Source organism: Phoenix dactylifera, chromosome 8 (assembly GCF_009389715.1).
Source record: "Phoenix dactylifera cultivar Barhee BC4 chromosome 8, palm_55x_up_171113_PBpolish2nd_filt_p, whole genome shotgun sequence".
In the NCBI taxonomy this organism is placed as follows: domain Eukaryota; kingdom Viridiplantae; phylum Streptophyta; class Magnoliopsida; order Arecales; family Arecaceae; genus Phoenix; species Phoenix dactylifera.
This window is the reverse complement of record NC_052399.1, coordinates 29,556,172-29,832,016: the sequence shown is the minus strand read 5'-3', so window position 1 is coordinate 29,832,016 and position 275,845 is coordinate 29,556,172. Positions and strand designations below refer to the sequence as shown.

At 38.1% G+C, this 275,845-nt stretch overlaps 16 protein-coding genes, 1 non-coding gene and 1 pseudogene across 30 annotated transcripts; 5 read left to right on the top strand and 13 right to left on the bottom strand.

Moving 5' to 3' along the window:
- Positions 1–2,851: 2,851 nt before the first annotated feature.
- On the bottom strand, positions 2,852–22,755 carry LOC103704915. Its single transcript, XM_008788424.3, has 19 exons — positions 22,294–22,755; positions 16,982–17,041; positions 16,861–16,879; positions 16,668–16,741; positions 16,557–16,572; positions 16,412–16,473; positions 12,878–12,974; positions 7,495–7,542; positions 7,306–7,382; positions 7,082–7,202; positions 6,891–6,967; positions 6,672–6,795; positions 5,326–5,373; positions 5,139–5,212; positions 4,909–5,038; positions 4,720–4,796; positions 4,504–4,627; positions 3,489–3,553; positions 2,852–3,402 (listed from the first exon to the last, which is right to left on the bottom strand). The coding sequence occupies exons 1-19, from the start codon at positions 22,476–22,478 to the stop codon at positions 3,273–3,275; spliced, it is 1,608 nt and encodes a 535-aa protein (XP_008786646.2). The 5' UTR covers positions 22,479–22,755; the 3' UTR covers positions 2,852–3,272.
- Positions 22,756–36,290: 13,535 nt separating this feature from the next.
- Positions 36,291–88,808, top strand: LOC103704916 (protein OPAQUE1). Of its 4 annotated transcripts, XM_008788425.4 has the most exons (39): positions 36,291–36,392; positions 36,514–36,642; positions 36,805–36,948; positions 40,411–40,556; positions 40,660–40,816; positions 40,971–41,029; positions 41,549–41,705; positions 43,153–43,302; positions 43,420–43,556; positions 45,032–45,178; positions 45,264–45,365; positions 47,396–47,453; positions 47,533–47,634; positions 48,755–48,792; positions 48,879–49,005; positions 49,093–49,263; positions 52,427–52,558; positions 54,656–54,765; positions 58,848–58,908; positions 62,560–62,737; positions 63,489–63,694; positions 66,295–66,414; positions 69,752–69,850; positions 76,026–76,247; positions 79,485–79,624; positions 79,913–80,024; positions 80,175–80,225; positions 80,310–80,399; positions 80,755–80,925; positions 81,015–81,167; positions 81,937–82,113; positions 82,298–82,435; positions 85,649–85,719; positions 85,812–85,911; positions 85,978–86,034; positions 86,114–86,170; positions 86,303–86,383; positions 86,465–86,547; positions 88,252–88,808. In XM_008788425.4, the coding sequence occupies exons 2-39, from the start codon at positions 36,523–36,525 to the stop codon at positions 88,382–88,384; spliced, it is 4,557 nt and encodes a 1,518-aa protein (XP_008786647.2). In that variant the 5' UTR covers positions 36,291–36,392; positions 36,514–36,522; the 3' UTR covers positions 88,385–88,808. The 4 variants fall into 4 exon arrangements, 3 of the variants coding, with proteins under 3 accessions (XP_008786647.2, XP_026659585.2, XP_038985415.1); XR_603694.4 differs by having other exon boundaries at positions 36,315–36,642; positions 85,985–86,034; XM_026803784.2 differs by having other exon boundaries at positions 36,319–36,642.
- A 4,434-nt stretch (positions 88,809–93,242) lies between these two features.
- Positions 93,243–98,756, bottom strand: LOC103704917. 2 transcript variants are annotated; one of them, XR_003385241.2, is made up of 3 exons: positions 98,283–98,756; positions 93,792–94,814; positions 93,243–93,714 (listed from the first exon to the last, which is right to left on the bottom strand). XR_003385241.2 is itself a non-coding variant. In XM_008788428.4 (2 exons), exons 1-2 carry the CDS (start codon positions 98,612–98,614, stop codon positions 94,331–94,333), a joined length of 816 nt encoding a protein of 271 aa, XP_008786650.2. In that variant the 5' UTR covers positions 98,615–98,756; the 3' UTR covers positions 93,243–94,330. The 2 variants fall into 2 exon arrangements, 1 of the variants encoding a protein (XP_008786650.2); XM_008788428.4 differs by having other exon boundaries at positions 93,243–94,814.
- An 11,613-nt stretch (positions 98,757–110,369) lies between these two features.
- Positions 110,370–116,064, bottom strand: LOC103704971 (endoglucanase 8-like). Its single transcript, XM_008788514.4, has 8 exons — positions 115,770–116,064; positions 114,616–114,828; positions 113,649–113,849; positions 113,164–113,241; positions 112,880–113,029; positions 112,567–112,675; positions 112,100–112,263; positions 110,370–111,019 (listed from the first exon to the last, which is right to left on the bottom strand). The coding sequence occupies exons 1-8, from the start codon at positions 115,983–115,985 to the stop codon at positions 110,693–110,695; spliced, it is 1,458 nt and encodes a 485-aa protein (XP_008786736.4). The 5' UTR covers positions 115,986–116,064; the 3' UTR covers positions 110,370–110,692.
- A 4,281-nt stretch (positions 116,065–120,345) lies between these two features.
- On the bottom strand, positions 120,346–132,619 carry LOC103704918 (fatty-acid-binding protein 2). 2 transcript variants are annotated; one of them, XM_008788429.4, is made up of 11 exons: positions 132,297–132,619; positions 129,931–130,515; positions 129,605–129,818; positions 126,359–126,434; positions 126,083–126,185; positions 122,956–123,024; positions 121,566–121,602; positions 121,407–121,481; positions 121,281–121,332; positions 121,157–121,201; positions 120,346–120,883 (listed from the first exon to the last, which is right to left on the bottom strand). In XM_008788429.4, the coding sequence occupies exons 2-11, from the start codon at positions 130,446–130,448 to the stop codon at positions 120,786–120,788; spliced, it is 1,287 nt and encodes a 428-aa protein (XP_008786651.2). In that variant the 5' UTR covers positions 130,449–130,515; positions 132,297–132,619; the 3' UTR covers positions 120,346–120,785. The 2 variants fall into 2 exon arrangements, with proteins under 2 accessions (XP_008786651.2, XP_008786652.2); XM_008788430.4 differs by having other exon boundaries at positions 129,605–129,815; positions 132,297–132,618.
- A 1,827-nt stretch (positions 132,620–134,446) lies between these two features.
- LOC103697480 (pre-rRNA-processing protein esf1) lies at positions 134,447–143,273 on the bottom strand. Its single transcript, XM_008779346.4, has 7 exons — positions 142,479–143,273; positions 141,763–141,879; positions 140,652–140,866; positions 139,294–139,456; positions 137,806–137,934; positions 135,073–135,833; positions 134,447–134,949 (listed from the first exon to the last, which is right to left on the bottom strand). Exons 1-7 carry the CDS (start codon positions 143,211–143,213, stop codon positions 134,706–134,708), a joined length of 2,364 nt encoding a protein of 787 aa, XP_008777568.2. The 5' UTR covers positions 143,214–143,273; the 3' UTR covers positions 134,447–134,705.
- Positions 143,274–144,700: 1,427 nt separating this feature from the next.
- LOC103704920 (UMP-CMP kinase 4-like) lies at positions 144,701–152,568 on the bottom strand. 2 transcript variants are annotated; one of them, XR_603695.4, is made up of 10 exons: positions 152,411–152,568; positions 150,247–150,318; positions 149,570–149,624; positions 147,612–147,729; positions 147,198–147,354; positions 146,969–147,049; positions 146,746–146,853; positions 146,078–146,150; positions 145,695–145,743; positions 144,703–144,952 (listed from the first exon to the last, which is right to left on the bottom strand). XR_603695.4 is itself a non-coding variant. In XM_008788432.3 (9 exons), the coding sequence occupies exons 2-8, from the start codon at positions 150,289–150,291 to the stop codon at positions 146,082–146,084; spliced, it is 633 nt and encodes a 210-aa protein (XP_008786654.2). In that variant the 5' UTR covers positions 150,292–150,318; positions 152,411–152,568; the 3' UTR covers positions 144,701–144,952; positions 146,078–146,081. The 2 variants fall into 2 exon arrangements, 1 of the variants encoding a protein (XP_008786654.2); XM_008788432.3 differs by lacking the exon at positions 145,695–145,743 and having other exon boundaries at positions 144,701–144,952.
- Positions 152,569–156,437: 3,869 nt separating this feature from the next.
- On the top strand, positions 156,438–176,098 carry LOC103697478 (protein FIP1). Of its 2 annotated transcripts, none has more exons than XM_039129485.1 (14): positions 156,438–156,720; positions 158,055–158,142; positions 158,321–158,429; positions 161,168–161,217; positions 162,690–162,756; positions 163,770–163,842; positions 165,979–166,034; positions 169,155–169,251; positions 171,207–171,294; positions 172,522–172,584; positions 174,783–174,842; positions 175,270–175,362; positions 175,495–175,557; positions 175,641–176,098. In XM_039129485.1, the coding sequence occupies exons 1-14, from the start codon at positions 156,662–156,664 to the stop codon at positions 175,749–175,751; spliced, it is 1,077 nt and encodes a 358-aa protein (XP_038985413.1). In that variant the 5' UTR covers positions 156,438–156,661; the 3' UTR covers positions 175,752–176,098. The 2 variants fall into 2 exon arrangements, with proteins under 2 accessions (XP_038985413.1, XP_008777565.1); XM_008779343.4 differs by having other exon boundaries at positions 156,444–156,720; positions 171,210–171,294.
- A 1,296-nt stretch (positions 176,099–177,394) lies between these two features.
- Positions 177,395–179,783, top strand: LOC103697477 (pentatricopeptide repeat-containing protein At2g06000-like). Of its 2 annotated transcripts, none has more exons than XR_005513146.1 (2): positions 177,395–179,347; positions 179,426–179,783. XR_005513146.1 is itself a non-coding variant. In XM_017840684.3 (2 exons), the coding sequence occupies exon 1, from the start codon at positions 177,636–177,638 to the stop codon at positions 179,274–179,276; it is 1,641 nt and encodes a 546-aa protein (XP_017696173.2). In that variant the 5' UTR covers positions 177,395–177,635; the 3' UTR covers positions 179,277–179,292; positions 179,371–179,783. The 2 variants fall into 2 exon arrangements, 1 of the variants encoding a protein (XP_017696173.2); XM_017840684.3 differs by having other exon boundaries at positions 177,395–179,292; positions 179,371–179,783.
- Positions 179,784–183,048: 3,265 nt separating this feature from the next.
- TRNAS-GCU lies at positions 183,049–183,130 on the bottom strand. Its single transcript has one exon. It is a non-coding gene; the product is annotated as a tRNA-Ser (tRNA).
- Positions 183,131–186,207: 3,077 nt separating this feature from the next.
- LOC103704923 (probable GTP diphosphokinase RSH2, chloroplastic) lies at positions 186,208–190,654 on the bottom strand. Its single transcript, XM_008788438.4, has 6 exons — positions 189,683–190,654; positions 189,299–189,484; positions 187,466–187,926; positions 187,170–187,328; positions 186,745–187,099; positions 186,208–186,658 (listed from the first exon to the last, which is right to left on the bottom strand). Exons 1-6 carry the CDS (start codon positions 190,406–190,408, stop codon positions 186,383–186,385), a joined length of 2,163 nt encoding a protein of 720 aa, XP_008786660.2. The 5' UTR covers positions 190,409–190,654; the 3' UTR covers positions 186,208–186,382.
- A 3,035-nt stretch (positions 190,655–193,689) lies between these two features.
- On the top strand, positions 193,690–194,589 carry LOC120111756. The gene has a single exon (XM_039129646.1). The coding sequence runs from the start codon at positions 193,690–193,692 to the stop codon at positions 194,587–194,589; it is 900 nt and encodes a 299-aa protein (XP_038985574.1).
- A 1,239-nt stretch (positions 194,590–195,828) lies between these two features.
- LOC120111755 lies at positions 195,829–196,419 on the top strand. Its single transcript, XM_039129645.1, has one exon. It carries the CDS (start codon positions 195,829–195,831, stop codon positions 196,417–196,419), a length of 591 nt encoding a protein of 196 aa, XP_038985573.1.
- Positions 196,420–202,546: 6,127 nt separating this feature from the next.
- Positions 202,547–204,925, bottom strand: LOC103704972 (pentatricopeptide repeat-containing protein At1g08070, chloroplastic-like). The gene is made up of 2 exons (XM_008788515.3): positions 202,971–204,925; positions 202,547–202,860 (listed from the first exon to the last, which is right to left on the bottom strand). The coding sequence occupies exon 1, from the start codon at positions 204,895–204,897 to the stop codon at positions 203,059–203,061; it is 1,839 nt and encodes a 612-aa protein (XP_008786737.2). The 5' UTR covers positions 204,898–204,925; the 3' UTR covers positions 202,547–202,860; positions 202,971–203,058.
- A 1,072-nt stretch (positions 204,926–205,997) lies between these two features.
- On the bottom strand, positions 205,998–209,827 carry LOC103704974 (protein GAMETE EXPRESSED 1). Its single transcript, XM_039129484.1, has 8 exons — positions 209,482–209,827; positions 207,999–208,524; positions 207,319–207,906; positions 207,108–207,234; positions 206,853–207,039; positions 206,610–206,766; positions 206,436–206,509; positions 205,998–206,356 (listed from the first exon to the last, which is right to left on the bottom strand). The coding sequence occupies exons 2-8, from the start codon at positions 208,469–208,471 to the stop codon at positions 206,160–206,162; spliced, it is 1,803 nt and encodes a 600-aa protein (XP_038985412.1). The 5' UTR covers positions 208,472–208,524; positions 209,482–209,827; the 3' UTR covers positions 205,998–206,159.
- Positions 209,828–211,605: 1,778 nt separating this feature from the next.
- Positions 211,606–242,485, bottom strand: LOC103704979 (isoleucine--tRNA ligase, chloroplastic/mitochondrial). Of its 6 annotated transcripts, none has more exons than XM_017842230.3 (22): positions 242,267–242,468; positions 242,027–242,154; positions 241,303–241,457; positions 241,096–241,197; positions 239,683–239,752; positions 238,371–238,483; positions 237,998–238,066; positions 237,529–237,636; positions 232,924–233,074; positions 230,056–230,287; positions 229,520–229,806; positions 229,264–229,400; positions 228,250–228,397; positions 223,506–223,637; positions 221,462–221,590; positions 220,020–220,147; positions 219,770–219,934; positions 219,467–219,592; positions 217,751–217,824; positions 213,630–213,879; positions 212,258–212,437; positions 211,606–212,170 (listed from the first exon to the last, which is right to left on the bottom strand). In XM_017842230.3, exons 2-22 carry the CDS (start codon positions 242,049–242,051, stop codon positions 211,928–211,930), a joined length of 3,024 nt encoding a protein of 1,007 aa, XP_017697719.2. In that variant the 5' UTR covers positions 242,052–242,154; positions 242,267–242,468; the 3' UTR covers positions 211,606–211,927. The 6 variants fall into 6 exon arrangements, with proteins under 6 accessions (XP_017697719.2, XP_017697717.2, XP_038985410.1 ...); XM_017842228.3 differs by having other exon boundaries at positions 242,027–242,189; positions 242,267–242,467; XM_039129482.1 differs by having other exon boundaries at positions 241,281–241,457; positions 242,027–242,189; positions 242,267–242,463.
- Positions 242,486–243,191: 706 nt separating this feature from the next.
- Positions 243,192–263,623, bottom strand: LOC103704942 (annotated as a pseudogene).
- A 1,679-nt stretch (positions 263,624–265,302) lies between these two features.
- On the bottom strand, positions 265,303–269,499 carry LOC103704943 (oryzain gamma chain-like). Its single transcript, XM_008788476.4, has 8 exons — positions 269,248–269,499; positions 269,038–269,159; positions 268,849–268,964; positions 268,573–268,646; positions 266,590–266,854; positions 266,317–266,448; positions 265,911–266,046; positions 265,303–265,689 (listed from the first exon to the last, which is right to left on the bottom strand). The coding sequence occupies exons 1-8, from the start codon at positions 269,439–269,441 to the stop codon at positions 265,649–265,651; spliced, it is 1,080 nt and encodes a 359-aa protein (XP_008786698.2). The 5' UTR covers positions 269,442–269,499; the 3' UTR covers positions 265,303–265,648.
- Between the last annotated feature and the right edge of the window lie 6,346 nt (positions 269,500–275,845).

Genomic DNA, 275,845 nt, shown 5'->3' with positions numbered 1-275,845 from the left:
GGCTTACATGAGAGCTTAATTGCAATGGCATGAATAGTAACATGCACAATATAATATTTTGTCCCTGGAAAGACTTGGATTATGTGAACTTTTCCAACATTTACTAATCTATAAGTTTAAATAACTGTTGAATATCTAATTATCAATGTGCATGATTCACTTGAATTTTATAAGAGAAATTATTATTTCATTTTTTTTCCTCATAAGCATGGACTGATGATTGTATTATGCAGTAGAGAATGTGATGGATATGAAAGCTTCAATGTCACTGTTCAACTTCACACGACATTTATAAATGTCATAGACATTTCTAAAGAAATGTTGGTGTAGTTCAAAACTGTTCCTACATTTGTCATAAATGTCGATATTCAGCTTCATGTGATATTTATAAACGTCGCTAAAAGAGAGATAACTTTTTAATTTTTCAGTTTTGATGACAATTATTAATGACATTTCAGTATTCTATTGCGACATTTGCTAATGTTATTTAAATATATTATCTATCCAGCTATCACAATATTTGTAAGCATATCTCTATTATTTCATTAATGCAGCTATAGCCAAAGCAACAGAAAGTATTATGATGCTTATAAATATCATATTGTCTTCTTCAGCAACATTTATATTTGCCATTTAAAATTGTTCTATATTTAGTTTTTTACATTTATAAGCATATTTATAGATGTTTTAAAATGTTGCCGGAAACCAAGCCATTTAGTGGTTCTATGACATTTTTTTATTACCACTTTAGCTGCTTTTTTTCCTCTGTTTGCCATTATTAATAGTGGGCTTAACCCTATTTACATTTATATTAGAATTTCAATATATGAAATTCATGCAGGTATTCTAACACCATTTCTATTCAATACATCAAATCCACATCAAATACGCATTTTCAATTTACCCACCATTTATATTACCAAAATTGAAGCTAAAAAATACCCAATGTGTTCACTTGAGTAAAAGTCATAAATAAATTAAAAATATCTATTCAACTAAAGTTGAAAATTATAAAATGTCTTGGATCATACATGTCCAAGTTGCAAAATTAGCCCAGAAGAAAATCAATCTAGAAATTTGAGAGAGAAACCAACTTTCATTACTGGTTCTCTCTCTCTCTGTCAGAAAATATTCAAACATAAAACTTCCCTATGAGAAAGATGTTTGCATGATGAACTACAACTTTTAGGTTACCTCCACAAAGAGAGATGTTTTCATGACTCTTAAATAATGTCTCTTCAGAATTGGCTTCCCACAAAACAATGTACAAAAAAGGGTTCAAAGCCAAAAATCTCCAATAACTGTTAACGAATCAACTGAATTAATAAAAATAAAATAAATCATAAATAAGATAATAGAAAAAGTATAATATAAATGGATAGATAAACTATCTAACAAGATATAGGGATCCTGTCATTGTTACATGGTTTCACTATGAATATGCAAACATGAATATAGCTAAACAATTATGCGCTAAAATTAGTAGCAACATTCACATAAAATAAAATAATTAATATAAAATATATCGAAATAAGAAGGCATGAGTAAACATGAGTTAGAAAATATAATGTAATTTCAGGTACTTCATAGACAACACTCCTTTTAGAGTAAAACTCAACCTACCATGATATAAACAATTAATAATGGTTTACTCCTAAGATACAACAAACTGCTTCCCGATTGTCTTAACTCGCCTATAAGATGATTGAAAGGCAAAACTGATCTAGTCTAAGCCCAAAATAACAGACAAAAGACTATTCATTAACACTGAAAATGAGGGATGAAGATAGAAGGGATTTTTACAATCTTCTCATTTTTTTAGTTAGTTGCTTGGAGTAAACAAAGCCACACTACAATTCCTTATCTAAGAAGTCCGATACCTAAGAAGCATCCCTCCATGGAACACCTTGAAAGGATGTACCCTTGCATAATGAGTTGCCACAACAAAGAAAAGACACATCTCTTGGAGAATGACTATCATTTTTCAAGAATGCATCTTAGAGACATCCCTATAGAAAATAACATAAAGTAAAATATTAAAAAAGAAGGAAAAATTTTGAATTACAACAAAATTAAAAATCAAAATTTAATTATGAATATCCAGCAAGCACATGAAAGTTTACTTTCTTGGGGCATGAAAGCATGAATCTTTCCACAAACACTGGATGTATAAGGGCGGACAAATCCTCCATAGTTTGTAAATCTGTCGAGAGATTTCACGAACAAGAACTTGTCTGAGTCCGAATTCCAATAAGTCACTACCATAGCATCTATGTCTGAAGAGTTGTAATGAAGGTGCAGGAAGAGAGAGTCCATAAGGAATGTTCCTTCAAGCTCATCGAGCATAGAGTCCTGGCTTCCCAGCTAAATTAGCAAATTTAGGCATTGAATATGATCATCAAACGATGTTTATTGTAATGGTGGAAGTCCAAATTCCAAGAAGGATCACCCAAATTTTTATTAGAAGAAAGAAGAAAGTACAAATCTCTCCAACTCAAAGAGTAGAACTAGGAGAGACAACCAGGGAATCTGGCCACTCCCAGAATTGAAGGCATAGTTTAGACTTAGCTTGATAAGTATCAAAAGAATGAAGAGGCAATTCCCATAAGAGAATAAAATACCTTTACATGTATTATGCAAGGCTGAGGTATGACATATGATCAGGAAACAAAAAGATCACAGAACATGTTTCAGAGTCTCGTCACTGATTTTGCTTTCTGTTGCATAGTTTTTCCAACTGATTCTTGGACCATGCATGCTGCAATTCACTTGGAGAATTAAGTTTACTTGAGATTCAATTACTCGAGTTTGCCTAGATTTTAAACAATACTTCCAAGGCTTCCTCCCAACATGTTAGAATTTACTGTCTATAAAAAATGGAAATGTAGAAATTATTCATGACACTGATATCAAATGACAGCCAAACAAAAAAATCAAATTCACATACTGGCAGATTCTCCACCGAACAGTGCAAATCATTATTTGATGATGCGCGCGCACACGACCGTAATTGATTCATGATAACAATAAGTCGGAAAGAGTGGCCTATCGACCACGCTCCTTGGGCAAGTAAATCCAATGAAACAGGGGGTGCTCCAAAATCCTATGGTTCCCATGCAAAGAGAGTCGATAAGCTGGCTATAGACTTACTGAGTCATTCAAAAATATAACAAATCATTCCGGTGGAACAAAAAGTTTCCACACTCAAAGTAACTACTATTGTTGCTTTTGATATGGGGATCATCAGCAAAGACCCAGCTCTGCTCAGGTTTTCAGGGCCAAGGGAGCCAAGAGTAGCCTGGAGAGGAGCCAAAATTGAAGTCCCTGTTGCATGATTTTATGCGTCCCAGTCCTTGCATGTTTGTATTTTCCCACTGAGAAGGGCCAGGAAGATTGGGCTCCCTAAAATAAAATCATATCGAGAAATTAATCATCGATAAAAATCTAATAGATAATCAAACGTTTATATCAGAGTAACAAGAACATACTGCTGGAATGGCACGTAGTTCAAAACACCTTCCCATGGTCTATCCATATTGATAAGTCCCCAGGTCTGTAGGATTTGCATCATTATCAACAATATATAAACAAAGAAATCAAACTCCTGGTCCAACATCTAGAAAATATCTAAGGCACTGCTGCAGACTATATGATCAAGTCAGATGCCAAGAGGAGAATCCATGTTGGTTCCAAGAAAAGAAAAACAAGTAGCCTTCACAATCTAACGTATTTGAATCTAACATGACCAAAGTGGCTGCACAATGTCTCCTTTGGGTTGATTCTAGGCATTATTGCTCGCCTCCAACTAATTCAAAAGAACAGGAAGATAAAATCATAGCAACCTCAGAACAAGTTCATTACTGACAAAAACTATGTCGCTTAGACCACCATAATGCGCATCACAATCCTAGTTATCTTATATAAAATCGATTCCCATTAAGTAAACAAAAATGTAAATCCTTTTAAGTCTTTTAGTACAGTTGGTTATCTAATGCCTTTTCTCTTATCGCTGTGACAGAGGAATCTATACAAGCATCCTTCACATAAAGTCATGTTCATAGGGTGTAAGGTCATTGCAGCTACAGATTTTCGGTTTGCTTTTCAGAAAACATACTTTGGGCACCTCCATGACTTGCTTATTGAATTTTCATCCAATAAAAACATTGGATCATTGTCTGTTGCTCTTTCTGAAAGCTTCCTACTCAAAATAATATCCCATCATCCATTAGAAATTTCCATTATTGTACTGAGCTGCCATGACATATTTCCCATCATATTCATATAAACCAGTATCATTGAACTATTGCTCAGAACTGGTGCCCTAATCACGCTAGATAATCCAAATAGTCAGCAGTACTAGTTTGATTTGAACTTCGGTTGTGGGTTTTTAATCTTAAATATGTACTGCTTGTTTTCTGGAGGAGTGTGTATCCACAAAGGATTGACTGGCTTCATGGTATACCACATGGAACCTGGAATTTAGGAAAAAATTTAAAAGCATACCTCAGATGTAGCAGGAAATTCATGACTTGTAGTACTGTCAGCCATCAGTCTTTGAGAATAAAAGTTTGATCCTGTTAGTCTGTCCGTATGAAGTTCATTTGATATGCTAGGAAAATTGGAAACACTACATAAAAAATCATTGACAGAGTTGATCTTCAGTAGTCTTACAGAACGTATCAGACACAATAACGATTTATATAAAAAATGCAAGCATACCGCTGAAAAAGTAGATTGTCAGAAACATCAGTAGATAGTTGATGACTAGGGTCCGCAAGGTTAGCAGAAAGACTAGCCTGTATAAATTAACAGTTAATTTTAACCAATGCAGCCTTCCCATTCCTATTTAAACTAACAAGTTTGTGCATTTCATTTTAGAAATTCTAGTTAGTATTTTGGAGAACTGACTTCCAAATTGGTTGGATATACATGGCAAAGCAAACTTTGGGCAGTTTGGTCGTGCTGGTGTAAGTTAAATCCAGCTCCATTATCCGCTGCTTCTACGAATACTTCAGGAAGGGGAGGAAGGGCAACATCTCTGCATGAAGATCCAAATTAGACTCAAGGAGTTAAGGTCCCTAAATATAAAAATATTTATAGGAATAGTATCATTTGATGTCAGACAAATCAAAATTCACCGGTCAGGTGGCACTTGGTTCAAAATTCCTTCCAGAGGTTGACTGGAAATGGGTGCAAAATCAAAACATGGCACCTGTAAAATTTTATTTTGATCTCAACATTATGTAATCTTATATATTCATCGTTTTAATATATGCTACCTCTTTTTATTTCTCATTTGTAGCTTAGGCTATACATGAAACCTACCTCACAAGCGTTGGAATTTGAAACACCAAATCTTTCTTCCCGGCGTGCCTATCAAGATGATACAAATGATGATTAGTTTCCACAGCTAATTTTTTAAGGTTTCTTGCTGATCATAAAACTTGGTATAATCTCCATTTGAGAACATAAACAGAATACAGAAATGTTTTTACATTAGCAACATAGCCAAAACGGGTAGAAGACAGATGACAAAAGGAAAGGATAACAATAAGTTTATCTGCTTGGTTCATGATGCAACATGCTTCTGTAACTTGATACCAAATGGCTCTTTACATACTTACGCAAAGAGATGCACGATGCAAGGAAAAAGAGCAAATGCACTAAGGGCACTCCTAAATAAAGTGATGAAGGATTTATTCATAAAAATTGCATAATCACTTTTTACCATCTTTATCCTTTCTGTTTTAGATACAAAGAAAATGAACACGTCCAATATCTCAAATATCTATAAGGCACCTTCCCACTTTATAAAGTATAATCAAGTCATACACCAATAGGAGAATCTCTGTCATCTTGAGGGCAAGACAAGAAAATATATAACCATCACTTAGGACAGGAAATCTAGTGGCACCCTGCAATTAAAATGACTTCATAGGGTCTCCTTTAGGTTGATTCTAGGCACTCTAGCTTGCCTCCTGCTAAATTATCCTAAAGGAAAGGAAGCCAACTTACAACAATCTCTAGATAGACTCTTAAAATAGAAAAACTATTACGGTCAGACTGCAATAGGACCTTGATCACATTTATCTTATAAAGAATTTATTCCAGAAAAAGGAAAAAACGATTTGGTATAGGCGTATAGCTTCTTACCTAATATTTTCCCTCTCTCATTGTGAATATTTTTAATGCTCATATAGCACCTTAGATGCATTCTATGTTATTGAATTCCAAAAATGAATCTCTACAAGCAGCCTTCATGGCAAGTATCATACGTAGAGCTTGATGCCATTACAACTAAGGATTATTGGTTTTGTTTCCTGAAAACATGAATAGCATAACTCCATTGCTGCTTCTTAAAGTTCTCATCACAATTAAGAAAGCCTCAGATTATTGTCCCTGCCTCTTTGTGAAATCCCTATAGCCACATTATATCCATTATCCACTAGATATCTCCATTGTTGGATTAGTTTCCATCACATTATTTGCCATTGTATTTGTATGAAGACGTCTCATCTAACCATTGCAGCATTGCTGGAACATGGTGCCCAATCAGTGTTATCCAAAAGGTTTTTGATAGTTTGAAATTTAATTATCCTAATCATTTGGAGGACATATTATTTGGTTTCTACATTTGAAATGTGCATTCTACAAATAGATTAAAAGCTTACCTCAGTAGAAGCAGGAAATTCATGATTTGTAGTACTTTGAGTGATCTGCCTTTGAGGATGAAAGCTTGAATCTGTAATGCTGTCCACAATAAGCACATTTGACATTCCAGGAAAACTGGACACCCTACAAAAAAGAAATCATTTGTGGAGTTCATGTTTAGAAGTCTTACAAATGGAATCAAAATCTTACCAATTTTTATCAAAATAATGGAGCCATACCGCTGAGGCAGTAGATTGTTAGAAACTTCATTGGAGAGTGGATGGTTGGGGTTCACTAGATATTCAGAGAGAAGGGCCTGTATAATTGAAGTCAATTTCTACTAGTTCAAGCCTTTCATTTCCAATTCTATTTTAACAAGCTTGTGTATTCCCTATTTGAAGCTCAAGTTATTTTTTTTTTGACAACTTACTTCCAAATTGGTTGGGTTTTCATGGCCAAGTGAATTTTGGATAATTTGTCTATATGGAGGAAGATTAAATCCAGCTCCAATGCCCACTGGTCCTCCAGATGCGTTTTGATGGGCAGGATCTCTACTCGAACATGAAAGACAAAGTTGACGTATTAAAGATTTAGAAGTCTAAAAATATTTATTTAAATTTGTATCATCTCACATCAGACTAATCAAACATATACCGCTGAGGTAACTCTTGGCACAAAGCTCCTCGCACAGGTTGAGGATTGGTATGTTGTGTGAAGGCAAAACTTGGTACCTGTAAAACCTTCTTTTGATGTCAATATTCTGTAATCCTTTATAACATGCTTTGATTTATAAAACCTCTTTGTGTTTTCTCATTTGGAACCTAGCCTATATGTAAAACCGACCTCCAAGGCAGTGGAATCTGGAGCTCCATTTCTTTGCTCCAAGCGCGCCTATTAAGATAATTCAAAGGTTAATTAGCCATGAAAGCAAATTTTTAAATGCATCCCCCATATTTTGCAATACATCAATGATCACATAAAGTACATTATCATTTCCAATTGATGATCAGAGTCTAAGACATTCCCTTTCATATCAGCACTAAAGCCAAAGCAGATATATGTCAAGTAAGAAGAACAACAAAGTACAAAATCAGTTGATTTTCGTAGCTCTTAATACAACATGCTTTCATAAAATAATAAGAAAGGGATACTACATATTTAGACAAGGAAAAGCACCACCCAAAGGAAAAAATGACAGAAAAACAAAAAACAACAAGTTGATTTGCATATTTCATAATTCAACATGCTTTACAAAATGATATTAAATGGTTTTTTACAGATTTATAGTAGGAATTGCACAATGCAAAAGAAAAATAACAAATGCACAGGTGAGACTCCTGAATAAACTGATAAATAAATTTAACAAATAATCGAGTCATAAGTTGATAGAAGTGTATCTATTTTTTTAAATGGTGTAGTAGAGCTGCCACCTCAAAGTTTCTTAGGTATCTTCATATGCATATGTTGATCTTTATATGAAACAGTTGATGATTGCATGTTGTCAAATTAAAAGAATAAATCTACAGCCAGGGTCGGCCCGAGCCCTAGGCAACTGAGGCGGTCGCCTAAGGCCCCGGGCCAATGGAAGGCCCCCGAGAGACTGACCAAAAGGAAGCAAAGGCCCCGATCTGGAGCTGGCTACGAGTCTTCCCCCTTGATGGAAGGGAGGTGGAGAGTTTCCTGGCCTGCAGAGGGGCAATTTGGGATGTTGGGGACAGTAGTTTTGTTTTGGGTGGGGAGAGCGAGAGAGAGAGGAGGGATTTGGTTGGCTTGATAGATGCCTGAAGCCACTCTTATCTTTCATCCCTTCTCTTTTTTGGTTTTGGTCTTGGTTTTCTTTCCCTCGCATTACTCCTGATCCAGCTGGGCCATCCGGAAGAAAGATAGGGGGATTGGAGATGGACTTCTTCGAGGGTGGAGATTCTTTTAGTTTTCTCCTCTCGGTTTCTTCTCCCCTCTTGGGTGGTAGAGAGAGAAAAGGAGGGAGGGGGTTGAATGGCTGCTGTGCTGTGATGTTGCAGTTGCCGCTTGGGTACTTACTTGAAGGGGAGATGGTGGGATGGGGTGAATTTCCCATAATGACCCTACTTTCTCTTATAGAGAGGTTCCTTTATGGACAAATTCTTTTCTTTACCTTGACTATGAAGTGCCATGGGATGACCTTTTCCTATTTGGCTCTTGCTTGACATGGTAAACAGTATTGCCAAGCATTATCTCAGTTATTTAATCAGTTTCATGGCCCTTCATTTAGTATAATTACTTTTATGTGCTTCCATTCAAGAATTATATTAAATTAAAAAGGCTTCTTGTCTATCTTTGTTAGATTCATGTATCTTTGTTAAAATAGTGTACTTCATAGCTATCTATTTTTATAATTTTTTTTAAGTATTTTATATTTATTAAAAAAATTATTAAAAAAAGGCCTCGTTCATTGGATTCGCCTTAGGCCCCAGAATGTATTGAGCCGCCCCTGTCTACAGCTTAAGGTGTAGTGTAGTGTCTTGTTCGCAGGGTGTCAAGTCTATTATGGCTGCAGGCGATCAGCTCCGTTTCCACAAATAATACTAAATACAGCATACCTCCAAGATTATAGAATATCATGAGTTAAGAGTGTGAAGTGCAAAAATTTTGCATTGACTGAGGTCCTTGCACAGTGGGCTAATTTGCCAGCCAAAGATGCAGCATGAAAGTCTTACTATTCCATGGAGAAATTTTAAGAGTTCATTGCAAAACCAATCTTGACTTCAGGATCGACAGGAACAACAGGGAATGATGGCTTTTCTAATTTAATTATCCTATCTTTTGAAGGTTTCTTTGCTTGGTTTTTGAAATAATCAAGGATTAGCTGCCCCAGATTTCTCTTTCTTTTCTGTTCTTTCTTGTCGAGTAAGTTCAGCAAGAGATGAGACATGTTACTTATTTCACTTCAATGCATCCTAGGTAATAAATCAAGCAATTGTCAAGAATTAGCCTAAAGGCTTCGGTGGTTCTTAGTGATCTCTCTTCATTTCTTGTTCTTTTTCTCGTTAGTTTTCATTGTTTTATCTCTAGCTGTTGTTGATAGTGACCTAGAGTATTATCATGTGGGAGTATGGTATGTTATATGGAGCTGGTCTCTTAACAAGGTTGAGTTATTAAACTGAACCAAGTATTATCCCCATCTGAGTCTTCCTCTATTACTGAATGACACTCTACAAAACCTTGATAGTGCTTACTCCCAAAAACCATCTTAAGATAGTTGAGTAAGCAAGGTTTTTCTGGAAGAATCCAAGCCCCACCCCCACCCACACATGCATAAAGAAAAAGAGAGATCTCTGAGCAAGCCTGAGATCTCTATTATTTATTTGCTAAGGAATTTTCGCTCCCCCACCCCAACCCTGCTTTTTCCATTTTTAAGCGAAATTCAAGAATAAAATCTGAGTAACTAAGATGTCTATCATTTATGTGCTAAGAAATTTTCTCCTATGCCCCTATCCCCACCCTGTTTTTTCGATTTTTAAGAAAATTTTATGAAAAGAATCTGAACAAATCTGAGATATATATCATTTATTTGCCAAAAAATTTTCACCCACCACCCTGCTTTTTCCATGTTTAAGTGAATTTAATGAAGAGAATCTGAACCAGCCTGTGATCTCTACCATTTTTTTTTTAAGAAATTTTCTCCCGGGGTCCACCCCACCCCACCCATCCGCCACAAAAAAAGAAAAAGAAAGATGTTCTGCATCTTCTCCCATCATTATTGAGCCCCACATTTTGGCTTTAGTGTACTGGATATCTGTTGCACAATTGTGCCTTCCATTTGCTTTCAAGTTCTTCAGCATGTATTTAGGTTTCTACCACCATCTGGACTCCTTTCGAATTCTTTCATCTTGTATTGGGTTATTGAATGTTTTCACATACCCATTTCCCGTTTCTTTCAATCCTTTTTGCAATGCAAAAACTTTTAAGGCTAGTCCAACCCCACAGAGATCTTTTCTCTGCTCTTTATCATGCTAAACTAAAGAGTTACAACCAAGGTCCGCCGTACCGGTACCGGTCGGCGTACCGGTGGCGGTACGGTACCGGTACCGGTCGGCGTACCGGTGGCGGTACGGTACCGGTACCGGTCGGCGTACCGGTGGCGGTACGGTACCGGTCCGGTCCGTACGTACCGGCCGGTACCGCGAGCCAAAAACCACAGCGCCTCGCGCTGTGGTTCATTAAAAAAAAAAAAAAAATTCGTACCGGTTTTCTTGTGGTTCCGGTACCGGTCTAGGACCGGACCGGTACGGCATTCCATGGACTTACAACGGTCTTTCTATATTTAGCCTATCAGAATGTTGATGCGTGGGCTGTTTGGGGTTCTTGATCTTTTTAGATTTGAACAGCCATTGTTAGGTTTCTACTACTTAGCTAAGTCAACGGAACACTTAAGGATCTTCAGCTTCAATATTCAGTAAGATCTCTTGACCAAAACAGCCCAATAAGTTATTAAGTTTCCATTTCTTATGGTGTTACAGCTGTCTTATTTAATTGCTGGAAAAGAACTTTTCCTATTGCATGATGTAGGCAATCAGCAGCACCCACACATCTTTAATCCTAATACCATAATAACATCATCTTAGACTGAGAATAATTATATGAACTGAAGCACAACAGAAAACATAGAAACTTTCTCGACCTTTTAGAAAAAGCCGGAACAGAATTCTGAAACGTTCAAAACAGCTGTGTTTCCTCAGCTTCAAGCAAGAATAACACTCAAAAAGGTTTTAGGAGAAAGTGATGGACATTCAAGGATCATGCAGATCAAAACAATTGCCTCTAAAATTATAATGCCATAGGCAAAAGAAATAAAGGACAACAAATTTGCATGTCTAAGCATAATCTTATTTTTACATGAAGAGAAGTAGTATGATGCATGTCTAGGGATATCAGTGGGGAAAGAGCTCCGAATATTTTACCCATCTCCGAACTGAATAGAGCGGTTTTAACCGAAATTAAATGAGGATGGTTTCGATGATGGTTTTAAAAATCAAAAACCATTCGGTTTTAGTTTTGGTTTCGGTTTTAGTGTATTCCCCGACCCAAACCTAAAACCAAAAACCGAACATACCCGATATTTCTTAGTACCCTTTATATTTAGTATAAATCCTAACCCTCTATCCCATTCAATCTAGATCGTCCATAGACCATAGATGGGTAAATAACTATATGGACAAACCCTAGAGGCTAGAGACAGCCTTTTTCCTCCCTTCGGTTCTTCGCGATTATTGTATTTGTTGGATTTATTTTCTTTGATGTAGTTGGACTTATTTTTAACTTGGATTATTGTGTTTGTTAAATGGTTATATTATTATTTTAGAATTATTGAGATTGTTAGATGTTTGTGTTATTATTTAGAATTATTGAGTGTGTTGGATGGTTGTGTTATTATTTTTGGATCTATTTATTAGTTGAGTTGGTATGAATTATATGAAAATTATAGATAATATCTTTAATTTGGATATTTATATATGGAAATTTTGAAATGAATAAAAAAAGTTAAAATGGTTTTTGGTTTTTCAATTTCAATTTCGGTTTTGCGGTTTTTTCTTCGGTGTTGGTTATAGTTTTTTATTTCAAAAATCATTCAATTTCGGTTTCCAATTTGGGGAGCGGCGGTGGATTTCGGGTTTGGTCTCGGTTTTTTCACTAACCGCATTGAATCTGCTCTGTTGACATCCCTATGCATATCACATGTCGGTATATATGGAATTCCAAATCCAGCAACTTGTTCTTCAATGTTAGAAAGATACAGATAGGAGGTAACTATATGGAACCCTGTACCGAACCGGCACGGTTCGGCACTGTTTTTTGAAAAATGGCGTGAACAGCTCCGATCCGGGTGGTTCAAAGTGGAACCTGTGTGTACCGCTTGGCACAGATTTGAACCAGTTCGAACCGGTCCCCCTTTCAATATCTTAAAAGGCTTGAATCTTAGTCTATTGAACCCGAATGAACTGTCCGGTTCCTCCCATACCGAACCGGTAGCCAATCGGCATGGGTCCTAGTACCGGTTTGGCTAACCTTGCTACCTAGTACCTAGTATATGAAAATTTTTCATTAGCTCTGCAAATAAAAGAACTAATACTAGAACAGATGTCTATCTATCAAATATTCTAGAATCCCAAAAAGGTAAAAAGAAAAATCACTCATAATTGATTCAAAAGAAAATAAGCAGGCTTGAAGAATGAAAGAGTAGAATCACCTTCTGTTCGCGTACAAGTTGCAGAGAATTGTGCAATATTTCCTCCTTCACAATAATCTCAAATATGTCATCTATGGCACCTGGGTTTCTCCAATGGCTAGGCAGTCACACAGAAAATTTAAAACATCAACACTTACATCTCATCATTTAATGCTAAGATACAATATCTAACCAACTGTAGTAGTAGCACTAATGAAACAGAATGTGCCCTTATATACTATTTATTATGTAGTTGACAGAAAAACCAACTGATATTTCAATGACTCCCATCCAAATTACCTATATATTCATTGCTGACTTCTTTAACTCTCAACATTGATCAGAGCCATTACTAGAGCCCTTAATTTTTGTTGCACCAAGTTAAGACTAACTGAGGATACTTTAATCCGGTGGACATGCCCTATGACCTAGTCCATGGCTGGTTGATACCAGCCCTACCAGTTGACATGGTTTTCCAATTGTAACAGAACAGTACAACCTGCTACAGGCCAACACATACTTGAAACCATGAGCCACTTAAGTTTTCTAATCATTTGAGTATCCTACCCGAATTTCAAATTTTTTTATATCTACAGAAAACACATATTCATAGCCATAATAATTATGAAGCCGGAGAAATTACATAACAAATTATGGTAGACTTGATAGCTACAGCAAAATTAATACCTAAAATATCTAGCACTTTCTTTTAGACTGTGTTAACTTTTTTTATGGGGTATTCAAAAAGTGATCCATGGAATACCAATCAGTATACTGGCACACAGGTAGACTACCATGTGCTGGCCAGATCGATTCGATAGCTACTAATTTTTAAATTGTTTTCTCTTCACTAGTAAGAACCTAAAGCTCAAGCTGGTGACACCTTCAGTTTATTTTATGTAATAACTCTTTGAGTTTCATAGTGATCAAGAGCAAATGCCCATAAATATGCTTATTTTCATTTTTTTAATTCCAAATAATCTAAGTTCTTTTCAAATACCATAATCTAAACTCTATATGCTTAGTTCAGGTTTTTTACATGTCAATTAATTTAAGCTTTGCTTGTTTCCAATTTTTCTTCATATTTGGTACAGATACCTTGTCTGTGAATGCACTTTATTAGCATTTATGGGTTTACAAAAACATCCAAAGAATTTCTTGCAAAATAGAGTACTGATCAAGAGATGAAGCATATAATAAAGCAGAGCATGACATTTGACATGTCTTATATGCATTAGTCATGCATTGAAAATTCTAAATACAAATACATAAGAACCTAATTGAAAAAGATCTATCTCACATAACGATGTCTCTACAAGTCCTTAGAGGGAAAAACCACATTAGATTCCTACATATTTGGTTTCGTAGGTTCATACATATGAAACTAAAAATTTTCACAAGAAGATTCTAACACTCTAATGGGTATTGATATGAGCTGGTTATCAATGCATGTGCAGCAACATCTCAACTAAAAATTCTAAATTAAGGATTTGTTCAAATGCAGTTTGAGGGTTTTTTTTTTTTTTTTTTTGGGGGGGGTGGGGGGGGGGGGGGGGATGTTGGTTTGTATATTAATTCAGTTAGAAATACAGAGGCCAATGCAAAGCACATGATGAAATTATAAAAAAGTGAACAAGTAAATGTGTAATGTTCTAGTAACTTTTAATTTTGTTGAACCACCCTAGGGAGTAATGACGGTTGGCTACTAGGGGTAAAGATTTGCACCCAAAAAAGGAGTTAAATATCATGTACTGATGGTGCAAACTTGGTACCTTGCGATGTTAAGCTGTGAAGATGCTTGGTATATAAAGATTCGTCGTACCGGTACCGGACCCCGTACCGGTGCTACACTAGCATAAGTGTACCGAGTGTCGGTACGGTACGGTACGCAGTACGCCAGACGTACCGAGTATCGGTATGCCAAGCGTACCGGTACGTACCGAACCGGTATGGTACGGTACAGCATACTACATACTAGCAAATAGTTGGTAGTGTGCCCAAGTCTTGTGTTGCTAAGGCATTTGCCTAATACAACTGGTCCTGAGAAAATGTGATCCACACGAGAAGAAGCAGGAGAGATGGTTATGATCTTAATTAGATTGAAAATCTTTCGCAATCAATGTTGGGTTGACAAATATACTCCAGCTTTTCGCTACCTACCTTTCTTGCTCCTCGCTTCGAGAGAGTTGCATCAAGACGGGCGCATTCAGTAAAAAAAGTGAGTATCTGTTAAAACAACCTTGAGGTTATGGCAATAGTCAATGGGCCAAGTCTCCTGAGGAGTCTATATCTGACTCATAAGAGACCATACAAGCGATGGACAGAAGCAAGGTGAAATTGGTCGCATTATGAAAGTGGATCTATGCCACCACATAGGGAGATGAAAACAGAGTTAGACATGAAGTATTGAAGACTACCATCTTATATTCAAAATTAATAATAGTAGTATTGTGCGCACTGTTAAAATTTGATGATCAAGATAAATAAAGGATTAGTAAATGAGCACCTTGTCATTCGACTTATTTGTTAGTTTAGATCGTTAAAACATTTCAAATTGTTTTAAACTCAATCATAAGTAGTGTATTCTATATCGAAAAATATTTTTTTGATCATAGCTTTTGCTATGACATGAATAGGTTCACTCACCTCTTCGCATAAGATGGAACCTACTATGTTGCGATGAGCACAAAATGCACTAACGCAAATTTACTTCCAATCATAAACTTCAAAGGTTAAATTGTGCATTAAGCTTCTTCCGTTGAAGTTCTCGAAAATCTAAAACCTACAGTAGATTGTACAGTGGTATATACCTTCCATTGTGTTCTAATTCTTAAGATTGTAGTTTTACTTCAATCAAGAGGAAAATATAAGAAGTAATTAGCTAATAGACCAAGACAATAACAAATGTCAATCAAACAAGAACATCCGTCCATCAATGGAAAATCAAGACCTTCTGTAATGCCTTGTTTCCTTATTTGATAAACCATTATGCATTGCTTATGCTCCCTTTCAGTGCCTATCTTTGGTGTAAGATATACTAAAAAGAGCAGCCTTCAACCTCATACTGGAATCAATCCTTTTGTAGATAATCGTATTACATCATAACGCCAACTTTTTCCGATAAATCCACCAATCTACCCATGATGTTGCTCCCCTATTTTGCCTACTAAAATTGATGGATCCAGATATTTAAAACTGAGGACCTTGATGTTATAAACAATGAAAAGCTAATAATAAATTCTAGGTAGATCCAACCAGCACCCGACCAGAAAAACGACCTGACATGGCCCAAAACCCCCAAAGTGGTGGGTTGAACATGGGCAATCTTAGACCCAAAGCAAACCTGGGTGGAATTGCAGTTAAGCTGAGCCTACTTGACCACTTGCAGCCTAGTCCACAAAGTCACTTGCATGTCTAAATTTGCAAGAGCTTTCCACTCAACAGTCCTTTATAAATAATATTAAGTTGAAATCTAGGCATTTATATGCAAAAGCATGTAGTGAAGCAAAAGAAATTTTAGATGGACAAAAGGTTGATAAAAGGTTATGGTAACACCTCAAGTTCCTGTTTACTGCATCAATTTTCTCTTGCAATTCTCTTATCCGATTGCAACACTCCTGCATAAGAATTTGGAAGTGTCAATTGAAGTACTGAAAGACTGCATTGCTGATTTGGATTAATGTCTGCAAAAGAAGCTTACTTCAACCTCCTCAGATCTGCGGGGACCATAAACAAAGCAAATTAGGGAAATAAAAAATTTGAGTAATGGAGCTCTTATGTAGTAAGCAATGATATAAAGAAGAATTCATACCCGGACATATTATACTGAAGCAGACTGTCAGTACTGATTTCATGACCTTTCTTTTTATAGGAATTTTTCAGACACTGCCACCAATAAAAGGAAGGGTGTAAAAGTACTACTAGATACAAGATCTGAGTTTAGAAATTATATATCAGAATATTAAATGCATTTATCTGTCAAACAGAATAAGTTCAGATCTTACATCAATAACCTGACGCCTCCTGTAGCAATCACGGGAAAAAGATCTAACATTAGAATGTCATCTATTTCATCAGATAAGAAGGTAGCTACGTGCTCATCAAGGGAAGTTAAATGCAACATACCTCCTTTCTCGTATAAGAGGATCAATATTTGCAAATCTATCCAGAATTGCTAGCAGGTTACTGCAAAACAATAACCATCAATTATAAGTTTATAACACAGTCAGCTAATTTGGATGAGTTGACAATGTTGTAAGGAAATAGAATCATACATTATATGTCAAGCATATAAAAACGACAAATTTATGCATGTACAAATTGTATAGACAGGTGCAGACAGACAGACAAGTGTGCACATACATGGTCATAAATATGGCCATGAGTAAAAAACCAGGTTTTAATAGTAGAACATGAGCTAAGTAATACTGTCCTACAAGAGGGGCAATGGTTCAGGTTAGTTGTGTCAGGCTGAAGTAGGTTTGGGTCAAAAAACTCCCAACCCATATCCACCCATTTATAAACAGGCCGATTTCAGGTTGACCCATTTCTGGCTCCAATTTGAAAATGGCCAATCAAAAATTATTTCTTTTGGATGATTCGTGCGGTCAAGGTCAGGATCTGCTACGCCTAAGAAGAAATGAAGGATAAATATAAAAATGATAGCTTTGATTTTGGGGGATTTGTGACTGAGTGTTAGGCTACTCTAGCTTTCATCGACATCCATGATCCAACAAATGTTTGCTTTCTCGCTGCTAGTAGGGAAGAAGGGTAAACTTCAAGATTTGAGGATGACAATATTCGATGCTAGCCTAAACTTCATCAATGTCCAAAACTCACTAAATCATTGAAAGAGTTGCTTCTTGACTCCCTGGAAATCATCAATTTGCCATAAGCACCGTCCAAATCTAGCAAGCCTGTAAGAATCTATTTGCACCCAAAATTTAACCTAGATGGATTATGATGCATCGACCAAGATTTTTTTGGAAATAAGTTATGCATGACAGTGTGAAAGAATCTCAACTGTCCACTTGTCAATCATACAAGAGGCCATGTGTAGATAGTTTAGCGCTGGAATTAACTTCCCAAAGGAAGTTATCAAGGCACACGAGACTTGTTTGCATGAGTATCACCCAAAAAAGAAGTTATTCAGGTAAAGGAACCACAGGTAACCACCACCTTAAGGAAGTTATTACTTTGAATTTGCAAGGTAAAAGGAGGAAGAAAGATTCGCTTGCACTCTTCCTCAACATATTTGAACTACATTACCTCCACTAGGCATCCATCACCTTCTACCTTAAACTTTAATCCTATGAAGCACTTGGTCTAACAATCCCCTCCTAGAATTCAAGGATCCAAAGCATTTCTTGAAGCTGGAATATTTTCTAATCATAAACTGATAAACAGATGCAGATCCAATTCTGCCTGAAGAGTGAAGATCTAATTTACTCTGACACGAATGTCGACTAGTCCATAAAGCAAAGGTTCAATCCATCTCTGCATGGATGTTGAGGAACCCATAAATTCTCCATTTACCCACAGAGTGTAGGGTCAGCATGCCTGACCATGGAGTTCAAGTTATTTGTAAATTTGGTTGTGGACATCTTTCTAGAATCAAGGAAGAGGCACAAGTCTCACCTGCAAGCAAAAGAGTCGACTTACTCCTCTTACATGGGGATCGAGTAATAGTTGGTCTTGATTGGAGCAGTAAAGTCGAGTTATTCCTCCCCCTCTTGTCATGATTAACTCTTTATATATATGTTGTATCACAATTATTATTATTTAAATCCATTTATTTTTTCTTCTATCCTCTCTTGTTTTATTTTCTGTAGACCGACCACTCAGCAAATATTAAGTCTTCTTACTTGAGAGTTGAGACATGAAAAAGGAACTAAATATCTCAAATCAATTTAAGCCATCATCGATCATGAAGGGTGATTTTTAAAATATGCCAATAAAGTCGCACAAAATGGGCATGCAATAACATAAATTTAAGGGCCAACATGCATATGAAACATATTTTGCCAATGAAGTATTGGGATGCAAAATTGGCATGAATTGATTGCATTCCAATTTTTGACATGTTTTGTATCAGTGCATGCCATATATGCCCAAATATTGGCATGAAATAACACGATACATGCTATGTCAATTCCAAGCTAGTGTTTCACCAATCCATGCTCAATAATTAGCGGTGCTATCAGGTCAAGTTGGATCTACTTTTCACTACTCTCGGAGCGGTAGCCCGATTGTGGGTCTAAATTTTTTCCAAAACCTATCCATTGAGGGATCAAGTTGCGTCCAAGTTTGGGTAATAAAAACGTGCAGGTCCGAGTCAAATAGAGGGTTCAGTTCAGGTACCCATCAAGTATCAAACATTATTCATTGAAGAGTTAATCAAGTTAAACAATCTATGCTTTGAAAAATTTATCAAAGAAACAAGCAATGACAAGTACTTGATGATTAACCATATAACAGTTGTTGACAAAAAGTTGAGAAGATGACTAGCCTAAGCATGCGACCTGGGCGCATAGGACTCTGGTCGCAGGTGGCCTAGAGGGGTGCACCACATGCAAGGGTCTAGCTCACAAACCGGGCAAAAAGGATGCACATCCCATGTAGATGGGCCATGGCTTACACCGTGCATGATCACCACAAGGGGGCCACTGATACATGATTGAGCTAGCAGTGAGGCTACGACGGGATGAATCGGCCCAACGAGCGTTGCAAGGTCTCCACGTGACCTACAAGCAAAGGAGTTGATTTACTCCTCCTTCTACATGGGGATCGAGTACAATTAGTCTTGATTGGAGCAGTAAAATCAAGTTATTCCTCCCCCTCTTGTCACAATTAATCCTTTTTATATATGTTGTATCACAATTATTATTATTTTTAAATCCATTTATTCTCTCTCCTCTCCTCTCTTTTTTAATTTTTTATACCAATTGCATGACAAACATTAAGTCTTCTTACTTGAGACATGAAAAAGGACCTAAATACCTCCAATCAATTTAACCCATAGTCAATCATGAAGTGTGATTTCTAAAAATATGCAAATAGGGTCGCACAAAATGGGTAGTCAATAACATAAATTTAAAGGTCGACCTGCACGGCATGGCACATCATGATTCAAGACATATTTTGCCAATGAATTATTGGTGTATGCAAAATTGGTATGAATCAACTGCATTCCAATTTCTGACATGTTTTTGTACCAGTGCATGCCATATATGCCCACATATGGCATGAAACAGCAAAACACTTGCTAAGCCAAATGCCAAGGTAGTATGCCATGCTCCAATCCATGCTCAATAATTAGGGTGCTACCAGGTCAGGTTGGGTCTGCGTTTCACTATTCTCTGACCAGTACCCCAGTTGTATGTCTAAATTTTTTCCAAAACCTATCCATTAAGGGAGCGGTTTGGGTCCAGGTTTGGGTAAGAAAAATATGCAGGTCTGAGTTGAATGGAGGTTCAGTCCTGGTACCCATCAGCTATCAAACATTATTCCTTGAAGAGTTAGTCAAGTTAAACAATCCATGCTTTGAAAATTTTATAAATGAAACATGCAATAACAAGTACTTGATGATTAACTATATAACAATCATTGACTAAAAGTTGAGAAGATACACTTAAGACAATTATAAATACCAAAACATGTTCTAACGTGTCAAGCAATACTTTTACTTTTTTATCCATCTAAATTGTAGAAGAAAACTTAATATTCCAAGAGCTTAGAAATTGAAGGATATAAAAATTAAACTAGCATTATATATGTATATACTGGGTTCGCAGCTTTGAGTGACAGCCCTGCCAATAATTGTTATGTTATTACCTAATATTTTAAGTGCAATGGGAATACCTATTTCTATAGGGCCAGCCAGTAATTAAGGACCCTTGGAGACCTTAAAACTAGAGCTGCAAACAAATTATGATCCTGGCCCGACTTAGTTTCATGCTTGGTTCTTGATTTTGCATCCAAAACCAACATGTTACCTATTCAAGCTATATTGGATCAGATACATGGAAAGGATTTTAGACCCAACAAGTTATTTGGGTCGAATCAAGATCAAGTATAATCTGGATGCAACCAAAGTATTCAAGTCTGTTCAAGTCAAGTATGCAGTTGAGCTCAAGTATTTAATTATTCTTTTATAAATTAAATTATAAATAAAACTAAAACCTAACTTTAACATGAATTTTTATTCAAAAAGTATTTTAATTTGATCCAAGAAAAAAGATGATTTTTAAGATATGAGTTTGCAAACTACAATTTTTAAAATATATATTGATTTACTTGAATATATTGTAAATAAAGAATCCACTAAACAAACAATCAACATCTAAATAGAATTACATAAAAGTACAAGGAGATGGGGTTGTCGAGATGAACATATAGCGATTAGTTTAAATAAAGGTTCATTCGATGAATCGGGAAAGACATTTAGTTGCAGGTCAACAGTCAGCCTATCTTTGATCCTACAAGGATTCCTTGATTGTACCCAACAAGCATCCAAAAGGATAGAGCAATGGAAATGAATGAATTAGAAGTTCAATATAACTCCGTCCAAGGTACTTAAATCTCAATATATCAGCAGTTGAAACTAAGATGAACCAAGATCTAACCGATTGGTAAAGGGAACTAAGTTTTTTCGAGACATTTGGTAAATCCAATATACCAATCAATATCACTCGATACCAATTTATATCGGCCGATATAACATGGCCAAGATTTTGTATATATCATATAATGGGAATACCTAACAAGTGAAATGACAATAACAAGCCTTCACCTAGTGTGCACTTCTCCTAGAATTAGTATCTCTGCAATCTTGTCTCTCTTATCTTCCTTCTCCATATTTCTATTTTCTTTTTTCCCCATGCTGCACATGGGATAGCGAGTCGTACGAGCCCATCTAATCACGGCCTGTCATGCCAATCATGGACAGCCATGGTTGGAGAGCCGGCCCCCTCCAGTTCACTCACGAATTGGAGAGGCTTCAAACATGTTCACACCATGAGGCATGGCACAGGTGACCAATTGGATTGGTGATGACCAATTGGATTGGTGAAAAAGAATCATATCCACGCCATAACTGACCTAAGCAGATCATTATATAAATCATAGAAGAAATCATCACATATCAAAAGATAAATATTTGATCTCCCAACTCGTTTATAAGACCAAAAAAAAAAAAAAACATTTTTTCACAAACGTAGACACAGATATATGAAGCATTCAGTTTATTTGCTGATGTGCATTGGTGAAAATTTTAACAAACTTCGCATTTTCTTCCAGCGGATCCAGTTCAAGAAAAGCAACATCTAATCCATCAGAAAATCAAGGAAAACTAAAAGTTAACCAATTCAGGTATGCATCCATCATCGTTATATGTAAATTGAAATAGAGAGATTAAAAAAAAGGCACAAGATCCTCACGTGTGTTCGCCGAGGACCAGCGAAGGCTCTCCTGTTGGAGGGATAGCGATGTGGACAATCTCGGCATCGCAGAGGATTGAGAGCTCCCTCACCTTCTTCTTGATACCATTCCTTCGAGTCAGGTAGCACTGCATCCGAGCTTGCTCGGTGGGGTGGGGCTGCAGCACGACCTTCTTCCGCGGCATCTCTCTCCTCTCTTCTGCTACCTTTTCGCCATGATTCTTCTGGTTCTGGGGAGGCCGAGGCTAGCCATCTCATCTCCCATTTATCGATGGAGGCGGCCTCGAGGGCATTAAATCTACTCATCCGAGGGCAGAGGACAAGTGATGGTTCCGATGAGGGGATGGAATGGCAGCAGGAGTCGGGCATGAATGCAGTGGACTCGAAGCGGAAAGGTAGAGAGCGTGAGTTACAGAAGCCGGCATTTTCGCAGTTGTCAAACGCCGCGAGGGTGGATCACTTCGTAAAAACTGTGGGTTGGTGGCGTGCCATTGGTGGAAGGTAATAATATCCATAACCACAACAATTACTCCCTTCAATCATCATCATCTGGTATTTAATCCCAGTTAAGAATTCCCATCCCATAGTTTTCAGGTTATTTAATTTGTGTCCCTAGCCCTGCACACATTTACACCCGATGGAGACAATATAATTTTGTACAGGCACTAGTCCATGTGTGCAGTATAACTGGGATGCCAAACCTATATCTGTATGTGCAAGGGTTAAAATTAAATATAATTTTGTACATGCACTAGTACATGCGTACAATATAACTGGATGCCAAATCTATATAAGTATGTGCAAGGGTTAAAATTAAATACTAATGGTCAAAGAATATGGTGTAAAATGATGATAAAAAAAGGACCGGATATTAAACTCTTCCGATGAAAATTTCTCTCGGACCTTAGTTTTATCTAAAAAGACGGCAATTCGATCAGGTATCCCAGATAATGTTATATTTATCTTTTAGTCCCTTACTCCTTGATGTTTAACTATATGCTCCTCTACTTTGGTTAACCTATTTCATACGAAGTTCTATATGTTCAATGGATAACCATGCTTCCTTTTGGGAAAAAGAATCATGATTCACAGAAAAAAGGAAAGAAGAAAAGGAATTAGGAAGTAAATTTTTGGTTGGTGGGCCATAATCATTATATGGCAATAATGATTGAGAGTGATTTTTGATAGTTCTTAGACGATTTTTTTAGTTAATCATTTATTGATTGGAGTATGGTTTCTATCAATTTATTTCAATATCCCAACTAGAGTAGGAGTGGCTTATAAGTCTAAAAAGGAACGAGAGTTCCTACTATGGCTATAAGTTGTGTTTGAGTAAAAATTCTTCAAGCAAAAGCTCTATTATTTATAATAATACCAAATTGAGTCTTAATAAGCTTAGAGAAGAACCTATTCAAGAAAGACAATGGTGAGGAAGATGACCTCTATCATCAAGCTTTATGTTATATTGTGGCGGCTAACCTTCATTCAACCATGGCAAAAATAAGACTCCTTCAAAAAATTTCTAACAAATAATTTTATGCTATGTCTGAGTACAAATAAAAAATATTTGTGTCGATATCACCACTAGTACAACCTCACCATATTGGTGCCTTTTAAGTAGAAAAAAATAGAAAAATAATTATAATTTTTTCCCCTCTCACTTCGGACCCCATCTATTACCACCCCCTTGATCCTCCACTCTAACATCTCATAATTGCCTCCCACCTTGCCATCATATTCACCTCCTCATTTCATGTGCATCTCTAGCTTCACTCCACTTTCGTTCACGGGCAAGAGAGGATGATCCAATTGAGGAGAAGAAAGACCTTCCTCAACTGACGCAACTCAAATGTCTTAAAATAGAGTAATAGAAAATAAGGCATGTTATAAAAGTAGGGTTCTAAGTCATCTTTTTTTAATTAATTTTCATAATAAAATTGGTTGTTGCAGATCCTAAACATCCACTCTTAAGATCTTGAACCTAAAAGCGAGGAGGATCGTACTCTTAAATCAAAAACTACTTGGTTTTGATACATCTTTCTCTCTTTAACCCTATCTTCTATGCTTCAATTAGTCCAAGATTGGTCCATTCCATATTCAATAGATTAATTGCATTCTCAATTAAGATCTAATTACATTCAATCGTACCAATTGACCCATTTCCTCCTATTTTAAACCCCAATAGATCTATTTTAATCCAATGCCACCTATCCCAATTCATCTCAAAATCAACTCACTCCCTCTTCTACCTAAATTTATCTACAATCTATCAACTACAGGCTCAATTAAGCAGAATTCCCGTTAATTCCAACAATTTACCTAGATGGCTAACTTGAGTTCACCCTATCTAGCTTGATTCACTAATGGATCTAACTCTTTAAATTACCTATTAATTACATTTCCCCTCTATCTCCATGGAAAAGTCCAATTTGATCAATTTTAATAAATGCAAGTTAATTGTACTCAATTACATTCATTTTGACTATAAATTCAAATATTTTTGAAACTAGGTCAAACAAGCTCTGATAGCGCTTCACATTGATACTTCTAACCATCAATTCTAGAAAATAGCATCGGATCCCTTGAATCAAGCTATAATCCATGGCTCTCTCCTTAAGCTAATTCTAGGATGTCACTTTGTATCATGTCAATCCTTCTCCAATTCAAAAGAATTCAAACTGTACTATTGATTCCAACCCTTCCATTTATAAATACTCAATTGGAGGATAGAATTGAAGGCCTATTGATCCCTTCTCTCAATTAGATCCATTTATTGAGGCCATTCAGCAGTTTTTCAGTACGGCGGTGATGAGTCCGGAGTGGCAGAGGACCTTTATAGCATTGATCCCCAAGCGCCAGGATGCTTCTGAGCCTGGACACTTTAGGCCTATCAGTCTTTGTTCTACCTTATACAAGATTACGGCAAAGATCCTGGCATTGAGACTGAGAGGGATTTTACCCAGTATTATCTGTCCAGAGCAGGGTGCTTTCATAGGGGGGAGGAACATATCAGATAATGTCCTAATTGCCCAGGAGTTCATGTTTGACCTGGTGAAGGCTCCTGTGCGGCGCTGTCTTATGGGGGTCAAGCTTGATATGGAGAGGGCATACGACAGGATGTGCTGGGAGTTTCTGCGACATTCTTTACAGAGTTTTGGCTTCCATGAGAGGTGGATCAGGTGGGTTATGGGCTGTGTGATGGGCCCCTCTTTCTCCATTCTGGTAAATGGCACACCATCTCCTTTCTTTCAGACATCTGTTGGTCTTCGCCAGGGGTGTCCGTTGTCTCCCTTACTCTTCATTATCTGTGCAGATACACTATCCAGAGCTCTTCGAGCTGCAGTGGGTACACAGACTCTGGAGGTTTACAGGCCAGTGCAGGGGGCTGCGCCGATTTCCCACCTACTCTTTGCTGATGATTGCTTGCTGTTGGCTAGGGCGACAAGGCAGAATGCCCATGTGATTCGGAGGATCCTCTTAGCCTACTGTTCGGCCTCTGGTCAACGGATCAACTTGAACAAATCCTCTATTCTTTTCAGTCCGAAGACCAAGGCTCAGATAAAGGCCGGAATCATGGAGACCCTGGGAGTGGGCGAACAGGTGGGTACCTTGACATATTTGGGTGTGCCGATTCTTGGGCGGCGTATGCGTAGGGGAGATACCACCTCTCTTGAGCACAGTATCAGACACAGACTGGAGGGGTGGCAGATGCATTCACTATCTATGATGGGAAGAGTCACATTGGCACGGTCAGTTCTTAGTGCTATCCCGATATATCTTGTTTCCCACACGGTCCCTCCCGTAGCCTCTCTGAGATCAGTTGAGCGGCTTATTAGGGACTTTATATGGGGGAGGCGTGGTGATAGAGGCAGGGTACATCTAGTTGCTTGGGAGGTGCTCTGTCAGCCGGTCAGTTGTGGCGGCTTTGGAGTGCTGTCACTAGTCTCGAGACGGGAGGCATCGGTGATGCGGCTGGCAGCTAGTCTTATGTTGGAGCCTGACAGTTTATGGTCCTCACTGATGAGGGCTAAGTACGGGGCATTGACGGTTGGTATCAGGGCGGGGCGACTCCATTCCCCCATTTGGAGGGAGATCAGTGCCAGGGCTTCGTCAGTGCTCCCGGCCATCCGGTGGGCCATCGGGGATGGTATGTCGGTGGATGTTATTGAGGATAGTTGGGTGACTGAGCTACCGATCAGCAGGCTACTGGCGCTGGTGGATACGAGCAGGCTGCTGGGACGTCGTGTTGGTGATCTGCTAGTACCAGGGGAGGGGAGCTGGGATGAGGTCCTCATCCAGGAGACCTTTGGGGAGCAGCTGGTGGAGCGGATTCTGGCATTACCGATTCCGTCCCGGGCGGAGCCGGACAGACTGATTTGGTTACCGACAGGCCGATCGCGTGTTCGGGCCAGGGATATTCATGCGTGGACTAGGAGGGAGCCGGAGAGACGGATTGATGGTGGATGGATTTGGAGGATGAGGGTGCACCCCCGGGTGGCGCTTTTTCTTTGGAAGGTAGCCTGGGGATGCCTTCCGACCAGGAGCGTGTTGGCCCGGCGGGGGATGAGGATGGGCTCTTTCTGCGAGGTATGTCAGGATGTCGAGGAGACGGTTGGCCATGTTCTTCTTCGATGCCCTACAGCTGTGCAGTGTTGGAGAGAGGCATCGGCGCTACTGTTGCCTACATGGGAGTCGGTGGAGGACATGCTCCGGTTCCTGAGTGAGTCTATTCGGAGGCCGAGTGATGCTGAGACTGGATCTATTGTGGCATATCTAGCCTACCACATATGGCTAGCCAGGAATGACCGCCTATTCGAGGGTGTGCGGTCGACACCACGGGCTGTAATGGAGAGAGCTCTGAGGCAGGCAGCAGAGATATCTATGATGACCACGTCGGTTCTACCTGGGAGGACTAGGGACACCTGGGGTACCTGTACTGCTGTTTCAGCGTCCAGGTTTAGTTTCTTTTCTTGGGTACCCCCACCCCCTGGTTATCTTAAGGTGAACTTTGACGGTGGTATGGCGGAGGATGGTGCCTCTGGGGGCGTGGGTTTCGTTATCAGGGACCACCGGGGCACCTTTATTGCTGCTGGGGGACGGAGTACCTTTGGCGTTTCGGCGGTGGGGGCTGAGCTGCAGGCTGCTTGGGAGGGTGTTTGGTTTGCGAGACGAGTCCTGGGGGCCGAGAGACTCGTCCTCGAGGGTGATTGCTCTACGGTGATTGACTGGATGCGTGGTGTGGACATATATGGTGATGACCACCCTCTTATACGGGACACTCGGAGTTTGGTGCAGGAGTTGATCTCCTGTCAGGTTGCCCATGCTTACCGAGAGGCGAACAGTGCAGCAGATTGGGTCGCCTCTTATGTTGCCCGGCACACTGGGGAGGTCTTTTGGTCTAGTTTAGATGGCGTTCCACACGTCTTATTTTGTTTGCTTTTCTTTGACATGTCTGGTTGTACTCACGTTAGAGGTATATGAATGAAATACCGTCATGATCAAAAAAAAAAAAAAAATAAATAGATCCATTGTTCTTTAAACATCTTATTGTGAACTATCAACTTGAGCTTAAGTTGTCCTCAACTTCAGCTCTCTCCTTTTCCTCCCATTATTCTTCTATCACATGTCTCTTAGATCTAGATTTCCTAAATCCAAGGAGTAATCAAAATCTGGGATCCAAGAAGGCTTAGATCGTAGATAAGTCCATTGTAGGAGAGATCCCTTGAGTCTCCTCTAATGAGGAGCAAGCAAACTGGATCATGTCGATCTACCATTAAAGAATCTACCTTTTTTCTTTGCTTCTCATATTTTATTTATTTTAATCTTGTATGACTCAAGCAATAGCATGCAACTAACTTGATATGAATGAAATTTCTTTCTCTTTGATAATGGAATTGTTTGTATCTCTCTTTTTATGTTTATTTTTAGCTTAACTCTTACATCATAGTTAAGTAGTTTGTAGGTCTCTACTTTTTTACTTTTAGGGTATCTAAGTGGATAACTAGGGTTCAAGACCTATTGTCTAATCCTTTAGAAAGTCCTAGCATCATTCAGGCCCTAATTATAGCATTCTATGGCATGCTCGAGAGGCTAGATTTTTGATTTCTAGACCCCTAGTCACCATGAGCTTGCTCGGTAGGCGAATGATATGCCTAGAGCTCAAGGGGGTGCCTCAATTTTAAACCATCCATAATAATACTTTCAAGCCTTTTCGAAGGCTCCAATTTCATTATTCATCCTTATTTGATTTTTTGACTTTTTCTTGACACTTCAAATCTATACCAAGTGCTATTGTGGCCCTCTTATTAGAGGTTCACAATTACAATGTATATATTTGTACTAGTGAGTCTACCCTTACAAATCTAAAAAGTGTTAGATTTTTTGGTTAAATTAATGATTAAAAGTTTTCATAATTAAAATATATATGTTATATATATAGTTATATATATATATATATATATATGTTAAAAAGGGAGTATGGCTTGGATGGTTGGTGCGTTTGTTTGATGTGGATGAGGTAACAGGTTCGATTCCCCATTATTATGTGAAGGAGAGCGAAGTGCTGAGGTTGTATCTCGCCCGTGCTCGTCCAAGAGATGCCGAGGCCGAGGTCGGACCACAGGTGCGATGAGCCAAGAGGTGCCGAGGTCGGACCATATGTGCGATGAGCGAAGAGGTGCGTGGGCCATGCCTCGCACCCAAGGCATGAGGAGCCACGTCGCTTCCTCGTTAGCACCTCTTCGCAACCGACCTCACATCTGTTGGCCCTACTCCCAGTGTTTTTTCAAACTTTATTACCAGTTTTGACCATTGGATCGGTTTTTGGTCGCGTCTGTCCCGAAGAAGTCTATAAATAGACCTCTTCGGATTAGACAGAATATACAATCGAAAGCAAAGAACTTCTATTCTCCCTTTCTGCTATTTTTCTTTCAATCAACGGGCTTGCTGCATACTGATTCTGGGTTCGAAGGCTTCTTTGATCCGTGCAAATCATTGAAGCAGAAGGAACAGTGAGAGAGGCTGTTGTATCTCAGGAGTAGAACGCCATCCAAGCCTAGTGCACTGTAAGGCGGCGAAATTTACTTCAAGAAAAGTGTCCAACATACCACGCCTCAGCATCTCGGGTTCCATTTTTCCACTTTCTCTATTTATTTTCTCTAAGCCTATTTCTGCCTATTATTTGTTGAAGTAGAGTATTTTAGATTAAAAATTTTCTAGGACAATTTATTCCCAACAAAAAGGTCATGATTTTCTAAAAATAGTCATGACTACCGTAAATAATCTTGAAATGCTAAAATTCTCCTAGAGTTAAATCTTGAGTTTTACATCAACTTTATTTTCAATCATTTTGTCTAATTCTTCTTGGATTATGAGCTACCTACAGTCAAAGTTTATCCAAAAATAAATCTTCTACTTTGATCGGCCTGTTTTCAGTCCCAAACATTATTATGCCCCAACACATTGCATGCGAAAAGCCTTTTACATGTGATTATATCATTGTAGTACTCATTGAGAGCTTTATTTTAGTGTCTGGAATGCCAAAAACAGGTATCATTTGAGAAAGTATGGCTTTGAAAGTTGTGCTTTATGATTGAGTGCTAGATATGATGGATCTTGCTCTAAACTTGTCTACACCTATCTAGAGTGGCCAAAGTATATATCCACAGTAGGTTTGGTGATCCTGCTGAATCAAAAATAAACAGTAGGTAGTAATGGTGGATCTCTTCACAGTTACAGTTGAATGAAAGAGGGAGATGTTGGCAACAACACTATTGGTAATGAGGATGCAAATAATGTGGCTAAAGCAAATTATGGGGGAAGGCAACATGGGCAGTCATGATGTTGTGACTAGTGTAGATCTCTAGCAAATGAGATAAAGATTGGTCAAGAAAATGATGAGAAGAAGATGATGTGAAAGAGTGTGCAAATCGCAACAAGGATGGGGAGAATGGGGTGCCATGGAAGTCAAGGAGGATGGTGGTTGTGGGGATGAGGGACAACAACCATGCATACAATGTGGGATCGGGATGAAGGTTTTTGCAGGAGGAAGAGATGAGATTGGAAAAGAGAAAGGAGAAGGTCAGATAGTAATATAGCTCCAAAATCGCTAGGAAAAGGAAATTCATGGTCATAATCTAGCAGGGCTTCACTAAAGTACCTAAGTCCATGCAAACTTACAAACACGTGCGGGTATATTTTATTCTTTTTTGATGACCAACAAATTCACAGGCATGGAAATTATTAGTATTTTTCTTCTTAACCAACAAAATTATGAATAATATACTCAAAACAATATATAAATCTAGGAGGATTGTAAGACTTACCATGGATTAGCTAAGCCAATTTGAGCATGTCTAGATAGGATTTGAAAGCAAAATCTATCACATGTAGGGCTTACTGATACAAAAAAATTTACTCAGGCATAACTTTCACATTAAATATTAATGTTTAGTAATTTTCCTTTGTCTTTTGAATTGTATATCTTGGTGAAAACTTGTTGGTTTTAGTAAACAATGACTCGGCATATCTCTAAAGCTATGAAAAACTTAGTAATGAGACAATGTACAAAGTTGGAGGAGTTTAGAATAGGAATCTGACTCCAATTAGTAGACATACCTTATAAGCAAAGGCTTTGTGCGATAGTTTTGCATCTTAGTTTTTTGGATAAAATACATAGAGCAAAGACTTTGCTAAAGATTGGTTTTTAGTACAACTAAAAGCATTCATCTTCTACTAAAAAAAATATTTTTTTGAAACTTGCTAAATAGAAACACTAGTAGGAAAAATCATAACTAGTTTTTGCTAGATTGACTAGCATGGATATCTTGATGAGTCATTTATAGTTAGAAGATTCAAATGAATACATGAGTTGCTCCAAGGACACCAAAGTACCAATATTTTATAAGGTTTGTTTTCTGGGTGTAAAATATCATGAAAAAGTTTGTCAGCTTTTTTGTGGGCCAATTTACCCATATTCTCGTGCCATCGTCACAAAAATGAGATTGTTAAATTAGTTTCCCACGAGTAGTATTTACCCATGAAATGGGTGGAAACACTTACCCATGTGGAGATAGATAATTTAGTTTTCCATCAGCCACGTAAAGTGGTTCTATTTTTTTTTACAAAATACCTCTCTTTATGTTGATATACTAATAAATCCTAACCTTTCACTTGCTTACTTCATCTATAATGAATCCCAATCTAGGCAGCACCACTGCAATCTCCCTGCCAATTTTCAGCCAAAAGATGGACCGATTCCAATGAGTCTTTCGTATTTCTCACTTAAAATCTCCTCTTTCTTTCAGTTGATGAGTTTTACATTTTTTTTTTACCAATGATTATGTGTGATTCTTTCTTATTATTCCTTAGTAGAGATTAGATCCTTTTATTCTTTGGTTTAACATGTCTTATTATTTTTTCCTTACATCATGCCTCTGTACAATCTAGTCCTTTCAATTTTGTATGAGCTGAAAGCCAAGTTTGGTATGAAGAAATTGGGCTTCAATCACAGAGAGGCAGTATATGATAATTGTGCAAATTAGGCCCAAAAGCATAAAAGGTATTATGGAAAAGATAGATAAATCTTAGCAGCTTATATAGAAAGTTGTAATGCAAAAGGACATATGTAGCAGGGCCTCTTTCCAATGCATAAAAAAATATGGATAAACTATTTTTCCGTCTAAGTATTGTCTGGATATCACCTATCTAGAAAAATGCAGATTTTTTGAAAACATGGATAACTCCTTACCAACTCACAAACTAAAACAATTTGAAGGTCCATTATACAGGCTTTACATGGCATTTTGTCTTTAGAATTGAATATTTGTTATTAATAGGCCTTTAAAGCATAAAGTTATCCGCAGAAGGCCAACCTTCACAGTCCCGAAATCATTTGTCAAAATTTAAATTTTATAAAATATTCCAATGCAAGAAGTAATATAGCTGACATAATTGGAGTAATATAGTGCATAAATATCTCTAGCAATTATATTTCTCTCTGCTCTTATCATTCTTGTCCACAATTATGTATCAGATAGAGAGAGCAAAGAGAAATATAATTCATCAATTAATAAGCTGCGGTATTGATAATAAAATTAGTAATAAAGAGATAATATTGGCAATGAAAGGAGTATTTTTTTTTTGTTGGTAATTCAATAGTATTGAGCTGTAAGAATAGAAGAATAAAAAAACAGGAGACAGATCATGTGCTTTGTTTTTGAACTTGAACGGAACTTCGTCACTTTGCGTTACGCAATTTAAGCCATCCAATTCTTATTTAAAGATTTTGCCAACTCGAGTCGTTAACTAGTACTTGAATAAAGATACGTGTTATATCTACTCAAACATTACGTGTGCTAAGAATTTGGAAACACATCAACCACACGCTACCGACCCTGCACCGACCTCACGAAACCGACTCCTGGGCGCAGCCGCGCAAGCGTCCAAGAATGCGAAGCCACATTTATCGGATGTTTAAACCGCCACAACGGGTGGTTCTATATACACCCCCCCTATTGCTAAGGACACCCCCCAAAAACCAAAAAAAAAATACCCAAACTAACCTTTAGTGTAATTACTATATTGCCCTTGAAATTTTCTCATACACCCCCCTTCCTCCTCCTCCGTTTCGTTTTGAAAAGAAAAAAAAAAACACCCCTCAAACCCCCTTAAACCCCTCGATCCATTTACATCGTTTAGGCGATCTTTGAAGGAGATTTAAGCCCCATTCGAAGCATGGACAAGCAACTAGTGATTTGGGACGAAGAATCGGCCGCAAAGGTACGTGTTCCACCTTGTTTCGAAATTTTTTTTTTTCACGGTTCGTGCTCCGTTCGGTACTGGATCGCCGAACAAAAGGCTTCTGTTCGGCTGAATAGTGCCGGACAGAAGCCTTCTGTTCGGCAACCCTCAACCGAACAGATCTGTTCGGCTGCACAGTGCCGAACAGAAGGCTTCTGTCCGGCACTGTTCAGCCGAACAGAAGTCTTTTGTTCGGCGATCCAGTGCCGAACGGAGCACGAACCGTGAAAAAAAAAAATTTCGGGAGAAGCCGGCGAGGTGGTTCCGGGAGAAGCCGGCGAGGTGGTCGGAGATCGGGAGAATGCCGGCGACGAGAGGGAGAAGGGGGAACGGGGGGGTTTTGGGCGTTGGCGAGGTGTTTTGGAGGGGAAGAGCGGGGTGGGGGGGTTTGGGGGGTGTAGAGAGCAATTTAGGTGAGGGGGTGGGGAGGGTGGGGGGTAATTTAGGAATTTTTAATTTTTTAGGGGTGTCCTTAGCAAATAGGGGGGTGTAGAGAGTATTTAATTTTTTTTTAATTTTTGGGGGGTGTCCTGAGCAATAGGGGGGGGTGTATATAGAACCACCCCGCCACAACTCCCACGAAGCTTCCCCGGGCCAGATTTTATCACCAAAATGCCCATACAGAAAGACCGGTATTACGGATTCGTACATCTAATCAGGGATTGACTTCCTGTCGGGCTCGATGCGGTGGGCCCCACATCGCCATCGGTATCTGCCTTCTGATGAGATCAGTTACGGGTGGACGCATTCATCGGACGGTGGAAATCGGATTCTAGACTGTGTGCGGTTGGATATGATGCACGCTGGATTGCAGCGTGTAATTGGTTTCCCACGAGACCGCGACATGGCCTGATGGACGCGCGTACGGCTGCAAGCGAGAACGACCCTGACGTACATACGTTTTTTAAAAAAAAAACAAACCGAGTTCGCCCAACCTTAAGCGACCGACGCGGTCGCGTAAAACTCCAATCCAAAAAAGACCTCAAAAATAAAATATAAAAAAAATATCTTCCTCAGTAAATTCTTCTTAGATCGGCTCAGAAAAAATCTCAAAAACAAAATAAAATGAAAAAAAAGTTCTTTTAAAAAAGTTCGCCATAGGCTCCAGATACATTGATCTGCTTCTAAAAATAGGCATACAGATCCAATAAAACCATAAAACAATAAATCTTAAAGTACACCGACATTTTTTTTTTTTTTTTCAAAAATAGGAGGAGAGGGGAGGGGCCATCCATGTAAGAGTACGTCACTCCAGTGCCACCTCAGTACTGATGGAAGGAAAGCATATCCACACAGAGCGGTCTTCTGATTTAATCGACGTCTATGCGTTTCGAACTCAGACAACTTGGATGGAGTCTAAGCTCTCTTACCACTAGGGTACCACCTTAGTGGCTTCTTTTTTTTTTCAATTTATAGTTTATTTCAAATAATACGCCACATAAAAAGCCATCCAATTTACGATTTAATTAACCTTACTAGATATATGCATGAATGACCACTTCGTCATTCATCATAGACTAAATATCTCGAACCGGACCGAGCTGAAATTAAATCCCGAACGTACACGGATGCTTCAATTTTCATGCGCGGTGGGTTGCATGGAGCACGAATTCCAAAGGTCCACTTGTGATATCTTGGGCACGTATCGGAAGAACCTACTTGTGAAATGGCGATTAATTTAACTCGGGAACAGTTTCCTTCCTATTCCACGTCAACGGGACCGTCCGATCGGAATCCGGACCGACCCGAGTTCCAAGGGCCAAAGGCGCGGCGAATATTTGAAAGAACGGGCGAGACTAAAAGCGTCATTAAGTAGTAAAATGTCCAAAACTGTCGAGCTGCAATTACAACAGTGATGGTACACCGAACCCAAAATAGTTATTTACCGTACCATTAAGTAGTAAAATGTCCAAACTATCCTTCTCTCCATTTTATCTCCTGTGGCCCTTTTGAGATGGTGCTTTTTTCGAGCCAACGGGAAAAGTTCGAACAAGTTTTTTCCGCCGGTTATCGCCTGCTCGCACCACATCCGCACAGGAAACGAGCTCGAAACGACTCAGAAACGGAACCGAGAGAAACCAACGTCTATTATAACGGCTGCTGCTCATCTATTAGATCTAGTTTATTCACCTTTCATAACTTTTTAATTAGAACAAAATTATTCTAGATATAGATCTTTAAAGTTTTAAAATTATCTCTATTGACTAGATGAATTTATTAAAGAAAGTTCACTTCTTAGCCACGGGCTGATTATTTAAAGCTTGACATGTGGCCGACTCAAAAGTTTATGAACAATTATCTGTATTTTAAACATTTCCAATAGCTGGCAACAATTCAGCTATGATTGATATTTTCTAATAAATATGATATCCAAGTAAATCTCGTGATCGAAAAGTACGTGCCAAACAGGATTTGTTGCCTTATCAACCAACATATAATCCCAAGCCAAATATGATACCTTTTGTTGTCTCAAGTCAAAGTTAGTGTCGTCTGAAGCCGTTTCTTTGTCATTCCTTTATCTTTCTTCCGTTCTTCAATGATGACTCGTGGTGTTTGATGTCGGAAACACTACTGATTGAGCGCAACGACCATCATAATATCGCCGTGGAGCATGTGCAGTGATCCCTTTTGATCTCACTAATTTTGGATGGCAGACATGCTGATATCTTCAGCAACCCTCACCAACTTAGTACGGTTTCAGCGGTAACAATAATCAATGAAAATTCTGAAATGTATGGGCACTATCTGACTTTTTCGCAATCTATCAAATTAAAATCTAGATTTGAATTTTTTAATATCCCTATTAATTATTTATTTTTTTCACTATCCATAAAATTAAAAATTTATATTTAAAAATTTATTATGAGTGTTAATTAAGAAATGATAAATGGATAGATAAAAATGGGAGTGCAACAGAACATTATAACCATAAATGATAGGGCAACAATACCATTATTATATATTACCATTATCTTTATTTATTTTTCTCCAAATAACATCAGAAAACGGCCGTTATAACGGCTGTTATAACAGCCATTGTAGCGGCCTTTATTTCGACGGCGGTGATTTGCTTCGCTTCGGAACAGAGGATTTTAGGGGAAACGGGAATCCCGCTTGGGAATACCGTCCCCAAGCGGGAGTCACCGCCGTTTTTCGGTAGAATCGTCAAGAAGCGAAGGGTCGCCAAGAACCCGAAACAAAGAATATATAAAGATTATAGCTTATAAATATTTCGTCTCTCACCACTTTCCGCCATTTCGTCGATCCATTTCTTTTTCCCTTCTACTTGGCGGGAAAGGGTACAACCTTTGCCCATCTTCTCTCTCCCATCTCTGGCTAGGGTTTCCATGCTCCCATCTTCTCTCTGTGTTTCTCTCTCTAAGGGTTTCTAGGATTTTGAGGAGTTCTTCTGGGTGTCAGGGGGCCAAGATGAGCTTCCGGAAGGGCTCCAAGGTCTGGCTCCAGGACAAGGAATATGCCTGGGTGGAGGCCGAAGTGATCGGTGCCGGAGATAAGCTCCTGATGGTAGCCACAGCTCGGAGGGCGAAGGTACTCGATTCCGTCGAAGAATCTGCTTTCTTGGTCCCGAAGATAGTTCTTTTTCTTGGAATTTCTTTTTTCCTCATTTTCTTGATTTTTTTTGTTCAACTATTTGATAGCTACAATCTCTGCTACCCTTTTTATTTTAAATTTTTGGATGCTTGTTCATAGATTATGGTTGGTCCGGAGAAATTACTGCCTAGGGATCCGGATGAGGATCTTGGAGGGGTCGATGACATGACGAAGTTGACTTATCTCAACGAGCCTGGGGTTCTTTACAATCTTGCAAGAAGATACGCCCTCAATGAGATATATGTGCGCATTCTTGAACTTTCCCTCTCTTAGCATTGATGCATTTACCATTATTTTTTGTCTGGAGTGCACCTTAGACCATATTCTTAACGTCCCTTTTCAAAGAACTTATTTATTTGGTGAATTGTTTATTCTCTTGCACTAGTTTCTAAAGAGATCATGCTGGTAATCGTAGAAGTAGCCAGTGGTCATGTATGATATCCAAGTTATTATTGCATCTTGATACCTAAGCTGATTCCCTTCTTTGTCACAATGTATTTCAAACCATAGAAAAGTTGCAAATGCATCGCTTCCTAAATCTCTTCTTGTTCTTGGACCTTCTGCCACTCTCACTTTTTGCTAGATAGCCAAAATTTTCCCTGCATTTCAATGGAAAGAGCTTAAAACTTCCATGTATCTGTGCTTCTTTTCAGTTAGTTTGACTTGCTGGTTATGATTAATGGCGACATAATTGATCCCAGCTTTATTCTTTTTTCTGATAAAATGCTATTTAAGTCGAATCCTTTTAGGACCTAACTACCTAATTTTACCTTTGAGATAACCAGTCTCATACAAAACATGATTGACATGCAAGATGTCTATGCATGTTTAATTCAAAAGGAAATTAATAATATTAATTATAATATTTATCAGAAATTAATAATATTAATTATAATATTTTTCAGAAATTAATAATATTATTTAGAATATTTACACATGTTTCACACTTCTGGTATGGAGGGGTAATCTCAAAAAAACTCATGGCTTAGGAGATCCCTGTTTAATCATCAGCCATGCTTTTTTCTCCATCAAAAAAGGGTTGGCTGTGGACGAGAATTATAAGCCAACAAGGATTCATAGAAGTATTTAGTAGTTTTTATGATAATTTGTCAAGTTGAAAACCAGTCCTTCAAGAATAGGTGCCATGATAATGGCTGAGACAATTAGAGGAGAGAAGTGCCTCCTGTGGAGCCCAACTGGCAGTTCAAACACTGAGATCTACTTTATAGATTGCAGTTTAAGCTTCTGTAATTAGAAAGTAATCCTCTCAGATACATATAAACTTGTAAGTAATTTGGATGGACCGGGAAGATGGCTAGACTTGATATTGGGTATTGCTGTTATCTCTAAGGGACAAATAGCTCAAAAGCCTAGAAATAGCAGGCTCTCGTTGGAGACGTTTACTTGCTGCTTTCTATGGGTAGTTAGGGAAAAAAATCTAATAAATGGGGCAAGTGAATGGTTAGTTAGCTTTATTACAATTTTTATTGGGTTAGAGTTTCATGGAAAAAAAGGAAGACTTATTATGTTACTAAAGAGGACTGTTCTTGAGTTTTTCAGAAATTTGTGCTAGAAGAGGAAAGAAAGGGGCCCAGGGTTTACTATTGGAGTCTAAGGCACGTAGAGTTATAGGACTTGACTCAAGACTAAATCTAAGCCTAAAAAGGGAGGTCCTAAACAAATTTTTGGAAGGACTTTAGAGGACAACAAGGTATGATTATTATTGGATCAAGGGTTCCAGCCTTCAAAGTGTTTTTTTAACGGAAGGAGAAAGAGAAGGATGAAAAAAGATATGAGAAGAGAGGGTCAAACAAGATTGAACTTGAAACAAAATTTTAATGTAAGTACCAGACTACCAGGTGCGGTATTGGTTTTCTATGAGACCAGTACTTTGCCTGTCCATCTCGTACCAACACATGGAATGAGACTGTATACTGATTGCATATCGGGATGTCCTAAAAAATAATATTTCAATTTTTTAAAACCTTTCAGGTTTTTTTCCTATGCACAATAAGGATATTGGGTAATTCTGTTTTGTTTCTTTATTGTATTTTAATTATGCTTTTGGTAGGTGTGATATCGGAGTGTCATCGCAATTTTGAGCTTAGGCTCGGGTCTCCCAAAATGTGCTGCCAGATTCCATTTATTTATTTTTTCAGACCCAAATTCAAGCTTGCTACAATTTTGTCTAACCCAAATTCCATGTATTTAATTTTTATTAATTTTCTGTTATGAAAATATTAATAACTTATAAAAAATAAAATATTATCAAACAAAAATTACCATGTTGTAGGCTGCTGTCCACCCTGCAGCATGCCTGAAATTCAAGCAAAACAGGAAAAAATTTGGCATGGATTCCCTTAATTTCCCCTTTTTGCCATTTTTTTGGCCATGGAAGGGGGGGAAGAAGGGCCTCACCCGATCTGATGGCCCTCTCTTCCATGCTGCTGGATTTTCCTCCTTGCTAAGACCTTTCTCCATGCTCATCCTTTTGCTTTCCCTCTCCCTCCTCTCTTTGTTTCCCCTCTCCTTCTAACAATTGGCAAAAAAGAGATGCAGAGCTTCTCATGGGATGCATAAAAGGGAGGACATGATGCGTTGCCCCTCCTATCTCCTTGCCCCTATGAATTCTTTAAAAAATTTTGTCTCCTCTGAATCACATTGCAAACTGGTCAAAGTGGCTTGATGTCGATTGGAGCCAAGCCATTTCGGTCAAGATGCATGATCCGTGCATTGTACTAGCTAAACCAATTTCTGTATTGGTTTATCCCAGTTGGTACCGCCCTTATCTGATTGAGATACATCATTTCCTACGGTTTTGGTGACTTGGGAGGCATCACGGTCCTGTTTTACAACTAGAATGATACTGTACAGATGGTTCATCTTGTCCCACTGGTTTCTAAACTATGACCAAAATTTCTTGTAATCTTTTCTTAAAGGCATGCTGAAAGTAGGGTTTAAGTTTCTTTTTCTTTCATTAATGATTAAAAAAGACGAGATACATAGCCTCTATTTATAATGTGACATCTGCTCTTATACAATTTGGGTTGGGTTTTTCTTTCAAATTTCAGTACGATTCTCTTTTCTAAAATAGACATCACTAGTAGTAAAAATGCTAAAAATCTCGAGGAGGTAGATCTTGACTTCTATATCAACTCTACTTTCTAACGCTCCGCTCCCGATTCTTCTTGGATAGAGAGCTATGCTCGTTTAAAGTTTTACCCGAAAAATAAACTTTCGGTTTGACCGACTTATTTCGAGCTCCAAATGATGGAATTTGGGCTCGGTTGCTAGTGCATGCCGCCCCTTAAAGGGTGAGGTGTCACGTCGTAGATGTCGAAAAATTGTCCGATTTAAACAAAAAAGATCATCTCAATTGGAAGTGGATAGCTCTTTTTCTGATTGCTTTATTGCTGACGCGTCTGGACCATGAATAGGGCCCCCCTCGAATATAGAGGATCGGAGCTCTGATACCAACTTGATCCGATTTGGGAGAAGGAAGATTACAAAAACTAGAAGCTGAACTACTTTCATTGGGCTAGGCCATCCCCGCATATTTGATACTAATCAATTCTTTAGTGGACCAAATTTTATTTGGAAAAGCATCCACACACAACCCGCCTCCCCCCCTCTATCTCATTAGCTTTCCATTCTACATTTTTCTCTATGTGCGTATGGACTTTTGACTTCTTTTGATTTTGGTAGACATATACAGGAAGCATCTTGATTGCAGTCAATCCATTCACAAAGCTTCCTCATCTGTATAATGAACACATGATGGAGCAATATAAGGGTGTCCGATTTGGGGAGTTGAGTCCACATATTTTTGCTGTTGCTGATGCATCCTATAGGTCGGTTTATATTATAATGCTGTTCGCTAATTGTCAATTATTTATGAATTAGCAATATTAATTTTCTGCATACTAAGTATATTTTGTTCTGTCCGTTTTCCAGAGCTATGATGGAAGAGGGCCGCAGTCAGTCTATTTTGGTTAGTGGAGAAAGTGGGGCAGGGAAGACAGAGACAACAAAACTTATTATGCAATATCTGACATATGTTGGTGGGAAGGCTGCTGTGGATGATCGAACGGTTGAGCAACAAGTTCTCGAAGTAAGTGTTGTACCACTAAAATTTTATTTCACTTTTTTCCCATGGATATTTTATTAGCTTAATCATGTAATAATCACTAGTTTTGTTTATCAATAAGTATAATAATTCTTGACCTTCTCTTTCCTCCTTTCTCTCTCTCACATTTTTGATGCAGTCAAATCCACTTTTGGAAGCATTTGGTAATGCAAAGACAGTTAGAAATGATAACTCAAGGTGAGAATTTTGCTTGTTGATTCTAATTGACTAATTCCTTTTAGTTTTACTGCCATCTATCCTTCTGCTTTGATGAGGTTCTGACTTATGTATTGTCTTGTAAATAGTTTCTTGGCTTGTGGATTATGGAAACACATGAAAATATCATTAACATAACACATGCACCAGCACTAACATGGACACATGCAATCATCTTGCCAATGTTTAAAATTAGCAAGTTCAGTAACAAACAAAATCACCTACAGTGATACAGCTGAATATAGTCCATGCAAGAAGTAAGATAACTACCAGCTGAAAAGAGGTTAGTCAATTAACTGAATAACTCCATATCACATGAACTGCAGCCAAAATCAGTCAACTAATGGAGCATGTAGAATCAATTGCTCTGTATGTATTTGCATTTTATGCTTGTTGAGGCTACAGATGTTAGTACACTGTATGTAATATGTACTGTCTGTGGGGCAAAGTTTCCTGCTATCTAGAATAAGTGTTAATCTATGTGCTATTTTCTGGTTGCAGTCGCTTTGGAAAATTTGTTGAGATCCAGTTTGATGGAAGTGGTAGGATATCTGGCGCAGCAATTAGAACCTATCTTTTGGAAAGGTCTCGTGTAGTGCAGATTACAGATCCGGAAAGAAACTACCACTGTTTTTATCAATTATGTGCTTCTGGAAAGGTATTTGCTGATTGTTATTAATATATGCCTTAACTAAAAGTTTCCAGTTCCCATCTGCGATCTGTTGAATCTTCAAACTGTTGTAATCAGTTTCTCTTGACATTTATTTACTATTCATGCTTCTTGACTTGTTAGGATACGATATGCAAGCAGTTGGTTTGGTCGGCTTTCTATATTATTGTATGTGCTGTCAACCCAGTTTAATCCAACTTGCCACTGGGTTGTCACTTATTATGCTCAACCTGTATTTACTAGTAGGGCAACCTCAGTTCACATTGCAGTACCTAAGAGGTTTTTCTGCCGTGGTGCATCTAACCAGTCAGATCACATAAAGAAGAAAAAGAAATTCAGAAAAAAGATGTAGAAATGACATGGAAATTTAAATGCGGGGAAAATAAACATGATCATATTTAAGGCAAAAAGATGGATCATAGGAGGTATGGGGCAATCTTTCACCATTTGGTTGATCTTTGAAGGGTTCATGATCGAGTTTCCTCATGATTCACTGACTACTTCCCACCAATCAGCCTATACTTCTCACAAATTGGAGAAGTGATGCCAAAAAGCTTGGAGCTTTTTGACACCCTTGATCCAATGTATTTGATTCATCCAATATCGTGATCCAATTGCGAAAAATTTGATGGGAGGAAATGCCTTCTCTCAAAAGGAGCATAGTCCATCTCGTCTGTGTGTGCATTTGAGCGCATGTGTGTGTGTGTTTTTGATATTAAGGAGATTGATTATAGTTTTCCAAATGGATTTAAAGCCAAAAGCATGGGCATGGCATCTTTTGTTATACAAATATGGTGAAAGTTTTGATCAGATATGCATAAACATTTGGAGCAGATAGTGTTTTGTGATTGGAGAGTGTATCCAAGGCAGGATGATGGGAGAGTGGTTGGTAAATTGTACCTGATATCATTGTGTTTCTTCTCTGGAAAGGCATGCAGAAAGTTTTATCTTGCAGACCTATCAATTAAGGGGCCTAATTGTGCAGTGGTTCTTTGATATTGTTTCTTAGTAATGTGTTGAAGCACACCAGTCTTAATCTGCTTGATGGCAAAGCTGTTACAAGCAATAGCTGTGCTTGTACATTTGGCAGGCTTCACCCACCAGTGTTTTGAGTGGTTGGAGCATGAGCTGGCATACGTGCCACTCAGCTACATCTCTACCATTCTTAGATCAATATAATTCATAAGAGAGAGATTGCACACACTTGGTTTTGCTGAGGAAGTGGTTGTTGAATTGTATTGCTCATTGATGTAGTTTTTCAGGGAGTAATGTTATGCTGTTTGCTCTGTTAGTAGTGGAAAAAAGGGATCACATTCTCACTTATGTTGGTGTCACTTCTGACAAATAGTATCCTCTGACTACTATGCGCACAGTTTCAGTTCATAGAGCTTTTTGACTAACGGATTTTGGCCTTCCATGTTTCCTTGATTTCAAGGATGCGGAAAAGTACAACCTTGGTCATCCAAGGAACTTCCACTACTTGAATCAAAGCAAGGCATATGAATTAGATGGAGTGAGCAACGCTGAAGAATATTTGAAGACAAGGCGGGCAATGGATATAGTTGGTATAAGTCTTGATAATCAGGTTTAGAAAATTAGAACTTTTCACATTTTCATTTGTATACCTTAAAATTCTTAGTGGAAAGCTGTTTTTGCTTTTCAAGGATGTCCTTTATCTCACTTATTTTTCTCCTTTTCTCAGGAAGCTATATTTCGCACCTTGGCTGCTATTCTTCATCTTGGTAATATTGAATTTTCTCCTGGCAAGGAGCATGATTCTTCAATTATTAAAGACTCGAAGTCTAACTTTCACCTTCAAATGGCTGCAAATTTGTTCATGTAAGTAGAAATTGTATATATTTATTTATCTGCAGCCCATGCTCATTCTTTTACTATGGTATGAAGTAGTTCAGTCCTTTTTGTACAATGTTAATTTTTTTACCAATGAGTTGGCCTTGTTGGATGCTAGGCTTAGTCCTGGTACGGGTGTTTTGTTGAGCATCACTGATGTAAAACATATAATACAGTAAGTTGTGATATTAGGATATCCTCCATAGTCCATACACACGTATATGTTTGTATGTGTGCATGCATGCTTGCTTGTGTGTGTGTGTGTGTGTGTACATGTTTACATAGTTATCTCCTGAACTTATACATCTAGCCTTCTGTTAAGGAAAAATGAAGTTTTTCGTTCTTCCTCTGCTTTGGAGTTTACACAAGCTGGAGATTCACATCTGGTGTGATGCTTGATAAAAGGAATGAGGGAAAATCTTCGAAAACAATCAGAAGGGGAAAATGCTTCGAAGATGAATCTGTTTGCATAAAATAATAAGGAATTCTCGATGATATTTAGCTGGAACAACCTGTTCTTTCTGAATACTCCAATTCAAGGCCAATTTTTCCTGTTCGACAAAAAGAAAGAAAGTGACTTTAGATAAGTCTTATATGTCAATGGCCTCTAATCAATGAATTGGTTAATGATTAATATGCAATTGATTAAATGCTACTTGAAAATGGTTGTTGAGAAATGAAATGTTCCAAATGATCTAGCTGATCATAGAATACGATTGGGACTTTAAAGCAAGACAACTGTAAGATTGATTATGCTAACTGTAATCATAAGCACTTCTTGTCCCAGTTCCAACAGTGTTGGGGAGGATAGAGTTAGTAAATTTTAACCAACCAGGCTTCACTGACAGATCAGATTGCATAGAGCGACAAAGAGAAGACGATAGTATGAGTATACACAATGATAAAGTAAATATTTGGTAATCCTATGAAGGATTAGGCTAGCAAATATATGACAGCTTTGGGGTGCACTAATATATGGTGCAATGGAAACATTTGAGATGGCTTGCCCAAATGCATGCACCATTTGAGTGGTCAGGAAAGAGAAGGGGGCACCCAACTGAATGAGAATGTTAAAGTGATTTGAAGGCATTTCCCATTTCAGAACTGTGTATGTGATTATGTGTGTAGTGTTTACTCCTGCTCATGAATGTATGTGTGTGCTTGCATATTCGTGTCTGTTTAAGCATTTGATAACATCCATGCCAACAACAATTCCAGCCAATTTAGGATAAAATTCCTAGACATCGTATGAGGTGTACATGTATCAAACTAGAGGCTGCAAACTGTATTCAATTTACAGTCCTTGGTTGGCTCATAATCCTCTTACTCAAAATCATCATCTATTTAATACCTTTGTCCCTTTTTATATGACTAACTTAATAATTCTTATATAAAACTTTTGCCTTTTATGTATTGATGCCTGTTCTGAGTTACTGCATTCATGCAAATTTGTTCTGCATCAGGTGTGATCCGGATCTTATGCTCGCGACGTTGTGTTCTCGCTCCATACAGACTCATGAAGGAAATATTATTAAAGCACTTGACTGTGCTGCTGCTGCATCTAATCGTGATGCTTTAGCCAAGACTGTATATGCACAATTGTTTGACTGGCATGCGCCTCTTTTCTTATTCATTTTTTGATTTAAATAATATGGAAAATTTTCTGCTTCATTGGTTTTAACCTTTTCTTTTCAGGCTTGTTGAAAACATTAACAAGTCTGTTGGACAGGATTTGGATTCCAAGATACAGATTGGTGTCTTGGACATTTATGGCTTTGAGTGCTTTAAAAATAACAGGTGATTGACTAAACATGTCTTTCTAGTTTTGTTAGTTTGTATCTTAATACCATTGATGTATTTGACTAAACATGTCGTGCTTATATATTCTTAGTGAGAGTTTAAAATTATTTACTTTCATTTCTCTCCCTTTTTTAAAAAAAATTTGTTGCGGAACATCTTGTTTTCCCAACACATTGGTTTGTTGCCTTTTGTTTTGCCGCATTTATTGGTTGTTAGTGTCATTAGAGGTTAACTTATTGATTTGCAAAATGTAGTCCTATATGTCTTGAACCGTAAGGAGCACCTATTGTTGGGAAGGGTAACTGTTGGAGTCGCAATGGAATGGACTGTAGAATGGCTAATAAGGGTTATGGTTTAAAACCAAAACCATTGCCACCTGAGTGATGCAATCCCCAATCCCCCATCCCCCACCCCCCACCCCCCACCCCACCCAAAAAAATGTCCATTATTCTGCAAGACGTAAATGGTTTCTATTGCAGTTTTTTTTGTATCTGATTTAGGTCTTCCTAATGGACTTTAGTTTTTGAGGTTTTCAAAATGACAGGATTTCTACAAAAATAAACATGTGGGAAGCAGAAGTCTGTCTTCAAGAGAATTAGGTTGTATTCAAATGGAAAGTCCTTTTATAAGATCATGATTCATATGTAACATACACATTATGCATACACATATACACAGATGTGTAATTTAAAATAAGGTTGTTACTCATGGTCCAGGTGTATATAATAGAAAAATATCTAAAATTGAACAAAATATTTCTTTTTAAGGTGATGAGGCTAGATTATAATCTAGAATCATGAGGAATCCTCTGCAGGGCAAGGGCATAAAATTAGAGCAAAATATATATGTGAAATGTAACCTTTATATCTTTTTTGTTTATTCCAGGACATTTGTGGATCTAGTGGTGTAATAGAGCTGGCCTTAATAAGCTAGAGCCAGCTAGATGCCCTTGATAATCTGCAGGGCTAGCTTCAGCTTGGCTCGTTCAGGCTTTAGATATGAACGGAAGCTCAGATATGAGCTCAAGCAAATAGCTCAACTTGTTTGTAGGGCTTAAACCCAAAGAATCCATGTTCAAAGTATACAAGAATAAATGTAGTAGTGAGATACATTGACATAACTGAGTAATTGTTAAAGTGCATGTAAAGTATACAAATAACGAGAAATTAAGAGCTCTCCCCATCCTGACGCCTTTAACAAGACATTTACGTGAAACAGAAAGGATCATGAATTATTGAAAGAAAAAATAATACTATCAAACAATTATCTTTTAGACAAAGTACTATATGCTGTAGCAACTCATTATTTAGGAATTGGCGACACCCTGCTTCATACGAAGCATATTGCAAGAATGTGTCAATAAAGGAAATGAGCGAGCCACCTTGCAATACTGCAAAATTTCTAAAAAATGCAAATACGAAAGCAAAATACTTATGAATGGCCTTTCATGCGATGAAGCTATGATTAACAGAAGAAATATGTTAGAAAGGCCACATATTCATGCTTAAAAAGGAATGCGATAAAGACAGTAAACAAGACCCTAATATGAAGCAAGGAGTGAGCCCATCTTGCTTCACAAAATTTAGATTAGCATGATGCTGGAGAGGTTGGTATTACGATCAAACATCAAAGTAGACTATCAGCATTCTAGTGCAAGGGAAAATGTAGAAAAGGGGGATCAGATTTGTTAACTATTTAAGAAAGTGGGGTTGGGGGATGGGGGGTTTGTCTGTTAAGGTCATGGTTTATTTATTTGACAATACAATTCGGCCTGCTAAATCTGTTCTTGCCGTCACATGGTCCAGTAGTTATGTTGTTAAAATTAGATTTATTTTTCTCATGTGCTTATTATGTATTTTTTATGCTTAGTTTGTCTGGCTATTTCATCTTGTATTGCTGAGCTAGATAGTTGGGATAAGATGATGGTTACGACTTACGATAGAAGTGGCATCTTGTATTCCTGTCATGCAACTTGCAAATTTTCCCCTTTATTTCACCATGCTGATTGCCGTTTATTTTTATGCCAGCTTTGAGCAATTCTGCATTAACTTTGCAAATGAGAAACTCCAACAACATTTTAATGAGGTGAGCTTTACATGTTGTATTTCTGTTTTTTTTTTAATTGGTGCATGCTATCTTACCTAATTGTCCATTTCTATTTCAGCATGTATTTAAAATGGAGCAGGAGGATTACAGAAATGAGGAAATCAACTGGAGCTATATCGAATTCATAGATAATCAAGATGTTCTGGATTTGATTGAGAAGGTTTCTATTTGTTTATATATTAAACGCGGGCACAACTTTTTTCTAACTTCCAATCAGTACCTTCTAGGTCTTCTTTTTATTTTGCTAAAATAATCATATGGTCTCGTTATCTCGTCTTTCTTGCCATCAAATTGCTAGCCATTATCCACTAAATTTCTCCTATTATTTTTTTAAAAAAAATAGAAATTGGTTATTCCTTCTATTTTTTTATGAGTGTAGTTTTCTGCATGTATTTAAAGTAATAGTCAGTGTTCTGTTACAAATACATGGGCTATGAGAATGGAAAATAATAGTTGATATTGCGACCATTGTGGTTTATTGCACTCAAAAGTCTCGGGACAATGTGAACCAAACTAAAATTAATATATGATGTCGGGTCTAGCTTAGTAAATTCATATGTAGTTAAACCCAATGCAGAGCGATGGAGGAAGTGTGTTTAGTTTGGGTCCAAATTTCAGACTGGAAAGTACTTAGGTCAGGTAACGTCTGGGTTATACTGCTCACCAACAGGCTACCACAATCTATCTCTGGTTGATGGTAAATGTTATCAACAAAGGGAAGAAACTATTCCCTCGTTTTCTTGTTGGATCTGGAAGCAATGCTGGCAGTGAGCCTATTCCCTTATATCAATAAATTTAGAAAAGGCGGGTTGATGGTCTGGGACCAATGCTCATGTTGTATATAATGCCACAGCGCAGGATCACGTTGCATACACCATTTTCTTGAGAAGTAGAACAGAATAAAATTATGGCACATACATGTTGATTGCAAAATTATTTGAAACCTAGTGCTTTGTATTATCTGTTTAGGAAGTATTATCGAACACCTGAATATTATACTTAAGAGATCATAGAGAAATTATTTCTAAACATAATTAGTGAAAACCATGGAACCCAGTTGGGTCCTTGAGAACATATCAAATGTTATTTATAATCTGTTCTTAGAGCCTACTGGTTTTCTGTATTGTTAAACTGTAAAAAACATGTCTGTGTTAGTCTTTAGCATCACGAACTTGCTACACTTATCTTTTGTCCACTTTGACATTGTTCTTTTGCACGTTGTGCTCTCATGATTCATGCTGCTCCAAGAGATGACTCATGTTTCGAATATTTTTCTGCAGAGACCAATTGGAATAATCTCACTCCTGGATGAAGCTTGGTAAAGAAAATTTTCTTCTTCCATCTACGAAGTTGTGACTCCTGAAAGAGTGACCTGACTCTAACTAGGATTGCTTATATTTGTAGCATGTTTCCAAAGTCAACACATGAGACATTTTCTACCAAGCTGTTTCAGAGCGTCGGATCACATCCCAGAATAGAAAAGGCAAAGTTCTCAGAAACAGATTTTACCATATCCCACTATGCTGGGAAGGTATGTCAAACCTTCTAAAGCAAGACAATTGTCTGAAAAGTTTCGTCAAATAAAATGCAATTCCATGATGATTCTATTCTCTTACAGGTGACATATCAAACAAATTCTTTTTTGGACAAAAATCGAGATTATATTGTTGTAGAACACTGCAATCTTTTGTCTTCTTCACGATGTTCTTTCATATCTGGTCTGCTTGCTTCACTTCCAGAGTCTTCAAGATCATCATACAAATTTTCTTCTGTGGCTTCGAGATTTAAGGTATCAAACTTGCACATGCTGAAAAAGCTTGGTTTCCAGAACATTTAGCAATGGCTTGTATCATTAATGTCTCCATAATGTTTGTTCCTTGGGTTTGTGACAAATGGTAGCAAAGCAGCCAATCCTCTTTATGATTTGCATAATTACACTTGGATGCAATTTTTTATCCCCGGCGGGGATTGTCCTGCCATTGTCCCAGTGTTCTGATCAGCACATCTTGGGACATCCCTTGCCCCAAGTGTCGGGGCGGGGCGGGACAGTGGCGCGTCCTGTACCATGGGAAAATCAAGACAACCCCACCTAAGGGATTTAGAACCATGATTTTATATAGGGTAAGTACTGACCTATATTGGTTGGTACATGGCATGTCATATTGTCCTAGCATGGTACTAATTTTTGGCACACCCCACTTGCATGCATATGGTGTATGTGCTGTGCTATCTCCAGCATTGCATCATGTGTCAATACAGGGGTGTACCATGCAGGTAAAAACCTTGATGTTGGTTGTTATGCACTTCATCTCTACAAATTGGATCTTAAAATGTGTCATGCACATGAGAAGCATGGATAACGAGGAGAGGAACTGGGGTGCCTTAAGTGAGAAGCGAGAATAAGTAGAGATCCCAAATTTGTGGGATTTCTGAAATAGTTCCTTAAATGAGAAGAGAGAATGAGTAAAAATCCCAAATTTTGTGGGATTTCTGAAGTAGGATTTCAACGTCTTTGTTAAGCATCAGACTTCACTTTAACAGCTTGACTTTTTTTAAAAAAAGAGGGCAAGTCCAGTGAGATGCCTTCTAAGCTGATGGGAGGCTTGGTTTGTTTTTTAAGACACATATTTCTGCCACCTGTCTGGTTTCTTTATTCGTATGATTTAATGTGAGACCATTGAACGTCCAATTGACTGATAACATGGTAAGAGTTTCCATTGTATATGCTGTTGATAGATATAATCTATAGACTTGGATATCTGCGTTGGTGAAAATGTAGGATGGTTGAGTAGTCTTGTAAATCAGAAGTTTCTCACTGAAAGTTGTTAACGTACAAAAGATATATTTCGTTTGATTTTGTAAAGATGTTCATAAAAATCATATACTGTTCATTTGCTATGTAAAATTTATGTTTTGAAAGGTTTTCGGACTAGACCGGATAACTGGTAAGTTAGTCTTTTATTAATAATTAGTTTCTTGTTATTTGGAATGTCTTGGAAACATATTTTTATTATGTTTGCAATTTATCCCAGAAAGGAAAAAGAAATTTCACCCATATATATTTGCTTGTGAAACTGTGTCATAGTTGATTGTTGAATGTTACTACATAGAGGTTTCTTTTCCCAAGATTCTCTCTTGGTGATTTGCATAGCAGTTTCCCTTGTAAATGAACGGAGTTAACTTATGTCTTTCTTCATATTTGGCATGAGGTGTATTTAAATTAATTATGCATTTGTACAATGTTATATTAAGGAGTTTGTCAAATCAGTGACTGACCAAGTTGGTTTCCATCTAAAACCGCTACAACTTTTGTTTGCATTTATTAAGGGTGGAGATAACCCTTATTGTGTACGCCTTTTTACAAGAATGAAGTTTTTGAGTTGTTAAGACATGTGCTTTGCTGGTACGGCTTATGAAAGAAGATCTAAAGGTTGGTTAAATTGAAGGTTGCTAGAAGTTCTTTTGAACAAATGACCCTTTCAAGGCTGAGTTCTTCATTATCTTTTCCTGGCATGGTTTTACATACTGAATCATACGGGCCAGTACGGGGCATATCATATTGAGCTGGTACGGTCCATACTGAAACTAAAAACACAGTTTGCCAGAGAGTGAACTCAGTGAAACACACGATGGCTTATCAGACTTGAATTTTATTTCAAATATTACAAATAAGGCAGTAAAGAGAATGCATGAGAAGTGGTAATCTTGTGATTGTAGTGTTATGCAATTTTATCCATTTAGAGAAAAATCTAAGGATGCTGCTCTTGTTGGTGAGAAGGCCACAGCTTGCTGAAAATGCTACTTCATACCCTTCTCTGCTTGAGAGAATGGTAATCTACAGGAATTGTGCTGATTTTGTGAGTTTGGCTCATAAGAATTCTTTCTCTAGATTTCTACCAACCTGGAGGACTAGTTAAAGGAAAGGATTTTGTAATTGGATGAAAGGTACTTGGTGGGGGATTTCCTGATTCCAACTTTGTTGGAGCTCTTCCAATTTTGAGATACATTTTCAATTCCCTTTTTTTTCAGTAACAATTTATTATGCTTTTGGTTTTCTAGAGGTGCTAATTTTGGCCAAGTCAGCAAAAGGCCTCTTCAAATCTACAAGAAGTTGAATGTACCATCTCTCACATGTTTGCAAGATATGGTTTATATTGTATTATAGGGACTTAATGAGCAAGTAGCCTTGCTTGAAGAAGTAGAAATTCAAACTCCTTGCTGATCCTGAGCAGGGATAAGAGTTGATTTAATAGGGAATTGTGCTTGCTTCCATAGTTGTTGGGAGAAGTTCTAGGAGATAATTCTTTGTGGATACAGTTTTGTTAGATAAGGTGTTTAAAAAGAAGATTTAGATATGTGTGAATCAAAGTTTTAAATACTGGTGCCGAACCCAGATCTGTTAAGAGGACTTTTCTTTGGTCAAGAGCAATAGCCAATATGGGGCGTTCTAGTAGAAGACTGAAGTTGTTTAATGACTTAATCAGAATTTGAAATGGGTTGCTGTTCCTACTAAAGGAAGCATTTGTACTGAGGTAAAGATGGTTACCAGTATTAAGTGTCTTTAGTTGGTCTCTATCTAGTCAAGATGGTTATTGTGTGTAGTTTGTGTTTATTCATCTTAATAATGGTATCCATGATTGTTCCAAAATATTAATTTGAAGTTCTGCTGAATTATCCATTTATGATTACCAGAACATTCCTTTTTTTCTACCACTGCACATTTAGTGCCATGTTAAACTGGATTTTGTGTGCCAAGAAAAATTTGCATTTTATTGTTTTTTAAGTTTTATGTAATCTGTTTTGAGTTTCATAGTTTTTCTTCATTCATCATTTATATTATCTCTTTCACTCATTGGTGCTTGTGTTATTTCTCGTAAATCTCTTATTTATTTTGCAAGTCTCTTGGTTGTTAATTTTTCTATTTGACATGTTTTGTCAACTAATCTTCCAAGCAACAACTTCAAGCCCTTATGGAAACACTCAACTCAACAGAGCCTCATTACGTACGCTGTGTAAAACCAAACTCTTTAAACCGTCCTCAAAAGTTCGAGAATCAGAGTGTCTTGCATCAATTGCGATGTGGGGTAAGTAGCATTTCTTTTGCTTGTTTTTAGTATTATTCTGTTCGAGGCTTGTTAGATGTGGTACTTGTCATCTGATGCTCATCTGGAATCTGTTTCTGAAACTTGTTTGTTTTTTTTGTTTAATCTTCTTGATTATGCCTGCAGCATATTCTTTTATATATATTGGTGTGTTGTCTTTCTTATATATACACTTGTTGTCTCAAGGAACTGTAGATGTCTACTTGCTGCAGACAAGAAAATTTGGATGTACTCAATGGTTTAGGCATCGGTATTGACACCTGTGCAGGTCACCTTCTGCTGCAACATGTGCTATGCTGTGTGGCACAAGTGCTGTTCGGCAACAAAGCAAAAAATAAATTAAAAGAAAACTAAAAGCCCATTTTAGTTAAAAATATTAAGAATGGATTTAACAGGTGCTGTGCTGAGCCCGTAATAGCTTGGAATGACCAGCACTTGAAACCAGAAATACAGAATGTTATCCTCTATCATTAAGATTCAAAAATCATAGCTTATGCTGTGCAAATTTGAAGGTTTTGCTTCTATTCTTTAACTGATCAAACAATGTTCCTTGTCTAAGATCTGGTAAGATTGATATTTTTGCTTTGACATCTGGGGAATTGTTTTCTCCTGTCATCATACAGTTAATGCAGGATTATTTGCTTTGTCTGCAATAATGATGAAGTCATTGGCAATTCTTGTTGCTCAGTATACATTAGATTATTTCGACAGCTGACATGCATGCAATATCAGCGTGTTAGGTTCAGTGACTGTGGACCTATGTAATTTGTTTTCTTGCTCGTTCATCTACTATTTAATTGCATATGCAGTAATAGTCATCTTACGCATGTTATCTTTATCAACCATCCGTTTCAACCCTTTGGAGGGAGTGAGATACTGCAGGATGTCCAACAATGACCCTAGATATACTATGCTTCACCATTGGCTGCTTTCCTTTGTCCCAGTTACCACTGTTTACTTTCTGTAGTCATACCTGCCTCATGCCTCATTGATTTTTATGCTGTTTGATTTGAGACCCTGTTAGTTTTTGTATTTATGCATATCGTTGTTTGTCACGTTTATATTCATGTGCTGAGAAAATAAATGGTGTTTTTTTTTTGGAAAAACCGGATATATTATATGATCCTTAAGTAAATACATCCATGAGAATCAGCATGTGGAATATTCAAAAGCTGAGTGGGAGCCATAGAAATAGAAGTCTATAAAGTGGTCCTTGTATAGTTGGTTACATAGGTTGCAACCCTGTCTGCTGCACTGTTTGCTTCCCTATACACATGTCGCCTCAGAAAAAATGGTGTCTTTGCTGCCTAGATGTATAACGTTCACATTTTCTGTTGGTCCATTCTGGAGAACAACAATCTTTTCTGTTACATGTATCTGCACATAGTTCTCTTGTTCACTTATCAATGATGGCCTGCCTCTCTACCATCTGAGAAGAATATCACTTGTATATACTGTTCAAATTTGCGTTGCCCCTCTTTCATTTAAGCAGAATATTGCTTTCTTTATATGATAGTGTTTAGTGATCTCTGTATGGAAAGCAGATCTGTAATGTTCATGTCTCTCAATTCCCTGTTTCTTATACATTAGATTACAGTATATAGTAGATCTCAATATCTGATAGCCTATGATTTCCATTTTTCTGGATGAGGTTGATGTTGAGAGACTGATAAAATATCTTTTATGTATTTATGGTGGAACATCATTTCCAGATGGATTATGCTTGGACCTTGGTGCAATATGATCTAATGCCTTACGCTTCTGCTGCCTTTGCAATTCATCTAAACTCTATAGACAATCTACCGGCTTTATTCAAAATCTACTTGTTTCTACATCATGCTTTAACATATTTAGGTACATCTGGGATGTATAGTAATTGGTCTATAACTTTTGTATCTTTGTTAAACTTCACTCTTTCCTATTTAAATTTAAGTGTTTTATGTTATCTGGTTGGAAATTTATTAGTTGTGCATCAGGGTTGATATTTTTCTGTTCCATATGTTGTGCATATTTTTCTGTTTAACATTTTTTTCTTTGAGGTGCACGGAGTATGTGATCATGACTTTGGGTTCTATATAGGGTGTCCTGGAGGCTGTTCGGATAAGTCTTGCTGGTTATCCTACTCGAAGGATTTATTCTGAATTTGTAGATCGGTTTGGACTTCTAGCACTGGAGCTCATGGATGGAAGGTGGTTAATTAACTTTTTGTGCACCTTCTTACATGTTCTTTCCTGGATAGGTTTTATCCACTACCCTTTTTTTAACTGATCTTTTTTCAGGGGATTTTCTCGCACAAACTTTTTTGGTAATTGGGAAAGAACATTTGCTTTTATGGAATTGAATGGTTTAACCAAACAAGTAGATACTTATGTGCATTCATACAAGTAGACCATTTTAAGAATATATAGTGGTTAGCTATGTATTACTCATAAGGAAGACTGATGTAAGGTCAAAGTTTAGGATGATTGTTAAAGAAAGGTACATCAATATGGAAAGTGTTCTTTCTTAATCAGCAAGTATGCAAACATTGGGATGGAAGATTCTGAACTCATTATCCTGCAATTAATGCACTTGAATCTCTTGCTTAAGATATTGCCGGGATGTGGAGTCAATTGAGGTTAAAATAAGTTCTGAATATCATAAATGAACTTCCTCGTTGGATGAATTACCAAAGAAAACTGAAATATAGGAGAAACTTTGTCAGCGAATCAACTAATTCAGCACATCTAGGCTTGTAAAAGAGATGTTCCTACGAATCAACAAAAGTTGGAAGTAGCATAACATGGACAATCCAATATCAAATGTTCAGTTGAAAAAGAACATAATTTGGAAAATAAGTTTTTAGAATGCAAGAAGGATTTCATCATTTTAAGTACGAAAAGAAGAGGGTCCTTTGTCATAGAGTCAGCCAAAAGGCTTAACCTTAAGCTATGGGGTGGAGGACTGTCCCTGGCTTATAAACCCATTTGGCACCCTTGGGACAATTCTCCCCCACCCGACCTGACTCTGATGCCACCTGTCATGGACTTACAGCCCGATAGCTTAAGATTAAGCTTTTCAGGCTATGATCCTGTGGCACCCTGCATGAATAGGCATTTGACAAGGTAGTGTTGTTATCACAAAGGAACACATCCAAAGGATGAGATTAATACTGTGGAAGAAGACTTGGTCTCTATGGTAATTAAATTCTTAATAGTCAATGTAGGCATCAATTTGGTTTGTTTTGGTGCGACCTACCATGTGACTCCACATGGAATGCTTTCTGATTGTTGGAGATAATGATGCATTGTTGGTGATAGCTTATAACTATTTGTGCCTAATTATTCAACACTATTACGTTGAGAAATTGGTTACTATATGGAGCTAATATAATGTTATCTATACCTCATGGTGAAGGCTCTGTGAAACCATAAATTAATTTTATTGTTAATATTGTGTTTGTGCAATAAAATATTTTTGGTGTAGCATGCCATCTCTTTTTCTTTCACTACAAGAATTCTTTGATTATAGACTCATCATTTTATGATTTTACCATGTATTTCTTTTTCTAACTCACTATTTGGACTTGGTCCTCACCGAGGTTCTAAAACTTGGTTCTGGAAGTTTGATATTTATTTCCTTGGGTAGAGTTTTGGTTTTGACAGTTATAACAAATTTGCTTTGAGTTTCGGTAAAAAAAGTCAAAAAATAAAATAAAATTAAGACAAAGTGATAGGATTTGACATGTTATTTTACATCATTTTATTGGAAGTTGAGTTATCTAGGATCATAATTTGCATAGTTGTAGACTTGTAGTGTTAGGCTGAACTAAACTGTACTAAAGCTAAACATATTAAATTATTAAAGGGGTGTACCAGTTTATTGAGGATCAGGGTCAAATAGAGCCTGTTTAATCATAAAAATGATCAATCTTAGTAGACAAGAGCATTAAATTAATTTCATGTACCCATTCAATATCACTTGCTGTTGTGAAGTAGGTAATGCAAATAACAATGGTTATCACCTCCATCATGGTTAGTGGGAGTACTTATGGTGATGAAGATGATAATGAGATAGGTCACCACCATGTTCAAAGATGTCATCATATCATCATGGGTAAGCAATTCTTTTGTTAGAAATGTTGTGGCTGTCCTCTTCAAGTTGCAAAAGTATCAGAAATGTATGTCTTGTGAGGGCTGTGTTTGAACAGTTTGACTCAGAATTAGTCTAGCTCTAGGTTAACCTGACTATGACTGAATATATCTTGGTTTCTCAAATGACCTACATATGTATCATCCGTTTGTGCACAGTTGCCTCGAGTGTTAAAACGGATGCTCTTTTTATCCATGTGTCTCTTGAGCCAGCAAGTGAGGGTCACCAATGCCAAGGTCAAATGTATGAGCACCATCTCTTGCATCAGACCCTTCAGCTGCTGCATCATCATCATGACTATCACCAACAACAGAGCTATCCTCTTTTGCATATTCTAGTCAAACTAATTTTCAAGTCTTATGTCACATGACACTAGCTCACCATCTTTAGCTTGGCTAGTGCTCTCTTGTGATGCCTTATAAAACTACTCATTATCTCTTTCATCCATTAACTTATTCTCGTTTGTTCTAGTCCATTCATTTGATGGATTGTTATTGTCAAACATCTGGTCCAAATCAGCAAATTGAAGTCCATTTTGAGATAGTTTCTGCAGTTTCAGCCCAAAATGCTGAAACCAGCTAAATTGGTCCTGTTTCAAGCCAAAACCAAAACTATCTGCTGTTTTGGTTGAAACTGATGGGTTCTGACTGAAACTCCAATCCTTGAATTCCTTAAAAATTTTTGATCAATTATGATGTTCATAGAATGCATTACTATTATGTTGTTGATAATTTGTTTTCGCTTTTGGATTCTAAAAAATCTGTTTAGCTAAATTTAGTGGTTATTTTTATTGACTGTAATTGTAACTACAGGTCCTTACAAGAAACCTTTTTTTTTTTTATTTTTTTGGTTGATTTATGTTTTACTTTAGCTTCTACCTGATATAGTTTAATCTTATCACCAAGATGTTGGCATCCACTAGGTAATATGGCATACATTCAAGCCATCGAGCAGTGTTTTAAATGGCTACTGCAGCATCCAGGCCGACTGCATAGAACCTATGTGGTATGTGGGATGCATATATGGGTGCTCATGTAGTTAGTATTTCTTTAGGACTTGAAAACTAAATAAAATTTATTAAATAGAACACCAATGGCAATCTTTTGATAAATACTAGTAATATTAATAACAATAGCATTTAAAATTAGTGCTTACTACTTAGTATTTGATTCCTAATGAATTGCAATTAACATATTGATATTATGGTTACACACATATCCTGCCCACCTAAAATCCATATCCAACCCAACCATCTGCTTGAACCTGGGCTCTTTGCAAGGACCTGCATGACCATGGGCCAAATATGTGGTTGTGAAATGCTAGAAGGCCAACATGTGATACCATACAACGATGAGCAGCTGCATATACAGCAACATAATGCTGATCCTGCTGCATATGCTTCTGCATAGTGCTTACTCTTTTTGAATGCATAATGCGGTATGATCAGGGGAATGCTTCTGCATTTGCAATGGCATATACTACATTTTAAATCAGTGCCATAGAGTATATCAGTACTTGTATATGTGGGTATTGTTTTTTTTTTTTTGGAGGGGGGAAGTTGGGGTGGTGGTTGGTGCAAATGATAGGTGGGTTGGAATGTGTTGTAGACGGCCATTCTTGTAGCCCCAAGCTTGTGCAATACTCATGCTGTACTCCTTAAACTGCATATGAACCTTGTCTGTCATCTTTCTCTTGAACCTAGAGCACACCTTTAGTGGTTTATGTAAGGCCTAGTTGTTAAATGTTGTGCTCAAGTTACCAGTCAAGTGTGAATGGCAAGGTCATTATTGCTCAAGTTCTTTAAACTTTTTAATTGAGGGTAAGGTCCTAAGATCATGCAAAGGATGAACCCTCCTATGGCCAAAATATAATTCTGGTATCCCCTTAACTATTTGTGCATTCGCTGATGAATTATTCAAACTGTAGGCTTTCCACTGTTTTCTTTTAATGTTCTAGGCAGATTTTTTTAGCTGACGGTTCCTATTGGTACCCTCTATAGTGCTTATGCTTGTGTATGCCATATTTTGGTGGGATTGCCACTCAGAGACTAATGGTCTATATCATCCTTTTGGAATTTTGTGGTTTTTCCAGATTTTGCATTTTTATGTTCTAAAATCATTCAGTCTTATTTGTTTGGCAGTTACGACGAAAAAGTTCTGACCGAGAGAATCCTCCAAAAGATGAAGCTCGACAACTTTCAGGTGTTCTGCTGCACTGTCATGAAAATATTTTCAATAGTTTTGTTTGCATATCTTGTGATCAGATTGACAAAGTCTTTCCTTTTTCTTAGGGCTTTCTGCAAATATACCCATGCAAATATAGCTTGCTTTATATTTACCCTCTGAAAATTATTATTTGTATATATACCTCTCAAATCATCTTGTTTTTTGAACGGATACCCCTCCCATTAGATTTTTAGATGAACTTTTTTGAGTATAAGACCTTATTAACCTTTTGCATTAACACCCCTGAAAAATGTATCTAAAAGTTAAGTTCTTTGCATTGCAAACTAAATGCTAAATTTTTTCAGACGTATTAACGTAAAAGGATAATATTCTCAAATGGTACTCAAAACCATGGTTTGTCGTACCGGTCGGTATGAACCGGTCCGGCCCTAGACCGGTACCGAATCCACGTGGAATCCGGTACCAGATGGTTTTTTTAGGAGAGCCGACCGGTACGTTGTCCATACCGGTCGGTAACGGCCGGTACGTTGTCCGTACCGTTCGGTATCGGCATCGTACTGGCCGGTCGCACCGGTACGTCAATTTTTTTCAAAACAACCACAGCGTCTCGCGCTGTGGTTTCAGAAACCACGCACCGTGCGTGATTGCAGAAATAAGTGGCCGTGTCGTCCACTTAATTTTTTAAAAATGTTGTGGCCTTTCGGCCACGGTGCCGAGAGGCCTCTTCTTTCTTTTGAAAAAAAGAAGTTGCTGAGAGGCCACTTCTCTTTGTTTTGAAAAAAGGAAGTGGCCTCGGCCACTTCTCATTCTTTTGAAAAAAAAAGTGGCCGACAACAGCCACTTCTTTTTTTAAATATGATGGCCGAAAGGAGACAGCAGGCGATGAAGACGGCACTCGTCCTGCTCCTCTGATTTCTCACTCGTTCGGCTATAAAAATCGAACGAGAGCATCCAGGAAAATCATAAATCCAGCGAGCCTCTAAGGGGTAACCAGAGAAGGGAAGATTTGAGTGATAGCCCACAATTTCAGGAGGTCCTTCCCAATGGAAAGTGTCGAGGAGGAGACTTGGACCAGCATCGATGAAGGTTCTGGTGGTGATGGATCTTCTAGCCATGGAGGGAGCGGAGGACAATATGGTACTTATGAGACACAACCGGAGTGTGGTCTTCATTTCACCGGTGATTCCCAATTTACGGGTGCTACATAGGATACGGACCACGATCGATCACCTGATAGATTCCGTGAGGATATTATTGGATATAGAAGACGGGCTCCTCGAGGTCGTTCAGGAAGACAGAATACAGCTGCAGATGAGCTCGTATACGGACACATATTCTATTATCCACAGCCTCAGCCTGATGAATATGGATATGGTGCATCCGATTTTGCTTCCGCCATATTTGGATACCCCCCTATCCAATTAAAGGACACCTCTCAGAGCCAGAGCGTGAGCGAGAGATCCTACAGTTCTTATAACCTGGCGCGCGTTCCTTCTGATTGAGTTGATCTGCCTCCTTCTGACTATGCATATGATTCGGATATCTATGAGAGCCATTGGCACTCGTTCCGATTTTAGATATCCGAGAGTGCTTTAAATGCATGTAAATGATTGTATCTTAATTTGAAGATATTTGATGTGTATCATTTTATCATTTGGAATGGGAGGAAGTAATAACATGCATCATCTATGTTTCAACTCTAAATTTAAACATAGAAACATCAAAAATCATAAAAAAAGCAATAAAAAAACATCAAACTTTATTTAATTTAAGATCCAACAGAGACAACACTTAAAAAAAAAGAACCCAAAACCTGGCTCGCCGTATTGGGCCCGTATGGTACCGGCCGGTACGAACCGGTACCGTACCGGTCTGGCCCGCCATCGGTACGCCGACTGGTACCGGTACGGCGGATCTTGGTCAAAATGATTATTTATTAACATCATTAGCTAAAAATCAAACGGAGGGGCATCGATGTAAAAACAAGGTGATTTGGGTGGTATATATGTAAATAGTGACTTAAGGAAGGCAAATATACCATAAGCCATGTTTGCAAGAGTGTATATATATGCAAAAACCCTTTTTCATATCCTTTGCTCTTTATATGATTTATTTATTTTAATTTTAAAGATTAACAAGGAAATAATATCGAAGAAAAAGATTAATAAGGAAGTCAATAATTTGAAAAGATACTTAATGTCAGCAAGTACTATAATTTAAAAGCTAAACTTCGCTATTCGTGAAGCTACATATGTAAATAAGTTATCTTTTTCTCTTTTCAATCATTGAAAAGGTGAGCATTCTATTGACTGCAATGATTAGATTTGATGAATTTCTTCAATAAAAATTTCGGACACCATAGTGATAACTGCTCGTTACATGACTTGCTAATAAAGCTTATCGGTTGAACTTTGTACATCCATGTTGTCCCAAGTTCTACAAGTCAAAGCTGCCCTTTCGTTTTTCTCCTGATGTGCTTGTGTGCCCTCAATGCCAGAATTGCCTTTTAACATATTCACCTTTTACTTCTTCGATATTGTTCTTTGACTCAATGAACACTGAATTTTTCCTTATCAATCTCAGTGAAATGGAAGTAGACCTGAAACTTTTTAATTTGCTTGCCTTTTAACTCTCTTAAAATATTGCAAGAATGTTGCAAACAAGTCAGTTATGAACATGCATGACCTCCACTATCAGAATGCACAAATTTTGTGAAAACTCTTACAACCTTGCAAGAATGTTGCAAACAAGTCTGTTACAAACTTGCATGAACTCCACTATTGCAACACATAAACTTTGTGAGAACTAATTTATTGATGTGAGAAGTCCTATACGTTAATTATAGAAGTTGACTAATGGACAAAACAGAAAGATTTGACTTCCAATGGGAATTGCAGAAATAATTGAAGTTGGGCGGTCCAAATTTGAAGTTGTTGCTTTTAAGTTGTATTGGACATTGACCACCTTTTTTGATTTGTATTTATATATGAGTAACGTGAAGGGTTCATGATAGTTTGACAAATGATGAAGGAAGCATATCAGTGACTATGAAGTGGATACAAACTTGATAAGTGTGAAATGTTAGGGCGTTGGAGAAACTTGGAATAACATTAGAGATGGACCTAAATTGTAATACTTGGCAAATGAAGATGCATAAAACTGACTGCGAATAGTTGGGAAGGCTTGATGATTATGAGGTTATGAGAGGTACATATGACTATGAGTAGGGAAAAGAAGAGTGCATTATAGCTCTATGAGACTGAGTCAAAATAAATCATTAACTAAAGACTAAACAATAAGTTTTCTGCATCATAGAAACTCGTAAATCTTGTTAGATGTATAAGAAATTCAAAGAGAAAACCAAGTCTGAAAATGCTTTATAGGAAGCTGTACAAGTATGATATTAACTAGTTTATTGATGCGAGAAATCCTATAAATTAATCAGAGAAGCTATTCTTTGAATGATTGGCAAAACAGAAGGATTTGACATTTGATGGGATTGCAGCAATAATTATAGTTAGGCAAGACTGTGAGAGGACAGCAAAATGCCATTCCAAATATCTTTTGTTTCTAGTTGTTATCCTAACTGGATTATCGCATTTTATTTATGCACTCATTTACCAGCTTATTAGTAATTTAGTCCCAAATTCTGTTTTACTTTTGCAGTTAGGCAGAACTAAGGTTTTCCTGAGGGCTGGTCAGATTGCAGCTTTGGATTCTCGGCGTAATGAGGTTTTGAATAATGCTGCAAGGTTTATTCAGGGTTGTTTCCGAACATTTATTGCTCGCAAAGCATTTATTGCAACTAGGGAGGCTGCAGTTACTCTCCAAGCATATTGCAAGGGTATGTTATTATCATCTGTTTTTCCAATTTTGCCTTCTAATTAGCTCTATAAGAGTACTTATGGTGCACAAAAGATTCTTGTACATGTCTATCTTATTTGACTGTCTTATGCTCTTCAGTTCTAAACTGTCTTGTAATGCCAATCGAATGGTAAACTCGTAGATGGCTAATATTATGTCATATTAGTGCATCTTGTGTGATTTAAATTTTGTAAGTTTTAACAGTCTATTTTGTGCTAGCGGGATGTCAAGCTGTATGCAGGGGCAACTGTGTATTGTGGTTTTTCAGATCTATCAGGTAAAAGAACGGTTCAAAGTTTTAGTGATCAATGTGACTTTTCCTTCGCATAATTTTTCTACTTGCCATTTCTATGCTGGAAAATAACGTAGAGAGCTAATAGTGCAGATATGTTGAGGAAACATAATTCTTAGTGTTAACAAAAAACTATATTTTCTTTTTCAAATATAGTTTATCGAGTTTATCCGGAGCTTTTTATTATTTTGTTGGCATATTTGTTTTTTCAAGTGCTTGTCGTATGTTCTATGGTAATGTTTTGCTTTGCAGCTGTCCTTAGTTGTTTTTGGAAGAGCTGGTGGATATGAAAGCATAATCCTAGTAGTCGTATTTCTAATATTGCTGATATGTTCCTTTTCTTTTGGATGAAGTGATTTCTGAGTGAATGATGTTCATATGACTTGTTGTGACATGATTTTATTACCCTTGCTTTAAAACTTTCTGCTCTTTTCTGCAGGCTGTTTGGCACGAAGTATATATGAAATTAAAAGACAAATAGCAGCAGCTGTGTTAATTCAAAGACATGGAAGAAGATGGCTGTTACGCCATGCCTTCTTGCAGGTTTACTCAGCAGCTGTTGTTATTCAGTCTGGTATTCGAGGTTTTCTCGTTCGCCAAAGATTCATCCGCATAAAGGAGCACAGAGCTGCCATGCTGATCCAGGTTTTCTTGCTTGCTAAATGAAACTTGTGCTTTCCCTTTATTATTTTTCATATTTATAAGTGTGTGTATGTGTGTGTGTGTAGTCTCAACTTTTGATCCCTATGAAGGTTCTTTTTCCACAGTCTATCATTGTTTTCCATATTTTAAGTCACTAGCTGATTCGCATCAATCCTTTATGCATGAAGGTGACATGTATTGGCATTTCTATATAGGTTTCACAAGTTATGTTCTCAATAGGGGTTATCTACATTATGTTGCAAATTGTCATTGATGCTACCATTTCTTTGTTTCATTTTTTATTAGATTATATGACCTGTGTAGAGTAAAGCAGTTTACTAGTTAAGATGCCATATATTGGAACTCTGATACTGATACTAGATAAGTTTTTACGTAAATATAGGTTTTAAATTTGACAGGTTTGGTTCACACTTGTAGTTTGATTACATATTATGAACCTGTTAAATGACAATTAGCCTGATGTATGTTCTGATTTTGTACAATTGGTTCTTTGGTAGATGAGCCTTAGTAGTTCCAAAATTTAATAACATGTCATCCCAGATATGATGCATGAGCCCTCCCATGTTTGCAACTCTTACTTGTAAGTTTCTCCGATCAGGCGGTCTGAACACCTTGCTTTGTCTTCTAATATGGGTTGCTTGCTGTTTGACATTTTAAACACCAAAGATGAAATTGGAAGTTTCAGTTTTGGCTACAATCAATTTGAAACTGGGGCTGGTTTTGGAGTTTAGCTGGAAGCTAAATTATGGGCCCACGTTAAGTCTATGGGGCTATAAATTCTAATTCTTTGGTCATTAATTTATATTTGTAATTGTCTTGGAGCATTTTATGTATTAAATTTGGATGTGAAGATTTTAAAAGCATTACAAAGCTAGAGTAAAGAAAATTTTTGACCATAAGATTGGTTATCCTAAAGTTTAATTATCGTAGGCATGTAGGTAGCAATTGTTAATTCCAACTGTTCTTCACATTTTTTTTGTTTTAGTTTAATCTTTTTATGATTTGAATTAATATTTTTTTATTCTTTTGAATTTTTTTCCTTTTTAGAATGTTGATCACTGAAACTACTGAAATTGTCAAAAGTGATACACATTTTGTCTGGTCACAACCAGGAACAAAAGCAAGTTTCTTAGCCTTGCTTAAAGTGGCACCTTGAAGTTATGGTTTTTTTTTTAATTCGTGAAAAGGGTAGCTTTGCACTTTTTTAACATTTAATGCTATATCATTTACTATGTTCATTGACAGCATTTGCTTGAAAGTAAATCAGCTCCTGCCTTTTGCTTATTTATGCTATATATAAACAGGAGTTTTGGATTTGAATATTCCATTCTGACCCCACCTGTTATTTTTTCTTCCGAAAATACCCCTCCACCTCTTCTAGAATACTAACCAATTCCTGTTTAAACAGATTTGAATGTATAAAAATCAAATAATCAAAATCCTGGCTTCATAAATAAATTTTTTATTTGTATGTTTTTATCTTTTTAACTTTTCTTTGAGTATATGTTAGATAAATCTTATGTGCAAAGCATGTCTCATGTTGATGATGTGCCACATATATAGTGAAGTTCAACTTTAGAAATGTTGTTGGTTCTTTTTGTCTGGTGAGATGTCGCAGTTGTTTTTGTTTGCTGTCAGAACTAAAATGAGGGTTCCTTAACCTCACATGACAAATGGTAGGTAATGGTGCTAATTTTCTTGGAATTTGCCTCTTGCATATGTTATTTGAGGACCTTTACTTGCAAATGCAATGACTACACATATATCTTTTAAGGATTGCAGTTAATATAGCTTGTTATGAGAAAAAGATTTTGGGACCATATTTTGGTTGATAATGCTTGTAACTCAGTCAATTTTAACTTTTTTTACTCGTAAAAGAAGTGACGATGTGGAGGGAGGCAAAGACATGGTGCTTTATGATATTAAAAGCTTATTTTAAAACTTGTCATTCGTGGAATCACGATTGTTGTAACGAGGACACTTATATGGTAATTAATTAACGAGTACCAATGATAATTCTATATCCGAACCAGTTCAAAATCTGTTATTACTTGTAATTCAACATGTCACTTCCTTAATTGTGTTTTCATGGTGAAAAGTTTAACTTTTCTCATGCATTGGAAATTGGTACTGTTGATCTTCTTGCTTTGTAATCCGAATTTTTGGATTTTTTTCTTTGTATATGGGTTTTCTTTCTTGATTTACAATTAGTTGATGAAACTAATATGAATCCCAATGAGCCTTCTAGCTGTTTGCGCAAGTTAATGAAACTGGTTTCATCAATTGCCTTTCAAATTGCCCTTGGCATCAGCCACTGTGTGTGTGTGTGTGTATACATTATATATACATATATATACATTACACACACACACACACACACACAGATATATATATATATATATATATATATATATATATATATATATATATAGGATCTCTATCTTCCATTGTTAGTTTCATGTTTGTTGTAGCAATTGCATCAACTGTTGCTAAAAGTCCTTCTGTTTTCTTTTCCTTTTTGTGTGCGTGCTTGTGCATGCCTGTGGTCTGATGAACTTGTTGATTTCTTTTGTATGATATAGTCATGGTGGAGAATGTGGAAGGCATGCATGGTTTTCCGGCAATGCCGTTGTGCTGCAGTATCTTTACAATGTGCTTGGAGACAGAAACTGGCAAGAAGAGAACTTCGGAAGCTTAAATTGGTATGAATTTCTGACAATTCTAGTGATTCAGAAGTTACTTTCAATTGCTAATAAGGGCAGAAATTTGTTGCTACAAATTTAAGTTATAGATGTATGCATATGTTACAACCGTATTTTTACAAGTGCATATTTTGTATATATGTATGTACAGTTTTTTGTACGAGATAATAGGGAAAGTAAAAGGGGACTCCCATATTATTAGAATAACTCCTGAAGTGCTGATATTTATCAGCACCTGTTTTCTCACAAAGAGTGAGGTAGATTTGAAGGTGCCAGGATGGATGATATGATAAATGTGAAAAGTTCAACATTTAGTATGAAATATGAGGGGGATAGCATTGCGTGTGGCTTTGGAGGAAGGAATGACACAACATAGCATGCTTTAAGCTACTAAAAGGAGAGGCATTGCTCCACCTTATGTTTATATTTCCTTACTAGATTTTTCTTAGCGTTTTTTAAGGAAAATTGTGTTTCCTCTGTGGATGGAAGAACAGTGGCAATAAGAGTGAGTTTGAATAAGGAGACATGAGAAGGGCTCTCTCCCATGAGGTGGAGCTTGAACTTGGACAATGTCCAGCAATATGATTTAGTGTATGATCAGAAATTGTTCTTGATGGTAAGAGCCCTGAGAAATATTGGAGTGTATTGGGACCATCAAGCACCAAGTTTCAACCAATCTCAAGAGAAGTTGGAATGGAAAACTGTGAAAGTGGACATTCTTCCTTTATCATACTTAAGGCAGGGAAGTGCAGAGTTGTAGCTGATGCACTAAGAAGAAGCCCATGATACTGTATTAGTGTATTCTGATGAATATGGCAGGAAGTAGAAGCTCCATGGGAATTCTGAAATGTGCATTCATCAATCATTTAAGCCCTCATAAAGGGTTCTTAAGAAGATACATTGATTTTCTATTGCAAAACAAAAGAAGATACTTTGATACAAATTACTTGGTATTTCTTTCCCATGATCAAGGCATTACATTGAAGGTTTTTTTTTAGTGGGGGCATCATTTAATCTTTGCAGACTTATGTCTGATTGCATATGATCTCTTCTGAATTCTTTTTTCTTGTCACATTCAATTTTTTGTTCATTGATTTATATATAATTTTTTTGAATGTTGAATTGTCTTTAATGTGTTTTATTTTGTATTACAGATTTAATTTTTAAGTTGGGTTGTGTTGGGGGGTGGGGGGGTTCTAGTTTTTGCTTGCTAATACTAGAGAATATGCCTTTAACAGCCTATGAGAGGTTTATTGCAGTACTGGGGACTTACGAAAAGATAACTACTTCAGTATTCCCATCAACCATATGATTGTGGCTATGAGTAGTTTGAATATTGATAGATGTTCATGTTACTATCATCAAACCTAAAATGATATGTTTTGAATAAATTTTGATTAATTGGTAATCATTATCCATAATTTTATGATTAGTTTATCATGATTAGGGTTGTAAGTTCTAGCAGCATAGCTCCTGTTTGTGTTATGCAATCTGCTTCTTTTGGTGTTGCTCGTCGACTATGATGCATGATATTTTCCATATAATTAATTGCTATTCTGGTGCAAGATCTGTAAGGCTTTCCATTACTAACAATTCTTTGGAAGGCCATCTAAATTCTACCATGCTACTTTTGAGAATCTCTCCTTTTATATGTATCTATGCTACAACCAGTAAGCACATAGATATTTGTATATACATTGTGTAAGGGGACTAATACTATATAAAAGTCACCCAACCGAACCCTAACCACCCTCTGCTTGATTTTTCCCGAGAGTCTTCACGTGTTATGACTAAGTACTTGATATGCAAATTCTTGCTATCTCATTTTCCTGGCAAGCAAAGTTATGATCAGTAAATTTAGAGCATCAAGAGTACTCAATCTAAGTTTTGCCTTTCATTATCATGGTAATTGCCCACTCGATTTTGAGAAGACATTTATTTTATTGGTTTTAATTCTTGGAACATTTTTGATATTCTTCAGATTCTTTAGTCTAGACCTTGCATACTTGTTTTACTTCTTGTCTCGTTGCTATGGTATCATTTGAGTTCCCACAAGTTTCATGGCATACAACATATTAACAATTGTCTCCAACCTTTTATTTCCTTGAATATTTCTAGTTTTTGGGATTCTCAAAACCATCCAGATGATATACTATTGATATAATAAAAATCAGATCAAATATAAACATATGTTTTTATATAACCAAGATGTTTTTATTGTATTATTACTACTACTTTGTAGTATTTGAGCGATAATAATATATATCTTTTAAACAATCTGTAGCTGTTATTCTTTCATATTTTTTTCACTAGTGATCTAGTGTGGGTATTTTATATAGGAAATGTTATGTTTTGACTTTTTGACTCTTTGGCTCTTAAGATGTGCCTTGGGGATGAATGCAATACCCTATTAACAATCCTTGTCATCTTCACTTCTGTATAATTTTTTTTCAAGTTAAGTGGAATTTCTGAGGACTGTTTTAAGTTTAAATGAACTTAACTTGGGATTTGCAATCTGTCAAATCAAGGAATGCTGAACCGGCCGGTTCAGCCCGTACCAAATCGGTCCGGTCTCTGACCGGGTTGGTTCGAGCATAGAAAACGGTTTCGGCCCCGTAGGGCCGAAACCGATTGGTATAAAAGCAAATTGGACCGGTTTCATCCGGTTCGGCCAGGACTCGGTGCGAACCGGCACCGAGTCCGATTCGATCTGCCATAGCGTGTCGCTCGCGCTGTGACCTTTTTGGCTGGTTCGGTACCGGTCCGGTGGCCGATCGGTACACCTACCGGCACCGGTTTGGCGATCATTGTGTCAAACTATGTCCAATAACACATGAACTGTTTAGGGTGGACATAGGGTGGACAATTTGTGAGGAAAATCTTTCCAGTATGTCTTGAAAACTAAGCTTTCTTGTTCACTATAGTTATCTCTATTTTATCAAATGCTACTATTTTCTTAAGGAGTGTAATGGCAGGACATAAGTAATTTTAATATTTACGTGTAATTTGTTTCTGACATTTCTTGGAATACCTAGGCATTATGACTAGGCTAACATTCACTTAAAGAATATAAAAATTAGATTCGGTTCTCATGTTCATATGTCACTGAAGTTTTCTGATAGTCAAGTGCAGATTGTAGTTACTTTTTAATTTTTTTTTCTCTGTTTTCATGGAATCATATTTTCTCTCAAGTTCTTCTCTTAATGTATTACAGATTGCTATTTTATGGTTCATTTTTTCCTATATGACATGGATATGGTTTTATTCAGCCTTGCATTTTGCATTAGTTTCCTTATTGTGATGATGATAATTTTAAGTTCTCTCTGAAATTCTGTAGGCTGCAAATGAAGCTGGTGCACTACGTGAAGCAAAGAATAAACTTGAGAAAAGACTAGAAGATCTTACTTGGCGCCTGACTTTAGAGAAGAGGCTGCGGGTGAACTTTTTTCATCAGACTATCTTGTTTTGTGTTCATAATTGCTTCATGTTCAAATTATTTTAATTGGTTCCTATGAATATTTTTCTTTGCTCTTTTACATGCTTATATTCCAACCTAGCATGCACTCGGTTAAGTTAATTACTTATGGTTAGTTGAGGGTATTACACAACATACAGCTGTAGAATGATTTGATTAATTGGATGTGACACCTGCTTCAAAATTTCTAGAGAAACATGCAAGCATTCCTTCTTTGTCTTCCTCCTCTTCTTCGAGATACCGATAGCTTAGACTAGATACGTGTAAAACATGTTTAATAGAGCTGTTGGACATACTCAATGAATTTAAAGGATACATGCACTTTCCGTAAACTTACCAATTTGTTTAGTATTATGAAAGGCTGACTATGAGTAAACACAGAAAAAGTAATAGATATTTTTGCTTACGTGAGGCCTATGTGATTTCGGAAAAATAAAAAATTCCAAATAGTTTGTAAAGATAAAAATATATGTTGGGATGGAGTTGGATTGTTCAAGTTGGAATATGCTATGTATATCATGGCATTTGGATTGGGGAATTAAATGGAAGATCGAGAATTCTCCCTCCATATCATAATGTCATGCTCATGTGTTATGCAGACCAATTATATCTATGCTTGATCAATGCATCCTAGATTGCAGAATATGGCATGAGCTACACTCATGTTTTATAAATGCCAAGATGTGTGTAAAATGGGCGGGGGGTTGGTGGGCATGGACTCTTCTGACTGTAAGTTTGGTTCCTCTCTTGTTTCTTATTGTCTAATATATGATCTTGATCGATTAGATCCCAAGTGAGATCGCAAAAGGTTCTAAGCTTGGTCTCTTGCTAAAAAACGTGTTGAGTCAAGGAGTCAAGTGCGGGACCATGCTAATTGTGCTATTGGGATGCATTTATGTGCTATAATTCCCTGCATATTATATTGACCCTTTTTGGTTGGCTCATGGCACTTGTTGATAGGGCTCTGTACTGCTCAGTGGGGAGCCCATAGTTCTTGTTTATTGATTGATGCATTTTTTTTCCATTTTGGCACGGCATAACATGTGGTGCTGACACCACTGCCTGACACTCCACCTGCCCCGGCACTTGAATCCTTATAAATCATAGAATTCTGAATTTCTTTCTCCTATTACTAGGGCTTTTAAAACCAATTCTGTTAACATCTATATGCCAAATACAGTTGGTTCTCTTTAATAGATGTGAGGGGCTGAAGCAGCTATCTGTTCTCACCATTATACTTGTTTTACTTTGATCTTTTGGTCTCGTTGTCAATATCTTAGCTGAGTCATAAAATTGTTGGCTGTCTTGACAAGTTGGAACCCCACCTTTACTTGCTTTCATTTTTTGTTTTTTTCTGCCTTTTATCATTGGCATGTTTTTGGGGTTTTACTGAGTCTGAAGTTAGTGGTTGGATGCAAGCCCTTTTGTAGCACTAATGCGATGCATTAACTGGTACTTAGGGAAATATGGGCCTATCTAATTCTTTTGAAATCTAGGGAGCTCCCCCCTTGGTGTTTATTCCTTGTATTGATCTTTTTCTCTAGAAATTTTACCTTTTGTTTTCTTATTTATGAAGTAATTTATAGTTATGAGTTGTATATACATGTTATACACTCAGTTTTCTTTTATTCGTATGACGGTTTTTTTTTTGTGCATATGCACCCTTGCAAATATGGCTTATTGCATATTTATCCTTCTAAAAATCACTATTTGCATATATACCCCTCAAAATTTCTAGTTTTCGCAATGATACCCCTTTGGTAGATTTTTGACTAATGATGTTAATAAATGACTATTTAAGTACAAATGACTTTATTACCTTGTGTATTAAAGACATGAAAAAATTTAGCTCTTTACAATATAAATTAAATGTTAGGTTTTTCAAGGGTAGTAATGTAAAAGGATAATTATTTTTTTTTATACTTAAAACTAAGGTCCGCGATCTCAGTATTGAGTACTGTACTGTCTTGCTATCGATTCAATACAGTATGGTAAGGTACACATTCCGTAGTGAGACTTTTTTTTCTCACTTTTTATCACGACACTGCCGGAAAATCAGGTAGTTCGGGTCGGTATGGTGCCTATACTAACTTGATTGATATTTTTGTACTGGTTTTGATCATGGTGCAATGTGCCCTGAACTAGATGGTTTGGGCAGTACGTCAAACATTGCTTACAACTTTTGTTTTTAACACCGTTAGTCAAAAATCTAATGGAAGGGGGGTCATTGCAAAAATAGGATATCTGTGGGGTATATATCTGAATAGTGATTTTTGGAGGTTAAATATGCAATAAGTATATCTACAGGGGTATACATTCCAAACACATTTAACATTATTAAGCTATTTTCCAACATTAGTGGTAAATTATGCTACAGTAACTCTTGTAAGACTTGCTTTTAAGTTGTGGAATAATAGAGCCGAAGAATTATCTTCACAGGTTTTCTTTAATATTTTCAAGACTTATCTATGTGATATGCCATCTCCCTTTGCAAACCCTCCCATGTGGCTCAATTGTTTGCCCCTCCAAAATTGTTCCCTTCATAGCATTTCTCTAATAAGCATGACCTCTCCTATTTGTTCCCCAAAATAGCCACTCCTTTCCATAATCTTGAAAATTAATTTCATTTGTAATTCATTGAAAGAAATGAGATTCTCTCTCCTCTATATTCCCGACCAATCCAAAATACCTCTCCAACCACTACCTAAAGCACCTTCTACAATCTCTCAAAAGTAACTCATTTCCCTCACATCTCTTTTTTATCTTTCATTCTTTTGTTCTCATTAATCAAACTCTTGTTGGGATAACGCTCCATGGGCCTTAGTCCATTGGTCCACCCTCCACAGATCATTATAGTTATCTTAATAATACACCCCACTAATAATCTCAATAATAGCTTTTTTTTTTACTTATAAGTGAAAGAAGCAAGAAGAGTATTTGATAAAATGGAGTTAATTTAGCAAATTACATAATTAAAGAGAGTTTAAATTAGACATTGATCATAGCTTTCTATGTTTTTTCTCGTGCCTCCTCTCTCTCTCTCTCTCTCTAAAACAAACCATGTCAATTGGAGAAGGCAAAATTAAAGTACCGAACTCTTGCTTTCCTCATTTTTCTCTTTTCATATGGATTTGAAGGTAGCTCCATCATATTCTTTGAGCGAATTGTGTTCGTTTGAGTCACAAGGTATTTTGTTCTTGTACACATCTTGCTTCTACTTCCTATGGATTATCTTTATTATTTTTATTATATTTGAACTTCCTCCCCTTGTCAAAAGTTTTCTCACGAATTAAAAAATTATTTGGAACTCCTAATATTCTTTTACACACTCAAGATTGTGCGTATGCATGCTTGTTAATAGTAGAAAGTGCATCGTTTAAGCTAGTATAACATCTTAACAATTTCTTGATATTAATTCGATTGCAAAAATCACTATGATGTGAAGAAAATAAGGCATGTATGCATGTTGAAGTGTGGTGTTTAAATCAGTGTTTTGTTAGAAGCAAAAGATTTTCGAGAGTAAGATTTAAGACTATTTTTATTGGACCTATAGGTTGTTGCAATATTTGGATGCAGCTATTTATATGTGCTTTTAAGATTTGACAAATTTCTCTAGCATTTAGGAGTTTTTTTGGCCCAAATAAAAAAAAATGGATTTCTTGAGTTGGAAAATCGACCTTATTTTGTTGGAATTGATATTTAGACTTTTTTTATTGAACTCAAATGGTGGCTAGATCTTTTTCTACATCTATCATTATATGTAAATGGAAATTGAAAGACTCAGGGGACTTTGATTGATACCCAACAGTTTGTAGTCAGTAGATACTGCAGTTTGCTTTCTTCTCTGCATTGACCCCGAGGCTAGTGTTTGGTATTGCCCGACATGGTATGTGGTACCAGCATGGACTAGCATGTGCCGAGAACCATTTGACATGGTTTGTACTGGGCATATTATATGTATATCGTATGGGCCTGCCTTACCTATCTGATGACTTGTAGGGGTTCTATTTGCACGCCCAATTCTGTTAGCTTTATGCTTTTATTTGCAATATTTTGTGCACATTGTTTATAGTGTAGTTAAAACCCTTATGTGAGCTAAACGATAACAATAGAAGAGGCAAGGACCTATGTCATTTGGAGCATTTGTATGCCAGATATCTTGTAGTAATTCTTCATTGGTGTTGTCCATTCCTTGTGGCTATAGTTTATCTTGGCTAAATGTCTAACTCCTCTAAAAAACATTACCTAGGTGTTTGCATGATTCTTGTTTTTCTACTTTGTGAAACTAAATATATGTGGCTGAGAAAAAGTGCTTGGGTACCCTCCCTTAATCTAAATCATGGCCCTTATGCTACTTGGTCTTCTGTTTTTCAGTAGGAAGGCTCCTTTCCCTTTTACTCCTGTGGGAGGTTTGCTGCTATCTCTGTTTTCCTAATGTATGGCTTATTCTCTTTCACTTGGTTGGATTGTTGATTCATTGATCTCCTGTTTGCATGATTATGATTCTGCTTCTATGATGTTGATGAAATTTGAAGCCATCAAGATGTTCCAATCCAGTTAAGTTAGAATACCGTTTACTGGAACTCACGACATTTTTATCTAATGAATCCCTTGCCCATTATCTTGTCTCGTATCCCCAAGCTGATGCAATGATTACATTGTTTTATATGGGATTCATGACATCAAGGCCTTATATTCTGGTGAGTTGCATGAGTATAGGAGAGTGGAAATAAAGCTCCCCAAAACATTTAGTGCAAGGAAATGCTTAGGAAGTGGGTGTTGGAACAAGATTATGATGAGATTCTGAAGCTGATGTGGCACCTGAGAAAGAAGCTTCTATCTACTTAGTAAGTACTTCCCATTGGGATTTATGATCCTTAGGAATCGTATTCTTATATACTGCCTCGAAGTCAAGGTTCGCCGTACCGGTTCCAGACTCCGTACCGGTGCCAGACTAGCATAGTGTTGGTACTAAGGTCCACTGTACCGACCATACCGATGTACCGGTGCGCACCGGTACCGGTACGGTACCGGTACCATACCGAACCGAACCGGTACTGTACCGGTTCGGCTGGTTCGGGCCAAAAGCCAAAAAAAATTTGAGGTCGGTACGGGCCGGTACCGGTTCGGTACCGGATCGGTACGGATTCGGTACGGCCGGTACCGGTTGCGAATAGTCGGAAGCAAAAATATAGCTGTATCGTACCGGTTCCATTCGGTACCGGTACATACCGGCCCATACCGACCCGTACCGATCGGTACGGCAGACTATGGTTGGTACGGTATGAAATGCGGTACGTCTGACGTACCGAGTGTCAGTACACCACTGGTCCGGTTCGGTTCGGTACAACATACCATGCTCGAAGTAAATCTAACATTCCTCTATAGAATCGGTATTGGGCACCGTATCGGTTGTCCGGCGGAACGAGTTGGTACGGCCTGCGCCGTGCTGTGCCTGGCCTGTACCGACATATTTTTTACCGCAGGGGAGGGAGGGGGAGGGAGAGGAGGGAAGAGAGAGGCCAGCTGGGGAGAGAGCGAGAGGGAGGGAGGGGAAGGAAGAGGGGCGTCTCGGTTTTAACGGCGGAACTGTCCCGGTCCGCCGCCGGTACAACCTAGGATGCTCCGAACCGGGCGGTTCGGGACGGTTCCGCAGACCTTAGTTTATGCAGTTTGGATTTTTGCTTTCTTTTTGCATTTTGATTGTGTCATAAATAACACAACCTATTTTCAGGAAATATGTGCTGTTTGGGACTTCATTCTTCCACTTATTGGATATCTCATCTTTTTTGACTGTTTGATATCCAAACATGTCATATGTTGGATATCTCCATTTATCTGTGAGTCAAATAGCTGAGAATGATTTTATTGGGATATATGATAGGAGTGCTGAATGTCTTGAAATCAGAAATTATCTGAAACAGATAAACCAGAATGGCAATGTTTTTGTATATGTGTAACACACAGACAGCAATTGGCAAGACACTTGTATGTGTACATTGAGCTATCTATTTGGACCACCTTCATAAATTTAATAACCTGAATATGGTTTTTTAGTCATTGTTGCCTTCCTTCTGGATTTCTTTCGGTACTTAGTTTCAGATAATATATTCTTCCTGTTGTTTCCCTAATGCAGGTAGCTGGTGAAGAGTCAAAGTTAGTTGAAGTGTCAAAGCTTCAGAGGGCATTGGAATCATCAAATGCTGATTTAAATGCTGCTAAATTGGCCACTGTTAATGAACATACTAAGAATATGTTGCTTCAGAATCAGTTAGACTGCTCACTGAAGGATATAGCAACTTTACGGGGTAGTCTCACTGAAATGACAGAACTAAAAAAAGAAAACCTCTATTTGAAGGTTTGACAATTTTATTTTACATTCATGTCTCGAAAATTTCATGTATAGAGTGATGGTGTATTTCATTGTTCTGCTTTAGTGTTATATTTTGTTTTAGATTTCCATTGTGCTCAACATCCCAATACTTCATTTGCTATTACAATACTGAGTTTCAAAATAGTAACAATGAGCATGAAGCACATGCATCATGCATCCTTGGTTCATAGTTCTTCACTTTCATTGCAACAATAGCTACGTGTGAGATTTGGGTAAAATGACAACAAACATATTTATGTGTGTGTTGCGTATGTGTTGGGGAGCAGAGGGGCAAAGTTGTACTCAAAGTTCGGCACTTTCACTGCGACAATTGATATGTACGAGATTTAGGTGAAACAACAATGAACATGTTTTTGTGTGCATGCGATATGCATGCGTGAATGTGACGTGCGTGCATGTGTGTGACTCTCGCCCAAGCACCCACACATGCAAACATGCATGCGCAAGCTCATGCATGCATTAAAGTGCAAGATTGGAAAATAATCAGCAACTCCTTTGCCGCAGGAAGCTTGAAAGTTCAATGGCAAAATTTCGCTCTGAAAGTCATCTAATTAATGTCTTGCCATCTGTCTATGATTGGATTCTTCCAATATTTTATTTGTTTAAAAATGATTTTAGTGATGTATTCTTTATTGGACTGTTTTTTTTTTTTTTTGGCACTGGTCTTTAAACAACTACATGGTGGGAGTAAGCATATGTACAAACATGATGTATAATAATGTCAAGACAGAATATTTACGCACATAAAGCATAAAAATGAATGTCTCATAGGCTTAGAATGACTTAAAAATTGAGCTCGTCCACTGTAGTATCTCGCACGACTTATCTTATGACTTCTGAATGATTCTTGCATAATCTGTATTTCGCTGTTTTATTTGAAATATAAACTTTAGCATAAATCTCATATCATATCAAATTAGTCAAAAATTTGCTTAAGCTTTTTAATGTATTCAAAAGGATTACCATTTCCTGTATATCTCTCATACAACTTGTATTTGCTTCTATTGTATCTGATTATTTGTTCTTGTATTTCCTAGTCCTGTGAGAATTGTGTAACTTAATTCCAGTTAGATGCTGATTATGGTGGCTGGTTGTCCTCAAAGCTATGCATCTTTGATTCCATACTGCATAAAATTATGGATTTAGGCAGGCATGAAATGATGCATTTGTTGATGATGAATTGCTGCTATTAAGATGAGCTCCATAAAGTAAATTATCTGCAAATCATGTTTTAATTAATGAGAAAAGGACATGTAATATTCTAAAATGAGATGTAAAGGAAATCTTGAATGATAAAGTCAAAAACTGCTCAAACTTTTACAAAAATACGAAATTTTTTCATGGTGAGAATACTAATGAAACAAGGTCTTGGTGAAGGTTATGGTGATAGATATTTCAGAGTGTTGTATTCTCACTACATTGGATCAATTATACAGAAGAATAAGGAGCCTGGAGAAAGTATGTAGAAAAATTAAAGTGAAATTGTTAATTTTGATAACAAGAGAAGAGTCCAAATTATTCTCTTTTGAGAATCGTCTCATATATTGGACAAATGCTTGTTGGATCTGGTGAGGGTATCAGGCATTAGGATATTAGGTTGTACGTAATTTTGTGAAAGAGTACATGATATGAAGTTCATAATGGAGACATGGCATTGAAATAGGTGGTTTTTAAAAGGTGGTTGTTGGAGGAGGGGTGAGGGGTAACAGTGATTTTTTTTAGTGGGGTTGAGTCTCATCAGTGGCATTGGTTCACTAATGAAAGATCAGAATTTTAGTAATTTGAGTAGCATTCAAGAAGCTATCACAGTATAAAGGCAAGGGGGAGTTGAGGAGACATCATGTTCCTGAAAAAGTTGTTGAAGGCAAACAACAGTAAGAATGGTATTAACAACATTACTAGTTGGTCGAAGGGGATTAAGGCAGTTTTGGGCTAGAGGCAATATGATTCACTTGGAAAGAGAGGAATAGAGTGCTGTATATGGTCAAAATTACCTCATTTTACCTTGTAGTAAAAGCATTGAAAAGGATTGTTGTTCTAAAGAGCCCCTTTCATTTTCCAAAACAAGATTCCCTAACTTGGCCAGGTGTCAAACTCAATGTGAAGAAATCTTTAGTTGTCTCTTCCTATAACAACCTAGGACCTTATCCAAAAAGGCTAGCTAAAAGGTATTGTTTGGGTTTCTTGGTTTTGTATAAGTATTCAAGATCTACACATTGCATAGCCAATGTGGAACTAAAAACACGCCCGCATGGTCCTCACTCTTCTACCCTAAACCAAGCGGGAAGCTTCCTTTAAATATCTCAATTCTTACTTTGACGGGAGCTCCTTAGTCAGGCTAAACCTTCTGTCTTTGCACAGTGGTGTGGGATTTTAATGATGTTACCTCTGAATTCTGGAACTCTTTGCGCATTGGCCTCTTGTGAACTAAATGCTGTAGCCCACGTGGAGTTTTTAGGAAAGGGTTGAGCTTATTTTTGAGGCATCATTTAGTGGAAAGGAATTAGAGCAGCATTCTTGTTTGGCCTGGCGGTGAATAACAGCCTTTAAGGCTTGCCCTTTGCTTGAGGAGGTCTGGCACATCAGGCAGCAATGTTATTTTGCTCATATAATATTATTGATGTTGATGAGTCATCAGTCTCTAGTTTTCTCTAGTTTGTGGGGGTGAGATTAGAATTGTGTATTTATGTTCAGTTTCTTTAAATTCTTGGGATCCTTGCTATCTTTTGTACTAATGCAGTAGACGAAAATAATAGTTTTGACTTTGAAGAAGGAAAAAGCAATGTATGGCTAGGCTGCCAATTTTTTTTCATTTTCTACTTTCTTTAGTTGTCTGCCCAATTTCACAAATGCATTCCTTCTAGCATGTTTTTTCTTGTTAGTTCTTTTCTTATTTGTACGGCACTGCAATGTTTCACTCAATAGTTGCAATATCCAAGCACATCATTTTATAAATACAGCTAAGCAATATCAGTACTTGACTACACAATGAGCTGTGATGAAATTATATTCATTGCACGGATATTTGTCATTCTGCATAATTATTAGATATTTAAATTTATCTAAAATTTAAATTTGTTTTTCTATGTTTTATTTTGTACTTACGCGAAAAAGAAGTCAAATACAGTTTTGTGGTATGTGTTACCATTTGTCACTATTTCTGGCTGTGGTAAGTGAGCTTTTGTTGGTTTATTGCTGCAGAACTCAGTTGAATCCCTGGGAAAAAGGAATTCTGAATTGGAGAACGAACTTCTTGATGCTCGAAAATGTAGCGATGATACCTTGGAGAAATTGCGAGATTCGGAAGCTAAATGTATACAGCTGCGGAAAAACTTGCACAAGTATGTTTCAAATATTTTTGGAAAAGTTTATTAACAATTATCTACAAATTGATTATTACTGAAGATTTACCTTGCCAAGATGATTCTGTGCACAAGTTGTGACCCTAGTATCTAATCATGTTTCTACTTAGTATAATAGCAATATTAACCTTTTTATTTGGATTCTAAATGAAATATAAGCTTTTCTAAACTGACATATCAAACATAGGTACTTCATGCTGGTTACGCTTCCTTGTCATAATTCTACTTTTGTTAGCTTCATCTGACCATTATATTCTCATATCTCAGCTTGGAGGAGAAGCTCTCAAATTTACAAGATGAAAATCATGTTTTGAGGCAAAAAGCACTGAGTGTATCTCCCATGAAGAGCCATTCTGGGGTTCTGAACCCTTTTGCAGAGGTATTTTTTCCCCTTATAATACATTTATGCTTTTTCTTCATTTGTTTGCTATCTCTGTCTGATGTGCACTAGCAAGCAGGCTGTAACAGTATTGTATGGAAAGGCTCTACTCAAATAACTGATATACATATTCTCATTTTGTAAAAACAGAAGCATTCTGGTGTGCTTGCGCTTCCCAACATTGACCAGAAGACTGTACCTGTAAAGTCCTATGACTTTCAGTTGCTTGCATCCATTCATCTAATCTGTCTAAGTATGTCATGTTTCTACTTTTCTTGATTCTAGGAAACTCCAACGCCTACAAAATTTCTTGTTCCTCTTCCGCACAGCTTAACTGGTTCACGGAGAACAAGAATACCTGTTGAAAGGCATGAGGTAATTTTGTGCTTTTTTTTTTCAAAGCAGATTTCCTGCTTTAGCCAGTTGTAATGCAGAAAGCTTGTTGTGTAACTTCAAATTTTTTTCCCACTTAACTTGCTTCATAAATCAATAGAAGGTTGTTGCTAGCATTTTCGTTGAAGATTAAGTTTATTTTCTTCAGTTCATGATCTTTAACAAAAAAGACAAAGAAAATATCTGACAAACAACAGCCAATTCTGGCTCTTCTCACAGATATAGTTGGTACCACTGAACATATCAGTTCGCAAACATCTTATTTTTGCTATAAGATCTTATTTTGGCTATACTTATAGTTGCTTTTGTTGTGAATCTGAGTGTGGTCAATATGCAGGAACATCATGAACTCCTTTCAAGGTGTATTAATGAAAATTTGGGGTTTCAAAATGGTAAACCAATTGCTGCTTGTATCATATATAAATGCCTTCTTCATTGGCGTGCTTTTGAGGCTGAGAGGACAGCTATTTTTGATTACATAATCGAGGCAATCAATGATGCTCTAAAGGTTGAAACATATTTCAGTTTTTCATTCTCTTAGATGGCTCCAATTCAATTTTGAAATACCTGTGTTTTTTGCTCATATGTATTTTTCAGGTGGACAATGAGAATGATATCTTTCCTTATTGGTTATCCAATACTTCAGCACTTCTATGCCTCTTGCAAAGGAACCTACGATCAAATGGGTTCCTTACTACACCTTCTAGACGTTCTGCTGGGTCTTTGAGTTTAAGTGGAAGGATAGTACGAGTGAGTGAGCTGTCAACTCTGAGCACAATTAGTTATTTGGCCCGCTTATATGAGATTCTTTATTTGTGTGGTAATGAATTGGTATCTTACTCTTTCATTCATCCCCACTTTATAAAAAATGCTTTTGTGCACAGATATTGACCATGCACATTCACAAACTATGCACTATGCACTGGTTTAGAGCACATCTTTTATATCATAAGTGTGTGCAGTTTATAGTTTGTCTGCATGTTTTAGACCACAACTACTTGTCTGTAGAGTGTGCTAGTTGGATAGATTGTGGGGATGCGGTTTCAGATTTCTTGGCCATGTGATGACTAAATGTAGCTGGCACTTGAATGAGGGGGGTGGATGGGTGGTTTTTGTAGGAGAATTTGGATGTTTGAAGCATAAGTTTTTATTTGACAAAAGATGTAGCTTTACCAACAATATATGGCAAGGTAGGATGCATTACAAATTGACAATAGATGTTATAAAATAAGGTGATTGATTCTACTCTGCATCTAGTTCTAGCCTCTAAAAGTTCATACACCAAGTTTGGTTGAGTAGAAGTATCACTTTTTTTCAATCAATGCTACCCCCTTCCAAAGTTTTTTGGACACCAGCAAAGCTAAGCTGGCAGTGTCATCTTTCTCGTCTTTTCACTCTTAGTGACATATTCGTAATACCTAATCTAAAATTAAGTTTCTTAGTCACCATCCAACTATGTCTTTACTTTTTCTCTTTTTCGAATTAGCTTGACTCATTTCACACGATTTACCTTTTCTAGAGTCTAAAATCTCCTTCAAAGCTTATTGGACCAGAAGATAGCATGATGCATGTTGATGCACGGTACCCAGCTATATTATTTAAGCAGCAGTTGACAGCTTGCGTAGAGAAGGTTTTTGGAATGATCAGGGATAATCTTAAGAAGGAGATCTTACCACTTTTGAATCACTGTATTCAGGTGTGTGATACTTGATGTGGATTTTCAGTCAATTGATTCATTATTGATGCTGCTGTTTCTCACTAGTTTTCATAATACTCCTTAGCTAAGCATGCCCTTTTTTTAATTAATTTTGAGCATGTCTACTGGACATGAGGATGGGTTATGTTCACATGTTGTTGGTTAACATTTTCATTGGGTGAAGGCTCCAAAATCTACTAGAGCATCTGTTGGAAGGGCATCTAAATCACCTGGAGGCATTTTGCAACAACCATTGAGCTCTCATTGGGATAGCATTATCAGATTCTTGGATTCACTTATGGACCGATTACGCCAAAACTATGTAAGTTTTTCAATTTATATATTTTTTTTCATTCGTTTCATATCATAATGGATTGGATGACTTTTTATGTTGTAGTCAACATTTTTTAATCTATTCTTTAGTTAACTTAGGGTTATTTGGAGCCCTGTAGCTGAAGTTGCATTGCAACTCAAGCTGTATTGCAACTTAAGTTGTTGTAGTTGACATATAAGGAAGCTCATTTCTTATATTTGGAGGAGAGTTTGGGAAAAAGGATGTCATAAACAGACATTTTATTGAATATCTTGTGAGCGGATGTTAGGTCGGGGCACTTGATGTACATGGAGATGTGGATGTTCTAGATTATAGGTGCAATCGAGCTGGGTTGAGTCGAGTACCTAGATGCTCGAGTTCAACTCGATTCAAGATACTCGGGCTCGAAACTTAACTCAAGATCGATCGAGCCTTAATATCCAAGCTCGAGCTCGACTTGATTAAAAAAAAGGCAATACTCGAGATTGGCTAGACTCGGCTTGCATATCAACAAAGCCATACGCGAGCTCAAGTTTGAGTGTTGATCATAATTTAAAGAATATAGTTAAAATTAAAATATAACATAATATTATATTATATTTTAAAATATTAAATTAATAATATATTGCAAATAAAATATAATATTATTAAAAATATATATACTTGACTAGGCTCGTGAGCTATCAAACCGTTTATTTTTCTACTTGTGCTTGAGTTGAAAAACTGCTCAAGTTCGGTAGAGTCGAACTTGGACCAGCTTGGACCCAAGTTGAGCTCGAGTAGCTCGCTAGCTACTTGGCTTATTTGCACTGCTATTCTAGATGAAGAGGTTGCGTCAAAGTCATTGGTAGTGAGGGCCTAGGCGTGGACATGGGTGCCATTGGGGAGGGTGCAGGTGGTGGTGCAAGCCTTCAGGAAGGTGGGGAAGATGAAGAAGAGGGGCAAAGGGGGTGGACGGCAGAGGAGATGACAAAGTGGAGGGCGGCATAGTGAAGTCCGAGGCGAAGTAAGCAATGGTGGACCTCCTAGAGGTGACAAGGACTAGTTGCAGCGAGGAGGGACTCGAGAGCAAGCAAGGGGAGGTGACAAAGGAAGGAGGGGAGGTCTGCTGCGGTGAAGTTCAAGGTGAAGGAGGTGGTAGTGGGCCTTTTGGAGGCGGTGGGGCTAGCATTGGCATCAAGGGTGACAGAGGAGGAACTCGAGAGCAGGGCGAGGGAGGAGAGTGGAGGGGAAGGAGCAAATCTCTTTAATTAAGATATCTACTTAAGTGGATGCAATTCGTTCCGCTGGTTATTTTGACCGCAAGTTGACCTACCGCAAAATAGCTCTAAGTTGCAGCCCAATGAGCAACTCAACCTACAGTATAATTTGGTTGTAGGCGTCCAAACAAGTGGGTTGACACTTGAGTTGCACGCGGCTCTATTTTCAGGACTTCAAAATTCATGTGTAAATATTATTGTTTGCAGAACTGACCAGTTTCTATCTTATTTTAGCTGCAACCATTGTATTTTCTGAATTTCGATAATAGTTTAGTGTTGCGTAGGTTGAGTATAGCAGAATCGAGAATGTTGAGAATCTAGGAATATGAGATGACCTTTGATAAGAAATTGTAGAATATGGGAGAGCTTGAATAACATCAAACATAAGTCTGAAAAGGAATGTAGATTTGATCCGAAATAGTTTCATGCTGCTGTTATTCCACCTATCATTAGCAGGTCAAGAAGTTGGGTTATCAGAAAGGGGGAATCACACAACTCCATTAGAGTTTCCGCTGGACATAATTATAAGAGTTTGCTACTTTCATCTCATTGTACCTGAGCTCTTCTGGTGGTGGACTGACCTGGCCAAACCTTAGTAACCAGAGTCAATATACCTAGGGTGATACATCCATTTTGGAATCTTCCTGGAATCTTGAACCTACACATGCTTTCTAAGCATTTCTTGCTAAGTGTTTCTAGAATATCCACTTCCCTGCACCTGCAGCCACACCCACTCCTACACCAGCTCTTGATTCTGGCAACCAAGGTTCGGAATTTTCATCTTTATTTAATTATTTTAAGTTTCTTATAGAAAATAATTAGGTGCTTAACCAATTTTGTTACTAAAAATTCGTACCAGTAAGTTCTAAATTGCAAAAGTTGTCTGTTGGCTATACAATATATCTAACTGATCACATTGATAGAGGATATTTCATGGATATTATAGTTAACTGGTGCCATTTGGAGTATCTGGATTTGCATTTTGCTGTTGTGTTCGAGAGTTTTCCTGCTTTGATGATGTTCATCTTTTTTAGTATTTGCTGGATTGGTATCTTGTTCTTTTACAAGAGTATTTCATGCCCCTTTTTTTCACTTGTTCGACTTTGATGTATTGCAATCTTCTATGTAGGACTGCTCTAAGGCATGCTCCGCAAAGAGTAGTTCTTTCTCATGTACTCCATGACCTACTATTTGATGATATATTTATTTCTATTATAAAGGGATGCTTGTTTTGTTTTTTGTGAATAAATTCCAAGCATTCAGGTGTCTAGAATGGCACAAGAGAGAAATCTGAGGAATAAGCTTGACTGGCCTACCATGCAACTGATAAGCCTTGGAGTAAGCATAAGGATTCAGCATGATGGATCAAGGTTTGAACCATTGAAGTTGGAAGATTTTGCAGCTTGGCTCTTGCTTTATAGGCTAGGTGTTCTAAGCTTGTGCAACTGGGGAGCAACCTTTCAAGGTTTCCTTAGACTTTGAAATACAAAAGAATCAAGTTAGTGAGGAGACAATTTGATATGGGGAACTGCATATAATCTTGAGGTACATATAATGCATCAAGATTCAAATTGAAAACACAATCCCCATAGATCAAAAGAAATGCATAAGGTTTGATAGGACTGCAGAGTTCTGAAGTTATAGAACTTTGATTATGGGGGAATGGATTGTGGGCAGCTTCACTAATCCATTATTTTTTTGATTCGGGTTCTGGTGAAGCAGGAAGTTTTGCGAAGCAGTAAGCTGGGCAGCATATTCTCGCTTCTCATTACACTGTACAAAACATACTTTGTAATTATGTTTAAAGAGGATTAATCTGTCATTTTGCTTAACAGAAACAGCATCAACCATTAATGAATATGGCTCTTGCTTTGTCATGTCTTTGGCTTCTGGAATATGCTGTATGCGTATATACTTTTACCGTCCTAATTGATATCATTAAATCATCTGAATGTTTATCTAGGTGCCTTCCTTTTTTATCCGCAAACTCATCACCCAGCTCTTCTCCTTCATCAATATCCAACTTTTCAATAGGTATATATTATTTCATCTTAAAGTTACCGAGTCTGTAATAAATAACTGAAAATTGAACATGTTAAACTGTTGAGTTATTCTAATGGCTCCAGTCTACTGCTGCGGCGTGAATGTTGCACATTTTCTAATGGAGAGTATGTGAAGTCTGGGCTTGCATTGCTGGAGAAGTGGATTGCTGATGTTACGGAGGAGGTGATTAACAATTTTTTCAGTGTTCGGTTTTTGATCTTTCAACACCTAACCTGCCAACTACTGTAGTATGCAGGAACCTCTTGGCATGAGCTAAATTACATCAGACAAGCTGTGGGGTTTCTGGTAAAGCTATACTTCCATGTTTAATGGCTCATTGGCAGTGTCTTTGCAATTTTCTTATGATATAATGGAAATGGCTTAGGTTATACATCAGAAGCGGAAAAAGTCTCTTGAAGAGATTAGGCAAGACCTTTGCCCGGTATGTTCATTCACCGATAATTTTCTATTGTTGTTAGTATTTAATTTTTCATAAGTGAAACGGATTATTTTTCATGACTGGATTCTGGTATGGATTCCTTTTTTTACTTCAGTTTATCTTGATTTTTAACAGGCGTTAAGTGTACGGCAAATATACCGAATATGCACGATGTACTGGGATGACAAATACAGTACGCAGAGCGTATCAAAAGAGGCCTGTCATAATGCCTGCACCTCTTCAAATTATTAACTCTCATGTTTTTAGTTGTGCTAAAAATGTTAATAAAAATTGCAGGTTGTTGCAACAATGAGGGATATTGTTAACAAAGATTCTCAGAATCTTGTGTCAAATTCTTTTTTGTTGGATGATGATCTAAGGTATGTTGCTCTGTTACTAAAATTTTTTTACTAGGTAAACATATGATTTATATTATGGAAAGTACTTCTCAGAACAAGTGCTTTAGAAACTGATTGAAATATGAATCCTTTTTCTTTTGCTTGGAATGCTTAATCTAATTGACCTGAAAAGTGAATCTATCAAGATTCATGTTGTTGATATAAACATTCCCATGCTAGTTTTAAACCATAATATTGATATATCTATGTATTTTTGCTATTTATTCCTTTCTTTCAAACCCACTACCGTCTGGAACTTTTATTTGGTTTATTTAGTATATGTCTTATCTTTGACAAATGAGTACATATATCTCCAATTAGTTATGCAAGATATGTTGTTTAACCACTGTCTGAGAGGAACAATATTCATAGCTATGAAGGCTATCATAGTCCATCACGCAATGGGAAGTCCCTGGTTTTCATGCTGTTGATAAGTCTACTGCCTGTTTTGCATTTTCTTCTCTCTCTTTTCCGTCAATAATTTCATTCCTTCAATTTCTGTTAAGAATAGAATAGTTTATTTGATCTAGCAACATCTCCAGTTCTGTCGGACATGAAAGAAAATGTCCATTGCTTGGCTATGGCATTTGCTGATGAAGCTACTTATCAAGGTCTCATCAATTTGCAAGCACTTTCAGTGTCCTTTATAAAGATTTTTTCTTTATTTATGATTTTCGAACCAATTTGATCGTGTGAGTCCTAAAAAATGTCACAATTATTGTCATTCACAACCACATCAGTTTTTTATAGGCCAAAGCAACATTGCTTAGCCATGCTATTTGCCGATGAAACTACTTATCAAGGTCTCATCAATTTGCAAGCTCTTTCAGTGCTCTTGTATTTTTTTTTTCTTTATTTACCGTTTCAAACAAATAATGTTACTATTATTCCCTCCCAGGACCCCGGATTGCCTGGAATAACTGGGTAATGTACTTTTTAGAGGTTATTTCTTGGTGTAATGATAACAGGGTTGCTCTGACAAGCACAGTGACATGGGTTAGAGTCCTAGGGCAGCTACTTTGTGCCAAAAAAAAGGGCCACACGTTATATTTGTCCCAATTTAACCCTTCAAGGACCTAGGATTGTAGGGACTACAACTAGTTAGTTGACTTATATTTTAGATTATTGCCATCTACAACTACATCAGTTTTTCATACGACCAGTTAGTATTGGTCTTACGAGCTTTTTTCTGAAATTTAAAAATGATAATTTCTGTGAAATATGAATTTGGGATGCAGGATGTTATAGCACAATACTCATGGCAGTTGATTGATGATAATCATAATTCTCAGAAGTTTCAAATATCTTCCTTGCACCAAAAATGTTTAATTGGGTAAACTGTTGCTGTAGTTTCCAACCGAACTAGTTTTCTCTGATTGAAAATGCCTTCTTGTTTCCTAAGTATAAGCTATGGCAGGTTCATTTTGTTCATCAAACCTTTTCATGACAAGTTCTGGACCAATCTTTTACCCTTGCCATATTAAACTCGGATATGGTTTGTTGGTTTTTCTTGTTCTCTCTTTTACTATCATTAGGGTTGATTTGACACAGCTGATATCTGAATGTCACCACAGCCATATACAATGTATACCTGGAATGCTCCAATCAAGTTATCAGTGTGGAAAAGCTGGCAACTCAACTATTAATAACTTTCACATGTTCTTAATATTTATTTATTCACTGCAGCATTCCATTCTCCACGGAAGATATATCAAAGGCTATTCCTGCAGTTGATCCTGCAGATGTTGAAGCCCCACAACCTCTTCATCAGCTTCCATCTGCCCAGTTTCTATTCCAGCATCCTGAGGTCTCAAGTTAGAAACTGCTACAGTCAAAATCCAACTCATCCTATTTTTGGTTCATGGAGATATATTGCTGCACATTGCACTGCTAGATAGAAATGCCGGAGCAATGGATGATCTGAAGCAAACAAAGAACTATCGGCAGCAGCAATATTAAGTCTGTTGCTCCCAACAATTCAGTTTTCATCAAAGTAAACTTGTGAAAATACCAAAACCCGGCCAAATGATAGGGTCGTGTATCATTAGTGTCATCATCTCCTGGCATTTGCGTGGCTTAGGCCTGTTGTAATACGAATATGGGGTCATTATTTTTTGTCATGGCCATGTTCCATTCTATTTCTGTTGTAAGTTCAGGGTTCAGGTAAACTGTAGCAGACTTTGTTGAAATTATGGTGAGTAACAATATTTCTCTATCAAAGAGTTCATTTATTCATGTGCCAATATATGTTCTTCAATGGCTGGATGGTTTGCTGCCGCCAAAGTCTCTTTGAAGTTTGTATGAGGTACGTATATTTGAGACTTCCTAGTTCATTCATGAACAAATTGACGACTAAGGAACAATAAATATTTGGAAATTTATATTTGCACCCTCTCTACTTTTCACCTATTTATATATGCACTTCCTCTTCTTTAAAAAAGTTTTAATTGAGCATCTTAACTTTTGATTTCTATCAATGTAGCCTTTCCATCTATCTCCGTCGGCTGACTGGTAGTGTTATTAAGCTAGTATGCGACTGCCACGAGCCCAAGCTGTAAGATTTTTCATCTAAAAATATTTATGTTGGCAGGAGAGCTTAGGATGGTAAGGAATTTAGCGTTAACTAATGGGGTCACATGATTGGTATGTAATCTTCTAAATAAGTCGATAGGATCATCTCCATCTGTGACACCCAGCATTAAGAGAATGTGGAGGCGGATGTGGATCCTTCCGATGCCCATATGGACAACTGTTTTATCTGTTTAACTTGATTTAACATATTAAAAATTGGGTTGGGTTATTTATTTAATAATAAAATTGTTACATTTGGATCTAAATTTTTGATTTATTTAACAAAAAAACGACTGAATATGGTCGACATATTTTCAATATATCTTTTTTAAGAAAGGCATTAGCGGAAAGATGGTAAAATTGAGAGTTCTATATTTTTTTTGATTTGGCTGGATCCTATACCCCCGTGCAGCCATGCTTAATCGTTTAAGCATATAGATTGAGTTAGATTATTTATTTAATAAAATAATCAGATTTGGATTTAGATTTTTCATCTGTTTGATAAAAAAAATTCGGATTTGGTTTGACAAATTCTTTTGTTCACTATCTGATTACAATAATGAATGGGAGGCGTGCTCGCTTTGTTGTTTCGGGGAGGAATTGTTTTGAAGGAAAGAGAGCGAATGGTTGGGAGACCCCACTCCTTTTGTTCACCATCTGAATACAATAATGAATAGATCAATCATTGTTCCAACCACGGCCCTACTTTACAAACGGCTTATGACTTCCGTTGGTAGTCCTTTACACGCACTTTTGAAGGAAAGAGAGCGAATGGTTGGGAGACCCCCCCAAGAGAATGGCTCCGGGTCGATGCGTCCTTAGTTTGGTGATCCGAAAGGCTAGTATAGCTTATGTACCGAAAAGAAAGTCTAGTATAGCATATGTACCCCAAAAAAAAAGGCTAGTATAGCTTTACAAGCTAATAGATGTACATCCTTGTTCCACTCATGATACTCTATGACGAAGGAGCTTCTCTTTATTTTTCTATATTACAAAGTGGGGTGTTTGACAGAGTGACAGTGGATGCACAGGCTAGAGGTCTGAATTTTCCGGTGCTTGCCTCCTCCTTTTTGGTACGAAGGATATATCCATTTCCATATGAACAAATCTATGTTATATGCTCTTTTTTTTTCATAAATAGGAATATGGATAAGATTATTGAATGTCAAATTTATTAACTATATTAGTCTAATTGGATACATATATGAATTGGATATTAATTCTATCTATATTTATTTTATATAAATAGAGATATGAGTTGCATATTAATTTATCCGTATTTTTTCTATTCGAATATGAGTAGAAGTTGGAGGTGGGCCACGTTTACAGTGCCAAGGTGGAACCTGGAGCAAGATGCACTGATGTTTTTAGCTTTGTCTCTTGCTCTTCTTGTCTGGCTCTTTGATGTATGCCAGTACCAACTTTTTCATAATCTCAAATAAGATTATAATTATTAAATAAAATATTTAAATTTCATGGTGACAGCAAATAAAATTTATTACGACATCTATAGCATATCCTACAAATGATATTTTATTATAACAGTAATGATATGCTATTTATTATTAATTGCATATAACATTATGCATTGACATATTATGTTAGTCATCTTCTGATAGTTGATTTTATTAATATTTATATAGATGGCTGAAAATAGAAAATAAAAAATAAAATTGAAAAAAAGTTCAGTATCCATATTTGTATCTATTATATATAAAAAAAATCTGGAAGCAGATCTAGATATGAAAATGAATATGAATAGATATTATCATAAGTTGGCAACAATTTTTTTTTTTTTTGGGAATCCCACAGGTTGCACTAATCCTTCTTCCATCGTGGCAAGAGAAATTTTAGTTTGCATGTAATAAGTGCTGTATAATATTACATGATACGGGGTGGAGTCCAGCTGTCCTGGTTCCAATTTTTAGATTCTGCCGTGCAGTGTGTCCAAGTGGAACTTGGCTGTGGAGATCCATGCTTCGGCTTCATTTTCGTGGGATGGGTTTTGTTGGATTGGCCTTACTTCAACTCAGACGGGTTAGATTGGGTTGATGACCAAGCTTAATCCAACCCAACCCAACTTCTAAATCTCTTAATCTGATCTTATCTTAAGCTAAATTCAAGTTGGGTCGAGTTAGCCCATAAATTTCAATGACATATTGACAACTAAATTAATAAGACTGAGAATATAAAATATACAAATAGAAGAAATTTGTATGAATATGAATATAAAATATTTATATATCTATTTATTTGTAAATTGGGTAGGATTGGATAAAGTTGTAGGTTCGATGGCAATCCCAACCTAATCCTACTTGAGATCGGGTTAAGATTTCTGAGTCCAAGCCTAACTCAAATTTGCAATCAACCCAACTTCACCCAATTTATTGGTTGGGTGATTGAATTCAAGTTAAGCCCAACCCAAGTTGTTCCCTTAGATGCCATGCTCTCTTGCCTTTTTTTTTTTTTTTTGCCTCTCTCTTCTTCTCTCACTATATATATATATATATATATATATATATATATATATCATTTTTTTTAATATTCATTTCGTTTTTAATGAAATGTGTGGTGGACTTTCCTACCATTTTGCTCCACAGAATATCCTTCTAAGAAACGTTTGCAATTGAAAAACTGATTTAAACAATCTTAGTTGATATGTTTGATACCCATAATATCTTGAAAAATATAAATTTACATAAATAATATAATAATGAAATGTTTATGTAATATAATTAATGAGTGCTTCATATTGAATAAGAAATAATATCCCAAACAAAATAAGAGCCATATCTTGAAGCAAACTAAGTTGTACAAAATTAGTTGGCCACGACCTAACCCATTTTATTATACAAATACCAATTTTGGATAAGATATGAGAAAGAGTCCTTCCAAAATTCAAATAATTAAAGAAAGAGTAAATTACATCCCTCCCGAATTAGGAATAAATTGCCCTTATATCTAATAGTTTACAAAATCTACACTTACCCCACTAAGATATGTTTTTATTCAACACTTTAACCCATCACTTAATAGGACATGAGTTAAATTGCTAACCTTAAATGGAACCCAAACACCATATTAAAAAAAAAAATAAAAATGACCAAAATAATCTTAAGTGACATAACAGACACCTAAGGATTAAAAAAATATATATATCATTTTCTCCACTAAAAGGTAATTTCGACTTTTCACATGAGATAAATAATTTTATTAATGCTATTAATTTAACTGAATGTAGGTATAGGTTTTACATACAATTGAATATAAGTATAATAAACACAAGCCTAAAAAAATATATATAATTTATTTTTAAAAAAAATATAGCCGTAAGCCCTCTATCTACCTCTCCTCCAAAATGCCAATCCGCTAATTTTATACTTCATTGTCGATTCATGTGCCCCACTAATAAATGGTTGGTGTTCGAATCCAAATATACTAAGATATTTTTTCTCAAAATTTTTGATTTTTTTCTTTTCTACGAAATCGCATTTTCTTCTAAAGTTCATCAATGTTGATATCTCTCCTTTTATGCGAATCAACACATTTTATTCTATTCCTTTTCAAAAAAGAGAGCTAATTAGATCTATTATAGGAATACTTAATATATTTAAAGGAGCAATTTGATCAGGATCAATTTTGTTACTGAATTAAAAGATTAATTTTTAGTAAATTTAATTGAATAAATATATTCCTTGCATGTTGTTAGGATCTTTTACACATCCTTAAAATTTGACCTGTCAGTATCTTACATATGCAACTTACTTTGTAATGTTCAAAACTTATTCTGAATTTCCGGTTGACAGCTTTCTCATACCTAAATTCTAGTTAATCTAATCTTCCATTTTTAAATCAACATTACGACTGAAACTTTATACGACAGCATAGCACATCTTTCAAAACTATGGCCACGACTGATAAAAACTCTTAATAGTGAAATTAAGAATGACGTTGTTGTGATTTATTGAACCATAAAGGAGGGCTGCCGACATATTATATTCACAGCCAGTACAACTGCGATAAATAAACTGAATCTGAAAATTTAAAAGATTATAACTCTAAATATTCTTTTCATACTGTTAAAATTTGCATCTTTATCTCAGATATTTTTTTACGAGTCTTCATTTGCATTTGAAATTCTATTCAACTTTATTAGGATTAGTTAACATTTGCCATTACTTCTCTTGTTTAACGATGTTTGTTTTACGTGTCAAGAAATCCGAGGGGTCGTACAGTTCCACATACATCCATCTGGACCCAATCCGACTGATTCAAGCATAGGATCTGAACGAACACTTGGAGACGATCCCCTCAAGGAACCGAGTCCATACACTGCAAAGAACGAAGCTTCTTCAACATAGTTGGTCTTTCTCGTCTCAATAGTTACTCGATATCCTCCTCACAAACAGCTTCCATACCTCCCATATGAGCGGATATGTCAACCTTCGCATGTTCTCCTGGACAAAAAAGACATCAAAAAGGCTGCTCTCTCGGATTAATAGACGTCCGATCCACAAGTTTGCATGCAAATGGCAGCCCCGTCCTATTCTCTTGACAAAGATTTTGAAACTCTGTAACCTGCCAAGTGTAATGAGAAATTTTCTTTCAATTAAAACTAGAACGAGCAAAAGCCACTCTTCTGTCAAGAAAAGCACCTCCGAACTCCAGTTTCCTTCACGATTTTCAAACCTGCGTTTCGCCGCATCCGTATTGTATCATCTACAGAGCCAGGATGCATGCGGTGAGGTGCAGAACTTCCTGCAAAATCCTAATACCGCGCCCTCAGCCCAAAGTATCACCTGTTAAACCTCAATATTCCACCATGGAATCCATTCCTGCACCTAGAATCCGGTGCTGCATCAACTGAAGGAATCAGTAATTATACAACTGAAACAACGTAACGGCACCAAGCACGAGGTGATTCAATGCAGTATCATGGAAAACTATCATCGCAATATTAGAGCAAAGGCAAACACAAGGCACCATTTAGACAAGATTGCTGACAAGGAAGAAGCCAGGAGAGGCCATCTAGATTAATTACCAACTCTTTTAAGTTTTCTGCAGAACAGAGAGTAGGAAGCCCAACCGTATAAAAACCACCAACATTCTGACACCACCATCTTGGCCACCAACACCCACGGATCCAAAATGTTACGGACAAGGAGCAACCAAGGCAAAGGAAAAAAATTAACTACTAATTCCTCTTGTGCTTTTCCCTGGGGCTAATGGACGAATTTGAGCTGACCGCACCTTCAAGATCTGTCAAGGAAAACGATCTCATTGGGAAAGATGACTTTTCTGGTGGGGAAATATCAAATGGGGCTGAAGCAACTGAGGCAGCAGCTCTGCTATGTGGATAACGGGGAGGGAGAAGCCGGGATGGGTCATGATCCTCTTCACCGTTATTGCTATTGCTCTCAGAGCAGCTCATTGACATGGTGGAGGCCGATGTGCACCGGCTGGAAATGGCAGGTCTTTTGGAAATGCCACCTTCCATGCTTCTGAGCTCGTTACTTTGAGACCTCTCGTACATAATGTTGAAGGCGAGCAGATTCTTGCGCTTGCGGTTGTAAGGATTCTCTGGCTTGGCAAGGACCTTGGCAGAGGAATATGAGGACACATCTGCCAGGTTTGTGAAAGATTTGGACTTGCCACAGTAGAATTTAGAGATGCCATGCCTGCCAAAGAGAAAAAAAAGCATGTGGTTAATAAAGAACAAGGCTATAACATGATTTGACCAATTGATTATGCAACATAGCAACACTAGCTATTATACACGATCAGATAAGAACTCACAGACCCACACATATTCAGTTGATTGGTCACCTTTTATCGGGCCGTAACCTCAAACTACACTGAATATCACATATCATCTGTGCAACAAAATTTTGAAACTCACTAAATCAAGTTATGCACAGCTCAATGCATTAGAGACAATGAAGGATCAAATATCTCTTGTTTTGGCTTATTACCATAGAAAACAACAAGGCATTAAAGTAGCAAGACTGCAAGGTGACCTAAAAGGATACATACAGGCCTACAGGGTGAGAAAATTGACTGTGCTTTAGGTAGCATCCACATGAAACAATACATGCTCCATCTAATCATCTGATATGGCAGTTCTCAGCAGCAACCTGCTTTCTAGTTTCTGCATTACAGATATCTCGATGTCGAATTAGGTTGTGAGGTGATAGGGCAGCAGCACAATCACAGGCAAATTTGAGGAGCAGTCATGCTGATGAGATGAGTGGAATGCGACATGGCAGAAGCCTTGCTGCCCTGTGGGCTGTGAATCACTGCTTTGTATTTAATAAAAATACGACAAAACATGCCAGTTTAACATCAGATAACCTAATCCACGTCTCGCATTGGTTTCCAGCAAAGAATCTGACACCTGAGTTCTTTGCGGAAAACCGCTCGTTAGTCTATACCAAAAAGTCTCTTGGTCATGAACTTTGGTCACTAGCAAATAAGTCTGTCAGGTAATAGAACAGAACATCATCATATGCATGTTACATATATCTCGTGTTAGTATGATGATGGAATGTCAGATAGTGGCTTAATGAACTAATTTCTCTGAATTAGCAGCACCATCTCATGTGACTCACCGTGTGGCAACCATTTAATAGGAAGTAGAAACATGACAGCCAACTAATTTATAATCGAGGAACCAACCCATCTCCAAAATTCCAATTAAGGAAGTATTTTTCTAAGCAATCTCTAAGATATATTCTCCAACAATGCACATGGAAGTTGTATTCATCTAGGATTTGGCAAAAGCACACCATCACAAACAATCTAAACCATGCATCCACAAGCATCTCCTAAATTAAAGCCAGAAATTGCAGTAAAAGAAATCAACTGTCAGCTGCTAACAATTGCATCCCCGTGACAAGATGCAGGAGCAGAGTATGCAAGGCCAGGCACACTAATGAATCCAAAACGGAGAATGACATCTCAATGGGTTTCTGTGTATTCCTATATTTTCTCACCCAAAAAGGCATTATAGTTGATAAGAACTCATCAATAGCTTAGCTTCTCTTCTTTTTAAACTTATTTTCCTTTACTTTCTGACGATTACCTGAGCTAATGTGTATATGTATATATGTATGTATGAATTCAGATAATAGTAAGAAAGTAAAGGAAAAGAAAATAAAATGAAAAGAAGATGAGATGTTGATGATTTCTTATCAACTAGAATGCCCTTCTGCATGAGAAATTATAGGAATATACAGAAACCCATTGAGACTTAATTCTCCGTTTATGGTTTATGTAATTAATTGACTAGCGTCCTTCCTAAACTAGTGTCCAAAATTGACTAATTTGTGACCAAAATATTGAATTAATTCACTTAGAAACAAGCGTCCTTCCGAAATTAAAAGAATCATGCTGACATTAAGTTTTTTAGAGTTCTGATGCTCTAGACTGCTCTAGATATACGATGTCTACCAAGATCAACCATATTCAAGACTCTGTTGTCCAACTTTGCAGCAAAAAAGCTTTTTCCACAGCTATCAAATGATTCAAATTTAAAAGAAAAGTTGTTCTCAACAGTACTTTGAGCAAAGAGACCAAAATTATCAGAAACTTCAAGGATGGAACGCACAAAGAATCAAGAATATAACGAATTTTCAAACAACTTGCAAAACCTCCTCCTCGAAAATTTATTTAATTGCATGTCTTGAGAAGGAAAAAAAAATTCCATAAAGTACCACAAGCACAGCAGCAAAATTAAGAGCAGATTAAAAGTAGTCAAAAAATTTAAAAATAGCGACACATTCACAAAGAATCAAGACCGTAACCAATCTTTATACTATTTGTAAAGATTTCAAAAAGCATCATTTTCTTGATAATTACTTTAAAACCTTTTATTATTTGTCACATTACTCATGAATTTTTAAAGAAATTACAACCCCAATTCAAGAAAAAAAAAAAAAAACTAGTAATGGGAAAAAGAACCAAAATATCTCAAGAAAACCCAGAGATCAAGAATATAACGAATTTTCAAACTGCTTGCAAAACCTCCTCCTTGAAAATATATTTAATCGCATGTCTTGAGAAGAAAAAAAAAATATTGCACAAAGTACCACAAGCACAGCAGCAAAATTAAGAGCAGATTAAAAGTAGTCAAAAAATTAAAAAATAGCGACACATTCACAAAGAATCAAGACCGTAACCAATCTTTAGACTATTTGTAAAGATTTCAAAAAGCATCATTTTCTTGATAATTAGTTTAAAACCTTTTTTTTATCACATTACTCATGAATTTTTAAAGAAATTACAACCCCAATTCAAGAAAAAAAAGGGAACTAGTAATGAGAAAAAGAACCAAAATATCTCAAGAAAACCCAGAGTTCAAGAATATCACGAATTTTCAAACTGCTTGCAAAACCTCCTCCTTGAAAATTTATTTAATCGCATGTCTTGAGGAGAAGAAAAAAAATATTGCACAAAGTACCACAAGCACAGCAGCAAAATTAAGAGTAGATTAAAAGTCAAAAAATTAAAAAATAGCGACACATTCACAAAGAATCAAGACCGTAACCAATCTTTAGACTATTTGTAAAGATTTCAAAAGGCATCATTTTCTTGATAATTAGTTTAAAACCCTTTATTTTTTATCACATTACTCATGAATTTTTTTAAAGAAATTACAACCCCAATTCAAGAACCAAAAAAAAAAAAAACAAACAAATTGAACTAGTAATTGCACAAAGAACCAAAATATCCCAAGAAACCCAGAGATCAAGAATATAACGAATTTTCAAACAACTTGCAAAACCTCCTCCTTGAAAATTTATTTAATCGCATGTCTTGAGAAGAAGAAAATTTTTTTTTTGCACAAAGTACCACAAGCACAGCAGCAAAATTAAGAGCAGATTAAAAGAAGTCAAAAAATTAAAAACTAGCGATACATTCACAAAGAATCAAGACCGTACCCAATCTTTAGACTATTTCCAAAGATTACAAAAAGAATCCTTTTCTTGATAATTACTTTACACCCTTTTATTTTTTATCACATTACTCATGAATTTTCGAAAGAAATTACAACCCCAATTCAAGAACCAAAAAAAAAAAAAATTGAACTAGTAATGGGAAAAAGAACCAAAATATCCCAAGAAAACCCAGAGATCAAGCGGAGATACCTGATCGGAAGCGACTCCTCCAGCGCATCCATGGTCTCCATCGGCCCCTTATACCTGCTCTGCACCTCCGTCTCCCCGGACTCCTCCCCGTCCGACCCCGAACCCCCCGCCGATCCCTCACTATTCCGCCCGATCGACGAGCTGCACGACAACTCCCCCCCCTTCCCATCCTCCATCCCCCTCCCCCCCGCCTCCTCCTCCTCCTCCTCCCCCTCCTCCTCCCGCCGATCGATCCGCCGCCCCTCCCGCGCCTCGTAGATCGGGAAGCACGGGATCCCCCCGCCGAACCCCGACCCCCCCATCCCGTTCCTCCTCTCCAGCGCGATCGACATCCCTCCGTTCGCCAAAAGAATCCCGGCGAGCGCCTACAACTTAATCATACACCCCACCCCGATCCACCCACCGAACGGACGGCCCAAGAACGATTCCCCTCGGCGACACCAAACAAGCAAGAGCTCTCACACCCGAGAGAGCAGTTACATGACGATAGGACTCATTTATGGACTCCAATTTATTATTTTAAAATCCTCCATTAAATATCATAATTAACAGCTGTTACTTCCTAAATGAATAAATTCGACACAGATATTATTATAAGTAAAGGGTTAGGAGCCGGGGATTTTATCGCCTTATCAGGTTTCAGGCTTCTCTAGAAAGATTTCTTTTTTTTTTTTAATTTTCTACTATTTATAGTATCGGATAGAGTTGGTCCACAGCTCTATATTATCTAACTTATTTTATAATTGCATTATTTAAATAGTTAATTTCGGGCTAGCTGCCCGAATCAACTGCCCGTTCCGCTGATGATGCCACGTGTACCGCCGCACTGGCACTGAAGCGAGGCTTATCTGAAGTTGTACGGGTAGGGCCTGGGAAGGCTCATAGGAACATCTATGCGGGTGTCAGATTTGGTCACTTCTCTCGCGACTTCGGATAAGATACCGTGTACCACGACCACCTCGCCGCCACGTGGACGGTTCGATGGGTAGGAAGATTTTTTCATTTAAAAAAGAAAAAAAAAGCTTGCGGGGGCGGTTGGAGGGATCGTTATTTTTAATCGGACGGCTGCCGGATTTGGGACCGCTTGGGGAGAAATGAATGGTGTCTGATCGTCGTTTTGTGCGATCGTGACGGCTCTTTCGGTGATGGGGGTATATGGATTGGATAGTGGATAAGGGTGTTTCGTAGGAGAGGGGAATATCCTATGGAAGGTTCCTTCCTCGCATGCATGCATGCATACCGTATTTAATTCCAACGGAGTAATTAATGGTATTGTGGGGTGATTGGTTATGGAACGCAACGTGGATGCCATGTTAACCACATGAAAAATCTATCCATCTACTAAACTTTTAGCTAAGGTTTATATAAGATATTTTTCAAACCATCCTAGCCCGTGACTAGGATTGAAAGAATCGATACATCTTAACTAAGATTTTCTCGACAAAATTTAAAACAATGAGAGAATTATCTCAAAATCTTGGCTCTAATATATGACAGTCTAATTAAATAATTCGGTGAGAGGCGAGTTAAACTCCTTTTTCTTCCCAATGATTTTAATATATAGTAAGAAAAAAACTGTTTAGCATAGTATAGCAAAGATTAAAAGAAATCCTGGTCATATTGGAAATATTGACGCTTTAATTACATATATTATCATAAGAACCTTGCTTTTAAGACCTTTGATTGGGAAATCACACAAAATTTTGATGCACGTATTGCTTCATTGAAACAATTTGAAGATCTTAGAGGAACTTAATACATTTTGGTAGAAGAGATTTTCCAACCACTTCGCTAATTATAAGTTAGTTAATGCCAGGATGTTGCAAAACTCTAATCTAGAATCTAATTGCTTATCCAAAGATAATTGAGCCAAAATTTATTTAGATATTTGTATAACAAAAATTTAATAACAAGAATCATAGATTATAGATGCAAACATCCTGTGATGGTCACTTGATATGATAAGGCCATGCTGTGTTCTTAAATTTCAACAACACTTTCCATCAATGATTGGATATGATGCTGAAAATTTTGTTTTTAATTTACATCAAGCAAATAGTACATTTTAGGCAAAAGATGACAATGAGATGTAGGATTAAAATTTATAGAGAGGATAACGATGTTTGCACCCTACCCTATGGATGAAGGATGCCTGAACTTTGATTCAATGACAGCTGACAAATGAGCATACATTCAAATACTCATAAAGGTGTTCAAACGGCTAAACATGAAGTTTATGTTAAATTTGCATTTGGAATTTAGGTTGATTTAGTTTCTAGGTAAGATCTATAAAGATTACCCTGCTATTTCCTGCATAAACTTTTCCTAATAAATGTTTAACATGCTCAACTATTAGCTGCTCGATTGCACTTATATTTTCAACATGGTAAGCAAATCTCTTGGATATCTTGTTCTAGTAATTATATGTGTCTGCAGCATCTTTTCCTTCTTATTTGTTTGTATTACAGATCCTTGATCCCTTACATCTTTTAAAAGTTATATGTTTCCTTGACAATGAATTCTATACTAATCAATAAAGGATTATTATTGTTGAATTAAGAACAAATCCTAAAGATACTTGTTGACAATAATTACATTAGAGTTAATGCAATTAGGTGGAAATTTTGGATTCTAAAAAGATTGAAAAGATATTGGCTTATCATTACTGGCTGGATAGGAATGCCCGGGTTTTTGAGAGTAAAGGCTCTCACCCGAGGGCAGTAGTGGACAGAGCTCTACTGCATGCTGCGGAGTTTCTCAGGATCATGGAGGTTTTGCTTATTGGGCTAGTTAGAAAAATCTGGAGTACTTATTCTGCTACTACAGCGCCTAGATCTGTTCTTGTATCCTAAGTGCCTTCACCTCTCGGCTTTCTTAAGGTAAACTTCGACGACAGTGTGGGCGAGGGAGGGAGCTACAGAGGTGTCCGTGGTGTGTGCCGAGCTCCACGCAGCATGGGAGGGTGTCATCTATGTGCGACGAGTGCTAGGTGCGAACTACATCCTCTTGGAGGGAGACTCGGTTACAGTCATTGAGTGGGTGCGAGGTCGAAGATGTGCAACTAAGGAGCGACCGCTGCTTCACGAGATCTACTGCCTATTGGGGGGTGTTGCTTCTACCAGGACACACATGTTTACCAGGAGGCAAATGGTGCTACTGATTGGGTTGTCTTCTTTACTGCTCATCACTTAAAAGACTTCACTTAGGTGGACTGCGAGTCTGTGTCGGAGCTTTTTTGTAGCCTTTTATTTTTTGATCTTATTGGCTGCATTCATATCCATCGGATGTGAGTCGTCGTTGTATCAAAAAAAAAAAATAACAATCACAGATGTCACCTTGAAATAGATCCAGAAAAAACAAAAATAAGCTAATTTTGTAGGCTTTATGAAACAATAAACAGGAATGGTCAAATCTTGGACCGAGGTTCACAAACATGAGCAAAATCAGGCATATTCTAGGTTAGCATTTGTCATCACTAAATTACTTTGTTTATGGGTATTTACTGTATATCTCACAATTTGACTAGGTTGATATCTACATTATTGTCGTTTGTGCAGATCTTTTATGCAGAATATGTTTGGCTGGTTGGGAATGGTTTAGAAAAATTGAAATTTTTGAAAATATTAATTACATAGTGTTTGCATGGTGAGAAAACTAAATTAATATAAAAAAATGAGTTTCTCAAATTTAACTAATTAAAATTTTTTCTTTTCTCAAGCCTAAACCCAACAAGAATACAACTCCCGTTTATTTTCTTCTTTGTTGGTGATACATAAATATGTCTCCCCAGCAGCATGAAGATATGATCATGCAAAACTTTACTAGCCTTCGGAAGAACAATATTTAGCAAGTGAACCATGGATGAGAGGTAAGTTGGCAGGACTAGTATAGGTTGCTATTATTTTCCCATTCCATTTTTTTTCTTTAAAAAAAAATTGTGGTTTAGGGGTATATCTTCCATTGCTCTAGGTATATAGGCATGAAAGATTAGTCTACTCAGAGAATTTTCTAAGGAAGCAAGAGGAACTCTTTTCCATTATACTTATTCAGGTCTATATTCCTTTGAAATGCACTGTTCAGAATTTTTTTTTAATATATAATGTCTGCAGACTTGATAGCTTCATACATAGCTATCTAGTGTGCTTCGAAATTTATTATTATTATTTTTAATACATTCGTATTAAAATTATATGAATTATTGTAAAAAAAATCATAATCTTTTAACTTATTGAAAAATAATATCAGCTTACTTGTACAATAAAGCCAGCAGACATCTTACTTTTGCACACTATACAAAGTTTACGGTGGCCAATAAATGTTATACCTAGACATGATTGCTGTACAGTATACCCGCAATGTTCCAACGAAATCCGCGGATTTAGATTCTCTTGTCTTGCGTGTGGTGGTGATGGATGGATCCTTGTGGGTCGCATGTATCTCTATCCTGGCTCGATGCGACTCATCTCTATCATGACTCGATGCCGAGTCACGCCCGACAACATCGCTCGCAGGCAGACAAAATCCAGAACCGGACAGCTGTTCGTTTTCCAAACATCCCATCCTCTTGCTTTATGGCGATTGAGACCACCTGATTTCCACCCGGACAAGCGGCGTCACCGTGAGTTGACACATCATCACCATGGTGGAATATCCTGTAGATGGAAACAGAGTTAAAGCTAAAGCGGAATACCGAATCTTCCTGTTCACACATGATTGAAAAATTAGGTGATCCAGAGTTTAACATAGAATAAGTCTCATTTACTCTGTACATATATATCCTTGCATATCCATCCATCCATCCATCCATACTTATAAACATACATACTTATATCCATACATATATAAATACGTACATACAGACATACATATGTATATGTGTATATATGTATATACATATTTTGTGAGTGAAAACTATTTTTGCCCAGAAAAAATCTTTATATGTTCTATGGGTACGTCGAGCACTTGAATTCAGGTTTCAGGTAGTTGAGTAGTTGCATCCACTTCAAAGAGCTTTCCAACTTGGAAGATTTAGAATTACATAGGAAAAAATGTTAAGTTGGATATATTATGTGACCCAAATTGATCAGATTTTAATGACTAGATGGCATACCAAAACAATTTGCTTTTAAAAATGTAGTAAATTCATGTTAGTTTTTACTTGTACCTATGCTTGAGTATAATAACAACTATTGTAGTCCAAATGGCACTATAATTTATAAGCTTCTTAACACTTATTTATTGGAGTCACTGTAAGAATGCTTGTACTATATTTTCAGTAAACCATAGAGAAACACAATAAAAAGGATAATGATGCATCATACTCCTTCGTTTAAGGTAAATAGGTCCTAAATTAGTCATATTATACAGTACATGATTTATCTTTTTGAATTGATTGGCCAAGCTATCTAATTGGTCAATTTTTCTATATTAAAAATATGGAATTCCATTTGTAGGGAGGAAAGAAGGTTATTTTTAAAGAGTTCCAAAGGCCTCACCTTAATGTGGCAATAGGAACTCTTGTAAACAATAATCGGAAATGAATGGACTTGAGCCTGAACTCTACGAGGTATATGTTGAAATGGAAAAAATTTATATGAGGCTCGCTAGGTGATATAGAGAAAGGAAGATGCCACTGCGCTTATATTGCATGGCATCCTTTTATATATTGAATGCTATGCAACAAAAAAAGTATATGCACACAAAATAAGTATGAAAGAAGTAAGGATGTGAAGATGGGCATATAGTAAAATTAGAGGAAGATTAAGACATGAATATTAAAGGAGTTATAGGAGTTGTATAAGTTAAGAATAAAATAATAGGAAATTGATTAAGATAGTACATGCAAGTATAACAAAGATCCGAGGAAGCTCTAGTGAGAACATGTGTTTTAATTTGTGTTGAAGATCATAAAAGAAGGAAGAAAATACCTAACATAACATTCGTGGAGGTTGTGAGAAAAGATAGGAGAAACTTGTAATATATATGATACATGCTTCAAATAAGCTTTGTACATGTTGTTAGTATGACGATAATATTCAATTATTAAAAAAATAGCTATCACCTTTGATTAAAAATGTTGTAGAAAATTATCAAAAAATCTCACTATCAATTAAAATTGCCACTATAAAGGTATTGCTAATATCTAAAAGTGACATTAAGGCAATTTCCAAGGTGATCATTAGTGTCCAAAAAACTTCTGCTAGCATTTTGAAGTCTCATTAAAATCTTGTCATCGATCTTAAAAGTGCCAGTAATTCCATTTCCAAATGCGACGATATATAATATCTAAAAGGCTTTTAGCAACGCTTTGAATGTCACTAATGACCTTTTAGTATCATTTTAAAGTGTCGGTAATTACAGTAACCCCGTTTCCCTTTGTATTCAATGGCATATTTAATTGCCATTACAACATTTGCAGCATTAGGAAAATGGTTGTAAGTCCTAGAAAAAAATGTCGCCACAAATTCACTTTTATTGAAAGTCTGAAAATGTCACTGATTAATCAACGATCCAATTTTTTGACACTTTGTTTGATGATTGCCAAAGTGCTGCTGAAGGTATTAGTGGAATACTTTCAGGCTTTGATTGGCATTTTTAAACACTATTAAAAACAATGAAGTTAACAGTATAATATGAGGTTCACATTTTGAGTCCATGAGACTATGAGAGGTTCATATTTTGATTGTGCACTACTACTACTACTACTACTAAGATAAATATCCAATTCTAAATTCAGATGCATCCGTCTTCATAAGTTTCGTAAAGGGTCCTGCAATGAACAGAAAGTATAATATGAGGCTTCCTCTAGGAGTAGTTCGAGAGAGTGCCAGATTCTAAATATGCATTTTCTAGAGCTAACTTTGTCAGATTATGTGAAACGATGCCTCCATACTTGAATATAAAGAGGTTCTTTCCAAGCTACTATTTCTTATGGAAAGATTAGCGACTTTCTTATTTTCTTTGGGAACTAGATGAGAGGGACCTTGGTTGAACAAAGTTATATCAAGGTATGGCTTGCATTTACACCAATTCCTTTGAAAGTTTGGGGCAATTTCATTAAAGGAAAAAATATCTTTTGATTCTCAAGTTTACTTGATTTGCATATATGCACCCTCATCCTTGAGTATAAAAATTTGCAATCAGATCTTTTAAAATACTTGAATGATCTAATATGACCTTGTTGCCCATCTTTGTAGATTTTAAGAGATTACATCATGTGATTCCATATAATTAAGAACATTTTAAGACTAAAGTAGCCCTGATGTAATTTATGCTCGCCTTTCGCTCGATGACATGCTGCCTTGACCCATATGGCTAATGAACCATAAATAATCATAATATTACTAATTCGCACATACTTTGAAAATTATATGTGATGACTATGATTTGTTATAACCAAGGCTCCCAATCTCACACTACAAAAGAATGAAGAACTCCCGACGCTTTTTTTTGTCTCTACCGACGCTTATAAGCGTCGGCGAATTCCCAGCCCACGCTTCACCACGCGTGGGTCAAACGTCGGGCAGGTGGGCGTGGGTCCGGTTTTTGCCGACGCTTTCTCTTAGCGTCGGCAAAAACAGGACTTTCCCGACGCTAATGAAAGCGTCGGAAAAATACTCAACGCCGACGCTTATAAGCGTCGGCGTTAGCAACCTGTTTTTAAAAAAAACTTAAGAGGCAGAGGCGTAGAACAAGCAAAGCATAGAATCACTTCTCCCTCCCCTCGCTCTTCGCACCATCTCTCCCCCCTCTCTTCTCAACCTAGGCGCCGCTCCTCCCACCAAACCCCGATGCCTTCCCGGCCCCTCACTCCACCGCCCCCGCCGAGCCCAGCCCACCGCCGCCATCATGCCCCCTTCCTGCAAGAATCTCAATCCCATGCAGCTGGTCAGCGGTAATCCTAACACCATCAGCAGTCCCAAGGGCAAGGAGGCGGCTGCCACGACGGCGGCGGCCTCTTCTTGCCATGACGACCTCTGTAGCATCGAGCATAGCAAGGAATTGAGCGGGAATTCGCCGTTGGATGATGGTAAGACAGAGGCGGCGAATGGGCAGTGGGGGAGGGACTGGTGGTGGAAGCAGGACGGGAGTGGAGAATTGAGCAGCAGGGATTACGTTAGGGAATGGATTGGGAGCCAGATTTGCCCGTCGACCAATCCAGACTGGGATGATGCAAGGAAGAACTCCCCCGAGAATCCTTTCGACTCAAGGAATTCGAGTCAGGTAGAGAGATTGGAAGGCGGGGATGACACGCTTTTCAGGAAGCCGGAGGAGAAGCATAAGAAGGCTATCGATGGTCGAGCTAAGAGGAACAGGAAGATGAGGGAGTGGTGGAAGTACTGCATCCGGAGGAGCTCTCGAGTGCCCCTGCTTCGAAGCCCAGGCGGCGGCGGATTAAAAGAAATTAGGGGAAAACGGGTGGGGTATCCGGTGTGGGATTAAAAGAAAAACGCCGGCAGATGGTGGGGTGGGCGGATGGAGCGGCAGAAAAAAGGAGGGATCGGGGGATCGGCTGGGTGAAGAAGGAGGGACGTCCGACGACGCTTTAAAGCGTCGTCGTCTCTCAGCTCGGGGCTGGGTGAAGGACGGATCGGGGGAGTTGGGCCCTTTTGGCCTCCGACGACGCTTTAAAGCGTCGTCGTATCTTTTGGCCTCTGACGACGCTTTAAAGCGTCGTCGTCTCTAAATTTCACCCAACGCTAAAACAAAGCGTCGTCGAGTTTCGACCGCGCTCGTTTTTCGCCGACGCTTTTTGATAGCGTCGGCGGGGAAGAGTCGGGAAAACTAAAATTTTTTGTAGTGTCAGTACTAGGCTCCGTACCAACATCATGTTAATACAATATTAATATGCCTGGCACAAAGATCGATTTAGCATATTGACACTTGATATGCCCTCTAACGAGTATTGGTTCGGCACCAGTACAATACAATAATACATGATATAAGGTGATATGTATCGGTACAGTGAACCTTAAGGTATTGGTATCGTAAATGCCTGTACAGTTAATGGTCCAGTATACATCTGTACCAACATAAGGTATGCTGTTAGAGATTAGATAATAATTATACTATATCTTAGTAAAATATTTTATTAAGCCCTTGCACCATAATGGTACCTTTTCTTATAGATCAGTATAGTAAACCATGGAGTGAGGGTATATATTTAGCAATCTACTATTTCCTCCAAGAACCATATCGAAGTGAATCCATTGCATTGTTTAATACCTACCAATTCAGCTGCACACTCACGGCCGCCGTTTTCGAACATTCGAAAACAACGCGCTTTTTAACTGTGAATTCAAGTGAATCTGCTGCGTTAAATGCTTCATATCTGCCAATGCATGAACCATCTCCAACCTTCTAATTCATGAACATGGCATCAAAAAAACCACCAAAAACAAAAGCTCGCCACTAAAACCACAGATAGATATTGTTTTCCGCACCTAAAAACTTTCTAAATTTGTGACGAAGAAAGCATTTGAGAAACAACATCCAAGTGAATCCACTTCGTTAGTTAATTCTCGCCAATTCAATTAAACATACTCAAAATCTCCATTCAGACGTTTGGAAATAACACGCTTTCGGACAGTGAATCCAAGTGAATCCACACAGTGAATCCACTGTATCGCGGCAGATCTGCCAATTTATCCTACCTCGAATCTTCTAATTCATGCAGGAAGTGGGGACATGGCATCAAGAAACGACCTATAAAAAGCAAACGCAGGTTTTGAAGCTTACACCAAAAACCATAGAGGCGCTGCCTCTGGCTATAGATCCTTGATCCAAATGGCCCCATGCTGCTACCCATCAGGGGACGAACAAGCCAATGGACCAACCACCAGAGAGGATCCAATCCAAGCCCTTGGCATCACAGACCGTCCCATACCACCCAAACCTAATGATCCTTCTCCCTCGTGGAGCCTCGTAGGCATGATCCTCGCCTGAGACACCATTTCTACTCTTTGAGAACGTGATCCTACAGCCCCACAAGCTCCATTTCCCGTCTCTCTCTCACAACTTCTGCAGCCTTTGAGCCCATGGACTCCACTAAGAGAGCGGCACCTCCATGGAGAAAGGACGCCAAAGAAAGAGGGAAGAGATGCAGGAAAGGAGGTGGACTTGGAGGAGTTAAAGAGGAAGATGGCAGCTGCGGGACATGGAAGAGTCATGGAGTGCTAGTTGGATGATCTGAATGTCCAATATGTTCTGCCGTAAAGGTTCCACCTGGAGGAACAATGGTGTACCACCTGAGGCGGGTGCACCTTGAGGGGGATTCATCATAGTTATAGATTGGATCCGGGATGCGGACAGGTATAGAGATGGTCATCCTTTTATTCGTGAGACTTGTAGGCTGGCTATGGAGATGGATGAGTTTCAGGCTGTACACGTTTTCTAGAAAGGCGAACAAAGATCGCCTCCTATATTGCACGGTATTTTGGGGAGCTCCGCTGGACATCCACATTAGAGCTTCCGCCCCATTTGTATTTTTTGCTTTCTTCTGATTTGGCAAGATGTACTCACGTTAGAGCTATATGAATTGCCGTTTTCAACCAAAAAAAAAAAAAAATGGAGCTATTCTCCAACGGTTAATTATTCAAGCCATGGATCTTATCATACTAAATTCCGAATACGAATATCCCTTGAACTTGATGTCTAAGCAAGTCAAATGTGGCAAGCAAAATCGTTGGGCTTCTTTCTCCTTCATAATGACGTTTTTTCTTATTTTAGCTTAAGGGACAATAAAGAGGAAAGGAGGAAAAAAAGAAGAAAAGAAAAAAAAAATTAAGATCCAATTGATGCTCTTTTTTTTCATATTTTTTGGAAAAATGTAAAATCTGATGTAAAAAATATATTTAGCTACTCTATTTCTATATATATATTTTAAACAGCTTCCATTATTTCTAAAAAAAATAAAAATAAAAATATTTGACACACATTAAAAAAATGGAAGTTGACCCCTCTCCTCCCATCGCTTTTCTTTTGCTCTCCCTCAACCTTGTTGCCCCCATTCAACTGCCCTAACTCTCCAAACTCAATTATCTGCCTCTCCTTCCGACAACATGCCTCTTTCTTGTTTGCAGCTGCTGCATCGCAGCCCCTATCCCCCTCGCTCTCCATTTACCACTCCCTTGACTGCATCTCCGACCAATATCGAGCCCCTTCCTCTCTACCTCTCCCTCATTTCCGATCACGTTGCCAGCACTTATTTTTTTTCAAAAAAAAAAACCAAATATATTATTTGTTATAAAAAATCTAGAAAAAATATTAAAATAGAATTTCTATTTCTAAACTTTTTTAAGAAAAGTGATAGCAATGCCAAACGCAGCCTAATGCTCCCATCAATTCAAACATAAACATTATAAAGAATCATGATTTTAGTATCGCGGGTATTTTTATGACTAAGTTATACCTCGTGATCTTTTAGAAGCCTAGCCATTCGATTGCGTATCAAAGAAATTAAGTTTGCCTATGCATATATGTGGGATCTATTTTTTATCCAATCTGCTCAGAAGAATAATCATGTTTAAAGAAAGTATGCTTATAGGCAAAATGTTATGGAGGTCCCTGTGTTTGGATGTATCCGTATTTAAATGGCGCACCTATAAAGCTTGTAAAATTTTATCATGGTCCCTCAACTGCTTCATACACACACATACACATATATAAATATAATAAAATCATTTTTATATTGTATTATAAAATGAAGAGGAATGTATCAAATAGATATCATCTTTCAAATTGAATGAACGAAAATACTCTAAATTTTTAGGAAAATATAATCTGAAAATCATGTTATTACTGACATTTTCAGTAAATATCTAAAGATATGCTATATTTTTATCTTTCTATTCCGTTATTAGTGGGATGCCCCTACTAAGTACTCTCTCTCTCTCTCTCCAATATCAAATATAGAAATTCTTGGAAATACATTAATTCTCTCCGTCCATCTTTCTCCCTAATTTTGATTTTGTGCATCTAATTTGTTATTTTTATTTTATATCTCTACATTGTTAGTATATAATTTCTTATTGTTACATTTTAAATTTCTTTATTATTATTTTTGAATGTGCATTACATATATCCAGATTGCTAGTAGAAAATAAATGAATGTATAAACTAATAACCATTTTTCTGAGTAATTAAAAATATGACATACATTTCAAGATATGACATTTAGCTAAAGCAACGTCAAAGATATCTATCTCTGAAGAAGCCTATCTATCTATTATCTGTTAATTAATAAACGTATGCAGCCATGCAGCCATGCACGAACCAAACTACCAACATGAAGGAACCCAGGCGCAGGACGCTACGCATCTCTCCGGAGTTCAGAAAATAGCAACACATGAGAGGCTCCATCTTCGCATGAGCGAACCATTGGTAGCATTTGGACACTGCGTCGAGCGAGCTCAGGCGCCATGCACAGCTAGCTTGGCAAGGGGGCCGACGGCGAGGGAGTTTATGTAGGTGCAAGGCTCGAGCTTGGACGAGTCTGAACGCAGGTCTTCAAAGTTGTCGTAGCGATCAGGGCCACCAACAATGGCACCAGTGAGCTCGTTAGGATTGGGTTGGTTTTTCTGATACCAGTTTACGAAGCTCGTGCCGCAGTCGACCTTCTTCTCCGGTGAGAGCACCGGCACAGACGCACCACGGTGGTGGGCTTGCGTTGGGGATTTGTTGCCGAAGCCAACCATGTAGGACCTGCTCCTAGGGTTGCTGCCCAAGAGATAATCCATCTGCCGCAAGTCCAAACGGAGAAGCTTCAAGCATGATGATTTATATTACAATGAAGCTAGAGAGTACGTGATGGTTTCTGCATAATTTATCCATGAAAAAATAATTTTTCTTCCTGTTGGGGATTTTTTTAGCCATCTCTTGAACAGAATATTTCTAGCTAATTTACATGCATAAGATTGTTTGCTTGGTTTATATGCAGGGGAGAAAAAGTAAACCAAAACTAATATATAGGTCTTAGCATTCATCATTTCATCGGAGATCATAAATTTGAAAACCAAACGAAATGTTTTCTAATGTTTCTTATATGGATAACTTTTTGCGTTCTACGATTTTACTTCAATATACTTTTGCAGCAGAGGTTCGTACAAATCACAGTCGGTCATTAATTACCACACAGTGAAATACAGTGGGAATGCCACCTCCTAAGTTTAAACGCTTAAGAGCTCCCCAGCTCAGGGATTGATCTGTCAACTAGGAGACTGAGTCATGTCAGCTTCCAACATATTTTTCCATCCTTCTTTATCTGATAACTCGTAATTGGTAGTCGATATACATTGCATGCGTCAAGTTCTTAAGACTCACATAAGTTGGTCATTTCGATATCTTTATCTCTCTTCAAAAACTTACTGCAGTATAAGAATCATAAGCTTATTGCTACACTATGTAGCCAGAATTCATTAAACAAATTGATAAGTAACAAGTCCAACTACTACAGGAAAAGAATATAATAATCTATCAGCTTTTAGTATCTAAAAGTCCGAACTGAAAGATACAAGAGAAAAACTTTGAACTGAAAGATATAAGAGAAAAGCTTTATGTTAAGCAATGAGCAGGTTGCTAGTTTCACTAGTTCACGTTAATCATCTAAAACTTTAAGCAACAAATTTCATCATTGCAGATCCAATATTCTTGGAAGTGTATTTTTTTTTTTTTTACTCTATGAACTAAATAATATAACATCAATAGTCTTAGGAGTACTTTCAAACTTCTCTTAATTTAGATATTTTAGATTTTGACAAGAATGGAAAATTTTGATACAATGTCAAACAATGTGTACGCATTGAAGCAAGAGAAATCACCTGCTGCTTGGCAAACTCCCTTAGGCGAGTGGGGTGGATCACTTGGTTCCCGCAAGAGACTGTTTGATGGTTCTTGGCGAGAATGTCGCTGTAAATACTGAACAAGAATGCAGTGCCGGTGACATATTGTGTGTTAGCTCCATCTCGGAGATGAATCAATCCCCCTAATATGGATGATGAATGCGTAAATAACGCATAACAAGTATAAACATAAACAAACAAATTCATGCATGGTTACATGTAAGAGATCAGGAAACAATATGAATGTAAGTCTGTTAGACCTATGATGTTTTGCTTTTCCTATCCATTCCATACAATGCATTTTCTTTTGTTTCTTGTTATTTATTTATGCTCATGTTAAAAAAAAAAGTATGCTGTTGAATATATATCAAATAGATCTATACTAATTCATCAACCATTGAGCTTGAATTAATTTCGTGTAGATTATATTAAAAAATCGAACAAACCTGGAGAGATATATATTTGGTGGAATGGACTATCCGGCAGCACAGCACAAACAAAGTTGTCGGCTTGTGTCTTGAAGTTTTGGAGACCATCCTCCCCGGTTAGGTTTGACTGTGATGGAAGAGATTTTCAAATACAGATCAATACTTTATTCTTTGAGCATATACAGGAAATATAGAATGATAATATATGGTACCTTTAAACATCTTCACATGTAATATACTATTTAGCACCCAACAAGGCCTGTTTTATTGCTCTTTTCTAATGAACATTTCTTTATCTCTTATATAAAGAATAAGGGTTTAAGATGCTCACATCTGATAGAAGAATTTGGGCACCGGCATACTTTAGATCCCAACTGAACTCAGCTACACTAGCAGTGATGGCTTCCCCAGTGATATATTTCCTATAAACATCTCTTTTTGTAGCCATGAATAGCCACGAAGCTGCCCACAGCAATTCATCCTACAATGTTTTGTAGATTAAGAATAAATATAGTCGTCGTCGTCGTCATCATCGTCAGTACTATTTACACTATTGCACGTTGCACACAAGCATGTGTGCACAAGGGAGAGAGGGAGAGAGAATGAGAGACTTACATTGTAACCAGAAAAGGAGCAGTAGAATGGGCACTCCCCATCATAGGTTCCTTGGTGGTTCTTTGCAAACTCAAAGAGCTATTTGGAAATTTAGAACAAAATAAGAAAAATATTCAGTCAAAACTGTTTATGAATTTCCACAGCTTTCAAGCTATATGATTGAACTTGACTGAGTAGAGGGGAGAAAGAAAAGGTGCTTCACCTTATTTATCCGACCCAAGTATTATATTTTTTTTAGATCATACATAATAAAGATATGGTTTGAGTACCTTTTTCTCTTTTTTAAACAAAAAATAATCCCATAGAACCACCAGTTTTAAATCTCAACTTTTTAGAATCAACAGACTCATGTAAAAGTTCAAAGGAAATTAATTGCCACTATTTTGCTTGACTGATGATGCATTAACTCACTACATAAATTGAATAGATTGTTGCCCAATTAGCGAAGTTCACAAAAAAAAAAGCGCATGAAGTAGCATTCTCACCAGCTTGGCTTTGTTGAGGAGGCTACGGGCATACTTGCGGTCATTGCCTCTAAATACTATGGAAGAAGCAGCCATAGCAGCAGCTGTCTCTGCTGCAATCTCTGTCCCTGGATCATTTTCATCGATTTTGTACAGGGTCCTTGGTGTGTTCATGTTCTCAGGTCGCACCCAACATTGATGGTCCGCATTTGGGTCTCCCACCTTTGTGTGACAAAAGCAAAATTTTCAAGTTTTACTAAGAATATCTCTAGTTATTCATAAATTATTCTTTTGCCAAACTATCTGATTATTAATTGTGGAATTAAACGACACTTAGGTTTTGCGTTTTAGATATGTTTAACTATAATAAACTCTCCCTTTTGTTTCATTTTTATTCCTTGTTCTCTTCTATTTCATATTCGTAATCTTTTGTGTCTTCATGAAGAGAAGAAGTATTCAGTCTGTATTCGGAGTTATCAAAGACTTAAAAGTCCTGCTGATTTTGTTTCACAAATTCCTTTTTTGTCACTAAATCTAGTACAACTTTCAGTGATAATTTTGACAGTTTTTGCTGCAAGGCATTACATCATTTTACAAACAGATCAAAAGTCTGGCATATTTGCTTAAAGATTTTACCAAAGCTATATAAGAGGATGGAGTAATGTGCTCATTATTGACATGCATGTACCCATATCATGAGTTAGTGCACTATTCCTACAATTCTTTGGCTTCTTGAACTGGTCATCTTACCAGGTAAGTATTTATTAAATATAAACGAAGTATAGATGATGTTTCGAGTGACTACTTAATTGTTTTTATGATTGATATCTCATATCATTCTAAGTTGTAAAATATATGCTTATATATGGTGAGTTTAACTAAAAGGGGAAATTAACTGCAATTTATTACGCCTGGAGCTAGCTTCACCTGAACCCACAAGGACTTTATTACGTTCAGTTTATCTAAAACGCAAAGACTTGGATCTCACCTGAACCCACAATTTATTACGCTTGGAGCTAGCTTTAAGAAAATAATCTGTTCCCCAACGAATAGCAGCATGCACATTCTTCAACTCCCCTGTGGCTTCTAGCTCAGCCTGGTGAGCAAGAGCAGACCAAGCAAGAGTTGTGATGGTGAAGGCCATGGGTAGCCCATACTTTACATTGTCTCCTGCATCATAATACCCTCCTACAAGATCCACCTAGTTTGCAAAAGAGCAACCACATGAAGAAATCAGAATCTGAATGATCTTCAGTAATAGAAATAGCCACTAAGTTGCCAGTTTAAGGTTGGTATTTTTAAGAGTCATTTATCTTTCAAATTCTCAAATCATGAAGTCATTAGATTGATTAAGATTTAAATTCACAGATCCACGTTTTCCTCTGATGTTGATGCATGGAAAAAAGGCACATCACTCTAGCCGTATCCTTTGATCAGAACATAAATTTGAAAATGGCATATCTGATATTAGTTTACAATTCACAAAAAATAGCAAATTAGGCATTCTTTAAACATATTTTAACATTTGTATATAAAAAGGATTCAAATCTTCTTCCTTTGAAATGACTTTTATATTTTACTTTTGTTTTTCTTTTTTCCTGATGTCTGCTTCATATACAATTTTCTTCCTTTTTTTAAGAAAGTCCAGTAAGTAATACATAAAACATAGAAATATAGACAGAAAAAAAAAAGCCATGGGGCATGCTTGGTATTATTGTTTTTTTTTTCCTACAAGTTAGTGAAATAGCATGCAGAGATTGAAGTTGAAGATAATATTTGTACAAAACTTCTAGAATTTAATTATTGCTTTTATTTACACCAAGAGATATAAAGACTTCAACAATTTTTTTGTAGAAAAAAAAAATCATCATACATGTTTCTCGGTCTAGCTCATTTTGCTTATTGAAATTTCGAATTGGAAACCAAAAACAAAAGCAACACCAAATGAGCCCTACCTTTCATTTATATAATCCTATCAAACTTACTACATTTTAAATACATGAACAAATTCCAAATGCAAATATAGTTGTCCAAATTATAACATATTCGATAGCTATCCTATTGGTAAATTAATATACAAAATAGATTTATATACAAGTAAACAAGAGAATAAAATTAAAAATGAAGATAAATAGAACCTACATTAGAACGCTTCCCATCATCAAGAGCCGAGTCACCTCTCCAAGGGATCCTAGAATTGGGTGGGAGCTTCCCAGACCGCTGGGCCTCAAGGAACAACAATGACTTTGTGAGTGCTTCCTTGTAGTTGTAGCTGCCACCGGCAACCATGAGAAAGCCATTGGATATCGTCAACCATGCCCCAAAGGCGATTGCCAGAGCTTTTATGGATGATTTCATTTGTCCAAAGCCGAAGGGTGAGAAGAAATGAGAATTGGAAACGAAAGGAGAAGAAAGAACGATGTAGTGGCAATATGGTGGGGTTTGAGTTTTTTAAAAAGAGTATTAGAAGGAATAAAAATGAGGGGCTGTAAGGGCCAGTTTCCTGATTTTTCTTTATATGGGTGGAGTTGCATGGTTTCATACGTGTGGTATTTCCTCATGCATGATACCCGATTTTTAGGGGTTCAGGTGAGGGAATGGAGGGTTGGGAAGTCTGTGTTCGCAGGGAAAGGAGGTTTTTTTTGGTTAATGTTTCTAATTAAAGTTAGAACTGAAAAACATAGTTCAGGTGGATTGTGGTATTGATTAAACTCTACCAACTTGAATATTACTAAGCAGCGCTCATAGGTGCTGCTTGGAGTCCTGATCTTAAGTTATTTCTCGATCATATATGCACTAGATATGTTTAAAAAAAAGGATGGTCGTATGTATAGGATAGAAGACTAAATCTAAATGATTGATTAAACGAAAATCACCTACTCAAAAATTAAAACGGTATTTCTATCATAAGTTGTTGGGCCTAGCATGAAGTAAATGTAGGCCCATTTTAACGAGGGGGCATGTGTGGCTACAACTAGACACCCTAAAGGTGCTTGTAGACCTTGCAGTACTCCTCCATCAAGATATGGATAACTATACCACCCCACCCCCACACCAAAATATGGGGAGAGATTAAACAAAAGATTAAGTCTTAAAACATAAAAAAGTAAAGTTATTCAACATAAAAGTTAGAAAAAAGATTAAATTATTTATCTATAAATTAAATGACATAATAATATTCTTATAAAATTATAAATATCATACTATTAGTTTTAATATCATAAATAGAAATCAAAAAAATATAATATGATAATCATGAAAGCTTAAAATTCTAGCTAATAAAAAGAAACAAAATCAACAAACTAAAATAATAGATTGAAGAAAACTGTAATTAAAAATGAAAACAAATAAAAAAAAGAACAAATAGAGAAAAAAGCTGAGCCTTAGTCAAGTTGACATAGCCTCAACATCAAAATAAGATTCGTGGGTTAAAAATTGATCTAAATTAAACCCTACCCTTAAACCGAGTTGGGTATTGATCCTATCATCTTAAACCCCATTATTTTGATGGAAAAAAAAAGACATGTAGAAAACAGGCTAGCCCCACAATAGAGGATAGCCTTTCCACAAATACTTCTAATTCCCAAAACCCTGAGGGAGACGATATTTCATCCCAATTCATTACTGCCAAAAACTTTACCAACTTGGCAAGTTGATGCCTTCCCAATAGACATTATGATACAACAAAACATAGTTAGAATTTTTGAGTCAATAAGAAAGAATTTAGTTTTGGCTTAAATCAAACTTTAAAGAAGAACTGATATGATTTATATCCCACCAAGTAATGAGCTAGATGCATATAGAACTAAATGTTGGGGTCAAAGGCATTTTGATATGATCTTGGTTAAGCTAGATATAGAGTTGAGGATTAGTATACAATTCACCTTATTTGTAGAGAATTCAAAGTAAGTTTCAAGTCAATTTTTTGCTTCACAGAAATAAAACAAAGTAAGATTGGTTAGATCTAATAGCTTTATTGTAATCTTGATCCTTTTACTTAAATATTAAATCTCATTTGTATCATTGGTAATATGTGATTTTAGTGTTAAATGTTATTAGAGGTACATGGTATTAGATAGGAGAATGTCTAAGCAGTCTTTTAGTGCTTCCTTTCTAAAGGAAAATCCCTAAAATAAAACTAATAGGTATTAGTTGGATAATTAGGGTGTTGGACAACACTGACATCATAGATATTAAAACCTATCTTTTTAATTTTAAATTACTTAGTAAAATTTGAGACATTGTTATATCATTGTATCGATTTTTGATGTAATTAGTTATATACTATCTCAATGTTCGGAACTTTTACATCTACCATGAATTGTGCATATATTACAATTGACCCACTATGAATCTAATTGTTAATTACATGACTCTAAACTAGTATATCCCATATGTAGCCCATTTTTCTATAGCTTCTAACCAAGTGACATTTGTTAAAGTTTCTAATATGCCCCAATCCGGCAATTTATATTTTTTATGGAACATGGACACCCTTCCCAACCTAACCTTGGTCACCTTTAAACCAAAATAACTTGGCTTGACCTAATTAAACCAAATCAACATAGCTTAACCTATATTCTTTACCTTAGATGTCAATCTTGTTTGAACTAACTGCTTTATATTTATCTTGACAACCCCATCTACTTTCACCTACTTTCACTTAACTATATTTAAAAATTCATTGATTATTTTCTGGAATCTTGTTTGTGATATTCTCAAGCTATGGTTTGTAAATGCGTACCATAAGCATCTAGGCTTATACTTCTCTATGTGGGAAGGAGCTTAGGGCATGCTCACTATGTGCCGACTGAGTAGATGCATAGTAGCCGAGGGTCCAGAAAAATGTTTAGCCCCCCTAACACACCATATATTGCTAAATCTTAGGCTTTAATGACATTGGGGCTTTCTTAAGAAATTAGATCCTTGCTCTTAGACCCTATCTATCCACTTAAACATCCTAAAAATCTAAAAAAAATGCATGGATCCACCAGCTATCCGCTAAGTATGCAATGATTAAGCTAAAATAAGTAAGAGAAGAAAGACAAAAGCAAATTTATCATCAAGAAGCAAGAATCTTCATTGAATCAGATCAATTATATGCTAACGATTATAATAACAATATCAAAGCAAGAAAATACAAAAAAGGAAAGATAAAAGAAGCTTCTTTAGTGATAGATTGCACATTATGACTCATTTCCTCCTTTAAAGAGACTTCTTAAGGATCTTCCTTATGTTTAGCTCCTCTTTACTTTAGACCTTCTTGGATCTCAAATGTAAGTACTTCTCAAGTTAAGGTGAACTAGATCTAAGAAAATTGAGGAAGAAAAAGAAGGAAAGAGGGAGTGAAAAAGTCGGGGCTATTGGATTCTTAACAAGAGTAGAAGAGCTTTAAAACTAGAAAACATCAAAATAGGAGAAGATATCAAAGAACTAAGAAAGAGATATGATTCCCTCCTCCAAAGATCTATTTAGTGATGAAGGAAGAGAAATTAATGATGGAGTTTGAAATTTTTGGATCAGGGAAGAGTTAAGAAAAAGTTGATTGGTATTTATAGGTTAACTAAAAGAGGGAGTCCTGGATGAAGAGCTTGGTCGATGGCTTGGATACTCTCTGCTAAATTTGATGGCTAAGAATACTTCCCTTCCTTAACTTTAAAAGATAATATTAGCTATGGCTTTAAAAGATTAGATTTATTTGATATTCTCACTTTTTTCCATTTTTTTAGTATTTTTGGATGGACTTTTATTTTTTATTTTTATTTTTTTTGAATGATTAGTAGGGTAGAGATGTCCAAAAAAATCTAAAGTTTTAACTGAACACTTGGACTACAAGAAGATGTCCCAATTCGAATTTGAGCTCAATGTGAGCTTATTTAACTAGATTTAAAAATTTATAAAATTTAAGTTCAAAAGTGATTTGAGTTGTATCTAATTGACTTACATATGTGGAGGTTAATCATATTGAGCATGTGAAGGTCTAATCAGACCCTAAAATAACCAATTTGCAATAAAGACAAAATGGAATTGATGGATAATTTGAAGAAAATTAGATCAAGTTAGTGAATTGGACTAGACCAAATGAAATTAGGTTTAACCCATTTAGATTAATTGGCTAAATTAGTAGGATTAAACTTGTAAATTTGTCACTGAAGATGGAATTAGGTTGAAAAGTACGAATTAGGCCGAGAAAAAGTGGAGCCAGGAGAAATTAGATTGGAATGGGTGAATTAGAGTTTGACATTGGGGAAAATGGGTTAAATGATGCGATTGGGTGTAATTAGGCTCAAATCAAAGTGCAATTGATCAATTGAGAGTAAGATAGAGTGCATATTGACCAATCTAAGACTAATTGAAGCAAGAAAGAGGATTAGTGAGATAAAGATATACCAAAATCACCAAGCTTTAGATTTAGGAACATGTTCACTTATTGCTTTTAGACTTAAAGAGCTTAGAACAAAATGCCGAGAGCCTCTACAAAGAATCTCTGTTAAGACAATAAAACCTTCTTTTTAAATGGTTGATTGCAAAACATTACTAGGCTATTTGATTTTGCCAGGTACGTACCTAGGCATCACGGTGCTTGCCCGCCGCCTTTGCTCCCAAAAATGATGACAAAAGAGGAGGGATCTCAAAACATCGAGAATAGGATTGTAGGATGGTGTTAAACAGCCTCCTATTGGCAGGTTTTCAATTTTCTCCACAGGTTCCGTCAACCGCATAATGAGTGTTTGAACCACCCCAGCTAAAAAGATTTGCATCCAACAACATATTCTAATTCCATTCTACATGATTGCAACTGGAAAAGAAAAGAAGAAAAAGAAAAATAACCCACTGAGGTAAAATTACCCTCCCCTCAATCTCAATGATAATCTCTCGTTGAATCAAAATGTTACTTCATACGTAGCAACATTAAGTGAAGACTATCAAATGAAAACTATGAAGACAAAAAAAATTTAAAAAAAAAAAAAATTTAAACCCTCCCCACTTTTGCCTGTAATACATTGCTGCTTTGTCTTTGCAAGTCAAGCACCTTGTCTCTCTATATGATTTTCATCTCTTTTATCTGGCTGCTCTATTCTAGCCGATCAATATTTGTACAGCAGAATCAAATGATCTCATTAGCCCAATTTTCTTTTCCAAATCCAATTCCTTGCCTTAACATCTTCTTATAAGGTCTGCAACATTTTGAGCAATCTCCTGTTTGGCCTGCACGGATACAGGTACATCACCAACGTACATGTCGAAGAAGGCTCCTGTTGATGGAAAATCTTCATTAGTCACTAAGCACAACTCTTAGCATTCATGACGAACACCACTAAAATGCTTCAAGGTTGATACAAGGCCAGCCTGGTCCATGACCTTGATTCTCTGTGGTCCAGCGTGAGCTGGCACAGAAGAAAACTTGTACTCTTCGGGGATGGAAATGTTGCTATTGTTAATTTATTTCTTAAGCTACAATTGTATGAGGCTATAAGTAAAAGCCAAAACATGATTGTTGATAAAAGAAGAAGAGGAGATCAACTTACTACACAGATCTTTGCTGTGGACGGAACCAATATGTTTATCACCAACTGCATATAAACCATTCCATCAGAATATGGTCAAATAAATGCCAGAGTACTATTTTACACAGAACCAGCCACTACTCACTTTCTGTTATCAGCCGACCATCTGCTGTTTGTCTAAAATTAATTGTTGTACCCTGCAAATTATACTCGTTATAGGCCTCGGAAGCCAAAAGGAACACGAATTTATTATGCAAAACATGTATCTTACCATAGGTAGTGGAATATCTTGTGTGAAATAAGAACCAAACGCTCTCAGGCAATGACAATCTGTATCAGGATTCATCTTAACAAGGCAAAAACGTAAAGTCAGTCCATTTTAAGCTTAAACTTTGGAAGGAGTCTGCCTGCTAGCCACAACAATCAATACCTTTAGCAAACGTGTGCGAAGGGATTTCTCAAAAGCACTGCAATAAATAATCAGAGAAAAAGAAGAAATATGTAATCATTATTTCAGTCAGACCAAGGAAAGCTTAGATTATATCTAGAAATTGTTGACAATCTGTCACACTTAAAGAGTCATGCAAGATTAACCTAGTAACCTAGTTAAAATTCAGGTTTAATCTAGAAGCTCCCAGTATTTTTTTTCAGAAAAATGGTCGGGTGAAGAAAATCAGCACAAGCAGACCAAACTGCTCAGAGGGAAAATTATGGCCTAAAGCATAATTGAATAGAGAAATCATCCTGAAGCTGGTCAATATAAACCATCATTCTCCAGATATCATTTTTATCAATCTACCAATGCTACATTCTACAGAGAGCCTTCTGAAACTGCCCTAAGAAAACACTCATTGATATATAGTGATATATTGGCTTTCTATCATGGAGTCAAAGAGAAGTTCCCAACTGCTAACTCTTTACTTAATGCATGTTCCACATTAGAATGCCAGAACATAAAAGAATTGAAGAATTCGGTGGTCTTTGGTTGCCCTGCTCCTTAAGCCTCCATGGGTGGGAAATATAATCTGAAACCTTCAAATCAGATAAAGAGAGGAGAAAACAAAGAGGAAAGGAATCAGTGAGACTATGGATCAGTGATCATAAAAATTTTGGGGACTTTGTTATGAATAAAGATGTGCCTGAATCAGAAAGACCATGGATCAATGACCCATTTAAGGGTTCTCTCCTCCTGAATCTCGCTTTACACGCAGACGGTAATTTGAGTAAATATATCCGATACATGCACTCTTAGGTGCTTCAACTTAGTTCTATTGCATCACATAATATCAAACTGGCCACCTTCTGTCGAAAAGCTTTGGCCATATGTCAGTCCTACCTCAAGCAGAATTCAACATACAACCTTAGGCATGACTGCCAAATCCTGCAGCATCATTAGAGTGTCCATAACAAGGACAGGGAGCTAAGCAGCAAAAAATAAAATGAAGCGAGACCAGGCAGCAGAATACCACTGACATAAGGAGGTGTTTCTAATGCTACAAAACAACACTATAAACACATAGCGAACTGTGATAAGATCAAGAATCAAGCATGTCATGATATTAAATAATAAATTAGATACAGAGGCATCTTATGTAAATTCAAGAAACTAAGCTATCTTACTCCTAAAATGTACATATTCAGGTCGTCCATAACAGAAATAGAAAACTAAAACACAATACGAAGTTAGAAATTTCCAAGTAAAGTAGGGCCACCGATTTTGATATTTAACATGGCACCAGGCATCCCCCTTTTTTTATTAGAATTAATCAAAAAATTACAGAAAGCCAATTAACGAAGTCTAAGATAAATTAGTTACTTACTGCCGCACGGTATTAATTTTGAGTCCGTTGCAATTAACAACCAGCCTAACAGTCATATGGATATCCTCCCTGCATCAATAATGAATAATATTAATCTCATGGCATTCATAAGTCAAAAATGAAAAGAAATTTAAAAACAAAACAACAAAGTTATTCTACCATTCTTGAACTTGTTAACTCATCTTTTACTAAAACAGCAAAATAGGTGAAATGAGACTGATGGCAACTCCTGATTTTGAAAATAAAAATCTCAATTAATTAAACAAACAAGCAATTAGAAGCTGTTCAACAACATAAAATTACCAAGAATAGCCCGCCTATCGTATGCTTCATCTTTTCCTCTCTAATCTAATGGAAATTCCTGAAGAACATTGTACAGGTCGTTGCTAGAACCTCAGCATAAGTTTTGACGAACAAACCTTGTCTTGTGAATGCTTTGTAAATACTTCTTTCTTCTTCTTTTTTTTTGTTGGTAAATTGTAAGTACTTCTTTGTTGTACATATCTATCAAGGGTTAAATAGTCTGTCAAAGCAGGTCTCATTACTTGTGCACAACTCCCATCCAAGATTTCTTAGGCCTTTTAGCATTATTCAGATACTTTCAACCTGCATATGTCTTGATTTATTTAATCATCTTAATCTCTACAAAAAAGCTTCCTTCTAACAATTAATTTCTCAATTCTTCACATTTATTACACATCCATTCACATGTCTACTGAACTAGTTTTAGCTGCCTCTACATTATTTGCCTCCCAAGATTCTGATCTACACAATATGGACAGCATTACTTTCATATGAACACTCCCTCATGTGACATATAACATGTTGTTATTAGATAACACTATCAAAGCATATCTCACTTTGTCCTTCTGCTCTAAACTTTTGGAAATGCCGGCAACCTAACCAATCTGTTATAAAAGAAATCTCGGAGAGGCAGCTATTGGTCATCAATACTGCAGCTTTCTTCCCAATTCTCATATAAACTGAAACTCCATATGAGATATTTTACAGCAAATTTAAATCCTTTATCCTCCATGACTTCCCTTAACATTTTTTCAAATAAGTTAACCTGTAAATTCAATTCCACAAGCAACACAACACTGACAAATAGCATCCACAACCAGAGAGCCAACCAAATTGGTGTTAATTCCAACACATTTAGGACCACAAATACTTCTCAAGCTTCTAGATACTGAAAATCATCTTGATATTCTCTCTTCTTTTAATAAGAAAGTTATGTTCAAACTGACAATCTCATAATTGCATATATAATTGTCAATCGACTGTGCATTAGTTGGAAGCCATACATGTGCCTTAACTATGCTAAAATGAAGCTTTAATACACCCTTTTCCTTGCTTCTCTAACCTGAAAAATTAAATGTCTTCAAACTCTGTCATATGCTTTCAACACATTAAAAAAGATTTCTGGGTTCAGTTATCCTCTTCCTCATATATGTTAAATTTCGAATATTCTTCGTACCTTCTCTCCATCTCAAACTAACACAACATATAGCAGCCACCCAAGACTTGTCCATATTTGTGCTTACAAATCTTCGTTGGAATTTTCACATCTGTCTGAATTTTCAGTGTTGTTTATTTCTAGTGCTTGTAAGTAGGACCATTTCCTAAAGACCACTTGGAAATTCCACATCCTACAATATTGCTGATCAGAGATGACACAACTGACATGGACCATCATTTCAACAAAATATATTCAATATGAAGCTAAATCCAGATTAGATGGTTATCTTAGTCCAAGGTCAAAGATAGATTATATGGTTATCTTAGTCCAAGAAGTATAGCTCCAGATCATAAGCAACCACAGCTTGGATTTTGTCTTACGTTTCCAACAAAACAGATGGTTGCTGGGAAATGGAATCCCTCAGTGTAGCAGGGCCATTAATTTATTCCGGAAGATTCAAGTGCTGGTGATGGTAGACATGCTGGCCAATATCTGGCACAAACTGAGTCATACCTTGCTGTTCCATGCCAGGTCAAACAAAGAGAAGAACTTAAAAAGAAAAATGGCCCAGTACCAAGCATATCAAATTCACACAGGCTGAGATGGTTACTTATCGTAGCATACATCCATGACAATGTCAACACCCTTTTGGCATAGTACAAGATGGTTGACACTCGAATCCCTTGATCTATAGCCACTTTTCCTCTTGTCATCTTTACGAATAGATATGGAGAAAGACAGCACAAAGAACAATCTGGTCCAATAATTTTTCCATTACAAACCTCAAAACTGGCCCCAAACAAATCAAAGTTTATGCAGAAAGAGTAAAGTTCGTACCCTCTCTTCACAAAGCACTCAAATGCTGAAAAAGAGTCCAGCAATATTCATCATGGCGATCGGAAAGAAATAAACACATTCCATTAATTTGTTAGCTCAGTGAACCAGTAAATAATCAAGAGGTATCTTAATAATAAGCACATTCTAAGGGTCAAAATTCAGCTACAAGCATGTTTGGCAATTTAGAACTCTGGAAGTTATATAAACTATAACCTTAGCAGTAACCAAAATTATCCATCCTAATCCCAACTATTTGGTGCCAGCTTTATGTATCTGTATTCCTCACATATTAGAAAGTACTATCAAACTGAAATTTCAACCGCTCCTCTCCTAGTATCACTTGTCTTTCCCAATCATTGAATTCTATATCTAAGCATTTTTGCCACAAAATTCTCTACATCACTTCCTTTTTCCTTTAAAATCCTTAAGCAACCTCCCAATTTTGTTACTCAAATTTCATTCCAGATGTGCTCCACACAATTCTATTTGATCTGGTGGAGCAGTACACTTTCAATTACAAATCATCAAGCATCAAATATCTACTTAAGTTCTCAACAACTTCAAAAGTTCATCAGAGTTTGTATTAATATTACTTGCCTGTACAGTTCCATACCTCATCTCTAAAGTGCAGACAGAATATGCAAGAATTACAGAACAAAAGGAGTACAGAATATGTAAGAATTACAGAAGAAAAGTAGCAGTGTAGCAAAATTTACAATACTTTAATCATTTAACATTTAGGGGTAGATATAGTGGAAGCCACTACTGGGGACGAAAACAAAGACCTAAAGGTCACATTATGACATTTCCAGGAAAACAATGAGGTACCTGAGAAGATCTTCAAAAAACTCTGTGCGATTCTGCAGTTCGCCGACAGGCACAGAAGAATACTTTGGACCCAGTTTCTCACAAACTGAATCAGGTTGGATATCTATAAGAAGAAATATATAACTTACAGTAATGTATCCAAAAGGAGGAATATATCATGATATGTTGAGGTTGAAGATTAAATCAGCAGCTAACTTCTGAAAGCTAATAAGAGCACGTACTATGGCATATGAATAGATAACAAGAATTACAGATGTAATGTATAGAATCACTCACATAAACCAAATGCATATACATTCATAGACTTTAGCTTTATTATTCTCACGCTTCTGGAGCCAGTCCCTATAAGCACCTGAAACATGTATGAAGGCTTACTGTATTGAAATGAATGTAGAATAGAACTCTTGAGGGGTCAACTTTGGTTAAGTTGCCTACGCCAAAATCACTATTTTCATCCAATAAAACATATATAATCTCTAAAAGAAAATTGAAAGTGAAAGTCATGGCTGACTCTCACAAAAAGCTGTCACGCATTCCTACAAGTCATCCTATCTGCATCTTTATTGGAACAAAACAGAGGAAAAGAGAGCCAATATATAAATTTCAAGAACAAAGTAATGCAGCTATAATCTGAATACAAGATTGCACAGTTTATTGTATTGAGAGTGTTTACAGCTAGCAACAAAATGACCGATGGACCTTCTGGCTTTACCCTCATTCAATTAAAAGACCAAAAAATATTCGGCCATGTAATCAGTGAATTAATAATGAAACCAGTTTCCTTTTTTACATGCATTGTTTGCACAGTAACATTGATCCAGACACCTTTTGGCCAGTTCATTCTACATGAAATCATGAATAAATTCAGCAATTTATTAGCTTTAACCTGAATAACTCTCGATCATAGTTATGATGCTGTATTCTCTCCAAAAAAAAAATCTCAGAAGAATTCTGTTACCCTCATATAAAATGCAGATCGAATTAAAAGCAAACATGAAACATTTTGTTTTAAGTGCCTTTCCAATACACGTACATATACATGATAATATAATATACATACATCAAAAATTTTCAACAAATATTATCATATTTAATATAGGCTTACGTGTGTATATACAGGGAGCAGCTTATTTGTTCCCTAGGGCCAACCAGGCTGGTTGTTCCATGTGGACAATGACTTGCACTGCTCTATAAAAGTAACCTTTACAAGGACAATCTGATAATTCACTAATAGAGATATCTAATGATATGTTAGGGAAGAGTTTCTATCAATTGATTGAATCTCGTGCATACCCTCCTTGTCCCCTTCTCTCCCCCCCCCCCCCTCTCCCCGCCCTGCCTTTTTCCCCTGCCTATAACCCATCCTTCTTCCTCCTCTCTCATCACTCTTTCTCCCATAGCCCATGGATATCCCACCCTTCTTTTAATTTCTATTTCTCCTCTTCCCTTTTCTTACCACCATTAAGAACCTCTGCATTCAAAAGATGGATTTCCTACAGTTGTAAATCAATTGTATGAGATGAAATTAAAAAATGTTAATATTGCAAGTAAAATGGAAGCTTGCTAATTTCCATTATTTAATAAAAAAATGTTTAAAATCCAAAGAAAAATTTATATGTTTGTTTTACATGGATATACAGTTTGTGGTTTCCTGTGTTCTTTATATAAATTGGTTTTTCTTCGTTTAGTTAACAGAGCACTTGTTCACTCACAAATCCGCCTTATATGCACTCCTATATTGCCTGCCACTATATCTAATTAATCCTCATTCTTTTCCCAATCTCATATTTTGAATTTGCCTACAGTGAGTACTTCTGGAATCGTAAGAGTGGGTGCTGCTCTCATCAACAATGCCATGAAGTAGTACTGAGATAATTGTAGCCCAAACCCACCAGCTTTATGGAAGACGAACTCAGGAGTCAAGGCAATGAAGTTTGGCACAGTATATTATTTTATCATGAACTCAGCTTACATTGGAATGCAATAAAGGGAGCATCAGTAGGACAATAACTTGGATCTTTCCTAGTTTAGATTTGGATGGTAGGAAAATACAAGTGCATCCTCTAATGTCTTGAACACTTGATATTTTCCTGAGAAAGGAGATTAATAGGCATAGAAGAAAAGCTTGCTGCCAAGTTTCCAGTGTCCATGATGAAAAATCGTATAGCAGGAGACAGCATAGACACCGCAATAGTTCCAATAAAGGAGCATGTGCAGATGGGCTGAGGAGTTACAGAGAGGGGACATAGGGCTCAGAAAACATTCGCATCTAAATCAATGTAAAACTTGGGATAAAGCAGGCTTGATGTTGAGGCAAGTGATGGTCAAGATGTTAGAGATATTGGGTTAGGAAGAAGCACATCTAGACAAGATGGTAGTCACATTATCATATTGTCGGCATATGTGTTCGCCAGAGACTGACGGAGTAGCAGAGGGTTTTATAATACTGGTAGTAGAAAGGAAGAGGAGGAAGAAACAAGGATCGCTTGTGAGCAGTGGGGAAAGAAGGTGAATGGATAGGAAGATTGGAGGAAATATACAAGAGAGGAGGGTATGAATGAGATCTGAGAATGTGACTAAAGGTTTCTTTGAAATTCTCACAAGATATCAACTCATCAAATTACCAAAATGTCCCTATGAAGGTTACTTTTAGAGGCAAATAAAATTCATTTCCCGCGGGAAAAGATTATGCAGGTGTCTTTATGCTTGATGAAAGTGCATAAGTACAAAATCGAGATATATCATACAAATATGAGTTTATGTATACCAATAAGCATACAAAAGAAAGGAAAAAAACAACTAAAAAGAACATTTTGTTTATATTTGTTTTATGCTCTGATATTAATATAATTTTTAGATCCCAAACTATCAAAAGTTTGCACTTCATTTCAAAGCATTGCATATGCATCAATTCAGTTTCAAACTATCAGAAATTCTTGGTTCTAAATGAATATACAAAATTAATGAGGTGCAATAGGGACTCTCGACTAAAGGTTTCTTTGAAATTCTCACAAGATATCAACTCATCATATTACCAAAATGTCCCTATGAAGGTTACTTTTAGAGGCAAATAAAATTCATTTCCCATGGGAAAAGATTATGCAGGTGTCTTTATGCTTGATGAAAGTGCATAAGTGCAAAATCGAGATATATCATACAAATATGAGTTTATGTACACCAATAAGCATACAAAAGAAAGGAAAAAAAAAACTAAAAAGAACATTTTGCTTATATTTGTTTTATGCTCTGATATTAATATAATTTTTAGATCCCAAACTATCAAAAAAAATTTCAAAGCATTGCATATGCATCAATTCAGTTTCAAACTATCAAAAAGTCTTGGTTCTAAATGAATATACAAAATTAAAAAGGTCTCTTGAAAAATGAGGTGCATTAGGAACTCTCGCAAGTTGCATTTTGCATCTAGATTGTGCTTTAATATCAACCCTTCCTATAGTGATAAGTGGTATGCCATGGACAAGCAAATGGGATATGATAAAAGAAAATCAAAAAGTAAAATACCTCAGTAGTCGGATTGGAATTATCTTCCAAAAATGTGGGGAACTTGATGCCAGTTTTTGGTTCAACTGCACCTCTTTTCCAGGTTATGTTCGACATAGAAAGACTAGAGCAGCCTCGATAGTCATCCTCATTGCATGATCGATCCATAAATCCATTGATCCGTTCATCAGTGTTTTCCAGCGGAATGGACTCAGATAGTACCTTTGAGGATCTTCTATGGTTGAAAGTAAAAGGAACTCAAAGTAAGAAGATCAAAGAGTATACTGAATAACACATGTAAAAATAAGAGAGAAAATAAGTACTTAAAGTCGGAAAAGGAATCTTACATATTGCCAAATGGTGGTATAAGAGCTGCAGCTAATGATAAAACAGAGCAAGCATGGTGCTGCTCAACTTCCTTCCACATGCGTCCTATGGTGGAATTCACAAACTTCGCAAGGAGTACTGGTATAGCAAATTCATTATTTGACCCAGAACCAGAATGCAACCGGGCAAGGTTCTGACTAGAAGAAGTAAAATGTTTAATTTGTGTACAGGACTGGCTAAATATAGAATTTGAGCCATGTGCATTGCCCGACAGTTTACGAAGTAAATTGGAATTTGACCCAGTAGAAAGCCAGACAAATAATGCTCCAGAAAACTTGGAAATGCAACTAAATGCTTCTTGAAGGGCTAAACTTCCAGAAACATAAATTTGGTTGGAACGATGAAAAGAACTGTCCACCAGTGAACCAAACTGTGACAATAGCCCAAAGCCTTCAGATAATTGGAACTCTGTCGGAAAGATGTATGGGCATTCACCATCAACATCCAGATTTGTAAGAAACAACCAACTATTCTTCATGTTAAAATATGATGCTAAGGAACACAATGAACAGAAAGCTTCTGCTCGGAAGAACCCTAGAGTATTCCTGTGGAAGAAAAAAAAATGAGGGTTTGAAAATATTAAAGGTCAGTGCAGTTATTAACTTGTTAGCAAAATTCCATGCCAAAAGGAACAACAAAACAGAAGCAAAAATCTTAAAGCATTTGTATTTGACGGTATTGTGCCATAAGAAGTAAGGATCCATGATGTGAAAATGAATGGAGAAAACAGCTGATGCACCAGTCAGATGAAAATGTAAATAATAAAGATGCAGATGCAGTTAAATATATAATTTAGAGAGAGGAAGAAATGTACTCTAAACTAAGTAGAGATTATTCTTCGCCTCCAAGTAGTTGGATCATGTATGCATGATGTACACCAAACTTACACAACTAAATGTTGAGACTATGGCAGCAGACTATAATGACAATAAATATTTTATGAGATTCCGGTATCATGGTACGCACCCTTACAATTCTTTCCAGAACAGAAGACTCCCCAAGTATCTTCACTCGATTATAATTTAATAAATTTTTTAACCTGTTCAACATAATTGTTGTTTGTTAGGTTTTTAAGCAAGAATGGTGGATCCATCTTTTTTTTGTTGCCATTAAGTCCTGGCTTTCGGGGAAGCTGTCAACCATCATGTCTCCAATGAGTTCTAAGATATGATAGAAAATTAACATAAAATGCCAATACATATAGGATGGAGAAGGAAAGCATATAATATGGAGTATTTGATGGTTGTAGATTCCCATTGCCTTTCTTCACACATATAATGCAGCCACAGAATGCCTTATACGCCATAAGGTTGTTGCCCTTAGACACAATCATTCACCGACTGTACATCATTGCTGCAATTTTACCCTCCTGTCATGTGTCAGATATTACAGAAGTCCAGCTATAATATAACAAAGAGTGAAACCTTAAATAGTAAAAAATCATGAGCATAAGCTTAAATAAGAATCAACAAGCAGGTCAACTGAGTTGCGACTGAGAATGCCAGCCTATAAGGAATATCTCCCTGTCATAACTTGTTTAACATTTTGAAAATCAAGTTGCTTCCGTACCAAGATGATTGTGACAATGTCCTGGATCCTTTAGTACAAAATCACAAAGTAAGTTTATTATTGGAGACCAGGAGTAATGGCAAGATATCACCCATAGCAATGGTGTCAACAGCAATTGGATACCATATCACTCTTTACTTTTTTTTCCTTGTGGAAAGTGATGATAACTCTTTGAGAATCATATTTAATGATTTTGCATACAGAAGAGTGTATATTTAACAAATAAGTCATGCCAAAGTGGCATCTTTATGAACATAAATGACATTATAAACAAGATTTCTGCTAGAAGATTCACATATCAAATTGTTAAGATGTCAAAAATGCCTTCTGAAGATGGTCATTAAAAAAGTTCACGTTTTGGCATTACAATGTTGAATCACCCAAACACAAGGACAACCTAGATTATGAATTGCCACGTTGGACAACAAATTCATAATAAAAACAAAATCAACAATGTTCTTGATGGTACCCTTAAGCAACCAAACAGGCATTTCATCCATCTCATAAGCATTAGATTCATCACAAAACATGTCAGCACGCAATAAGACCTGTAAGCACTTGAAACATAACCAACATCAATCTCAAATCCCTGGATCTTCCTATTAACATTTCAAACAATCCCCATCTAATCCAAGAAACCAAATCAAAGCGCGGCCCACACCGCATTAGTCTCAAATCACATCTTCTCACCCATTATCAACGAAAAACAAAATCAAAAGAAAAGAAGAGGAGGAGGAGATGAATCGAGGAGTTAAACCTGGGAACGGAACGGGGTGCTAACAGATCCTCACCACGAGATCAAGAAGCCCCGGGCATCAACAGCAGCTGAAGCCAACGGAACAGATCGAGCAGAGAATTGGGAGGGGGAAAAAGAAAGAAAGAAAGAAAATCGAGGAGGAGAAAGCTAGGGTTTCGCTCGTTTGTTCCTTCCTTCCTTCTTGGCGTTTTGGTTCGAAGGTGGTGCGAAGGGCGAGGGGGACGCAGGAACGAGCGGCGAGGCGAAAAGAAAGGAATCTTCTCTCGCTTATACGTTCACGGAGGACGAGAACGCGTTGTGAATGAAACAGAAGGCGTTCGGTGGAAAGGTCTCTCACTGTTTGCCTCCTTTTTGGACTTGGAGGTGACTTGCGTGTCTCCTGGGGACAACCTCATAAAGATTTCTGTGCGGAAGAATAATAATTATAGCTATAATAGTCTTTGAATATGGTTTAGTTATTCTACCTAGTGGAAACTCTGTTTATACTTTGACCTTATCTATAATGTAAAAGAATAACTTTACAATATGTAATGATATTTACTCTATGTTGATGATAAAGCCATGATTATATATATATATATATATATAGAAGTGAAATCAGCAAAGATTAACCCTCTAATATGAAAAAGTTACTTTTGCAAACAAGAAAAGTTCTGCAAAGTATTTTCTTCTCAGAGAATGTAAAAAAGCTTTCAAACTGTAGTCCAACAAATTCCAAATGTCCAATTCAATTGGGAATGGGCACCTGCGTCCCTCATTTTGCAATTGGACTCGAGCCTTTTTGTATTATGAAAATATTAAAAAAATAAAAAGAAAGTTAAGAAGCTAGAGTGGCTGGAAGAAGAAACCTTCTTTGAGCTCGCCGCTCCAATTCTATTTTATAAGAGTTCCATATTCACTTTCCTACTGCCTTCTTGGAATTTTTATATGTATATGCTCATGGTTGTTTCTACTTTAGAGTAATATAATGTCTTCCCTTTCACTAGCTAAAAATCTATTTCAATTGAGCTCAATGACATAGAGTTTTCACCGGCTGGGTGATGGTCACCCACCGCTTAAAAATATCCAGAAGATGGCGAAAGATTGTGGCTCATTTCAGACTGCTCATATTTATTGAAAGGCAAATAGAGACGCAAACTGGATCACCTCCTTCGATACTCACTACTCGGAAGAGATCCTTTGGACATATTTTATAGCCACCCCTCGACTCTTACGCCTTCTCTTTCTACTCGTTGTATTCATGCTAGAGCAATGTAAGCAGCCGTTATATCAAAAAAAAAAAAAAAAAAAGTTTTTGTTGTGCCGCCGCTCCATGATATGCCCAGCATCACACCTTTTTTTTTTTTAACAAAAATAGGAACTAATATCAATAAACAATCACATAACCAAATACTGGAAAAGAAATCGGGCGTTACGAAAACTACTTTATTTCCGCGCATAAAGATTTGATTACGCGCATCCGTGAAGATATGCTGGCGGAGCCCTTTTCAAGGAGTTTTAACTAAACCGAACTTTCAGGTGAGGCAAACACCAAGGCGGAAGTGGAAAAATCAAGGCCGTGATCAGGGGGGACCAACAGAAGCGAACTGTGACCTTTTCGGTCGGGAGGCCGGTGATTGGGGCCCACTTGGAAAGACTGTAACACGTGATCTGTGAGCGTCGGCATGGATGAATGGGCTTACTTGGACCCATCGAGATGGCCGGCGAACAGCGTGGGCCCACTCAAGTAATAACCAGGAAAATGGGGAGGAAAATATTAGTTGGACCCGGCAAAAGGATTCTCCGCACGGAAGATGTTTTTGGCGTGATGCTAAAGAACCAAAGTCATTTGCATGTGCTCACGTTATTACGTGGGGATGCCACTCAGGATTAACGTTCTCATTGCATGTGGGAGTTCAAGTAGATGAGAAAAATAAGCCACCTGGGGCATCTTACATCATGATAAAAAAAAACACCAAAAAACAGGAAAAAAAAACACCAAAAGATAAAAAAAATAATAAGTTGACAACAGAGAGAACTACCCTGTCTCCGTTCAATGAGAAATCATAGGCTTTGCAGAAACTTCATCCCACCCTGCAGCGCAAAGATTGTGAATAGTAGAAAGAGAAATTTGCTAATTACTTAATAATCATCGATATCCTCAAAGATTATATTCTTAACTCAGAGGAATGAGAATTTGGAATCACTTGCGCTAGTTTTACATGCATCTATTGCAAACAGCAGTTTCCGTTAATAAATAGCTTCTGAGCATCTCGCAAGGGTAAAAAACAAATTTTCGATATCCAGTAAAATACTGCTCTAATTTTCCTCGATTCTTATAATGTCTCTCATAAACTAAAAGACATAATATTTAAGCTCCAAAATTTTATCAGTCTTCACAATTCTCCAGAAGGGGCAGAGCAGCAAACATCATCTACCCTTGGATTTATTCTTTAGTGTGCTCAAGTTTCTTTTAAGTGACCAGACTGTGGAGGAGAACTCGTTTTTCTCTCTCTCCAATGATGCTCCGGTAGGATCCCAGGAATCATCTTTAGCTGGAACTCTATCATCAGATGGAACTTGTTCAGAGGAATTTGCAGTTTCTTCCGTTATTGCTTCCTCCCCAGCGCCAGATTGCTGTTTCCGTTGTCGCTGACGAATATAGGCTGCACTCCTGTGATACCGCAAACACACAAAATTTCAACAAAATGTTTTTCTATAGATATATGTTCGGCAAAATGTTTAGTCTAAATGGCCAGCAAACTTTATTCATGAGTGCAATTAGCCATGTAAATACCTCTTGAACTGTGGATCTGTTGGGTCCAAGGCTAAGTGATGAGATGTAAAGAGGGCAGAGAACCTTGGATCATCAGCAATATTTACATCAGGGAGATTGTCATCAGAAGGCTTTTCCTTCCCCTTCTTCCCCTTAACCTTTTTAGGTTTCAAGTTATAGCCTTTGGGACCATGTTCTGCACCCTGGTCATCGGCAAGCAATAGTTCCAACTCTGCTATACTTGCCTCTTGTTCCTTCTCCATCTCTGGAGATGGATCTCGCACTTTCCTGTTACCTTTAACCTTAGTTTTCAACAACTCCTTGCCGTTCTTCTTGCTAACTTTGGTATCAGTGGCTGAGGGTTCTTCAGCAAAGAAATCATCAGGTTGGTCAGGTGGTTCTTGGACATCATAATCACTACTATCGTCCTCTGAGGAATACTGGGACCTCCTCTTCCTTGCTTTCTTCTTCTCACTTCTTTTTCTGAGAACTGCTTCCCAGACTGTTTCAGACTTCTTATCCTTTTTCTCAAGAACCCGCTTGCTCAAATCCTCAAGCTCGGTGTTAAAAGTGATCTCCATGTCCTTGTCATCATTATGATCTGCATCAGAATCATCTCCAGACTGTAAAAGAGCTCGTAATTTTTCTCTCGATATGCGCCTTTTCCCTTCACCATTGGGCAAATCTGCTGCATCATCACTCTCAAAACCATTTTCTCCATCATTGTCATCACCTTCATCACTGTCTCCACTGGATGCCAAATACTCATTCAACTCATCTAGCTTTAGGAGATACAGAAAAGACTAGTGTTAGCATAGAAGAAAAATCAGGTGAACATAGTATCAATGTCAGGTGAAAAGATGAAGACAATACTTAAAATAGTACCTATGCTATCAATCATGAAGCCAAGGGAAAAAAATCTTTTTGTTAACATTGAACTAAGCTTATAAAATTTTGTTTTCTTGATACTTGAAGATATGTGTGTATGCAATTTAATCATTTTTAATAATATGTCACACAAACACTCCCTAAGTGCTTGCACATCCTAGAATCTTTTTCAGCATAGTTTCTTGCTTTTGCACCCAAATCAGCACTTCCACAATGGATCCTGATTCAGGCTTATGTAGTTCTTCGAAAAGGTGGAAATGAGGTGTCTTTAATATTGTACAATGACTAGTCATCCCTTATCCTCGCCATACTTTCCTTGGATCAACATAGACAGTTTATATTTCTCCCGAAACTCCAAATCTATGTAGATGTATGTTTGGTTGCAAGGAAATCCATCGGAAAGGAAAAAATTTTAAAAAACCTAGAAACGGTCTTTACAAATTTGTCAATTTTCAGTTAAAACAAACTAATAGAAAAATAGATTTTCTAGAAAATGAAGTTTTTCAGGCAATTTCCCTTGCAAGAAAAATGACATTAGAGAGAAAACAACAGCTGCGAGTCTATTACCTACGAAGGTTTAAGCTTCCACCATTATTAGATTGCAGTCAAACACTTTCCCAATTCACTAGTTGTTTGTAGACCTTGTTTAGATGCCCACTAAAAATATCCTATATGAATCCGATACCCTTACAGATTCTCTCTATTCCGATAAGAGACATATAGTGCGTCAGAAGAGTTGAATAGTGGACTTAAAAGAGTATTTTTCTTGGCAATGAGATCACTTCAACTATAAGGTGAAGATGAGGTTCCCAGCAGAAGGCATAGACACTGCAAAGAGAGGGATATAGCCAGAAAATTCAAAGAAGGCCTGAACTAACCTGTCCCTGATATTCACCCTTCTCCAAAAGACTGCTTATAAAACTATGAGAAACAATGCTAGAGATCTTCATCGATCTGCCTTTTGTTCTCATTGAGAATAAGAAAGCTATCCAGAAAAATGTGAGAACTTGAGCCTATTTATTACCATAACAAAATAACTTCATCTAAGGTACTACACCTTCTCAAGGAACCTGCTATAAGCCACACAATAATGAGTAACGATGTTGAGAAATGCAGAAACCTTGCCTTAAACCATGAGAACTTTCAAATAATCTACACAATCATTCACAACTACAGAAAAATAGGGACAGCTCCAGCAAGAGTTAACACATGCAGAGCATTCAGAGAGAAACTGAAGCACCCAAGTATCTATAGGTAAATGCAAAAAGTTCCATTCAAACATATGTTTCCGTGAACTAACTAGCAAACAGAAACCCTTGCCTTGCTCCTTCTAAGAAATCAATCATCTTTCCCTACACAACTCTTAAAGGTAAGGTAAACTTCCTCTTAATAGTGCCCCATGTCCTCAAAATAAAGAAAACTATATGTAGGATCAAACGTCTTATGTTTATCATCAGCAAAAACAGCTTCTTCAGTCCCCTCATGGAAGTCTTTCTTTTTCAAGCCAATTGGAATATTCCAGAGAGAGAGTGTGTGTGTGTCAGAAAGTCATGACCAACAAAGACTACACATGATATGTCACGCATAAAACCCTAGGGTTACCAATTCATGATCATATATAAAGGTATTTAAATGAAAATACTGCATATATTATCAGAAATTTGCATCCCTTCCATTTATATGAAAGTTGTAAGCACAACATCTTATTATCTTACAGAAAACAAAAAAAAAAAAATAGCCAAGGAGCCCATAAACATTTTCACATATCTACATAATAAGCTGGCACCTAAAAAAAAATCACATGCTTGAACACACTATTTATGATCATACTAGGTACCAAAGTTGACATAAAGTGACATCACGGACCTGGTTGGGATTGAATTTCCGTCTTAAGATTTTCGTGCGATCTGGTTCATCTTCTTCCCAGCTTAGTTTAACTTTGCTGTGCTGCAAAGCGCGAGTATGGAAGTCTGGTTCCTTGTAGCTAGTGGGCACCTGAAATGGAGGGAAAAATAAATCTGTATTTGCTAAAAGTCATATAAAAGTAAAATTATCAAAATATATGTATCACAAAAATAATTAGTTCATTGTCATCAAAATAGTAGCAAAGTAGGCATATGTTTAAGGTCCTTGACATCTTTTGTGTGCAAGATCAACTAAATACAAAACATTAGTAACAACATATGCATTTGTTCATGGTCACTAAATCAGTGGCAAAGTTAAGCATTTCCAAATGTCACCAAATTTGTTGCTTGTGAACAAAGTAGGGAAAAAGTGCAGAAAAGAATCAACTGATTATAATCTCAGCTAGACAACTCCCTGCAAGATAATAACCTCTGCCTGTGAACTATGACATTTTCTTTTATAGACCATTTTTGTTTAAAGTACTCCACCAGCGATAACTTAATCTGACCTCAGCAAAAGTTGGTTCACATGCATGGCTGGGTGGGTGTTGGTTTGCCTGGAGCACAAGCATGCGGTTCATGTGTAGAAACTGAAATACAATGCCCTAACATTGTGACAAGAAGCATTCAGTCGACATGTAGGAAGTAGCAGTGGCTAGTATTTAATACCAAGTACAAAGAAAATCTCTTTTTCGGACAACATGGAGCCATTTATTGGAACACGTTTTACATCCATTTGAGGTATTGTTGATCAGCATGGAACTACCAGTTTCAAGCTCATCCCTTGACTCCCATCCTTACACAAGAGATGTAATTGCAGTGCATTCACCAGGTCCTTCTGATGATTTATTATTGTTTTGTCAGCATAATTGTTTAGATGTCATTCAAAAGGCAATTTTTAATGTAGTGAATTTGGAGTAATTTTTGCCTGCAATAACGGAAAGTCGCGAGTTCATAATCTGGTAAATTTGAAAATACAACCAATATAAGTACAATGAAATGTTGGAGGTAGCTTGCAACTTGAGCAGTTATTTAAACTATGTACAAATAAATAAAAAACCCCATTACAGGAGATTATAGGAATTTCTGGAGAGACTTTTTCTTGAGCAGCTTAAAGTGATTTTATAACCACTATTGTAGTTAACCTAATTTTTCCTTCATTGTCCTCCTTTTTATCACAGAACACATTGTTCATCATTTTAAAACAATACGATGGTCTCTAATATCAGTATTTAACCACAACAAACAAAAAAAACCTTTAATGTACCGTACAGCCAAAAGAAGCAAGCAAGGAGTTGAGAAACAGAAGACCTGTTTCACCTAGATAAAACAAAGGATAATGGTACCCTCTTTTTTCTGCTGTGAAAGCTATAATTCCTCCTTTGTTTCTTTATCAGTTTGTTATCAGATTAAAACAGTCCAAATAGCATCATCGTGTTCAAATGAGTACCTCTGTTGTGATGTCATGAGGAGGATGTTTGAACTCCATAGTGTCAGGAATGAATTGCAAATCAAACACATTCGATGTTTTTAAAAACTCGGTACCATCAAGAGTTGTATATATATGATCTGCAGTTGCACTTGAATCACATACCACAACAGCATAATAATACCTGAAAGATGTTAGAAAAGGAAAGAAAATGAGGAAGAAATTTTTCTTAAGAATCATAAGAAGAAAAATCAGCTATACTAAATCATTTTCTTACAGATGGCTGATAAAAAGGTTTAAGCTGGTGAAAATGAAAAATCTACTCAAGCATTAGTCATTTAGTATAATAAATAAAATTAGTGATGTTAAAATCGATCCACGGTAGCCAATGAAACAAACTTCCAGACATACACATAAAGATAAGGTGAATTTGGAAAAGCCAGAAGGTGTTAAATAGGGTTTCTAGTACAAGCAAAACTGTATAAATGCAGAAGGAGGCCAAGTGGTGATAGCATGTTCAGAATAAATTCCATACAAGCTGATGACAAATTTCTAGAACACTATCTATTAATATAATGTGAATGCTCAGGGTTCGACTCCACCTAGAGCATTCGGCTCCACTTTTATGTATTAGAAAAGTACCTTCATAACCATCTTGGCTGTCCGTTTGTCTCTCAGTATTCTTTTTTTATATTTCAGAGGAGACTCTATCGGAATTATAAAAAAGGAAGGAATGCATTCACTGGGAGCTCATCCAGAAAAGAGAGGAGAGTCTGTTGGACTCTCTAATAGATCCACTTTTTATATTTTATGAATACAAATTACACTGTGGATTGGCCTATATGAAACCTAAAGATTTCAAGTTGTCTTGGAAAAGGGTCAACTCATTATTATCAAATGGCTTGCATCGAAGTTTAGTAAGAAAAAAAGGTTTCATCTTTACTAAAAGAAAAAAGAACATACACCCTCCGTTCTCCACTCTAATTTCTTTATGCTTTTGATATGGAAATGCTACAGCAAGATCAGCCTATTTAAGGCCTATAGGATTTCAAGAAGTTTTATGAGAAGGTTTGACACAATTATTACCAGATGAGTGCGACCATGTTTATGTAAAATTAATTATGGTAAAGCTTCAATTTGTTTCTTACATTATGTATGTCTGTGCGTATGTGTGTATGCAGCATCTAGAAACTATAATCTGAGAGTGAATAATAATAATAATAATAATAATAATAATAATAGTAATAATAGTAATTCCAGAAGGCACACGGACACAGCCATTGATATCCCACCTCATTTGAATTGCACGCTCAATGCTAGTATCTTCAAATTAACAGCACTAATGTAGGATTAAAAATAAGTTTCTCTTGGCCAATCACCTTAGTTTGTTCAACTCATAAGTCCGCAATTTTTCATTGTAAATATCTGAATCATCATCACTGTGCTCTTCGTTGCCATCAAGCAATCCCGATGGTCCATGAACTGCTTCAATTTCCATGCATTTAACTCCAAATTCAGATGGGTAGACAGCCACTGATAAAACTTGCCCGCCTTTTGGGAGACATGAACTCATCACCACATAAAGATCAACAGCCTGTAGACAGAGGAAAGAAAATTCAGCTTATATCTAACAAAAAAAAAAAAAATCAGCAAGATATTAGCTTAAATAAGAAACTGCTAGCCACATAAAAATTGACCTGAAGCACCATTTCCCAGATCAAGTTGAATAGCACAGCATAGCTGAAGTAGGAGAAGAGCATAGAGAACAAAATATGACAGTGGTAGTGAAAGTGCTCAACTTATTAGTTAAGAATAGTCAAGGTCTTACATATGCAAAAAAAATGACAATTTCTTAAGCAATAACTGCTATCATTTTTAAAATACATTAAGGAAATTTTAAGGACCCATAGAAAAACAAAATAGAGTCAGAACATTTGGCCTTATTAGACTCATCCAAGTCTAGAACATGTAGAAAGTAAAACTAACCTAGAAATAATAAAATATCAGCATAAACTGAAGATAAGAAAACATATTTGCATGAAACTTTTGATGGGTTGAACTTGAAGGTAACATTCTGCAATATGCAGAATCATTCCAACATTTCATGATATGATTCTACTTCAAAGAAGTTGTTTTATACTTTGAAAAATCCGTTCATATCAAGAAACATTCTGTGTAATTTTATATGATAGACCCCACCCCATCTTTTAAAGTGTTCTATAATGGAACATAGAAATATAGCCACGAAAAAGGATAATGTACTGCATGCTATAAATCTGAACATCGAGATTTACTACATAATTTCTCAGAAGGCACCCGAACAAGCATAAAATTGTAAATTTAAGTAAAACATGTAGAATACAAGTATACATCAACAATAAACTGAACACAGTTCTTTGGAGATTTTTTTGGCAGTGAGAACAGCATCATTGCAGTTTGCATTAAAAAAAAAGGAGAAGCACTCCATCAATATAGGATATGCTCACATACCTTAATATGATCCCAGTCCATATTAACAATTGCAAGTCTGTAAGTCGCTTTGTCTGTCATTGGTGTATCCTTATGGTCAGCCATCAAATATCGGCAAATATCACTATTGACTGAGTACTGCAAACAAAGATTGTCAAGTGAGGCATTTGCACCATCAGATCCCTGTGGAGGGGGAAGCATTGGGCTTTTGTGAAAGCCAAGTATCAAGAAATGCTCATACTATTTAGTTCTTTTGAGGAAAGAAATATGCAGCTAATATATAATAAGACAAATCATAATGATCGCATATGAAACATTGAACTGAACCAACAAAAAGGAAAAGGACTTCACACTTGAGACGCAAATAATTAAACCAAAAATGTATAGCAGCCAAACAAAAGGTACAAACATTTCAAGAAATCAATTGGTGAAAACAACAGTTTTAATTTTAAAATCTTGGGAATGGATCAAAGCACTTGAAAACTAGAATACTAGACAAAGTGCCAGAAAACATGCGAGCTCAAATACCACAAATCTTAACTTGAAGTAAAAAATGAGAAAATATTAAGAATTCATTGCAATCCTACAAGACATAATGGAAAACAACGCAAACTTTACAAATATAACCAAGTTCCTAAACTCAAGAAGCAACAAACTTTATGAGAAAGAAAGTGAAAAATAAAAGATATTTGATACATCGCTGCATTAAAACAGATAAAAGGCAAAAGAAGAATTACTTCATCATCGTCATCATCTTCTTCCTCTGTAGTCGAAGTACTCTCGTCACTTCCTGAGGCAGTGAAATCCTCTTCCTCCTCTTCCGACACCACCGGCCCGGATTCACTGCTATACACTTTCCTCGGCAACTCGGAGCTCCGCTCCCTCGGCTCATCGGGTTCTTCTTCCTTCATCTCCGTCTCCTCCTCCCCCTCTTCCTCTTGGTGAAGATAGTAATGGAGCAGAGGATTCGCGCCTTTTTCCTTCCTCGCCTTCCCCCTCTTATCGACAGGCGCGGAGGACGTGGAAAAATTCTTGTCGGATAACATCCGGGTGAAGCGAGAATCAATGACGACCTTCGATTCGCGCTTCGGCATACGTTGGAACCGCGGATCGAAGTGCGCCGACGAGAATCGAGGATCCGTGATGAGACTATTCCTCTTCTTCTTCCCCTCTAAGATATCGCCTGCGTTCTCTGGTTCGCCACCATCCTGTCGGTTCCTCTCCTTCTTCTTATCCTTCTTCTTGTTCTGCTTCTTACCGTGCTTCTCCATGACCTTATCTTCCACCTCCCTCACCGCCACCGCTGCCGCCGGCGGCTCCGCCAGCGGCTCCGCCAGCGGTTGAAGCCTTTGCTTCTTATTATTCTTCCTTTTCTTGATGCCTTCGAATTCGTCGTTCTCGGGACGCTCTTGGAGATCCTTGTTCTTCTTGCCCTTCTTCCTCTTCTTGTCACCGTTCGCCGTGGACGCCATGGCTGCGAACTTGAGGGGGACGCGGTGGAGACGGGGGCTCGGTAGAGTTCTCCCCTTCGTTAAGGTTGATGATTAATAGGGTTTTCGCTAGGGCCGAGTTGAGGCCAGAACCGGGCGGTTCGATGGCTCAACCCTTTCACCTGTGAACGAGCGGACCACCCGGGTCGCTAAGGGTCATTAGTGCTGGACACGTGCGATGCACGAGTGGCATGGACAGCGCTGCATACATAGTAATATTGCTCTTTACCCATCCATCCCGATTTAGGTTAAGGACATTGAGGAACCGAGGATTACATATAAAGGTTGAAGCAGGGGCTAATTTGGCTGTATCTGTGTTCGTAATGTATGATATATTCATTTTAGCCAAAAAAAAAAAGTCTAATATCCTTGAAATTTGAATCCTAACTTTGACATAAACGGCAACGCCCGATTTGGAATACTGGCTTCCACTTCTACCAATTCTGCTTTGACTCTGTCCAACCCCTAAGCCGCGGGCTAGCTTTTTTTTCAAAAAAAAAGAAAATATTTTTAGCGAATGAGCTATTGTTATTTTCTCTCTGTAATATGAGCTAATAATTTTCTAGTATTTCTTCTCTCTTACAAGTGACTAGCACCCAAGAAGTGCAATGCGGATATAAGATGAATGACTCAAAGCCTTGCTAGGCCATTGTTGAAGCCCCTAAAAGCTTTGCTGGAGGAAGAAAACCCATAGCCATAGCGATTAGCCTCTAGAGATCTTTAAAAACAAAAAATCATTTTGAGCAAATGAGCTATTCTTATTTTTCTCTATTTTTAATACTAGCTAATAAGTTCCTCATATTACTTCTCTTTTACAAGTGAATAGTACCCAACAAGTGCAATGGCCTCTCACAAGAGATGCAGGATTAATTTCTCAAAGGTTTACTAAGTCATTGTTGAAGACTTGAAGCCTGGTTTGGTTTAACACCAAGCAATCAAACTGATCAAGGAAGACCATTATTAATGTTTTTGAGTCCAAGTCATGCTTCAAATAGTTCGGTGGTTAGGATGTTGGCCTCGCACGAAGGTTGGCAATATGGACTCGAGATGCAACCTACGCCTCCGGAACTAATATTGGTTTCTGCCTGCTTAAAACTTGCTGACATGATAAGAGTACATACTAGCTAACTGCAGCATCATTTCTCATCAAAAAAGCGAGGCTAGCGACCTTTTGAAGTACGGCAAATTTAATCTTTAAGAAAAGCTAGCAGAGTGGTAGCATGTTGAAAAAGCAATGTAAATCGGCTAATATGATATGCAACCGTTGGTTACAGTATATTGCAACCTAATTTATTCATGACCTAAATTCATGATATGCAAACTTCAATCTGAATCAACATGAACCCAACTTCTATGATTGCAAAAACAAGATCATGTCTGACCTGACGACCATGGTCAAGAATGTTTACAATATGGAGTAGCTGAAAGCAACCTCAATATAAATTATAGAGGTGCATATATCAAAGATATAGTCATAAAAATAATATGAAAGGATTTAATTAAGATATAAATCAGTTCCAACATCAATGAAATCCTCAACTATAAGTCTCACAGAGCTTAGCAAAATCTTAAGACAACATCCTTTGAGACATTATTGAGCAGTCCCCAAAAAATAAAGCTCGTATGATAATACAAAGACGCAATACAGATGAGCAGTGAGTTTCTTCTACATGAACTCATCCATGCTAAAACTTTATTTAGGCAGCGCTCTACAGAGGTACCTGCAAAATGGGTGTAAATCCATTACGAATTCAACAGCAGGAATTTGTATATGTGAACATTTTTTGATAAAAACAGTTCTACATTTGAAGGTGAAATTGTGATTCAGACCAGCATAGTACATGTTAAGAATTTAAGATCCAACTGAGCAAGCACAGGTGATAGGTTCAGATAATCTCATGAAAGTAACAAGAACTGCCTGTCAGAATGGTTTTCTTCTCACATTATTCATCCAGCTTTAGTTGAATGGAGATCACATATGGGCATTTTCATATCATATCCAATTTAAAAATTTGATTGTTAAAATTTGAAGATATCTAGCATGACCGCGCAATAATACTGAATAATTTTAGTACCCTCTTCTAAGTTCTATCTGAATTGTAGTATTGATTTTAGTAACTGATAAATAGATATGAACTATGAAGATGAAACAAAGATAATTCTAATATTTGCATTATCAATACAATCTATTTATACTGGTCATTTAAAAAATAACTAATACGAGATATTTTGGAGGTCTATTATAACATTTTTGTATTCATTCTCATTTTCCTCTAACGGGCAATTTGGTAGAGGAAATATATAATTTGTTTGGAATATCAGTTTTGTTGGCACTCTTGCTATACTAGGAGAAGTCTGAAACGATGAAATTTATGAATACAAGTAAACATTACAAATTATGAGGAAGATAAAGCAGAGAATGTTCTTGAAGACGCACACCCAAATCAGCCAGTAGACTGTTACCTTTTATTATGTTTATTATGATATTATCCTCCCTGCAGCTCTAAGATGCCTGTCAAACCACAAACAAGCAAGGTAGACTCAGTGTGCAGGTGAATCAGCAACAGATGGTAGCAAATTACTGCTATACTCAGTCCAGACATCATTGCAAAACAGATCAAACACTGAACATAGAACTAGTCTGAATTTTCACCACCCAAACATTCATCACTCTTCACTAAGGTCGGCACTGGTAGGCCAGTTGATTGGTTTGAGCCATTAGGTACTCTCAAATCTGACTAACCACGAGGAAAACAAAAATACAAAAATACAAAAAACAAAAAAGCACTTGTGCATAAAGACATTTTCTTCAAATACCTCATGTAAAAAGCAGAGAAGTTTCTTACCTTTTCATGCAAACAGGGAGAAAATGCCTTTAACATCTTCAAAGACCTCATTAATAGGCTTTCCAGCATCAATCTGCGCATAAACATACAGGGGTTAGCACACAAAAGTTAACAAAAGCATATTTTCCCTCCTGAAGAAATACAGTGGGAATGCCATCTGCTGGATTCAAATCCGGAACCTCTCCCCAGCACACGTGCTGAGGAGATGAGTACCGACAAACCCAACCCCTGTTGACTGGTTGACAAAAACACATTGACTTCAGAATAAGATGCATTTTTGTAACATGCTCCCAGCCAGAAGATCAAGATCATGAGCAAATGGAAAAGACATCTCTATGTTAAGAAATATTTTTGTAAGTGAGGCACCAGTTTACCAGGTTGTAATATAAGTAAATTTGAGACATACAAAAAGAACCGACAAGGAACAAAACAGAAATATATTGTGATTGATTTATCATCAACCACTGAATAAAGACCAACTACTCACGAGAAAAGATGAATCAACCTAGAGTAGGGAAAGAGAGTATGCAGCATGCTATTACCTTATTATACTCATAAGAAACTATATCAATGCAATCTCAAAATAGCAGTGCTTTGGTAAATCTTCATGACTTGAGAATGATATTGAAATTTTATTCAGTAATATTTTTCTAAGAAAGCAATATTACCTTCTTAACCTTGCTCTTTGAATTGTAATACTCAACTACAGGTAAGCTGGATTCCACAAAAACTTTAAAACGTTTCCTTATGGTATCAATATTATCATCTTCTCTCCCCTATAATGCCCAAGAAAAAGAAGATGTTAGAAATAAGGAATCACAAGACCAGCAAACTTTTAAAAAAAGATGTAGAATATGATCAGATTATTAGAGAAAATTTTGTTTTGGCAACCTGGTTACGACTCAAAAGACGCTTCTCCATTTCTTCCTCTGAACAATCAAAAAACAATACAAACTCGGGTACTATCTTTGTCTGTGACAGCAAGAAACAGTTAAGCATCTTACGTACTCTTAAACCAAATTAACATAAAAAAACAAAAAAGAATTTTTGTTTAAAAAATTACTGGGTTCAAGAAAATATTTTTGAGTAATTTATCACTAAGGAAAAAATGTAGCCTTACAACTTCCTCAAATGCAGCACGGTTCTCTTCATTCCGTGGGAAGCCATCAATCAGAAATTTGTTGTTTTCACTTTCAAGCATGGCCCTTTGTAAAAGCTTAATGGTTACCTCAGAAGGGACAATCTTTCCCTCCTTTATCATGTTCTGAATCATGGTGCTGTAAAAGCAAAGGTAAATATGTCTTAACTTTATCAAAGCAATGCTGAGAACAGAGTGGAATTATTCAATTGCGATTCAAGTTTTCATTTCCAAATAAGAATTAGGTAAAGTGAGAAACCATATAAGAAATTCTGAAGTCCCAACATTATCAATATAATTATGTGCATAGATTGCAATAAAAAGAACTAAACTTTTGCTTTAATGCATACAGTTGCATAAATGGACTTCCACGAAAATAAAGGTCAGTGAAAATACCCATTTTCAGAACCAGATTTAATTTCTGCACGCAGAAGATCACCAGCACTAAGATGAGTGAACCCAAAATGCTCAACGATATTGGCACACTGTGTACCCTTCCCACTGCCAGGACCACCTGTAAATATTACATAAATTTATAAGTCTCCAAACTTGCTGATAATTCTCTTTCTTTAAAAAAGGTAAAGTTATAGAAAATAATAAGTAGCTGGGGCAAGAGTAAGGAAAGAAAAGCAAAGATGAAAATAAAGGCAAGAATCAGATGTGTCCATTCTGCAATATATCATCCATATGGATATCGACCATATAATACATCTTACATTCTTACTTGAATGGTAAAAGACAACTTGCAATACATGAGAAAATCAAACTAGAAAATAAAATAATCAGGCACCATAGCAGTCACAAAGAAACGACCCGGTCTTCTTTACAGATAATTAGTTTATAGAAAGAAATTACAGCTATTTCCAACTTTTAATCGCAGTTTTGGCCTGGGACCCACACCAAATGTTGCAATTATTGCTTAACCCTGTTCTTTATTAACAAGGGAATATATATTTAATAGCACAAAGAGTTTGAAAGATGAATTTGCAGATTCCAAATGCAAACGGTTGCAGCTGGAGTTGCTGTGTGTGAGCGGGTTCTCTCTCTAAGTGAATTGAACAAGTAGTGCACAGATTCACCAACAACTGGATACAGCATATAAAAGAGTATATTCGTTACAGTTTGTATCACTTATAACCAGCCAAAAGAATGTATTAGGGGAAAATATTCTCAGCAAGTTAAACATAAGTTTCAGCAAGTTAAATGAAAATTTAAGCCTCATTTCACAAAAGAAAAAAAGGTCATATCTACTCCCAAGGCGGACCTTGTCAAGCTCAGCATTTTGTCTTTATATGATTTTTCAACTTTCAGTTTCTATCAATATTGGACTTGTTAATCCAACCGCTCCCATCCTATTGTCATATGCCCCATGTTGGACAGAAAATCTAAGAGTTGATCAAAATGAATGACGAAGGAAAGCCAAGATACATTCATAATTAAGCTATCAAAAACTTGTTCCAAAATGCTCGACCTAGCAGAATCATGATTTAACTTGGAAAAGAGAACCGAAGAAAAAATGGAGACAATGAACGGTGTTACAAGTCCATAACCTGATAGAAAAGTTATTCAAAAAACTTGAATACCTAGATCTCATATTTGACGTCATAAGACATTAGTTTTTGAGAAACTAATTGGCTATCTCATATTTATGCTATTTCTATGCGCATAGCTCATATAAAAATCAACCTAAGCATGACTACTATAAACTGTTCCGCCAACTGAAAATGTCAAAGCCAAAATAAGCCAACGAGAAAACTGGAGGGTCAACATAGGTTGATAGCCAATAATAATAATAAAAAAAGAAGCTAAATCTAACAAACACATCCATAAGGGATATAGACCCAATATTTGCATCAAGAATAAATAGATCCTCATCCTGTGATCCCACTTCTCATTGCACTTGGCACTGTTGGCAGTCTTCCAATCAAAGGTAGAATACATCCATTCCAAAAGGCAACACATAACTGACATGTTTTGGTTAAGAATTTAAGATGCTTACAAAAAGGCATACCTGATCAGAAATTATAAATTTCCAAAATGGCTGCAAGAGATATCAAGAATAAAATGATGTCTCTGAGAAAGGAATGGTCATCATTGTGTTTTCAATATTGGCATTAGAAAAGGGGGAAAAGCTACACAGGATTACGTTTTACTTATGACTGAAGGTTAACTAGTAAACAGAACAACAATGATACACCCCAGATGCTAAAGGAAAATTGCATGATCAATGAAGTAAAATGCTAAGAAAATCTCATAATATTTATGCAAGACAGTGTACATATATTGGAAGGCCAAAGTTAGGTGACTTCAGTTTAAGGAATCCAATGTGACCAGATCTGAAGCAAGTATCTCACCTAAAACAAACACAACTGTGACTTGCTTGTCACCCAAGTGGTTCTCACTGACATCCTGCAGCCAAATGGCACTTGTTATACTTCATACAAGATAAAACAGGAAAAGAAATGGCCAAATATTGATACAATTAGCATTAATACATAAAAGAATGTGAAGTTCAGGCTTGGAAAATTTTAGAAAAATTCTCCAGGAAGTCTATAAAATTAGGAAATAACTTAGCTGCCTTACAATGATGAGTTTGCAGAAAGCAATTTCTGACAGACATTTCAATCAATAGTGCAATTTGAGAAAAGTGACTATATTTTTTCTTCTCTTCTAAATTTCCTAGAAAGTATATTCGTGCATGCAGTTTTTAATGCACTTCAGCATGCATGGAAACATGTTTCCATAATTCAACTGTATGCAACCATCATATATATGCTGCACTACATGCTGCAATATATATGCATTGATGAGTTGGCATGTCTTGATTGTGAATATTAATACCAAAAATTTTGTATTTTTGTGCTTGCTGTGAACTAGATTTGAGTAATATGGTCATAGAAAATTTGATAATTACCATTTTTCCATAAAAATGGAGCGTAAAACTCCGTTTGTCAATCTAGAAAAGAACAGGTAAACAACACAGAAATGCCTGACTCTTATTTTGCAAAATAACACTGAGATCATGAAGTACCTTGCTTGCATTTGTTGTTGCAGGAGCATCCACCACAGTTCCCATTGATGAAATTTTTTAAGAAATTAAAATCTGTTAGGAAGCAAAAAAAACATTGTGTAAACAATTTTTTATCTGCTAAACCAACAATCCAAGTGTAATAGGCAAAATGTGCCAAGGAACACTATGAAAAATGATTTCAATGAGGTGGTAACCCAAAGGAGGCCTGAGAGTCTTATGAGTGAAAATATTAAATATTAAGTTAGAAACTTCAGGTCTGCATGACACCTTACAAAGCCTTGATAATCAGTTTCACTTCCTTTCAATGCATGTGTCTATAACCACTATTTAGTTAAAGTCATTTAAGTGTCCTGGTGTTATTAGAAAAGAATGGACTTCTGTCTGCTAAATCATATATTTCCGTTATGACTTATGAGGGCTTTCGACTAAACTACATGTGATTGCAAACAAGCAAATCATCTTCAGACAGTTCTCTCAGAATAGAAGTTGACCAAAACTTTTGCACCTACAGTAGAAGGACCAATGCATTAATTAAAGAATAATCAACACACACATCATGCAAATCAAGCAGTGTTCCCCTTTAGGCTTTTCAAAATCCAATCATGAACTCTGACTTCAGTTGTTGCCAACAAATTAGCTTTTAATAGTCATAAGTAAATCTATTTCAAACTCTTGATGGATGTCTTCTTTTTTTATTACACTTGATGAATGTCTTCAGATTTTGTATGTGTGCTCATTTATTAGTCTTTTTATCTTGGCTACTCTTTCCAATTTAATGTCAAATTAAATTCTAAGCTACTAATTAGAATGAGCATATATATGAGTAGCACCCCTTTTCTTAATCTACAGGTGGAGTGTCAATTATGATCTTTGCTTGGCAAAATCCTGCATTGTGAAAGTATAACTAAAATTGTAACGTGCTTGCTTCATGATTTTGGATGGGAGTGTATAAATTATACCCTTACCCAATTTTAAAGCAGACTTATATCATAATTAATTACCAGCAGAATTACTTTATATGGTCCAGAAGGAGGTTATTAGGTTCGCTTAGTGTACATGTGTGGATGTGTTTGTAAAACCTAATTGTAATAAAAAAAATGTATTTTATAAAATAAACTCTTTAAGATGCACAGGTTATGTTAGAGGCTAAAGTAATCTGCCATAATTTAGATAGTTCCACCAAAGATTTACAACAAAGCTATTCAGGTCAATCAAGACAATCTACACCTCTGCAAATATCAGTTCATTTCTGCAATCACAAATATTCTGAACAGACTCAAAATCAGATGCATATTTTTCACACAAGCAGCGTGTTTGGACTCCTCTGCCTGCTTGCTGAGATCTGATGTGCCTGTCTTCTGATAGGACCTATACAAATCATAAAAAAATATGGATCTAGCATTGTGTCGAACAAACACAAAGTTTTCCTTCACCGAATAAATGAATATTTTCGTAGTTCAACAAACAAATAATGAATCAGTAGAAAATGCTTTTTACAGCCATTACATAGTGCAGATAAATCATGTCGAGAACTGAAAATTAACAAACACCAAAATGCCGCATCTCAGCTTGGCAGATCGCAATCTATTTTTCTGAGCCCAAAATCGCAGAACTAAAATAAACTGGTATCAGATCTCACAAGCTCCCATCTGTCAGCACATCCAATATCGAGAATTCACGAACAGATCAGATCTGTCTCTCTGAATACATTCTTCCAATACATTAACTAGTTATAATCAAGAGAGAAATTAAGTGCGAATTCCGGTATTACTGCTTAACTAATGAAAAGAAATCAAATGAACGGATCAAAATTCTGTCAATCAATTAAACCCATATCAGATGAACAGATCCCGCAACCAGAGGCACTAAGTCCATATAAATTCGTACAAACTCAATCGCCATGTCATTGTACTGTCAGAGGCATCTACCCAATTTCCCATGGCATCAATAGATTAAGCATCATTCATCCAAATTCAACCAGATCTCACACAGAAAGAACGAAACAGTCCAAACTCCGCCAGATCCACGCAATAATACACAAAACTATTCACTAGTCGATAAAAGAAAAGAAAAAACTCCGAACTATCCAAGATTATCCAAGAACATGAAGTACGCGTTAGATCCGGAGAAATAGAGATTGAAGAGAGCGAGACACGATCAATACCTGAAACGAGAGACCGGGCGAGGAAAGCGACGAGAGAGAGAGGAAACGAGATCTAAGGAAGAGGAGAGGGGGTGGCGTGGCAAGGAAACTGTTCTCTGGGGTAGAAGCGTTTATATAGCCGGTGACGGGCCGTGTGGAACGAATGACTATTGAATGAGCTCGCGGGTATTTCGCTTGCCGTTTGAAAGGTTGACGAGTCTAAAGTAATCAAATTAAAATTTTCTCCTATATTTTGGGCAAGAAATATAGCAAAAACAAATCAATTTATTTTTTTATAGCGTATTTTTATTATTTTTGTAAAACGACCTGATTGTTTAAATTCCCAAACAGATTCGACCTTGATCCTGACTGCCATTCTAGAACCCTATATTTAAGCTAACTCAAATACACTTATAGAATTTTTTTGGTTGGGGTATGTTAGATTATGGAATAATCTAATAGCTCTTGAAAATCAGTTATGGGAGAAAAAGATTGTTGAGAAAAACAAATTTTATTACATTTAGAAGGTCAAAAAATTACTCCAAAATATAGTAACAGATTACTATACTTAGTTAAAGATAATATTATATAAAAATATTACCAAATTTTTAATAATATTTTTGAATAATTAATTCCAGTAATAACATCTTTTTTTAGATCCATTTATTGCTCATTGATGACCCACTTATATAAATGTTATTAATATTGGCGGTTTCGAATATTAAAATAGATTTATATGAGTTGATAAATATTTTAATATTAATTATATATATTAAAAAAATATATTTCTTAGTATAAACAAATTTTAGTTTGTTTTAGTATATAAATAAATATATTAATTATTAATAAATCTTATGTTATATTTATTGGTGATTAATAATATTTTTTTAATTATTTACTAATATTTAATATTTATTAAAAATGTATTAATATTATAATATTTATAAATATTATTAATCAATATATTAATGTATTTATTCTTCTTTCTCTCGTTCAAAATCGTGTATGAGACCGCCCCTCCTCCACAAGGGCACCAAGATCTTCTATCTCTCGAGTGCTTTGTGGAAACTCCTAATCGAGATATAGTCTATCGAATATTTATTTCCTTCCACTCTCAACTATGGATTTGATGAACCCTTGGTAGCCATGCGAGTGAAGATGGCGTGGTCTCCGATAATAGAGAGTCGATTCTTGATCGATGAATCCAAGTGATGAAAGATGGTGGTGAAGCTCAGTAGCAAGATTATACTATAAGCTCATATGAGATAGACTGACAAAATCAAGCATAAGGAATGCGTAAAAGAGAAATGAATAACTTCGCTCGTTAATCTAACATGAAAAAAACAAATTCTACCTCTTTACTGGTGTTTGTTTTTTACCTTATCTCTCAAAAAAATAGGTATGGGGCTTGTCATTTATTTTATCAACACTCTCATCTACTTTTCGTACCAAATATGGTGACATGAAATTTGTTCTTTTATGCCAGGTTACCCTCAACCAAATAAGCCCATGAGTTAAAATACTTTATAATATAAATAAGTTATACATATTTTTTATGCAAGTACACAGTTTTACTTTTAGCCATGCATTTTTTATGAGTATCAAATGCATATGCAATTTTAGTATCAATTATAATTTATAAGGCTCTAAAGTAGTCTTTCTTTTATCTCGTTCTAGCTTTTTTTTTTTTTAATTTTTTTTTAGGGGATGTAGTTGGTAATATATTTGGAATATATAGTTCACCCCTCTACTTTGTCCTAGTGCTACTCACACCCCTTGGGTTTAAAAATTTTTAATTAGATCCTTGAAGTCAGCAAATTGATCCAAGGTGATCCTATATTCGTCTCTATCAATATGATCTTAAAGAGTAGTGTCATGTGTCCATCACATAATAACTTAAAGTTTTTTTTTTAAGACTGAATTACTATTATAATCATTCATTTGGTATGGAAGCCACCGACTAATATTTAAAGGAAGAGTAGCTAGTTACAAAAAGAAAGAATAGCTAATATTTCAATATTATTAATATCTATGATCTAATGAACCTCTTCCAAAACAACCATTATAAGTTATAGCACACATAATTTTAGACAATAATTCAATATTCTTTCCGAAAAAAAATCACCAGAGTGCTTACTTTTGTCTCATGTAAATATAAATGTTAAAAAAAAAAATTTGAGATTTTAACCATCCAACTGACTTGTCTTAGTATTAGGAAGTTGCACTGAAATGTTCTTTGCATTCATGCACGTCCTTGTGATACCAACTCTTGCTGCAATACATACCTTTCAAAGATATCACTGACCCTGTCTCCTCTCCTCTTCCTCTCGCCCCTCCTCCTCACCACCACCCCCCTACCCCACCAATCTAATCTTTGTCATACTAAACTAATTCCTATTCTTATCTTGATCCTCTTTCACTAGCCTTTCCTCCTTCTTAGTTGCCATCAAGATTATTAGCAATGACCTTACCAACCTCTTCTCCACCACCTCCTTTTTTGCCTCCCTTGCTAGCCTCTGTCTCTCCGTATAAGATAAAGGTCTCATCCTCTACTTTTTTCTTGAGATCCTTGTCACCATCAACAACATGTTTGCCTCCTCTCCCCTACCCTCTCCTCCTCCTCCTCCTCCGCCACTTGGCACTCCTCCCTCTAAGGTGCCGATGTTGCCATCTTTTGTCGTACCTTCCATAGTGATCTCACTACCTTCCCTCTAAGGTGCCGATGTTGCCGTCAGCCTTTATGCCCTTAATTGCAGTCATCACATGGTTGTTGTCCCACCTCCTCATCACATACCTTGTTGTATCAAACCACTTTTACCTCATCTACAAGTATGTCCCTAGCTCCCCCTTCACTGACTACCTCAGAAAACCCTAGAAAACCGGCTTCAGTGCTCTCTTGTTTTCGAAACTCCCACATGTAGGTTACAATTGATGTGGCCCAAAGGCTCGAGTACAACCATCACTATTCTGCTGGAATCATTGGAGAGCCTATGGTCCTTTGGCACTATCCATGGCTGGATCAAGAGCTCCATCATCATCGTCATCAAGCTCATCCTCTACATTAAGACTCGCCACTTTCAACATTGTGAAACTTGTTAAGAAGGTTCTGGTGAATGCTAAGGAGGTGGAGGCTGGGGAGACCACAAGCGCCCCTCCTTTATGGAAGTTGAAGACTTATGTGATGAGGACTATGGGAACGAGGAGGCACATATATTGAAAGTGATTGTTAGTAAGTAGATAACGTGAACTTCAAACATGTTCACTTTGACGTTGTCCTCCTTAAGGTGCTCTCCGGAGAGGAACTATTTTAGTATTGATATACCATAAGAAAAGTAAGGGCTTGAAGATCATTTTGATGCTCGCACTCCAGAGTGGTGGCAGTGGGCGGCTGCCGGTTGTTTGACACGTCAATTCCGAAGGCAGAGTTGCGAGTTGCCTGGGCAGGTCTTCGACATGTGCGACAAGTGTTGCAGGCCAGTTCGATAATCTTGAAGGGCGATTCGGCCAAGGTCATCGGATGGTTTTGGGGGGACCGAGTGGAGAGAGCACGGACCACCCTCTGTTCCGGGATATAGGGATGATGATGAGGGATGGGGTGGCCTTTGAGGCCAAGCATATATTTAGAGAAGTCGACGGGGCGGCTGACTGGGTGGCTGCCTACGCGGCCTACCATTTAGGATAACCCTGTGGTCATGAGAAGAGGAGCTGCCACAAGTACTCCGCGAGTTTGTGTTTTTTAATTTTATTGGATGTATTCGTACACGCATTATATGAAGAACCAGTCAAAATAGATAAAAAAGAAGAAAAAGAGCATTTTGATCATTGAGGCAGCAAGAAGAACGACGGAAGAGATGAAGGTGAGGTACAGGAGGCTGAATATTATTATTGCATTTAGTAACTTTGGAGAAAAAGGATAAAAGAATTTTGTAAAGAGCTTAGGGGGCTGTGTGGGAGAGAGAGAGAGAGAGAGAAGAGGATATTTTTATCATATGGCATGGTGTAAAGCGGGTGATGAACGGGCTATACACCAGGGTCAATCTATTATGACCGTATCAAAAATTTTTAAACCCCAAATAAGTGTGATTCTTGGGCGAAATAGAAGGCGTTGAATGCGTAAGAGTTCCGTCTCAGGTGGAGGTGGGATGCCACGACCAACGTCTTCTCTACAACAGCTGTAACTTCCCGCACGCGAGCTGTCTCAGCGGGGGACGAAAACCCAAATTATAGAGGCAGCGCCCAGGAGAAGAACTCGCAATGGGATAGGACGCAGCGATGTCGCACGAGCGTCACGCATCGTCCGCCACCGCTCTCATGGCTGAAGAAGACAACATGTAAGCTTCCCCATCTCCTCCTCCTCCCGCCTTCCACCTCTAATCCCTTTCGTATTTCGCCTTCGAATTTGGAAACCCTAGCTTTCCGTCTCTGCATTTCGTTACACCATTCCGTATCCCATCGGTCCGCATTACTTCTTGCGAGTTTCTTGCCGTCTCTGGCCCCAAAGCAGTCGGCTTGTCTGGGCGAATTAAGGGTTTCCTGGATCATAGAAGAGAAGGAGAAGATTTGAGTTGTTACCCAATTTTGAACACTTGGAGGGCATTTGGAAGAGACCGAAGATGTTTAATTGAAATTCTTGATTGGTGCTTGCTTCTAATTAAGAAAGCTAAGTTTTCATGTTGTTTTTATGTAGTATTCTACCCATAAAGGATTCACCTTCCTTCGTTCGAATCCACCATTGGATCATGCAATTAATGAATCCTTCCTTCATTCGAATCCACTGTTGGATCGTGCAATTGCTGAATTCTTCCTTCATTCGAATCCACCGTTGGATCGTGCAATTACCACTTAAAGCTGCACACAAAGAAATCTAGAGTGCTTTGAGATCTGTGCAGTAATGGTCAACATTGTGAGAAGATTAATCATTCTTTCGGGCGAAAGATCATGTGGCATGTAATGAAAAGTTACCCCTTCTTTTGTGTTTGTGTGTGTGTGTGAGAGAGAGAGCGCACACACACATATATATACATTGTGCATCACAAGCTTTATAATTGCCTTAATGGGTCCTATACTGGAAACAGAGTGGGGACCTTGCTACTCTTAAGAGATCTAAGGTTCGGTGAATGCAGCATGTGGGTGTTATTCACTTGAAAATGTACTTACAAGTTTGACAAGCTCTTGGATTCTTGTGGTACAGCACCATTTCTTATGATGTACTCAATCCTTTTCCAAATCAATGGATCATGTGGCTCTTAATAAATTGATTTGGAGCATATCCCCCCCAGCCTGCGGGCGCCAAATCAATGGATCTTAGTATTGCCGACAACTAAGAATGAGAAAGTCCGATAATATATTGTTTTCTAACCACTTCCGTGAAATGATGGTTTATTCTATCAAGGTGGTGATGCTTTATAAATGGAAGTATAAGAACTGCAGATAGTTTGCATTTTTTGACTCACATTTTCTTTTTAGTGATTGAAACATATTTCAGTTTCTTTTTTCCTTGTGGTCTTGTTATTTGATTTTAACTGCTCACTTTTGCATATGGCTAATTTTTGTTAAAGTGGGTGTCATATTGGAGAAACAATTGGTCATTGTACAGCATTACCACTGAAAAAGCTTTAAGTTACTTTTGGTTACTGTTGGAAGATTTATCATTTATATGCTGTAGGTTCGTTGATATATTGCAAGAAGCTCCATTATCTGTTCATCGGCAGCGTAGAAGCATATTTGGCAGTGTTATGTATTGTTTCTTATTGGCAAGTATACTATCTTCTTCTTCTTCTGTATTTCCATTCAAATAAAGCATATTAGGCAATGTTTTCTTTTCTGTCTACCTCTTTCCCTTGTATTCTTTTTGAATCACTACTCAAGTTGGTGTGATTATTCCTTTTTAAGTACTTGTTAGGTAGTCATAGGTTTATTCTTTTTTTCTAGGCCGGTTATGCTGTCTTGGCTGCAGCAGCTCCATGGATATTTGTTCTAATACCGAAACTGTTACCAACATTGCTCTGCAGTTCAAATGTCATCCTTCTGATAGTTACAGGTTGATTATCAGATTTGCTTATTCTCTATTTTCTTTTTTTTATTGCTTTAAGTTATCTTGTTAATACATATGCAAAAATTAGCATTCGTAATTTTGAGTCAAACATGTGTATAGAAAACCTTTGGCTGCTTTTTGTGCTAAGTAGTCAGGTCACCATTCTTCAATTTTTCAAAGGAGACTAAGATATGATGCTTTGTTAATCTTCTACATGTATTACGTGTACATAGCATTGAAACTTTGATAGCTCAACATGAACTTTCAATGAGTGTGGTAGTGCTTACAAATGTACACATTATATGGGCCGCCAAGTGCCTAAGTACTTGCCTTATTTGGAGCTTGATCACCTTTCCTAGTTCCTGGGTGATGATATTATGTGAGCGAGCACTGGCAGCTGGTGCCTAAAGCTAGCTTTATCAGCTTAAATAGGTTCTGCATGAGCATGACAACATTTATCATCATGATCTGCCCCTAATTAAATTATCTTTTTGTTGATCGGAAAAGAACATGTTATTATGTCATGCACCTGGCGAGTTTCAAGTCATCTTAATCACATATCGATTGTTTTATATTTGTTTGATGTTGATTTGAATTACCTAACTAGTTTTCTCAAATAATTAACCTGAACTAGTTGCTGATGATTAAAAAAAATTATGATACAATTTTAGTTATTCGGCTGATGTCTTACCTATCAAAATATTAATTTTAAACTACCTATGTTTCTAAATATTATGAAAAAATGTTGATCAACTTTTCTTTTTCTGCCATCTTTCTTATTCCTTTATAAATTTCAGAAAATGTTAACCCTGTTCCTTTTGTTTTATCTATTTTAACCATTATCCAATGATAAATGGACTTCTACTTGGTTGGTGAGCGGTCTTTTCTCCACCCTCCATTGCTTTTTGCATTTTGGAACACTGCTCTATATGTGTGTGTGTGTGTGTGTGTGTGTGTGTGTATGTGTGTCTGTGTGTAAGAGAGAGAGGTGTGTACTGGAAAGATGTCGCAGCACATAAATCACTGCTTCATGTCACTTCCAAATAAAAGTTCTCCAACCAACTAGCAATATTGCCCATATGATTGAAAGTAACAAAGCCCACTTGAGGAGAAATTCTCCTCTATTGAAAGATAAGTTAAAAACTGATTCTCAATATGCATTTCATCTTATTCAATCAATGTAGCAAATCATCTTCAATTATGAGCTTATTTGGAAAGTGGTAATAGATAATACCTTTCCAATGCAAGATCGTGCAGTTAATCGGACGTCCAGGTGAACTGAAGTTGTCTGTTAACAGGACCATCATAATGAGGTCAAAGGTTTCTATCAAATTTTAGCTTAAGCCAACCTGTTGGTTGTAAGTCGAGGGTAGTTTTGGTGCCAAAGATTTTATAGATAGACTAAAGTGCATTAAATCGGCTTCTGATCATCTCTCCAGTTGATCTTGGTAAATTAGGTCTCTTTGAAGCATGTTGCAGCTGTTACATGGCTACATCTGATCTACTCAATAAGCTGTGAGGGCATGATCTCTTATTCTCATATTGCCATCAATGTCAATCTCCTTTGTTCCAAATGGCTCAATCAGCGACTTCCATATTAAACTAAAAAATCCAAATATATGAACCATACTAATTATGAAATCAGACAAGAGTATTACAGAGTACTAAATGCAGTTCTATCAAAACATGTGATAATACCAATTTCCTCTTAGCTTTCCAACAACTAACGATAAATTTGCCGCTCCTTCATACCTTTGCATTTGACTCTGAAGGAAGGTGAGAAAGCCCAATACAAGTTCCAGTTCAGCAAAACTTGGAAAAACAAAAAAACAACCTTTAAAATATTAAACAAAATGAGTGCATAAAAATACAACATTAGCGTATAGTAATAGCAATATTAGTAGTAATAACCTATGATCAGTACTTATTATTGAGTTGAGTACACAGTATCTAATAGCAATATTTATCACAGTATTAAAAAATTAATAATGTTAAGCATACTTGCACGAGGACCAACCAAAACCTGCATCCTACCTGACCATCTGCCTAAATATGCCCTGCCCTTGCAGTACCATGTAAAAGTGGCTGACATATGAAGCCCATTTCTAACCATCAATTGCATAAAGACTTTAATATTGTTCTATGTGATCTTTTCACTATCTTTATTATATAATAAAACTGGATTTCGAGCAACTTGTTATATTCATAGTTCAAATTAGTAAGCCCTGGACTCAACTTAATGATGATCAGTTAATTTAGCTAAATTCAAAACCCAACAATTGGTAAATAAAGATAGTAAGTTTACTTTAGGTTTGAAATCTCGATTGACCATCTTGCCCACATATTTTGATCTGTATTGACTCATATTGACTTGAGAGTGCTCTATGGTTCAGTGAATAATGAATAGATATGGGGGGCATACAGCATCTCATACTGTACTGCTGCATGAATGATAAGGGGTATACTGTGAGATTTCGAACTGGATATGGTATATCGAACTCTTAATCTTCCCATTTGCATTACTTGAGAATACCCATATATAAAAGATATGTTTTTTTTATCTTTTGTTGTGATCTTTAAACATCTGGCCATTTTATGCAATTTAAAGGTTTTTTTATTACTTTACATGGATATATCAAGGCCCTATTCCATGTTTTATGCTCATTAAACTTTAAATAATGCAAACTATTTATTAGAATCTCACTCATTTTCTTGTTCTTTGCTTAATGATAAATGTTCCACAGCCATATTCCAGCAATATTTGGTTTACCAAGTTAGGAAAGTGCGCTTGCAGGTATTGATTATCACCTGCTTATATAGCATGCAATTTGAAAAGCCTTTCAATTCTTCTTTCACTATAAGTTTGTGTTATAACTTATAACGCAAAGCATACTTGGCTAATTTATGTGTGTTAAAGTTGTCATGTGAAATGGTTTTCTCTCATCATGATCAAGTGTAATGGTACATGGATAACTGAACAATTTCATAGCGGTGGCCCTATCTTGATGGCTCGAGGCTGGGTTTTGTTGCTACTTGTTATTAGTGTAGATAGACATGCATGCAAGTGCTTAAAAACAAGAATGCTCAAATATTTTACCATTGAAATTGTTTTTTTTTTTGTGGTGCATGTACACTTTGTAAGGGTAGTTCAATTTTTAATAAAAACCTTTAGTACCTTTAGTTTCATTGATTTATTAGGGAAAAAATACAAATTATTTCCCTCAATAGTATTTATTCTTTTAAATCAAATACAACCTTTTATGTTCATATACCACCATCTTAAGTGGCAAGGTGAATCCTCCATGTAAGTAAATAAAAGAAAATGTGCATTATTAATTTTTATCCACGACTTTATCTTACCACTGAAGTCGTTTATAAAGCTTGATGTATAAAGCTTTAAATATGAATTACCTTCCAAAACTTGTCTATAAAGCTTACTTTTTTTGTGGATGATACTGAATTGAATTAAATATGAATGCTGGAACAAGGCTTAAGGTTATCTTCTTGTTATTTATTTGGTAACATACACAAAAAAATGCAGAATTGTAATGCCAAGGTGGTTGGTTTTGTAGATCCTATCCATTTGATCCTCGAAACATCCAAATGAATGTTATGCTCTGATAACTAGAATGAGTACCAATTTGCTACACCTTGTCAAATGTTGGCGCATGCTGTTGTCAAAATGTAGAGTTCCTTTGGCCTTAGTAATGAATATCTGATGGTCCTGCTGGCCTAATATTCCATATGATAACCATATTACTTTATCCTCAAGTTGGTTTTAGTGTATCTTTGTCATTCTTGTACTTTATGTGGGTCTAAAAATATAAAACAAGTGATATGACAGGACCAGTAGCATATTCATTGATTATATATGCCACGACTCTTGAGTAATAGACTTCTGAATTTCTTTCTTACCATTTTCCATCAGCCAGCATTTTTTTTAATATTTTTTTTTCTACCACCCAAACTCATGTCTAGGAACTTTTAATGGCAAACTAAAAACAATAACTGTTATCCAAAATGAAGGGTTCAGATGATGTTCAAACACTGACAGAGATACATTTTCTCCTTTTCTTTTAATTCCTTAAATTTCTTTCACTTCTTTCTTGATCTGCTTCAGGGAAGCTTCCTTCTTAGAATCAGTTTGTAAAGCAATTCTTACATGTGCTTATCTTTTCAGAAATCTATAATTTGGAATTTTAGGTATATTCAACAATTACCTTTTCTTGGTAGCTGATATTATAGGATTATGCATGTGATGTGCAGGGTTATTACACTTTCAGCCAGAAATTAAAGAACATAGCTCGCCTTCCATTTGCCGCTATTGCTTATGGTATGCTATTTCCACGAATTCGTTAACATTGATCCAAGATGAGAAAGCTGAAGGTTTGAACTTAGATTGACAGCCTGTCATAGAAAGATATTTCAAACAATGAAATGATTCAAGAGTAAAGATCAACATTGTTGAGTTTTGTCCCAAGCAGAGACTAGATGGACTTCTTTTGGATCATTTATCATAAAAGTTTTAAATCTTGAGGATCTGGGTCGTACTGATCCCTGGTTGAAATGGTAAATGCTGTACCATATACTTTGTTGACATGATGTACTGGCCTGCACAACCGTGGCCAGTCAGTACACCCTTGGTACAGCCATTTTTAGCATCCATATTTTTTGCCTTTTGTTTATTTTTCAGGTTCTAGTTATCATATGTAATAAAATTTTGAAAGTTCAAACACTTCGGTATTAAATATATCAAGTTTCTTGTGTAGTGATATATGGAGTTCTATGGAGATCCAAATTTTGTTGGTTCTTACCTATTTATTTGTTTCTTAATCACATTTTTTCCTTTTTCTTTATTTTTGGGGTTTGTCCATGTGGATCAAAATTGTTCAGTCCGGGCACTTGGAGAGGTTCCATTGTCTCTCGCTCACTTTCCCACCTTCATAAAAGCCAAAAGTAGTGCTTATAGCTGGTCCTGCTTAGTATCAGGCATTTCAGGCTTTTGGTGGTTTTGATCCGCTCTGATCTGGCATGGTATGGGTGGTTCCAGCCTGATTGGCAGATACTGGGGCATACCAAGACCCCGCTTACAAGTTCAAGGCTGGTACCATATGAACCAGTCAGTACTTTGAATCTTTTGTTTTGAATAACAAAATTTTATTGACATTTCTGGAGCTTCTGTTATATATGTTATCAACTTTTTACCTTTGATTCAGTCTCTCCATGTAAATAAATGAAACAAATGCATAAAGATAATTCTTGTTTCTTGCAATGGACTTTGGTATGTCACTTAAATAGTGCACTTTAATAATTTCTCATTGATTTATCTTATCGTTTGTATTTTAGGAACTGCTTTGATGCTACTCGTCTTAGTCTGGCGGCCTTATATACATATATTATCTGTCTCAACATTGCTAAGGTAAACTATTCCTTTACACATATTCACCACACCACAGTTGTAGTTCTGGATATGTAATGTTTGGCTAGCTCCTTAACTGTATTTGCTTTCAGGCATTTGTAATGAAAATCTTTTATGACACTGCACCCATGCTCGACATGTGTGACCTGCCGTTGTACCAAAAAAAAAAAAAAAACTTTCATGACACATATCATGATGATAATGGAAATAAAAAAAGGGTCTCTCACTAAAGCAGATAATCATCATACAGAATATGAGGATTATAATTTATATATAACATGTATGAATGAGAAGCAAATTAAAAATTGAGAAATGTTGAATAGTGCCTTATATATCTCTCTTTGGTGACAAAATAATACACATCATGGTCTAAATTATACATTGATTCTTAATCTATGTGAACAATAATTCCAACACCAATTGTTCCCACGTGTATGTTAATGGTGACCTAAGGTGGTTGTTGCTGGACATTCACAAGCATACTCGCTGCTTGAAACCTCAAAATTTATTTCTTAAAAGTGGTGTGTTTTTTAGCATTTTTTAATAATACAGAGACCATTAAAATGTACTGCAAAACTTTGCTGCTTGAGGCTGCAAATGAACTATCTTTGTGCTGTTCGGGCAAAGCTCATCGCAGGGTGCTCAAGCTCTGCTTTATCACAGCTATGAATGTTTAAACGTAGATCATTAACCACTTATACAAGCTGATTCTTGAGCTGTTGCTGAGCTTCTACTTATTCTTGCATGTCGTCTTATTTTAAGGTTGGCTCATTTATAGGTAGAGCCTTGAGAAATTTTGGGATAATTGAAAAGAAGTCTATGGTTGTGGATGGGGCAATTAAGATTAGTTAATTTGTTGCTGTAGTGAATGACCTTTTGGTTGTTGCCCACCAACATTGCTTATCGCACTAGCCTAAGGCACATCTTTGTATTTGCTCTATTCTACTTTGATTACTTTAGAGATTTCCTATTGCTTTTAAGAAGCATATTCAATGAGCCAAGTTGCTATATTGACGAACTTCAGGGGGACATCCAAACCATATTTGAATGTTGGAGGAGCCATACATTGTTAGCTATCTTCTTCCATAGGTAATGATTTAATTTTATTATCTAATTTCTCAAAGGTGAACTACCAGATATAATGATGAACGGACACCTAATTTGCAATGACTGTACAAGTTTATGACAGTCAAAATTGGCCTTTCCCTCAACATAGATCTTTGGAGAGGTGTTGGACTGCCTCCTCTAAGTCAGCCTAGTTTCATCAAAGCCTATGTGTTTTTGTGTTCTGAGTCAAGGCCAAAGAAATTATGCTTGCAAAGCTCAATAAGTCAGCCTAAGAACTATTTTAAGTCTAAGCCTCATAACCCACTATAACACTTCTTGATTGAAACTCACTCTTCGAGACTTCACATTGACTTCTCTCAAACTTGTCCCCATCTTATCAGATCACTTGTCATAACGTAGACATTGAATCAGCAATAAGATCCTATACTAATCAATTAGATTTCCTTGTGAAGCCTGTAGGGATTCATGCAGACCAGATTAGGATGGCTGGTGATCCTAGTTGGATATATGATGTGCACAAAGCTGGTGACTTTATCATTTAGAGCTTGTGGAGATGAACTCTTTAATGTCTTCTGCTCCATCTCGATCTCTCTTGAGAATTCATTAAGGGAATAAAAGGGGATGAAAAGCTGCCTAAAATGTACAATAAGATTAGAATAGTGGGTGTTATCTACAAGGCTCCTCAACTCTGCAGTCAACATAATTTATAATCAGCTTGCTGGTATGTGACATGTCCCTTTTTTTACCAAAACTCAGTGCTGGCAGCTAGTTCACTAATAGGATGGACCATGCAACATGCTAGGAGGTCGATGTAAACTGCATGATGAAACCGTATCTTACACCTCATATATTGGTCAGCATGGGCTGTTGAAATCTAAATGTTTGCTTTCACAATAATCAGCATAACTGTAACCAACCAATATTAACTTACCTGAATTCATACATGTGGTCCATCCAACTCTGCAAGTTGTCACTGTAATGATTTTTTGTGCCTGACTACTGTGATTTATTGCACTTGATAATGCAAGGATGCTAACTGCATTTTTTTTGGCATTGCCATGTATGCAGGATTGTCATGTTTGTTGAAGTCATATGTGCGGGATGTTTCATGAGTATGTATATAGGTGAGTAAACCAATCTAGGTAAACGTTACAATAAAATTTACTAAATGTACACGATCAGATTTACCTGGATGTTCTTTATTTAATGAGACTTTTTAATATTCAGGGAATTAAATTATTCACTTTCCTGTTAATCAGTAATTTGTTATGATGGAAAAGTTAGTAATCCCTGGTGGTTGGCAGATGATTTCTGTTTACACTTGCAAGATAACTGCCATCAACTCATGAAGGTGCTGACTTCAGTTTCATGGGATGATGCTTGTCAATTTTGTTTATGCTTATGCTTGTGGTTCTATGGTGGTTGGACAATATTTATAGAACCTTATAGTCGGTGCTTTTCTTTGGAACTTTGACTCCCTCCTGCTCCCATGTGCAAGCTACACTTTCTCTTCACCCTTTCACCTCCGTTCATTATGTTGACCATCTGATACTAGCTTCATTTTGTGAGATACTAATGCTTATTCTTAATCAAAGTTTGTTCCTCTTGCTTCTTTTGACTGTAGCAGCACTGCCAATATGGATCCCAAGTTTGGATAAAAAAGGTAGAGGACTGACATTAGGTTGAAAGCCAGTCACAAGAACATGTCAAACTATGAAATTGATCCAATTAATATTGTGAATATTGGGGCATTTTTTGATAACATCAGAGGTTGCCTATAATTCTCGGTGGATAAGGACCTTGCAGAGCTGGTTCCAAATACTAGGGCTAGGCTTGATGGTGGTGGTTATGGCTTCTTTTAATTGTAATCTTGCTTCTTGATTGTTATATTTAAGAGATACATGAGTCTTTCAATTAAACATTAGGACAAAAATTAATATGGACCTGAAGAAGAAAAATCGGAAAGAGTTTCTAATGTCAATAGTAATGCTAGGATGGGAGGGATTTTTATAAAGCTCCCCCCTGTTCTTGAATAGTTACAATTGTTGTCCTTAAAGTATGTTGAAATGCACATTACTCCTTTTTAATTTCCTAAAGAAATTGTTTCACAAATTGATCTAGGGGGTAAATAACTGGTTTTGGTAAATAATTGAGAATTCTTGGATGTTTTGGGTGAAGAGCGCTGCTATATTGATGATTTCAAGATGAATTCGAAGCGAGATAAGATTCACTTGAGTGGCTGTGGTAAAGATATCTGGTGATCGTAAGTATCTGCCAAACACATCACGATTGCATACTGTTCGACTAGATCGATGGCGAGAGAGCTTCGACGACTTCTCAGGACCACATAGAGGACAAGGATGATGGTTATTTGACAAAGGATCGTGGGAAACTGAGGGAGAGAATAGTGAGAAAAAAGGAAGAAGGGGTGAGGATTTTAGGCGTTACCGTCCGCCCTCACCAGCTAGCTCACATTCGGCGGCCGACCTTGGATCCTCTCGGAGGTCATGCCTTGCCGTTACGAGCAGGTGCATCGGCCTCCCCAGCCTGGCCGGGTGGAAATCATGCCACTCAACTAGGAATTCGAAATTTTCCGGCTGGTGAATTTTGCTGTTGGGTTGACCCAACCAACTTGATCAAGTCAAGACCAATGAGGATGAGTCGGGGACTGAGTTAGGGTTGGGGTGCTACAACAACCTTCTCATGTAGACTCCTGGGTGAGCACACTTTGACCCAAGGATGAAGAACCCGCAAATGACTCCCATGAACCCTAAAGGAGGTGTCTTGTGACCAATGATTGGGTGGCAATCACATGGTTCTAGTGAGAAGTAGAGCTTAAATTAGAATCTTGTACTATAGGCGGCAATACTCCATCAAGAGTGGAGAACAGTGCACCAAAAGCTCTCGCAATTGGCAATCACGATGCCGGTTCCCTTTTAGGGTGGGGTGTTCTTCAGGCTTTGCAGATTGGCGATCATGGTGGGGTAATATTTCAAAGCATTTCCTTCTCTTGGATCATCCTAACAGCAGGGCCTTGCCATCATGCCACCGGAATGCTGTTAGGCTGTTCCTTAATATCGCAAGCGGTTCCAAGGGTGCCAAACTCAAATTTTGGATATAACGGCAAGATCTTGCTGTCAGAATGTATTGTCGGCAAAAGCCCAGCCATCAAGACTGAAAAGGTGGGATATTTGAATAGTGGAATCTGGTGGTAAGATTCTTCTGGGACAAATCAAGATGATGGTGATAGTCATTTGGTGGATGTTGGCATCCTAAAAAACTTGGCACTGTGATATTGTCAGCCTTCTGGTTCACTCCTACTTCAGCCTTGTTGTTAATTAAATTATGCTGAAGTGGGCATCATGTTGACAGTTGGACAGAGCCCCCCATTCATTCCTAAAAGGTTATCGTTATTCAGGATTTGTTAAAGGATCAGGGGCATTCATGTGAGGTGCGACATCAACTGTTTATTTGCTTGCCTTTTCATTCCCATCTGTTCATGTATTAGATCATTCACAATCCTGCTATAAACTGGGGCATGACATAATACATGGTTGGACGATGGATGCCAGATGCATCAGTCTGTATAGAAACTTCTAGACAGTGTTTACACCTGATATTTTTCCAGATTTGTTTTGATTGGATGAAGTCCAGAATGATCTTCATTGGATCAGTGTCAATCTACATATGAATTCTAATGATAAGAAAGGTCAGGATCCAGTTGGTACACACAACCAATCATTTGCTCAAAAGTCAGCATGATATCTTTAACAGAATTTGGTCATTAGATTAGCAAGTGAATTTTATCTTGAGTCTTGACAGGTTTTTGGATCAGTCAATGTATGTAAAGACAAACAACATGGCATAATATACCTTTTGTCTTCAAATGAGACCTGAACCTCTTTTTTATCACCAGGATTATTTTGGTACTACTGCTCTAAGGTCGTACAAGATATGTCAGTCAACCTGTTCCATCACCATTCCTGTAAATTAGTGATGACTGCTTGGCCTTGATTTGGGAGAGCTCACCACTTGCCATGGGTTACTTTCATTCACACATGCCAACATTTCAAACCTTCAAATCACCAAAATTAATAGTCTTTGGCTGAGGTAGATTACAGGAATTGAATTATACTCAAAAATGTTCTCTACCTTTCATGCACTTGCTTTGATAATGACTCTTTAATCATTATATTATACAATATTTAATTGCAATCTTTTCTCCTTTATCCTGGATTTTGCAGGGTGCGTTCATCAATATAATTCTTTAAATGGTCAACCTGATGTCTTGAAGTCACTTTATTCTGCATTACAGCCATCTAGTTCATTGGAGGAGCTGAGGTAGGAATTCATTTTGGATTATTTAGTTATGATAAATTGATTATGATTTAAAAGGGTAAATAATTTTTGATGTATCAATTTCTAACTTTTATACCTTGTGATGAATTACCTAATCTTCTAGACATGCATGTACATACGCAAACCAATCTAATGACCCACCTGTTGCTCTAAGAACAGAACATTTGTGCATGCATGATATACACTGATAAAGACACCAGTATTCATAGGCGATCCCCATATTACAGACCTGATCAGGAACCTTGTTTACTGTTATAATGGACATACTGCTGTTATTTGCCCAGTTAATGATTTTGTGGACTTTCTTGAAATCAAAAAACGGAGATTATCTTGGAGAAGAAAAAGGCATTGGGTGGTTATCCTTATGATTTTTGTCACCTTCTGGAGTCCCACCTCAGGATTAAAGTGCTGATTTTGCTGGTCAAGATGGACTGTCCATGCCAAGCCTAGATTGTTACATAGCACTGATGCATGCTAATGTGTGCTAAAAAAATGGACTGGTATACATGTACCCATGCTAGTGTCAGGCTTGCATGACATCAATGCTTAAACTTTTAATTCCAATAAACCATTTATCAGTCTTTGGTACGCATGAATGACAAATTGACAACATTTACATCCAACGGCCTTCATGGAAACATCTCACAGATTAATTCTTCACTACTTAATTAACACATAAAGGTGCTTTTATATCCAAGTGCCCTTTTTAATTCTAAAGATCAGAGTATTGTGTATGGAAGATTTGACCAGGGTGTTGGATGAGCCATTTACTATTCTTTTTTCAAGAAATATCACCAAGCTACCTAGCATTCCTTCTCTTATGATGCTGATGCCAATGATGATTTGGCAGAGGGATGACAAGTTCAAAGCCCCTAGAGGATTTTTGATGCAAACATGCAGGAGATAGGTTTCTTTCATAATCTGCATCCTTGCATGTTATAAGAATGCTTTTAAGTTTTAAGATTTGGATATCATCTCTCTGTGTGTGTGTGTGTGTGTGTGTGTGTGGTGCAAAAAGGGGACATTTAAACCATCACTCCAAGTGCTGGCATGTATCTTGCTAGGCCGGTATGGACACCTGATACTAGGTCTGCAAGATTCCTGTTAAGTCTTTCTTTTTTTGTTTTTCTCGAATTTTTAGTTGAAAAGGAATATTAAATCCTTTTTTTCTTTTGTTTTGGAAAAGCATGATATGACAGTATGTATGCATGGCAAGACTTGCATGACACATGTTGTGCTAGCCACTGGCAACTACCCCATGCCAGTGGCTCTAAAATCCTTTCCCAGATGCAAGCTATATCATCTCAATTGGATTGGTGCCAGTGGCTCTAAAATCCTTTCCCAGATGCAACCTATGTCAGCTCAATTGGATCTGACCCCTTCTTGATTTTCAAAACAATATGTCCAATATGGTTGCAAAATAAGGCCTTACATCATCTCAGGTCTTGTAAGGTTCTGATATGTCCGAATCTGACTTTATCGAGCCCAAATGGATTCGAATACTTGATTTTTTTGAAATCCTGGAGCATTTGCACATGAGCATCCGATTGCATGAGTTTTTTAAAATCACCCTACTTACTCTTACATGTAGTAACCTTGCAAAAGCAAATAATATTTTTTTTTTGTTCTTTGTTTTCAAATGTTATCTGGTTGATGCCATTTACAACCTCATTATGAAGGCAAGATAATACGCTAGGAAGTGGAGAATCTTTTTTTTTTTTTTTTTGAATTTTTGAAGTCAAACTACTTATGGCATTATTGGTGAAAACTAAAAACTAAACACTTCAAATTGTCTCATGCAAGAATATTTGTTAGCTTATTAGGTTATTGATACATGGATGATGTGCTCAAAATTTAAAATATATTTCTTGTGTGTCATCTATTCTGCAAAATATTTTATACCTCGGTCTTATTGTCATTGTGAATTCCCGATTTAGTAGATATCATGATGGTGGCCGTCTTTCTGATCAACAAATGGCGTTGTTGCAATACCAAAGGGAAAATCTTCATTTTTTGAGCGAGGAGGTATGGACTAAATTGAAGGATATATGTGTTTGATCTACATTTCTATTACCTACTAAATAAATTCACTGTGCTCTGACTTTGTCTTCTGTCCTTATGGGCACTGTATGAATATAGGCATACATAAGTAAATGGATGGTTATAAACATTTTCAAATATACAAAATTATAATATCTTAATTTATGAGCTCATTGAAAATAATCGGAGCAATAACACAAAGCAATTTATACAACATATTCAATGATTTGTTTTTAACACCATAAGATACCTATTATAACATTTCTGTTATATAATTATTGATAATATTATTTATGATAATAATTCATTAAAAAAATTGTTTAAAAATGCAAGGTTTGAAAATCAGTTATCTTCTTTAAATCAATTCATAATATACTGTTGTCATAGTACTTAAATAGACTAGTACCCTCAAAAGATGATCAAACAAAATGTATGTTTGAAAATAATCATTTTCAATTGTTGTATAAAACAATTTTTTACAAATAATGCTCTTAACTATTAGGCATAGTTTGCCGCTAACTAGGAAACAATGATCTGGCTGTTGTAACAACATATTTTCGTCATTTTAAAGCAACAGTACTCTTCATAAATTAAATTTCTTATCATCATTAGTGTAGCTTTTTAGTACCCTTGTTTTTATTGAAAGATAAAATATATTTTTTATTTGCATGAGTTAGTGTACCTTAAAAGATCTAATTCCATGTAGAAATATATGAATCATTTTTAATAGATTGTTCATCTGTAATATATTGGAGCTCAACTCTCTCACTTTGCCCAATTAGTTGGCATAAAACATCTTGTATACATAAATAAAAAATATTTGAAATTTAAAATCACTATCGACTTCTTAACATCTTCCATAGTGTGTGCAGTTTGAAAAAGCACGAAGTGTTAATGAGAGAGAGGGATTTGGATTTGAGAAAGAGGCATTGGTATATTGTGATAAATGGGATAGAGGTTGTGGGATGTATTTAGTATCCCACTTGTACCTCTGCGTTGCATTATAGTAGGTTTATATTTTAATCGAAGTCAGCTAATTGGATTCCTGATATCCACATGGAGGAATTTTATGTATACAAATCCAGTCTTTGGTAAAATAAAGATAGATTGGTAGAATATCTATTGTTCAGTAAGTTGGACTTCAATGTTTAACAGATTTTTGAGTCTGGCTGATACAACATGTCTTTCACAAATCAAATCTCTTTCTTGTAGGTTCTCCGTTTACAAGAATGCTTAAGCAAATATCAACGATCTGATGATGGAAGTACCCCACAGGTTTGCAAATATTCAAGTTTAGAGTCATTATTGATTAACTAGGGTAGTTTATTATGTCATAGCTTGCTATTTTTTCTCATCATAATCATCAATCATACATGAGGCTTTCAAACTGATAATACTCTTCTATTGGATGGTTGTTTTATCTGAGTAATTTCGAAGATATGAAGTTGAAGGATATGACTTAGTTACATTTGAAATGGATCTGATTGAGGGATAGGAGTATTATGAGTCCTTTGCTATGGCTCTTTCTTTTTCTTGATGGTAATGATATGCCTCCAGAGTTCTTTGCTGGTATCTCATGCAACCATACTTCTTGACGGTATAATATTGATTGATATTATGGTGCATTCTTAGTAAGGGCCTCCCAACAAGAATTTAGACGGTCCCATTATGCTCTTTATATCGACTTGTTATCTGTTCAAACTGAATATCTTTAGATTTTTTAAAGTTTTTATTTCTATTTTTGGATATTGATGGCAAGCTTTTCAAGAATAGGTAATGAATAGTTAAAAGAAGAAAAGCATACTTCTTTCGCAATAATGTGGTAATTGAAGCAAGAGAGAGGGAGTCTAAATGAAAGTAGAAATAAGGGATTTATGATGACCCTTAAGAAACAGAAAAGATGTCCTAGAAACATAAGGATGTTAACCAATGCTAGGCGTTCACCCCTAAAGTAAACAATGGGCCATATCCAATACTTCACAGCCTCCTTCTGGAACTTAGTTCAAAGCACTTCTCAAACAGTTGAAATATTCAATTAATGATGAAAAATACATGGCTGTTCATCATGCTGATACAAGTTTATGGGTCATGTGAGTGTGAGTTTGGTCTTTTTGACTCAATTTTCTTTCCTTAAACCTGTTGGTTTGGCAAACATAGATTTTTGGCCTATATTTCAGCTCATTCTAGAAGTGTCAGGCCTCACAATAGTTGCCTTTGGTTTAGTTAAATGATAAAAAATAAATCTTTGATGGATAATAGTGATGCTGTCAACCGATAAAAAGTTTGGGACTAGTTTATATCTTGCTGTGATTTTATTATCCTTGTGATCTGAAAGTACATTTCACTTTTATTTGATTGGACTCCATTAGATCTTTGTCTCTTAGCATTTTACTATATATAATATATTGTATATGTATGTATCGGAGTTATATTTTTTTAAAAATCAGCGTCATAGTCTTATGAGAATGTCTATCATACTTGTCTACAAGTCTGGCTTTTCCATATTTTCTGATTTTTTAAAAGTTAGCATTTTATTGTATATAATTATATTATATATACATTATCCAATATGAATGTATGTATGTATTGGAGTTATATATTTTAAAAGTCAGTATCATAGTCTCATGAGAACACCTAGCATACTTGTCTACAAGTCTGGCTTTTCCCATATTCTCTGATTTTCAACACTTCTGGCAATACTACCAAAAAAAAACTCTTCTGGAAATGCATCACAGACATTACATTAACATATCATGAGTATTTTTTAATGGGAATTTTACTTTGATGTTTAATATTTCAAGGATACGTAGGACTTGCTACTCACATGCATGTTATTCTATTTATATTCATGGCTTACTTATCCAATTTAATTATTGAAAGTGTAAAAATGCTTTTTTATTCCTATATCTAGTTACACTCTCAAAGCATATCTATGTTATTGATTACTAATGACATGGGAATCGAAATACCAGTTGAGTCTGCTTTCTCCTGTTTTTTTTTTTTGTTGATATAATCTTGGCTGTCTTGGTCTGAGTCTATTCTGATTGGTGGGACTGATGTCTGGACTTCAATTATTTTGTTGTCCTTCTAGAAGGGACTCTCAGTTGATGAGAAAGCCACGAACTAGGGGGAATGGGGAGGGGGAACTGAAAATGTTCTTTAATTTAAAAGAAAGGGTAGCCTAGGGGATTGGGTCTATATCACCATTGATCTTGTCCAGAGCAGAGCACTCTGAAATAGGAAGCCTTCACATCCATCCAAGGCTTATTTAGTAGATCTTCAATTTTTTTTTCTATTTTTCTATCATTGTACAAAAAATCGTGCTTTTATTTTGTTTCAATATTTAAAAATAAATAAAAATTTGTAGAACACATTGGTGTTTTGTCTTTTTATATTATATGCAGGTTGACCTTGGTATTTTCTCATCCACCCTAATTACCCAAATCAGCTGAGTGTTTTTGTACTATATGCAGGTTGACCTTGCTCATCTGTTAGCATCTCGTGATCAAGAACTCCGTGCTCTATCTGCTGAGGTAATAATTTGTGAAAAATGCTAAAGAAACATGGAAATCTGAAAAAAAGAGCTGCATAGATGATATGTTGCTTTCATATTCCCCTTCTGGCTGACCGCCTGCCTATAGTGGGTACTGGCTGTCAGCGAGAGATGCAATTGGTGAGTTATGCATCAGCTGTGCAGCCTTTTTCTTTTAAAGACGTTTTTGTTACTGTAGCACTGCTCATAATTTGCTTGTACTTTCTGGGTTGCTCCAATCATGAATACAAATTCTGACTATTTTAGTAATACTGGTAAGATATTCATGATTAATCTTTTCCAGTCTTTTAAAACAAAGAAAATCATCCCCACCCCCCGCACCACCTTTCAAATGGACAGGCAGCCGAAATGTCTCTATGTGATAGAACTATTAAGGGTATCTGATATATTCAGATTTAGTGTTGCAGATGAATCAGGTGCATTCAGAGTTACGCCTCGCCCGTTGCTTGATTGTCGAGAGGGACTCTGAAATCCAGCGTATTCGTGTAACCAACAATGAGGTTAGCTAATTAAGTTCTCCAATCCAAATGTCTTCATGTTTTAGTGATAATTACATACTGACGGTGTCTTATCACCATGTTTTTTTTTTGGTGTACTATCACCATGTTTTTTTACTAATGGTTCCATTACAGTATGTCGAGGAAAATGAAAGACTGAGAGCTATTCTTGGAGAATGGAGTGCTCGAGCGGCAAAGGTAAACTCTGGCCACAACGGTTATGTTCTATTACAAATGCTGCCATTTTCTGTGTCATAGCCATGCACTCATCTGGCACGCAGCTTGAAAGAGCATTGGAAGCAGAGCGCCTGTCAAATATGGAACTGCAAAAGAGCATAGCAAAACTGCAAAACAAGTCAGCTGGTACATCGGCTGAAGACGATCAAGTTTGATTCTTGGAAGATTTGGGATCCCTACTCTTGGGTATCGTTTCAAAGGTGATGTAGACTGTGATGTACATGATGGCCAAAGGCATCTACTGGAGACGCTTGTGATCTTTCAGGCTGAAGGATATCCCAAGTAGTACTGAGTGAGGCAAGTAGTTGATCTATGGTCCAGTGATGGTCCAATGATTTAATCTGACACTTGAGATTTTGTTGAAGTACAGCTTGTACATAGATGTAGAAGTTATTTGTTATTTGTTGAGTTATAATGTGGTGCAATCAAACTTTTTGATCAATTAAAACCAGGGGCTGATTTTGTTGGTGTTGGGAGTAATAATGGATACGGGTTTGCCTTACGTAATGGTCCTGTTCATCTTCTCTCCATCTTTGCCATCACCAACACCATCCACTGCTTTCACCTAGTATCATATGGTGGCAGAACCACTGCCACTTTTCGTCCCCTCAAGTCTCCATGTAATTGATATGCCGCTTCACAAATTTATTTTAATTCTGTGAAAGAAACGAAACCAACCCTATACTTGAATGTGGTTTTATAAATCCACGCTCGAATCAAAGGAGGAGATGCAACATAATTTCTTTTTTTTCTCGAAAGCAATGGGTCATCCTGTGGCAGTGGGTTCTTCCCTATGTTTACTTAAAAATGTTATCTGAGGTGGTTTAGTGAGAAAGAAAGATATAAAAAATAGATAAAACTTTAAACAAGAAAAAGGTTATTCCTCAACTCCTCTACATATCATTTGGATCCAGGATCCTCTTCTTTTCGCACTGCAGTACTAAATGTTAAGGTGCACCGTGCATGACACCGAGAGAGCAATAGTGTTCTGCCTTCAAGATAGATAATATGGTAGCTGTCCAAAATGGTACATCACTCTGCAGTGCAAAAGGTGCACTACAGAGGAACTGAACTATATCATTTACGCCAGCAAGAACAAAAATGCCAATTAATGTTTATTTATTAAATACTTTGAAGGTGCTCCAACAAATACCAAAAAAAAAAAAAAAAGTGCTCCACAAAATATAATAGCTCCACAACATGTACCAAAGGAAATTGGATTGGACTCAAGCTTGATCAAGCTCAGCTCTATCATTTAGGGTTGTCAAATGCGATGAGTAGCTTAAGCTTAGGTCGAACTTAGCCTGAAAAAAAGCTCGAATCAACCTCATTTAAAGCTAAACAAATTAAGCTGAAATCAACAAAATATACTTGAAATTAACCAAGTTTGACTCAAGAAGGCTTAAATATATTATACTTATTTTATATATTTATAGATAATATTCTATTGGCTCATAGCTTTAATCAATGTATTTTATTTATTATGGAGTTAGTTATAAATTAAAACATGCTCAAAGAAAGCTTGAAATCAAGCTTGAAATAAGCTATGGTTTGAGTTTTAACTAAGCTTGATTCAAACCTGAAATGATTTCGGTTGAAGATGGATTATCAAGTAGATCGATTAGACTCTTATTCAGTTTTATTTGAAATTAAGCATAAATTAAATCCAAAATAATAATACATAATTCAAGCTCGATCCTAAAGTTGAGATTAACATCAAACCATCAGATTCAAGCTCTATCAGGCTTGGCTCCACCAGACCCCAGGGGCATCATATCCCTCTCCCCCATTTCTCTCAGTTTGCAGGTTAGAGTCACCGGCCTCAAGTCTTCCCTCTCGCTACCCCCCTCCTCCTCCGACCTAACTATAAACCATTCCCACGAAGTCGGAGTCACCACACTCCACGACCTTCCTCCTCCGCCGCCATTCTCCGTTATGCCGCCGCTTCCTTCGCCGACGCCATGAAGGGTGGCCGGATCCTAAGCCCCCTCTCCGATGCCTCCCCTTATCGTCCTCCGCGAGTTTCCCCACCACCTTAAATGCTTCTCCGCGGTCCATCCTACCCTAGCGTGCTCCACCACCACTTCCTCCTTTCTCGCCTCCACCTCGCCACAGCTACGGCCGCCGCCGCCGCCGCGGCCTCCGATGCGCCCGACCTCTGGATCGCCAAGGCCGTCGCCACCGCCTTCCTCCTCTATCCCTCCTCCGCCTGCTCCCGGCTCGCCCCGTTCCTCCCTGCCCTCTCGCCCTCCGTCGCCTTCGCTGCCGTCCGCCGCCTCCCCACCGCCGAGTCTGCGCTCGGCCTCTTCCAAGTCACCCGCTCGGCCTTCGGCGTCGCCCACTCGGCCACCGCCTATCGATTTCTTGTTGGGCTTCTATTTCGCTCGGGCCTCCACGAAGCTGCACTCGAGGTGTTCGACCAGATGGCGAGCGACGGGCATTCTCCTGATGGCCCGTATCTTGAGTTTTTCGCTAATTCTTTTGCTGAAGCCGGTCAGCTGGATGCTGCCTTGAAATTACTCGCACGAGCTTCTGAATTCAATTGCCGGGTTCGATGTTATACATTTAATAAGCTCATGAGCCTTTTGGTGGGAAGAAACGGAGCGCAAGACGCCATTTTTTTCTTCAGAGAGCAATTGGCTTCGCAATTCTTCACTCCAGATACTTGTAGCTTTAATATTGTTATCAAGGGTTTATGTAGGTTGGGTGACATTGATGGTGCGTTTGAGTTTCTCAAAGAAATGAGAGATTTTGGATTGACTCCAGATACAGTAACACACAACATTCTTGTCGATGGTTTGTGTCAGACCAAGCAGGTGGACAGGGGGCATGAGATTTTGAGGAGAATTCAATCAGATGGCTTGTGTGTGCCGAATGTTGTCACGTACACGTCTGTGATTTCAGGTTATTGCAAGATGGGCAAGATGGAAGAAGCCTTTGAGGTTTTCAGTGATATGATTGGGTTAGGAATAAGGCCTAGTAGAGTCACCTACAATGTGCTCATCGACGGGTTTGGTAAGGCCGGTGACATGCCATCCGCAGTTTCGGTGTATGAGAGGATGATGGTCTGTGGTTGTCCTCCTGATGTCGTGACCTTCACTTCGTTGATCGATGGGTACTGTCGGAGTGAGAAGTTGGATGATGCATTGAGGTTTTGGAATGAGATAGGTCAGAGGGGTATTCGGCCCAATGCCTACACCTTTTCCATTGTCATAAGTTCTCTGTGCAAGAAGAATAGAATATCTGAGGCTTCACATTTTCTGAAGGAACTGAGTGAGAGGAGGGATATTGTACCCCGTGCCTTCATTTATAATTTTGTAATTGATGGGCTTTGCAAGGTGGGAAATTTAGATGAGGCAAATCTACTTCTGTTAGAAATGGAGGAGAAGAGGTGTTCTCCTGATAAGTTTACATATACTAGTTTGATCATAGGACACTGCATGAAGGGGAGAATGGTGGAAGCCATTGGCCTTTTCCATAAAATGGTGGCCACTGGCTGTGCCCCTGACAGTGTAACTGTTAGTTCCTTGGTGTCTTGTCTTCTGAAGGCTGGCTTGCCTAATGAGGTGAATCGCATTATGCTTATTGCATGGGGAAGAGATTTAGGATTGGATATATCATCTTCAGAGGAAAGCCCTTCCTCATTGAGAAAAAGCCTGGATATTTCAGTGGTTGTGTAGTTGAAGGATGCTCTTGATGCAGAGAGTGAGTTGGCAGGGCGATGACTTCATCATCTGTATTTTGTGGAGAGGTGCTGACACAGGCTATTTTCAGATGCAGAGAGTGAGTTGGCAGGGCGATGACTTCATCATCTGTATTTTGTGGAGAGGTGCTGACACAGGCTATTTTCAGAATCAACCAATTGGACAAGACGAAGCGTGCCAGTTAAAGCAACATGCCTCCAGACACAAATGACAAAATTTTGGTTTCTGATTGACTTGGCAATTTGTAGCATTTGAATCACATTCCCTCAATTTATAAAATTCATTTTACTTCCATGGTTCTAATTTCATACCTGCACCATCAAAAAGGTTGTCAGCTGTATCCTTTTGTTTCTGTACTCTTGTGTCATTCTTACTCTTGCCTGGATTGATATTTGAGATCAACTCCTCCTGTACATTAATCTTCTGCTTCTTGAACTTGTCTTTGTGTTTTGTATAATCTTAATCTCATAAGTTTAGTCTTTATTATTGGCAAGTATACTACATATCCCTTTTCAGATACCATATAGTTCAGAGTTAATAACCAAATGGCATCCTTGAAACAGCAGGGATAAAACATTACACTTGGTGGGTTGATTTCATGAAAGTCCTAACTTTCAGAAGGATGCTAAGAAGCTAGTTGGTAATTGTAATGGGCGTCCGTGATTTTCTCGGGAGTACAGGAAATTATTTTGAACATAGCCTGTTGTTTTTCTGTGCTCCCAACTGCAAACCTTATTTGGATTGTTTAGAGCGAGAATTTCAAAGAAGAATTATGTCAAAATTTTGTGGCTTTAAGATCTCACACTAATGTTAGTATCTTTAAGAAAAGTATGTGCATCAGGCGCACATCTGAGAATAATAGATAGAGCCAACATTTGCAATATAATCGCGCTCCTGCATTCAATATGCAGAGGGTGTTGTATAATTTTCTAAGTGAATTATTTATTGGTGATTAGTTTCCAAACCATTCTATATTGATGATTGAACAGAAAGAAATTCACCTGGCTGGTTGGCTCTAGGAAGAAGGAAAATATGTAACAAGGCAAATTAGTAAGATTGGGATTTCGGGCAACAAGGAATTATTAGAGTTAATTGCCGATATTTGTATTAAATATGAAGTTGTTTATTTTTAGTGAAACTAAATTAACTACTTGCAATCAACTTGCAAGTCCTAAAATTCTTTTAAATACTTTATCTTGTAAACTACTAAGCTCTTGACTTCACGAACTCTCTTCTTTTCTTTAGAATTGGATTACATCATTGTACATTTCAGTATAAAGATAAATGATAGATTTGACAAAAGATGTAAAGCCTTACCACCTAAGCATATCTTGAAACTAATATACAATACTAGATGCAATTGCTATTCGAAGACATTTTTTTGTAGACATATCTAGGTATATATGACAAAGTGGATAAAATGATAAACAAAAACCAAGAAGCAAAATCTAGACTACATGGTTGCACGGTAATGCCAGCTAGGAGGAAGTAAGCTATTTGAAGAAACAACCTTCATTTGCCTTTGTAGGTCTATGGTGTATTATGGAAATGAACTTAGAGGAACAGTCTACACTATGAGAAAAGCAGAGTGGGAGTGTGTTGTGTCTGTGTTTACCTGTGAGGACATATGTTTCATCCTATAAATATGCGTTGGAGAGATTTTGGATGTCTATGCAAGGCCAAAAAACCCAAATATCACCTTTCAACTAGCCTTTTTGGAGGAGATTCTGAGTTGTTAAAAATAGTATCAGATCGAGTTTGGCCCATGACCCATGTATTATAAGGAAACATTTGTAGCATGGACCTTGTTAGGACTAACAACGGGCTGATTTTGGTGTTTGTGATGGAATTTGGATTCTTAACTTGGCAAGGATGTTCGAGCTCAAATATGGGGAGTGTGTGGGGTCTGCGTGAGTATGTGTTTAGTCTCAGATTGATTATGCACTGGATAGATTTTGGATATATATATATAAAGACAAAAAAGCTAAATAATATCTTCTAGCTAGTCTTTTGGGTTGAGATCTTGATCATAATAACTGGTTTTAGACGGACTTAGGCATGCGTATGTGGATTAAGAAACACTGCAGCACGAGTTCTGTTAAGAACTGGCCATGGACTAAACATGGTATTTTCAACTGGATTTGGATATTTTGCCTAGTGAGCATGCTTGGGCTTGGGAGTATGTGAGGACCCTTATGGACCCGTATGGTGTGAGCTTGTATTTAGTCCTAAATTGATGATGCGATAGAAAAATCTTAGATACTTGTACAGGGTCAAGAAGCCTTTTTGGGCTTATCCTTAGCATCTACTCTATGAAATCTTGGTTATTATTACCCCTTTTTTTTCTTCCTAAAGGAATGGTTAGAACTTTCAATTTGTAAGTTCATATGAAGCACAAATCTCTGTCCTTGTTTGGTTGCAAGGTAAGTTTTGGGGAATAGTACTATACTTGTCATAGGTGTTAAAATTATTATTGGAGGAGGGATGAAATAGATGTATCCCTGATTTCATACTAAAAATAAGAGTTACAATTACCCTTCTGCATGCCCTTTCTTTTCACTTTACCTCGCCTTTTTACCATGTTTGGACTATGCAAGTATTACAGGGAACGGTGGTTACTACAACCAACTAAAAATCTAAGCTCGAGAAAAAAGGAATCTTGGAGGGATACTTAGTAAGAGGGATAGCTTCCTCTTTGATCTATCCTACAACCAACGGACCTACAATAATAGTTACATGACCACAACAAAACTTCAATGGCATAATTCTAATATTCAGGAAGCACATGACTATAATTGTAGTTTAATGCGTCAATATATCAACATTGTATGATAAAGAACATTTAACAAAAGTTTTGCATGCACGTTTGCACTCACACTTTTTAAATCCTAGGTTGGAAACTTGTGCTTTAAGAATGATTATTATCTTAAGTTTTAAAAAAATTGAATTAAAGCTTATGACCTGGCATTCTTTTGATTTTTTTTTAAAAATTGTAAATTTAATATTTAATTATTAATTGTCATAGTTTTAGCTATAAAAAATAGTTAAATAATTGATTTGAACTATAGTCTCAAGACTCTCAACTAGAGCTTCGAATATTTTGGGTTGGAACTTGATCTTGCTTGGCCCCGACCCAACCCAAATAACTCATTATATCTAAAATATTTTTTTTGTAAGCCCAACTTAATCCGATTTGATTAGCTAATTGGTTGAGTTCAGCTCTAGACTCAAGACTAGATTGTGAAATCGGGTCAAGTTGGCTTCAAGCACTTCTCAATCTAAGCAGCCCTATAAATTAGTAATAAATGTAGAAGAGATATGCTTTAATGCACATGTAGAATTGCTAGGTCACAACTCCCAAGTGTTATAATATAAGTATTTAGCATTGCTCAAGAAAGCCTATTTTTATAAAAAAGAGCATAGCTTATTTTAGTAATTATGAAATAAAGGGGATTTTTCTCGCAAGAATCTCATTAATATATGAGATTCAATTTATTTTGGTATTATTATTATAAATATATAAAAGAATTCATTCATATCGAATAGCTAGAAATATCTCCATAAACTAAATGAATCTCTTTTGTATTCAAAAAAATAGCTAGAAAACATTATGTACTGTATCCATATAGAGCACTGTTTTCTATTTGGATTTGTTATAGAAGTTATAGATGGGCTTTACAGTTATAGTACATATTGATAAATTGAATTGCTTTTTTTTTTTCTTTGGAGAAATTGAAAAAAAATTAACCGTCGCCTGAGAGATTCGAACTCTCGCGGGGAAACCCCATGTACTTAGCAGGCACACGCCTTAACCACTCGGCCAAAGCGACGTTCGATAGCTGCTTGTGAATTGTTTTATTAAAATTAGTCTGCAGCGAGAAAACATGCACCAAAATGAAAGCTGATAGCTCTATTGCTTGTCATAGCTAAGAATGCGAATGAATTAAGCTGTTTGAGCTCATTGAATTAAGCTGCTTGTGAATTTTTTCATTGGAATTAGTCCACAACAAGAAAACATGCACCAACAACAAAATGAAAGCTGATAGCTCTATCGCTTGTCATAGCTAAGAATGCGAATGGATTAAGCTGTTTGAGCTCATCGAATTCGCAAACTAAGCTAAAAATCATGTTAAAAGACTTCTCGCTCCTACACAAGCCAAGTAGCTCTGGACTCAGCAAAACAAGATGCTAATTGAACCAGGCATGTCGAACGTGGAGCAACCAGCTGGCAAAAGTTCAAGTACCCTCTCAATACAAGTAGTAGAGCTAGAAGAACATCCTAATGTCAATGTTCAACAAAAACATCCTGACGTTAATGGCTTGTCCTGTTGAATCTAGAGCTTCCTGGCATCCCTTGGACGGCTAAATTTACCCACAAATGCATGCACATGCGCGCGCGCGCATAGAGACGTTCGGGTCGCTGCCTCAACAATGAGCGGTGTGGTTTGTTCGTTTGATACTTGGATTTATGAAGTGATGCAGACCCTTTGGGGAAATGTCCTATGCAGCATCCAAAGAAATTACGCTGACTCTTCGCAATGATGCAGACCCCATGTCAAAGATCCAGAGGAGCTCGCCATCCTCGCCACCAGTAGATTCTGAGAAAGATATCAGGACGCAAACATCCGAAGATCCTGGACCATTCACAGCAGCAGCAGAAGGAAATTGCTGGATTAATCTAAAGAGGCAACTCGAGTTTGTCTTCTTTTGGCCCAGGCGAGGATTTCGGATGCACAAGCTCTCAAGGGTGTGTTAGCAGATTACTACGTAGCGTCAGGGAGTGAACTTTATAAAGTCAACCATCTCCTTCAGTCCGAGCACGGAGTGTAGGGTTAGACAGAAGATCAGGAGATTATTGGAGATGTCAGAGCAGGAGAGGATCTAGAGCTACTTAGGCATACCCATCACGGGCAGAAGGCTGCGGGTGCTTGAGTGTGTTGGTCTGGTGCTACGGGTTCAAAGCAGGCTGGATGGCTGGCGGGATAGTCTCTTTCTATGATGGGCAGATTGACACTGATCAGATCAGTTCTGGGCTTTATGCCCGTCTACCTCATGGTCAACACTGTGGTGCTGAAAATAATATTGATAAGGATCGAGCGACTACTTTGGAGCTTTCTGTGGGGGTCGCATTGAGGTGGCTTGGGAGAGTGTTTGTCTGCCTCCCAGTGAGGGCGGTCTGGAGGTGTTTTCTCCAGGAAAGGCGTGAGTCGCTCATCACTTGACATGTAGCACGATTTATGCTGGAGCCACGGAGATTTTGGAGTTAGGTTATGACAGTCAAGTATAGCCGAATCGGCCCTGAAGGGGTGGCTCGGAGGGGGCACAAGTGTTCCTTCATGTGGCGGGATATTGGGATGTATCTGCCAACTGTTGTGGCAAATACCAAATGACTGATTGGTGGGCAGAGTATCGATGTGACAAGTGACTTGTGGGGGGTTGCCTCCCCTTGAGGTGTTGGCCGACTACGGTCAACATTGAGGCAGCGGAGGATCTGAGGGCGAGCGACCTTCTCGACCCTGGAGGAGCGGAGTGGGACGAGGACAGGTCGCGTTAGTTGTTCAAGGAGTATCTTACTGAGCAGGTCCAGTCTCTTTCGGTTCTTGGGTGCGCGAGACCTGATAACCGGGTTTGGAGCTCTTCATGTGGGACCAACGTCAGGGTGGGGGATCTCTTCCGAGTCCTCTGGCAGGAGCACGAGCTGGGGCCAGAGTGTGCTTAGATCTGGCGATTCAGACTTCACCCGAGGCTTGCTTTATTTTTATGGAAGGTGGCCTGGAAGCGTTTTCCAACGAGTTTGGTACTCAGTAGATGTAGCTTGAGAATTTTCCCAAAGTGCAGGATGTGTAGTGTTGATGAGACAGTGGACCATGTGTGATTCCAATGTGCAAAGGCGAGGGAGACTTAGCGGATCACAGGGACTCCACCGGATGCTTGGAGTCAGAGGGATCGGTTCTTACAGGCCATTCGGTGGGCAGGTAGTCCACGAATGCGCCGAAAGGCTATTAGAGCGACTTATACATCATACTAGATCTAGCTGGCAAGGAACGCTCGAGTTTTTGGAGAGCGCAGCATGTCACCGAGGTTCGTAGTGGAGCCTGCCTGGGCGCAGGCTGCAGAGATCAGTCATGACATTGGTTCAGACAAGCCTTTGACAGCTAAGGATATCTGGAGTTCCCATTCTGCTTATGCAACTGCCCATATGGTGTTCTTCACCTGGGAGCTCCCACCCCCGAGCTTCCTCAAGGTCAACTTTGATAGATCCATCTAGGAGGGAGGCATGAGAGAAGGTGTAGATTTGATCATCAGGAACTCGAACTCCAGAGCGGTGGCAGCAGGGGGCTGCTAGCTATTTGACATCTCGGTCCCCGACGCGGAGCCGAGGACTGCCTGAGTGGGTTTTCGACATGCGTGGCGAGTGCTAGAGGCCAGCTCAATCATCTTAGAGGATGACTCGACCACAATGATCAGTTGAATCCAGGAAGGCCCGATGGGTGTTGGCATGGACCACCCCTTCGGAATATCTGGATGATGGTTAGAGATGGAGGGTCTTTCAAGCTATGCATGTATTTAGAGAGGCTAATGGAGCTACAGATTGAATGGCTACCTATGTGGCCAACAATTCCGAGAGTACCATGTAGGCCAAGGAGGAGGAGTTACTCCGAGCACTCCATGATCTTTTGTTTTTTGATTTTATTGAATGTATTTATACACGTACTATATAAAATACCTATTTTAGCGCAGAAAAAAAAAAAAATCAATAACAGCCTGAAATAGAGTGGAGTTGGTGACAGGTCAGCTTCATGTGAATCTGATGGTGCCTTCGCAGGGTTACTGCCATCATAGATCATTTGATTATTTCTTTCTGATGCAGGAGAAGACCCAATTGGGAGAAAGGGAAAGGAGCTGGGGAACAAATTTAGGAAGCTTCATTAACTGCTATATTGAGATCTAAACAACCTGCTTGGACCTCATTTCATTCCAAGCTTCCGTATTGCAATGGGAGTGGATGTCCCTACAATTAGTTCATACATACAATGAATCAATGGACTAATTCATGTTAGGCATGGGTGTCGGTCAGCTTCTCAAACCACGCCAGCTTGAGATAATCCTCGTTCATACATGCGCTGGATTTCCTCCCTATACTCTGTCAACGACTTGTCAGGTATCGATGGTGTCAGCTCAACAACATCCCCCATCTCCAGCTTCTGATTAGGGTTGCTCACTGGCTCATGATTCAGTCTCGGCCTCAAGTCCTCCTTGAGAGGGAAACTGGAAGGAGACCATCTTAAGCTCCGTCCCCCGACTCTCTCCAACAAATCCATTACAGTTGAGTTTGCTGGAAACTCCTGCACAGTCATCTGAAATCACACACAAACATCAGAATGTAGGTATCTGAATAATAGTAATTAGGTTTTCACAATCGCATACGAAAAATTCAACTCACCTTCTCATATTCCAGGATGATGATGAAAATGGGTCCATCATAGTCACACTGGCTTGTATATGAATAAGGGCAGTCATCAGAATGGAAAGGAAATGGGCAGGGAGGCCTAATGAGGCTGGAGTCGCCTACGGATGAAGTCCGATCATCGTTCATTGTCTCGCATTGCCAAGTAACCACCCATCTTGCCCATTCCACCATTTGGAGCACAAATGAAGAGTGCTTACAATCACCTTCCTTGTATCTCCAATGAGCAGCAATTCCATATTCTGCTTGTAGATGCATCTCCTTTGTTCGGATCTGAACTTCCAAAGGGAGCATGTCTTTACCCAGAACAACCGTGTGCAAAGATCGGTACCTGCAGACGACAATCAGCACTAATTCGCATAAAAATTTAGTCACACTACCTAAGTTTGTCGTTGACGTACCCATTAAATTTGGGATGAGTGATGTAGTCTTTGAACCTTCCAAGAACTTCAGGCCATAATCGATGAACAACAGTCAGAGCTGCGTAACAATCTTCTTCATTATCAACAATCAAACGCAACGCATGAATGTCATGGATCTCATCCATGGTCAGCTTCTTCCTGAAGTTTTGGTGCATCAACCTAATTAGCCTTATTAAAAATTTGGCATTGTATATGTGAGCCAATGAATTTTAGTTCAGATTGGACATATGTATTCAGTTTAACATATGATTATACAAAAAGGGGGAAGGACGTACTTCAGCATCTTGGAGTAAACACTGTACAAGCCCTTGTGCCTCCCAGATAAAGCATGAAAAGAAACACCTTCATCCTCAAGAGCTTTTTCAAGTTTTGCAATGGCAGATGAGATCTTTGCTTCATCGAAGGACTTGACAAATTTGGAGAATAGCTCTTTGTGTTGCTCTGGATGGAGATGCTTAAAGCACAAATTCTCAAGCTGCTCCTTCCAACTTGAGATTCCCAATCTACTGGCCAAAGGAACAAAAATCTCCAAGGTCTCCTTCGCAAATCTCTGTTGTTTAACCATAGGTAATGCCTCCAATGTCATCATGTTATGCAGTCTGTCTGCTAGCTTTATAAGAACTGCTCTGGCATCTGCCATTGCAAGAAACATTGTGTGCAACCGGTCAGCCTCAACAGTTTTACTTGCAGTATTGTTATCACGAGCAAGCTGGCTTAAGTGGCTCAATTTCGAGACCTGCATAAAACGCCAAACAGCATTTCAAATTTTAGTCTTCAGAGCTTATGTCTGAGTTATGGATGCTACGGTTGCCTCTACATACAAAAGTACCAGCCTATTGAATAAAACACCAAAAAGATAAAAGGAAACAGACTTTTAAAAAATGTTAAAACTCTTCAGGTAATTTTGTTTTTTCTGATGTCTTCCTCCAAAACACAACATATAACATGCAATGGCCATTTTTATAATCAGAAAACAAAAACAACATGCCTCTCACAGTCTTATTATGCACTTATGCAAAACCTTAAAATGAAAATCCATGTAGTTTAACTGAAAGAAAGCTATAGAAAATCCAATTGAAGGAGCTAATACCTAATAAGGAAAAATCTTCTGTATTCAACAATCAGATAATGATAGCACCTGTGAAGGAAACAAATAACAGGAACAGCTCTGTCTGCTGATAAAGTCTTTCAGTGGTTACATACCAGAGACCTGGGTCCAAATCCTGCCTTTATCAGGGTTCAGGTGGTTGAAGGGTATTAGAGAAGGTAAACCACCAGATGCACAGCCCATTGAATACAAGCTTTTCTCTACCTTAAGAAAAAGGACGATATAAAATTCTGGACATGCCTCTTTAGTGGTGAATTATTGGACATGTCTGTGTAGCTTATAAATATTAGAAGCTGGGTCCATGAGATATTATGCTAAATTGAAGTTAAATTTATCTTGTATTATTAATCCCCCCCAAAAAAAGTCATGGTCAACAAACTACAGAGACCAGTGTAACCATGCAGGCATCTCATAGCATGATGCCAGTCGATGATGCTCAATACAATAAACACTTGTTAAGTGTAAATATCAACAACAGAAAAGCACAAAAATGAATAGAAACACATAAATGCCAGATTACTCCACCAAATAAGAGAACTATAACAGAATCAAGCAAAACCAAGTTCCTCCTCTAATCTGAAAAACACAGCAAATGTTTTCCAATGTTCAGTCTAGTAAATGACAAACTATCACATGAAGTGATATTCAAAAATAACAAGATCAAAGTTTTGTTTAAACTTCTATTGGTTATATCAGAGTTTTGTTTAAACTTATATAAGTATAACCGAATGTCCAGTGGTGAAAGAAAAATGATGAACAAAGACAATATAATAGTTGCCCATTTGAACATATGATCTACATTAAGTGCTATACTTTGATTGTTTTACTCTTTCAGAAAGATGATGGGACAAGAGAATGACCTAGTAACCAATGGTGCAGCAGGAGAGTGTGTGAAAGCTGCACCAACTAACTTTTGCAAGTATCATATTAAAAACTCATCACTCAGTTTTACACAATACTCTGGAAGAACTAAAGCATTGAAAAAAAAAGAGAGAATTACCCCTTGGACCAGATCAGCTACACCAGCTCCGAATATTTGGAGAATAGATGCATAATCCACAAAAGAATCATCAAATGTATCATGTAAAAGCCCTGCAGCGACTACTGTAGCATTAGCACCAATCTTCGCTAATAAAACAGCCGTCTCCGCACAATGTTGCAGATAAGGATCTCCGCTCACCCTCATCTAATAGACAAGCCAAAAGAAACCCAGCTCAATTCACGAACTTAAAATATATTCGACATCTTCAAATAACAACCGAGTCACCAATAATTCAGAATATATGCCAGAACTTCATTGCATGTATCAAAAACAAACTAGCCTAAAGAAACTAAGAAGATCGCATTTCAATTCAAATGGTAAAGTTTCCATATTTGTATTCACCTGCCCCCTGTGAGCCTCTTCGGCTTTGTAGAAAGCCTTCACCACAAATTCCTCATAGAAAATTTTATGTCTTGACTGAGCCCTGGCGAGCAAGTCTCTGGCATACGGCTCGCAAGCAGACGCCTCCTCGTGCAGACTCTCTTCCAAATTAAAATCCAACTCTTCCACATTGAATCCACCACCTCCCGGTCGAGATAAACTCGGGGAATTGAAATCAAGACAAGAGCCCAACGCGTTTCTAACAAACCCGCTAAAAATTCTATCTTTCCCCACCCTCCAGTCGCCGCTGCTCCACTCGCGCGTGGTTCTCACCAACGACGGGCTTCTAGCGGAGCCGCTCCCGCTGCACGACACCGGACCCTGGAAAACCGACACCGGGCTCTGGTCCCGGCACTTGAGGGACGACGAGGGGTAGGAAGAGTAGCAAAAGGAGCTGCTGAGGTCCTCGGATCTGTCGTGCCAGAGCGAGCCGAGCTCATCGGCGCCGGTAAAGCTCGAGGAAGAAGAGGTGGCGGCGGCATGGCGGGAGGTCGGGGAGGAGAATAGGCAGGAAAGGCCGCCGGAGATCGGCTTCTGGGCTGAGGAGGATGAGGAGGAGGATGGCGGGCGGGGGTTGAGGTCGAAGTCGGAGGGGCCGTGGGAGGAGGCGATCTGGCAGGAGTGGTGGGAGGTCGGGCAGACGCCGCTCGGGGGGCTCGCGTAGAGCGCGATCGCCGGCACCGACATGGACGCCGACCCCTAATGTCTCGGCTTTCTCCCCTCGAATCCGAGATCAAAAACCCTATTCCGGCACCTGGGAAGCGAGATCGGGGTAATTTTAGGGGGACGATCGGATATTAGGGGGAAAGGAGGGAGCTTGATGGGATCGGGAGTTGGGAATCTAGAATCAAGGAGATCTATCGAAGAAACCCTAGGTTCGCGGAAATAGGGAGGGAAGAAAGGGGGCCGTGGGGACGGGGAAAGAAGTCAGAGAGCCAGTGAAAAGACGGTGGAGGACATTTTTTTTTCTCTCTTCTTTTTTTTCTTTTCGCTGTTGGTTTGTTTTGTCGTAGGAGAAAAATCTTGCGCGTCTCAGTTGGATTGGTTGGAAGGCCAGGAGGAGGAGCGGTATGTCTGTCACTGCGGGAGGGTGGCTTAGGGGTGCAGTCACTCCAGGTGCGGCGCGAGGCTTTACTGGCACGACGGGCCGTGCAGGTCGTTTTGGAGCCACAGGGCTTTTGGAGCCGGATCATGATAGCTCGATACGGTGGTGCGGGACTTACTGCACAGGCGGTAGGGGGCCGTAGGTTTTCCTTTATATGGCGAGAGATTGGGCGGCACTTGCCGATGGCCCTGGCTCATACTAGATGGTTGATTGGCGACGGCCGGAGTATTGATGTGACTGAGGACCCGTGGGTGGACGCGCTCCCATTGAGATTATGGCCGACGATGTTTAGTGGATCGGGGGCAGAGGGACTCCGGGTTTCCGACCTTCTCAGGCCGGGGGCGGCAGAGTGGGATGGTGCTAGGCTTGACCAGCTGTTCGGAGAGCATTTGGCAGAGCGAGTTCGGGCACTTCCCATTCCGGTTTCTGCAGGTCCGGATGTCAGGGTCTGGAGTACTACTTGCAGAGCGAGTGTCGGGGTTGGTGATGTCTCCCGAGTCATTCAGCGGGAGTCAGTGCCAGGCCTAGATTGTGGCTGGGTGTGGAGGGTGGGGCTACACCAGAGGACTGCTCTTTTCCTCTGGAAGGTGGCTTGGGAGTGCGTGCCGACGTGTTCAGTGCTGAGCAGACGAGGAGTGAGCCTCTCTCCTCTATGTCCGGATTGTGGGGAGGACGAGTCAGTGGAGCATGCCCTTTTCCATTGCGCTCGGGCGCGGGATGCTTGGAGGCTGACTGGGATTCCGGAGGATGCATGGAGTCGGAGGGACTGTTTTCTGGAGTGGGTTCAGCGATGGGCGGGCACCCCTCTGATGCGCAGCATGGCTATTCGGGCAGCTTGTACAGCTTATCAGATATGGCTGGCCAGGAATGCCCGTGTCTTTGGCGAGGGTAGGCCGGCACCGCGTTTTGTGATGGAGCGGGCCAGTGCTCAGGCAGCAGAGATTATTCATGTAGACTTAGCCCATAGACCTTTGATAGCTCGGGACATCTGGGGCCCCCACTCTGCTTCGGCAGCTTCACATAGGGTATTTTTTACCTGGGAGCCCCCACCCCCGAGTTTCCTCAAGGTCAATTTTGATGGCTCAGTCCTGGATGGAGGTAGGAGAGGAGGGGCTGGTTTTGTTATCAGGGGGCCGAGCTCTGGTGTGTTGGTGGCAGGGGGATGTCAGATTTTTGATACTTCGGTCCCTGGGGCAGAGCTGCGGGCAGCCTGGATGGGTATGTGCTACGTGCGGCGTGTGCTTCGGGCGACTTCAGTCCTGTTAGAGGGTGACTCCGCTACTGTGATCAGTTGGGTCCGAAAGGGCCCGTGCAGCCATGGGGGTGTTCACCCTCTGATCCGTGATATTTGGGATATGGTGAGGGAGATTAGTTTCCAGGCTATGCATGTATATCGCGAGGCCAATGGGGCGGCCGATTGGGTGGCGGCATTTGTTGCGAGCCACTCAGGAGGTACCCTATGGTCAGGCGAGTATGAGTTGCCCGGAGCTCTTCGGAGCATTTTGTCTTCTGACTCTATTGGGTGTATTCGTACCCGAGTTGTATGAAATGCCCGTTTCATCAAAAAAAAAAAAAAAAAAAAAAGGAGGAGGAGCGGTAGAATGACTAAATTGCCCATGGAGATTTTTCCATTAGCTTTACGTTATTTTTTTGGCGAGGGCGGTGGTACAAATAGTTAATTCCAGGTCCATTAGGCTGGATAACTTAGGATTAGATGCAAGAAAAGAATCTAACTACAATTTCTTTTTTTTTTTTTTTTTTACTAAAATGAGGTGCTCCATACGATACTTCTAATAAAATTAAAAAATAATAAATTTTAGAGTGTCCTAAACCCTTTTTTCCAACCCACAAAATACTTCAAAATAGCAGTTACCTAATCTGCATCTTCATTGACCTCAGTTACAGCATTTTATTCGCGATGGCTCTAGAGCTGATGTGTAGGAGCTGAATAGTATGGCTTTACGGCCTATTATGCGAGGAAGAATGCATTGTAATTTTGTGCTAAGTTTTAATTGGTGCAAAATAATATGGTATATATAAAAAATAGTTTTTAATAATAGCAGATTTAGGGGAGTTAGGTGAGGCTTGTAATGTGTGGTTCAATTAAATATATTTCAGAATGATAAAGATGGGGATGATTGGTGGAATAAAATAGTTATAGTGTTGTTTTAATATAGGTTGTTCAATAAACAAGTTTAAAGCAACTTATATTTTTAATCATCTATCATTGCCTCCACACACTCATCTTTGATCATGTGAGTGAAAGGTAATTGAATAATTTACTTTAATCATTAAAAAGGCTTGTCACATCAGAGGACAAGCAAGTTTCTAGCATTCAGTGATTGCAAATAATTTACATTTTTAATATATAAAAAAGGTCTTTGTTTGACAACCTTCATCTAAAATTACAGGATGAAAGGAGAGCTCAAGAATGGTGATTTATGGATCAAGCGAAGGCAGCTAGCTTGATTGACAAGAAATATTATTATATCATGGATTGTAGGTGGAGATTTTATGATATTGACTTGGTAGCGTCAATGGCTGAGTACTTTGAAAACATATATTTCTCCGTAAGCCAGCAACTAGTTGTTTAACTTTATTTGGTTATTTAACTTTATTCTAGAAGGAGGTGACGTGTTCAAATATTTTATCTAACTTTAGGATACTTCATATGTAAGATAAAAGGTCGTAGCAACTAACCATTGCTTTAGTGAGGAGAGAGAGTGCTTCGGAGGAGAGAGAGTGAGTGAGTGAGGAGAGAGAGTGAGTGTCTCGGGAAGTGTGCCCAGGTGCGCCAAACTCCGTGCGGTGGTTGGGGCTTTTCCCCAAACACCTGGGAGGGGTCACTGTTCAGCCGGAAACTATGGAGGCTGGTGGGGGGGACGCTGCTCAGCCGGAGACGGGGAAGGAGGGTGGTCAGGCTTCGCGGGGTGTCGGGACTGCACCGAAGTCTCGCTCCTGGGCGGAGGTTGCGAAGGGAGTCCCTCGGCAGTCGGCGTGGACGAGTCACCGGATGCCCCCTCGGGTTTTGGAAATGCTGCGGAGTACGTCGGCCGAGGTGGTGGACGTTCCTGAGGAAGAGCTGGAGGGGAGTCGAGCGGAATGGCAAAGCACGACCGTCATTGTGAGGAGCTTGGGGAGGCCTGTTCCGATTGACTGGGTGGCCAGGGAGTTCAAACGGGTAGGTCGTTTGGACTATAACGTGGAGTGTTTCTCGTTGATGGATGGCTTCATCGCCGTCCGGTTCGCCAAGGAGGAGGATCGTGAGGCCGCTCTGAAGAACGGTCCATGGTCGGTGGCAGGCCAACTTCTGGCAATGGAGCGTTGGCGACCCAATTTTGTGCCCGGCGTTGGGGGTATTGATCGGGTGGTCGTCTGGTTGCGTCTACCACGACTGCCCCTGGATTATTGGAGAAGGGAGACCATACTTAGGATAGCGGCCAGCGCCGGAAATCCCTTGGCCGTGGACGGCTTCACGGAGCAGGGGGGACGGTATGGCTTTGCTAGGGTGAAGGTGGAGCTAAATGTTTCGAATCCTCTCAAGCCGGGTATCCTGGTTAGGGGGAAATATGGGGGTGCCGAGGAGACCTTTTGGCAGGGGTTTATCTATGAGAACCTCCCTGCTCCTTGCTCGAGGTGTGGGCGGATTGGGCACTCGTCGTCGGAGTGCGGTTATCCGTCCTCGGTGGGGTGGCGAGGCGGAACCGGCAGTGGACCGAGGGAAGGAGAAGGAAGGTATCGGGGCGGATCTCCCGGAGGTTGAAGTGAATACCGGTGGTCCTGTCCCGGAGGAACCATCGGCCTTTGGCCCGTGGTTGGTTACCAATCGCATTTGGCAACAACGGCCGGCCAAAAAGATGCCGCGGAAGAAGGAGATGGCTGGGTCCGGGTCCCGGCCGATCTCGACGGCCACTCCTCCTTGTTCCGGTAAGGGTGGAATGGGGGATGGGTCGGGTTCTTCGGTCTCCCCGATCGACCTGGAAGCTTGGCAGATGCCATCGAAGGTTGCCCGGCGGAGGACTCCGGAGAAGGACGTCACGGCGGCCGGGGCGGGCAAGGGTAGGGCGGGCCCGAGTCAACCCACCCAGGTCGATGGCGCTGGTCCGAGCCGACTCAACCCGTGTCTTAACTTGGAGGCGGGCCAGGGTGTTTGTGGGCTGGATGGTGTGTCGGACCGGGCTGTGGACAGGCCAGGCCCCTCAGCGATGCAGTGCCTCGACGGATTGGGCCCGAGCCCGAGGAAGCGCTCCAGAAGCCCAAGTCGGGCTCTGGGTACGGGAGGCAAGGGTTTGAAAGGGCCGGTCTTCTCCGTCGGGGGGACCCGTCCTCTGCCAACGGCGAAGGCGCGGTCGGAGCTTGACTTCCGACGCAGGAGCAAGAGCTCCCCTCCTCCCCTCTCGGCGGCTCGTCTCCGACCTCCGCGGGCGGAGTGTGAGTCTAGGGGTGGTGGCGAGCATGTCCGGCGTGGTGTGATGGCCCCTTCGACGAAGCTAAATCGTGCTATCTCGGCTGCGGCGAAGCTCTCGGAATTGGGGATGATGGCTCCGGTCGAGGCGACCGGCAAGGAGGGTCGGTTGGATCGAGTGGGGAACCGGGAGTCCGGTGACAGTAGTGAGCAGGTGAACCGAGCCGGCAGCTCCAAAACGTCTTCACAGGCTTTTCCGGCTCACCTGGCTCGGGAGGAGGGAGGTCTCTCTGGTGTTGTGAAGATGCTGGGTGCCGGGAAACAGGTCGCCAGTGAAGTTGTGGGCGGTACCAAGTCTCTTCCAGGAGGTGGGCTGTTGGAGGGGCCTGTGGAAAATGGTGAAGTTGCCGGGGACTCTCCGTGCCAATTAGCACAACCGGGCTTCGGGATGGATCGGCAGGGTATTGTGAATCAGCTGTTGGCAGCAGCTAAAGGGGCGAGTCTTGCAAAGTTGGAGAAGGTTGGTGCTATGGAGGAGGTGGTGTTCCATGATTGCAATCCCGGGGTAGGGGGTTGTGATGCATCCTTGGGTGCCCAATGAAGGTTATCTTATGGAACTGTCGTGGCGCGGGGAAGCCTTCTTTTGCCCCGGCCTTTCGGAGGATTGTGCAGTTGCATAGACCGGAGATTTGTGTACTGCTTGAGACCCGTTTATCTGGGAGGAGCCTTCAGAAGGCCAGGAGGGCGATACCTCGATCGTGGGGCTTTTATGCTGTGGAGTCTAGCGGTTTGTCGGGTGGTATCATTGTTACGTGGATGCAGGGTGCTTGTAGTTTGGATGTGTTCCATGTGTGTTCTCAGGAGGTGGTTATGGTGATCTCGGAGGGTAGTGGAGGTTCATGGGTGCTTTCTGCGGTGTATGCCAGTACTGACTTCAGGGAGAGACGGATACTGTGGGATGAGGCCTCTCAGTTGATTAGTCAGGGGTACCCTATGTTGATGGCTGGTGATTTTAACTGTATTGTTGATCCTCAGGAGAAGAGGGGGGGGAGGCCTTTCACATTTGAGAGGAAGGTCATGGAGTTCCAGGACTTTCTGACCTCGAATGGATTGATTGACTTGGGGTTTTCTGGGTCTAAGTTCACATGGTGCAACAATCAGCAGGGCCAAGCTAGAGTATGGGAGTGACTTGATAGAGCCTGCGCGACCGCTGGGTGGATTCAGACCTTTCCGGACCATCATGTGAGCCATCTGCCCAGGATTGCGTCGGACCACAATCCAATACTGGTGAGTACAGATTCCTACTTTCCAGTTCATGCCCCTTTTAGATTTGAAAAAATTTGGCTCTGTTATCCACGGTCATGGGAGGTGGTGAGGGAGGCATGGAGTGCTCAGGTGAGAGGAGATGCGATGTATCGGGTGTCCCGGAGATTGGAGCTAACAAGAAGACGTCTGAGGAGGTGGAATCGTGAGGAGGTGGGAGATATCCTCAGGAGGATAGAGGAGTCAGAGGGGGCCATAGCCAGGTTACACGCCCAGGAGGATCAGGGGGGCCTTGCGGAGGAGGAGCTGGGGGACCTCCGATCCTTATTGGCCCTGCATGACGGTCTACTCAGACAGCAGGAGACATTCTGGAGACAGAAATCGAGGGTACAGTGGATTGTGGAGGGGGACAGAAATACGAGGTTTTTTCATCAGGCGACGGTTATCAGGAGGCACCAGAACAGGATTAGAGTCCTCCGGGATGAGGAGGGGCAGCTGTCGGAGGATCCGGAGATGATCCAGAGGATTATGGAGAGTTTTTTCAGGGCCAGGTGGACAGAGCAGTCTACTGTTGGGAGCCTAGCAGCTATACCTCCGCCAGTGGGCAGGGTGTCACAGGAGGAGACAGTAGCTCTGATTAGATCGGTGACGGAGAGGGAGATTAGAGAGGCGGTGTGGTCCCTCAAGGGGGACAAGGCCCCTGGGCCGGATGGCTTCCCACCCTTGTTTTTTCAGAGATATTGGATGGTTGTTGGGCGCGATGTGACGGCAGCCATACAGCAGTTCTTCAGTACAGCAGTGATGGCAGCAGACTGGCAGAGGACCTTCATCACTCTGATACCGAAGCGGCAGGATGCTACGGAGCCGAGCCATTTTCGTCCCGATTAGCCTTTGTACTACTCTGTACAAGGCTATAGCGAGGATTCTTGCCGCTAGGTTGAGGGAGGTTCTTCCTAGGCTTATTAGTCCGGAGCAGGGAGCTTTTTTGGAGGGGCGGAGTATCTCGGATAATGTGATGATTGCCCAGGAGTTTATGTTTGATCTTGACAGGGCTCCGATGAGGAGGAGCTTGATGGGGATCAAGCTTGATATGGAGAGGGCCTATGATAGGGTTCGGTGGGATTTTTTGCAGCAGTCCCTGCAGGCATTTGGTTTTCATGAGACTTGGATCAGGTGGGTGATGGGCTGTGTCCGTGTTCCTTCTTTTGCTATCTTGGTGAATGGCTCACCGTCCCACTTCTTTGTGTCTTCGGGGGGGTTACGTCAGGGCTGCCCTCTATCTCCTCTTTTATTCATTCTCTGTGCAGATGCGTTGTCCAGACTCCTACACCAGGCAGTGGCGGCTCAGGAGTTGGAGGTTTATAGACCGACGGTGGGGGCTGCCCCGATATCCCACCTGCTTTTTGCTGATGACTGCTTGCTTCTTGCCAGGTCGTCGCGGCAGGCGGCCCGGGTTATTTGTCAGATTCTTCGGGATTATTGTGCAGCTTCGGGTCAGCAGGTCAATTTGGCCAAGTCTGCTGTTACTTTTAGCCCGAAGACCAAGGAGGCGGTGAGGCGCCCTATATTGGAGATCCTGGGAGTGGGTGCGCAGGTGGGCAAGATGGTTTATTTGGGGGTCCCTCTTTCGGGCCAGCGGTTACGACGCGGGGATTGTACTTTCTTGGAGCTCAGTATCAGGCGCAGATTGGAGGGTTGGCAGATGCACTCTTTATCTATGATGGGTAGGATCACTCTGGTTCGTTCAGTTCTTTCCTCTATTCCCATTTATCTGCTTTCCAATGCCATTATTCCAGTTACTGTTCTGAGGTCCCTGGAGCAGTTATTTAGGAACTTTATCTGGGGAAGGCACAGTGGTAGAGGTGGGGTCCACCTGATGGCTTGGGATGTTGTATGCCAGCCGACTAGTCTTGGAGGTTTGGGGGTGCAGTCTCTGGTAGCGAGGCGGGAGGCCTTAGTGGCTAGACATGCGGCGAGATTTGTGCTCGAGCCTGAGAGCTTGTGGTCCTCATTGATGAGGGCCAAGTATGGCGACTTGGTTCCCGGGGTGCGGGGTGGTCGGCACCATTCCCCGGTTTGGAGGGAGATGTGTGCTAGAGCCATGCTGGTGCTTCCGGAGATCAGATGGATCATAGGTGACGGAAGCTCTGTTGATGTGCTGGAGGATAGTTGGGTGACGGAGCTGCCGCTTTGTCGGTTGCCGACTATGGTGGACTCGGCGAGATTAGCGGGCTCCAGGGTCAGTGACTTGTTGTCTTCAGAGGGGGGACGGTGGAGAGTGGAGTTGATTCAGGAGGTTTTTGGGGAGCAGCTGGCGGAGTCGGTTCTAGCTCTTCCGGTTCCCTCTGGGGGAGGGGTTGACAGACTAGTGTGGTTGCCGTCCGGACGGTCGCGGATTCGAGCTAGAGATCTTCTTGCCTTGGTCAGGTCGGAGCCAGCACGCCAGATTGAGGTTGGTTGGATATGGAGGCTGCGGATTCATCTCGGGTGGCGTTATTTATTTGGAAGGTGGCCTGGGGTTGCCTTCCAACGAGGAGCTTGTTAGTGCGACGTGGCATGATGATGTCTCAGTGCTGTGAGGAGTGTACGGTTATCGAGGAGTCGACCGAGCATGTCCTTTTGCAGTGTCCCAGAGCCCGGGAGATATGGAGGAGGTCACCGGTTCCATTACCCGACTCGGTGGTTTCTGTGCAGGATATGATTCAGCTGATGAGAGCATCCATGCGGAGTCCTAGATTGGTCGAGGCAGGGATTTTTGTGGCATACTTGTCCTACTATATCTGGTTGGATAGGAATGCCGGTCTGTTTGAGGGGAGGAGGTCGCATCCGAGGACGGTGGCGGATAGAGCGTTGCTACACGCGAGGGAGGTTATTGCGGCTTCCGTTGGGTTTTCTTCTGGGTTTGCCAGGGACATCTGGGGTACCCCTTACGCTGTTTCAGCGCCCCGGTTTGCCCATGTTTCTTGGGTACCCCCACCCCTTGGCTATCTCAAAGTAAACTTCGACGGGAGTCGGTCTCTGGATGGTGTGACTGGAGGTGTTGGGTTTGTGATCAGGGACCATCTGGGCAGGATGATAGCAGCAGGTGGTAGGCGGGCGCCAGGTCTTACTGTGGTCGGTGCAGAGCTACGGGCTGCGTGGGAGGGCATATCTTATGTATGGCAGGTTTTGGGGGTGGAGCGGGTCTACCTCGAGGGAGACTCATCCGTGGTCATTGACTGGCTCCGAGGGGCGGATCGGTTTGGGGATGGTCACCCTCTCATCCGAGAGACCCGCAGGATGATCCAGCTGATGGGTGATTGTCAGATTGGTCACGTGTTTAGGGAGGCGAACAGGTCCGCTGACTGGGTCGCCTCCTTTGTTGCTCGGCACTCTGGAGATTTTCTCTGGACGGAGGCTTCAGATGCCCCTCATCCTTTGTATCTTTTACTTTCTCGTGATATGGCTGGTTGTACTCACGTTAGATTTATATGAAATGAGTAGCCGTTTTACCAAAAAAAAAAAAAAAAAAAAAAAAAAAAAAAAAAAAACTAACCATTGCTTTTTTTTTTTTCTTTTTTTTTTTTGACTTGGGTAAACCATCATTGCTATACTTTCTCAATGGGTAACAACCTGCATATTTATAATAAACTTTTTTTTTGTTGCAATGTATCAATAAAAAACAATTCAGTCCATATTTTAAAATATATTTTAAAAAAAATATTTAAAAGTTTAACTTTATTCTAGGATGAAATGATGTGTCTAAATATTTTCTCTATCTTTAGGATATATGATTCATATATATGAGAAAGGATGTAGCAACAAATCATTGACATAGCTTTTTGTTTGGTAAACCATCATTAGTATGCTTTATTAATAGATAACAACCTACATGTTTAGAATAATTATATACATCTATAGATCACTATATTTCTCTATATAATGCAAAAAGCATGGAAGCTAAACATGTGTTTGAATTTCAAAAATTTCTGCATGAGATAATTTAGTAAAGAGTATTTAACAAAAGAGGCCTCCATGCATGCGGATGATAATTAATACATACATCTTTTCTAATGGATCCTGACTCAGGGAAGGATGACAGTGATTATTCCCTTTTTCATAACAAGCTTGTGCGGAGACGTATATAGCGTAATCAGTAGTAGATGTCCACAGATAGCACAAGATTTCCGTGCTAATAGTAAAGAGATTATTTCCACCACCTTACATAAAAGTAAAGAAAAGAGAAAAAAACAAAAGGGAAGGGCGAAGGAGTCATCAAAGAAACGTAACTCGTAATCCCAAGCACCCGGAAGCCGCTCTGCTTCTCGAATGTCGCGTCCGGACATGAGAATGGAAGCCTCCGCGCCATCAACCGTCGTGTCGGTCTCATAAGTCGGCACGTGGCCCCCGCGCCCAAAGCTGGCGGCCGCCGCGCTGAGCGCACGTGGTCTCCCGTGCCGGCACGCTCCGTCACTTTCCACGTCCCGCTGATTATATTTTGATTATGCGGACGTTATAACAGCATAAAGCATTTTATGCTACGCACTCTCCTCAGTTGTCTAGTGGCCGCATACGTTTTTATGTGGGCGTAAGTCAACATAAGCATTTTATGCGGGCGGTTATTTAAATGGAAAGTGAATGTCCTCGTATTTTTCCTATGTGGCCACTCATCCGCACAAACATTCTATGCACTAAGATCTAACATTCGCCACGTGTCCGCACTTCTACATATGCGGTGCAATTCCGCATATAAATATTATGCGCTCGTCGTCTTCATATATTCGCCTCCGCATATTATCTTGTCTATGCGGTTCCTGGGCCGCATAAGGCTTTTATGCACAAAAGGTTCCGATTTGAGTGCTGTCCTTATATTATGTTTATGCGGAAACATCGTCCGCATAAGACGGTTATGCATAACAATTGCTTATATTTCTTTATCCGCATATAATAATTTATGCGGGTCATGCCAGCGAATTAATTTTATGCGCAACTATTTTTAATTGCCCGTTTCCTCATATTTGTATTATGCGGTTATGCACCGTATTCCATATTGTGCCTTATGTCTGCATACAGTTCCTATGCGGCATAATTGTCCGCGTATAACGTTTATGCACACGTCGTCTGATGGTTGTCCGCAAATGATCTTTGCTATGCGGTTTCTCTTCCGCATAAGAAGGTTATGCGCGAATCAATACGAGTAGACTGGTGTCCTCATATTATGGCTATGCAGATGATATTGTACGCATAACCTTTTATGCGGTTGTATGTCAGCATATTAATTCTACGTGCGCATCTATTTTTTTCTATGCGGATTGCTTCCCCATAGAAAGTTTATGCACCGCCATCCAATTATGCGGCTTGTGTCTGCATATATTTCGTATGCGGCATAATGGCCGCGTAAAACGTTTATGCAACCGTTGACTATAGTTTACAAGAGTGCTCATATTATTATTGCTATGCGGATCTTTATCGGCAGAAGAATTTTATGCGGGAAATGATACCAGGTGGCTCTTGTCTTTATATTTTTGCTATGCTGATGAATATCCGCATAATACGTTTATGCACTCTCCGGTTTCTGGTGACTTATAAGCAGCATATTTGTTCTATGCGGATATGTTTCCTTGCATAAGAATTTTATGCGCCGATGGATTCCAGGTTCCCAAAGTCCGCACACGTTTTTATGTGGAAGTTAAGCAGCATAAAAATTTGGGAGAAAATTGCAGAAACACTTCAATATTTACACTTACACCACCAAAATTTTTAAAAATTTCAATTAATAATGAATTCTTAAAATTATTTGTAATAAGACCCGGCCGTCAATATATGTTACAAAATGTTATCATGTGTAAGGCTGCAAATGAGCAATCAATCATAAAGTTTGGAATAAATTGCAAAATACCAAGAAAAAAGTCAAAAGATTAGTACTATTCCTTATGAAACTTAAATTTGGTGAACATCATACGAGTGAGAAATCCCAATCTTCCAAAAATTTGGTGGTAATAAAAGTGTGAACTCTTATTTTCATGTCATGTCTCTCTGTGGCTGCTTACTTGGAACAATCAATTAAAAGTTATGACTAATAAATTCTGCACTTTATTAGATAAACGCAATAACAGTACAGTCAAAAGGTACAGTAACTTGGCATCAGCCTGATCTAATCAGGAATTGCCATTTATCCACACAAATCACTGATCCATGAATGAAGAAATAAGACTAAGTTAAGTTTGCAAATACACAGAATAAGTATTCTCAAAACTGACATACCCTGAGGATTTTGGCTCTAAGCCGGTGGGATATAGATAATCGTTAGGAAGCTTTGCATTTGCAGGGTCTAGGAATCCAGCTTTTCTCAAAAGCAAGTTGATGTTCAAAAGGAATTTTGTTGGCCTAAAATTTTTTATCCAAAAAGAAAAAAGGTTGTAATTTTTGCAAAGCATGGCAAAAATTTAACAATAAAAGAACTTTAAAGTAGAATGAGTTGCATGAACAGAACTCACACCAAGGAGACTCCTTTTGGAGTTGATAGCATCCCTGTGAATCCACTTCTATGCTCATTTGTGCCCAACCTTCGGTAGACTCTTCTATCTAACAGCCCATCAATCTCATTTCCTGAGACAAAGAAGCCAATAAACAGTGCAACTTCTCTAATTGAGGGTGTGATATAGATCCCACTTGAAATTCATGCACAATTCCATTGACACTGATCCAACTGCAACCTGGTTGCTTTCTGACGCCTTTCATCTTCATCAATTCTCTCAACTCGACAATGTTGCCCCAACAATGATGGCTTGCATATGCATTAGACAACATAACATAACCAGCAGAGTTTTCTGGGTCCACATCAACAAGCTTTCTTGCTACATCTTGAGCGATGTCAACTCTAGAATGAACCAAGCATGCTCCTAGCAATGCTCCCCACACAAGGCCATTAGGCTGAATTGGCATGCTCTTAACAACCTCAAGAGCCTCTTCAACATGGCTGGCCCGTGCAAGGAGATTGACAAAAGAGGCATAATGGTCTAAACTTGGTGTGACTAAATACTTCCGGTACATATCTTTGAAGAGCATGCGCCCTTCATCCACCAATCCTGAATGGGTGCATGCACACAGTAAACCCAAGAAAGTCCCATCATTGGGTTGGACACCAGACTTCTCCATTTCAGAGAAGAGCCTCAGAACCACTTCTCCTTGACCATTTGTGGCAAGACCCATGATCATGGCATTGAGAGAGACGACATCCTTCATGGCCATTCCATCGAAGACCTTCTTAGCCTCCTCCAAACTCCCACACTTGGAATACATGTCTATGAAAGCAGTTGCTAGAATCCTATTTGATTCGAGAACCCCTTTACGACCATTGAATTTCACATATTCATGAGCCCATCTCCCAAGTTCCAAATCACCCACTAAAGCACAAGCTGAGAGCATGCTAACAATCGTAACATGGTTAGGTTTGGGTCTCGAAATAGAAAGCATTTTATGAAAAAGATCCAAAGCCTCAATCGGCAGACTGTTTTGGACATACCCACCGATCATGGCATTCCATGCCACAATGCTTATATTATCCCTTCCTCTCCCCATCATCCTATCAAATAATTCTCTGCCTGTCTCAATCTTCCCCCACCTTCCATACAGATAAATAAGAACAGTGTTGACTGAATCACATGAAAACTTATGAATACTAGTACCAAATTCCATGAAAATATCCACCCACTTCTCAAGATCTACAGTCTTGAGATTTGAACATGCAGACAGGGTGCTTACCATGGTGTCATCCTCCAACTTCATATTCCCCTTGACCATTCTCAGAAAAAGCTTCAGAGCTTCCTCCGACCTCCCAGATTGAGCATATCCAGCAATCAAACATGTCCAGGAACAAACCAACTTTCTCTCCGGCATTTCATCAAACAATCTATGCGCCGATACAACATCCCCAGCACCCTTTACATAGGCAGAGAGAAGCCCATTGGGGACATAAGAATTCGAACCGAACCCTGTTTTGACGACATGGGAATGGATTTGCTGGACGTGGTAAGCGTCTTTGGAGGATGTGCAGGCCTTGAGGAGGAACGAGAAGGTGAAATCATTGGGGGAAAGGGAGCGGAGCATGAGGGACTTGAAGAGGGAGAGGGCAGGGAGGGGGAGACCGGCATCGGAGAGGACACGGATGGCGGCGTTAAACGGGAAGATGCTGGGCTTATCGAGAAGGCAGAGAATGCGGAGGGCAAGGGGGGCGGGAAGGCGTCCGATGAGGCGTGTGGCGATGAGGTTGTCGTGGTGGGCGCCGAGACGGAAGATTCGGGCGTGGATTTGGGGGAGGTGGGTGGGGTTGACGGGGCCCTGGAGGAGGAGGGAGAGGGCTCGTTGGTCGGAGGAGAAGGAGCTGCATTGGAGCTTCGGGAGGGCGGGAGAAATGGAGGACATGTTACCAAATGGCCAGTGGCGGCAAAGCCAACCGTCGAATTCCTGCAGTCAAGTTTTAAAAAGTCGTTTTTTGTTACCTGAAAAAAATGTTGACGGTCACAGCGGCTGTTATTTTCCCAGGGATGGCAGGGTCGGATCGGCTTAAGGTGAAATAGATGGTACGGATTTGGGTTGGGTTTGATAGGATCGGAAAAGAAAACACAAATATTATAAAATAATTATAATTTTGGAAGGGTGGATTTAGATTAAGATAATACTGGATCGGGTTTGAGTAGGGACATACCATTATCCGTACCGAATCCGAACCCACTTTGATATTTTATCCGGAACTCATACCAACCCTAGGGTTTAAATGGGTCGGGTATAACTCATTCTATTTAGGTTGGGTCAAATATGATATACGATGGATCGGCTACAATTGCCACCCCTATATAGCCACTATGTCATCCATTTTAGAGACAAACGGTTGTTTCTCGTCTCAGAAACTTGAACAATTACATTCGATGCCAAACATGATATATCCGTCTATGAAATGGATGATATGACACCTATACACAACTGTACAATCTTCTACGATACAACACATGCACCATGGAGGACCTCTCATATGAAATCAAGCAAAATGAATCTTATAATATGACAGTGCTGTGAGAATCTACGTTAGCATGTGTTCAGTCCCACTCAATTATGCACTAAGTGGATTTTCGGTACCAATTAAGTTGTGACAAATGATATTAGAGTGAATTTGGTTCATGGCTTAAGCGAATACGAGGACACTACGAGATGAACTAATTTAGACCGACCACAAGTAGTGGTTGCGACTAAATTTACTTTCAACTAAACAAGGCCACTAAAGATTAAATGGGGGGAGCGTACAAGCAACCATGCATATGTATGTTTTGTCTCACGTCGAATATATTGGATAAATCTTGGATGCTTATACAAGGCCAATAAACTTAAACAATATTTTTCGGCTTATATTTTTTTTGGTAAGAACACGGGTTGTCACAGGAACAGTGCCAATAGATTATAATATTGATATTTTTTATGATCCAACCAGTCAAAATTGTCAACAACCCAGAGATTATTACGCATCATCATGATGGTTCTAAACCATTCTTATAAAATTTTTACAAGTCAGGAGAAAAATTGATTATTGTATGTTTTTTGCGATAGCACTCTTTTAGATTGCTATATATTTTTGAGATAGGACTCATTATACATATTGCCTCCCTTTACATCAAAAAAAAAAAAAAAAAGCTTCATCGACACCTACGTGGCCGAAGATCATATTTTCTGCTGACTGAGGTCGTAGTGATAGAATTTTCCGCGACTTCTTCTGGCAAGGCATAATTGGGATCCACATCGACATCTACATCTTCTGGCAATTCCTCATCTATCCATGAATATCGACTTAAATCCGTATCACTCTCCATGCTATAAGACAAGAATTTGTTCCCTATCCAATAAGAGAATTTATAAATCAGCTTATAAGTTGCGGCATATGGTCAAATGTGAAAAAAAAAGACATTCCAAACCTGAGTTTTGTTCCATATTATGAACCTTCTCCACCAATGTTTGCAGCAACTGATGGTTTAATACTTCATAGTCTCTGAAAAGAATCACAGAGACATGTTTCTGATATTGGTCTCCTAAGCATTACCACCATTAATTGTATGAAACGAAATACAAAAAGAAGAATAATTACATACCTGAAAGTAAAGATGGAATGCAAGATTTGAACAGCCGCAGCAACTAAAAATGTTGATCTAGCTAAAAAGATTTTGGACATTATCCACGTTTGCCGATTGAAGTCATCCTCTCCAAATCTAATTATAGCTATCTCGATCATAAACGTGATACAGAGACCTAGAAAAATACAAATCAGAGCTAAAGAAGACGCTATCGATTTATTTCGACTGAAGACGGTACGTACACATGTAGAAGAAGCATACCTAGATAAAGGCGGGCTCTGATGCCAAAAGTTTGCTTTGCACTAGTAAGCATGTAGAGAAGAAAGATCACAGAGGAGTAGAAGAAGAATGACTTGATGAAACGGGATTCAACCAAGAGGGCATTATGCAGTGCAAAGAGCTTGTCCAGAGCAGCAAAAATATTTGCTTGCTTTAATTCAAACTCTTCCTGAGAATACAAGCGACGGATTTAATTAGATATTATGCATGTAAAGAAGATTAACTCGAATACTGTACCTGAGCTGCCAGTATCGACTGCGAATTTTGGAGTAGACGATCATGAGCCTGTTGGATTTCTTCTTGTCTACGAAGTAGCTCCTTTTGCTGCCTGTGTCCAAGTTCTGCCAGCTTTTCCACATTTTCCCTACCAAAGTTCATATAGAAGTAAAAAACGAATGAAGAACTTGACAGCATAGATTTCCATCAAATCCAATTAAGATTATCTTACCGGCTTTCTTTGATTGCTTCATATTGAGATCTTGTAAGGAAATCAAGGCCTTCAATGGCCCGAGACTGTCCATCCAAGAGTCGCTTCTGTTTCTCCAAGGACATGCCAGCCACTTCTCCAATGTCATTAGCCTTCCTCTGAAGATCTTGCATCCGAGAAGACATGGACTCCCTCAAGACTTCTATCTCGCTCTCTATTTTTGTAGCATCGTCCCTCAATCTCGCCAAGCCGTCACCCAAACTCTCGTGGGATTTGTGCAACTGAGCCATGCCTGACTCCAAAGTCTCGTTCATCCTCAAATACCCTGTTTGTATTTCCAGCTGAGATTCAGCTATTCCCCTGGATTGCTCAATAATTGCCACGGAGTGCTTCTCCACATCATGGAGCTGAGCTTCAACATCCTTTGATGCTTGGGCAATATTTTGGGTTTGGAGGTCTATTGAAGTCAATGAGTCATGAACTCTTTTGGAGTCATGCAGTAGCTTCTCTGATCTCTCTTCTATTATCACTAACTGATCCTCTGCAAATCGAGCTGATTCAGAAAGATCATTGATCAGCCTCTCTGTATCATGCTTGAATGCTTCGGTCCTGAGGAAATGAAACCAAATTATCTGTAAGGAAATTGATACCATAACTTGACATGCAAACTGGTAGGAAATAACTAAATGCAAACACTTAACTGTAATTGGTGGCATATGGAATTGGTCTCAAGGAAGAACTGGAGGTAGATGTTATATTCGGATTCATCTAATTTCTTGAGACATTTCATCATTGCAGTCCCTGCATCACAGGTAGGGAAGTTGGACCTACCAGAGTCCTCCTGAAAGCAATCGCTGAGGTGCCACGCTAACCTCGATCGCTTATCTTTATCAGCAATGATGTCCTTACAGCCAGAGAATAGATTTCGGTAAGCATTTTGCCAACAGCTGTTGGAGGTCACCAGTTTCTTCTTTGCATCCTCAACTAATCTCATTCCCTTGGGGTCTTCAATGGCTTCAATTGAGAAGTCAGCTCTGGTGCCGAACAATTCCTTCTTCGGACCACCATGGCTGGGAGGAATTGCAGAAGAAGAAGAGAAGGGCCATGAAAAACTCTGGCTCTTAGAGCACAAACAAACCAAGACAAGTAGGAATAGGTAGCATCTATTGCCCATGCGGTAAAGAATTTCAGAATTGAGAAAGTATGATTGTTGATGATTATTTCAACCTGTAGAGCACGAAATTATTAAGTAAATACTACACCCAAAAACCTGTAAAAACTAAGCATTTGCAAGCAAATAATTTGAAGGAATTCCTCGAACATTAGTCAAAATTAAGGCAGAGTCACGAGGTTGGCATTTGGAAATCTCTCTAGGATTGTAAGGACTCAAACAGCAAAACCACCACAACCACCAAGAGAAACAAGTGATGATATCACTATGATAAAATGAAAGAAGGCTCACGGGCAATTCATAATCATAGTAATTCATGAACAAATCATAATCATACGGATGGTTGAACAAAGTGTTTGAGAATATTGTTTTTTTTAAAATCTTCATTAATGTGCAGAATATGGTGGTCATGAATCTTGGTCTATGGTGGACCTCAACTTACCTGCTTTCTTATGTCCATAAAAATTATTTCCATTTTTGAAAGAATTATTTCCATTCCTGGAAACCAGAGATCTAAGGCCAAACCAAATCAACCCTGTCTCCTAATATCATACAACTCAAGCACCATAAAGTTTTCGATTTTATCATATTAGGAGGGAATTAAAGCATTAAAAACATCGAAAATAAAAGGGAAGAGACAGAAAGTGCAAGTAATTCTTAGCCGGCCATAAAAGACAAGTCTTAGAAAGGCCATTAGAATAACCAGGCCTTCCCTTACGAGGTGGCCTCTTATGATATCCACTCCTTCCCCTTCCTCTCACACTGAAAACTTGAACCCTAAGTAACCAAAAAGACTTATAACTAATCCTTGGACTAAACTAGACTTTGTTTCCACATGGATCAGAGAAGAATTCTAATACTAAACACAACTTATGAGAGAGACTGAGAGAGAGAGAGAGAGAGAGAGAGAAAGCCAGTTCTTTGGTCATCAGTGGTGAGAAGCCTGATGGAGGTATGGACAAGGAGAAGAAATCTGGAAGAGAGAAAAAAAGAGAGGAGAAAGAGAGAGAGACCTTTGGGTTGGCCGCGAGTCTGGTGCGGTTGGGGTTCCAAAAGACGGGTTATGGAGAGTTATTTATGGCCATGAGGGGGGATCTCTTCAAAGAGGCGCGTTCATGAGCGGGTGTTCACGGGGTTGCGCCTCGAGAGGGTCTTCTTTGAGATTTAGAAGCGCTTTGAGATCCGTGCAAGAAGCGACCCACGGTGGATTCGTATGAAGAAAGGTGAATCTTTCTTCGCGCGCAAGATACAACCCTGGTTATGTGACATCAAATAAATTAATTTTTTAATTCAATTCCTCTCGCCCACGAAAGGACAGGTAATGTAATAGCAAAAAAATTTTTTTTGCCACTACCTCTATTCATGATTAGCGATCACAAATCCATCAACAGGGTGAGAAAAAGAATTTCTTCCTCAAAAAAATTAGAATTAAGGAAGATAAAAAAATTATCTAGACTGCTTACATATTAATATAGACAATAAAAAATATAAAAATCAAATTAAAAAATAAATAGAAAATAGAAAATAAAAGTTATTTATATATTTATCAATAACTTTCAATTTTTATTACGAATCCTTTAGTCAGAGTAGACAGGACAATGAAATTTCCTTCATCCGATATTAATTTCCATAGTTCAAGAGCTCAAGCCAGGCAAGGCACATTTGAAGGCCACGTACATGTCACGGTGTAGCCTAATTTCGTTTGGTAAGCCACGACGCTATTGAATATGAGAGAAGGATCTAAATTCAGATATGATTCACGGCCGATATGGGCCCAACCCTGATAGTGACGAAAAGCACTGTTTAGTGTGGTTGCACACGTGTGGACTTAGGGGTGAAACCGGTTGGGTCAAATAAACACAACGATTCGGCAGTGGTCGAGAGCTCTCCACCCATATTCACCTGCAGAACTTTCAGGCCATTCATTTGATCCTAATTTAAACAATTTGTTAAGACTTAATTCATAGTAAACCTAATATAAGCTGACAAGTCGAATTTGTATGAATCATATCAACTAATTTCAGAAATAATTTAAACAATCAATTTAAAAATAATTATTAAAAAATTTATTCGAAATCATGTCTCAAAAATCTGATATATATATTGTTTCAATTTCTAAATAGTATTCTAGCCTCATGATTTAAGTCCAGTCAAAGCTCTGCCCCTATTTTCACTGTATTTAAATTTAAGGTAAATAAACTTGACCCTACCGTATCCTGACTAACAAAAAATCCTCAACCCAAACTGCAGCATGAAGGCATTTAGGAAGCTATTCCATATCCTCTTTTTTCTTCTTCTTCTTCTTCTTCTTCTTCTTCTTCTTCTTCTTCTTCTCTTTTTTTTTTTTACAACAGCAGCTCACGCGTGACGGGTATGAATGCGGCCAACAAAATCAAAAAATAGAAGATCACACAGGCACAAGCATGAAATTGTCCAAACATATAAAAATAGAGCCTCCGTGCCTGCTCTCAGCAAGTGAGCCAGAGAAGAGCGAGTATGCTCCACGCTAGTAAAGGAGGGAAAAACGTATAAAGGTAGAAGACTATGTTTGTATTTAAGCTTATCAGAGAAAACATGAAGAAATTGATAGAAAGACCACTCCTAGTCTAAATCTAGGTATATCCACATCTTCTATAAGCATGATCCAAAGAAAATTAAGGAATAAAATAGAATCCAGACGTCAATGCCACTACTAGTTAGTTCTAATATTAATGATCAAAAGATTACAATCAGCTTTACGTCATCAGTGCTGCTTCCAAACACATAGAAAAAAGGTAGAGAAGTACTGCTAGGATGATAGCTATCATTTTATGTATGCTGATAATTTCATCATTCTTACCCATAAAAATATAATTATTTTTTTATTTCTGATATCTTTTAAGTATTCTTCATTAAAAAATAACAACTAACGATTTCTATAAAAATTATCTGTACAGGGGGAGAGAGAGAGAGAGGAGGTGGGGGGTCACCAAGCCTGGACTTCATGTTGGATTTTACCTGATGAGGCTTATGATGGCAAGAATGGAGGCCTCGGCCCATTGGAAAACATATTAAGGGAAGACATTTACTTTTGAAAAATGCACAGAAAACATGCTAAAACATAAATAGCTCGTAATAAATAAATATACAACCAAGTCTGTTGTCAAACTTAAAGAACCTTTATAATCTTGATAAATATTGCAAATGATCAATACATAAATCCAAAAGAATTTCCATATCTATTGGGAAAAATATACCTTAACTGAATCCCATTCAGCTACATGGTAAACCAACAATCAAAATTTTTTCCTTTTCTACCTATAGCACTAAAAAAATTATTGTGATTCAAAAAAATGAATATTTTCCAAATCAGATGATTCAGGGGCACAGAAACGAACTCTACTGCATACGTGATGTCACTGGAGGAAGTCTAACACACCACAAGATTGCAGAACCTTCACCCTTCACCTTTGTGAAGACTCAACTGACTCCGGCGGCGGCAGGAAGTGGTTGTACATCAATTACACTGAAGCAACGAGCGCAAAGAGTAGGGTGCTCGACAAATGAACCAACTTGTGGTGAATAATTCCAGCATCTCTCACACTTCATACCACCGGCCCGAGTCGCACCTATCCATATTTCACCTGTCCTCTTATCTGTATATCTACCAGAATATGGTATACTTGTGACCAATTCATTGTCTAGTGAACTCAAAATCTCAACCTGAAAGAACCCATCAGATATGTATAGTTTTTCAAGACCGATGAACAATGGTGAGAGAGCAAACAAATGGTGTTAAGGTCTTCCTACCTGAGATGTTATAAGTATCCTATGAAGAGCATCTGCATCATTTATGGCAGTACACATTTCCTGTAGTCTGGTTGCTGTGGCGCCATCTGATGCATGAAGATACACTTTTGCTTCCAAGCTGGAACCAATCAGCTTACCAGTTCGAGCATTCTCTAAAACTTTATTCACCTCTGATCTCAACTGATCAATGATAAGTTTAACATCAGAAAAAGCTTTGACAATGGTATTGTAATGATCTTAAAAGTATGTTGAGCGCAACATCTCTTGTGTTCTGATAGTAAGTTCAAAATATTATATCCATTTTTTTAAAATTTTTTGCACATTTGTTGGGGAATATATGAAAAATCCTCCTTTTCACGAGTCTTAAGAGTTTTCCCGCATCATACTAATCCTAATTCACTACATCCTGGTGTTTATTATTCTCCCGCAATTATAATTGCTAAAACGCATACTTGACAGTTTTCTGCAAATCTTACACAACTGAGAGAACCAGAAAAAAAAGGTAACTTAAGCACTTGAACAATAACTTGCACACGGGTTGCTATATATGACATCTTTAGACCTAGCTGACCTTTGATAAAATATATGGTGCCAAACCGTCGAAGTTTTACCAGCTAGGTTATAACACTACAATTGTCATCCATTGGGAAGGCTTTATCCTTTATGGTCTAACAAAGTCACTTCTGGCTGTCATCGTATCAGCATCAATTTAATGTATCATGGTTCTTTTTTTGGGTACTAGTCTTATTGGGATAGTGCCTCTCCTATGTGGCACCTGTAGCTAAATGGCAAGAAACAATCTTTAATTTGGTTCACAAGTTAAAATGGCCACTACATAAGATAATATTTAAAGAAAGTTCTAAACCTCAAAATCACTATTTCTAGTATCACAAGCTGACCGAAGTCAGTATTTAGCAATATAAAATATCCTATGAGCAGAATATTATAAGAGGAAAGTTATCTTCTATAACAAGGTATTCATATTCTAGGAGCTCCATATAATGGAAATTATGCCCTAATCTTCGGTTTAAATAAAACAATTGGTAAACTCTGATCAGCTTCACAACACAAGAAAATTAATCCCAGGAAGGAATGATCAGCGATGCACTTTGCACCAGCAAAAAAATTTCATATTCTAACATATGATTAGAGACAAGTAGATTATGCACTGGTGAAGGCATAGAAAATGTGGATCAATTATTCCTATCATAGTCTATGATATAAATATCTAGGTAATGACCGTACAAACAAATTGTTGACTATGGTTTTTTAGTTAAACAGAAGCTCCCTGATAAAATAGAACAAAAAAATGAAAATAAAGAATTAGAGCCCTTAGGCATTCGAGTATGATGTTAAAGAAATATCCGCATACCTCAAGAATTATCCTCCAGAAATCAACATCGTCAGCTGGCATTGCAAGCCATTTTTCATTTACACCTGGCCATTTTAGCTCAAAAACGAATTTGGCAACAGAACCATCCTCTTTCACATAGCCAAAGGGAAGGTTTTGCCAAACATCCTCAGCCAAGTGTGGCAAAATTGGAGCAATCACCCTAACAATGGAAAGAAGATGTGCTGCAAGAATCGTTTGGCAACTCCTCCTTGTGTAACTGCTTGTACCTCTGAAAAGGTGCCCATTTCAAAAATAACAACACCAAATTATAAGCCAGTAAGCATATCAACAAAATAAATACCATGGTTATGATGAAACGATGTTTCAGTAACCACCTTTAGCCAATATCAGAAACAGACTCAGGGATGATAATAGGTTTCCTTTCTGACAATTTAACAACAACAAATAGTAGCTAAGGTACAGATGGGCTGTCAAACAACAAGGATGATTTCTATAGCAATTAATTATGAGAAAATCTTTGATGGTCACCAGCAATACTCAGCGCTGTAAATTACCCTATTTAACTAATCTGCCCCATGACATTCTTAAACTAGGACATCTCACCGCAAGCTTGCTGAGAGAACTTACTTGATAGCAAATCATTTGTTGGTTCAACAACGCAACCAGACAGGAAGAATGGCCTTGCTGTTTGAGAGATATGCTCAGTAGATTAATAGCATGTTGCTAGTATAGTTGATTAGTTACTTCATTTCTTTATCTTAACCAGTATTAGTGTTCCAAGCAAGTAACGACAATTCTAAATCCCACCAAACCAAATGAAAGTAAAACAACTTGCATTGGAAAAATTACTTATTTAGTAACCTAGGAGGATTTGCAAGAGGCTAGGGGAAGGGACCCCATTTGACAATATTGACATGAAGGGGGCCTCCAAAAAGCAAGCAGGGCAATCATAAGTTATCTTCAGGTAATACACCTACAAGGCTTTATGCAAGCTTTTAGCTGCCAATAGAAATCGCTGCAGGAGCTATATAGGGGAACAGATGATTATTGTCAGCAAGCAAAGTGTTCTCCCAGTGGCTAGCCAAACAAGTATCTCAATTGGTGCATGCAGCCAATCAATTTTAGCTGTTAATCTTATAACAAGAAAGCAACTTTTCCATCTCCGTTATTGCAAGATATCAGAAAGTGATGGTCAAGGATGCGTTCAGACAGCCTCTATGTAATAATTCCTTGATCGTTCTACTGATCCCTGGTCAAGGATGACTCCATCATCCTCTCTCTTTCTGTGCAGGCCAGATCCCTGGTCAAAGTTAGGAGACGCCTCCATGTTAAGAGTTGGAATCAGATCTTAAGAGTGATTTCATCAGCTAATGAGTTGACCTTCATCATGCAACTCATAGAGAGAGGTGTCAATGAATAGTTGCAGAAGTGTTAAGATGTCAATGCAAATCATGGGATAACAAAATAGTCACTAAAATAACTTAGAGGAAAGTACATCTCCAATGCCCCTCAACAAACAATGGTTTATGAAAAACTGAGTAGATCCCGCAGAAAAAGGTGCAGGAGATTAGAGACAAAATGAACCAGCTCATATCCCACCAAACGATCATAATAGTGATGTAGTAAACTATAATAATATCCTCACATACTTTCTCAACATACTTTTTGTTACAAGATAATTAGAAAAAAGAAACTCATGAAATTCAAACATGAAATATCTAGAGATACTGCAAAGAATATGCGGGTGGACTGTCTTGAATTCGTGTGGATTTTTTTTAAAAAATTCTTGTTCAGATAGACGCCTTGAAAATTCTTCTACAATAGTTACACACAATTCAATTTTTTTAATATTGTTAATGACATTATAGACACAAACAACTTTGGACTTCACATTTACATGAAAATGGATCAATGTCTAATAACTAGTGAAATTTTAAAGAAGTCCTGTTGGCCAGTGCTCATGTTAGTTAGGCCCCATATGGTATCTGTATTGCATTGTACCATGTCTAAAAGCAGCACAAATACACATGGTAAGATGCATTACATTGTTGGACAAGAATGGCAAAAGCATGCTAACAAAACCAAGGAAAACCTGATCCTTAACGCATCCTATGTGGTTTTAATTTCTTTCTAGAGGGAATGAACATTTACTTTTCCTTGTAGCATCTTAAGTCAAATGATATATAAATGTCTACAAATATAATCCTGTCACGTAGACTAGGCTACTTAAATAACTATTACTGGAAAACTAACACAAACTAGCATCATATAGAAGCATGGATTTGTAAGTAAAAAGCTTAGAGCCAAGGTAGGCCAAACCAGACCAAACCGACCGGTTCGGCTCGTACCGAGCCGATCCGGTGGAGTACCGGATCGATTCGTCTATTAAATTCAGTTCTAGCCCCGAACCGGCTGGAACGAGTTCCGAACCGACTAGAACAGGCCGAAAAAGGCTGAAACCATACGGAACAGGCTGGTTCCATTCGAACTCGGTGGAACTGTCCAGTTCGCACCGAGTCGACCTGATTTGGAACCGGGTCCCCTCCCCCTTTCTTTTCTTTTTGTTAAAAGGTGCAGGAAAGGCCGAATGCCTTCCTAACATCTTCTCTGTTTGGTTTATACTTTAAAGTCTAAATGGCTCTCCTTTTCTTCCAATTTGCAAAATCATACCGACTCAGCGCGATTGTAGGAAGATCCAAGCCTAAATAAGACGTGCTTTCTCTCTCCTATCTCATTCTCTCTTTTTTTAACTTCAAAAAATAGCTAAAAATTTACAAAATAAGGAGAGAGTATACCAAAATTTTTAATTTGGGCTTGATTTTATGATATGTTGTAGATCCATGGATAATCTACACGATGACATAAAAAATTTTAATTTTTGGTTTATATATCATTTTTGAAAATTAAAAATATATTTTTGGATTAAAAATAAAAAAAAAAATAAAATTAAAAAAATTGTAAAATCAGAAGCATATTTAGAGGCATGCAAGCTACTCTCCAGCAAAATTTGGTGTCCATTTATTCAATTTTTGATGCGATCATGCGCATAGTGGCATTGGCCTAAATTTGAAAAAACTTGAAAAATTAGTAGACTTTGATGCATGCCCACAAGTCTAAAAAAATATATATAGCATCCATTGTTAGGTTCTACATGAATCCGAGCTGAAATTAATTTTTAAAATATTTATATTTAAAAATTATTTTTAAATTTAAAAAATAATTAAAAATATATAATTAATACCAAAAATTATGAAAAATTAGTAGAACATATTACATAATTCTGAAGTATTTCATATTACATAATTGATTGTATTATTTTATATTTTTTTCTCACTACTTAATTTGAGAATATTTCATGTTTCTTATAGCATGCAATATCTCACTAATCATTTTATGTGTTGTATCATTTTAAAACAACAAGATGCATCATTTAGGTTAAACCGGGATCATAGAAATATCAAAAAATATCAAAAAAAAACATCAAATTAGACTTAAAATTATTGAAAAAGTTGAAAAAGATTGATTACCAATTAATTGAACTTGAAAAACTCAAACAAAAAAAAATGGACGTGCCGGTCTGAACCGGTACCGTATCTGGTGCTAACTGATAATTAATACAAGTTGGCACACAATATGCACCAATTCAAGGTCTGCAAAACCATTATCGAGAACCGTATAGGTACATTACCATTTTAGTACGGTACTGTCGGTATAGTATGGTATCTATCCATGCCAAGACAAGCTTCCAACACTTTTTTTCACTCCCATCTATGGTACCATCCAAAACCGAGTGGTATGGGTTGATACCAGGCAATACGGGCCACGATACGCCCCAAAATCTAGGGGTATGGGGCGCTTCTATTCAGTATGGACTGGAATGAACCGGTTTGGCTCATATACCAAAGTGAACCTCAGTATGGTATAGGCACGGTGATCAATATGGGGCGGTACAGGCCAATACAACAGACCTTGCACCAATCTATCTTGATATAACTCAAAAGTGACCATGAAAGAACCAAAATGTAAGATTTTCAAGGCATGATAAATGTAATATATAACATGACACAAAATTCTTAAAAAAGAATTGGGATAGGAAAAAATCTGGTAAAAAGGATATACCAAAGTTAAGAAAGACATACCCCACATAAAGTCTATCTTTAGCAACATCAAAGTAAAAGTTTGACAAATCAACAATGGCAAAGCGCTGTATGATCTGAAATTAAAATATATATATATCAGAATCCAAGGACATGCAAATAATCAGTAATATATGCATTAAATATAGGCAGAGGAACATTAAATCTAGTTCAATAAATCCTCTTTAGACATTCCAGTGGTGCTCTACAACAGGCAAATTTTAAAGCATAAAATACACCTTCTAAGTAACACAATGAAAACTGCAGGTATTGTTTTTATTGCCTCACTGTTTATTGATCCAGAAATTTACACGTAGTGGGAACAACGTCAAATCCACTGCTAGCTTTCCAATAGAGGTTTTATCAAAATTCATTCATCTCGGAACTTTATTATGATTACAAGCAAATTCCCATATTATATGAAATGAAATATAGTCTTTTTAATGAGAAAAGAAATCTATAAAAGAATATCCTAAAAGATTTGATAAGGCAAATCTTATTCTAAGAAGTTCTACCAACACTTGGGTGCTGCATCATGTAACACTAAACAGAAAATCCTGGTTTGAAGCTTCAAGATGTGACAGAAAAATCATAGGTATCTAACTTGGAAAAACAATCCTAAACTTCTTAAAGTTTCAATGAGTCTTATATCCTTGTCTAAATAGAAAACTTCTCAATTTGCAAACCTTATTCTTGTCACAAGAAACCCTAAAAGTTGCCCTACTTTTTCAGAATTTGTTAAACAACAATTATACTGGAGAAATTTTTATGGAAGACACACAGGGAGTCGTCAAGGTTCTCTTCATACAATTCATAAAACTAAGAGAAGGTAGTTTTGGAAAGGATGCAAAAAGATAAATGTTAGGGATAGATAAAATACCTACCGAGGTATTGAAAGTCACGAAGTTAATGGGAATGTCAGCACTCTCCCCTTACCCACCTCCCTTTCCACTAGTAGCTGGTCACTAGTAATGCAATTCGATTGTCAGATAGTTTAGTTAGAATGAACTGTGAGATGGTTTATGACGGGGCCATTGGTATAATATGGAACAATGAGCAAATTAAGAATTTGAGAGGAAGTTTCTTCAATTAAATTCTAACTTTTCGAATCTCCTCATCTTTCTCCCAATGAATGTAAATCAGGCCATCAATAAACCTCATATATATTGAATAATTTTAAGCATTAAAATTACAGCTAATCAAAGGAAATATCTCATTCTACCCCAAGCAAACTCAATTGATTGTCCATATGCAAAGCAGAAATTTGAAATACAAACAATACCAAGCAAAAAAAATGTCATAAGGATTTACAAACTGACTCAGCACTATACCATTCCAACACTAAACCAGCACTAATATGGGTGCTGGGACACCAAACCATCTGTACTGGCTGTAATAGTGCATGCTGGTACCATACCAACTATACCAACTGGTATCTATCTTTTCATTCTTTCTGGTGCTGTCAATTTGGGTGCATACCGTCAGTACTGGTACTGTACCAATATCATACAGTTGAAAAATGCTATGAGGCTTGGTACCAATATTTAACACGTTGGTATGTCATAAAAATAGAAATCCTTAAACCAGCACATGATACTGCTAATTAAAAGAAAATAGTAACAAATCAGCTAACTGTATAGATCTTAGTACATAAACTTTAACAAGAATGGACTACAGCCCCATAACTATAAGTAATTAAAAATAGACAACTTCATGTACCTGGAAGATCTTGTAGAACTGATAGTTTTCATAACTGTCTCTGATGGCATCCGCAATATTTTCAAGTTGAAATAATGCATATTTGTCAAGTTTGGGAAGCTCACTGTATGAAACAGCATTCTCTATCTATATAAAAAAGAAATGAACATCAATAAGAAACAAATGATCATGGACAACAAATAACATAGGTACAAACAATGTGAAGAAGACAAATTAGAGAATAGATCATGGACAATTAAGAGAGTCCAATACTCCAATGATTTTATAAACAGGAGACAAATACATTAGACCACCTGAACATACTTTCCAATCATGCAGATTTGACAAAAGAAATCGCAATGTTCCTCGTAATTTTCTATACATATCAGACATCTGACGAAGAATTTGAGGGCCAATCATTACATCTCCAGCATAATCAACGCTGGAAACCCAAAGACGGAGAACATCAGCTCCATAAGCAGGTTCATTCTGCAGAACAGGGAACAAAAACATCACAAACTATAAACGAGACAAGAAAATTTCTTAAAGCATCTTTTTTTCATTTAAGACAAACCTTTATGTTTTTTCCTCCACTAATAACAATTTCTGGATCCACAATGTTACCAAGGGATTTGCTCATTTTCAAACCCTTCTCATCGAGTACAAAACCATGTGTTATAACACATGAATAAGGAGCCTTTCCTGAAAAAGCATGGAGGCATTATATATATTATCCATTAATATTGGCAAATATACCACCGAAGATTGCAAAATAACAACAAGCCTCAGAAAATTGAACATTCATGATGAAAGAAACTGAAAAAAGAAAAATGAAGCTACATACTAACAAGATTCACTTACTTATAATTGAATAAGTATAGCTGCTGATTCTCACCTAAAATTCATGAACTAACTGTTACTAGATGACTAAACTTGTCAAAAACAGCATTACTTTAGAATCATTTGCAGCATAGGTGGTTCTTGTTGGTAGTCTGGTGATGAAATTAGAAGGGGTATGCATCAAACAACAGATGTAATTGAAGATGGACAACAAAATTCAAGCGAAGGTGGAGAACGTTTGCATCAAAATCAGATAATTTTGATTTCAGTGGTATTATGTGCCACAAACCAGTAAATTCGGATAATAGGACATAGATGGAGGAATAGATAAACTGAAATAATTGGGAAAAACAAATGAAAGGAATAAAAGGAGACTGCTAAAATCATAAGAACACTTGAGGGTTTAAATTATTTGAGGGTCTAAGGTATCAATATTTGTTTAATGAAGTGGTCCCATAGTGTTTGCTTGATAAATTTAGAATGAAAGACCCTGAATGGTTATACAATAAAAACCACAAAACATCCAATCAAGGAGGATTGCAACTCTATTTTAGATAAATTTACATTAATTATAGATGGACACTGACTTTGGTTAAGGTTTTTTTCAAAAAAAAATTCTAAAGTTCTCTCTCTCTCTCTCTTTTTTTTTGTTTAGCTTCACCATCCTCTTTTTCTCACAAACTAGATATATTGTATCGTATCAGAAGATTTCTTTAAAACTTTCAATATGCAGTGTTGATTCCACTTTTGATTTTATAGCTTCTTCAAATTCAGAAGAACATTTAAAATTTTTCTTGTATCAAATAAATCCCAATATGATCATATAATTACAAATGCATGAGCAATCTCATTATGGTTCAATCAGAAAAATTTGGCAACAAAGGTCACATCGGTAAGCTACAAGCAAGATCTGGTGCAGTCGAACAAAGAAAAGGGGCAGCACCAGCTTGATGTTATTTTATTAAAATATCTAACACTATACAAGACATCATGAAAACATCAAACATTTTGTTTCCTTATAGGAGAATTTTTTGATGGTTGCTAGTTTGAAGACCCATCAACAAATTAGTGTGCACAACTAAACAGTAATTATAATGAAATCTATGCAGAGTGATCACCAGAAAATAGATATGAAGTCCTCTGAATAGTTCAAATAAAAAGTCCAGATATAGTTACCTGTTGAAGCAATACTGGTCAACAAAGAGCTTTGGAACCACCCTCTATGCTGATCTGTACCTTCAAGATACAAATCTGCTGGAAAACTAAGACCATCCCTTTTCCCCAAGACAGCAGCCCAGGATGAGCCTATGAAAAAACAGACAAAGAAACGGCAATTAATGATCTAAAAATTATAAAGAACGTCTCAATGAAAAATATCACAGGAAAGTATCTGATACCACCTCAAAAGGATGCTTTAGGAACAACGAGAAAAAAAGGAACACTTACAAAAATGAAACTAAATGTATGAAGTACATAGTCAAAAGTCTCACGAGCAGTAATATTCGAAATATATCTGATGCCAAATTAGAGACTTCAGAAGAACATTATCCATGAAAGAACTACAGAAATCAGTAAGATACCACCAATTCTACCAAAACAAAAATAAAGTAGATATATTTGTTATCAACTTATCATCAAGTATTTACCCATCTAAAGCAGTAACATCAGGTATCACTTAAGAGAGTCACATGACCAGCACATGAATTTTAAAAGTAGTTGTACCATCAACTATTTCAACAGTTACTTAGGGTCATTGACACTATCCAAAGTATTTTTTTTTTCTAGCTGCCTTCTGTCCATCATTTCTTATTATGGTCATGTTTCCTTCAGTGACTCCTTAGATCATTCCGCAAAATCTGCACTCGGATCTTAGTAGCAGGAAACTTTGCCCAGAGTAATCTACCTACTTCAAAAACTCCCAAGAAACTCGAACCGGTGCCTGCTCCAGTTTCTGGCAACTAAAACTTAGACCACCTCTTGCAGTTCATGGTTAATATGCTACCATCTTAGGAGTATTAGCTGATCAAATGTTCAGCACAATGTCATGATGAATTGATGATTGTCTATGCTTGCTCGAATGGATACTAGAGGCAAAGTTGCATACCAACCATACCATATAAAAAGTACGCTTACAGAAATTTTTCAAAATGCACCATGGCACCTCATTATATGACCTACTTATCACAGTGTGCATCTTTAACTTCCATGGGCTGTATAGACAGATGCCCGGCTAGAGACAAAGATCTAGCCTGACTCTTATTTCTCGACTTTCATATTTCAATGTATCATAATCATTTGCAACACCACACTGACCTATTCACTTCCTCTTCAGCCAGCCCAACTCTATATATTTGTGCATTATTCAGTTTACCTGAATATCAAGCAATAAGAATGTTCCTTCTTGGTAACCGCAAATTTAGATCCATTTTCTATTTTTCTCATCCTCAAGTACAAACATTATTTTTGTACAAGATGGACCAAAACCCAAATGATTATGGGTAAAACTAAAATTCTAAAACTACATATTCCAAGATGTAGGAAAACCAAGACAAACACCAAGCTCCCAACCAAGGTTTGTAACATCGGGTCATACCGTATAGATACCATGTTGCTACAGTGCCAATATGAGTCAATTCAGCATACCAATACTCGGTAAGTCCCCCATATCAACTATCGGCTAGGTACTAGTACGGTAAGGGATGTCTTGTATGGGGCGATAGACACCAGTACAATGAATTTTGCTCCCATCTATTTCTAAACTATATGATTGGCAAGTGAATGACGGTAACAACTAAAATGATAATTTTGACCAATAAATCTAGGCCTGACGATTTGGCATCTGAGAGTACAATATCGTGATGCTATAGGTACTGAAGAGTATCCAAGATAGAAGGATTTTACATAAATACTAAATATTTGCCCTCGATAGGAATGGTAAATTCATAAGGCTCAACCTGAATAGTTGGGACAAGGCTTAATGGTTGTGATTACATCAAGTTAACAATGAATGCTTGCTTGTAAGAAACAGATTTGACCAATAACCATTTACCACATAGATGGAACCAAGGAGATGATTATGATTCCTTTCGACGTAAATAGATATATGCATAAATATTTTTCAGATTCACCTAGAATGAAGTATACTAGACAATAGAAATTCTATAAGCTAAATTATTGCTGAGTAGTAAGGCATGAAATAATAAATAGCATCATAATGTACCAGAATCAAACCAAACATCCATTGTATCCGTTCCCTTCTGATACTCCGAAGCTTTGTCACGATACTTATGAGGAAGAAGTTCCTCAGTTGACATGTACCACCATGCATCACTACCCTTATTTGAAACTATAGCTGCAAATGTAAAGACCAGCACATGTGATAAAATCATGCATAAGCATCACTACCAAACATTTTGTTCAAAAAGAAACAGAAAAAAGAAAAGCAGAAAAGGTATTGTATCCAACCTAACCAGAATTTGAGAAGATAAAAATTAAGTCAATACTTGATTAAGAATAAGAAAAACAACGTAGGATTCACAACATATACAAGATTAAAGAAAATAAAAAAAATATGGATAATAGTTATGAACAGAATCTGCTAAGCTTTTTCTGAAAACTCTGACCATTCTTAAACTTTTCAAATTATCCAAACTTTTCACTTTTCATGCTAATTCAAAAAATTAAATGAGAAACTCAGTTTCTTTTTTATTATCAAGAAAACCACAGTTCATGACCATTGCACAGGTTTTGGTCTGCTAGTCACCACATATCCAGCATCTCCTACTATATATCAGATTTTGTAACCAATACCGCTCAACATTCCTCAATCTGGAAGATGCAAAACATACTTAACATGAACGTATAATATGTGTCGATCAATTTCGAAAGTCTTTTGGTCATCGTAGAATGATAAAGACAGAAAATGAGTATTAAAAGACATTAAAGCAAGAAGTCAAGTTCATTTATAAAGTCTAGCGCATTATTTCTGGGTTTTCTCCTAGATAGGTTTTTCACTCAACAAAAAACAAATAGATTCATAACAGACACAAGGATGCAATTATGTTTTTAAGCAATGATGCTTGTTTTGGGATGGTAATAGGTAACTTTTGTGTTCTTTGTTTTATAACCATAAAACAATTGGTCCGTTGCTTCTCATACAATCGCTCTTGACATAATGGATCCACCAAACATACATCAAATCCATGAATCTAGGGGGGAGAAGAAAAAAGGAAGCTAAAGGGCTTCCTTTAAGAATCATCGAGTTCCCCAGACATTCTGGGGAATTCAACAAATACAAAATAGAAGACCTTACTTGGGTTTATCTGCAACAAGAAACTGTCCCTTGTCTAGAGATGATCGATAACAGCCATAAACTTATAGACAAATTCTAGAAATATTTACTTTGTTTCCATGCAGAAAGTTTATTAAAGAACTATAGCAGCAGGCTTTGTCCTATGATCCAATCCATATGGTTTCCGACCGGATGAACCTTATGATCCAATCCATATGGTTTCCGACTGGATGAACCAAAGGTTCATCCATGAAGTCAAAAGGATGTTCTTCGACCAGTTTTAACCACAATTCTGAAGAACTAAGAAATCAGAATCTTCAGAGCTTATTGCTTTCGTCCATGACTGTACATTTTGGTTTCATTAGTATATTCAAAGGAGAAATCAAATATTTATATGGTTCTAATAAATAACATGCAATGATAACACTTAAAAATCACCATTATACTATGGATTAATTATTTATGTGCAGAGATCAATATAAACTATATTGATTGATATAATTCAACACATAATAGTTCAATTTATTAACAATTTTATATGCTCATAAAAGCATGTATTCGTGTTGGTACTTGGTAGCCCTGTTATGATTTGCTTGATAAAGCATGTATTACGCAAATCAGGCACTGACCAGAACACCCCCCCCCCCCCCCCCTCCTTCCTGCAGGGGTTGGACAAGGTAACAAACACAAAAGAAAGAATGAGAAACACACGAAAACTTGCATGATGTAAAACAATCAGTTGTTTCTAAGGCATTACTTTCCAATTATAAAATAATAACTGAGTGGGGTCATGTGCACTCTATCATTTTAATTTTTGATAGCCACCATCCTTTATAGTTCATGTCTCCAAAATTTATAAATAAATATCTTATAAGTTGTTTCACTATCATACTTCACTTTCCAATAGACAAGTGCTGGTTACCTTACAACCAAGGCGCAACCTTACAACCACCTAATCCCAAAGCGCGTCCTTACTTGCACCTGAAAAGCCAACTGTGGATAATTGCCCATCCCCGAAATAGAGTAATTCCTGCCCTGCCAGTAGGAATGATTTTCTCTCTGCTGTGGCCCATAAAATGTCAACAAGGATCATCAATCAAATAGAGGGGAGTCCTCCCCAACGGATAGATAGCATCCAACCAAGGCTTTTTCCTGGTCTAATTCTATACTCCATATTTGATGAAAGCAAGAAACATAGAGAGATAAAAGATGAAAAAAAGAGTCTAACAAAGCCTACAATGAAAAAGATATGGTTTTAGTCATTCCAGCATATATTGCAAGCAGTTAACCAACAGTATCGTAGACTATATTCCTTCTTCTTTTTCATTACTATTGAAAAATCAATGCTCTGTGTGAAGAGGACAACTTTTCTCCTCTTCATTTTCTTTTTTCTTATACCCAATGTTTTGCACAGTGAGGCTGCTTCAACCAATCAAAATAGAAGAAGGTTTCACGATAAAGTAGGAGATCTTAGATCACTTTTGTATATTTATCCTCTCCTAAACTCAAACTCCAGTTTGTTCTTGCACAAAACTGGTTAAACTTGCGTGAAACAAGTTGCAGACCATCTGACTTACCAGTAAACTGAATTAGAAAACAGAATGGTTCCACAGCTAGCTCTGATATGACAAAGAAATGATTCAGTTTGGAAATGGATAGAATGCATGAATTCTGAATTAATTATGTAATGTTAAATGTTGTTCCTTGGATTATTTAGATGATGACTGCATTGTAAACCAAGAAGAATTTGAAGAAAAAAACAACATGCTGTTTGGCATCACTTTCAGAAATAAAAAATAAAACTTTTACTTATAGTACCGGTACCGGTCGGCGTACCGGTGGCGGCCCGGACCGGTACGAAACGGTCCCGTACCGGTCCCATACCGGTTCCGTACCGGTCCCGTACCGGCTCTCCAACAATAAACCACCGGTACCGGATTCCACGCTGATCCGGTACCGGTCCCAGGCCGGATCGGTACGTACCGGCCGGTACGGCAGACCATGACTTAGACTTTTCTAAATTTTAAGAATACAAACATGTTTGGTATAGTCAATTACTTTTAAAAACATGAACATGGCAATGATGGTAACAGGGGCAATAGTGACGGCAATGGCGGTGTTGGTGGTAGCAATGACAGTAATGGCAATGTGGCAGAGGCGGTAACAGCGATGGCAGTGGTGTTGCAGCAGAGGTGGTGGCCCTAGTGATTGTGATGGCTACTGTCCAGTATGGGTTTCAAAGAAACCCAATAATTCTCTTTTCCAATCTCTTCTGGTTGAGAAGTCATTCACCTCATTTTGAGTTTTAATCTCCTTCATCCAAGAGAACATCTACATATGTCTTTGCATCCAAAAAATTTTGAGGTGAAGTAGGATCAAGCTAGGAGTGAAAATAGTCAAAGTGTTTAAGAGATGAAGGGTGGAACCCGGAGAAAGTGAGACAGAGAGGGAAGGGAGAGGGTGAAAATGGAGAGAGAGTTTGGGGAGGGTAGAACTAGAAGAGAGGGCTAGAGGGAGTGAAGATGTGGGATAGGTTGAAGTCTTCTTTGATGTGTGGGAGACAAAGAGGGAGAGAGAGAAAGAGGAACATGGAACAGAGAGGAATAGGGATATTTTGGAAAATTAACATTAGCTTCCAGATGGTTCGGTTGATTAAGTGTGACAAGCCATGTGGGACATCCAGGCTTAGCTGCTTAGCTTCCCTCCTAAAAATATATGCTCCTTACATGGATGCACATTGTCACGCCCCCGCCTATGCGGGGCACGTGAGAAACCCAATGCCCACGTGGAGGCTACATGAGGGGGAACATGGAGCTCTCCTGTCAGATATTATCCGGTTTCGAGGCCCGCACGCACCGCTCAAACCTCTTCCCGGTTTTGTTTTCCACCCAAAACGCGTCTGCAGGATTTGGAGACACCCGCCTCATATGCCCAGGCTCTGAGTCCTCACACCCTTCCCACCATCGAACAAGAGCCGTCGTCGGCTCTTATACCAAATTTCACGCCCCCGCCTGTGCGGGGCACGTGAGGCACCCAGTGCCCACGTGGGGGCTACAGGGGGGAACACGAGACTCCCCTACCAGATATTGTCCGGTTCCGGGGCCCGCACGCGCGCCGCACGCACCGCTCAGACCCCTTCCTAATTTTGTTTTCCACCCAAAACGCATCTACAGGATTTGGAGACACCCGCCTCATATACCCAGGCTCTGGAACGAGTCTTTCCGATGTGGGACTATTGGACCTCACACACATATGCATGTAAGGGAGGAACTAGTTAAAAAAATTCAGTTTATAAGGGAGGAACTAGTTAAAAAAATTAAGTTTTAATATCTGCATAACATAGAAAGACATAAAGCAACATCTCTTGGCTGATCTGAGTTGATATATAATAATAAAAGAAATCAGTTGTATACAGCATAAGTCTACATAGCCTATCCAAACAATGTAATAGTGCATTATATATAGAATTCTTATGATAATGGTTCATGACAGATACTGCACCGGAAACACGGAAACAGGGAAAATATAGAATTTGTGTTTACATATTAATGCTAGAAAAATTCTACAATCAAAGTAATGGTTTTGAAAACTGAAAAAAATATAAGAGAACAAAATTATCAATTTATTTTGTAAGTGGAAGTATTATATATCATATTTAGTGATAGTCTCTTACCCTTGATATGAGCAATAGTTTCCTCAGTTATCAGTGGTTCTTTCGAGTGCACATGATAGAAAACTGGAATGGGAACACCCCAAGTTCTTTGTCGTGAAATGCACCAATCAGAGCGACTAGAAGTCATAGCTATGATTCTATTAACTGCCTGCAGACATGATATGCATGTCATAAAATGGCACGATTTGACATTTTTCTCATAAAAAGTGAGACCAGGAAAAAAGAAGATGAACAAGGGGGAAAGAACTTTAAAGATCTGAGTAGACTGATCAAGAAACATTCATCAATAAATAATCTACAGATCATGATGAATATGATCTTTTTAAATTAATGAGACAGCATAACAGAAATTCTGAGTATCAGCGGCAAAGTATCAACAGGAATGTTACAAGCATCACTTGAGGAAAAACAGGGAAAATAGTCCACTTTGATGTAATTTTATAATTACGGTCACAGTTAAGAAAACTGTACCTGAAAAAGACATTTAACCAGTAATTTGTAAGACAGTTTCCTGGCTGTAATTTAGTTTTAAGAATACAACATAGACAAGACATATGCCTCATGCAGTACAAGTTCCACTTGGTGAGGCATATGTCTCATTTAAACCTTTCTATAATTAGGTGAACTTAGGGTGTGATTTGTTGTCTGAGTTTTCATTTTTCGTATTCTTGTTATATTATTTTTATTGCAGTTAACTTATTGTTATCAGTTTTGGAAAACAATGACTGGCTTACACCTTGGACCTTGCCCCATTGTAGGTTAAAAGTTCTTGTGATATGCCCCATGGCTCATACTAGAAAGAACGTCTGGTAAACTGCCCACTTACTAATTATGCACCTTTGATAACCACTTAAAAGCACATTAAAATTATGATTTTCTTCAGTAGAACTGAGCACTCAGTCCCTGTTCATGATCATCAAATAGATTGAAGCAACAAAATCTCATGTACTTTAATGATTATCCAATGTCTGAAACCATGGACCCAAAAAACAAAAAAAAAATATTGAGCAGTACCTGTGCAGGAATCCAGTTCACTTCATTAATTGCATCCATAGCAGTCTGCCGGAAACCATCCACAGAAGCAAACCACTGTTCCGTGGCTCTGAATATTGTTGGCTTCTTTGTTCTCCAATCATAAGGGTACTTATGCTCTAGAAAAGAATGAAAATGTTCAAAATAGGGAATATAGTCCAATACACAACTTCAACCTCAAATTAGTGAGGACTAAGGAGAAGGAACGACATCTTGATCATGTGACGTCTCTACTTACTATATGGCTCTTCTAAAATCAGTGACAACTGTTCGTCCAGATATTTCACGACAGCAGCATTACCAGACCCGAGGACATCTAAACCACTGAACTGTCCAGCTTCTTCCGTAAACTTTCCTTCATCATCCACTGGAGAAAGTATAGGTAGTCCATATTTCAAGCCAGTTGCATAGTCTTCCTGACCATGGCCTGGGGCAGTATGAACAAGTCCTGTTCCTGACTGTGTTGTAATATAGTCTCCTCCTAGGACAACAGGACATTCCTTGCCACTCACAGGATGTAAATACCTGGCATCATAGTTTAAAACCAGAACTTAGCAGAGATTTGTCAACAAAATAAATTGCCATAGCAACTCTAGAAACAGCTCCTTGCAAATCTGCATGCTTAGAAGAGTAGAATTTGTCATGTGAATCTGCATTTCAACTTTAGTAGTAATTACTACCACAGTCATATCATAGTAATGAGAAACATAATATGACAACAGTGTGCATAGAATTTTAAAAGTACATATATATGTTTCCATGTCAAGATGTAACCTGAAATTCTCCAGGGCTGATCCATGGAAAGTTTTCTTCACCATCAGTTTCACCCCCCACTTGGATTCAAGTGTTGATACAAGCTCTGATGCCACTACTACAAAGGCCTTTGTTTGCCCAGCTTTCAAAGCTCTGCTGAGATTTGCTTGTTTCTCTTTAGATAATGCAGTGTCTTTTAGGATGGAATGCACTTCAGCCACCACGTATAGAAGCTTGGGATTCACTGCAACAGCTGGAAGATGGAAAAGATATATTATTTCACAAGGATGGCACTTATTTCTCTTTTTTTACCTTTAAAAAAGCCACAACAGATTGAATGAGGCAAATAGTGAGTTGATGCAATGTGGATTGGTACATGAAAGATAGGACCTTAGTAGGATATATGTTAGTCATATGATAAATTGGTGTGGAATTGGTGATGTGAGAAATGATCATGTGCATTTACATATGAAAGGTAAGGTGGGGTGGGTTATTTTGCATTCAACAGGCCCTCGCATTTACATATGAAAGGTAAGGTGGGGTGGGTTATTTTGCATTCAACAGGCCCTCGTAAATTAATCTTGATATTATTTTGAGTTTGCTTCTCCAAATCTGGGATTGTCTAACTACTAAAGAGGTTTTTGAGTAGGCGTGGTAATCATGTCAGGTCGGGTCAGATACAGGTCGGATCGGATGTGGGTTGGCTCAAAAATCCGTCAACCCGAACCCAACCTATTTATTAGATATGTCAAAAATTCAAGTTTGAACCTGACCTATTTATTAAACAGGTAACCCAATCCGACACACATAACTCATTCGTAAATAGGTCAAGTCAGGTTAAACAGATTAAGTGGATTTTTAGCAGATTAAATGGATTTAAACAGGTCAAGCGGGTCGAGTTAAATAGAACAAAAATATGTCAAGCAAATTTTAAACAAGTTAAACAGATCTTAAACTGGTTAAATGGGTCGAGTATGATCCAACCCAATTATTAAACGGCTCAACACAAGTTAAACGGATCAAAGATCTAAACCTGAACCCAACCTATTTAATAAACAGGTCTAGATGGGTTGACCCGTTTATGACCCAAACCCATTTATGTTAAATCCGAACCTACTTAAAGCGGGTCATTCATGAGTTGGGTTAGCACGTTGGGTCATAAATTGCCACCCCTATTTCTGAGAGCAAATTTGGGTTTGGATAAGTTTGTTGTGGATTAACTCCGGATTTGTTTAACCTAGTCTGGTTGATTGAATTAGTCTCCAGCTAAATAAATCAGGTAGGCAAGGTTTACGCTAAGTAGGATAGAGGGATGCAAATCATTGGAGACCAGGTAAGACCGTGAGAGTTGTCTACTTTACACAATAGTAGAAGCCTTTTATAATGTTCTTCATGCACCTAAGCTCATCATAGTTTGTTTTGAGGAGCTTTTGTTAGTCTTACTTTCACTTTTGATTTCAGCAGAGATCCACACTATTTGAACTTTATTAAGCATGTAAAATTTATTTCAGATGGTTAATTTTCATGATATTAATCCTAGTAATTGTAACCTATTTGACTATTCATAATCAAGATGTTTTCATCTCAAAAGACACAAGTGAAACTAGGCCAGGTAGCAAGATAAGATGAATATGAAAGTTAGCCAGGGAACATTGGGCACCCACTCAGTACTTTGAACCGCACACAAGTGAATGCTATGTGACCTGAAGGTCTACTAGAAGCCTTTAGGGCAATCCAAGCCCAGGCATCTCTCAAGTTGATCCGTTCCGACATAGTAAGAAGACTGCTTTGTGGATACTTGAACCAAAGGGCTTTGCTGTGCTTAATCATGACCTTACACTTGTTGATCATCAATTATTTGACCTCACAAGACCAGGGCATCAGATTGCTTAGAGTCCCATGAGTCGTGGTTACCTTACACTTGTTGATCATCAATTATTTGACCTCACAGGACCAGCGCATCAGATTGCTTAGAGTCCCATGAGTGGAGATTAAGTATCAGCCTTGGATGAGGTTGAGGCTCTTTCACTGTTTTGTATTAACCATGTTAGATATTAGAGAATTTTAAGAAAGAAATCTACGCTCAGTAGATCACTCCTGCAATTCCATACATTAAAATGGTCCTGCAGAAAGAGGAAATTGCACTAATAGACACAGGTCCATGACTGTGCAAGCCAACCTTCTGGTCAGTTTACAAGCAGATGCACCTTTAATTGCTCTTTACATCCTTGACAGGTTGCCTTCCAATGTGCCAATAATACCTATGAGCTCTTCAGGAGTGGAAAGTAGAACTTGACTAATTAAAAGGCATAGTTGCCATGGTGGTTTTAAAAAATAAAAAATAAAGCTCATTCTCATCATACACCCTAAGAACTCAAAAGGCTCAGTTTTCAACATGACAGGCCAATGGGGAATTATCTGAGGATAACACAGATGATATTTGAATTCAGTTAAGCATTACTTCCTGAGCAACAAAAAGGCCAGGAAAGAGTTGAATACTAAGAGATGCAGAGGATGATTCTCTACCTATGCTTGACAAAGGTGGGAGAAATGATCATTTTGATGTGCCAATAGATATCAGAAATAGCATGATTGTAGTACCCATGCCTTCCAAAAAAATCAGAAATGTTTAATCCAAGGCAGGTAGATTTAAAGAGATCTGTCAAACTTTGCCGTGCCAAAGAAAATTTTCATGAAGCCAACATGCATGCATCCTTTACCTTTTTATTGGTTATTGAACACATGGATAACAAAGATAATTTGTGTAACCAAAACAGAAACTTCTGCAAATATTTTATATATCTAAATTTAAAATAGCAATTAGCCATGTTAAGTGTTCCAGTCACAGTTAATTCAACAAACTAACAATTTGAACTATGCGACTCTTACCAGCATTTGCTGGAATAGTCCAAGGAGTAGTCGTCCATATAGCCAGACATAAATCTGAAAGAAATTCCTCAAATAAACCATATGAAGCTGGAGGAGCACTAATAATCTTGAAAATAGCATATATGCTTGTAGATACGTGCCCTTCAGGATACTGCACAGTATAACATGTAAGGTAAAAAGAAGGAATGTGTTAGCCATTACAAACCGCGAGACCTCATATTTTGATATGGCACAACATTTTCTGCCTATGATTATATAGATAAAATAATAAATCATGCTAAGAAATACTAAAGAAACAGCATGATTGTACAAGAAATCATGTTGAACTCTTCTGAAGGCTGTGGAAGAATAAGAACAAACTGGCAGGAAAAACCTGCAGCCGACTCTCCATGCAGCCAGAGCTTTCTACTGCATCCTATAATATGTTTCATTGGTACAATTACTTACCTAGTTATAGGAATCGCTGGCAATATTTCAAGAAACCAGAAATCTTAGCACAAGGCACAAACACTGAAAGATCAAAGAGAATTATAAGAATCCGACGGTGTGAGTTGCACCCATTATGAAGGCGAGATGTCTCTGAGGCTGTTGAGGTTGGAAAAGAAATATTACTCAACTACTAGGTGGCCAAACATTAGTGTGTCACGAAACTACAGCATTAGTAAAATCCCATGTACCAGAACTTCTGAATGTTTTGAATGGTGTACTTTCCAAAAAATCTTCATTTATTTGATTTTCGTTTGGTTTCGTTTTTTATTTGATTCCTTTTTTTGTTGGAAGAAAGTAGTATCTCCGTGATTAGTGGCCTCGAAGTAGGGTATGCCCCAAAAGCCATTAGGCATGATGAACATAGTATTTTTAGATTATTCCATAGGTGTCTTTCCTATAACAATCATAAACATTTAGAGGGTTGAATCACACATAGGCCTTTGAGCCAGAAAAGAGTCCATAAGTGTCTCTTACGGGAAGAATGATCAAGTGAAAGGTTGTGTACTCCATGAGGAGAATTGAATCATTATAAACACTTGAAAATGGTTCACAACTGTGAGTGAGGTTCACCATCACGCTAATATAGTTGTCTGTATACAATATCCAGTAACGGATTGGAGTGGCTATCTTCTCATAGCCATCAAAGTAATTGACTTTGCACTGTCATATTGGATATGTTTGATACTGAACGATCAACTAGCTGAGATCATCTCTTGGAAACTACTATTGGAGTTAGAACTGACGATCTCCTATGTAAAGCATTCAAGTGGTCCCTAAACCTGACGGCACAACTATCCACTGCGATTTTGGTTAACAAATTTAAGGCCAAACTTGTCTACTGAGTACTGACTGTAGTACTTGGATTCATCCTTGATAAAGAGCACATGCTTATTTTGTCCTGTCATGAGTGAAGATAAGGACTGTCCAATAAGGAATCCAACTATGGCAGTTTATTCATATTAGAACAGAGAAACTTCTGGCACGAGCCCTAGTACCAGGCAATGTTTTAATCGGATCATTTTCATATTATAAATATATCTATTTTGAGTATAATCAAAATATTTCAAAATGTTTTGTGCATGCATTGGTTTTCAGTTGTCTAACACTTGATCCAAGATACTAATGCGTCATGAAATCAATTGGCTATATTTTTCCAACAATCAATCAAGGATAAAGGGAAGTAGAGGGACTGAATCTCATGAATAGTTATGCATGAGGGAAGATTTTTCTGTCCATTTTATCTACCAGGGATTAGCAGAATTATGCATCTTTATGTATTAGGAGGCTAGTCCACCTTACTTCGTTGTGATTATGGCACATTCGTTAACATGGGATATGATAGATAATAAACCGAAGTCTATGTTGGAATCCCATACTTGTCCATCAACCTTCCTTTCTCTAAATCTTTCTTGAGTCCTCAACAAACTCAGAGTCAATCAGATTGAGCAGAAGGACTAGATCTTGGTATAGGAATTAGGTCATGTGGGCTATTAACTTGGTCTTATGGATCAAGACCCAAACCCTGGTTAGGGTTTTCTATGTAGCCATCTTCTAGGACTAACCCAAGGTGGCCGACTACATTTGGTAGCCTTGGATGGCCTACTACATACCTAGGGTTTCCTGGTGGCTGTCAAATATACTAAGGTTTCCTGGTGTGACGCCCCTCCTATTATAAATAGGAGGCTTAGGGTGTGGGGTTTGTAGAGTACCCTAGAGATCTCAAGAAAAAGATTCCTAGTGTCCCGCCCGCAAGAGATAGATAGAAAGGAAGAAAGAAAGGTGAAAGAGACGAGGAGTCTTCCAAATAATGCTTAGAGAGCATACCATGTGCGAGTCCTCTATGTGGTGCCTAAAAAAGTCTTCATCCATCTTCTCGCTTCATTTGTTAGTCCCAAATTTGCTTTGCAGATACTAATCTATCTTGCTATGCATGTAATCTATATTTTCATGGTTATTTATTGAAAAAGAGCGATCCAATCTTAATCTTTCACTGCATCAATGTTGGACCGTTTGGTTCATTTGCTACCCTCAATTGTCATCCAATCCATTACATAATCTAGCTACCATAATCAGAATACATGGGACTTTCATATAACAAATGTGCTTTTGGTGAAGCAAGGGAACGATAGTTTTAAAAATTTTCCACGATGTGTTAGGTCGTTAGATACTTCTCAATTATCTAGCAACAACATTGTTTATAGGATGTAGAACCATAAAAGATTTGGTAAATATTTTCATTATTATCATTAATAGTATATCACATTGATTTACATAGAAAATTAAGAGTTTCCAAATTTGACTTAATCTTATCAACAAGGTACGTCGTCTCGGTACTAAGCTCCGGATCAGTGCCATGCTATCATTGTATCAGTATGGTATGATATTGGGCTGGTTCGGCGTACCGAGTATTGGTAAACCCTCCGTACCATGTACTAGTGCTGAATCGGTACAATACAGTATACTCCATACCACCCAATTCAGTACGGTATGGCACACCATGCTTATTAATATCATAGTCAACTTACATTTAGGTTGGCAATCATACCACTATATGGTCACCAAATGTTATCTTTTATCGACATCTTTATAGGATAGTTGATAGTACATATAAACAGGTTTACCTCATTTTTCACTTAAAGAGTGCTTATGAGATGTGAGCAGCAAATTTGGAGGAACAATAAAAATCTCAAATGCTTCATAATAGATTCAACATTGTTTAATCTCTTTAACATGGCTTTCTCCAAAAAACCTTCCTCCTCCCCTTCTTGTCTTGCTCTTGTTCTATTCCCCTTTATTATTTTTCTTGAGGACATGTTTGCTTTGGCACCAAGCTTCAGCTTTACTATAATGTACAGATATGGGCAGAATAACCCATGATTCTAGTAAACATTAAAACCTCAACCCAAGATTTGGAAATCTTACCCTGTAGTACATCACTTCTATAATACCTAATTACCATGCATAACCCAATTCGCAACAATAATAGTAAACATGTGTTTTGTGCTCTTTTTTCTAAAGAATAATTTGGAGCACAACCAATTAGAATTACCCGGGTTAAATGGTTGTGGAACAACATAACACCAATGTATATAAACACCAACTCCTTCCACATGTAGGAGGATGTGCCCACTGAGCTATAGCCTGGTTTAGTGTATACAACATATAATATTATGAAATAGATGTAATGGAATACTCTTCTCAAATTAAATCATCCCAATTTCTACTCCCTCTTTATAAAATTAATATTTCAGAGAAACTTTAGAATTTAAAACCTCTATTCACTCAACATAAGTTTTGCATAAAATAATAAATTCAGTATTGTCATTGAAAGAGCTCAATTTCTTACTAATTACTAAGGTTATGTTGAAAACTGAAAAAAAATCTTTTTTTTCTTTTTGAAAACTGAAACCCAAAAATTGTTTTTGTATTCATTTGGGCCATATTTGGTGGCAGCTGGCAACAGTAGCGAACGGTGACCGGGACAGCCAGCAGTTGCAGCCAATGATGATCGGTGGCATCGGCGACTAGTGCCCGACTGTGGTGGCGGCAGCTGGTGGCAGGGCGGTGGTGACAGAGACAGTGGTAGTGGCCATGGGTGGTTTTGGTTTTCAAAAACGTGAACCAGATTTTTAGTTTCCACAATTTCTAGAAACTAAAAAAGAGTTTTCAAAAAAGTGAAAATGAAAACTGGGTTACCAAACACCATTTCTGCATCTGTTTTTGCATTTTTGGGAACCGGTGGTGATGCCAAACAGGCTATAAGTCTTGTGGGTTATTTCCACCTACTCAAAAAAATTTAATATTGTTCCTAGATCTAACATAAATTAAAAGCTGCTGCACGATAAAGGTATTGTACCACAGCTTATGTTGCAAGTTTTGCCAGTACCTGAACATGTCCAGTTGTATCAATTCCAAAACCACTTATAAGGTGCAAGACTGTATCATTTATTTTGACAACTACTATCAGCAAAGTTAAGAATAAACTTCAGAAAAACTTGGAGAGTGATCCATTATAGTTTGCTGATTGCAAAGTCCTACATTTTATTCAATCCAGCACATAACTGAAAAATCTGAATGCAAAAGCATCCAAGCATCCAATTCAGAATTTAACCTTACCTCTAACTCAGCCTCTGCAAGAGCTGTACGTGAGGATGGACTCCAATGAACAGGCTTTCGACCTCTATAGATGTAACCCTTCATGGTCATCTGACCAAACACTTCTATCTGGCACAGCAAAATGAAGAAAAGAATGTCTTAGTGCTTACATTTTCAGATGCAACTTAACATTAAACATTATTGAAGCTATAAAATACGTCAATATAAACATCTTTTAACCAATATCATAATTTGATAAATGGGAAGAAAGCTCTTCTCAGCTAACAAATGAAATGACCGTAGCACATAAAAAGGTCATAAATCAACAATGACAACAACAATTTATAGAAAAAAAATATGGTATCGAGGAGCTCATTCTCAACTTCATCCCCAAATTGGTGGCATTTGACTTTCATGAATAAAAAAAAAGAGCAGAATGGTAGGAAGGAGATTATTAGAGTTTTTTTTTTCCGGAAGGGGTAGGACCAACCTGAGCAGCTTCATATTCTGGAGAAAGGGTTAGATAAGGATTGTTCCAATCTGCCCATATTCCATAGCGCTGTGAGCACACAAAATGACAATTCATGTAGATGGTATGAGATCCTCAATGTACATGTTAACCTCAAGAGATAAAGAGGAATACTCTATAGCAATATAAAAGCAGAAAAAGGTCGTGTGGTTAAGCCATTTACTTAATAAATGCAAATAATATAGGAAAACAATTTAATATTTTATCAGAAACAACAGGAATACCATATAATCTGTATGGGAAAATAGAAAATAGTAATTCACTTATTACATTTAACTAATAAATCTATATGTTTAAACTTTAAATGAACATAAAGATGTGGACAGGGTATGACCTTGAAGGATTTCATCTGAATGTTCACAGTTTCTTTGGCAAATTTAGCAGCTTTTTCTCTCAACTTTAATGGTGTTAGCTCCTTTCTGGCATCTTGATCCATTGACTGCAAAACTAAAGCAACAAAGGGTACTTGTCAAAATTTGGGACCAACCGTGTGAGCATGTAAGGAAGGACGCAATAGATTAATAGGAGCGAGAAAGGATTAAGGAGCAGGTTTTTGAAAATGCAACAGGATGCAATAAGAGCACTATGCACCTATATTAAGCTCTATTTTTATGAAATTGTGTGCATTATGCACAAGGTAACTCATGCAAGTATTAAAATGACCGAATTTTTTTATTCAAACTGATTCCATAGTGTTGATGGAGCAATCTGAGCCATTTGTTGGCACTGTGGAAACCAGCAAGCTCGATGAAGAGGCAGCTCTGATCTAGAGGCTTCAACAAAGAAGTCGATTTATACGTATTTTCTGTTTAGTGTTATCCAATAAGTTTGGCATGGCCCGACTTGTCCATTCATTCCATATAAAGAACACCGATATTGGACTAATAAAATCCGGCTTTCATTTAGCAGCAGGTTTGTCAAACATGGTATGGTGACTTGTTCCCTAAATATCAATACAAGCCATCTATCGTCTGCCAACTATGGAACTGAGTAGGGAATTCTGAATTATTCATGGGCAATGATGAATGTTACCTAGCACAATCCAGAGGCCCCTAAAGTATGCTGGTCTATATAAGAAGGAACACCCTTCTTTACAAGCATTCAAGTCTAGGTGCACAAATTAGTTAGGGTCTACCTTGTAATTCTTGGGGCTCTCTCACATGGTTGAGGTGCCTATGTCCAAGGAGCTTGGCTATGTTTCTACTGCTTAGGATCATGCTCAAGGACTGATTTCAAGAAGTTATACATCTGACTTATGCAAGAAAGAGTTTGTGCAATTGCCAAATGAGCTTTTAATGCTGTAAAAAGGCTGAATCTGTCCTATATTCTACAAATATGATTATACTGAAACAAGCATAGAACAATATAGCCAATATTTTTTGAGAAGGAAAAAAACCTTACCTAATATGCTTTAAATTTAAAAATTATAGTTATTTGAATTGTCTGTATGCATGAATTTAAAGATTAGAAATACAGCTTCCTCATATTTCTGCATTCAACTAGATTCTTGAAAAATAGCGGAAACCTTGATTATGCCAGGACAATTAGAACAGAAGTTTCAGACCAAAAGCAATGTAAGAAGCCACCTGGTCAATCAACATAAACAGCATGCACCAATGGAACACATAATTTAAATTGGCACTTGCCTTTTAATTCTATTGGAAGGCCATGGCAATCCCAGCCAGGAACAAAACGGACTTTGTAGTTTTGAAGTAGCTGCAGCAAGCAAGAAAATTTTTGACCCAGATGATTAGGGTAATGATATTGAATTGAAAGGACATCTATAAATTGCCATATACATAGCTGACATGAAGGCACATACATGTGCTTAAAGTACTGAAGAATAAACATATATCTGAAAAAGGGGCACTGAAGAATATGCATGTGTTATACCTATACCTATATCCACAAATATCAAGTAAGGGCACTTAGATTGAACTATTTGGACCATATAGATCATAAGATCTCACTGTGCACAATTATGTGGCTCAGGTCCAGACAAGATATGGTGTAATATATGCATTGCAAGGAGATCTTGCAACTACTTACAATAATAGGCAATGCACTGCTTGATTATCAGCAGGTGATGCATTGGCAGAAGGACAATTGCATGTAACATCTTCATGATGCAAAGTTGCTACAAATTGCAAGAATTAGTCACAGACATCTGAATATCTTCCCCGAATTTTGCTAAAAATGAAGCAAGCCAGATGAAGTTCTTATTTTCAATTTTAGCAGGCAAGCTCAACCACTGCTCTGAAATAACACAAGCCAGATGAAGTTCTTGAAAGGGATTTTGAAAGAATGCTCTCATTTTCAATTTTAGCAGGCAAGCTCAACCACTGCTCTGAAATAACACAAGCCAGTTATTCTTCCATAAAATCTCCCAGAAACAACCGCAACTGTAGATTCTGATGGTTTCCATTTTTCAAACGTCTGAGCTAGCCCAGGACAGAAATCAGCATATGCAAGTTTTCTGAAGCAAATATATGTGGAACTTAAAGATACTCAGGCATAACACTTTTTTTAATGCATTAAAGCCGGTGGAACTCTTTTCTCTTGCTCATATTTTCAGACCATGACATACCAAAAGCATAACCAAATCAATTCTCTTACTTTGTTGGCTGAACCAAATGGTATAGACTCTAATACATGTCAAATGGGTCGATGGGTCCTCTGGGTTAATGCAGAAATTAAGATAAAATTGAAATCATGAGTGCATTAGAATTTCTGATCAGCCCTGGGACTGAAGTTTTTATGAACTACAAAGGGTGGAAGCTCACATTCAATGGAATAATCATGCAGCACAGACAGCTATGATTAGAAAAAGAACAATTATATCAAAAATTTGTGTAGGAATAAGCAGATAGTCCAGCAACATGATTTTTGAACAATTATATCAAAAATTTGAGTACACTACCACAGCTTTGGACACATGCTCTCAGGAACAAGTAAAGGCACTTGATTTCATTTGATCAATCAAGAACAGTCAAAGGTCAAAGTTTAACAATAAAATATTCTAAAAAATAAAAGAAAGAAAAAGGCAACATGAAGAATACCTTGTACCGATTAATAATATCCTTTAAAATTTTATTCAATGCATGGCCCATGTGTAGATTGCCATTAGCATATGGTGGACCATCATGAAGAACAAAATTACCCTGCCAAATCAAAAATTTAAAAAAAAATCATGCAATAAATATCAGCCATTTCTTTTAACACAATAATAATACAGCCCACATACCACTTAAGCCAATAAAACCCACCCCGGTGTTTCCATCCACCACCCTCTGAAACACCTGGTTGTCCTCCCACATCTTCTGAATCTCCGGCTCCCTCACCACTGCATTGGCCCTCAAGCCAAACGTTGTCTTGGGCAAATCCACTGTGTGCTTATACTTCCCCTCTTCTTGCTTCTCACCTTTCCAAACCATCAAAACAAATATAAATTGCAAATGAATAAAAACTAAATCCTATCAAAATCAAATTTTCATGAAAGAGCAATTTGAGTCCTGCTCAAGATTACCCCATTATCAAGAATTGAACATGATGTTCCATTTATCACACTTTTCAAAATAGGCGATCTCAAATCTGTATATGCTGAACCCAAAGTTAAACACTAAACTTCATTCAGAATTACATTTTTTCCAAATAGATAGTGCTGAATCTACTGAAGAGACCCAATACTGAGAATCAAACACTAAATTCACTCGAAATCAAAAATGACAAAGAACCAAGAGTAGAATATTAAGTACCATTCAATATGACATATTCCCAATAGGTTTTCTGGATTCTACTCAAGCTTACCCAACAGCACGAGCAGAATACCCAATACGATCCAAAATCAAACTTTTCGACAATGGAAAACCTGGATTGAGTCATGAGGACACACAACCAATAATAGAACACTAAATACCGTTCAAAATCGCATTTTTCCAATCGGGAAACTTCGATTCCACTCAACATCAGCCAAAACAGAGAGCAGAGTACCTTCTGCTGCTTTCTTCGCTGCCATCACAGGCCCTCTGGCTCTCCTTTTCGAACCAGAACCAAGACAGCCCTCGGTGGAATCAGTGGAAAAAGGGCGGGCGAGGAGAACCGGCCTAAAAGGGGCAGCCCTGCCGATAGAAAAGCGAGTCCCTTGTGAAAAAACCTAGCATCAAGAAACCGATTAGATGCTTCCATTGATGAGATGAGGGGAACAAGAAAGAGAAAAAAGAGAGAGAATACGAGGCAGGAGGAGGCTCGGGCGGCCATCTTGGCTTCAGTGGAGGTGAGCAGACTCGAGAAAACGGAAGAAGCGAGGAGCACAGCGGCGTCCATTCACCGGCGGTGAGGGTTCTTGGGGTTTGGGGAGCTCGCAGCCATAGCTCCGGCGGTCCTCTATGTATGGCCTTTGGGTTGGGGGATAAGGGGTGGAATGAGAGGTTTTGGTTCACCTGCTCCGCATGAACAGGTCAGGACTCACCGGAAATGGGTTGTATTTGGGTCCAAGAGAAGCCTGTTTTCGCTTACATAGGAGAAGCCTTTTTAAAGCCTCGTTAGTTTTGGATTGGGCTTCAGGATTAACGGTGGGTCAGACGGCCCCAAGACCCCAAACATAAGTCCCAACGCTTTTTTTTTTTTATTAGAAGGGATGATTCACACAATTTTAATACGGACACATCCAAAAGATCAAAAGACAGTACATTCCGAAGTATTCTAGGCAACTCCCTCTCTCCCTCTCTCCAACCCACAAGATTGTTAAAGTACATCCTGGAGAAGCTGACCGTACCTTGAGGAATTCCACATTTGTCTCTACTGAAGGCTCGCATGGTTGAAGTTTTCTTAAAGTTTGTTAGTTTTATAACAAACGTTAGAATTTGAAGTATATGTTAGATAGTTAAATAGTTTCCGTATGATATTTCACTAATTTGTAGGAAAAAAAGAAAAATAACAATAATACCAAACAAGTTCTTTGGAAGGGTTCTGCTTGGTGTCCTAAATGATGAGCAACACACTCTTTGGCTATATATACAAGTAAACACATTCAAATTTAATGTCGGAGAGCAAAGTCCGCAAAATCCTTTATGAAAATGTGAATTGTTATAAAATAAAAGCCACAAGCAGCCAGGTGCAAAGTCACAATTTGGTGATGGTAGAGCGAACCATTATCAGGAAAATTTGCCCAATTAAGCTGTCTGTAGTTTTATAAAAAGTACAAATTTACAGGATGATCAAATCAAGCACTTCGAAGTAGCATGAGCAGCCATGTTCATTTTGCGATAAAACATTATAATCATTGCGCCATATTACAGGCTAGCAGCTGTTTGTAAGGACTACATTAAACAAGACCTATATGATGTGATCATTGTGATCTAAACAGCATGCTCTCCAGCATTTTCTCAGTATGCTTTAAACATTATTCTCTCCAGTATTTATTCTTCTCTATGTGAAGGAAGAAAAGCTTCGAGAGTATCCTTTAAACAGCACTCTCTCCTGTATTTGTTCTCCTCTATGTAAAGGTAATGCCATTCGTAATGCAATTTTTGAGCCAGTACAAGAATGTGTGCTTGCTCTTCCACCTCCAATTGATGGCCTAAATTTGTGCAGCTAGGATCTCATTCCATGTATCAGGTATTCCTGGTAGGCACCAGTGCAAGCAATCGTGCACACCTTCTGTAGCTTTAAAACCATACCTCGATATATGTCCCTCATCTCTCAAATGTGATAATGCAGTGATATCCAAAAGCTTAACCCTCGTGCCACTCACTGCAGCAGCAGCAACAAAATCAGCTGAAGCATCCTGTAAGACCTCATATCCATGAGCCAGAGGCCTGGTATTATCACAACTACCACCACTATTCCATTCTCCATTGAAGAAATGCCTAGGTGATATCGACCTGAGAAATGCTTCGAGCTGTGGATGTTGAGGGAGCTGGGAATCTAACCATTTGACAACAGTATGAATTGTAAGATTTTTGGCTCTACCCATCTCTCTAAGCCTCCTATTGGTGTTTGGCACTCCACCAACATAGAATTCCCACCTGTTTGCTATAAGCTTCCCTCTATTCCAATGATGCCCAGTGTTAAGAACTAGAACATCAAACCTGTGGAGATTTCTGCTTCAAAAATGATACAGGGCGATCAAGGTGCATAGCATAACCAGTAGCAGGATCTGATACATTAAGAGGCTCCAATTCGCAGAGGGTAGAAGACCAATAGTACAGAATGGTAGTCCTGGTTTTGGGGAATCGATAAGCCCAACCACTGGGCCGCTCATCATCTTTGCTGAAACCGAACTCTATGCCAACATCTTCCACTTCTGGGCTCTCTTCACCACCAGTGACCATACACATTAATGATTGGAACTGCTGTCTTCCTAGAGAATCGCCTACAAACGCGATAGTCTTGTCCTGCATCCTGGAACACATTTAAACCATTACAACCCTATAACATAAATTCCTGCATATGTATGTGTGCATGCGCGCACATGCACGTGTGCATACACAAACATCTACTAGACCCCATGCTAGTATTTAACCTGTGAATAATGCATCCAACTAGAGGTACTTGTTAATGAAATAAACATGCCTTCTTAAGAATTCAGTCCCTTCAAACTCTGGAATCTCACAACCTTCAGGCAGCCATCTATATTTCTCATAGGAGAAATCTGGACGTGTAGTCAATCTACAAGCCCACATCGTAGAGAGCCACTGTTTACATCCAAACCCTGAATATAATGGATGCCTATCATCCTCGATCCATTTTCCCTTTCCATAATTGCATTCTGCAAAATGATCATATCAGAATCTCATGCATAATCCAAAATCCTGAAGAACTATGTTCTATGAAAATCTCCAGATTTTTACTTCACAAAAACATGCTCAGAATGACAACCTTAGGAGTCAGACTATGTTAATGAAAGCACATCAAACTCAAATACTCTCGAACAGGTTGTAACTATAGATATATCAAATGGTGAGGCAAAGCAATCTAGAAAACGAATACAGATTGATATCAATAATAGACAGAGGTATTCGGATGTAGTTTTTTGTTTTTTCGGTAAGAAAGGCAGAGACCATCAACATTTTATTAAGGGTATGAACTATGAAGTATGGTGCAAATATAGGAAACATAAAGTTGGGTAAATCAATCTTTAACTTTTACAGATTTTTAAGGTATAAAGATGTAGATATCAAAGAATCAATATGGAAATTAATGAACTATGCTAGATTGACAATCATAAGAGACATACTTATGCACATGTGCAAAACAAAAAATCACTAGAGATATCCTGCATCAACTCATCATATATATAATTCTTATTGTAATACCAAAGAATAAAAAGAGAGCCTACAGAAATGTGAAATATGAGGCATCAGAAGGAAAAAGTCACCTTTCTTCTCCAGAGGTGTTGTTTTTAAAGTCTTATCTGCTATTGTCGTGTTGACCAGGCTCGTTGTTGCAGAATCTTTTGGTGGAACATTGAGAACCCGCTCAGCTTTTTCAATCCTTGAATACCTAGATGGGGCTGCAACCCAGAAAATCTTCATCCAGTGGAAAAAAACCATAACCAACTTAAATATATGTATGCAGATATCAAATGATCACCTATGAGAATCTTGGATTAACTCATCATATGCTCTCTTTTTTCATATATACAATCGTGTACTAGAGTAAGTGCAATGCATTTGAGAGGAAGCATGAAAAGCTATGATCCTCATCTAATATGATGTATTTTCAATATTTATGTAACTTCAATAACACACCACTTGTGTCTGGACTCTGGACCATTCTTTTATTTGAGGGTTAATATACATCCTCCCTGGTTCAATTGGTAAAGTCTTTTGCAGGTTGGTACCATAGACCTGAGTTTGAGTCCTGCCCTCACCCAAATTATGGCCAGGATTTCTCCTATCCTAGTTCTCAAAAGCATGTACATCCTGTCACGACCCCCGCCCCGTTCCCGGCGGGCCGCCGCGACGGTCCTAGGGTGCGGGTAGGCATAAGGCCACCAGCCACCACGTAGAACCCTACTACCTATTAATCATCAATAAATTCTGAAAATTTTGGCATGATGCATGCACAAAATGATCACCTTTCCTATGGTGACCTGTCAGGATTATCTCATTACATACAAAACGCTACCTGTCAGAGCAGCAATCACATAACCTGTCACATAACGAACCTGGACAATATATATCAATACATCATCACAGGCATATAACTCAACTGTATAAAAATCTGGTTCCCATTCTATCCATGGTCAAACCCATATCCACAACAGGATCTATGACTGTAACTATACACTAAATACAACAGAAGGTTTATAATACACCAAAAGGGAATAAACTCTATCTACATTATACTATACTATACTATACTATACTATGGAGCGGCACAGCTAGCAGGCAATCTCTAACCCTGCTCCTCTCTATACAATACCTGCCCTGCAATCAAAAACACCAAACTGGGGAGTGAGTATATAAATACTCAGTGAGTGGAGTAGAGAGTACTATGCACATGAGACAGAATATAATCATGGCTCGAGATGAAATCTCAAGATCAATAACAAGATGAACATGATCTCAACATAGAGAATATGGAGTAAATCATCAATATCACCACAATCAATATCAACTCATCTGAAGCATATATGGAATAATCAAGTAAACATATATGCTACTCATGAATATGCTCACAGATCATAATGCTGGAACATACAAATCAGGTGTCAATATGCTGAAATCATCACTAGACAGCTATCGGGAGGTGGGTTTTACGCCCCAGGCGAACCAGCAACAACTCCCTACTGCCATATGCATATATCGAATATGACACCACACCAATATGTAAATCATCACTAGACAGCTGTCGGGAGGTGGGTTTTACGCCCCAGGCGAACCAGCAACAACTCCCTACTGTCACATGCATATGCAGGATAAGACACCATATCGATAATGTAAATGCTAGACAGCTGTCGGAAGGTGGGTTTTACGCCCCAGGCGAACCAGCAACAACTCCCTACTGTCACATGCATATGCAGGATAATACACCACACTGATCATGTAAATGCTGGCCAGTATCCAGAACAGAAATCCATCTCACATCTACATACTAAACGGCACCTCGCGGGAATTCTACATCCGCGGAAAGCCGTACTGCACCTCGCGGGGTCTTACTATGCCCGGCGGCAAGCAGAATATAAGTCGTAGGACCGGCCGATCCTACGCCTAGGGCCGTGTCCCCCCTAGGAAGGGACTGGGCTCCGCCCACCCAGAAGGCTACTATGTGCGCACAAAGGCCGATGTTCAACCCCCATCGACTATAGGTGTCCTGCAGATACTGCCAAGCCATGCATAAATGCCATAATGCACCCTCCCAATACTCAAACTAAAAAGGAGTATAATCAAGACTACCACTCACTCGATCATGACCCAATCATAAACTAACATCAGGATTAGGAGTGAGGGTCAAGGAAGTGCAATACAACTCAATATACCACTAAAAAGGCTCTACAAATCTTTGAAATAGAGGAAATGAAATCAATTTACAAAAGAAATCATTTCACAATTCGGAATCAATTTGATTACTCATCAACCCCTCGTAATTCCTCTCAATGTTTCCTCAAATGCATGTACAGAATAATCAAGCATGGAGAATTAAGATTATAGAGGAATCTACTACAACAATTAATCAATAAGCTCAGGTGGAATCAAGTCACACTTGGCAACATTCATGAAAATGAATAAGGAATGTGCTCATGGTGCAAAGTACATGACTCCCACTCACCTGTCAATCCAGCACAGCCCTGATACGCCTCCAAAAATCTACAGCAGGCAGTGGGAAAACTTCTTCCTCTTGTTCCCTAGCTTCTTGCCCAACTGTGACATGCATTTACAATACATTTAGTCTTGTATCAAGGGCCATAATCTACGTGCCAATTATAATATAGGGGACTTTAATTGATTCAACTCCCCCGTTTCCTAAATCTTTTCTTTTCTTTCTTTTTTTTCTTTTTCTATTAATTAACTCACCATTTATGTGTATTAGGGACTTCCTTGCATGAGTACAAGGTCCCCTTAGCTTAATCTGGGCTTAATACCCTATTATGGCATGAAATCCCCTATTTTCCCACTCGGATGAACAGTAACCCGGACCGACAGCCGTTACTTCATCCTGGGTTTGATCCACTTTCCAAACTCCAAATTTGATGAAATTTTTACCTAACATTCTACACTCATAGGGGATTCCAAAGAGGTAACATGCATTGCTATCGGAGGTCGTTTGACCCCCTAAATAATTCGCCGAAGTTGGGACTTCGACACAGTTTTTTCGTAGTGCCGGAAAAATTTGTCAAAATCCGATTCTTCCTCTTTTAACCACCTCTACAACCCTTATCCGACCCCTCTAGACTATATCCACCCTTTGTATAGCCTAATGTCATCAAAAGACTAGATAGGGACGGATATTTACCTTTTTCTTTTTGGAAATCGAGGTCTTTTGCGTAGAGGGGAAGGAGATCTACGTTTTTTCCTTCAGCTGGAAGTGCAACCGGGATCTCCTTCCTCTTCCTTTCTTCTTTTTCTTCCTCTTTCTTTCTTCTTTCCTTTCCTCTTCTTCTTTTTTTTTTCTCTCTGTTGTCGTCTGAGAACCCTCCCCCTCTCCTCTCTGTTTCACTCCCGTGAGCCAGCTCAAAACCCTCCAATTAAATCACATCAAGATACTATTCACCCCTTTTTTAATATTATTAAATTTCTATTTTGCCCCTAACACTTCAACATATCTACCGTTATGCCATTAACTTTTGATTCCTTCCAATTTTACCCTTACCACTTCAACATATCTACAACTATGCCATTATCTTTTGATTCCTTCCAATTTTACCCTTATATCAATTTTAAAGGACTATTCTATCCCTTTTTATATAAAAAAATATTTTGGGGTTATTACATCCTCCCCTCCTTATATAAAATTCGTCCTCGAATTTAAAAGAGTAAATTACCTGATTACTCAAAGGGGTGAGTGTATCTGCTCTTCATATTCTGCTCGGTGTGGTATTGGAAATCAAATAAATTGGGAGTGTTTTACCTTCTATCTCTACCACATAGGTAGGATATACATACTTCGCTTCTATACTATCCCCTACAGGTGTACTAATAGCTAAGGGGATATGCATTAATATCTTATTCCTTAGCTAACTTTTTAGCGAAATAAGGGGACACAAAATGAATGGGTAGCTCCACAATCAAACAACACTCTAGCTTTAAACTTATCAATGAGGAGCATACCTGTCATAGCTGCATTCGATGCCTGTGCCTCTTGTGGATTTACCGTAAATACCCTTCCTTGCCCTCTGCCTGCTGGAGCTAATGGCTGAGATGGTCCAGCACTCTGCTGTGATGTTTGTGCTTGACCTCTGCCTCTGCCTACAGGCTCCCTACTACTAGGCCTGTCCATCTGCACAGAAGGATAGGATGCCAAAGGCACAAACTGCTGGGAGGCACCCTGCGGGCATTCTCTGACAAAATGACCCGGCTGTCCACATCTGTAGCACACTCCCTGACCCATTCTGCATCTGCCAGGGTGCTGCTTCCCACATATGCCACATACTGGCCATGATTGGAACTTGGATTCCGTTCTGGCCATAGTGACCGGAGGACGAGGTACTGATGGCAGAAAAGTATCTTGTGATTGACCTCTTTCCCTCCATTTCCTCTTACGTGGGGCAGGTGGAACTGAGCGTACAGACTGCTCCGTCGGCCCTCCGAGAGATCTACTCCCTCAGATCTATTTCTACTGCTTTGCCCTTTCCCCATACTCATTTTTCTCTGTTCTCTTTCAGCTCTTTCCTCTTTGTTTCTGGTCTCCCACTGTTTTGCTTTATCAATTAGCCTAGACAAGGTGGGGACCTCTACTGCCAGTACTGCATTATAAAGCGGGGAAATCAGACCCCGCCTGAATCTTTCTATCCTGGCAGCTTCAGTGGGGATGATGTAAGGAGCATACTTCCCCAATCTAGTGAACTCACGAGCGTACTCAGATACGCTCATTCCGGGCATCTGCTTCAGCCTCTCAAACTGAAGAGCCCGATTCTCCCTCTCAGCCGGAGACAAGAACTCATCCATCACTTGCTTGCCTGAACTCTTCCCAGGTTGGAGGATTCCTACTGTACAATCTGTCCTCCACTTGTCTCTGGTACCAGTCCCAGGCATCTTCCTTCATTGTAAGCCCTACAAGTTCTATAGCTCTTGCATCAGAACAGGGCAGTCTCCGTATCATCTTTTCAGTCTCCTCCAGAAATCTCTGAGGATCTTCACCTTCTTCTCCCTTAAACTTCGGGGTTCTGAGCCTCAGAAACTCCTGTACAGTAATCCCCTCATCATCTAGAGCCCACCTGGCCAAACTTCTTGGCACAGGTACAGGAGGTGGGATAGATACTACTGACGGGGCAGGAGGTTTCCCCCGAGCAATCTGCTCCCTCAGAGCCTGATTCTCCGCCAGTAACCGTTCCATCAATGCATCTCTACTTCCTACCTCTCCTTGATCATCAACCCTCCGTCTATCAGCAGGAGGAGATTTTTCTCTTTGGGGCTCGACATGTGCGGAACCCGCATCCAATGCTATATCTGGCTCCATCCTCCTTCCAGGATGAGCAGGTCCTCTCCTTGGAGGTATTTTTTATATGTCTCTAAAAGAGTTAAAAAGAGAGGGCAGTCGTTACACACTGAGTCATAATATATTTTACTGAATTGTAAATGACTCATAAATTAACATACAGGAAAACCTTATGCTCCATAGTATAATCCTATACTTAATCCTGACTCACCCTATTGCTCTGACAGGACTCTTCTTAACCTTTGCTCTGATACCACCTCTGTCACGACCCCCGCCCCGTTCCCGGCGGGCCGCCGCGACGGTCCTAGGGTGCGGGTAGGCATAAGGCCACCAGCCACCACGTAGAACCCTACTACCTATTAATCATCAATAAATTCTGAAAATTTTGGCATGATGCATGCACAAAATGATCACCTTTCCTATGGTGACCTGTCAGGATTATCTCATTACATACAAAACGCTACCTGTCAGAGCAGCAATCACATAACCTGTCACATAACGAACCTGGACAATATATATCAATACATCATCACAGGCATATAACTCAACTGTATAAAAATCTGGTTCCCATTCTATCCATGGTCAAACCCATATCCACAACAGGATCTATGACTGTAACTATACACTAAATACAACAGAAGGTTTATAATACACCAAAAGGGAATAAACCTCTATCTACATTATACTATACTATACTATACTATACTATGGAGCGGCACAGCTAGCAGGCAATCTCTAACCCTGCTCCTCTCTATACAATACCTGCCCTGCAATCAAAAACACCAAACTGGGGAGTGAGTATATAAATACTCAGTGAGTGGAGTAGAGAGTACTATGCACATGAGACAGAATATAATCATGGCTCGAGATGAAATCTCAAGATCAATAACAAGATGAACATGATCTCAACATAGAGAATATGGAGTAAATCATCAATATCACCACAATCAATATCAACTCATCTGAAGCATATATGGAATAATCAAGTAAACATATATGCTACTCATGAATATGCTCAACAGATCATAATGCTGGAACATACAAATCAGGTGTCAATATGCTGAAATCATCACTAGACAGCTATCGGGAGGTGGGTTTTACGCCCCAGGCGAACCAGCAACAACTCCCTACTGCCATATGCATATATCGAATATGACACCACACCAATATGTAAATCATCACTAGACAGCTGTCGGGAGGTGGGTTTTACGCCCCAGGCGAACCAGCAACAACTCCCTACTGTCACATGCATATGCAGGATAAGACACCATATCGATAATGTAAATGCTAGACAGCTGTCGGAAGGTGGGTTTTACGCCCCAGGCGAACCAGCAACAACTCCCTACTGTCACATGCATATGCAGGATAATACACCACACTGATCATGTAAATGCTGGCCAGTATCCAGAACAGAAATCCATCTCACATCTACATACTAAACGGCACCTCGCGGGAATTCTACATCCGCGGAAAGCCGTACTGCACCTCGCGGGGTCTTACTATGCCCGGCGGCAAGCAGAATATAAGTCGTAGGACCGGCCGATCCTACGCCTAGGGCCGTGTCCCCCCCTAGGAAGGGACTGGGCTCCGCCCACCCAGAAGGCTACTATGTGCGCACAAAGGCCGATGTTCAACCCCCATCGACTATAGGTGTCCTGCAGATACTGCCAAGCCATGCATAAATGCCATAATGCACCCTCCCAATACTCAACTAAAAAGGAGTATAATCAAGACTACCACTCACTCGATCATGACCCAATCATAAACTAACATCAGGATTAGGAGTGAGGGTCAAGGAAGTGCAATACAACTCAATATACCACTAAAAAGGCTCTACAAATCTTTGAAATAGAGGAAATGAAATCAATTTACAAAAGAAATCATTTCACAATTCGGAATCAATTTGATTACTCATCAACCCCTCGTAATTCCTCTCAATGTTTCCTCAAATGCATGTACAGAATAATCAAGCATGGAGAATTAAGATTATAGAGGAATCTACTACAACAATTAATCAATAAGCTCAGGTGGAATCAAGTCACACTTGGCAACATTCATGAAAATGAATAAGGAATGTGCTCATGGTGCAAAGTACATGACTCCCACTCACCTGTCAATCCGGCACAGCCCTGATACGCCTCCAAAAATCTACAGCAGGCAGTGGAAAACTTCTTCCTCTTGTTCCCTAGCTTCTTGCCCAACTGTGACATGCATTTACAATACATTTAGTCTTGTATCAAGGGCCATAATCTACGTGCCAATTATAATATAGAGGACTTTAATTGATTCAACTCCCCCGTTTCCTAAATCTTTTCTTTTCTTTCTTTTTTTTCTTTTTCTATTAATTAACTCACCATTTATGTGTATTAGGGACTTCCTTGCATGAGTACAAGGTCCCCTTAGCTTAATCTGGGCTTAATACCCTATTATGGCATGAAATCCCCTATTTTCCCACTCGCATGAACAGTAACCCGGACCGACAGCCGGTTACTTCATCCTGGGTTTGATCCACTTTCCAAACTCCAAATTTGATGAAATTTTTACCTAACATTCTACACTCATAGGGGATTCCAAAGAGGTAACATGCATTGCTATCGGAGGTCGTTTGACCCCCTAAATAATTCGCCGAAGTTGGGACTTCGACACAGTTTTTCGTAGTGCCGGAAAAATTTGTCAAAATCCGATTCTTCCTCTTTTAACCACCTCTACAACCCTTATCCGACCCCTCTAGACTATATCCACCCTTTGTATAGCCTAATGTCATCAAAAGACTAGATAGGGACGGATATTTACCTTTTTCTTTTTGGAAATCGAGGTCTTTGCGTAGAGGGGAAGGAGATCTACGTTTTTTCCTTCAGCTGGAAGTGCAACCGGGATCTCCTTCCTCTTCCTTTCTTCTTTTTCTTCCTCTTTCTTTCTTCCTTTCCTTTCCTCTTCTTCTTTTTTTTTTCTCTCTGTTGTCGTCTGAGAACCCTCCCCCTCTCCTCTCTGTTTCACTCCCGTGAGCCAGCTCAAACCCTCCAATTAAATCACATCAAGATACTATTCACCCCTTTTTTAATATTATTAAATTTCTATTTTGCCCCTAACACTTCAACATATCTACCGTTATGCCATTAACTTTTGATTCCTTCCAATTTTACCCTTACCACTTCAACATATCTACAACTATGCCATTATCTTTTGATTCCTTCCAATTTTACCCTTATATCAATTTTAAAGGACTATTCTATCCCTTTTTATATAAAAAAATATTTTGGGGTTATTACATCCTCCCCTCCTTATATAAAATTCGTCCTCGAATTTAAAAGAGTAAATTACCTGATTACTCAAAGGGGTGAGTGTATCTGCTCTTCATATTCTGCTCGGTGTGGTATTGGAAATCAAATAAATTGGGAGTGTTTTACCTTCTATCTCTACCACATAGGTAGGATATACATACTTCGCTTCTATACTATCCCCTACAGGTGTACTAATAGCTAAGGGGATATGCATTAATATCTTATCCTTAGCTAACTTTTTAGCGAAATAAGGGGACACAAATGAATGGGTAGCTCCACAATCAAACAACACTCTAGCTTTAAACTTATCAATGAGGAGCATACCTGTCATAGCTGCATTCGATGCCTGTGCCTCTTGTGGATTTACCGTAAATACCCTTCCTTGCCCTCTGCCTGCTGGAGCTAATGGCTGAGATGGTCCAGCACTCTGCTGTGATGTTTGTGCTTGACCTCTGCCTCTGCCTACAGGCTCCCTACTACTAGGCCTGTCCATCTGCACAGAAGGATAGGATGCCAAAGGCACAAACTGCTGGGAGGCACCCTGCGGGCATTCTCTGACAAAATGACCCGGCTGTCCACATCTGTAGCACACTCCCTGACCCATTCTGCATCTGCCAGGGTGCTGCTTCCCACATATGCCACATACTGGCCATGATTGGAACTTGGATTCCGTTCTGGCCATAGTGACCGGAGGACGAGGTACTGATGGCAGAAAAGTATCTTGTGATTGACCTCTTTCCCTCCATTTCCTCTTACGTGGGGCAGGTGGAACTGAGCGTACAGACTGCTCCGTCGGCCCTCCGAGAGATCTACTCCCTCAGATCTATTTCTACTGCTTTGCCCTTTCCCCATACTCATTTTTCTCTGTTCTCTTTCAGCTCTTTCCTCTTTGTTTCTGGTCTCCCACTGTTTTGCTTTATCAATTAGCCTAGACAAGGTGGGGACCTCTACTGCCAGTACTGCATTATAAAGCGGGGAAATCAGACCCCGCCTGAATCTTTCTATCCTGGCAGCTTCAGTGGGGATGATGTAAGGAGCATACTTCCCCAATCTAGTGAACTCACGAGCGTACTCAGATACGCTCATTCCGGGCATCTGCTTCAGCCTCTCAAACTGAAGAGCCCGATTCTCCCTCTCAGCCGGAGACAAGAACTCATCCATCACTGCTTGCCTGAACTCTTCCCAGGTTGGAGGATTCCTACTGTACAATCTGTCCTCCACTTGTCTCTGGTACCAGTCCCAGGCATCTTCCTTCATTGTAAGCCCTACAAGTTCTATAGCTCTTGCATCAGAACAGGGCAGTTTCCGTATCATCTTTTCAGTCTCCTCCAGAAATCTCTGAGGATCTTCACCTTCTTCTCCCTTAAACTTCGGGGTTCTGAGCCTCAGAAACTCCTGTACAGTAATCCCCTCATCATCTAGAGCCCACCTGGCCAAACTTCTTGGCACAGGTACAGGAGGTGGGATAGATACTACTGACGGGGCAGGAGGTTTCCCCCGAGCAATCTGCTCCCTCAGAGCCTGATTCTCCGCCAGTAACCGTTCCATCAATGCATCTCTACTTCCTACCTCTCCTTGATCATCAACCCTCCGTCTATCAGCAGGAGGAGATTTTTCTCTTTGGGGCTCGACATGTGCGGAACCCGCATCCAATGCTATATCTGGCTCCATCCTCCTTCCAGGATGAGCAGGTCCTCTCCTTGGAGGTATTTTTTATATGTCTCTAAAAGAGTTAAAAAGAGAGGGCAGTCGTTACACACTGAGTCATAATATATTTTACTGAATTGTAAATGACTCATAAATTAACATACAGGAAAACCTTATGCTCCATAGTATAATCCTATACTTAATCCTGACTCACCCTATTGCTCTGACAGGACTCTTCTTAACCTTTGCTCTGATACCACCTCTGTCACGACCCCCGCCCCGTTCCCGGCGGGCCGCCGCGACGGTCCTAGGGTGCGGGTAGGCATAAGGCCACCAGCCACCACGTAGAACCCTACTACCTATTAATCATCAATAAATTCTGAAAATTTTGGCATGATGCATGCACAAAATGATCACCTTTCCTATGGTGACCTGTCAGGATTATCTCATTACATACAAAACGCTACCTGTCAGAGCAGCAATCACATAACCTGTCACATAACGAACCTAGACAATATATATCAATACATCATCACAGGCATATAACTCAACTGTATAAAAATCTGGTTCCCATTCTATCCATGGTCAAACCCATATCCACAACAGGATCTATGACTGTAACTATACACTAAATACAACAGAAGGTTTATAATACACCAAAAGGGAATAAACCTCTATCTACATTATACTATACTATACTATACTATACTATGGAGCGGCACAGCTAGCAGGCAATCTCTAACCCTGCTCCTCTCTATACAATACCTGCCCTGCAATCAAAAACACCAAACTGGGGAGTGAGTATATAAATACTCAGTGAGTGGAGTAGAGAGTACTATGCACATGAGACAGAATATAATCATGGCTCGAGATGAAATCTCAAGATCAATAACAAGATGAACATGATCTCAACATAGAGAATATGGAGTAAATCATCAATATCACCACAATCAATATCAACTCATCTGAAGCATATATGGAATAATCAAGTAAACATATATGCTACTCATGAATATGCTCAACAGATCATAATGCTGGAACATACAAATCAGGTGTCAATATGCTGAAATCATCACTAGACAGCTATCGGGAGGTGGGTTTTACGCCCCAGGCGAACCAGCAACAACTCCCTACTGCCATATGCATATATCGAATATGACACCACACCAATATGTAAATCATCACTAGACAGCTGTCGGGAGGTGGGTTTTACGCCCCAGGCGAACCAGCAACAACTCCCTACTGTCACATGCATATGCAGGATAAGACACCATATCGATAATGTAAATGCTAGACAGCTGTCGGAAGGTGGGTTTTACGCCCCAGGCGAACCAGCAACAACTCCCTACTGTCACATGCATATGCAGGATAATACACCACACTGATCATGTAAATGCTGGCCAGTATCCAGAACAGAAATCCATCTCACATCTACATACTAAACGGCACCTCGCGGGAATTCTACATCCGCGGAAAGCCGTACTGCACCTCGCGGGGTCTTACTATGCCCGGCGGCAAGCAGAATATAAGTCGTAGGACCGGCCGATCCTACGCCTAGGGCCGTGTCCCCCCCTAGGAAGGGACTGGGCTCCGCCCACCCAGAAGGCTACTATGTGCGCACAAAGGCCGATGTTCAACCCCCATCGACTATAGGTGTCCTGCAGATACTGCCAAGCCATGCATAAATGCCATAATGCACCCTCCCAATACTCAACTAAAAAGGAGTATAATCAAGACTACCACTCACTCGATCATGACCCAATCATAAACTAACATCAGGATTAGGAGTGAGGGTCAAGGAAGTGCAATACAACTCAATATACCACTAAAAAGGCTCTACAAATCTTTGAAATAGAGGAAATGAAATCAATTTACAAAAGAAATCATTTCACAATTCGGAATCAATTTGATTACTCATCAACCCCTCGTAATTCCTCTCAATGTTTCCTCAAATGCATGTACAGAATAATCAAGCATGGAGAATTAAGATTATAGAGGAATCTACTACAACAATTAATCAATAAGCTCAGGTGGAATCAAGTCACACTTGGCAACATTCATGAAAATGAATAAAGAATGTGCTCATGGTGCAAAGTACATGACTCCCACTCACCTGTCAATCCGGCACAGCCCTGATACGCCTCCAAAAATCTACAGCAGGCAGTGGGAAACTTCTTCCTCTTGTTCCCTAGCTTCTTGCCCAACTGTGACATGCATTTACAATACATTTAGTCTTGTATCAAGGGCCATAATCTACGTGCCAATTATAATATAGGGGACTTTAATTGATTCAACTCCCCCGTTTCCTAAATCTTTTCTTTTCTTTCTTTTTTTTCTTTTTCTATTAATTAACTCACCATTTATGTGTATTAGGGACTTCCTTGCATGAGTACAAGGTCCCCTTAGCTTAATCTGGGCTTAATACCCTATTATGGCATGAAATCCCCTATTTTCCCACTCGGATGAACAGTAACCCGGACCGACAGCCGGTTACTTCATCCTGGGTTTGATCCACTTTCCAAACTCCAAATTTGATGAAATTTTTACCTAACATTCTACACTCATAGGGGATTCCAAAGAGGTAACATGCATTGCTATCGGAGGTCGTTTGACCCCCTAAATAATTCGCCGAAGTTGGGACTTCGACACAGTTTTTTCGTAGTGCCGGAAAAATTTGTCAAAATCCGATTCTTCCTCTTTTAACCACCTCTACAACCCTTATCCGACCCCTCTAGACTATATCCACCCTTTGTATAGCCTAATGTCATCAAAAGACTAGATAGGGACGGATATTTACCTTTTTCTTTTTGGAAATCGAGGTCTTTGCGTAGAGGGGAAGGAGATCTACGTTTTTTCCTTCAGCTGGAAGTGCAACCGGGATCTCCTTCCTCTTCCTTTCTTCTTTTTCTTCCTCTTTCTTTCTTCCTTTCCTTTCCTCTTCTTCTTTTTTTTTTCTCTCTGTTGTCGTCTGAGAACCCTCCCCCTCTCCTCTCTGTTTCACTCCCGTGAGCCAGCTCAAACCCTCCAATTAAATCACATCAAGATACTATTCACCCCTTTTTTAATATTATTAAATTTCTATTTTGCCCCTAACACTTCAACATATCTACCGTTATGCCATTAACTTTTGATTCCTTCCAATTTTACCCTTACCACTTCAACATATCTACAACTATGCCATTATCTTTTGATTCCTTCCAATTTTACCCTTATATCAATTTTAAAGGACTATTCTATCCCTTTTTATATAAAAAAATATTTTGGGGTTATTACACATCCCCTCTCCCGCCACTGCTCTCTCTCAATATTATCTGCATGTGTGTCATTACATCTCTAAGAAAGAAGAAAGAGCCCACATTCAAAGCCTTGTCCATGCCTAAACATTACAAGAGGTGTATGTGGGTCAATCAGTAATCAACCCAATTTAAACTGACACACAATGATCAGGTACTGGTCTCAAATCAAGACTAAAGCCCCAATTAGGCTAGGTGTTGATCTTCCAAAATAGAATCTGACCTAATTTGATTTAAATTGACTAGATTGTGAGTAAACAAAACAAATAACTTAACCATTCTGATCTAACTAATATAATTTAGATTCAACTGAAAATGAAAACCAATATGATCCAACCCTAGATGTTAATAAGCTATATTCTGTTTGATTCTTAGACACGAAGCCAATAAGAATTACTATCTAGTCAAGCTAGACCTAGGCCTGACTAGACTGACTTGCAAACTGGGCAGTTTATGTTTACTTGATACAAAAGAATTAACAAAAATAAATTGTCAAAGAGAGAATACATAGGAAAAAAATTCTATGTAAACCATATAAATGTTACCATAAATGTTCATCAATCGCCATAAAACCCAGCAAACCCCTCCTGCCATGTCACAGTGAACCGAACAGAGAATAGAGTTGTACTGCATAGGATTACTCATATACACATTATATACCAAATTAAGGTTTCCTTACATGGAGGAATCGTCGGCTGATATCGTTAAAACCTCTAATGGAAGTTTATTGGTGAAGAGAAGAGATCTGAATGGTATCCCTGCGACATACCAAAACGATGTCACAGGAATCCATCAAGATACTCCTTCTTCCTGACCTGCCATATTTTCATAGACCATTAACATTAACATTTGCAATATATATTTAATTTATAGCTTATGGCCAACTTAAGATTTCAAAATATCAGCGTATGGCCAGTGAGCTTGTTATGTGTACTTCTTTGCTTGTGATCTTGTTTTGTACAGGCAACTCCACCAGAACAGAAGGGAAACCTCATCTGCCCCCCTCCCCTTCACCTGCCTTCATAACCAACCTGAGTTAATAACAAGAATTTAGACCCATTGAATGTGTGCTGGTCCCAAAATAAATTCCATAATTTCATAAAATTGGATTGAACATGATTGGACTGGAACAGAAATAAACGAAAATAATTCAAGTCTGTAGGTATAGTTGTTATAATGTAGAACCAACCAAATTTAAGTCAGATCTAGATCAAGCTAGATCCACACCCAACTTAGCTCTTCCAACCTACAGTATTGTGAAATTCAATAGTTACTAAAAGAGTATTTTATACTTGATGTGAAGAGGAAATAATTACACAAAAAAAATATTCAATTCCAGATTTAACCATCCTATTTAAATACAATAGAAAAACAAATAGTAAAGCAGTAGAAAGTCTACCTTTCTTCCCTAGAGATGCCACTATGATATCCTTTTTCACTGCTGTCACCTTTAATGAGCTTGTTGTTTTAGAACTTTTTGATGGAACGCCAAGCGATTGCTTTTCTTTTTCACTCATTGCATGCCAAAAGTTGTCTGCAACTGGAAAGTCTTCCTCTGTGGTCGCATGCTGGTCTATGTGTGTTTTGTGAGCCACTGGAGGACAAGGAAGTTGCAGGATAGGGTACATAGAGGGAAAAAAAGGAATTGTCATTTGAGACTGAAACTAATGGAGGGGCAGAACATATGGTGACAGCTTTTCTGGAAAAAAGAAAACCTGAATGAGGCAGATATATTGTGTCTGATGATGGGATGAATTTAACTCGATGCGGTGTTTTCTCCCATCCCCAAATAAGAAACAATGTGCAGAGGACTATGAGAATGAGTAAAAGTCGCTTCCCTCTCAATCCATGCAAACTCCCCACTTTCATCTCTCCGTAAATTCACCAGTACCCTAAATCGTTCCCTTTCTAAGCTTGATAGCGCCTAGGCATCAGCACATTTGTTTGATATCTGCTAAAGCATGTAACTGATTCATATAATAACAAAAGATTCAATTTAAACTATGATAACATACCTGACTAATAAAAACACTCATTGCAAATGAAATAAGTTTGACCATCAAAATCATGAAACAAATACAAAAACTATTTAAACTTCTTTTGAGAAGACAAAAGCTATATCAGCATAACTGAGTTGTGGAATATAAAACAACTCAAATCAGAGTATGCCAGCTTATTTGAGCAGTAACCATAGATATGGTAAATAAAATAAATGTACATCAAAATAGTCAAATAAAAATTAAAGCAAAGAATTACCAATATACAAGCTTCCTCTATGAAGTGATTCTTGATATAGCTATTTCACTTATAGAGTATAATTTATACCTCAAAAAATTTTGCAAGCTTTCTTCCTCCTTGATCCAGACTCTTTTATGGTATTGAAAAACTTTGGAGAACTGTTTCCTTGCTAAGTCCATTTAAACCACGTACATTAGATCACCAATATGTCAATTGGCTTTGTAGATTTTGTTGCATGCCCCTCTATTTGCTAATATTAACCTAGCTAGCAATTTAGGGCCAAATCACATATAATTGATGCCAAGTTAGGAGACAATGTAAAAAATGTTCTCTAGATTAAATGGATCGTTCTTTGATCCATGATGATGTCTTGATAGAAGGAATAAGGCATGGTGGTTGAAGGTTTTAAATACATATAAATTCTGAACTATAACCAAATGCAGGTTAATTTTCAGTTAATATTTGCACCAGTTGGTTGATCCAGATGTAACCTACGTGAAATTAGACATTCGGAAGAGACTTCATAAGTAATCTAACCAATAACAACTTGTAAATAAATGGGTTTAACCATCACCTGGTCAATGTTCCATTATACAAAATTTACCCTAAAAAAGCCCTATCAATCGTTAAGGTGCATTCAGCCTTTGGCATTGTCATGTTGACCCCTTGAAGCATGTTAGCCTTGCTATTCAATGCAAGGAGGCAATCTTATAGATGAAAATTTGACTCGTCAAATGGTAACATAAAGAGGAGGGTTGAAAGTTAATTATACTGAGAAGTTGTTTAGTGGAAGCTACCAAAACCTGTTTTGGGCTAGTGAATCCTCATCTAATACTAAACATCAGTTCAACACAGGACTGCAAAAGATACTTCACAAACTTCCTATTTATTTCCCTCTCCAATTGAATCCCTAGTAGACATGTGGTTTCTCCACTTTCTTACTGCTGCATTGCGCATTTTGAACACAAATTATAAAGGGAGTAGTTTAAAAGACATTGAATCACTACGGGACGATTTATCTACTTGAGTGTAATAGCTTTTTTTTTTCAAGTTTATCTTTAAGCTCTATGATATGGAGCAGCCATCCATAAACTTAATCGAATAAAGCAATAAACTAAGACATTGGATGCATTCATTCGCCTGATCATAAACATAAACAGACAATCTAAGCCCATGTAAAGAAATGAAATTGCCAGGAAACTCATGCAGGAGAAGGTGTGTATGATCTTTAAGATGGATCAGCCTGTAGTTGGTTGGAACCGAATGAATGGCTTGCTAGAATTTATGTTAAGATCTAAGTTTGAACTAATTTTCTACTTGTTCTCAGCCTAAACTCTTTGTTTACTCAGTGCAAAATGGATGAACATAGGTTTGCTAGAATTTCTGTTAAGATCTAAATTCAAACTAATTTTCTACTTGTTCTCAGCCTAAACTCTTCGTTTACTCGATGCAAAATGGAGAACCAACATGAGGAATTGACCAATGCCATTGCTAAGAAATGTCGTGGAAATAAATAGATAGACAAGAAATGTCACAGATAGACTTTTCAATGCCCATTCAAGTATAATAGTCATAGAAAACACCAATTTTTTAAGGGATATAATTTCTGCTTTTTATCAAAACTCTAACATAATAAAATTAGTAAAAAAGCTGTATGCCCCAAGGTAATCAAACTCAACTATTCAAGGATGCAACAGCAACGAATCATGATTAAGCTCTTCTTAAAACTTAATTCTAAAGCACTAAAAAAAACTCCATACCTAATAAAAAAATATATCTTACAAATTAATCAACAAGTAAAGAATCCATCAGTGCAGTCCATCCCCTACCATTAGTTATATATTTTTCCCTGAATAATTTATTAGAAAAGAGAAACTTGCATATTAAATAAGATATTTCTACACATCCAATCCCATATCCAGCCTCATCCTCGTTTCAAGAAACTAAAAGAAATAATTCATCAAAAAATAAGTGCATTCAACCTCATAGCCCAAATAATCAAAAACTTCTTGTTTCATCACAAAAAAACACGTGAGGCAAACAAATCCAAACGGACAAGTAGCACAGATTGAGAAATATACCAATATTACGGATTATTGGATAACTTCAAAGTTCTTCACCTTATAGCTTTAATCTTAATCCCAATCGCCGAGAGGGAACTCGAAGGAAGCGCTGGGAAATAGCGGGAGAAAGTTGGGGGGCGAGAGACAGAGGGGTAAGAGCCTATATCCCGCCGACCGGCATTTTCTCAGGCCGCAAGGGTATTTGTGTTGGAGAATGTAAAGTGAACGCCTTTTGCCGTTGAATTCTTCACGCGCACTCTGCGGCCTGGAGCTTGGCCCATGCAATACAACTGCCACGATGTAAGGATGGCTCAATGGACGATCCTGATCAGATCAGACGGGATGCAGATTTGATGAATTGCTGCCAGCTAATGAACGAATGCAGCTACCGGGGACACGGTTGTAAAGGGAAAGGTAGCAAGTTTCCTGCTTTTTTTTCGGGATACCTATATCTGTCTCTATTTCTATTTTATTTTATTTTTTACATAAATATCTTTTTAAAAATTTAAATTTGCATAAATATCTACTTAAAATTTATATGTATTTCTTTATTTTTGCACAAATACCCCTAATATAATGGTTCTTCTAACACCATTAATAAAAACTATATTTATTTAAAAATATAAAATAAAATTTTGAAATTATTTTTTTCTATCTTCCATCGCAATCGCCTTATAAATGTTACTTTTTACATATCTACCCATTAACGGTATTTTAATCATTTTAATTTGAAATCGCTAATTTTTTAACGGTGCTAGATGGTGGGGGTACATGTACAAAAATAAGGATAAAAAAAGGGTAGAATAGCAAAACAAGTGTTTTATGAGGGTATACATGAAAATATCAATTTTTTGAGAGTATTTATACAAAATTTGATATTAGAAGAATATTCATGCAAAAAAAATTCAAAAAAATAGGAGAGAGAAAATCTTCTATTCTAAAATTCAAAGAAAAGTCAGTGAAAATAAGAGAAAATACCGTTATTGCTGTAACGTAAATCAAGGTCTTTTCTGGCCTTTCCTAAATAATGCCTGTGTTAAAATCCATTTTCTCTTCTACGTATATCTAAATCCATCCATATAATTTGAAAATTTGTTGAGGCTAGGACCAATTAAGCACAATCTCAAATTAGTTCAAACCCAGTCTGATCAACAAAATATGGCTATCAAACCATTGACCCAAGAATAAACTTAACCATCTTATTTCAAAATTGTAAGTCTAGGTTTTCATCAAATTAAAATAGGTTAGATATGGTTACACTAAATCAAGCAAGACTAAAATTAGATTAGGAAGAAAGTGAACATTATATGGAATTTATATTGTATTTGCAGGGGATTGGGTTAAAAGATTAAAAATTATTCAAACTTAAGATGGAATTTGGAATTAGTTTCATTTTTAATTTTTAGAAATAGGAAATAAATTTTTATTTGTACCCTATTTTGAATTTTAAAAATATAATAAAATTGAGTATAGTCAATTATTACTAGAAATATAAATATGACGATAATGATGAGGCAATGTGGCGAAAATGGTCGTGGCGAAGATAAGAAAAATTGTGGTGGTGGTGATTGTGGCGGCAAAAGAGAGCGTTGCAAATATGATGACAATGGCAATAATAGTAGGTGCACTAACGATATGGTAGTGGTGACGATGATGATATTATAGGCCATGATAGTGATGCTATTGTAGCACAGATGGTGAGAATGGTAGGCTATTATAGTGGTGATGGTGATAATGACAACAGTAGTGGTAGTGAATAACAGTAGCGACGACAATAATAGTAATGGAGATGGTGCCAATGATAGTGGTAAAAGATCTACATTCCCTGCTTTTGAAAATAATGAAAATAAAAATATTTCACCTTCATTTTTCTAAAAATAATAAAAATAATTTCTAAAAGGTAAATAAAAAAATAATAGTACCAAATATATTTCTTTCTTTAATTTTTGTGATTTTATTTTTTTTAGGTAAAGAAAAGAAATAAAAATGATGTTAGTTAAGCCCTAAGTTTTTGTTAGGGCAGACATCAAGTTATGTTGGTTCAAGCAAACCTAGAATCAGGTTAGCATATTTTACCCCCAAATAAAGTGCAGGCATATTTAAGCTAGAGTTCCCTTTAGTCTGTGCTGACTGACACAAGCTAGTAGCAAGCTCATAGGCCTATATAAATACTTGCATTATTCAACATACTATAAATAGTACAATTTCAAGGATTAGTACAAGCGATGGCCACTCGGACTAGTGAAAAGCATACAGGCCTTTATCAACACTGGCATATTTGACAAGCTATAAATAGATTGAGAGTACAGTTTACAAGGATTGATCTCAATTGAATTCATGCATTCTCATAGAAGTTCATGACTTATATTTTTATGCAGGTCCAATTCACTGTCTTCATTTTTCACATTCACTTTTCAAGATTAAGCGCGAAGTTCCTGAAACCTTTATCATACGAATCAGCCATAGAAGCCATCTCCATGAATAGCAGCTCTATGCAGCAACGATAGGATAGGATGCACAAGTAGCAATACCTGCATCAGCAACACCGAATCAGCTTATCACTACCCAATAGCCTACTCAAGAGAATGAGAGACACAAGCTTATAATTTTGCCTCGAACAGAAGATTTTGAGGTTTTAGGATAAGAAAAGTATGCATATAGAAACGAACAAGCCTATCGTAGTGCTTAATATTCATTAAAATTGCATCAATTTTGGCCCAAATCTAAATTGCTACATAGTCAGAATACTCACCGCACATATTCTTCCCCAGCTCCATCTTGAAGTAGCCATCAACACCCCAATCTTCTCCCCAGGAGTTCTTGATGAGCCAATATGGAACGCCATTCTCCACCCCATAACCAACAGCTAGAACAGCATGGTTTACGTCCTAAAAGTGGGATTCAAGATACTTTGGTGAATATTAATCAAGATGGATATATATATCTTAGACTTGGACACTATCCATATATAAATCATAACAGCATGGTAAATTGTCCATCATCAAGACCGGCATGATAGTTTTGTATTCTGCTATAATATGTTGTGGGATGGCTAAACAAGCATCGAGCACTCACCTTTTATACTAGCTATAATTCAACTCTCAATATAAGGAATGAGAAAAGAAGGGAAAAGAAGAAGAAGATGTTATCAAGCTTACCATCTGAGTCCTTCCACAGGTATCACTGGTATAAACTCCTCCCTTGTAGAACCTGAAACCAGTCACCACCTCAAATGCGACGCTCACAGGACGTACAAGTCCAACTGCATGCAACAGCTCGTCCTCCGCACCCTGTACATATAGTGATCGAATAAAGGAATTCGATTTTAATAACGGTTCAGTTCAGCTTTAGCCTGATCGCATACATGTATTTTGGTGTAACCATTTTCATGAGAATTAGAAGTGAAGAAGAATATGGCATAGATTACTCACCAGGGTGATATTAACTGAGCTGAAAACCTTAACACCAACATTCTCTGGTTTGAAGTGGCAGATGCCATTAACTCCAGCATAAGGGTATGATTCTTCGGTATCGAGGCCTCCATTATATTTTATGTATTCAAAGGCTTGAGATGGTAACCCCCCATTGCATCCAAAGTTATTGTAAGCATAAGCACAGTCCACCAGCTGCTGCTCTGAAAGAGAGATGCCCTTCCCAGTCGCCTGTGTGTAAGCTGCCTCCAGTGCCCCTGTGGTGCTGCCATTGGCAAGTTTGTAACACTGTTAATTAGCTCTTTGTGACTGGTTTCTTGGATCTAAATGGCTTCCATAGAAAGAAAACAACATTACTGAATGTTATATAATCATTAATTTGGGCAAGCCTTGTAATGACTCATGATCATGAGAGAGATTAGTTGCTAGAGTAGGCAAGATCTTGGCATTAAGTTTTGCACTCGTTTCATCAAGAACATTATTTTTGGGACTTTCAAAACAACAGAATCCGAATGGAGATGGAACCTTCGAGGATCTGACAGAACAATTGTCTGAAAATTTACTTCTGTAGTGGAGTTTGATGTTGAACATTTCCTCAAAGAAACTTCTAAAGTGGGCATCACCATTTTCTTCTATATTAACCTTAACCTTGAACTCTATAATTATTTATCCTTCAAGTAAATCCCCATATATCATGCAATCAAGATGATCTAACCAGCGAGCCTTATTTTAAACCTCAACATCATAACCAATAGTTGGTAGCTCTTTATCTGGTTTCAAGATGGCTTCTACAGCTAGTGTTGACTGCATGCAAAAAAAAAAATATTTCAAATAAACCAAACTTATAACAAACCAGGACCTCACCCAAAATGGTTAACCACCCAAAATGGTTAACCGGAAAGTATTATTTAAGTTCCTTGATCCTTTATGGGCTCGTTTGGTTCGCGGAAAGTATTTTCCTTTCTAGGAATATGATTCCTGGAAAACAAATTCCTAGAAAAAGGAAGCCTAGGAAAGTACTTTTGGCATGTTTGGTTGACTATGGAAAAGTGACAAATTTCCAAAGTGCTTATGTTTGGTTAGCCATCCACTTTCCTAGAAAAGTTATGTATAATTCCTATTATGCTCTTAATAAAAATTAGGTCTTTAATACCTTTTTAATGCTTCTTTAATGCTGAAGGGCCTTTTTAGGAAAAAGTAAAAATGGAGTGATTTTCGCCTCATGGGAAAGTTACTTTCCCATGTTTCTCATGGGAAAAACTTTTTCATGAAATGTGGGAATCATATTCTCATGAGAATACAACTTTCCCGTCTTTCTCCTTTGAAAACTTCAACCAAATAAGAGGCATCTCATTACTTTCCCGTTGACCATACTTTCCCTCCATCTTTTCCCGCGAACCAAACGAGCCTTATAAGTACCCAAGATCCTGTATTATTTGAGTACCCAAGATTTACCCAGTAAATAACCGATGTAAGACTAAACACACGCTCGCATGAATTCTCACATACTTTTTCCATTCAAGCCCGACGTTTTCGTCCGGCTAGGGTTCAAATCAATTCAAATCTAATTATGAACACCACGATCGGCCCATGATCAGTCCCAATGAATCCGTGCTGCAATATCCTCTAGTCCACATAGGTTATGAGCCTGATCCACTCTGATACTATCTGTAACAACCGAGAACCTCATTCAAAATGGCTAATCGGAAGGTATTATTTAAGTTTCTTAGTCCTGTATAAGTACTCAAGATCTAACCAACGAATAACCGATATTAGACTAAACATAGAGCCATATGGGATCTCACAAAACTTAAGCAGCAAACAAAGAAAGATTGCTCGAGCCTTTGTAATTTTGTTTCTTAATTCTTCAAAAACATGCGTTTCTATTGCCTTTTTGCTAATTTTTTAAACTCAATTTTCTAGATAAACACACAAAAAAACATCAACTAATTTAAGATATCAGAGGTATGTCAGCCATCCCACCTGAAGGTCCAACAAGAACCGCAGCTCCCTTGATCCTTCACCGGGCTCACTATCCCCTCCTCCCTCCAGTCTTTCTACAAGAATTAATAGTCAAAATTAAAAATTAAAAAATAAATAAAACAGGATGGATCAATACACAACTAAAAATTTAAAGAAGAAGCAGGTAATGGTTCGATCACCACCGGCCAGAAATCACGGAGAGCACTGCGGTACGACGATCAGACGGACAAAATCGAACCAGAAACAAGATCATCAGATCAATCTAAAAGCGCATACCGTTTCCGGGAGTGCCTCATCGGTCATCTTGTGATTCCCCTTCAGCGTAGCCGAGCAGTTCTGCGCCGCACCAAGCCGGCTCGCCCGGAACTCCTCCCAGCTCAAATCCGCGTACGCTGGACACAAATCAGACGGTCAGAGCTAATCTATACATTCAACGGTCCAGATCAATCGATAAGATAAACTTACGGTTGATCCCCAGCTTATACGGTAGGCCCCTGCGATTGGTGGAGCGAATCAGCTCCAGATTCTCCATAAAAATCGCAAATCTTAGCTTGATCTCCTCCACGCTATGGTACCTCTTCCCATACCTGAAACCAAAAATAGGGACCATCGATCAGAGAAAATTCGGGCCGTCTGATGGTGATCGAACGGAGGGGGTTGGGGGATCATCATCACCTGTGGGCGTAGCGGGCGAAGCGGAGGGCGTGGCGGGTCTGGCCGAGGACGCCGAGGAGGGAGGTCTCGAGCGAGTCGACCCGGTCGGTGACGGACCGGAGGAGGTCGGTCTCGTCGAAGGCCTGGTTCGCAAGCGTCAGGATCGCCGAGGAGAGGAAGACGAGGGCGAGGAGGACGGCGAGGGGGCGCGCCATGTGGCCGGCGATCAGTGGCTCCGGAGGTGGAGGAGAGTGGAAGGGGGAGGCTCGGCCACTTGCCCTTTTATCGAGCCAACCAGTACAATGATGTCGCTGCTGACGTGTACAGAATTATATAATATGTCTAAAAAGTCCATGATTTGGACGGTTGGATCTTGATCTTATGTTAAACTGGGGGGGTTTTGAGTAATTTCAGGACCGGATATTTTGAAGACGGCGTTAGTGAGGACATCAGGACTCAGGATGGAGGCTTTGCGAGATCCGTCCACTGCACGCCACTGATGCCCGAGATAAATTTTTTTGGAACATTTGACATTAGCCCTGGGATTTGAGTATAAGCACATGAATGCCATCGAGGATAGATGGGGTTTCGTTGAATGGGAGGGGTAATTTCGTAAGATGATGGTCCGGAATCCAATCGATGATGGATGGAACGAATAAAAAAGATCCAGTAACGCTAAATGGAGCCCACATGCTTGCGCACCATGTGGGCCCTATGCTACATGGCACAAAATGATTGGTATAACTCCATGCCAAGTCAGCATTCGTGCAGTGACTGCGTGCATATAACGGGCGCCACGAATGATCTTCCTGAATCTTTCGTGTGGGACCCACTTATTCTGGCTATTAGCTAAGATACCCTTGAGTCATTGGTCCAAATGCACATGCGGTCCTAATAAATAACTAGGTTCCAAAGGACCACAGCGGCAATTAGGAAGAAAAGACAGAAGTATTTCCTTTATTTTTATTTTTTTACTGAGACGGATGATCCATATAAATTCAATATGAATATATTTAAAAATATCAAAATATAATATATTTCGAAGTGCACTAGGCTGTCTCTTTCCAACTCAAAAAAAATATCTTCGGAATGGTTGGCCATATACGAGGCTATCTAATCTGCAGCCCTGTTGGCCTCTATATAGACGTGTTTAGCCTGAAAGGCCATCCCGCCATAGACCATAGTTCGAATATCTCGGATCAACGAGTGACGCTCGCCCACACCGCCGACAATCTGTTGGACCTAGCTAATAATTATAGATGAATTTCATCTCAAGTAGTACTACACTAGGCTGCAACACACGCCAAGCATAATCTAGACCGGCCCATGCCGCCCTCAGTTCAGTCTCCAGAACCGAGGTGTCAAAGATTTGGCAATCACCATCCACAATCACCTTGGAATTCGGGCCTTTAATAACAAAGCTTACATCTTCCCTTCTACCGTCATCCAATACGCATCCATCGAAGTTGACCTTAAGGAAACTCGGAGGCGGAAGCTCCTAAGTAAAGAACACCATTCAAGATGCTACATGAGTAGAGGTAGAGTTTCAAGTGTCTTGAGCTATCAAAGGTCCATCCGACAAATCCACTTGACTAATCTCCACCACCTGACCTCAGGCTCGCTCCACAACAAACTTCGGAGAAAGACAGCTCTCACCAAAAGTCTAGACGTTCCTAGCTAATTAGATCTAATAAGCAGATATATTTGATAAAGTTGATAGAGCGGTGAGTCACGACTGGCCAATCGATAACGGACCTCCATCGTATAGGGCCAATGTAAATAAGCTCTGATTGTAAGCGAGCCACCAATTTGGACACCACCTCATCTCTTTCATCCATATCTATTTGATCCATCTAAAATCTATATAATTTATCTCAATCTATTTAAATCTATTTAATTCATTATTATTTTTTAAATTGGTTAATTTGTTCAATTTAATTTGATCTATTGAATAAATAAATTTTATAGAATAGGTCGGCTTATTTGTTTAACAAAAATTAATTTCGAGCCTAAATTTTTTATTTGTTTAATAGATGAATCAGATTTTGGTTGAAACAAAAAAAAAAAAAAATTGGTGGACGAGCACGAGATGCGAAACCTAAAAATCTGCCGTTACGTTTACTATTCTAATAAGGAGTCACGTTTGTGCACTGGAATTTACGGTCTTCCTGAATGGGCGAGTGCTTATCAAGTAAACCGTTCCTCTCGTCCAATCCCCGCATGAAGTGGCTCTTTTTCCCCCTGACGCCTCCTGCGAGGCGGACCGTTTGGCTTCATATGAATGCTACGAATGGCAATTGGCAACTTGTTCAGAATACGGAAGACAGGAGGATAGCATCTCCGTGGTAACTCTTGTTTATGGGATTTTTAGAGCCTCCTTTATCCTAAAAAATAATGTAATTAATATCCTAGCATTATCGGCTGTATCTATTTTAACAAGATGTGGCGAGGAGGCGCGCCATGTGGCCGGCGATTGTGGGCTCCCAAAGCCGTATAAGTAACCTTATTTTGTAATTGGTGACGCAGCTGATGACGTGTAAAACGTTCTAATATTAGAATGGCCCAAATGCCCCTTGGTGTCCTCAAAATTGTACGAATCCAAAACAGACGATACAAAATGTATCATGCCATACCAGTTCAATATTAATATCTGATATATATAACATATCAATACTCGGTAGTTAGCATAAAAAAAAAATTTCGTACATGACATAATTGTTGGCGGAGGCCCGTGTGGACCAAATCAGCAAGGCTCGCTCGCGGCGGAGGCCGGCATGACCAAGTTGCAATCAAACGCCGGAGGGACGCTTGGGATGGTCGGTTTAAAGATCATGGTTAAGCCTTCACTATCACCTGCGGATTTTAGTGAGATGGCAGCACCTACGGTTCTAATAGTGGTGCCAATAGTAACTCCTATTCCTATTGGGAGGAGGGGTAGTTAATACTTGGACTTGAAAGGGCTGGACCTATTTAAATAAAATTTTAATTCCAGCTTCAACTAGAATAGATAATACTTGCGCTAACACTACGCAACCGAACAGATCATGGGCCAGAACATCTGTATTGATATTATGCTAATATAGTATTAACAGAGACCGGTGTCTAAGATGACAAACTTCAATATAGAAAATTTTAGGTCATTCCCGCGCGGATATTAAAAAAATTAAATTTGTACGGATGCCATTTAGGGCTCGTTTGGTTCGCAGGAAAAGGAGGGGGGAAAGTGTGGTCAACGGGAAAGTAATGAAATGCCTCTTGTTTGGTTGGAGTTTTCAAATGAGAGAGATGGGAAAGTTGTATTCCCATGGGAATATGATTCCCACATTTCATGGGAAAGTCTTTCCCATGAGAAACATGGGAAAGTTACTTTCCCATGAGGTGGGAATCACTCCTTTTTTATTTTTTTCCAAAAAGACCCTTCAGCATTAAAAAAGCATTAAAGAGGCATTAAAAACCTAATTTTTATTAAGGGCATAATAGGAATTATACATAACTTTCCTAGAAAGTGGATGGTCAACCAAACATAAGCACTTTGGAAATTAGTCACTTTCCCATGGTTAACCAAACATGTCAAAAGTACTTTCCTAGGTATCCTCTTCCTAGGAGTCTGATTCCCAGGAATCATATTCCTAGGAGGGAAAATACTTCCCGCGAACCAAACGAGCCCTTAGGTTGTCGGGATTGGAAGGTCTCGCTCACGACAGAAGTGTGATGGAGTCACCGCATCTGATGCCGAAGAAATGGTAGGATACCAGGCTTCCATTTGGGTCTATTCTCACCAGATTAATGGCCCCGGGATGAAATAAAAGCTCTCCAGATTTTTTATTTTATTTTTTATCAGACAGGGATGGAGACCCTTCATCTCCAGATTCTGATTAAAAATGACGGAATATTTGTGCACGCGGAATAAGGATTCCGATACTAGCATTTCGGCTGCCGGCACCGCTCAAATCCTTCTGATCCGTTTGATCCACGTTTCGTGGCTACGTGTCTCGAGCGATGGAGAAGCCGGAGATTAGATTCCGCAAGTCCGCGACGAATATTTCATAAATGAATCAAATGATGGATTCCCAGGGCCCACAAAGAGAAACTTTTGCCTTACACTGCGTGCACCGGAATAAATGTTCATGCAGCCAATCACGACCGTTGGATTATAGGGCGTGCATCCAGATGCGCGCTTGATAGAAACCAGCGGTCGTGGTGCGAATAGCGTGAGAAGCATTAAATGAGATATGGGAGAAATCCATCAACATTTGGTTGGCCTCTCTGGACAGTAGTTATGGAAAACTAGCAGGCAATTCGGACAGAAAATTATACTGCCATTTATCCTAGCATTAACCACTTTTGGCGCATGCAATAATATATATATATATATATATATATATATATATATATATATATATATATTAAATTTATATAAATATTTTTTTAAAATTTATATTTATTTCTACATCCTCATAAAATACTATTTTTGAATAAATACTCCTAATACAATAATTCTTCTAACACCATTAATAAAAACTGTATTATTTTAATTAAAAATAAAATAAAATAAAATTATTTTTTTGTTTCTCATCACAGACACCTTGTGAATCTTTCTTTTTGCACATATATCCATTAGGAATATTTTAATCAGGTTAATTTAAAATTATTCATTTTTTAACGGCATTAGATAGCATGGATACATATGCAAAAATAAGGATTTAAAAAAAATAAAATAGCAAAATAAATGTTTTACGAAAGTACATATGCAAATATCAATTTTAAGAAATATTCATGCAAAATTCAATATTTAAAAGAGTGTTCATGCAAAAAAAATTCTAAATAAATTATATGATATAAAAATTTTGATATTTGTAAAAGACAAAATTGGTAAGCATTTATGGTCTAAAATTCTCATAATTTATTTATCTTCATGAAGTCAGTAATCTAGACCACAAATGAGGAAGTGTTAAAGCTTGATATATATTATGGACCTTTTTCCTCATCAATTTAAACTTTTAAGGTCCATTGGTTTAAAAAGCATTTGAATTCCCCTGGATTATACACTATCCAAATCTGCAGGTAATTAGACAGAGCACTCATCTTGATCAAAATATTGATTGATATCAATATCAGAAACTCATAAATATGATATGAATGATATTTTAACCTTTTTTTACATTGAGTGGTATAAAGATGTATTTCTAGTGTATCAGAAAGATGATGGTAAACACTGCTTAAATTTTCTAATCAATCTTTTTTACAACTTCATATAAGCTTCTTAATAATTAACTACTTAACAACGTAGGGACAAATCTCAAGCTCAGAACTCCACTCTCTCCTCAGTTGTGTGTTGATATTGTACTTTGAGGAATGGCCCAATTACATCCACCCCCCAACTCCTACTTGACACTAAAGTTGCCAGCTACCCTAGATGTATTTCACCAATCCCCAAACTGCCTGCATTCATGCTCCACTTGACACCAACCAACCCTAGATATAAATCCCAAGCAGGGAAGAGTAGCCAGATGGACAGTATTACCTTGGAGTTTGCTAAACTTTAAACCTTTAAACTACTACAATTGCCAAGATTCTTCAATCCAGATTTACATTGGTGCTCCCCCTTTTTCTCCAAGTTTCCATCTTGGCTGAGATTGGTCAAGATCTAAAACCATCTCAGTATAAACAACCCATCCAGAAAGCCAGGATTTGCAGAATCGAAAACCAAGGGATGAACAAGCGATGGAGCAATACTAATATACATGCTTGACCTGAGATCTTTGTCAAAATCTGGAAATTAATGTGCACGAGTAGGTATGATCGGACAGGAGCATGAAAAGAACATACAATCAATTTATCTACACAAAAAAAACATGATTGAGCCCTGATGGAGTTCCCTCTACCTGGAGAGGCATAGCGAAGAGAATTCACAATCCTTTTTCAACATTTGATGATGACAATGTGTCCCTATAGGCATAATACAGCTCTACTCTACTATGACAATTAAAGTCTCATAAAATAAATTCATTTTGCAATATAAATCAGCTATTCAAGTTAGCAAAAAGAAGCATGGACTTGTTAAACATGCTTCCAATTGGAAATGGAATCTAATGCAGCATGAGATTTATATATAAAAAACACATGCACAACCACCATCACCACCACAATAGTCTAGTGAACTTCACTAATGCTAAAAACAAATTCAGGCAGGAGCAATGAAACAAGAAAACCTATGGAGACAAGGGATTGGTGCACATATTCCCTGTAAATGTGGTTATTGGATATGTGCCAATCAAAAGTCACTATTTCCATATAAATGAGTCCTTTCATCTCTTTTTTCCAGCATTATTAAATTTTGGAATGTCATGATCAGTAAACATATATTTTAAATATAGAATAACTCTATTGCCATCTTCATATAATATTCTTAAAAATTTTCAGCCTTAAGTTTGTACTGCACAAAGTTCCATTCTTGCATAGGTTCCTTTTAGGAGTATAGGCAATAGAATCATTTTGCTTACCGAAGTCTGCAGCTAAAAATGAAACAAGGAGGTTAAAATTGTAAAAATGGTAAAATAAAGGGAATGCATGTGAACAGTGATTTCAAGGGATAAGCATGCAACAAGCAACACTTGCA

What these genes read in the sequence shown, in the direction of transcription:
- LOC103704915 (XM_008788424.3), bottom strand. Translation starts at nt 22,478, where the DNA reads ATGCCGCGGAAGAAGGTCGTGCTGCAGCCCCACCCCACCGAGCAAGCT. An exon ending in CAGATTCCACTGCCTTGGAG is followed by an intron (nt 7,383 to 7,494) that starts GTCGGTTTTACA and finishes AAGGTTTTACAG; the next exon opens with GTACCAAGTTTTGCCTTCAC. An exon ending in CAAATTCCAACGCTTGTGAG is followed by an intron (nt 5,213 to 5,325) that starts GTAGGTTTCATG and finishes AAAATTTTACAG; the next exon opens with GTGCCATGTTTTGATTTTGC.
- LOC103704916 (XM_008788425.4), top strand. Translation starts at nt 36,523, where the DNA reads ATGAGCTTCCGGAAGGGCTCCAAGGTCTGGCTCCAGGACAAGGAATAT. An exon ending in CTGCGGAAAAACTTGCACAA is followed by an intron (nt 79,625 to 79,912) that starts GTATGTTTCAAA and finishes CTCATATCTCAG; the next exon opens with CTTGGAGGAGAAGCTCTCAA. An exon ending in TAAGTGGAAGGATAGTACGA is followed by an intron (nt 81,168 to 81,936) that starts GTGAGTGAGCTG and finishes TACCTTTTCTAG; the next exon opens with AGTCTAAAATCTCCTTCAAA.
- LOC103704917 (XM_008788428.4), bottom strand. Translation starts at nt 98,614, where the DNA reads ATGTCGATCGCGCTGGAGAGGAGGAACGGGATGGGGGGGTCGGGGTTC. An exon ending in GAGGAGTCGCTTCCGATCAG is followed by an intron (nt 94,815 to 98,282) that starts GTATCTCCGCTT and finishes TCTCTTTGGCAG; the next exon opens with GCATGGCATCTCTAAATTCT.
- LOC103704971 (XM_008788514.4), bottom strand. Translation starts at nt 115,985, where the DNA reads ATGAAATCATCCATAAAAGCTCTGGCAATCGCCTTTGGGGCATGGTTG. An exon ending in TCCTCAACAAAGCCAAGCTG is followed by an intron (nt 113,242 to 113,648) that starts GTGAGAATGCTA and finishes ATTTCCAAATAG; the next exon opens with CTCTTTGAGTTTGCAAAGAA. An exon ending in CCAAATATATATCTCTCCAG is followed by an intron (nt 112,264 to 112,566) that starts GTTTGTTCGATT and finishes CATCCATATTAG; the next exon opens with GGGGATTGATTCATCTCCGA.
- LOC103704918 (XM_008788429.4), bottom strand. Translation starts at nt 130,448, where the DNA reads ATGAAGAATAGTTGGTTGTTTCTTACAAATCTGGATGTTGATGGTGAA. An exon ending in ATACCACCATTTGGCAATAT is followed by an intron (nt 129,819 to 129,930) that starts GTAAGATTCCTT and finishes TTTCAACCATAG; the next exon opens with AAGATCCTCAAAGGTACTAT. An exon ending in AAGATATTCCACTACCTATG is followed by an intron (nt 121,333 to 121,406) that starts GTAAGATACATG and finishes TATAATTTGCAG; the next exon opens with GGTACAACAATTAATTTTAG.
- LOC103697480 (XM_008779346.4), bottom strand. Translation starts at nt 143,213, where the DNA reads ATGGCGTCCACGGCGAACGGTGACAAGAAGAGGAAGAAGGGCAAGAAG. An exon ending in GGAAATTCAATCCCAACCAG is followed by an intron (nt 135,834 to 137,805) that starts GTCCGTGATGTC and finishes TATCTCCTAAAG; the next exon opens with CTAGATGAGTTGAATGAGTA. An exon ending in ACAGATCCACAGTTCAAGAG is followed by an intron (nt 134,950 to 135,072) that starts GTATTTACATGG and finishes GCGGTATCACAG; the next exon opens with GAGTGCAGCCTATATTCGTC.
- LOC103704920 (XM_008788432.3), bottom strand. Translation starts at nt 150,291, where the DNA reads ATGGGAACTGTGGTGGATGCTCCTGCAACAACAAATGCAAGCAAG. An exon ending in AAATCTGGTTCTGAAAATGG is followed by an intron (nt 147,355 to 147,611) that starts GTATTTTCACTG and finishes TTGCTTTTACAG; the next exon opens with CACCATGATTCAGAACATGA. An exon ending in GTCTTTTGAGTCGTAACCAG is followed by an intron (nt 146,854 to 146,968) that starts GTTGCCAAAACA and finishes TGGGCATTATAG; the next exon opens with GGGAGAGAAGATGATAATAT.
- LOC103697478 (XM_039129485.1), top strand. Translation starts at nt 156,662, where the DNA reads ATGTCGCACGAGCGTCACGCATCGTCCGCCACCGCTCTCATGGCTGAA. An exon ending in ATGGCTGAAGAAGACAACAT is followed by an intron (nt 156,721 to 158,054) that starts GTAAGCTTCCCC and finishes TATATGCTGTAG; the next exon opens with GTTCGTTGATATATTGCAAG. An exon ending in TTTCATGAGTATGTATATAG is followed by an intron (nt 166,035 to 169,154) that starts GTGAGTAAACCA and finishes TGGATTTTGCAG; the next exon opens with GGTGCGTTCATCAATATAAT.
- LOC103697477 (XM_017840684.3), top strand. Translation starts at nt 177,636, where the DNA reads ATGCTTCTCCGCGGTCCATCCTACCCTAGCGTGCTCCACCACCACTTC.
- LOC103704923 (XM_008788438.4), bottom strand. Translation starts at nt 190,408, where the DNA reads ATGTCGGTGCCGGCGATCGCGCTCTACGCGAGCCCCCCGAGCGGCGTC. An exon ending in AAGAGGCTCACAGGGGGCAG is followed by an intron (nt 189,485 to 189,682) that starts GTGAATACAAAT and finishes CTTGTCTATTAG; the next exon opens with ATGAGGGTGAGCGGAGATCC. An exon ending in ACTCATCCCAAATTTAATGG is followed by an intron (nt 187,100 to 187,169) that starts GTACGTCAACGA and finishes TGTCGTCTGCAG; the next exon opens with GTACCGATCTTTGCACACGG.
- LOC120111756 (XM_039129646.1), top strand. Translation starts at nt 193,690, where the DNA reads ATGGAGGCTGGTGGGGGGGACGCTGCTCAGCCGGAGACGGGGAAGGAG.
- LOC120111755 (XM_039129645.1), top strand. Translation starts at nt 195,829, where the DNA reads ATGAAGGTTATCTTATGGAACTGTCGTGGCGCGGGGAAGCCTTCTTTT.
- LOC103704972 (XM_008788515.3), bottom strand. Translation starts at nt 204,897, where the DNA reads ATGTCCTCCATTTCTCCCGCCCTCCCGAAGCTCCAATGCAGCTCCTTC.
- LOC103704974 (XM_039129484.1), bottom strand. Translation starts at nt 208,471, where the DNA reads ATGGGCAATAGATGCTACCTATTCCTACTTGTCTTGGTTTGTTTGTGC. An exon ending in GAAGCAATCAAAGAAAGCCG is followed by an intron (nt 207,235 to 207,318) that starts GTAAGATAATCT and finishes GAACTTTGGTAG; the next exon opens with GGAAAATGTGGAAAAGCTGG. An exon ending in AGTCGATACTGGCAGCTCAG is followed by an intron (nt 207,040 to 207,107) that starts GTACAGTATTCG and finishes TTGTATTCTCAG; the next exon opens with GAAGAGTTTGAATTAAAGCA.
- LOC103704979 (XM_017842228.3), bottom strand. Translation starts at nt 242,359, where the DNA reads ATGGACGCCGCTGTGCTCCTCGCTTCTTCCGTTTTCTCGAGTCTGCTC. An exon ending in CCCGAGCCTCCTCCTGCCTC is followed by an intron (nt 242,190 to 242,266) that starts GTATTCTCTCTC and finishes TCTTGATGCTAG; the next exon opens with GTTTTTTCACAAGGGACTCG. An exon ending in GTGGAGGAAAAAACATAAAG is followed by an intron (nt 219,935 to 220,019) that starts GTTTGTCTTAAA and finishes CCTGTTCTGCAG; the next exon opens with AATGAACCTGCTTATGGAGC.
- LOC103704943 (XM_008788476.4), bottom strand. Translation starts at nt 269,441, where the DNA reads ATGGCGCGCCCCCTCGCCGTCCTCCTCGCCCTCGTCTTCCTCTCCTCG. An exon ending in ATGAGGCACTCCCGGAAACG is followed by an intron (nt 268,647 to 268,848) that starts GTATGCGCTTTT and finishes TAATTCTTGTAG; the next exon opens with AAAGACTGGAGGGAGGAGGG. An exon ending in GCTCAGTTAATATCACCCTG is followed by an intron (nt 266,449 to 266,589) that starts GTGAGTAATCTA and finishes CTATATGTACAG; the next exon opens with GGTGCGGAGGACGAGCTGTT.